Below are 277,051 nucleotides of genomic sequence, written 5' to 3'. Positions count from 1 at the left end.
ACTAGGATTTTGCTTCCAATTGTGGTAAAATATATATACAACATAAAATTTACCATTTTAACCATTTGAAAGTGTATCATTTAGTGGCATTAAGTACATTCACATTGTTGTGCGACTATCACCACTGTCCAGCTCGAGAACATTCTCACTACTCTGAACTGAATTGTGTACCCATTAAACAACAACTCCCCATTTTCTCCTCCCCCCAATCTCTGGTAACCACTGTTTCACTTTCTTCTCTTTGAATCCAACTGTTCTAGTTACCTGTGTAAGTGGAATCAAACAATATAAGTGACTGGCTTGTTTCACTTAGCATGACGTTTTCAAGGTTCATCCAGTTGTAGCATACGTCAGAATCTCATTCCTCTTTAGGAGTGAATGATATTCCATTGTATGGACATGCCGCATTTTGTTTCTCCATTCATCTGTGGATGGACGTTTAGATTGTCTCCACCTCTCGGCTGTTGTCAATAATGCTGCTGTGAACTCCGACAAATATCTGTTTGAGTCTCTGCTTTCAGTTCTTTTGCTTACACATCTAGAATGGAAATTGCTGATCATATGGTAACTCTATGTTTAATTTTTTGAGGAAGCGCCAGGCTGTCGTGCACGGTGGCTGCACCATCTTACATTTGCACCAGCCTTGTACAAGGGTTCCAGTTCCTTGATATCCTTGTCAACACTTGTTATTTTCTTTTTCTTTTTCTGATAATAATCATCCTAATGGATGTGAAGTGGGACCTCATTATGGTTTTGATTTGCATTTCTGTAATTATTAGTGGTGGGCTATTTGTATATGTTCTTTGGAGAAAGAATTTTTGAAGAGAAATCCATTTTTGAATTGGATTGTTTTTTAATTTTTTTTTCTGTTGACTTGTAAGAATTCTTTATATATTCTGGACATTAACCCCTTATAAGACACATGATTGGCAAATATTTTCTCCCATTCTGTGGTTTGCCTTTTCACTCTGTTAATAGTGTCCATTCATGCACAGAAGTTTTTAACTTTGATGAAGTCCAATTTATCTATTTTTCCTTTTGTTGCCTATGCCTTTGTGTCATATCCAAGAAATCATTGCCAAATTCAATGTCATGAAGATTTCTCCCTATGTTTTCTTCTAAGAGATTCATAGTTTTAGCTCACATGTTTAGGTGTTTGATCCATTTTGAGTTAATTTTGTATATGGTGTAAAGAAAGGGACCAATTTCATTCTTTTGCATATGAGCATCTACTTTTCCCAGCACCATTTGTTGCAAGACTATCCTTTCCCCATTGAATAATCTTGGCACCCTTATTGAAAATCATTTGACCCTTTATGCTTAGGTTTAGTTCCAGGCTCTTTCTTCTCAGGTTCTTTTGATCCTCTGGCTCCATCAGTCTAAGGATGTTGGGCTTTTTGCCCCATTGTCACAAAGTGGCTGCCTCAGCTCCACATATCATACTCTATAACCATATTCAAAGGCAAGGACCAGGGATATATGTGTGTGTGTGTCTCTCTCTTTTTAATCAGGAATATTTCTCAGGAGTCCCCTAGCCCCAGCAGGCTTCCTCTTAAGCAATGGTGCGTTGAAGCCAGTTTGTATCTGCTTAGGAAAGCAGATTATTACATTCTCTAGAATTTTGTGAGCTGATTGCTAAACACCACCACCCTTCAAATGGCCATGGTGGCAGCATTTAAACCAGGGAACTTGGCGAACGCTGCAGGTCACGACATTTTCCCCAGAAGTGGAGTTGACCAGCACACTGTTAGTCAGAACGGGGTGATACGGCCACTCCTAGCTTAATGGGGTTTTGGAAAGTGAGCATCTGTCATTCTCGGCCTCTCTCAAGGGAGCTGGACCACGCGAGCAGGCGGCAAAGGGAGAGCTGGGGAGGCACTGATGGTGTCGCCACTGATGGCTCCCAGTGGCAGGAAGGTTTTGTAGTCACTTGAAAGAACGTCTTTCAAATGTCCCGGAAGACAGAGTGCTGTGGGCTCAGCAGACGGGCGGACAGAGCTCTGGCAGCAGACACAGCAATTCTGGCAGGGCTGGGGCACCAGGGCAGGCTTTCCAAGCCACACAGCGGGCACCCGGGAAGCACGTGGCCTCGGAACTTCCTGTAGCCACGATGGCGGCTCCTTGACCCGGAGACTGTGAGCAGCCAGCGGCCGTGAGGCTTGGAATGGGATGCTGAGGGGAAGGGAGGAGCCCTGAGGGGCTGCCACAGGGGCGGGGCGCCCTAGAGCGTGATAGAAGTGTTCCCTGAAGAAGAGCCCACAAAGGAAGGCCTGCTGTCCTTGGCCAAGAACTCCTTGCTGACCAGGCCGTGGATGGCCATGATCCTGAGCAGTCCGTGGCGAAACTTCTGGCCAATGAAGGCGTAGATGAGGGGATTGAGGCAGCTGTGGAAGAAGCCCAGAATCTCGGTGGCGTCCAGGGCCCGGTTAATGTCATTGCGACGCACACAGGTCTCCTGGATGACCTGGAGCCTCATGAGGGTGTCTGAGACCAGGACCAGGTTGTAGGGCAGCCAGCAGAGCAGGAAGACGAGCACGACAGCAAAGATGACCCGCATGGCCCGGTGCTTCTGCCCCATGTGGGCCTGAAACAGCGTGCGCAGGGTGAGACCGTAGCAGAACAGCATGACCAGCAGTGGCACGAGGAAGCCGAAGGTCTGGGGCAGGACCCGCATCACCATCCGCCATTTTGTTGTGTTGGCGCCCATGTCCTCGTAGCAGACTGGGCCAGAATAGGGCGGGTAGATGGCCTTTCGGAAGAGGAAGACGGGCAGGGCCAGGATGAAGGACAGGATCCAGATGCCCAAGCATATGAACTTGACCCAGTGCCGCTTCTGGGTCAGTGTGCGTGTGGCGTGGACGATGGCCAGGTAGCGGTCCACGCTGATGCAGGCCAGCAGTAGGATACCGCTGTAGAAGTTGACTTCCTTCAGGAGCGAGACCAGCTTGCACAGGACTGTGCCAAAGGTCCAGCCCTTTGCCTTGGAGGCGGCCCAGATAGGCAAGGTCAAGGCAAAGAGCAGGTCGGCTATGGCCAGGTTCAGCAGGTAGACATCAGTGACAGAGCGGCTGACCCGGGTGTATAAGACGACCAGCATCACCAGGGAGTTTCCCAGCAGGCTCAGCAGGAAGACCAGGGCGTAGATGACGACCAGGGCATATGTGTTCATTTCCAGAGTTTCTGGCCGGCATGGGGCCGAGTCCGGTAGAATATAGGGCAGGTCAGTGTTGTAACTGTAATTGCTGAACTCTTCATCATAGTAATTCGCAAAGTTAAATTCTCCCATACTGGAGGCGAACTTAAATCCTGGCCTAGAGAAGAGAGATGAGTGTTACTGTAGAATAACATCTCCCCAGCTTCTAGCCTGTCTGCCAATGAACCTCTCTGTGCTGGCTTGTACACTACCTGGAAGGAACTGTCGCTTCCGGAAGTGGTGGGGGCTCTATGGTTATAAGACACATTTAGGATAAATGGTACATTTCAAAAAAGAGTATGGGTCCCTTCAAAGTCAGACAGGTTCTTAGCATTATCCATGGCATCGCCATCACCCCAAACAGTGTTGAAACTTCTCTTCGGATAATCCCTACAGAACGTGTTGTCTAGATCTCTCATTGGAGAGCATCTCTCATTGTTGAGGCTGAATTTAATGTCCGAAACACGAGGTACCATTCAGTTCTCAATCTGGGGCATTAAGCCCGCAATCTCATTGGAGCCCCAGAAAAAGATCCAGGTTTGACTATAAAGCTGAGAGATGAATCCCTTTGTCCACCTTTCTGAAAGTTATTTGAAAAGGAGAGTTCTGGAAAACAAGTTTGAGCCACGGCAGCGTGCAGTCTCAGGATGCAGGAGCCCTGCTCTGGGAGTATTTGTGTGGTTCGAAAAAATATATTAAAAATTCTAAGCAGGTGGCTGACGGACTCATTGTCCAAGTGGGTGGCAATATAACAGATTATCTTGGAGTTCTGGGCAGCCCCATTCTGCTGTGCAGCGGGGAGCAGAGCATATGGGGGAAGGGCAGCAGGGGGCAGAAGAGACAGGTGGAGACACACTATTCTTGTTTTGGTGGCTTTTCAGTCCTGGTGGGGCCCCTTCCTGTCCTGCCAGTGCCTGCCTTCAGCCATCCCTGACTCCTCAGCAGCCCTAGACCAACCTCAGGTAAACCCACCTCTCGTTAGCTCTGCCCTTGTTGCAGGGGGAAGCTTCTAGGGGAAGCTGCAGCCACTCTGAAATATTACCCTTATTTTCAAAGAGGAAGTAAACTAAAGTAAACCAGCTACTGAATTAGCTTTCTTTTGAACCACAGACCATATCAAGCCAGTTCTTTTTTTTTCCAGGGGTCCATCATTATATTTCAATTCCTGTGTAGATTACATCATGTTCACCACCCAAAGACTAGTTACAATCCATCACCACACACACATGCCTAATCGCCCCCAGGCATTTCTTTATAACAAGGTATGACCATCCTTTGACCACAGCCAAGTCTGTAACCCACCTCAAAGTGAAACCCGGTGTTCAAGAAAAAAACGTAGAGTTAAAAGTCTCAGGAATTCCTTTACATTCACTAGAGTGATCATAATAAAAAGAGATGGGCAATAATGATGTTGATGAGGATGTGGAGAAATTGGACCCCTCATACATTGCTGGTGGGAATGTAAAATGGTGCAGCTGCCTTGGAAAACAGTTTGGCAGTTGGTCAAAAAGTTAAACGCAGAGTTATCATATGACCCATCAATCCCAGTCCTAGCTGTGTACCCAAGAGAACTGAAAACGTCCTTCCTCACAAAAACTTGTACATGAATGTTCACAGCAGCTTGATAGCCAAAAAGTGGGTCCAATCCAAAGGCACATCAACTGAGGATAAACGCAGGGTGGTGCACACACACGATGGAATCTTTCTCAGCGCAAAAAGGAGTGGAGTCTGACACACACTGCAACACGGACAATCCTTGAAAACATTATTCCACATGACAAAAAGCCAGACACAGTGGGCTTCACACTGTATGATTCCATGTATGTGAAACGTCCAGAATGGGCAAATAGGTCAAGAGAGAAAGTAGACTGGGATTGGCAGGTGCTGGGGGGCGGGCAGATGCTAATGAGCACAGGCTGTCTTCCGGGGTGATGAAAATGTCCTGGAATTCACCAGTAGCGATGGTTGTACAACTTTGTGTGTATACTAAACACCGCTGAGTTGTGCACCATAAATGCGTGCCTTTCATGGTGTGTGAATTATCTCTCAATTTACAAAAAGACTAACTAGAGGTATATAGCCTGGCAAAGCAAATACAAGTATTAAAACAACAACACCACCAACAGCAAAAGTCCTAGGAAGCTTTTCCTATTAGCAGGAGAAAGTCTGTTACTGTCAATCATGTGTAGCAGAGAATGGTTTAAGAGAAACTGGAAAAATAATGCCCTTTTCCTCTAGAGTGATAGACCTCATAGGCTTTGCCTTCCTGGGAAGGTATTCCTTTCTTCCCTAACTGAATGGGGGCTGCATAAATCGCCTTCTCAGCACAGGGAGAACACAGATAAAGCAGGCTCCATCAGTCCATGAACCTAGGAAGATGCGATGATGAGGAGGGTGGGGCCCTGTCTGGCCAGGAGGATGGGGTGGTGGTGGGAGAGGCAGATAGTAGAGCTGGCTCAGCCAGTGTTGTCAGCAAGACCTGCTGGAAGTCACTGGCTCTGTAGTCCCACGGTCACGAGCAAGTTTGTTCAGAGGCCCAGGGTTATGTTCAATGAAGTCAGGTGGTCACCTCTGCCAGCAGATGATCAGGGATGCTCTTAAGGGAACAAATGACCTAAGAGAAGACCCACCTTTGAGAGTGGGTGCAAAGCATGACAGGTGCAGAGAGTTTGAGCCCGTGGAAAGCAGAAGCCACATTCCTGAGCAGCAGCTGTGAGAGGGCAAGGCTGGGGCAGCCACAGAAACTGCCCCAGCAGCCAAGCGTGTTTCACAGGGAAGTCCTGCTGCTGGGTAATCAGTGTTCGGCTGTGCTGAGGGCGAGTGTGCACTCCCTGGCAGGAAGGATCAGCTTCAGGGTCCAGCAGGCAACCATGCCAGTCAGGACAGAAGGCAGAGAACTCAGGAAAGAGAACCAGGCCCGGGCAATGACCGCCCGCCACTGGTGGGAGAATGTTTTGTTGTTGTTTTTTAATTTACCAGTCTCTGGAGAGGATGTTCTGACAGTTAAAGGGAGAAACTAAGGGAAGAGAGATGACATATCTGAGATCTGCTTTGTGCCTCGCAGCTCCATCATCTCCCTCGATCGTTACACGTGGATATGATTAGCCTGTGAGAGGATAGGCACAGAGAGGCTCAGAAACCAGCCTGTGGTCACACAGCCTATGAATGCTGCATCCAGGATTCCAGCTAAGTGTGAATGGCTCCATGAACTATTTTCAGTCTACAGACCTGCTTCTTAAGAAAAAACACACCTCAGCTTTTGACTTTTAGCTCAGAGGAGGCCAAGGTGCAACTTTCTTCAATTGTCTTGAATCCAGGTTCTTCTGACACCATCTACCTCCACCATGTCACCTAAGTCCAATCCCAATGAGATCAAAGTCTTATACTTGAGGTGCACAGGGTGGGGTGGGGGGAGTTGGTTCCATGTCTGCCCTGCCCCCCAAGATTGGCCCCCTGGGTCTGTCTCCATAAAGGCTGGTGATGACATCGCCAAGCAACTGGTGATTGGAAGGGTCTGAGGGTTACAGTGAAACTGACCATTCAGAAGAGACAGGCCCAGAACGAGGTGGTACCTTCTGCCTCTGTTCCGATCATCAAAGGGCTCAAGGAAGCGCCAAGAGACAGAAAGAAGCAGAAAAACACTAAGCACAGTGGAAACCACTTTTGATGAGACTGTCAACATTGCCTGACAGACGCAGCACCCATCTATACCTAGAGAACTCTCTGGAACCAGTAAAGAGATCCTAGGACTGCCCAGTCTGTGGGCTGCCATGTTGACGGCTGCCACCCTCATGACATCATAGATGACATCGACAGTGACGCAGTGAATGCCCAGCTAGTCAGGAACTACAAAGGAAAATGTTTCAATACAGGATCATTTGACACCAAAAAGAAAAATAATCACACTTCATATATTAAATATATTTGTAAGCTAAGTTCTGGAGCTATCATAAAGTCAAGCTGTATATAGTTCACTTCTGTTATTTGATGTTTTGTGCATTGCTTTCTTTGCTATTCTTTTGCCCCAGAATTAAAGAGACAGACCTTGCAGGAACACCCTTGAACGTGCTGACGCTTACCGACCACCCAGTCATGTTCTCGATAACCAAGCAGGAGGTTCCCTCAATGAGCAAAGCTGCCAGCCCCTTAATGACTCATGGCAGTTCAGAAACTTCATAGACTGGATGACTCTAATTTATTTCATGAAAATGCTGTAGTATGGGGACATTTATAAGATCCCAAACATTTAAGGCAATCTTTTTGAACAACAACGACAAAAAATTCAAACCATCATTTTAACGCAATTCCAGTATCCTTTCTCTCTATAAATGTAATCAGCACATAATTGCAGTTAACACAATGCAATAGGGGACTCCGCAGTGTGTGGCAGTCCCCAGCCCCAGTCCTGGCCCAAGCGGAGAGAGATGGCCGGGTGGGGAAGGGAAGGAGGCGGGCGGAGAGGCGCCCTAAGTGGTTGTTGAAGGAGAGCGTAGGGAAGAGAGGCAGAGGGTCTCTTTTGGGGGTGAGGGGGGCCTAATGAGAGAGAATGAAGAGACTGAGGGTGTGGGCGAGGCCCACCCAGGTGAGGGGATAGATGCTGGGATTAACGGAGGCTGGGGGTCAAGGGGCACAGAGAACAGAGTGGTGCTGGGCGAGGGGAGGGCTGGGCATTCCAAGACTTACCAGGACTCTGGGCTCTTCACCTGTAGGCCGCCTCCAGGAGGGCAGAGCTGCCTGACTGAGAGGGCGCGGCGCTGAGAGCTCGGCGGAGGAAGTGAGCGTGGATTAGATTGCCCAATGCTGGGGTGGAGCCCCCGAGGGTGCCAGACGCTTTTGATTAATTTGAATAATTAATTCCCAGGTCAGCTCTTTGACGCCAGTCGTTTTAGGGACTGGTGGAGTTCATATTGGAAAAGGACCTGTGGCGTTTTCTAACCAATCTTTCCATTGCACAGATGAGGAAACCAAGGCCCCCACAAAGGAAGCGGTTTGCCCAGGAGCACACAGATTCCTCTCATCGTTGCCCCATCTCAGCAGCCTCTTCCAGCAACCTGTCTGACTCTCCCACCCCCCAGCTGCCCCGGCTTCTCCGTGCTTACTATCCAGACGCTCTGCTTCTCTTGAGCATCTCTCACATCTCCTAGGTGAACAGCTGATTAAGACAACCGGGATGGAACCTAAGCTTTGGGCAAGTCTGGAAGCTTCTGTCCGAGGACATAACGCCTCCTGTCTCCACCCACCCACCCACCCCGGGAACCCTTAAGGAGCCCCACAGATTCCTTCTCGAAGCCACATCTCTTTGAGAAACCCCACACCTGCATGGGAGCCCCATTCCACCTCTCCTTGTCTTTTGTTTCACTCCCCAGCCATCTGCTCTGACCACGAGGCCCTCTTAGGGCACTGTTCATTCTCAGCTGATTCACTCGGGGGTGGGTCTGCAGGAACTACCACCCCCAAGACGATCCAGTTTGGAAAGAAAGCCTTTTGGTAAAAGTGAAGATCCCACCCAAGTTCAAACACATTTTTGAGAACAGAGTTGAATGACACTAAGAACCTACTTTGTCCCATTTACTATTGATTACCATTGAAAGGATGAACACAGGCAGAGCAGGGGACACGAGTCCCCCCTCCCTCCCCAGCTCTCACCCAGCGAACAACGCCTGATGCCCTGCTCTACTCCTCACCTTAGCCTCCTGCATCTGGCACCCCCTGCCCCATGGAGCGCTCACAGCCCACGCAGACGCACCGAACTGCCTTCCCCAGGGGAAGAACCTTTGACTCCAACTGTTCAGCAAATGTCATCTGTGTCAACCCCTCTCTTCCTCATGCTGGAGAAGAATGCGAGGACTCCTGGCCAGGGGATGCTAAAACCGGAGGCTCATTACACACAGAGAGCGGTGGATGGGAGCAGCGGTTAAGAACTTTTGCAAGCTGAGCAACTCTGGGCAAGTGACCTTTTTTTCTGAGTCTCAGTTTACTCATCTGTAAACTGAGGTGGATGACGGAATCTAACCCATGGGGTGGTGCCGAGTTGAAATGAGGGATTACCCGTAAAGCACTTAAGACACGTGAAGTGCAATGTCGGCGTTTATTTTCATGATCATTACGGCTGCAATAGTTGATCAGCTAACAGCAGATGCCTCCCCACTGCATCCCCCAGCAAGGGAGGGCAGCGGACCTGCCTGCAGGCTGACTTTCATCTTAACTTGCTCTGACCTGGATAGCAACAGTCATGTTGGCTGTGATGGGGAGTGTCGACCAGGGTCGAGCTTCCAGGAAAAATACTTTCCAGAATTCGTAGCGTTAATCCTTACAACAACCCATGAAGTAGGCACTTTCTAAATGAGGAAACTAAGACTCTGGGAGTTAAGCAACTTACCTAGAGTGACGCAGATGAGCTGGGTTTTGAGAGTTTTTTTCACCTGACCTCAAATCCTGCATTCTGCCCACTGCAACATGGGACCGGATCCCAGACTCAGGTTTCCGAGCTCTGTTAGGTGCCTGTCTATCCCAGACAACTGAACAAGGTGTAGAAAGGAGAGCCCAGACCTGACATTTTCCAACTAGCCCACTTCTTTATCTTCAGTTTGATTTTGCTTCCACTGAGCCCACCGGAGGCGGATGGATGCAGGCGCGAATAAAGAAGCAGCATCCAGTCCTGGCTCTGCCGTTATTGGTCAGAGCGAGTGTGGACCAGGCTTTTCTCTCTGGGCCTTGGATAGTGAGATCGCTACTTACATTTAAGTGAATGAACATAAAATAAAAAATACAGCTCCTCGGTCATACTGGCCCCATTCCAAGGGCTCCACAGCCACAGGGGACTAGGGCCTGCCGTACTGGACAGTGCAGGTACCAAACACTGCCATCACCGCAGGAAGTTCTCCTGCACTGTGCCGTCTGGGCGGAGACAGTCATCTTTAGCTCCGGCCTCTGCAGTTCGTCACCTCAGTTCTCAGGGGACTCAGAGGAGGAGACTGGAGCTTCCAAGTTCTTTCCATCAGAATATGCCCGCCCCCAGCCCGCAGAGCAAACAGCTCACCTACCTGCTTTTGCTTGACAGCTGCTGGTGTGACTGGAGCAGCCACTGATACCTCCGCTGTGACTCAGGGTGTGGTGGCAGTCAGGGCTGTTGGACAGGAAAAAAGTGAAGCAGCCTCTGTGGAGAAACTTCTGACTTGGAGCTGCTGAGGGGGAAATCCAGGAGGCCCACCAGGGGAGGTGTTCCCACAGAGGAGCAGGGAGATCTGTCCTGAGACTCTGACTCCAGGCCAAGGCTCCGCCTGGCGACTCTACCGTGGGTGTTGGGGATTTTCACGCCTTCCTGTCTAATGGCTTCTGGAGGAGCCTGCCGGTCTGAAGGTGGAAGTTGGCCTAGTCCACCTCTGCCTCTGAGCCTTTTGAATCTGCACCTCCTTCTTGACGAGGAAGATGCAGGCAACCCCAGTGCCCGCCGACAGACTTGCCTGAATTCGCGTGCACGCTTTCTTCCTTCCTTCTAGGGTCTGCGTGAGAAGTGTCTCTCCTCTTTCTGGTGGGTTCCTGCACGTGGCTCTGGGGCCCACTGCCTCTCACATCCTTGAGGATCCTGCCTTCTGGCCCCCTGCCCCTCAAACATCTCCTTCTTTCAACTTGCTTGCCTTTCTCTCCCTCCCTCCGTTCCACCCGCTTTCGCTACTGCTCTCCCGTGCTTTCTTTTTCACAGGCAAACTTCTTGAGAAAGCAGAGAACAGCTGCTGTCCCCACTTCACCACCTCTTCTCTGCTTAACCCACTGCAACTGGCTTCCTTCCCATGTTCTGCTGAAACAGCTTTTGCCAAGGTTACCCATGACCTCTGGGTTGCTAAACCCAATAAACCCTTTCTTAAATAGAACTGCTTTAATCTAAAAATAAAGCATGCATATTGTAGAGGACGTAGGTGATACAAAAGCATATAAAGCAAAACATGACAGATTCCCTCTCGTCCCTCTGTTCACCCATATCTGGTGTACATCTTTCCAGACTTTTCCCACGCATACACACCCATGCATCACCTAACAATGGGGACACTTTCTGAGAAACGCATTGTTAGGCTATTTTGTCATTGTGTGAACATCATAGAGCGTACTGAAGGGGAACAAAATTTGCCACCCCAAAATGTGTCTTCTTAACATAAGGATTATTTTAGGCTGATTATTTTTAAGAAACAAAAGACTCAGAAAGTCTTCCTCAGTGCTTCCTCCTTAACTGCCTAAAAGAATTCAGACAAAAACCTTTTCTCCGGAATTGACCTGTCACCTTAGCATCGTGAACTGGGTGGTGGACGGGGAGGAACATAGACAAGCCTGTTGGTTGGGCTCCCCTCTGTGTTCTTCTGTTTCTGTGCGGCCAAACACTTGTTTTCCAAATGTTTGCTCCTTTTCACCTGCCTGTGAATTGCCTGCCTTCCCATTAAAGAATCTGACTCTCCCCACACCCAACATCCTCTTTTGTCTTTAGCTGAGCGTGGTATTTAAGGTCAGGGCTTCGGGCATTTTGGTGAGTTACTCAGTTTTCCTGGGTTTCTCCCATATATCACGTTATTAAACTTTTGTTTGTTTTTCTCTTGTTAATGTGTCTCATGTCAATTTAATCCTTAGACCAGCCAGAAGAACCTACAAGGTTAGAGGAAAACGTCTTCCTCTCCACAGCACTTGCACAAACCTGGATGGTACAGCCTGCCACACGCCTATGCTAGATGGTACCCATCTTATGGGAATACCATCATATATGCAGTTTGTCCTTCACAGAAACATTGTTAGGAGACACATGACTGTCAGACATGTTTTCCTTCCTTAATAAAAATGATATTTAACTAGTTATATTGTTCCGCACTTTACCAAATATCATAGACCTATTCCACATCAGTACACATAGATCCATCTCACTTTTTTCAGGGGCGACATAGTGGTCCATGGTAGGATGTATCATGATTTGTTTGGTAATTACCTTATAGATGAATATTTAGGTTCTTGCCATGAGCATCTTTGGGTGTAGGTCTTTGGGAACTTGGATGAGTGTTTTTGTAGCTTCAGTGTGATTTTGCTGGGCCGTATCTGTGGATGTTTAAATTTTGATAAATACTACCACATTGCCCTCCAAAAGGGCTGTACCAGTTTACTCTCCCATCATCAGTTTAGGAAAGGGCCTGTGACCCTACATACTCGTACTCTCTCATATTTGTCTAATATGTTAAAATACTTTCTCCCAGCCTGCGCTATGCTTTGTAACTTTATTTGTGGTGAAGTGGTTGCTGTTCAAATCTTACCTTATCGGATCTCTGCATCAGTTAATCCCACTGACTCCGTTCTCTTCTGGGTCACATTTACTGCTTTACTTTTCAATTCATTCCTCAACTATGGTGGTTCCTTGAGGGTCTGCCTGGGTCCTCTTCTCTACCTGCTCTCCCTAGGCCAGCCCACCAGCCTCCTGGGCTTCAGCCTCCACTCAAATGTGCCAGTGTCTCCTACACCCATGGTTCCCAACTTCTCTCCCAAGCTCAAACTCTTACATGCAATTACCTCCTGAGCTCCCCCCTGAAGTCCCACAGATGTCACCAACTCAACGTGGAGGAAATTGGTCTCATGGAATATTCCTGACGCACGCATTCTTCCTCCCAAGCATCTTCCATTCCGGTCCTCTGTCCCAGCTGGAAACGGGCACACCTCTCATGCTCTCCTTGCTCTTCCTCTCCACAGAGACTATCTCCTTAACCTCCCTCTAGGGTCTCTCCTCCTCCTCCCCTTCACTGACAGGGACAGGCAACACTCCACTGTCTCTCTCCTAAACTGCTGGAATGGCCATGTGATAGCTGTGGAGTCCGGAGCTGGGCTGTCTGAGTTAGGATCCCAGCAATGTCACTTACTGGTTGTAGACTTTTGGGCAAGTTTAGTCACACTGGGTCTCAGTTTCGGCATCTGTAAACGTCTGTATTATAAGCACTAAGAATGGAGCTCGGCCCTGTCGACAGCTACTGCCGCTGCTCGACTCCTATTCTCGGTGCTCTCTGCCTCACGCCTTGCCCTCCTCAATCCACCCTCTATTCTGCTCCCACACCCATCTTCCTACAGGGTGAACCGGGTCATGCCCTTTTCCTCTTACAACCCTTCAAGGACCCCCGTCGCCCTCAGACAGAATCAAACTCCTGACCGGGGCTCCTGGTGGCCCTGTGTACTTCTCCAGCCTCATTTCAGGCTGTGTGGAGAGGCCGGAGCTGGTACTGAATTAACAGTATGCAGATTATGATCTGCTGAATGAGGGCACACAAGCCACGAACTCGGGGTCAGCCAGCAGCTCCCTCGTCATCTGAGCTCCCACTTTGGGGAACTGAAACCCATGGGGTCATTTTGATCGATTAAATACACCCACCCAAAGGAAGCAGAGTCACAAGATTTATTATTTTCAGATCCCAGAAGAGGGTGGGGGGTGCAATGAGACAGGGGAAGGGTAGTCCTCCCTCTCAGTTCGGGCAGCAGGAGACGGAGTGAGCAGCCAGCCTCTACTACATAGAAGGTGGTTGGGACAGTCACTAATCCTTTGTGGGCTCAATTCTAAGTGGCTGTTTTTTTTTTTTAATTAAAAAAATTTTTTTTGAGGAAGATTAGCCCTGAGCTAACATCTGCTGCCAGTCCCCCTCTTTTTGCTGACGAAGACTGGCCCTCAGCTAACATCCGTGCCCATTTTCCTCCACCTTATATGTGGGACGCCTACCACAGCATTGCTTGCCAAGCAGTGCCATGTCCACACCCAGGATCCAAACCGACGAACCCCAGGCCGCCAAAGCGGAACATACAAACTTAACTGCTGTGCCAGCAGGCCCGTAAGTGGCTATTTTTTTTTTTTTTGAGGAAGATTAGCCCTGAGCTAACATTGGCCACCAATCCTCCTCTTTTTGCTGAGGAAGACTGGCCTTGAGCTGACATCCATGCCCATCTTCCTCTACTTTATACGTGGGACGCCTGCTACAACATGGCTTGCCAAGCGGTGCCATGTCCACCCCGGTATCCGAACTGGCTTACCCTGGGCCTCCGAAGGGGAATGTGCAAACTTAACCGCTGCACCACCAGCCGGCCCCCCTAAGTGGCTATTTTAAAAGGTGCCCTGGGAGAAGCAAAGTGGGAACTCATGGCAAAAATCCTAAGCTCAGGTCCTTATGGAAACATCCAGGCTCTGGATGTGAGCAGGGTTGTCATACTGTGAAATGCCTTGGCAGCAACTTGGAAAAACAAAAGTTGTTCCTTAAAAGTCTCAAAAACTCAGAAAAACAAAACTGGTTCCTCTCATCACGCAGGCCACACCCCCTTGGGCCCTTAACTCCAGTCCCAGGGAACCTCTCGCACTTCCCCCAAGAGCTGTTCTGGTTTCCCTTGGGGCCTGGCGGGCATTTTTCTTTTTTCCTTGGAATGTTCTTCCCCACCCTCTCGGTCTGGCCCCCTCTCCCTTTTCCTTCCAGTTCAGCCCAGTTGTCCCCTCTGAGGACTGCGGTCCCATCTCCGTGCTCTCTGCATTCCCAGGGCTCACCTCTATCCGGGCTTTAAGAACGGGTTTCGCAATCATCCGCTTGCTTGGCTGCTTCCTCCCTCCCATTGTGAGGTTCTTAAAAGCAGGGACTATACCTATGTATAATCTCTTTTTCCCCAAACCAACTGCAGTGTCTGGCATATCCTAGGTGTTTAATACCATTTTGTTGAGCACAGTGAGTCGACAAGGTGGGGAAACTGAGGTACGTTGGAGCATCCGAGTGACATCTAACTTAAAGAAATAATTATGTCGCGCAAATTTCCCAGGGCATCCCCAGTCCATGAGCACAGACAAAATCCATCAAACACAATAAACCAGACTGAACTGGCTCAGACCCTGTGTGCCCACGCGGGGCTTCAACCCCCTGCAAAGTGCTCCTCAGGAATTTGGGGGAGTCTATTGGGGGTGTCTCCCACGTGCTCCTCTGGGTGCTGCTGTGCTAGACATGTGCCCTGGTGTCACTGTTGAAGCACTGGCCCCCCTGCAGAACCATGCTCTGTGTTGGGGGGTGGTCTCTGGGGACCCTGTGGAACCTTCTGCTGGAGGGTCGCTGGGGTCTGACGAACTCTTCCAATGTCTTTGTGGGGATTCTGTGCTCTCCATGGGACTTGGTGGGGACTCTTCAGGGGGCAGAGCTAGAGGCTGGTCCTCAGCATTGCCCTTCCATCCCTTCCAACAGGGGAGAAGGTCAAGCTCCCTCTTTCCAGGCCCCTGGTTTCCTTCCGATGAGTTCTCGTCCAGGAGCATCCTGCTTCCTCTCTGAACATAGGCTTCTGCTAGGTCCCCTCTCCCCTGTCAGTTCACCAGGCAGTTCTGAACTGCATGCTGGAGTGCCTGCTAGAATATGACGTCTTCTGCCATAGCAGGAACCCTGCCCTAATGAAAGTATATGAGCAACTCTGACCTTCGGGAAGGGACCGCTGCCCTTTAGGGTAGGGGGATGCTACTGCCCTGGTTGCTCCGGGAGCCCCAGCTCTGCCCCAACCCCCTCCCTCCCCCGCCCCCCACCTTGTTGCTGCCTTTGCTAAGGAGAAGTTCTCACCCGTTCTCCAGAGCAGGAACTATTGTTGCAAAACTCTTGCTCCATGCGATGGTAATGGGATGCAACTCTGGGCGGTCCTGACCCCAAGCAGCAGTCCACAGGCTCTGGTCAGAGCCGCAGGGTTGCCCAACCTCTGCAGAGGCTCTGGCAGTCTGTGTGAGGCACAGGGGATGGGACAGCATGCGTGCGTGTTTGGGACCACAAAGTCCGCCCTGGAGCCCAGGTAGGGCAGCCAATGGCCTTGTCGGAGAGTGGGGCCCAGGCTTCTTCTGAAACAGTATTCTCAGAAGCACCACAACTGAGTGCCTGGTGATTGACACCCAACTTGCATAAGACTCCTTGGGCAGTCAGGAGATACGATTTTGTCCGATGGAGCTACACGGGTCCTCTCCCACTATCTTTACTCAAGTCTCGCTGAGGGAGCACTGCACAGAGAATCCTAGGGTCTCAGGCCCTCCCTCCAGGCGCTCAGGATTGGGGATCGCCATGGTGGTCGGAAGGGAAGGAGAGAGGGCCAAGCCCCACGTCTGTGCCTTCTCCCCTGCCCACCAAAGAGCCGCCCTGGGGAGCAGCTGGGACTCCCACACACTGCGGGCCATTTCGTTCCCAGGTGTTCACCTTGGAGAAGTAAAGGCACATGTCTACACAAAGGACTGTACCCAGATGATTGTAGGAAACTTATTCGTGAGAGCCTCCAATTGGAAACACCCCACAAACGTCCAACAACGGTGAGTGTGTAAGCCACTTGTGGTTTATCCATGCAGAGGAACAGTACCCAACAGTAAAAAGCAACTTGACATACACAACGACATGGCCGAATCTCAGAATGATTATGCTGCAATGAAAGCAGGCAGACAATGGCCAGTGCAGACTGTATGGACCCACTTACATAAAGTTCTAGAAAATGCCAGCTAGTCTCTAGCGACGGCAAGCAGAGAGGTGGTTGCCTGGGGATGGGGACGGGGAGGGGAGGGGGAGACTACAAAAGGCAGAGGAGAGGTCGGGGGGTGCCAGATGTGTTCATTATTTTGAACATGGTGATGGTTTCATGCGTGTATGTTAAAGTCAAAACTCATCAAATTGGACAATTTCTGTGAAGTGTACTGTATGGCGACAGTCCCTCGAGAAAGCTGTTAAAAATGGAACACAACAAAAGCAGACCCTGCCCCGCCCCCCCCCCCCCCCCAGCCGACTCCCGGCAGGAGGCCCCTGAGGGTCGTGAGGGCCGGGCTGGGTGAGGAGGGAACATGGAGGAGAAACATCGGGACCCCTGGGTCTTATTCTTGGTTCAGGACTCAGCCTGAAGGGACTTTAGAGAGGATGGCGCCCAACTCCCTCGCCTTACAGGAAAAGCCGGGGCAGACGAGGGCTTTGCCGGAGTCGCTCCGTTCTTTGGAGGTAGATGCAGGGCTTGGACCCCCAGCTTGCACCTTCCATCTCCACGCCACGGTCCATCCACACACGTGCCTTACATCATCAGCTTCCAGAAGGTAGGACTGCTCAGATCAGAGGGCAGAGAGGGCCGAGTGGAGGGAGCAGAGTGGGCGGTGTGGGGTGGTGGGTCCTGGTCAGACAGCCTGGGCTTCCCCTTTCTGGAAGCACGGTGGGCAGCGGTGCCCCCTCTTCCTGTAGTCCACAGAGCAGGCATGGCAGATGCGGCCTCCGCAGAGCCTGGGGAGCAGAGGAGGGCGGAGTGGGGCACGCGTGTGCACGTCAGGGGGGCCTGGGGAGCAGAGGCTGGCGGAGCGGGGCATGCGTGTGCACGTCACGGGGGCCTAGGGGGCAGAGGTGAGTAGAGTGGGGAACGTGTGTGTTCGTCATGGGGTTCGAGCATCTTCCCATCTGCCTGTCTGTTTCTCTTTTCCCAGCAGAACAGCCCTGGGTCGTTCAGGAAGGTACCCCTTTCCTAAACAGGGGTCCTGAGGCCCCATCCCTCCAGATGCCTCTTACTCCATGGCAGGTCCTCCCCATGGCCCACTTGCCTCTCCCCTGCTGCCCATCCTCCACCTGCTCCCAGAGGAAGCTGAGGGAAGCAGCTTCCTCTGTGCAGAAAATCTCTTCCCAGATGAGAAGCCCATTTACGAGTCTATTCTCGGAAGGGTTACCCAGTCCCATCTTCCAGGAGTCATTCCTCGTTCGACCCCTTCCCCTGTTCTTGTTCATGTCTCTACTAAGTGTTGGGGAGGATGAGTGGCCAGCTTTAGGTGGCCTTTCATAAACCCAGTTCCTGTGTCCCTCTCTTCCCTGGAGTGGGCATGGGGCTGTGGATTGGTGGAAACTGGGCTGTCCCAGAGGAAGGATTCTGTGCCCTACCCCTTACCTGCAGGGGTACCGCCGAGACAGCCGGCCAAAGATCTTGCTACAGCTGACACAGCATCCAGGGGCCAGGGAAGAGAGATGCTGGACCTTCTGCCAAAGGTTGTCTTTCTCTCTGATGGGCAGATGGAGGTGGAGCGAGATGTACCCCCCCACACACAGACAGGAAGACAGAGAGATGGAAATGGCACAGATGGAGAGACAGAGAGAGTGACAGAGGGCGTCACGCAGAGATAAAAAGAGACAGACAGCAGGGCAGAAAGACAGAGACACAGAAATGGAGAGGGAGACAAAGAGGAACAGAGAGAGATGGCACTCAGAGAGCAAGGAAGTTAGGAAGTTGGAGAGGGAGATAGAGACACACAGAGATGTAGAGAGATAAATGGAGAGGGAGAGAGAAAGACACAGGGAAGAAGATGCAGAGACAGACAAGGACAGAGACACAGACAGAGGGAGAGACAAATACAGAGAAAGATGGAGAGATGGAGAAAGGGACATAGCGATGGAGAATAACAGAGAAATGAAGAGACAGTGAGAGACACACAGACGTAAGACATCGGTGAGTCTGCAGTCTCTCTAGGAAGATGGATGGTGACACTGAGGTCCCCTTTGACCAACATAACCTTGACCAGTGATCTAAGAATCTGTTCCTATCCCACCTCCTCCAAGGAGTGCTCCCCGATTGTGGAAGCCCCCAGGGGTTCCTTGCTCCAGACTCCTATAGCATATAATGCCTGTTATCTTTTACTTGGCACTTCGTACAAACTGCTTTGCAGTTACATCTGTGGATGCTCCTGCAAAACCATCTTCACTGTTTTTTTAAGGATGTTTAGGGATGTGAGTTGTTTCGCATTTTAATCAAAATGATGCCTGCACGTGATTTAAAAATCAGCACGGAAGGACTCAGATCAAAAGGCAGGAGACCTTCCCGCTCCTGCCGTTCTCAGCGGCAAACGACTTACATCTTTCAGCTTTTCCTCCTTGATGTTGGCTCCATATTTAAGCAGTATGCTCATGTCCCTCCTTCTTGATTTGTCCAGAGAGCACATCTGCAGAGCTCCTCACGCTGACGTCACAGGACTTAGCTTGTTTATTACCATCCTCCCCCAGTCCTCCCCCTCCCTCCCCGTGGTTATTGCCCTAATTTTGCTTCCTCTCTTGGTTACTCCTGTAGCTTTACAGAATTGACTCACACATTTCTTTCTCAATCCTTCTATCACTATAGATCGTGCCTGATGATGCCATTCTGTAATACGATGCCATATAATCCCTTCTCCCCAGCCCTCCTCCCTCTCCCACCTCCTAACTTGTCATCTATTCCTGCAACATCCAATATGGCAGCCACCAGCCACAGGTGGCTCTTTAAATTGATAGTTAACTTAAAGTTAAAAAAAAAGCTTCAATTCCTCAGTTGCGCCAGCTGCATTTGAAGCAGTCAGTCGCTGCATGTGGCTAGTGGCTACCATATTGGACAGGGCACATATATAGCATCTCCAACTTCACAGAAAGTTCTATCGGGTTCTTTTCTAAACTCAATATTGTTTAGTTGGTAACATTTACTTTTGTTCTATAACATTAACTGTTTTCTGTGCTTTGCCTTTGGGTTGATTCTAACCCTGAAAAAAAAAAAAACCAATGAATAATACTTACATTTTTAGACAATCTATAAGTATATTGCTTCAAGCAGAACCAAGATGTATTCCGTAAGATTACCTTTCTTGGAAATTTTTTATTTTTCTAGGACTTTGTAGTTGCCTTTCTTTGCTCCTTGCATGACTTGCCTTAACATAGCCTAATTGTTCTGCCTCCCGCCCTCCCCACCCCAATTCTTCGTCATATCAAGTATCCTGCTGATTCTGTTTCTCCCCAGAGACCTTCTTCCTGGGCCCTCAATGCTCCTGCTACAGCCTGGATGACTGCTTCCTGGGCTTGCTGCCCACTGGGCATCTTAGAAATTCCCTTTTCTTCTCTCCTGGGCTAGACCTACTGTTTCCTGAATTTCACATCTTCTCCTTTTTTGGCTTACTTCCTTGTTTTTCTTAAGCACATCCTTAATTAACTTCCTAAGAAAAGCTATGTGGGAGGTTAGTTTTCTGTACCCTACCAGTCTGAAGTACGTCCTTCCTCCATCACTTTCCCCACTTGCTTCATCACTTGGCTGGATATAGAATTCTAGGGCAAAGGCAACTTTTCTCAGAACTTGAAAGTATTACACCATTGATTCATAAAATTTGTTGGGTTCTACTTCTTCTGTAAGCGACCCACCTTTTAGGATATTCTCCTTGTCTTTGTTTTACTGAAATTTCACAATGATGTATCTAGATGTGAATTTTTCCTCTCTTTCACTTATTGTGCTGGTCACTCAGTGAAATCTTTAAATCTGAGGATCAGTGTCCATCAGACCATCAGAGCTGGGAAAGTTTCTCCTATTTTCATCTGACAATTTCCTCCATTTTATCGTCTCCTTTTTTGGAGTTCCTGTCAGTTGGAGAAATTATTGGGACTTCTCGATTGGTTCTTCAGGTCTCTAATTATTTCTCTCGCGTCTTCCATTTCTCTGTGATTTTTATCCTACTTTCTGAGAGGCTGCCTCATCTTTTTCTTCCAATCTTAAGTGAATTTTAAATTTTGTCAGCGATCTTTTCAATTTCCGACAACGTTTCTTGTTTTTTGACGGTCACTTTTCACAGTATCTTTTTTCATGGGAGATGGATCTTTGTTTGCTTGTTTATCTTTGTCTTTCCCCTCTATGTTCTAGATTCTTCTCAGGTGTCTGGGGATCCTTGACTGCCACATCATGTTTAGGAAAGAGGTGATACAGGCTGCTGGAGTAGTGGACGGGGCTGGTTGACTCACGGCTTCCCCTTAGGGGGGACTGGGCAGGGAGCTACCTGCCACACCAGACTCTCTGTTATTTGGGGCATCTAACTTTCTTTAGAGAAGGACCTTTCAATTATTTCCCTGAGAGGCAGGCCCCTCACTCTCAGGTGTTCTGCAGGTGGGGAGGCAGGCAGAGAGCAGGGGGGTGTACATTGCTCTGTCTAGTGCCTTTATCAGAAATTGTCCTGATTTCTCCCCGTCATCTCACTTCTGCCATCTGTGTCCTGGCATCTCTGGGCCTTGAAGTTCTAATTCAGGCTAAATCTAGTATGCACTTTCCCATTCATTATCCGGCTTCTGGAAATCAGCCGAGATCTCTGATCTGGGGCTGTCTCCTCCACTTTTCCTTCTTTTAAGTTTTATTCTTTTACAGACATTTTAGTAAGCTCTCAGGGTGGAGAATAGATGTTGTGTGGTCGCTCTGCCATCTTGGTGCAGCGGTCAACTTCCATGGCTTCTGTTTTTCTCCTTTTGCTTAAGGCACTTCTGCAAGGGACGTTAGGTTTTGTAGTTTGGGATCCTGTGATGGATCTCTTCAGTGTGCTAAGAAAAGCATTTGTCTCTCTTGATGAACTAGTGTACTTTCTTTGAATGGACAGTGAAATTTAGGGACCTTCTGTGTTTCTCTTTTTGATCCTGCTGCCAGGATGCTCAGAGCTAAGTTTTAATCCTAACTCTAATCCTGACATTTTAAGAGTATGTATTTTTCATCTTCCATCACATCTTCTGTTTTTCTTGTTCTTTCCAGGTTGGTCTCTCCCTTTTCTCATCCTTAATATCACCTGGGTTTTGTGCAGGAGGATTTAGGCTTAGATGATGGCCCAGCAACCTCCCAGTTCGAATGGAAGCTGGGTACCTGGTCTCCAACTTGCTAGACTGGGTGAAAGGATAACATATGTATGAACTACCTCCCCACCAGGCTGAGGGCCAGGAGCCAGGCCTTATGTGTCTCCTCCAACCCTCAGTGAGCATAGTGGTTTGGAAGGGATCCTGGAACCCAGGACCGCCGAGCCGGGCCAGCCCCCAGGCCAGTGGGCTGAGGAAGATCGCCTCCTGGTTAACCTCCCCCTTCTTCTCCCAATTCCTCCTCAACCCGCAGGCTCCTTCCCCTTCTCTTAGCCTCAGTAGGTGTGTGTGTAAGGAGGGGTGGGTTGGGGTCGGGGCATGCCTGAGTCAGAGGACTCTATGCAGTTTATATGCTGGGTGTTCTTTGCAGCCAAGTCAGCCTCTCTGACCCTCAGTTTCCTCATGTGTGAAATGGAGACAATAGCAGGGGTGGCTAAACGAAGGAGATGAATTAGAATATGTAAAAGGTCCAGACCCCTGCTTGATGGTTGTTCTCAGGGAACAACTATCACTCCTGTGTCTGCGTCCTGTCCTACCGCGTACCCTGCACTCGTGCCGTCCTTACTGAGTCAGTTCCAGCACCCTCCTCTTCAGGGCACGGACCAGGTCCCGCTGCCCACCGAGCTCCTCCTCATGCACGGCGTCCCTCCTGTCGGCCTCCTGCTGCTTCTGCTCCAGCTCGGCCCACAGCCGGGCTCTCTCCTCCTGACACCTGGGACAGGGAGACGAGGTTCTCAGCGGAACAGCTCAGCACTGTGACTGAGCCGGGCTGGGCGGCCCGACTCCGAGTCCCTGCCGGAAGCTGATGGTGCCCCCTGCAGCTGAAGACCACACACACACACACACCCATACACACCGTATACACCATACACACCATACAACACACCACACTCACATATACACACACACCCCACGCATACTCCACACCCCATACCACACATATCACACACCACACACAACACACACATACCATACACACCACACATACACACTCATAACACAAACCTACCATGTACCACACACACATACCACACACACCACACACACACTGTACATACCATACACCCCACACATACTGTACACCCCTACCACACACGATCACATATACACACACTCATAACACAACACGAACATACCGTGTCCCACATACACACACTACACACACACCACACTACATACACACACACCATGCACATCATACACGCTACACATACACAAACACCACAACACACACCGCATACATTTACAACACACTGCACCCACACTTTCACAACACAACACAGCACACACACACACACACACACACACACACACAGACTGAGCACTGTGTGTCCCAACACCCACAGGCTGCCTTCTTACCAACTGTTCAGAGAAATGAAAGCGGGGCCTGGCCTTGCCTGTGCCCTCAGAGGGGACGAGCCAACGTCTCCCTTTCTTGTGTTGCTTTTTTTCTTTTAACATTTCCATTTTAAATGGAATTGTCCTGGAGAGCATGTTCACAGTCATGGTGGCTCCTGGGAGGCGGGGGTGCGTCTGGGAACCAGGCTGGATGGCGGTGCCCAGTTGAACGCAATTTGTTTCGACAGACAAATTGAAACGAATTTCAACAAACAAATGGAAACAAAGTGAAGCGAATGGGGAAGTGGATACCAGACTTGCCCACCGCAGAAGTTCAGGGCCCAGAGGCGCCAGGGCATAGACGGCAGAGCGAGGCCAGGGCAGACCAGGCTGCTCCCAGCAGAAAACAGTGTGGTGTGTGGGGAGACGGGTGAGTGGGGCAGGATTTGGGGGGATTTTAAGAAAGTAGTATTAACATATGGCTTTCTTTTTTTTTCAGATTGGCACCTGAGCTAACAACTGCTGCCAGTCTTCCTTTTTTTTTTTTTCTGCTTTTTCTCCCCTAATCCTCCCAGTGCATAGTTGTATATATTAGTTGTGGCTCTTTCTCGTTGTGGCATGTGGGACGCCGCCCCAGCATGGCCTGACGAGTGGTGCCATGTCCGCACCCGGGATCCGAACCGGCGAAACCCTGGGCCGCCGAAGTGGAGATAGCGATCTTAACCACTTGGCCATGGGGCTGGCCCAAACATATGGCTTTCTTAAATTTCTGTTTGAGTTTGGGCTTGGAACCTCCTCAGTTCGATGTTTCCCTCTTTTTTTGTCTTTCGTGGCTTCCTAGAAGGTTCCAAGAAGTCCACCAGGTGGGAAACAAGAAGACCCCAGCCTCCTGTTCCATCACTCTGATGGGAGGCTGCCACCAGCGCGGGCGCGTCTCATGACGTCCAGACGGGCGTGTGGGGGTGTGTGTGTGCACTCACGTCCCTGGGCTTGAGTGTGTTTGGGGGAAGAAGAAGCTTGTGAGAGGCTTGACAATGAACTGAATTATTAGTTTTTAAAACGCTGCAGGGAAGAAAAGGAGGCGGGCCGTGGACTCAAACCGACAACAGTCAGCTGCCGTCCCCCACGGCCAGGCCCTGCAGCCTTAAGAACGAGCGCTCTCGTGCTCAGGCGTTGGCCAGGGCCGTGTTCTGACTCCGTGAACATTCTGGCCTTTGGTCTCCTCATCTCTTAGTATCAGTATCTCACTTTCCTGAGCCACTTTATCTGACCATGATCTCAGGGTCTCTGGTGTGGCCAATGCAGTTGCTAACATGACCACTGTGCTTAGTGTGTCTTTGTGATGGGAGGGAATATTTATCAAGCACCTACTGTATGCCAATGGCTGTTTAGGCACCTGTGGCTCCTGGTGGAGCTTATAGCGTGTTTGGGCTGGTGGCCAAAAGAAGCAATAGACCCACAGAATCATTAAGCTTAGCGTGAGAGAGGAAGGAGGGGCTGAGACAGATTCGAGAGGGCACTGAGGGAAGTTTTCTTAGACCAGGCGACATGGGAGCAGATCTAAACGATGAGAAGTGAGCCATGTAGAGCCAGGGAAGGGCACATGCAAAGGTCTGCAAGTTGGAAAGAACTGGGCTGCTCTGAGAAACTGAAAGAAGGCTAGTGGGGCTGGAATAGCAAGCATGGCAGGGGATGACGGGGCAGGAGGTGACATGGGAGGTGAGCAGGACCCGATCTGTCCCTCTGTGGCCCCAGGAGGACTGGATCTTTCATCTCAGTGCAATGGGAAGCCATTGCAGTGTTTTAAGCAGGGGGTGACGGACATTCCTAGTGCAGGCGGGGACATGGAAGGCTTTAAAGTCTCCTGAGAACCCACTATGTGACGGGCCCCGAGCTTAGGGCTTTATAGCTTTGTTTCACTTACTTTTTATGAATTTATGGGACAGGTAATACAATCATCATTTTACAGGAAAGAGAAGACAGCTTCAGAGAGGGAGTAACACTTGCCCAGCGTCACACAGCTTGATAAACCGGGCGGGGAGCAGAAACCTGGACGCAGGCCTGTCCAGCTCTAATCTCTTTTTTCTCCCCACACTGTGTCCACGCAGGGCCCTGGTCGCCAGTGGTTTGTGCATCAGGGCTGCGTGGGTGGCAGGTGGGAAAGAGGGATGGATCCTTCTGAGCCCCTGGCCTGCCTCAAATGAGCTCAGAGCTAGCACCCAAGGTGGCATCATTCTGTCACACACTAAGCTTATGGGTCTACTGCTTGTTTTGGCTACAGCCCCAAACACACTATAAGCTCCATCAGGAGCCATAGGCGCCTAAAACAGCCATTGGCATACAGTAGGTGCTTGATAATGTTCCCTCCCTCCACAAAGACACACTAACCACAGTGGTCATGTTAGCACGTGCACTGGCCACGCCAGAGGCCCTGAGATCATGGCAGGTACAGTGGCTCAGGAAAGTGAGATACCAATGCTAAGAGATCTGGTGATGTATGTACAACTTTGTGACCGTGCTAAAACCCACTGAATCGCTATAAAAAAAAATACCAAATAAACATAGATATTTACATTAATTTTTGCTGAGGAAGATTCACCCTGAGCTAACGTCTATGCCAATCTTCCTCCATTTTTTAGTATGTGGGCTGCCAGCACAGCACGGCTGCTAACAGAGCAAGGGAGGTCTGCGCCCGGGAACTGAACCTGGGCCACTGAAGCGAAATACACTGAACTGAACCACTAGGCCACGGGCCGGCCCTAAACATATTTTAACGTTAAAACAAACAGTCTCGTCCTCTCCCTCCTCTGCTCAGAACTCTCAGTGGTTCCCATCTTCCAGTCAAAGCCAAGGTCCTTCTGACGTGATGACCTACTAGGGTCTCCCCTTACCCAGTCGACCTTTTCCTCCTTCATGCCCCAGGGCCATAACAGCCTCTCTGATGTTCCCAGAATCTGCCACGCCCATTCCCACCTCAGGGCCTTTGCTCCCGCTGTTCCCTCTACCTAGAACATTCTTCTACCGCATATCCAAACAGCTTTTACTCAAACATCATCTTTTCAGGGAGCCTTCCCTGGCTGGGCCAGGTTATTGAATTCACTCCCTGACACTTCCCTGCTTTATTTTCCCTCCTTAGAACTTCTCACAATCTGACACTCTGTGTATCTTACTTGTTTATCATATTTATCGACTGCTCCCCCCACTAAGCTCCACGAGGGCAGGAGTTTGGTCTGTCGTCCATGAGAGTGTTTTCAGTACATAGAACAGGCCTGGCCCAGAGTGGGCCCACCGAGCGCTGGTGGAATGACTGAAGGATGGACAGGACAACAGGTGGCAGGACAGAGGTCCAGGAAACAGGAGCTCCCTGAGGTGCAGGGAGCGTCCTGGGGCCGGCGGTCTCCCAGGAGCCTCCAGTGCTCCCTCCAGCCTGCCTTGCTCCCCAGGGAAGGCCCCTGCTCACTTAGGGCCTGAATCATGGGAGTCTTTGCCGACCAAACCATGGGCTGAGCTGAGGGTCTTGTGGGAGGGGTCCCTGAGGGCCTTGGGCCCTGGGCCTCTCTCTGCCTGTAGAGCAGTCAGGAGACGGCCTGGCCCGTGATTCGGTCTGAATCACAGCCACTCAGGCTCTGCTGGGGTCGAGCTAGCACCTCCGGCCCTGGGGCAGGGGTCAGCCATGTGGGAGAGGAAGAGGCAGGCGGAAGACCGACACACGCAGAGAGCCAGCAGAGAGGCACAGAGAGACTCAGTCAGGCCAAGGAAGACCTTTGCACGGCAGAGATATTTAAAAAAATAAACTATGAAAGAGAAACCTGGACACAGGAGACTGAAGGAGAAAGGTAGAGACGAGGACAGCGTGCTCCGGACCCTAGAGGTGAGTGTGACGAGGGGAAGACGAAGAGGCTGGCGGTGAGAGATGCTGGGAGGAGAGACAGAGACCCAAATGTAGGCACTCGGGGTGTTGGCGGAGGGTGGCGTTTAAGCCCCCCGGTTCCAGGTCAGCGGCTGGGGTCGGGCCTCAGCTCCCTGCTACCTGGCTGATGTCAGTGAGTTGTGTAGTGTCTTTGAGACTTAGACCCCTCATCTGTGAAGTGGGGGTCCTCACAGAGCCTATCTTAGGCGGCTGTTATGAGGAAGTCCCAGAACAGTGCCAGGGATGGGGTGGACGCTCGGTGATGACAGTTATTGTGATTATCAAGAGGGTGAAAGACAGACTATGCAACCGGAACAGGAGAACCAGAGACAGACATTAGAAGAGGGAGCCTGAGAGGGAGGGCGGGGCGAGGGTGCCGTGGGCAGGGAGGTGGAGCAGATTGACAGGGAGAGGAGATCCCAGAGGAGGCAGCAGAAAGGGGCAAGAATGAGTGTGGAGGGAAGGGAGGGACCGGAGGCGTAGATCTCTCCTGGGGCTACTCAGGGGGCCAGTGAGGGAGGGGGCTGGCAAGGGTGAGGAGGGGAGGGGAGGGTGGCAGTCCCTGGAAAACAGGAACAATGCCCCACATGCCTCGGCATCCCAAAGCTGTGCCCGCCTGGCCCAGGGCCTGTGCGCGGGGGGTGCTCAGAAGATGCTGGCTGGCGCTGTGCACGTGAGCAGGAGCCAGGGAGCTCTTCCTGTCCCTCAGGCCTCCTGGCTCTCACGCTCGGTTGTGCTGGTGGTTGCCAAGGTTACCTGCCGAGCTGCTCCCGCAGTGCCTCCAGCTCGCCCTCCTGCTCCTTCAGCAGCTGCTCCTGGTGCCGGGCCTCCTCTTTGGTCTTCTGGAGCCCACGTCTGAGGCTCTGGGGGAGGGAGAGGGGAAAGGAAGCTGAAGGAGGAGGGCAGAGACCCCAGCCTGGGGAGTGACCTGGCAAACATCCCCACGAGACCCCAGGCCATGCCAGACAGCCCTTGGCGGAGGGCAAGATGGGGACAGTGCTGGGAGCTGTGATGCTTGGCTCTGCCCCAGGTGAGCCTGGAGCCACCATTTCCTCCTGCAGTGAAAAATCTCAAGGACCTGGAAGCCTCTGGCTAAGGAGGGGGCTGGAGGAAGGCTTGCAAACACTCTCAGGCGACCTCCAGGAGAAGCATCTGCACCAACAGCAACTGGGTGAGATCTGCCTGCAACACCGGAACTTAGATATTGGGCAGAGACCTGCCAATATCGAGGGCTATGGAACTTGAGAACCAGCAACTGCCCCAAAGAACTGTCGGGAAGGGATCTCAAACTCAAATGCCTGCAGGGGCCAGGCAGGTAGAAATGATGAATAAAGTGGGCCTGCTGTGAAGCAATAGGGAGAGGTGGGGACTGTGGGAACTGAAGAACGCATGACTTTCAAAAGGCATCCTCAAATAATAATAGTCTTGTGTGGACCAGTAAAGGTTGATCTCTGGCCGGAATGGCCTCATCTGTGGTCCAGGCTAGAGAGGGGAGAACAGGCAGGCCCAGAACTCAGCTGCTCTCACCTCGACCACGTCCTGCAAGGCTGCCTCTGCTTGTTCCTCCCTCCTGGTCACACTGGTCACGCCTATTTGCTCTTGTGGCTTCTCTGTGGTGGAGCCTTCCTTTGCTTCCAGGCTCTGAAAGACCTGGGGCTTCCCCCAAATGCTAGCCACTTCCCCCTCCTGCCCGCTCGCAGACATTGCGTCCTCTATCGTCCCTCTGGGGCTGGAGCCCAGCAGCCTCTGGACATGACCCCACGCTGCTCCCCCTTCAGGAGTCCCCTCTATTGTTCTCTGACCCTCTGCACTCAGCAGAACCCCTCTGCCCTCATTCTCTGCCCCGATCACTTCCTTCAGAGCCCCCTGGACCCCCTCCCCCTGTCCCCGGATGCTGGGGGTTGAGTTCTCCAGACAGATCCTCATCCTTGGGGCTCTCTTGTCCTGGTCTTGCGGAAGCTCCTCCACCTCTGGTTCCCGTATGCTTTGGGGGGGCCCAAGGCTCCCGGGTTCTCCTCTCTTCTTTTCCAAAAAGGGGGTACAATGTTTGTGTTGCTGTGACCTGGAGAGTCTAGCCAACGGGTCTCCCCTGGGTGCATCTCGCACACAGCTGGCTTGGCTGGCGTGTGGCTCCTCTGGCTGAACTCCTGTGGGGCCTTCACATGTGGCTATCTGCAAAGAAGCCCCAAACCCATTTTCCTCTCAGCACTGCTTCACCGACCTGGTGCAGGGGAGAGGCCACAGCCCAAATCCAATGGGCTTGATCAGTATGTGGATTCCCGGGCCCTCCCACTGGAAATGTTGATTCAGCAGATCTGGGGTGGGGCCCAGGAATCTGAATGCTAGCCACCCCCCAGGGGACCTGAGGCCCCAGCTTTGATCTGGTCAGGGAGCAGCAGAGTCTCTCGATGCCCTTTCCTCCCTCCTTCTCTGCCTTCTCCATCAACCTGGCTTCCCCTAAGTTCCTCCCACGCCTCTCCTCTGATCCTTCCCCCTGAACTTGACTACACCGCATTTCAGTTTTCTCGTCTGCAAAATGGGAATAATAATAGCTGCCTCGTAGGATTGGGTTGAAAGCTTAAACGGACCGACAGCCAGCTAAGAGTCCCCTCTCTCGAGCAACCTTCTCTGGGCTCCCACGTCCCTCTGTCCATGTCTGCATCACTATACTTAACACACTGCCTTGCAATGTCTTCCTTTAGGGTCTGTCTGCCCGAACAGACCTGGCACTCCTTCAGCTCAGAGACTGAGTCCTCATAGTTTCTGTACGTGGTGCCTGGGAGCTGGCAGTGTGGAGCGGGCTTGTGGCCTGCTGACCGCCACAAGCTCCCACTTTCTGAGCATGTAGCCGGGAGCTCTGTGTACATGTAGCTCTGTGCTACCTGTGGGCAGTCTCACACGTCCTCACAACTACCTTGCCAGGCAGGACGAGTAACTTGACCAAGGACACTGGTCAGTAAGGGGTGGAGCTGGGACTTGAACCAGGTGATCCGGGTCTGCAGTCGCTCCGTGAACTGGACTGAGATGCTTGCAAACTGTCCAGCAGAGCTTGTTTCTCCGGTCTATTTCCTACAAGCTTCTGGTCACCCTCCCCAGCACGTCCTCCTCCCCCGGGCCCCAGTGGCTCCTGCAGATGGCACCTGTGGTCCTTCCTCCCCCCAGTATCCCCACCACCTGAGGAATATGAGCCTTCACTTCTGTGGCTCCCCGGTCCCCAGGTCCACACGTTGGGTCAGGGCTCAGTTCCTGCTCAACCTGGGGTCCCAACAGAGATGGAGAAGAGGCAACTCAGAGTGCAGGTCAGGAAGAGGCACCTCCTTGGGGGAATCTCTGGTCTTTCTGGGTCTTCGTCCCTGGGCCCGGCTGGAATTGGAGCAGCAGGACCTGAAGGTGAAAGGGGCAGGGGGACCCTGGGCCTCTCTCCAGTGGTGGTCTTGGTCCTCAGGGGCAGGATATCCTGTTTTTCCAACCATCCATTCATCCCACCATCCTTCCCACCTTCTCCCTCTGCCACCTTCATGCATGCATTCCCTTCTTCATCCATCCATCCATCCCACCCTTCATCCCTCCATGCCTCCATCCCTGCATCCATCCATCCCTCCATTCATCCTTCCATCCCTACATCCCAGCCTCCATCCATCCTTCTAATCCTCCACTCCAACCATCCAACAACTCTCTAGTGAGTGTGTATTCTACGCAGCATCATGGGACATCACGAGATGATTCTGGGAAAAGAGAAGGCTAGGGAGGTGGAGAATCAGCCATTCAGGGAGCAAGAAGGGAGGGAGAAATGGATGAGGCTGGAGGCTGAGAGTTTGGGTGGTAATGGCAGCAGGCATTGAAAAGAGGCTGCAGCCACTCACTCTGAGAACATGGGCCAGGCCCCATCCAGGTCTGGCCGCTGCAGGTCCAAGTCAAAGGCTACCCCATTGAGAGCGTAGAGAGAGTCCAGAATGTCCTCCCGCAGTTCAGGGCACACCAGAGGGCTCCGGGGGCCATACCACTCCCTGTGTTAACAGGGACCAGCACCCTCAGCCTTGGGTGCTGGTGCTATTGCCACCCCCGACCTCCGAGAACCCACCAGCAATGCACACTGTGACGGACGGGTCCCTGGCAGGCTGTGGCCTTAGGGGAGCAGAGGCCGAGCACCATGATGCTGCCAGGACTCCCGGGTTCTAATGTCCCTTCTGCCCTTTCTTCCAGGACTTCCCCTTCAGGACTCTCACTGTGGTCGTCTTTGATATTAACCATCTTTCGGGGGTGTTCACAGGATGAGCAGGAACGCGGCCCCGCAACCCCACCTGGTGAGCTCCGGGTTCAGGAGGCACAGCTGCAGGGTCTCGGCCAGCTGTCCGTGGGCCAGGCAGAAGCGGATGAAGGCCCGGCCTTTTCCCAGGGGGGTCTTCAACTGCAGAGTGCAGGGGGGCGTGATGGGGGTGGCGTCAGGACAGAGGGGGCTCGGCCAGCACAGAGAGAGAGAGAAGATAGGAACGAGTGGTTGATGAGGAAGGTGTCATGGGACTTGAGGCAGGGGGAGGCAGGGGGTGGCTGGAGGGGTGCTGAGGGTGGGGGCTAATGAGCGACAAGACCAGGTGAGGGGGTCCATGTCAGTGGAGCCAGGATAGGGGAGAAGAGGCCTCAGGCAGGCCTGTGTCCTGGCCCCAGAGACAGCTCGTCAAAGCCTGGGGTCAAGGCCCCAACACACAGGCCAGCCTCCCTGCCACCTGGCCCTGGGTACCTTGTCCTGGGAGTGGACAAAGCTGGCTGGCTCCGTGTCCCCACGCTGTTGCGACAGGGACGTGCAGAGAAAGTCCCAGTAGCCCTTCTGAGGCCTCAGGAAGCTCCTCTGCTCTTTCTGGTCAAACTAGCAGCAAGACGAGGGAAAGGAAAGGGTAGAAACACTTCCTGCCAGAACCACCCTTGCATTCCAGCACGCTGATCGGGGACACGGTCCAGGGGAAAGGGCTCGCGCAGACAGACTCAGCTCCAGGTCCCGGCTCTGCTCTTACTGGCTGTGTGGCCAGGAGAAAGCTGCTTGACCTCTCTGAGCCTTCGGTGTTCTCATTCATTCATTCATGCATTCCAGATATACTTATGTGCCAGGCCCTGTTCTAAGCCCTGGAGATACGGCCATGAGCAAACTGACCTCATGGGCTTCCATCTTGGTGGGGGAGACAGACAACCACGAAACTGAATAAGTAAAACATATAGTAGGTTAGGTGGGGCTGACTGCTAAGGAGAAAATAAATCAGGGAAAGGGGAAAAAAAGTGGGTGGTGTGTGCACACATGTGTGTATGTGGGTGTGTGTGAGGTGTGTATTTTTATGTGTTAAAATTTTAGTTTAGGGTGGTTGGAGAAAGCCTCACTGAGGAGGTACTTTTCCAGTCCAGATGTGAAGGAAATGAGAAAGTGTGCCATCTGAATTCCTAGAGGAAGAGCATTCCAGGCAGAGGGAAGAGCACATGCAAAGGCCCTGAGGCAGGCACATTCCTGATGTGCTTTAGGAGGATCCAGGAGGCCAGTGTGACCGGAGTGCAGCAGATGAGGGGCAGACTGGCTGGAGACTCCCACCTGCACACCTCACACACACAAAACTCATGCACACATGCACACTCACACTACACACACAGAGAAGTAGGAAGGGTGTGTGTGTGTCCCTGGGGTTGGGCAGGTCATCAAACACCGCAGGGGTCTGAATGAGGATTACGTAAGGGCGGTGTGGTCAGCGATCAGTAAAAGCTGGTGAGAGTGACAACTGGGGCTCTAGCCAGCAGCAAGGAGGGCCAGCCCCAGGACAGCCGCACCTCTGAACTTCAGTCTTTAGAGCAGGGGGGCCGCCCCAGCCCCACCTCTTATTCCAGGCTACAGGGACAGCCTCCCAGAGTGAGGTTAGCTGTCAGAAGGACTTGACACTGAGGGAGCCGAGGGAGCGTGTGGGGACAATGGGGAGCAGTGGCTCTTCCCTCAGGATCTGGGAGTGCCCTCTTGGTTGGGGTGGAGACGGGGAGAGTAGGAAGGAGAGGGGAGATGGAGGGGAGGGGAGGGGCGGGGCGGGCCCCACCTGCAGCAGGTGCTCCAGGCAGCCACAGAGTCTGTGCAGCTCAGCGCTGGCATCTGTGACCGGCTGCTGCCCAGCCCCGTGGCAATGGAGGATGGCAGAAACGGCGGCTGTGGGGAGGATGGTGGACATCAGACATCAGGTGGCAAGGGCTGAGGGAGACGCCCCAGGACCCCTTGCTGCTCCCCCAGTTCAGTCCCAGCAAATCTGTCAGCACACACTCACCTTTCAGGTCCCTGGTGACCTTGAGGACAGCCCCTTCTTCTGCCATGAGCATTCGAAAAGGATGGGATTCCTTGTGGCTCTGGGAGGTCGGCCAAGGCAGGAGCCTCCACGTTCAGCCTCGATTCTCTCCTTATGCAAAGGAAGGAGCAGAGCTTAGAGAAGGAACGTGGCATCTCCAGGGTCACACAGCGAGTCCACTGGTAGCATGGGACCCCCAGCTCTTTCTGGTAGGCCAGTGTGGGAAGATGAGGGTGTGGCCCCCGCTTAGGGAGCAGCTCCTGAGTGCCAGGCACTGTGCCATGTGCCTGACATCCTTGTCCCATTCAGTCTCCACAATAACCCTAGGAGGCTGTCAACTCCATTTTATACGAGTCAGAGAGGGTAAGACTTTTATCCAATGTCACAAAGCTGTAAGTGGTGAAACTAGAATTTGAATTCAGGTCTGGGTGCCCACAGGGCTCATGTTCTTGGCCCTGACTTGATGGGCGCAGCTCGGTTGGTGCACCTGCCACGTGGACGCTGGGCTGACGGAACGTCATCCCTCTGTCCCGCGGGGAGTCTTGTCAGAGCAGTCACCCGCCTTGAGACACACAGTCATCCTCTCCTGGGCCCCGCCGAGTGGAAAATGTGTGTTCTTTGAGGACAGGGAGGCAGAAGGAAGGCGAGGCCCAGAGCTGGGACAGGGCCAGAAGGCTGGGTGTGTGGGGAGCAGGACGCCCGTTGTAATTCTGCTGTCTTCTCCCAGGGGAGTCAGTCTCTTCTCCCACAATGGGTCCTGGGGCTTGCAGAGGAAGAGAGTGGCTCCTGAGGGCTGGTGGGCTTAAAGCCTGGAGTAAAGGCTGGGTGTGGGGTGGGGAACCCAGGCGTCCTCCCTCCCAGGCTGTGAATTTGGGAGCGGTGAGAGTGAAGAAGCAGTGGGACAAGTGGAGGAAAGGTAAATGGGGGGTGGGGGGGTGGGGATGGTGCTCAGGGAGCACTGAGCTGGGAGTCAAGGGACCGGGGTCTCCATCCCGGACCTGCTACCAACTCACTGTGTGCTCTTGGGCACATCATTTGCCTTTCTTCGGCCTCAGTTTCCCCATCTGTAGACCAAGGAGTTGGAGTGAGGGTCTCTCTAGCCCCTTCCAGCCTAGATCGTCTATGAAACCCAGGGACACCTAGATGAACCTCCTCCTCTCCCTCATCTCTATCCGGGGTTCCCGTGCCCAGCATCCTGGCATCACTCCCTTCTCCAGCCAGCCCCAGCCCCAGGAACCTCCGTGCCACTCACCTGGGAAGGCCTGGATGGTGGGGCATGGAGCGCGGGGCCTGCAGCCTGAGCCCGGGACAGTCCTTCCCAGAGTCTGCAGGCCGGGAAGTGAGTCAGGCCCAGCCCATCACCCTGGAAGGGAAATCCTGCCCACAGGGGGAGGAGTAGAAGGCTGCAGAAGGAAGTGGCAGAGCAGGGCAAGGGCACTGGGGCAGGATGGGGGAGATAGGGGTGGCCCCTCAGGCAGAGCTGGGTACAGACTCACCCAGCGGGGCAGCGGCAAAGGCTGCTCTGCGAATTTCCTTCCCCTTCTCCATACTGTCGCTTGCTCTTGTCTTTCTCCTTTATTGCCACCAGGTGGCACACAGAAACTGTGATGCTGTCTGGCAGATACTTGGCCAGTCGTTACTGTCACTTGGTTGGACTGTGGTGCAGGCCAGGAGGGGAGGACAAGGGTCCCACCTTGTGTCTCTCTCCTCCTCCCCACCGTGGGCTCATGAGGGGTCCTCGTGAGTGCCGGTCAGCCTTGCCATCCTCCAAGGCCTGGTACTCACCCCTAAAAGGAAGACAGTGAAACCACTGGTGATGCTGTATCCAGGGATGGGCCAGGTGGGTTGCCCAGGTGGGCTGCCAGGTAGGCTGTGGCTTTGCTCTGCTGGGGTCTTTCCACCGCCCGGTCCTGTTCGCCTGGGCTGGGACCCCCCAGGGCTAGTACTGGGGGCAGGGAGCAGAGGAGCAGGCAGCTGGGAGTTCTAGTGTTTCACAAACCTCAGGAGCCGCGTGTAAACACTGGAACACGCGGTCCCCAAGCCTGGCTCTGCCCTCCTGCGCAACTCTCCGCCTCCAGGACTTGGTCCCCTCATCAGTCCCTGGTGTCCCCGTCTCCCCGTCCTTCCCTCATTCTCTCTCCTTATCGGCTTCCTGCCTCTCCCACGCGCTGTCGGCCTTCTCGCCCTCGCAGACTAGGCTGATCGCCGCCCCTCCGCGCGCCCCCGCGCCCTCGGGTCTCCCTCCATCGCTGGCTGCGTCCGGGCGCCCGTGTCGCCGCCCCTCGTCCGGCCCCGCACTCCCCGGCTTCCTGGAGCCCCGGGCCCGAGAAGGCTCCGGGCGGGGACGGGCTGGGGGTGTCGCCACCCCTCCCGACGTCAGAGGCGCCCTGGGCCGAGCGGTCGCCAGCGCGGGGGGCGGGCCGGCTCCCGGGGCTCCTGCATCCCCGCCCCGCCCCGGGCCCCGGGCGCCCGGCCGGATGGGCTGCACGGTGAGCCTGGTGTGCTGCGAGGCGCTGGAGCCCGGGGCCCCCGGCGGCCCCCAGCCCCCGGGGAGCCCCCCGGCCCCGGCGCCGGCAGAGTGCCGGGAGCCCGGGGAGTCCGTCCGCGCTGAGAGCAGGCAGCGGCTGCTTCAGGTAGGGCGCTGCGGGGGAGCGGGGGCGCCCCGAGCTCGGGAGCGGGTGGCGGGCAGTCCAGCTCACCTGAGACAGGTAAGGAGCTCAGCCAGGAAAGGGCCGGTCGGCAAAGGCAGGCGGCCTCAGGGGCATGGACTGGCCAGGACCTGGTGTAGGGGCGGTGAGTTAGGCTGAGGTCTCACCTGGGTCTCTTGTGTCCTTGGGAGGAAGGTGAGGGAGGGAGGACCTGACCGCTGGAAGGCCAACAGCTCAGGTGAGCTTTAGGGCTGGGAGAGCTGGGGGAAGGCACTGCCAGACTGAATGTCCTGGGAGCTGGTGTCCCTGTGGACTGTGTGTCCCATGGGCAGCTGTGCCTGTTGTCACTGACCCAGGCTCTGTAGCCGGGAGGGAGGGGGCTGTGTGAGCCAGGGAGGGCCCCACCAGAGTGAGGGCTGAGCTGAGGCTGGTGGGGGCAGCTGGACCCTCCTCCTGCATTCTCTGTTCTGGCCCAGGCTAGGCTGGGGCTGGGAGGTGAGGCAGGTGCTGGTTTTGGATGGGGCATCTGTCCCGGAACCACCAGGCCTGACATAGGTGTGGATCTTGGATTTCTGCGACGAGGAGGAGGAGAAGAAGGGGGAGGAGGAGATAGCTGGGGTCCCTAGGGACTAGATAACTCCAGCGTAGGCCCCCTGCATCATCCCACCTGCCTTCCTGGTGGGGGCTGTGAAGGCGGCATCCTCCTGAGGTTTGTTAGCTATGTGGGGTCTGGATTATGCTGGTCTCGTCCATGCCTCCACCGGGGCACCGGGAGTTTGGGCCACTCAAGCTGTACCCTGCAGCCACATCCCAGCCTCCTCCGCCCTCTTCACTGGGACAGCCAGTGAAGCAGCTGTGTGTGTGTGTGTGTGTGTGTGTGTGTGCAGAGGGGATCCCTCTGCCGCACTTGACGGGACGCCCCTCCGGGGCACGGATATGGCATACTCATGGTTACCTTCCCCAGTGCCAGGTGTGGGGCTGCCCTTAGATACTGAACTCTGTGTCCTTCCCAAGCTCTGACCCGGTCATTCCCACAATGACCGGCCACGGTGAGGGCCAGGCTCAGTGGGGCACAGTTGTGGCCTGAGCCCTCTTGGTGGCTGGTGGCCCAGGTGTGACCCTGATGGAGGCCTGAGCCTCACTTAGGGTCCTGGGGTAGGACAAGGCCTGGGGGTGTCAGCGGGACACCCCAGACTACTGCTTCTCAGTCTTGGCAAAGGGGCAGAGAGTGAAGGTGACATGCAGCACCCCTCGCCTAGGGCCCCTCCAGAGGTTGTTAGGCCTCCTGCCAGACCTCAGAGCCTCTGAACCCTCCTCTGTCCTCGATGGCTTCAGGGGGAGATGAGTTCACAGCTCCCCTCCCTTATCTGTTCCTACCTCAGACCCTTCTAGACTTTACTCTTTCTGTTGGTGGATCTCCTTCATTCCCCCATCTCCCTGACTCCTCCACTCCCTGTGTGGCCAGCTGTGGGGTGGGTCCAGGGGGCTCCCCGGGGGTGGGTGGGCACAGGGTCAGGCAGCCAGGGCTGAGATGGAGGAAGGCTCCAGGGGCACTGGAGGTGGGTGATGAAGGAAGGGGGAGGGGAGTGTGTGCGTGGGTGTGCGACAGCCCCTGGGACAGGAATGGGGACGAGTGTCTGTCTGCATTCGGATGAGCTGGTTTCTGAGCGGCCTCTGGAGAGAGCGGGCACTCGCTGTGAGTCATCCCTGCTTTATCTCGGGTGGAACTCTGTCCTGCCCGAGCCCCCCGCGCCCCTGGCTCTGGCTGCCGTGGGGGAGGTGCACTGGCCGCTCCCTGCCCTTGCCAGGCCCCTCCTTCACAGTGCCCCTCTCGGGAGACTTGAGTGACCCAGGACCGTGCTGCCAGGCAGCCTGCCACTCACCGGAGGAGGCGTTCTACCACGTTCTTGTGGTGGATAGACATCTCTGGGGCGCTCAGTCCCCCTCAGGAGTCAGGGCTTAGAAGCTACTCAGGCATCTGGGCTCCCGGCCAAGGCACTCCCACCCACAGGCCTGCCACCTAGAAGCCACCATCCTGCCACAGACCATGCCCCTCCCCCCCGTTCCACAGGCCCCGCTTCTCTCCTTGGGGCCCAGGCTGCAGCCTCGTCCTCTCCGCTCTGCTCTGGGCCGCCCTCTCTGCCCAGGCCACACTGCCGTCCTCTCCGTGCATGCTGTCCCCACTCACGTCCCCTAAGCAGGCTGTCCTCTGCTCTCGGACCACATTGCCCTCCTGTCTCTGGGGGCCTGTTGTGTCCCCCCAGGTCCCATTGCCCACACTACTCTCCTCCCTGGCCCGAGTTTGTGGCCTGCTCCTCTGCTTTGAGGAGGACGCCCCAGCTCTGAGCCCCTGCCCTGGGTTATTGGAGCCTGGAGGTGTAGTCCTGCAGCCCTCAGGTGGACTCCTCAGGGCCCCACGCTTGCCCTATGCTCTGAGCCCTCCTCTGGTCCTATGCGTCAGCCTGCCAGCCTCGGGAGAAGGGAGGGTGGGGCTTGGCCCCCGTCCTGAGCATTCCCGCCAAACCTCCTCTGACCCGGGCGCCAAAGGGCCCGGCGGGCATCTCCAGGTGCCAGCCTCGCCTCCTCGCTCTCTGCGGTATCCCAGGACAAGTGGGTGCCTGTCGGATGGTGGCGGGAGCAGAGGGGAGGAGGCCCTGGGCGGCTTCTGCTTCCTTGCTGAAATCCAGCCCCTGGGGTCAGTTCATCTGGCCTGGGCTCCATGGCCCAGAGCCCTGTCGAGTTCAGGTGCTCCCCAGGGAATCGGGTCCTGCAGCCTCCCCAGCATGCCTGGTGTGAGGTCCTACACCTCCCATGGCAGTTCTGGGGGCTGGTCTAGCTCCCCCTACTGTGGGTTGGATTACTTCCTCTCTCTCTTTAGTTGTATATAGTCACAGACCCCCAGCACCCAAAGGATCTTGGTGAGTGGTTCTGAACCTTGTGGGGTCACAGATCCCTGTGAGAATCTGATGAAAGCTGTGGATGCACTTGCATGCACACACCCACACACACACAACGTCACATAGCTGCTCAAGCCCACCCATGGTCCTGATCCATCCAACCTCTGCATTGCACCAATGAGCACACTGAGGCCCAGAGAATGGAAATTACTTGCCCAAGGCCACACAACAAGCGAGTGGCAGAGCTAGGACCACACTCCAGGTGTCCCGACCCCAGACAAGTGGGGGCTTTGTTCCCAGAGGCAACTTTTGCCTTCCCCAAAGGCTGCGGCGAGATACGTGGGCCGGGCCGTTCATGTGGTCAACAAATGTTTTTTTTAGTTTTCAGGTATTACCTTCATTTTTAATAGAATTAATAGAACTTATTTCATTGTAAGTTTAGTATTTTTTGAAGTTTGTTTTTATGGAGATAGAATTGACATATAACACTGTAAGTTTCAGTCGTACCACGTGTTGATCTGATACACTCACATATCGCATGTGGTTACCACCGTAGTGTTAGCTAACACTTGTTTCACGACACGTAATTATCATTTCTTTTTTGTGGTGGGAACAATTAAGATGTGGTCTCTTAGTCAACAGCATTTTTGAGCACCTGCTGTAAGCCAGGCTTTGAGCTGGGAGCTGGGGACAGAGCAGGTGAGCAGATGGCTCCTGCTCCTGCCTTCAGAGAGGGTGTCGATCCAGCGGGAGAGAGAGAACAGAGTGCAAACAGGGAATCGCACAAATAAATGCATTGTTGGAAACAGCGCCATGGAGAAGTAAAGGATGCAATGGGAGCTCCCAGAGGAGTCGGGCTTTGGTTGAGAGGGAGGAGGAAGTGGCGTTGAAGCAAAGAGCCGAAGTGCAAGTAGAAGGTGGTGAGGAGGAGCATTCTAGACGGTGGGAACAGCACACTTGAAGGTCCTGAGATGGAGAAGAGTTGAGGCCTCTTCTGGAATGTTATGGAGGCTTTCTGTGGCTGCTCCTGGCTTGCCCTGAGCCCTGCCATCCATGCTGTGTGCATATGGATTGGAGGGGTGACGGGCGAAGCGAGGAGGACCGGGGGTGGGGGGGTCATGGTCATCTGGGGAGAGACGATGGTGATTTGGGTTAGAGAGGTGGCGGGCTGGCATGCTGGGGCGTGAGGCCAAGACTGATTCCTGGAGAAGGGACAGGAGGCGGAGATGACCTGGAGGTGGGCTGAGGGGGAGCGGGAGGGAGGAGGACCCTCCTCATCTTATAAACATGGTAGCTGAGAAGGCTTCGTTTTAGTTTTGTGAAGTATTTCACAAATACAGAAACGTGCAGAAACTTTTCACAAACTGAACACACTTGTGTACCCAGCACTCAGTCAACAGGAGGGCATTCCCAGCATCCGAAAGTCCCTCTTCCTGCCCCTTCCAGTCTCTAAGTCCCCTCTGAGGGTCATTCACTCTGCTGACTTTTAACAGCGTGGATTTGCCTGTTCTAGAACTTCTGACAAACAGAGCACGCCATGTGTGCTGTTTTGTGTCTGATTATTTCTTTTGTTCAACGTCGTGGTTGTGAATTTCACCCAGAGTCTTGCGTTCGGCTTTGGAGGCCCCTTCTCATGGCTGGTGCTCCATCACGTGGAGATAGACAACTTAGTTATCAGTCTGCTACTGACGGGAATTTGGGTCATTTCCAGTTTGGGGCTGTTGCGAACGGCGCTGCTCTCAACATTTTCCTGCCTGACTTTTGGTGACTATGTTCTAACTTCTGTTGGGTGGGTTTATCCCTCTGTTTCGATGGGTGTCTCTGGGAGACCCAAGAATCTCCAGAATCAGAGGCGTCCTTCTATGGAGGGAGCCCTTGGGCATCTTGACAGTGGGGAGGGGTGATCTCCCGGGAAGGGCAGAAGAGTCTCTAGCTTCTCATCTCGTCCCCGCCCGTGTGGGGCTCCGGGGTAGGAGGCGGAGGGAGAAGGAGGAGCGTTGGAGGAGCAGTGAGTAGAGGTCAGCTGACCACCTCTCGCAGCTGTACCCACTCTCTGGGGGTCTGCCTGGGTCCCTGGTGGGTCAGGAGTGTGTGAGGCTGAGGCTGAGGCCATGCCCTCTACTCTTTCCCTCTTTTCTGAAGGGCAGGAAGCCAGCCACTGCCTCCTTGTTTGTTGCAAGACCTTACCAAGGGCCCCTGGCACCAGGATGGAGTGTGGTGCCAAGGGCAGGCAAGCTAAGGCAGCCCCCGCAGGGGCAGCAGCCTGCGAGTGGGAAGCAGAGGCCGCCATCGCAAGAGAAGCCTAGCGGTGGGGAGCGAAGAGGACGCAGGCCATGTCCAGGGTCCAGGTCTCCTTGCTGACTGCCCCGGCTCTGATCCCTAAGTTGACCCTCTCCCCTCCAGAGACCCCAGCCCCGGTGCTTCTGGCCAGCCCCTCCTTCTCCCAGCCCAAGCAGCTCTAGGGCCCAGAGCAGAAGCTGGGTCTCCAAATCCACCCCAGGGATTGCGGATGGAGGGGCCTCGGCCTTAGTGTTGCTTTCTGGACAGGGACAGGAGAGTGTTGGGGGGGTTCCTGGTGACATCTGTTCACAGGTCTGTCTCCCCGGCAAGTCTGTGAGCCAGTGTTTTCAGGACAGAGCCAAGTCTTAGAGAGCTTGGTGTCCCAGGAACGTACAAAGGACATGCAGCATATAGATGCTCAGTGAGGGCTGCCCGATGATGGATGGATGGAGGTGAGAGGGGGCAGGTGGAGACCCAGAGAAGGAAAGCCAGGTGGAGGCCAGGCACGGGGAGAGCGAGCGGCCGGCGTGACCTGCACCGGAGCGGGGGGGGGGGGTGGGGGGTGGGGGGTGCAATTTCCCACCTGGGAAGCCGCAGTCTCCCCTTGATCTTAGAGCTCCCCTGGGCACCCGGGGGTAGGCATGGGCGTGGCGAGGGGAGCTAGGATGAGACCACCTGGGTCAAGCGCAGGCATGGTTGGAAGTCACACAGGAGCGTCTGCAGGGTTGGCGGAGGTCAACTGACAGAAGGCCTTTTCGAGGTCTGAGCAGGGTGGCAAGGGAGTCAGACCCTAGTGATGGGCAGTGGCTGGCAGGGGCGGCATCACAAGGAGACCGGAGCGGGCTGGCTTCTGGCCTCTGCTCAGCTGCCCTTGGCATTCCTGCCAGCACCCCCTTCCCAGGAGCTTCTGGGTGTCCCCATCAAACCCCATTCCTCCTACCACAGCCCAAACCATGAGGAGTCGAGAATGGCCTGGTGGGTCCTTAGGCCCAGAGCCTCCTGGCGAAGCTTTCTGTCCGATGTCCTGTGGGCCACTTGTGTGTGACATGTTGGTTCTACACCAGTGGGAGCTTCTCAGTCTCATGTGTCTGCTCACTTCTCAGCCTGTCTGCCTTTGCACCCATCTGTTCCTCCATCCACTCACAGCCACCGTGTTCTCTTTTACCCATCCACCCTTCATTCTCATATGGCTCTCCTCCCGGCTCTCCTCTGTCAAGTACCGTGCACATGCACATGGTCTTCCTGAGTAAGTCCTGAGGCCCAGTGAGGGAGGCAGATGTTCAAACACATCCTGGGACAATGTGCAGGAAGACCTGTACAAGCTGTCACCTACTTCTAGAGCAGGGAGTAGCCTGTTCTGCCTGGAGCAGTCTGGGAAGTCCTCCAGGAGGAGGTGACATTTTGAACTGGGTCCTACAGGATGTGTAAGGGTTCACTGACACAGGACATTTTAGGGAGACCCAGGGGTATGAAAGCATGTGAACTCTGGGAGCTAGAGTAAAGGGTGGGAGGGGAGAGCCTCCATCAAAAGCTGGAAAAGAGGTGGGTCAGTATGGGAAGAGCCTTGAATGCCAAGCTAAAGAGTTTGGACTTTAGACTCACATGGGCCATAGAGAGCCCCTAGAAGTTTCACCCAGGGAGGGAGTCTGCATTTTAAATTATCCCTGGCTCAGCGTGGAGGATGGATGACGGCTGGGTGTGCGGTGACTGCAGCCAGCTGGTGGGTCTTTCTCACGTGGCTGGACCAAATGGGGATGTGTGTGTCTGTGTTTGTGTGTGTAGGGGTGGGGGCCCTGGGTCTGCCATAAAGCCCCTCCTCCCTTAGTGGATGGACCCCCTGGAAGCTGGCTCCCCTTCCTTGTCCCTGACTTCTCCACCATTTTCTCCTGACCACCAACCCTTTCAGCCCTTAACAGCAGCCCCGAGAACTCGGGGCTGGCAGGCCAGGAGTTAAGCTGAGAGTTCACAAGAGGAGGTGCTGCTGGCCCTCTGCCATGTCCCTTTGGCTCAGTTTCACCTGCAGCCCAGACGTCACTCCCACGGAGGTTGGGCAGGGGACAGGCCTGGCTTTGTTGGGACCCTGAGACCCGGGCTAGGCCTGTTGGCCCTGCCCTGGAAGGGCTGGAGGACAAGGAATGGGGGGCAGGGTGGGGCAGGTAGGGATGGAGATGCCTGGGACCTGGTGCTGGGGGAGCCTGGCTGCAGAGTTCCTTGGCTGGCACCTCCGGCACGCCCTAGTCACATGCCCAGGGGGGCGAGGTGGGGGTGGCTGGCCAAGATGACAAGACGTGGGTGGGGTCGGAAAGTGCCCCAGGGCCACATTCTCCTTCCTCTCTGCTTCCTTTCTCCAATAGCTCAGCCCGTCCCTGCCCCGGGGAGGTGAGGTGCTCTTGCTTGTAGGATCAGGATTCCTTGGGGGCCAGAGCTGGCTCTCCTGGTCTCTCGTGTATCTTATCCCCGTTTCCTTTCTCTCTTTAAATCTCTCTCATGCTCCATCTCTGTTTCTTTCCGTGCGTCTGTCTTGCCCACTCCTCAGGAGTTTCAAGTCCCTTCTCCACTCTCTTTCTTCCCCCAAAAGGCAGGAGGCAGGGATGGATGGCCTCTCTCTTAGAGGGGAGGCACTGTGGGGTAGTGGTTACACACGTGGCCTTCTGGGGTAGACAAAGTTCAACTTTGGGCCACTTCAGGACTGTGCATCACTGAGCATATTGTGTAACCTCTCTGTGCCACTTAGAACAGTGGCGGCATATGGATAGCATTTAATAAACGGTAGCTCCTGTTCTGTTGTTATGGTTATTGAGTGGCTGTATTAGTCCAAGTCCTCGGAGAAACAAGATGGGATTCAACGTGTAAAGATTTTGTGAGGGAAGATGCCGGAGTGAAAGGAAGGTGTGGGGGAGGCTGGGTGAGCCTGCGGACGGCAGTGTAAGTCTGACCCTGAGTGGAGGGAGGAGAGTCGAACGGCGGCGTCCCAGATCTCCGGGCACCCCAAGCAAAGCCATAGAGGGTCCAGGACCGCAGTTGGCTGATGTCTCGCGTCTCCCAGGAACGGTCTGCCTTGGAATGGCCCTACACCCTAACGACTGGTGGTGGGGGGGTGGGCTGCAGCACAGGGGCGCGGGGCCCCTGCGAGCACGGTGATAGGTTTCCAAGCGCACAGCTGGGGCCCTGTCAGTCCTGCTCCTGCAGCAGGGCTGCGAGGTCATTCTCGTGGCCACCACAGGGCCTTGCAACACAGAGGAGGACAGGGTCTTTGGTCCTGGGGGTCCGAGGTGGGTGACCCAAGGATCTGGGAGGAGGCGGCAGCCTCGGCCCCAGGCTGTCACGCTCCCTTCCAGGCCTGGGCCTCCTCCCTTTGGCCTGGGTCCTGGCCCTCGGGTTAACCTGCTTTGCTCTGGTCATGTTAAGTGGTGCCGTCCTGCCTGGGACAGAGAGCCAACTCCACCTGGCCTCTGACATGGCTCTCTGTTCCCCTCCCCATCTTTCCTTCCTGCTTGGGGTGCCTCAGTGCTGAAGGGGAAACTGAGGCACGGGGCACCAGGCCGATGAGGGTCCTGATTAGGGAGCATTCAGGAATCTGCATCGTACTGGCCTCCTCTTCCCCCTGGACAGAGCCATCTGCCTCAAAGTTCATCCCAGGGAAGCTGGGCAGCCTGACGCTGCCCCCGACACTAACCTTGGGTGTCCTCCGGGGCTGGCGGGGCTGGCCAGAGTGTGGGGGCAGGGGGGCGGGTAGCAGGCACCGAGCTGAGACACCATTAGGGGAATGAAGTTGGAGCAGGAGCAAGTGTTTCTGGGCACCGAGCTGAGGCCACCTGTGGGAGGTCAGACAAGGCCCAGCCTGGCCAGACTGTCTCCCCCCAAAACTGCCCCCATCGTCTCCCCCCACTGCAGCCCGCGGCATTCTACACTGAGCTGTGTGAGCTGCCCAGACGGCCTCTTGCACCCCAGCCACTCAGTATGCTAAGCAGCGCTAATTTATTCCCTGGCTTCTCAATGAGCTGCAGCCAAGCCAGCAGGGGGTGAGTGCGCTGGAGGCAGCTTTGAAGGGGAGCTTCTCTCCAGTTCTCTCCATCCTCCTGCAAGACCCCCGGCTCCCTGTGTGACTCCACACTGCCCCACCAAGGCTCTGGCTCAGAGATGGAGCAGAGACTGGGGGACAGGTGGCTGGAGGAGTCCTTGCCGGCTTCTGCCTGTCTGGTGCCCTGGCAAACGACTTAGTGTCTGCTTCCTCTCGACGGGGAGAGAGAGCCCGCCGCACCAGGCGGCTGTGTAGACCAGCTTCGCAGCCTGTGCCAGGCTCTGGGGCACCGCGGGCGGGCAGCCGGTCCACTCTGTTCTCCTTGGCACCTCTTTCCTCTTCTGTCACCCTCTGCAGTCTGCAGTCCTGAATCCTGAGGTCAGCGGGGGGTGGGTGCGGGGAGTGCTGCTATGGGGTTCGGGGCTCTGGGTGAGGGGAAGATGAGCTTGTATCACATGGCAAAAAAAGGAGGGAGAGTTTGTATTGGAAAAGCGTGGACCTGGGGGTCCGGCTGATCTGGCTGCAAATCTGGGCTCTGCCATTGACTACCTTTGTGAGCCTCAGTTTCCTCAACTGGAAAATGAGAAGGAGGGCACCTACCTTGCAGCATTAGCGAGGGGCTTCCGTTGGCTTCAAGGTGAAGTTCCCAGCATGCAGTAGGCCCTCAAAACACATCAGTTCCCTTCTCCCCATGGAAGCGGCCTTTGAGGTCATCTGTTTTACCGCTTCACTTGCTGGCTTGACCAAGGGCCTCACCTCGGAGCCTGCCTCAGAAAGTGGGGGTAAGAATGGAGGAGAGCCCTGGGCTCGGGGTCTGTGGCTTGGCAGGCAGGACAGAGGTCACTTAGCAAAAACGACCAAAAATGTCCTCAAAGCGAGCCTCACACGATGCTCACAACAGCCCCGGAAAGTGATGTGAGCCTGCGTTGCTACCCTATTTCACAGATCGGGGGCTGAGGCCCGGGGAGGGGACGTGTCCACCGTCTCACGCTGTTAGTGCAGAGTCGGGACACGAGCCAGGTCTCAGGATTCCTGGCTGCTGCCCTTGGCTTCTCCCTGCGCCTCAGCCATCTCCTTCTGCAGAGTGAGCAGGACAGCCCTCAACAGGAGGTGGATGTGGCATGGGCAAAGGCAGCGCTTCCTCTTGTGCTCCACGGTCCCTTGGAAGCAAGAAGTCATTGTCTTGCTTGACCAATCAGTCCTTCTCCTGGGACCCGGCCCCCCTCCCCACTCCCCGACCCCGCCCCGGGCCTGGCTTTAGCCCTGAAGGCACCCACCCGTCTCTCCCAGCCAGACCCAAGACAGTGTGGGGAACGGGGTGGGGGCGGGGGTCTGTGGCTACCTTCATTGGTGATGGGGTGGGGCTTGGCCTGTCGCCCCCTCGCTCAGGCTGGGCAAGGAAGCCTAGCTCCCGTTCCCTCAATTGCCTCCAGCATGTCGGCACTTCTGCCTGCCTCCTCCAGGAAGCCACTTCTGGCCCCAGCTTTCTCTGGACCCCCTGAGCACATGATCCCCATCCCCCACTCCCTGGCTCCCCTCCCCCACTCCCTGCCTCCCCTCCCCCTACACTCTTTGGTGGCCTCCATGGCTGTGAGAACAGCCCCTACCTTGCTTCCCAGACCCACTGACCGGGCATTTCCAGCTCTGGGGTCTCCCCTCTCCCCCTCCCCCATTTATCTCCCCCTCTGGGAGCCAGAGGCCCTTTGTAAAGCTCTTTGTGTGGATTTGAGCTCCCAAGTCCTGGCAGGGGGACAAAGGGACACCTCTCTCCCCTCTCCATTGTCCTGTCTCTTCCCAGGAGGCCATGCGTGCACGTGTGTGTGTGCGTGTGTGTGTCCGTGTCCCAGCCTGGCATCTTTTCTGTGTAACTTGGGGGCAGGGAGGAGCCTTGAAAGGGTGCAGGGATGCACAGCAGTCTCGAGGTCCCTCTGCCAAGGCTGAGAGGCCCCGCTGGGAGAAGGAGACTGGTGACTGTGAGGAGGGGCCATGGGGCTGGGGAGTGCATGGGATGGCAGGCAGAGTCAGCGACCCTCTGGCCCCAGGAGTGGGGCCTAGGGAGGCCCTGTCACCCATGCCGTCCCAGGACTCCAGTCTCTTCTTGAATTTGTCCCAGCTCAGCCTGCCCAGGCCCTGACTCCCTGCCCTGGGCCCCTGCTCTTCCGGCCCCCACTCAGTCTGCGGGCGCCTCCTCCCAGGGCTGCTGTCTCCGCAGCCTCAGCGTGGCTCCCCTTTACCCCGGCCAGCCTCATGACCCCGCAGTCTAGAATAACATGGGGTGGCTGGCTGCCCGCTGGGGCCTGGCTAAAAATAGACCCATGCTTGGTGTGCCTTCAGGGCAGTCTGGGCAGAGGCAGGGTCCACCCCACAGTCCCTCATGGTCTCCTTAGGGGACATATTCTGCCGGGGCCCTGGGGCCACCCCAGCACCCTGCTGCAGCCAGAAGCCTGGTTGGAGGGCCGTGGGCCCCAGCGACACCTGGGAGGGCCTTTCTGGTGCTGGCGGGTGAGGCGTGGGCAGAGAGAGGCCGATTGAGTGCCGGGATCAACCCAGGATTCCCAGCCGGTAAGTGTCGATGGCCAGGCCTTGAGCCCACGTCCAGACTCTGGGGCTGCGGGCCCAGACGCTCCTGCCCTCGATGCTTTCCTTGCAAGCGGTGGAGTTAAGAAAGGAAGCTCTCAAATGAGGGGTGGGGGGTGGGCACAAAGGCTGAAGGGGTGCACCTACAACATGACTGACAAACAATAGCGTACAACTGAAATTTCACAAGGTTGTAACCTATCATAATCTCAATAAAAATTTTTTTACAAAAAGAAAGGAAGCTCTCCACTTCCCTGGCTTGAGTCTCAGGGCAACGACTCACCCTCTGTGAGCATCAGCTTTCCTACCTGGAAGTGGGGCTTTCTGCCTCTTGGGGCTCCTGCTAGGCACATCTCTGTGGGGGCAGGGGTGGACGGAGCTCCGGGGGCCCCGTCCACAAGCTCACCAAGCTGGCGGCCTCTGTCCCTTCTCAGCCCCAGCCCTGGACCCTCCGTCTCTGCCTGGCCCTCTGGACCCCTCCCCGTGCCTGGACCTCCCTTTCCTCTCTGGGCTCCAGATCGCTCCCATCCTGGACTCTGGGGCCCTGAGGGGTCTGCAGAGCTTCTTGGAGAGGAGAGCCTGGCTTTCTGCCACGAGTGCGGAGTGCGCGAAGTGGGGGTGCGGGCTGGCACCGCCTTGGTCTGGGCTCCTTCCTTTAAAATTCCTATTTGACTTTTTTTCCTGAATATCTCTTTTATTTTATTGCTGCCTGTTCTTGTTTCATGAATGCACTGTCTTCTCTGAGCTCTCTGAGGATACTGATGATGGTTTTCCTGAAGTTTCCTTCTCCCTGAATCCCACCTGCTTTCTCCACGTTGCTTTTGGTCTCTGTTGCTTCTCTGCTCAGCTTCCTCAGATGCCTGGCAGCCTGGGTTTTCAGCTTACATTTCAAGTGAGACCCTAAGGGTGGACTGTTGGCCCTGGGAGTAGGACTTTGGTTTCTGGGGTCCGGCTGGGCTGCTGCGTTGGGGGAGACGCTCTCAGAATCTGTGGGTCTGTCCTCTTGGGCCTGTCAGATCCCCAGAGAAGTTCCCACTTTTCTGCCTGGGGGAAGGTACACGCCCTCATCTGTGCCTGTGGCCCCCAGGCCAGAGCCTGCTGCTTTACTCTCCAGGGAATAAATCTCCTGTCTTCTGCGGGGGATCAGGGAGAGGATCTGGAAATCTAGAATGTTCTGCCAATCTTCCTGGCTTCCTTCACATTCACCCCCTCCTCCAAGGGTACTCCGATGCTGCCAGTCCTGAGCCTTCAGGGGGTCCTGTGCTGAAGGATCTGGCAGCTTCTTGGCTTCCCTCAGCCAGCTCAAGGTTCTGCTTTCTCAGGCTCCTGGTTCCTGCTCAGCCGTTGGCTCTCCGGCTCCCGGAATTTTGACATCGTTGTCAGGGGTGATAATCAAAATATTTAACCAAAGATCCTAGGGACTGTGCTGGGAGGCTGGAGGGAGTCCCGAGGCCCCTCCTGGGCCAGGAAGGAGCCCTGTCAGGTCCAGGGGAGGGGCCAGAGCGTGGGAGGGTGGCTGGGCACCAGCTGTGTCCCCAGGAATAGAAGGCTTTTGCACCAGACAACAGCCGTGGTGAACGGAACTGGGCTGGGCTGAAGATCTCTCCCATCGCCTCCTCTCTCTCTTTTTTCTGTCCTCCAGGCTTTATGCCTTAATTTAAAAAAGTCTCCTTACTGTTGTTTTAGAGGGGGTTTGAGAGGGAGCAAAAGTAAATGTGTGTGGTCAAATAGAACTCAGTTAACAAAATAGTGACTGTGTGTGTTCAATTGGCCAGCTTTGCCGGAAGCATCCTCTTCACCTCCATGAGCTCGGGCTCCCTCGCCTGCAGAGCAAGGCGGGCAGGCAGGAAGGCTGCACCTGGTGAGGAGGCTGAATCCGGCCACTTTCCCAGGACCCAAAGGCAGGGGCTCCTCCACTCTCTTCTTCCCCCGTCACTGTCTTAGGTCTGAGCTGGAGGCCATGGATGGGATGGTGAGGTGTGAAGCCAGCTTGAAGCCAGCAGCAGGTCAGACATGAGAAAGCACTTCCCAGCAGCCAGGGCTGTGAAGCCAGAGAACAGGCTGATCTGCGCAGGCTGAGGGGTCTCCCTTCTTAAAGAGCATGAAGGCCAGGAGGGCCCCTGGTTGACCCGGGGTGGAGGGGATCTGCCATCCCCACTGGGATGACCCCAGCGGACCCTGCCCCCTGATCTGTCCCCGGGGTTGTTGATGAATTGATTTTCCTTCCGCAGCCTCCCTTCCTCTGTTTATCAACAGAAAGCTTCTCTCCATGGCAGGCAGGTCCCCCTACTGTGGGACTAAGGGACAAGCCCCTTGTGGAAGGAGGAAGTTTAGGGTGCGAGGGGCAGAGACATGAGGAGCTCTGGGGGCCTAGAAAGAGACCCAATGGTAGGGAGAGGCCTCACAAGGCCCCCTCCCTGGGACCCAAAGCCGGAAGGACAGGGGGCCTCCTCCAGGGAGATGGGGGCTCGGGGAGGACTGGGGTGGTGCTCACCTCCAGGTGGCCTCCACACCAGTTATGGCCGAGCTCGACACAGACAAAGAGCTCCCTGTCCAGCACCCCGGTCTGTGTACTCGCATCAGGCTTGTGCGTCATTTGGGGTCCAAAATGGCCGGAAAGGTCCGTGAGCACCGACTTTTCTCTTTCTGGGGGTACTCGGCCCTGCCCCTTCCGTTCTCTCCTGTCCTGGTCCCCTGCTGCTCGGCTACAGGGTCCGACCACCCCCTACCCCGTCCTCAGCCTGAGCACCCTTCACTCTGCCTCCCAGAGAGTGGACACTTAAGGAAGGGGACAGTTGGTGCTGGAGAAAACCAGGTGTGAGGGGCCCAGGCAAGGCCTGGTTGAGGAAGAGGAAGGGGTCTCTGAGGGATAAGGGGTAGCTGTCTGGATGGGAAGTGGTCCCCTACCCCAGGCCTCTAGGATGGCCATGGATGGTAGGAACGGGTTGTGGCTCCTGCAAGTGAATCCGTACAGAGGGTGTTGGGCTAAGTGAGACTGAGGAGAGCAGGGCAGGCTTATTTTCTTGCTAAAGTGAGAGAGGACTTCTAATACTGAGGTTTTATGCTGAGTAATGGAAAGTTGAAGACTCAAACCTCTTTTGGGGTTTAGAGGGGAGTGGGGGAATAGTAGGGTGAAAACAAGGGCTCTCTGGCAGTGTGGTGCCTCATTGGTAGTTCTGCCTGTTGTCTAACTTGAGTATTTCTTGCTCTGGTCCTGACCCATTTCCTCATGTTTATCTGCAGTGCAGATGGGGAGCTCAGGAACTCACCACTCTTCTCCTCGCCGTCTTCTCTGCTCGAGAGGCATCGCTCAATTCCTCTCTCTTCTTGCGTTCCAGCCTCCTCTGGGCTCATGTGCCCCCATTCTTCCTCTCCTCTGGCCTGCTTCCAACATCTAACAGTGCTGTTTTGGCTTCATCCTGCTGGGGCTCCTGGCTCCTCTTCCTCGGTGTCCATTCCCCCAGACAGCGGCGTGAACTGTGTGTCCCGACAGGGTCCTCTTGCTGAGGGTTCTGGCGGGGAGCATCCGTCTGGTGGGGGTGGGTGGGCTGTGTGCAGCCAGCAGGCCCACGAAGGCCTGTGGGGCTGGTGGATTGGCCTTGACGTCACCCCAGGGGGCCCCTCCTGGCCCCAGGTTCCGAGCTATTTGCCCAGTAGCTCCCCAGGGTGCCTTGATGTGGCGGGTCCGGTGCCAGACATTTTCACATTTAATTTAACCCTCACAACTACCCCATGAGGTTAGGATCCTTGTCTCCATTTTACAGACAAAGAAACAGGCTCAGAATAGGGAAATAATCTCTCTGATGTCACATAGCAGGAAGTGTCAGGGTTAGGATCTGGGCCCTGGTTTCTGCTGGCTCTGTACCTGGGTCCTTCTCTTTGGGAAGTGAGAGTGGGGACAACAGAGGTGACACTTGCCTGGAGTACCCTCAACCGCACTAGGAGGTCCGAAACACCAATGCTGCCACACCCGTTTCCCCGTGACACTGGGGCTCCCAGGGCACTGTGCCCGAGCCCAGCCTGGGTGTTGCCTCTTGTCCTCGGGTCTGACCCCTTGCCCCTCGGGCGTCATGACTCTGCTCATCGCTCCAAGGGGCTGGGATGGGGCAGGGGTGCCTGGGGGAGGCTGCATCAGTGACCTCCTTCTCTCTGGTCGGCCTGGGCCCGGGCCTGCCCTGCTCTGCCCTGAAGCCACCAGAGTAAGAATAGGACAGAATGTGCCAGAAGCAGGGCTCAGGTGGAAGCCGTGCTGGACGGTTCAGCTCAGGAGAGCGAAGGGCAGTCTGCAGCCCCCAGGAGAGCACCAGCCTTGGTCTGAGGGGACGCGGGATTTCAGGGTGTGATGCAGGGTCCAGTCCGGGCGCACGAGGGGCCATCTCTCCCGGCTTCCCAAGTGCTGAAGGATTCGCATCTGTGGGGGCTCGAGGTCCCAGGAGCTTGTTCTGGGCCTGCCCCCTTTGGCCAGCTGTGGCTTCTCCTAGCCGGGAATCAAGTGCTTGAGAGCCTGGGCCCAGATCTGGCTCCTGAGCGCAGGGGCTGCAGTGGGCCCTGGGAGGTCTCGGCTCATACTCCCTTCCAGGTCTCCCCACCTTCAGTGGTCTGAGTCTTGGGTGGTGGGAGTCCCTGGGAGCCCCGGGCCCTGCTTGATTATGGAGCCTGGGGATGAGGCCATGCTGCCTTGTTTTGTGCCTCAGTTTCCCTGGCTGGCTGGCCGGCTGTGCCCTTTGCTTTCTCTCCTTCGTCGTTGATTCCCTTCCTCTCCCCCCTGCCCCCATACTGGCCTGTCCTGCTGCTCTCTGTGGGGTGGTCCCGAGCCCTGCACCTTCCTCCCTGTCTCCTCGTCCCCCTCCAGTCCTGCCCTCTGTTTTCTGTCTCTCCTCTCCATTCACACGCCTCTCACTCTCTCACTTCCTTCTCCTCGCTCTCCCTGGTCTCTGACAGGATCTATGTCAGTGGCTTGGCTCCTCCTGGCCCTCCTTCCTTCTCACAGATCCGTGGACGTCTGCGGGGCACGGACTGAGGGCCCTGGGCTGAGTAGGGAGCTGGAGAGACCTGGGGCTCCACTTCCTTACTCTGTAGAAACAAGAGTCGGGGATGGACCCAGGAGAGGAGCCCAGTGAGACCCCTGCCTGGAGAGGGGTGAGGGATGGAGGGAGGGTGTAGACAGAGGACGGGGGTGGGGGGGGGTGGGGGGGGTAGGTGGAGATCTGCTCATCTGTCTGTATCCGCCTCCATCTGCCTCTGTCTCAGGCTGTCTCTAGCTGTCTGCCAGGCCCCGTCGCTATCTTTGCCCTTCTGTGTTATCTGGGTTCCTAGGACAGGGGCTCTAACCCAGGTCTTCTCCTTCTGTGCCTCCTGCACCCAGCTGCCTTCTTGGTCCATTTCAGGGATGGACCAGTCAGTGGGCTGGTTTCCCAGGAAGGGGAGGGGGCTGTGTGGGAGTGGGTGGATGGTAATTGTATTAGCTCGTTCTGATGCAGTTGGGCTTCCCAGCCAGGGCCGTCCCCTGTCCTCCGCCTCCCCCTCCTCCTCGCTCCCCTCCTGCACTCTCCATTCATCTCACTCCCTCTCCTGGTTCCATCAGAATCAATTAGACAGTCCCAGCTTTAATCTCATTGCAGGAGCCTGGGCTCAGACCCAGCGGCCCAGCTCCTGGGCCTGCAGTCTCCGCTCTGGGCCCTGCAACGAACACCCCAGGGGCAGAGGGATGACCAGGACGACCTCAGGGCCCCTGCTCTTACTTCTCCACCCCCAGATGCCCTGGCCTGCCCAGGGAGCCCACCCGGGATCAATACCCACCATCACTCCAGGTCTGCCCCCACCCCTCCCCCACCGCCATTTATCATGTCAGCTGCTGGGTGGTGATGGAAGTCATTTGGAAAGGGGCCCAGAGGACCCAGGATTCTCAGGCTGCGGAATACAGAGGGGTGGGGGGGTGGGGGATGGGGGCTTGAATAATGAGCCACCAGTGTCTGAAGCCATGTATTGTGCAGAAGAGAGTGACCGAGTTGTTCTCCTTCCCTAGCAAGGCAGGCTAAGAGGAAATGGTCTGGAATTTGAGGAGGAGGATGGAGGTTAGGTATCAGGAGGAACTTCCTGCCTGTCGGGGGTCAGAGGCCTGGGTTAGTGGTGGTGAAGGAAGGAGAGAGGATTTACGGCCTCACCTCCTTTGGGTGTGTGTAAGGGGAAAGATTTCCTGTCCTCCTCTCCCTCCCTCTTCTCTCCCTTGCCTCCTCCTCCGTTTGTAATGTTGTGCTATGGAAAGGCAATGAACCTGGAATGGGGGCCTCGGTCCAGTCTGGCATTGCTGCTTTCTAGCTGTGTGACTCCTGGCAAGTCACTTAAGCTCTCTGGGCCTCAGTGTCTTCATGTGTAAATTGCATGTGTGTTGGGGCGAGGGGCAGAAGAAGGCGTCGGATCTCTTTCAAGTTTAACTGGAATCAGTACTGGATGTTGGGGGGCTGCTTCCGAATAGGGACATGGTGCCCCTCGTCAGGGGCGGGTGGGGTGGAGATGCACAAAGAGGGCACCATCCTGGCTGCGGGAGCAGCAAGAACCCTGAAGATGACACTCCCAAAGGCCCATACGCCAGGCTGGGGAGGGACCCGTGGATTTGGAAGCGGGGATGGCCTTCCTTCCTTGCTTCCTTTATTCATGCAATCAACCAGCCAAGCTACCAAGCCACTTGTGTTTATCCACCACGTGCCGGCCGCCGTGCCAGGTGCCAGGGAGTGACTGTGAAGGACTGACAGTCGTCCGGGAGCTGGCATTCTGGTAGGCAGGGGCTGAGACGGTGAAGACGTGAGCAAATCTCAGCGCGAGCTGGTGAAGGGCTATGAAGAAACGAACACACTGCTGTCACATGTGGTCTGGGGGTAGGAGGGCACGGAAGGACTTCCATGGTGTGCTTGGAGAAGGCCAGAACCTAGGAGGTGATATTGGAGTTGTAGGAGCTGGGATCCCTCTTCTGTCACATGGCGGGAGAACTCGGGGGCTGCGCGCAAGTTCTGGACCTCATGTGGTTGGGCAGTGTGACCATGAGTGTGGCCCTGTGGAGGTGCTGGGGCCCTGGGAACCCTGCCTGGAGAGGGACCGGCGGGACAGCCCCCTGGGGCTGCAGGAGGAACCACTGGGGCTGGGAGGGCGGAGTAACTCAACTCTTGCGTAGTGAGAGAGCACCTGCAGAGCTGGGCCTGTCCCCATCTGATGGAGGAGAAAGGCGGGAAGGTCCCCGGGGAGGCCCCTCTGTGCATCTCTCTGGGTGTGAAAGCGAGACCCTGAGCCTCCGATCAGATGCCCAAGCCATTCTCCTGAACAGGGGTGCCTTTGTCCCCTACAGACAACACCAGCCGGGGGCACTGTAGCCCTGGGGGCCGGGTACAGAGGAAGCTCTGTATCTACCCTGAGCCGGGTGGGCCATCCTCCCGTGGCCTGTCCCCAAGGGGCTGGTGGTTGTGACCTGCTCTCTTGTTCCCCCGACAGCTTCGCTGGCCATCTCTGGGAAGTTTCCCATTCTTCTCCTGCTTCTCAGGCTTGGGGGACGGGCCTCCTGGCCCTGATCCTGCAGAAGCTTGGGGAGAAAGGCCTGGAGCGGCCCCTCTCTGCAAGCACGGCCTCCATCCCGCCCCCGCTCCAGACTCTGGAGTTTCCTCCCGGACTTGTGTTCAGAGGCTGGCTCTCTGGACTCTGAACAAGAGTGAGATGTGGAGAAGAAATTGTTCCGAGGGAGAGGGCCGCAGGGCGCGAGTCCCCAGGGTTGGCAGGGCTGGGAGACAGGCCTGGAGTCTGTGGGAGCCCGGACAGGGTAAGGGGCCAGGAGGATGGTGGCTAAGTTTTCAAAAGCTCCACTGGGGAGCGAGGCACCCACATGGGGCCTGTGGACACGGTGGGGTCTCAGATCCTACCCAGCTCATCCCCAACCCTCTCACTCACTCCACGCTTTGGCCTCTAATACAAGGTCCCTGGCGTCTGAGCATCCATATCTGGTCCACTCCCTGGAGCCATGTGTCTCTGTCCCTGACGCTTGGGGCCTGGAAGGAGACACGGTGGGCGAGAAGATTTCCTGAGCACCTGCCAGGTGCCGGCTGCAGCTTCTGGGGCTTTGAGGGAGAAAGAAGACTGAGGCCGAGAGACCTTTTGGGCTTGGACCCCTTCCCAACCCCCCAAACACATGCGTTTGGGAGAAAGAGCAAGCCGAGGGGACCTTGCTCAGACCTTCCGGAGGCTCTGAGCGCTCTGCAGCTCCCATCCTCAGGATTCTGCTCTCCTCCAGTGATGAGAACAGAACAGAGGACTGTGATTTCCCAGGAGTCACTGAACTCCCCAGGACACATTTCCGTGTCCCGTGCGCATGGGGCAGGATCACGCCGACCTTCAGGAGTTCTGACACCGGACCTGAAGCTCTGTGGGGCGAGGTGGGGCTGGAGGTGGGAGGGGAGGGTGGGGAGAAGCTCCAGGTGGTGACGGGCCTGACTGCGTGTCCTCGTGTCCTCGTCAGCCGCACACTCGTCCCTTCCTCTCTGAGGGTCAGTGGCTTAAGGACACCTCCTGCTGGGCAGGGAAGGCAGTGAAGGGCTCTCCGCCCTTCGGAGCCCTGTCCATCAGGATCTCCTTGTGGGGAAGGGCAGCAGCTGGCCATCACTTCCTTCTCTTTCTTCCTACCCTCCGTCTCTTCCTTCCTCCTGTGTTTGATAAGTGCCTTTCACGCCCGACGCCCTGAGAAGCCTTTAAGAATCCCCTTAAGACAAGGTCACCTCGTCTTCCTCCCTCAGTCTCGGCAGGGCCACACGGTAACCAATTCTATATGAAGAACTTCCTGCCATTTAGAAAATTCTACAAGTGACTCCTTTCGATTAAACTTCGTTCCACTTGCAAAGGATTAAATCCCATTTCCTCGGGTGTTGCATCTTGTCCCCGTCCTCCGGGGCCAGGGTGGGAGGCTGTGGAGGCTACAGGCCCCCCAAGAGGAGGAAGGCCCCCTCCACAGGCCTGGAACAGCCTGGAGTGGTGACAGGCACTTGGCTGGAGGTCGTGGGTGTGAACAAAGGCAGGGCCCGCTGGGATGGGCTCCCTCTGCGGGGTGGGGAAGTGGGGACGGTCAGACCACCTCCACCCACTTCCCTGCTGCCCCCTCTGGCTTTCCTCCAGAGGCATTGTTTTTTTTTTTTTGAGGAAGATTAGCCCTGAGCTAACTGCTGTCAATACTCTTTTTGCTGAGGAAGACTGGCCCTGAGCTGACATCCATGCCCATCTTCCTCTGCTTTATATGTGGGACGCCTACCACAGCATGGCTTGATGAGCAGTGCCATGTCTGCACCCAGGATCCGAACCAGCGGACCCAGGGCTGCTAAAGCGGAACGTTTGCACTTAACTGCTGCGCCACCGGGCCGGCCCCCGACTCCAGAGCCTTCATGGTGGGGAAGTGACCATGGTCCCCTTGCTGGAGGATTGTTAGGGGCTGAGGGCCGTAAAACATCTGTCCCTCCCCTCCCACTCGTCTAGCCCCGACCAGCGGTGACTTCTTCCTCTTCCCTCATGGTGTTCCTGCCCACTCTTCCCCAAAACGCTGGACCCCACTGCCTGGCCTCGAAGGGAGCAGCTGAAGCGGGCATGGGGCAGGGCCGAGAAGTCTGCCGGGGAAGAGGAGAGCTTGGGGCAGGGGTGAGCCAGCCCAGAGGTTCTCAGGTCCTCAGGCTGCCTGTTGGGAAGGAGCCCCAGGTTGGAACCCCTGCGATGCTGTCCTGTGTCCCCAACCTCCCCTGAGGAAGGAACCAGGGAGACAGCGTTGCCAGGAAAAATGGCCCTGAGATGGTGCCCCCAGAAGCCCAGGCCCCTGAATGCAGGCGGTGAGGGTCGTGGGGGAGGGGACCCTGGCTGGCGCTCCAGGGGCCTGTTGCTGTGAAAGAGGCCCTGGCAAGGGTCCTGCCAGCGGCCACAGCTCCTCCGCCCCTTTTCTCTCTGGGCTTGGCTGGCCGGCTGCCTGCCCTCTCGGTGTCTCTGCAGCAACAGAACTAGGGGCAAGGCTCCAGGCTGCCTCTCCACCTCTCGGTAGTCTGTCTGTGTGTCCCCTGCCTGTCTCTCTCTGCCTTTGTCTCTCTGTGTCTCTATTTCTCTCTCCCTTTCTCCAGAGTCCAGAACCTCCTCCTAGCCTTTCTCTTCTTCCCTCTCCCTAGTTCCAGGGTCACACACAGTATGGCGACCCTGAGAGGACCCCATCCTCTGTTCACAAAGTCTGAGCACAGCAGAGGCAGAGAAGGGTCCCCGGCCTCCGGTGGCTGCCATGGGGCAGGACAGAAAGTGAGGAAGGGGAGTGGAGGGCCCCGAACCCTGGAGAGGAGGTTCGGCCGTAGCAGAGGCAGCCTGTCCAGCTCTGACCCATCCGAGCCGGGTTAGCCTCGGAGGAGGGGTCCCTTCCAACCTGTAGGGGCAATGGGATGCTCAGGGCTCCCTCCTCTAGTTGGCTGGAGAGAGATCCAAGCAGAGGAGTCGGGGTGTGGCCAGGGTCAGAGCCTGGCAGTGAGTTGGGACAGCTGGCCCAGGTTGTGTTCAGTGTCCCCATGTGCATGCCCGACTCATGGATGTGTCTGCTTCAGTCATGGGAGCCGGTGGCCTCCGTTTAAGTTAATCACATTATGCTCTGGGGAGCAATATGGGAATTGGAGGGAGGTCTGGAGGGAATCCGCACACACGCACACTCACACACTCACACGCTCACTGCAGCTCGAGCACAATGCTGCCGCCACCGCCGCCCTGGCTCCCACCGCTGCTGCGCCCTGCTCGCAGGTGGCCGCCCGGCGCCTGGCGCCGCCTCTGCCTGGTCCCTACCCGCCTCTCCCGCGCGGATCCCCGAGCCTCCGGAGTTGCCGAGGTGCCTGCGCCCGCCCCCCAGCCCGCCGGGGAAACAGCCAGGCGGAGGCTGTCACGCCGAGGGGAGGAGAGAGGGAAAAGCCGGAGGAAGTCCCGGAGGGTGGAAGCGCCCTGCAGCGGCCCGCGCCTCCCGCGGGGGGCTTCCGGGGAGATGGAGCCACGTCGGGGCCGCGCCGCGGGGTCCCCGCCGCGCTCCTCCCGCTAGAGGGGGCAGGACACTCGCGCTGCTCCTGCGGGGAGACCCGGGGGCAGGGCTCTCTCCTTCCTCTTCATCCCCCCAACTCTGCGCCCGGAGCAGTCGGTCCTCGCGGCCGAGGCGCCCACTCTTGGGGTCAACATGACGCGGCTGAGCTGGTGCTTCTCCTGCGTGATCCGATGGGGCAAGTACCTCTTCTGCCTCCTGCCCCTGCGCTTCTGTCTCCGCAGCCAGGTAACGAGTCCGCCTCACCTGGCGCTGCCCTACCCCTCCCCGACGGGTACTCCCCTCCCTCCGTCTCCTCGGGGTGTCCCATTTGTCCCCCTCCCGGCCCCAAGGACACATCATCGTGACCGATGTCATCCTGGCTCTCGTCAGAGTTTTGGGCCTCCCGGGGAGCCCCCGCCCGTGCTGCGCTGATCCACGAGGGCGGAGTGGCTGCCCCTCCCCCAGCACACAGCCTTAGGCGGCTGGGGTTTTTGGGTCAGAAGTCGGAAGGATAGCCCCCAGTCTGTGGGAGGGCAGTGGAGGTTTGGGTACAGAGGAACGTTTCTGGGGGTTTTAAGCATCCCTCCCAAGTTTCTGTGGGAATGGAGGGCGAGTTCCCGGAAAAGTCTCTTTTTCCCCTCAGTGGGCTCAGAGGACCCAGAGTTAAGGCTGGGCTATAACAGAGTGAGATGGAAATGGGTAGGGAAGCGGCTAGTGGACATCAGGAGGGATTTCCCGTCTATTCAGGAGGGTGGAAGGACCAGGGAACCCGACAGGGAGAGGCTGGGGGCTGGGGCTCCAGGTCCGGGCAGCAGCAGGTTGGTGGGTGAGGAGGGGTCTGGTGGGACCCCGCAGTGCTGTGGGTGGGCGTGTCCTGCTTGAGCATCTTTCTCCCTGGGGTCCTCCCAGAGAAGATCCCTGGCAGGGCCTTCAGGGTGTGTGCGCTTGTGCGTGTGGCGGGTGGGGGGAGGGCAGGTTGACGGGGGTCAGAGGTGGCCAGCAGAGTAGGGAACTGGAAAAATGGCATGTAACCTTAAATTCCCCCTTGGCGGGGCAGAAATAACCCCAAGAGAATGACTTCAAGCCCCTGGAAACCTCCAGTGAGGGGAAGGACCTCAGGGACTGGGGGTCCTGTAACGGGGGCCTGGCTGTCTGATCCCCTGTCCACTCCTTTGGGAGCCCAAGGGACCCCTGTCACATGGGGCAGGGGGCTCAGGACACACTGGGTAGGAGCGTTGCTGTAGAGCTGGTCTGCCTGGCTTTGAGATCTGGCTCTGCCACCGACTAGCTGTGGACCCTCTGCCCGAACCTTGGTTTTCTCAGACGTAGAATGGAGATTAAAATAATACGCACATCATTGTGTTGTTGTGAGGATCCCATGAGGTAATGCATTTTTTAAAGTACTTACTGAAGTGCCTACTCCATAGCAGGTGTTCAATAAAAATTGGGAATATTATCTTTTTTATTACTGTGGTGTCTGACAGGGAGCCGCCTCCTTAGAAACCTTCAGGTGGGCCTGGGCGGGGGGTGTGGGGATGGAGGGGCTTCTCCCAGCATCCGTTCTTCCCATTCCACTCCATCAGAAGCTCAAGTGTTCAACTCCTCCTCCCAGGTGCCGCCTCTGGGCCTCAGTTTCCCTTTCTGCCACTCCGCAGTGGGGAAAGCTGCCAGCAGGCTCTCGCCCCAGTCACCCAAGATGTGCTTTGAAATCTTCCAGCAAAATGCCTTGTCCCCAGGGATTGGCTGGGAGGCAGGTGCTGCAGCTGGGGACCACAGGCCCGGAGCCCTGTCCGCATTCCCCTGGGCTCTGAGTTCAGATGCTGCGGACTCCGGGCTCCAGATTCCGGGGAAGGCAACTGCAGCGGGAAATGGCCAGCCAGGACCAGGTCAGTCGGACCCCAGGCCGCTTGGCCTTTCCTGCTCCTCCTCTGCAGAGGTGGAAGGTAACTTGAGCATTTCATGCGCCAGGATTTGAGCTGGGGACTGGGGGTGAGGGGCCGGGCCCGAGCTGCAGCTACCTCCCTCCAGCCTCCGAGGGGCCTGAGTCAGGCAGGAAATTAGAACTGGGGGAGAGATCAAGATTACTGAGTGAAGATCTGGGAAGGATTTTATTAAACATTGTTGGGATTGAGTCCAGATGCTGTCCGCACCCAGGATGCTGCTGGAGGGGAGGTGGGGGAAGGGGCTGGGGGTGATGCTCCTTCCTGTGTCAGCTGGGGAAACTGAGGCTCAGACAGGGCCTGATTGGAACCTCACCTTCTCTCCCAGGGAGCTTCCAGATTTCTGGAGGGCAAGGGGTGACCTCAGTGTCACACTGGAGGGGTGGTGGGCATGAGGGCGAGGGGAGGACCCTCTCTGCACAGGGTGCCTGGGTGGGCTTGATGATAAGCACTCCTTGCTCCCGCTGCTGCATCTCACGCCAGGGCATGGTAAGTGGAGTGTGAGTGGGACTACAGCCCCCACTTGCCCCTTGGCTGCATCTTGTGCAGTCTACGTCCTGCGCAATGGTACGCGGAGGCTCTGCTGGGGCTCTGAGCACCCCAGAACTCCAAGGCCGAGTGTGTATGGGAGTGGGGAGCAGGGGAGTCGCCTGGCTTACCTGAAAGGAGACCCTATGGGCAGTAGCGGCCAGACCCTGTCCTCACCCAGGCCCCAGGCCCCAGGGCTGTCTAGGACCGCGGTTTTTCTCTTCTTGTTGGCACTTCCAGAGCTACTATGGAGCCAGTCGGTCTCATCCTGACCCATGTGGCAGCACTGAGCTGTTTCCCTCTGTGTGTTCCCCCTACCCTCACCTCCCCCAACTCATGCCAGACCTGGGCCTGGCCAGCTGACCCCCATCCTGGACCCGCAGCAGCAGCCCTTGGATAAGGAGATGGGAGGACAGCTAACACATCACCTCAGCGTGGAACCATAACTCCTGGTCCCTGGTGACTGTATTGCCACAGGAGCAGCAGGAAAATTCTTGATTCCCATGAGATATGGAATTAGATGCCTTGGATTCTATTCTCACACATACTAGCTGTGTGACTCTGAGCAAGTTGCTGAAGCTCTCTGTGCCTCACTTTCTGCAGCTGTAAAATGAGAGCTGGTAGGAGGTTTAAATGCAAGACTGCAATTAAGTGCCTGGTTAGTTAATATTGATCTTTTCTGGAGGTGGAGTGGCAGAGTCTGAGGGGACAAAAGGCTACAGATACAGTTGCCGAGGGCTTTGGTGTCAGATTCCTGTGTCCCATACTGTTGGGGTCCGCAGCTGCACGTTGGAGGGGAATCCCAGTGCCGGCTCTGCACCCCCCTATTTGATGGGAGGCCCCTGGGCCCGGCTGGGAGGAGGGTTTTGGTGTGTGTGGTCCCAGTGGGAAAGACAGTGGGCTGCAGTGTTGGCAGGAGAAGCTGAGAGCGTGACTCTGGTCTGGTGAGGACTGGACGGTAGGGTGCTTAGGAAAAAATCTGGGTTCGGGAGCCACGGATCTGGAGCCCTGCTCCTGCCCCACTCTGTGGCCTCAGGCATGTCCCACTTCCTCCCTCACCATGTCACCTTGTCATCTGTTAGACAAGAGGGCTGGATTAGGCGAGCAGGGCCCCTAAGGCCAAACCCTGCTGGCAGACGTGCTTCATTTGGCTGGCAGAATGGTTTAAAAAAAGAGAAAAAGCCAACATTTTAAAGTTTGCATTTTTTTCATGTTTTGTATAAAAGATCTTGTATGATAGTGTAGATTTAGGACTTCTCTTGACAGATAAAAAGATCTGACGGTGTGGGCTTACATCACTGATGCTACAGTGGCTGTCACGGAGGAGCCGGCGTCCCCTTTAACTGGACCTGCCTCTCCAGGTCCCCAGAGACCCCTCCTCTCCTCTCACTTAACGTTTCTTGGGCCATGGAAGCCTCTGACTGTGACCCCTGGGCCGACTGAGCATGAAGGTCTGTCCTCCTCCGATGTTCCGGGAATTTCGGATTCTGTGACCAGTGGTGACAGAGGACAGGCTCAATCCCTCCAAAGGAGACAGGCTGGACAACAGGAAGAATGCCTTGATGGACCAGTGTCAAGGATAGGAAGAAGGGATTGGAGGGAGCTGGGGCCTTGCCTGGGAAATTTGTGAATCAGAGAATGTGGAACTGGAAGGGATCATAGAGGCCATCATTGGTCATTTTGCGGGTGGGGAAACTGAGGCTGGGAGAGGAGAGTGCCAGGTTCAGGCTCACAAGGCCCCTTAGGCTCCTTCCTGCCCTCCCCCTCCCCCCTGCTTCAGCTCCGCCTGCCTCCCGGCCCACCGCCAGCCCCGGGGCCGAAGTCCTGACTATCTCTTCAGCTGGCTACTGCATGGGGCTGGAGGGCAGCAGGCGGTGAGCAGGAAGGGCTCTGTGTGCAGAGGGGAGAGTGGAGCTGAACACAGACCCTCTGCAGAAATGGCCATGGGAAGCGGGGAAAGGCTTTTGGGATCCCAGCTCAGAAAACCCAGCCAGCCTGCCGGCGTGTACCGGCAGTCTGCTGCGTGTGAGCCCTGGTCCAGGCACAGGGTGGGGATCCCAGGATGAGTGACATCGTTCCGGCCTCTGGAGAGTCTGCAGCCTGAGAGAGCTCAGAGGCGAGGGGGTGGCGGGAAGAGATAGTGCTGAAGATGGGAGGGTATCACAGGCCTGCACAGAGGGCAAGGGATGCCCAAGGCCCTTTCCCCGGGGGGCTGGAGCGGCAGAGAAGGAGGGTGTGGAAAGGGGACGGAAGATGCTCAAAGTAGGGCAAATATGTCAGGATCCACTGATTGATGGATTGATTCATTCCCTCGGCAGCCATGTCTGGCACCTGCTGTTTGCCAGGCTCTGGGGACACAAAACATGAGATGTGTCCTTGCCCTGTGACCCTCCCCAGGCTGTGAAGGATGAACAGTAGGTAACAAGCATGGAATAGAGTCATTACGTACAGTCAGAGATGCCTCGGGTGGCAGAATTTAACATTCAACAGGGAGGATGGTGGTTAGGTAGCAGAAAGGACTTCCGACAGTCAGAGGTCAGATACAGGACAGATCCCCATAGATGAGACCCTCAAAAGAGAGACGGGGCATTCTGGAGGCAGGGCTCTTCCAAGGAGCCCCCCAGCACTAGGGTCCTCCACTCTCCTCTTCAGTCCCAGTTGAGGGGCCTGGGGAGGGAGCTGGCCTGAGGGCTACAGGGCCTCCTTGGGCTGCGTGGGAGGCCAGACAAGTTGGTGTCGCTGTGACTTGGTCTTCTGCCTTGTTTTCCAGCGTTTCTGGGAAGCTGCAAGGCGACTTCTCAGAACTCCCCAGATAGCTGCCGGGAGGCGCATCTTCCAGAGCCGCCAGCAGCACAGGGCTGTGGGAGCAGGTGGGGGGGTGGGGGGGAAGGAGGGACGACGGTGGGAGGGGCCTGGGGTGTCAGGGCTTAGCTGGTTCAACCCTTGAAATTGTCGCAGAGTGACAAGGCTGGCGATGGGGGCTGGGGCATGGGCTCAGGGCTGGCAATGGGCGCTGGGGTGTGGGTTCAGGGCTGGCAATGTGGACTAGGGTCATGGGCTCAGGGATGGTGAGGGGGGCTGGGACTGGGCTCGGGGTTCTCAGAAAGGCCTCCTGAAAATCCCTTCTTGCTTGCCCTCACTGCATCTTTGGAGAGAGGGAGGTCTGCAGGCGTCTCTGTCTATGGACATCCCCTTGGTGGCTGCAGGGCCAGCCACATGTGGAAGACTGGTCCATTTCCGTGTTGGCTCAACTGTCAGTTGAGCCCCAGAAGGCTTGCAGGGGGTGCCAAGGGGCACCGTGATTCTGGCAGGGGGTGCAGGGTAAGGGCAGAAACTTTCTCAGCCCCATAGCTCTGCGGAAGGACTTGGAGAGGTGTGAGAAGGGACCTTGATTCCTCACCGTATCTCCTTTATCAGAACAAACACTCTTACCTGAAGCACCTGCTCCAGGAAGGACCAGAATTAGACACTTTGCTTCAGTGTCCTCCCCTGACTTCTCAGAATCACCTTGTCCAGTGCGCAACCTGCACATCCGCATGTGGTAGCCTTGCCCCAGTTGAAGTGTGAATGTTTCTCTTTCTGGGGTTTCCCAGGTAGATGTCTTGGCTGGACTGTGGGCTGGGAGCCAGCACACCTGGCTGGGCAGGTCCACCTGCTGGGAGAGGCCAGTCATGGAGCCTGAACCCTGGGGTTGTGCTGTGTGTGGTGCTGCCAGAAAGAGGCGAGGGCATGCTCTTGGGTGATGGGGGAGAGAGGCGGGGGATATGTCACCCTTTGCACATGTGGCCCTGGGCATGTACAGCACACTCGTGTTTGTGCATAGAGGCTCAAGCAAGAGGACTTTCTTGCCAAGTTATTTGATCCAGGAAAATGGTCTCGGAGCGCCGGCTCTGGGTGGGGCCCTGTCCTCGGCATTTTGTGTGTTTATGTGAGTTGGACTGTGTGTCCTGGTGTGTGCGTCTACAGAAGGGGGTGGGGTTGGGTGCTGGCTCCCTCCCCTGGAAGCCTCCAAAAAGCGGAGCGGGTGACTCACCAGCCCCACCCACCTCCCTTGGTCCAGCCTGGCCAGAGCTCAAAGAGGAAAATTTTGGGGAAGTTGGGGGTGGGGAGCCAGACAATGAGGGCCTCGGGTGCATTTTGCTGGCTCCCCCTGCTGCGTTCTCTGGGAATACGTTTGGAATCTGTCCCCCTCTTCTTCCCTCCCTCTAGACCCCAAACTCTTGCCCCTGGGCTAATGTCGGGGAGAGGGCTGGCCGGGGCTGGACATGGGGGAGAAGTACCGTGTGGGAGGTGGGAGGTGAAGACCCGGCCTGGGAGGGGGAGCGGGAGGCGGAGGAGGAAGTGGAGAAATGCAAACCAAATGTTGGCCCAGGGTACAGGCAAGAAAAACAGCCTCTCGCGGGACAGAGCGGGGCTGCCTTTAGGAAAGGCAGGAAGGGCTGGGACAGATGTTTGCAGAAAAGAAAGAAAGAAGGAAAAAAAAAGAAGCAGGAAAAAAATGGGAACGAAACCCACAGCCTGGGGGCAGGGCCATTCTCCCACAGTCCCAGGCAGGGTCCCGGGACCCACCTAGTGTGTGTGCAAATGAGTGTGTGTTCCGAGGGCTGGAGGACATGAGTGTGTCTTCGAGATTGAGATGGGACGGGGCCAAGGAACCCCAGGTGATGCAGACTGTGCTGTCCTGCCTGCCTGTCTGTCTGTCCCTCAGTGGTGGCAGGAGGGGGGCGGTCTGCAGTGAGGGGAGCAGACTCCAGGCCAGCCAGCACCAGATCCCGAGACTGGAGGGGCCCTGGGGGCTCACAGTGGCTGTGTGTCTGGGGGAGGGTGCAGGGTTGGGGGCTGACTTGGGGGCCCTCTCTCCAGCCACGGTCCCTTTGCCCTGTCTCCTTCACGCCCCCTGCAAGGTAGGGCTTCTGACCCCCAACGCCACCAGGGGAGCCTGGGAGGAGGGAGGAGACAGGAGGCTGGGACGAGGGGGTAGAGAGGGGAGGAGGAGGAGAGGGAGGGAGCTGGAGACAGGCAGGCTGAGAGGCCGACAGATGCTGGCTGAGCTGGAGCAGTGGCCACGGACTCAGAGCTCCCTTCTGCCTGCTCTGTGGGGGCTGTGACCTCGGGGGCTGTTGGCAGGCCCAGGCGTGGCCTGAGGGACAGGGCCCATCAAAGATGACGTGGATCTGTCTGTCCTGCATGCTCTGGGTAGGTCCGCCTGCTTTCGCTGGGAGTTCGCACCCCCTCACCCCTTGGGCTGAGTTCCTGTGTGGAGGGGGAGTGTTGACAGTGTAGGAGGGGGGCCCCTCTGCCTCTGATGGACAGAAGGACAGACTGACTTGCGCAGACCCTCAGCCAAGTCCTTCCCCATCAGCGGGGCCCAGGCCCGGTTCTCTGGGGCAATGCTCTGCTGGACCGCTTCGCGATGCTCTCTCCCCCAGTCGGGGCCGGGAGCCCTAAGCAGACGGAAACCATCAAGCAGCTTGCTTCTTTGAGGAGCCTGTCCTGCTCCCACCCCACTGGGGTGAAAATTCTGCACCCCCTCAGTCACTCAGGCTGAGTTTGAGGAGGGGCAGCAGAAGGGGCCCGGGGAACCGGGGAGGTTGACTTGGAGAGTGAAATCTGGAAAAGCCGGGCTGGGAGAGAATTCTGTTCGGAGTCCATCACTTTGAGCCCTTGTAGACCCTGTTTCAGCTTCTTCCCGCTGCCATCCCTGCCTTCCTCCTTAGCCCTCCCATCCTTCCTAAGACCCCCCCACCAACATCAAGGAGGGCGCCATGGCCTCCTCTCTCTCTTCTTGTTCCCAGGTTCCGGAAGGTGTGTGTGTGTGGGGGGGGTGGTGGGGGTGACTGAGAGATGGGGGGGCAGGGTCTGGGGGCTGCATGGTGAGGGTTAATGTCTCGAGTCCGGTCAGGGGCAGAGGTTCCTGGGAAAGGGGGAGGCTGGGAGAGGGCTGCCTGCAGGGGCGGGAGACCCCCTCCCCAGAGGGGCTCCGTGGCGGTCTGGGTTGGGCGAAGGCATGCAGAGGGGTCAGGAGGCCGAGGAAGCCAGAAGCCAGCCCTGGCCGAGGTTAATGTCGGTCTCTGTCACTCTCCATCTCTCGGAGAGTGATGGCTGGTTTGGGGGAGGGGGCTTCAGGCCCGGGATCCAGATGTGGCCCCTTCTTTGCCTTTCCCTCTTCCGGCCAGTCCTTGGGAAGGCTCTCTCGGCCCAGGCAAGCCCAGGCTGGGGACAGTTGTGGGAGATTAGCTTTGGGCAGCCAGGTGTCCTTTGGGCCCAGGAGGGAAGGGGTGGGGGGGCTGGACTATGGGGTTTGGGGTGAGTGTGAGTGTGGGGCTCGGGTGCGGGGATGGGTCTGAGTGATAGACTGGAGGCGCCTGGGGCACCTGCACAGAGGATGCATAGGTGGTTGGCTGGGCTGGTGCTGACATCTGTAAAATGGGAGCCTTGGCCAAGTCCATCCCTCCAGGCCCTTCCAGCTCCTTCTGACGGGCTCTGAGGGGCCTGCGGGTTGTGCTGAGGGTAGAGGCGGGTAGCGAGGGAGCCCTGCGGTGAGAGGGATGGCAGTTAGACTTCCGGGGTGATGTGCTGCTGTGGGTGGAGGAAGCACCACTTCAGCTGAGAGGGTGTGGGGAAAGTGCTTCACCCTGGCGAGCCTCAGTTTCCCTGTGGGGGAGGTGAGGCTGAGGAACGGTTGCAGAGAGTGGGGCATGAGCATCATGTTGATGTCACTGCCCTCCCTGAGAGCTGGGAGAGGGTGCTGGGGACCAGCGACAGGTGGGGATGCTGCCTGACGCTCCTCTCGATCCTTTTCCTGGCGTCTCTGCCGGTAGCCCAGCTGTGTCCCTCCCAGCTCTGTGGGACAGCCTCGCGGGCACTCGCCTATGGGAACAGGAGAGGCCAGCGTGAGTGGGCTGGGCAGAGGGCACAGTCCCGGCCACGTCAGCGTCCTTGTCTCCCCTCACCTCCCACAGTTGCCCAAGGCAGCTGCAACAGCTCCTTCCTCCTTCTGGGTGGGCCCTGGCAGGGCTGGGGTGTATGTTGGCGGCAGGGAATGGAGCGGTGGATGGCGCCAATTATGGACAGGGGGCACTCTAATGGAAAGGCCTGGAGACCGTGCCAAGGGGGCAGCTTCTGCCTTGAGAGGCACCTGGTGGCGGGAAGTGTGTGGACGTTGACACCAGACAGGGCTAAGCTTCAATCCTAGATCCATCATTTACCAGATGGGCAACCATGGCTTCCCTTCCTGAGCCTCAGTGTCCTGATCTTGAAAGTGGGGAGAATGATACACACCTTGTATGGCTGGGGTGAGGACAGATACAGTGTCTGTGAAAAGGTCAGGCAACCGGGTGCCCTGTAACTGCCGATCCTCCCTGGACTCCGCCTCCTGCTTGGCTCATGCGACCCCCTGCACCCCAGATCTGATGGGGGGATCTCCCCGGGATGGCTGTTGTGGGACAGGGCCCCACCTCTGACTCTGCCCAGCTGTTCTGGGGCCAAGAACTACCTGGGTCTGCAGCCTCAGGGAGGGAAACTGAGGCACAGTCTGGGGGAGACAGGTCTGTGGCCGCGTGTGGGTGCATGTGTGTCTATGTGTGCCCATGTTCCTGGACCGGGAGAGCTGCAAGAAGTCATACATCTGTTGTGCATGGTTTTAATGAGCTCTAGGGATAAAAATTATTTTATTAGTGAGGAGCATAGCTATGTATTATGCATAACTTGATTTTCCCATCAAATGCTCCCATTTGCTATTAGAGATTCAGGTGGGGTTTATCTAGAAAATAATTACATGTCTATTAATTGAGGCTTTTTGGTGTTTGGCCGATGGAGTTAGTGCTGCAGGCTCTTCCTTCCAGGAGGTTCCCTCTGTTCTCAGGAACTGGGACGGGGCTTATGAGGCTGGGGCTGAAAGAGCCACCAGGCAGGGCTGGGGACCAAGCCCTGGCCCGGCCCTGAGCAAGCTGTGTGGCCTCAGGCTGGTCACTTGACTTTTCTGGACCTCACAGAAGCTTGGATACCAGCCGCAGACAGGGAAGTATTCTCTTTTCTGGAGCTGGTGTCCTGCCCAGTGCTAAGCACACATTTAGTCAGAGGGTCCTCATGAGCCCCCAGTTTCCTGGTGGACAGTTCCTGCCACGGAGACCCCAGGCTGAGCGCAAGTTCACTCTCTCTGGAGCTCTGGTCGAGGGCTGTGCCCACCGGGGAGCCTCCTGACCATGGGTTGGAAGCTAGGCTGGGCTGCATGAGACCGACCAGGGTCTGAAATAAAACTCTCCTCTTGCAAAGTTTTTCAAAATGAATGTGCGGCACAAAGGCGGAGAGAAACACAGCACTGGCTTCCTGCAGTGTCCCAAGGAAGTGTAGCGTGCTGCCTAAGAGGGCAGTGTCCAGGTTTGATCCTGGCCCTGCCACTTGGTAGCTGTGTGACCTTAGGCCAGTAGCTTTACATCTCTGTGCCTGAGTTTCCCCACCTACCAATAAGGTTGTTAGGTTTTAAACGAGCTAATATGTGCATCCATTTAGAACTGTGTCTCTCACACAGTAAGAAACATTGGCTCTTATTATAGGACGGCATGTTTTCAAGGCCACATAGCAAGGTAGAACTAGAACCTGGGTCTCCTGCCTCCCCTCCAGGGCAGGGTCACTGCTGCTCTCTGCCCTCTTCCCTCCCGGGGAGGTCCAGGGCTCTTCAGCCAGGTGGTGGCAGCACCTGGTGTCCCTGGCTGGTGAAGGGGGTGACCCCGCGTTCTCCCCCTGAGGCCAGGTCAGTCGGAGTGGGGCATCATTACACTAGAGGGAACAGAGGCAGTGACTCCGTCCACGTGCTTTGGGGTCACGCTGTTCTGGGACACGAGGGACGTGGAGCAGACGTACACACAGACACGCGCCGCCCGTGGGCTAGGCCAGTGTGCACATGAGGAACAATGGCATGAAACCCGGCCCGCGTCAAGGGAGCGCTCCCCACACGCCAGGCGCTGCTCCCGCCGCCCTTCGGGCCCCCTCATTGGGTCCTCGCAGGGGGCCTGTGGGTGGTTACTGTTACAGCCCAGCTAACAGATTAGTGAAGCGAGGCAGACGGGGGTTAAGCCCTTGCCCGGGGTCACCTAGCCAACAAGTCGGGGAACAGGGACGAGTCAGATGGCATCTTGGGCGGTGGCAGGGCCCAAGACAGTCCAGCCCAGTAAAGGAGGGGACGCCGGCTTGGGGGGGGGAGATCGAATCACCAGGAAACGACCAGACAAATCCAAACTGAGGGACATTCTGCAAAACAGCCTGGACCCGTCCAAAACGTCAGTGTCGTAGAAGAGGAGTCAAAAGCTGGAGCTGGAGTAACGTGTCTGGGTTAGAGAGGACGGCAGAGACCCACAGCCACAGGCAACGCAGGGCCTTGATGGGACCCTGAGGCGGAAATGAAACCCGAACTGAGGCCCAGCCGTAATGGATGTTACTGGGCAAAAGGCGGGGGCAGACTGTGAACTGCATGTCAAGCCATAGTGTCAGGGGTGTGGAACTCTGACCCCGCTGGGTTATGGCTGGCTCAGAGGCAGGGGGTGGGGGGTTGGGCGGAGGTGCCAGCGGAAAACGTTCATGACTGGGGAACTGAGGCGAAGGGCGTGTGCATGTTCATCTTCTCTGGAGCTTTTAAACTTTTCAAAAGAAGAAAAGCTGGCAGTGGACACTGATTCTTTTTTTTTTTTTTTTTGAGGAAGATCAGCCCTGAGCTAACATCTGCTGCCAATCCTCCTCTTTTTGCTGAGGAAGACTGGCCCTGAGCTAATATTCGTGCCCATCTTCCTCTACTTTATATGTGGGACGCCTACCACAGCATGGCTTGCCAAGTGGCGCCATATCGGCAACCCGGGATCCGAATCCGCGAAGCCAAGGCTTCCAAGGTGGAATGTGCGCATTTAACCACTGTGCCACTGGGCCAGCCCCTGGAGACTGATTCTGACAGTGGTGGGGGTCTGGGAAGACCTCCCCGAGGGGGTGAGGCTTGAAGGAGGCCTTCCAGGGTGCCTCAGAGCTTGACAGGCTGACAGCGGAGGAAGGGCTTTCTGGGAAGAGGGCACAGCAGAGTAGGGGTTCCGGGGTGAGGTGGGCCCAGGGCCGGGGGCTGGGGAGTGAAGTGTGGGGATGGAGATGATGGGGTGAGTGTGGACCCGGGCTGCCTCCCCTGCCGGCTGGAGGGAGTGTGCGTTTTTATCTTGGATGCATGGAGAGGCATGGAAGCATTCTGGGGTGAGGGGACCCCACAGAGCGGTGCTCCTCAGAGGCTGTGTGGGAAGGAGGGACCCAGTGTTGGGGGCCCAGGAGGCTGTTGCAAGGGCCCTAGGCAGAAGCGACACGGCCTCCAGTAGGGCAAAGACAGTGGGATTAACCAGCACGAGAGCGCCCAGAGAGGTTTAGGAAGCAAAATCCACAGCCTGGCAACTGGCTGGACTGGAGGGTGGAGGGCCGGGAGGAGGTGCCAGTGACTCAGAGTTTTCCACTAGGGCCACCAAGAGCATGGCAAGGCTGGCGGGGGACTGAGCGGGGTAGGAGCTTTGGTTGTATGTGAAGGTGAGTGGCGTTGGGGAAGCTCGCATTGGAGGTGCCTGGGGACTCCGAGATGCCAGCCTGCAGCTCCACCTGGAGCCTGAGTCTTCCCCATAGAAATGACGGCTGATGCCAACCAGGTCCTGGCGTCCCCACCAAGGTGCTGAGACTGGGAGGGGTGGAAGGCCAGGAGGCAGGGAGAGGGTGGGTGGACCCTCCAGGTCTGTCCCAGGCCTGCTTCTTGGTGGCTGTCTTGTCTAGGCTCATTTCTGCCACATCATCCAGGGAGCCTAGTGGGGGCGGGGCTGGGGAGGTTTCTTGGGAGGGGGCAGGAGTTCCTGAGCTGGAGGATCTTAGGGTTATCAATCCCCTTTCATCACCACCCCCACTCCCACCCCCCTCTTCCCCATGGGGCAGGGAGGAACCAGCGAACAGTGCTTTCCCACCCCAGGGCCCAGGAGTCCCGCCAGAGCTGTCCAAGCCAGAAGGGCCCCACCCCTCTGGCGGAGACTGTATCTGGCAGGCAGTTCTGGTAGAATGGAGGGTGGGAAGGAGAGGATCCCTCCGGAGGGCCAGGAGAGCCTTCTGAGGCTGGGTGTGCTTGTCGCAGGGCTGGGGCTCTGGACCTGGAGCCGGGAAGATGGGCTTCCGGACTGAGACCCTGAACCTTTCCTGGGCTCTGGCTCTCGAGGGAGTGGGCATTGCTGTGGCCGTGCCCCCCTGCCCCAGGTCCTTTAGGAGCCAACCCAGAAGGGGAGGGGCCTGGTGAGCTGTGTGAGGCCACTTGTCGGGGAAGATGATGATCATTGTCACTTGCTGGGCATGTTCACATCCTCTGCTGTACCGCAGAGCCACCCGGGGCCAGGGCAGGGCAGACCAGACGCCTGTGTTTCTTCTCCGTCTGGATTTTAACAAATGATTCCTGGGATGCTCTTCTTCCCGGTGAGTCTGATCATGCCTCCTTGCAGCTGCTGCTCCCTTGGTTTTGTTTTGATTTCTGTAGACAGAGGCTCCCCTCACCCCCCAGACCTCCCCTCCATCCTCCTGGGAAACCTTCCGACCTGTGTGGACGACTCTTTCAACAAGATCACCAGACAGCCTGTTTTATAAATTGAGGGGGGCCCCTGCGGGTAGAGTTGAGGTCATGGCCTGGGGCCACTTGCCCAAGGGTGGTCGAGCAGGCCTCCTTGGGCTCGCCAGCCTCCCATGAGGGGTGATGTCTCATGAACATCCCAATCTCTGTAACCGTCAGTGTATCCCGCCCCCAGCTCCCCCAGTCCCTTCGTGGCAGACTGGCCCATTCTTTCCCCTACTCTGTCTTGGTGCTGGTGGTGCCCTTGAGTGGATTCTGACTCCCAGCGCCCTGGGACAGCGGAACTCTGCTCGATCTTTCTGCACCATCTTCTCACCTTCTGGTGCTCCATCAGACAATGCTCTGCTCTGTTCACGGGGTTGTCGTGGCCAATTCTTTCAGAAGTGGGTGGCCAGGTTCTTCTTCCTGGTCTGTCTTAGTCTGGAAGCTCTGCTGAAACCTGTCCATCATGGGTGACCCTGCTGCTATTTGAAATCCTGGTGGCATAGCTTTCAGCATCACAGCAACACACAGCCACCACAGTATGACAACCGATAGACAGGTGGTGTGGTTCCCTGACTGGGAAACGAACCAGGCCGTGGCAGTGAGAGTGCCTAATCTTAACCACTAGAGCGCCCTACTCATCTACATGCAGACGACCTTGTCCAGACCCCTCATTTTCATTTGAGGACCATGAGGCCCAGAGAAGGCCATTAATGTTCTCAAGGCGGCCAGCCTAGAAAGCACGTCTCTAGACTCCCATCTGAGTGCTCCCTCAGCCAGAGAGCCAGGATGGGGTGGGGGTAGGGGCCAGAGCATGCCAGGCCATCGCCCAGGAGCTGCTCAGAGGGGCCACGAGCAAGGCCAGCGAGAGTATCTGGAACCTGCTCCTGCCCTCCATCCCGCATGGGCAGAGATTCTGTAAACCCAGATGTTACGGGGTTGGGCAGGCAGGGCGGACAAGCCCAGGCCCCGGGAGAAGGCTGGCGTTTGTGCGTCAGTCCAGAAGGCTCTCCCTGCTCCCCAGCTGTGCACTGGGCGGCCACGGCCCACTTCCGGGAGATCCCACTGCCCCACCGTGCTTTGGGGAGGAGGCCTCTTTCTCTGGGCTTTGCGGGGTGGGTTGGATCTGGGGTGTAGGCAGAGAAGTCTGGGATAAGCTGGAATGGGGAGTGCCGTCTGACAGTGGGGTGGGAGAGGCGGGCTCGGGGGGTGAGAGGGGCCTGGGACGATGGGGCTTCGTGGCTTCCTGCCTGCCTCCCCAGACACGCCTTCAACTGAACCCGGGGTCCCCTCCCTGCTCCCTTCCCACCTCCCGCCTGGGCTGCTGCCGCTGACTGGGGTCAGGCCCCCTCGCTGGAATTCTACGACAGATCACCTAGGAGGCCGCCAGACTTTGAGGGCTGAGATGGGAAAACAGGGGAGGCGAGACCTCAGAAAAGGAGGGGACTCGCCTGCCCCTCCTCGTGGGATGGGGGACACTGAGTGAGGTCCAGAGCTGGGCCGCCCTGCCCCTGCTCCCAGCTTCAGCTCCCAGAACCCAGCCCTTGGGACTCCGGGGACACAGGCCCTGCCGCCCCGCCTCGCATGCAGGGAGCGCTGCTGGGGCCGCCCCTAAAACACTCCCCCATGCTCCTGCTAACCCAGCGCAGCCGTCCCAGGTGCACACTGCCCTGCCGCGCCTGGCCCCCGCCCCCCACCGCGGACCCGCTGGAGGCTGGCCTGGGTTGCGGGGGGAGGCGGGGGTGGGGGGGATAGGCTCAGAATCGGCCGTAGCTTGCTTGTCCTGGCTCTTCAGTCTACTTCAGTCTGGAAGTTTCCTCGGTCTTTCCTTGACGTTGTGACCTTGCTGCTTTTGAAGTTTACAAGCCATTTCACTGGGGGACTGTCCTCGATTGGGTCGGTCTGGTGCCTCCTCGTGACCGGGTTCGCTGGCTCTCCGGCGGACCCAGCAGGGGCAATGCCCGCTCCTGGCCTCCCCCGGCGCACGGTGCTGCTGGTGACGGTCGCTTTATCGCTGGATACAGTGAGTCTGCAGGAAACAGACGTCTCTCCCCTTTGTAATTTAGAAGCATGATGTGGGAGGTGCTTTGAAACTCGTAAATAGCCTGTTCCTCATCAAACTTCCAATTGATTCACTTATTTCACGTGCCAGTGTGGGCTCAGTTAGCCCGTTTCTATCATCGTGTATTTTGATGCTCAGATCTTCCCAGATTTAGCCTTTGGAGGCCCCTTCAAGCTGGTTCCCACGTCCTTTTGTCTGTCTGTGCCCCTTGATTCTGTGGGTCCCTGTACAGTCTCTGCGTGATCTGATCTGATCTCTCATTCTCCGTGGGCGCGTCCTCTTCTCTGCCTTTGTCTCTGCCTTTATCTTGCTCTTCTTTTCTTCCCCTCTGTCTGACTCTGTTGCTTTTCTGTCTGTCTGTCTCTCTGTCTCCGTCTCTCTCTTTATCTCGTTGTCTCTCTGTCTTTCTCTCATTTTGTCTGTGTCTCTCACGGCTCAGTCTCTTTCTCCCAGGACCCACCATTAGTGTCTTCAGACAGGAGTCCTGGACATGCTGGCTTGTGGGACATGCCACCCTCCTCCTCTGAACACACGAGTGGCGCCCTGCCGCTGTCCCAGAGCTGGGAGGCTCCGGAGCAGGGTGCAAGGAGGGGACTGGAAGACAAAAGTCCTCTCCACAGGAGCTGCAGGGCCTGCGGCTGTGTCTCTGTGTCGTGTGTGTGCAGAGAGAGCTCAGAGAGCTCTGTGCCTGGGAGCGGAAGGTAGGGGCTGCCACATCTGTGCTCTGCTGGCCCCTGCTGCCGGAGTGGGGAATGAACCAGGCTGGACACAGGGTGAGGTGCCTTGGAGAGCAGCAGTGCCTGTGGCAGGGATGGCTGCCCTGGGGCCTCCTCTGGGTGCCGGAGCTCGCCAGCCTGCGCCTGGGCTGGGGCCCCAGGGCAGAGGGGGTCCTGAGCAGAGTAGGTGAGGGGCTTTGGGGCTTAGAGGCATTCCCATACACGGTTACAGAGGACAGACCGTCAGAGCTCAAGGATGTGCTGCCCAACCTTGCATGGTCTGGAGGGACCAACTGAGGCCCGTGGTGGTGGTGGGGACGTGACTGGCCCAGGGGCTCATGGCAGGTCACACAGAAGGACTGCCAGCCTGCCTCTCATCTCATGTGTGGTGGTGAGGTTTTAAAAGGATATTTAACATATTAGTATTTCCATAATACAAAGAGTAGGAAATGAAAATAAAGATGGAAAGTCCTTCTGGGCTGGGGCAGGAGGTGGTAATGAGGATGAGAGAGAGAACGAGGGACATGGCACTCTGGGAACATGGGTGAAAAAGTTAAGGATTATCGGCAGTGGAATGGATAAACAAATTAGCTGCCTTCAGGTGATGGAATACTACACAGCCATGAAAAGGAAGGAGCCGCTCCTTTGTGCAGCCACATGGGTGACTCTCACCAATGAATGCGGAGTGACAGAAGCCAGGCACTACAGGACACGCTGCACCATTCCAGTCACATGAAGTTTAAAAATCTGGCAAAACGACTCTTTGGTGATAGCAGTCACAGTAGTATTTACCTTGGGGATACTGACTGGGACGGCCATGGGGAGCCTCCTGGGCTGTGGTTACGTGGGGCATACGTGTGTAAAATTCTATCAAGCAGTACATTTAAAATGAGTGCAGTCTGCTAATAAAGTAAATAAAAGGAAAAAATGATTAAGAAGCCCTGGCTGGGCCTGTGATCCAGATGCGGGGGCTCTGGGCCCCAGGATGCTGACCCCACCCAAGCCTGGGAGCCTGGGCCACACGCACAGCTTCCTCTTTCCCTGGGCACCTCCTCCCAGAAATGGGCTCCGGCCTCTCACCCTGAAGGGGCTCTTGCCTCGCCTCTTCCCCAGTCCTTGATTACTCCTTCCCCAGCCCCCCGACGCCTCCCCCAGGACCGGCCATTGCCCAGACCTAATCACTGTGCCTCTCCTCCCACAGCCAGAGGACCTGGACGCCCCCAAGACGCACCACTTCAAGGTGAAGACCTTCAAGAAGGTGAAGCCCTGTGGCATCTGCCGACAGGCCATCACCCGTGAGGGCTGCACCTGCAAAGGTGAGCAGCTGGTCGGGCCACGGGGCTGGGAGCGTGTCTGCACGGGAAGGGCACGGCCTGGGGCCCACCCAGCCTGGGACTCGGCTTTGCGGATGTCCTTGGTGTCCCAACCTGGTGCCTGGGGTTCTCATCTGGGAGGGGATGCTGAGCACACTGATGGCAAGTATGTGGATGGCACATGTGGGCGACAGGTGGCATGGAAATGGCGTGTAGTTTGTGGGTGGATGACTGGCATTACGTGTGGACGGCATGAAGAAGGTATATGAATGGCATACAGATGGCATGTGGATGGCATGTGGAAGGTGTGTGGATAGCATGTGGTGGGGTGTGGAGATTTTGTGAGTGGGGTGTGGTTGGCCTGTGGATGTCATGTGGTTGGCATGTGGAACATGTGTGGATGGCATGTGGATAGTGTGTGGTGGTGCGTGGAGGGCATATGGATGGTGTGCAGAAGGTGTTATTGGATGTGTGAGTGGCATGTAGAGGGTACGTGGGAGGTGTGTGGGTGGCATGTGGAGGGCATGTAGATGGCACATGGAGGTTGTGTGGCTGCAGTGTGGGAGGTGTGTGGGTGGCGTATGCCTGGCACCAGGAGTGCTGCAAAGATGCCTAGCGGCTGATTAGGGGTGTGTTTAAGAGGCCCCTAGTCAGAGCTGTGGGGGCACCTGCTGGCCGCTGGGTGTTTCCCATCACCGTCCTCGTGCTCCTGGAATGGCCTGGCGGTCAGCTGTCGCTGCTGCCAGAGAAGTCGCTGTCTTGTCCCGGATCACACAGTGACATCAGCAGGAGGCTCCACACCCAGCCTCGGCGGCTGATGCCATCACCCCCCAGTCGGCCCGCTAGAGGCCTCGCTCTCCTTCACCCCCACGCCCCCTCAGTCGCCGGGTCCCCAGCACAGCTGGACTCTCTGAGTTTCTCTGCAGCCAGTTCAGGCTGCTGGCATCTCTCTCCTGGGGACTGACCGCGGCCCCTTTGCCCCTGTTCCTGGCCCACCCTCTTGGAGCCGCCGTCTACACCGGCTTCCAGCCGGACTCCATGTGGATCCTGCTCTGTCATCTCCTGGGTAGGGCATTGGGGGCCCCACGACCTCAGGACAAAGCACAGACCCCTTCCCAGGGCCGCGAGGCCTGGCGGGACCCACCCCTTCCCCAAGTCCGTGCTCAAACCAGCTGCACCTCACCCTTTCCCAAATATGCCAAGTATGTCAAACATGCAGAAGGGGCCGGGCTCTTGCGCCCTGGAGCCTTCGCTCACGCGGTTCTCTCCACCTGGACTCTCCTGTCTGCCTTCCCTCCATGCCATGGTCCCAGTGGGGCTGGGAAGCAGGGCATCAGAGGCTAGGGAGCAATTATTCAAGCACTGACTATTAAAGCGCTCACACCCACGACCTCATGCAATGCTCGCGGTGTCCGGGGGGCGCTGGGGTTGCCCCCTGTTTTACAGAGGAGGAAACTGAGGCTCAGAGTAGTTAAGCTCTTGCCAAGGCACACAGCCGGCTGGGTCGGAGCGGGTTTTCGGGGTGTGTGCTGTCTAGCGGAGGGAAGGCTTCCTGCACGAGGAGCTACAGCTGGCTGGTAGGGGCTGGAATGGGTGGGTGGAGGAGAGGGAGTGAGTTTGGGAGGGTGGTCCAGACGAGGCCTGCCATGGGCAAAGGGCAGAGGTTTATGGTCTTCCACCAAAGGGCTGGGACACCCAGCCTGCGTTTAGGGCCAGCAGGAACCGTTGCAATACCAAAACTAGCCGCGGGGTGTCGCCCTCCTCCCGGCAGGTCTGGCTGGGGCTGGCGCCGGCGCCGGTGCCGGTCTGGGGTAGGAGCTGGAGGAACTTCTGCGGGTGGGGTCTGCATGCTGCTCCAATCACTGCCCCCCACTGCCCGCCCCGTGGACCTGCCTTGGCTAGCCTCTGGCCCTCCCCCAGTTCCTTCCTTCCTTCCTTCCCCAGCCGGGCTTCCCTTCACCCCAGTGACCCCTGTGCTACTCTGATAGGAGGCTGCACCGGGCAGGGGCAGGAGGAAGTCCTGGCATGCTCACCGGGTGACCTTGGGCACATCTCTGGCCGCGTATTCTGTTACAGTCTCTGGTCCTAGGTTCTCCAGTTGACATGACTGGAGAGCCTGGGTTGAGGAGGCATTTGACCCCATGCGAATGGAAGGTGCCCAAGGTGACCCCGGCTTCACCTGGTTGGGAGCCGGCCCTGCTGGTGTGAACTGGAGTGGAGGGCAGGTGGCCAGTGGGCTGCCAGGCTGGTTTGGCAGCTCTGGGTGAGTTAGAGGGAAGAAAGCCAGGGCCACACTCCAGAGGCACCACCAGGTGTCAGGACTGGGTCATAGAAGGACCAGGGGCGGGCCCAGCAAGGGAGGAGGGAAGACTCCACAGGCCACATGCTCACCCTCAGCAAGAGGGTTGGGGTCATCAGGCCTGGGGGCAGCGTTGGGGCTGCTGGGCTTACTGGTGGGAAACGCAGGAGTGGACCTACTCTTTGTGCTTTGGAATCAGGAGGCCATGGTGGCATGAGATGGACAGACTCCCTGATCCATCCACTCACTCACCCGCCCATCACCCACCCACTCATCCACCCATCCACCCACTGACCCACCCATCCACCCACTGACCCACCCATCCACTCACCCACCCACTGATCCACCCATCCATCCACTGACCTACCCATCCACCCATCCACCGACCCACCCATCCACTCATCCATCCACCCATCCATCCATCCACCCATCTACCCACCCACTCACCCATTCATCCATCCACCCACCCACCCATCTACCGAGGGCCATCAGGGATGGTTGTCCAGGTCGTTCTCTCGCTGAGGGGGCCATTGTGGACTAAAGTCCAGGCCATGTTTTATTCACCAAGCCCAACCCAAAGGGTTTGCTTGGCTCTCTGGCCCATCCTCCAGTCTTCAAGATGACCCTCAGGGTTGATGGCTGGGGGGGATGGGGATGGTGGGCTGTATGGACCATCAGGGCTCTGTGTTCAGGCTCCATGGGGCCTGCAGTGTTGCGGGAACTTCTGCTGCAGGCAGGGGGCAGGGAAGACGCTTCCTGGGGTCTAGAGGGACCTGGCATTTGTCCCCTCCCCCTCTGGCTGCCCTGCCGCAGCTGGGACAGTTCCAGGCCCTGCCCTCTGCTTTTCGCCATTCACTGTAATATGGCTGGGGGGGCGGGGGGTAGAAGGTGGGAGTGGGAAGGCAGGCAAGGAACTGGGGTCGAGTCCTGGCTCTGGGGGACTCGAGGACGAACGAGGCAGACAAAGAACTGAGGTGGCGGGATGTGCAGGCGTGAGAGTGACAGATACAGAGGCAGAGGTCACCGGCCAGCCGTCTACTTCGCCGAGCCTGTTCCCCGTGTGCCGTGGGGTTAATGATAAACCCCGGCCTGCGTCTCTCAGGGGCTGGCTGTGAGGAACACTGAGGCTCTGTGTGTGGCTGTGAGTGTTGGTGTCAGGGACTCAGGCTCCCTGGGGGAGACGGGGCTGGATGGGACAGTGGGAGGAGAAAGGGCCCAGTGCCTTTGCTGGTGCCTGGGCTCTGCCACACAGGCCCTGTGACCTCAGATAAATCACTTCACCACTGGGGCCTCAGTTTCCCGATCTATAGATAAGGGGCTGGGCCGGCAGTGTTCACTGAGGCCCAGACCGTGGGAGGGCCTGGAAAATTCCCTTGCTGGAGTCTGCAAAGGCTAGATAGCACTCCCAGTGTAGGCTGCCACTTTGCCTCCTGCATGCACATGGACATCCATCTGACAATCATGAACTGAGCTCCCTCTGGACTGGATGCTGTGGCAAGTGCTGGTGCCAAGGCCCACCCCTGGCCGGGGAAGACAGACGTGCCATCAGACAATCACAGAACGTGGTGGCAAAGCTGACAGAGAGGTGTCTCTGACTTTGCAGAGGTTTTCCTGTTGGGCTTCAGCAGGGAAGGCATATGTAGGCTGGGTCTTGAGGGGTGTGTAGGAGTTCCTCAGTTCCAACAGTGGGTTTCCCACAGGTCCCTGGGGCAGTGCTCTAGGGAGTTGAGGCCTTGCCCAAGGGGTCTCTAGCCTCCTGCTAGGCTGAAGTCCCAGGGAAGAGAACAGAATGCCACCTCAGGAGCCCAAGGGCTGCTGTCTGGGCCTGGATTGGGGCCTAGACTCACAACGTTTCCCCTCTCCATGCCTCTGGTCAGCCTGGAAGTGGGGACAGTCACCTGCAGTTTCCTGAGTGGGATGCCCCTGGGGAAGACAATTCAGCTCTTATTGGGCAAGCCTACCCAGAAGCCCTCACTGGTTGGATCTGGGGAGACCTTGTTTCAGGGAGCTCTTTCTCATCTGTTGCTTCCTCAGGGATCCCAGCTTCTACTCTGTGTCTGAGGACCTCTGAGGAGTCCTCAGAGGCAGCCTGGTAGGGTGGGAAGACCCTGGGTTCTTGTCCTGGCTTGCTCCTGCCTGGCTGTGTGACCTTGGGTGAGACACTTAACCTCTCTGGGCCTGGCTTTCCCCTTTCTTTAAATGAAGAGTCGGACTAGATCGGAGGTTCTATACTGTGTTCCAAAGGAGCTGTAAGGTTCTTTGGAGATGCTTTAGGGGCCTAAGGGGGAAAACAGGAAATCCAAGGGAAGGCTTGGGGGGCTGGGGCCCCGGCCCTGCCCGCTCCAATCAGAGCAGCTCTGCTTTCAGGAGTTCCATGTATCAGGAGGCAGGATGGTGCGGTGGTCTTGCACTGGGCTCAGACGTCCTGGATTCCAACCCCAGCTCTGCCCCTTTCCAGTGAGAACGTGGGCGGGCGGCTTCACGTCCGTGAGCCTCAGTCACCTCACCTTTAAAATGGGGCACAGAGCAAACCTCCCTCCCCGGCGACTGTGGGGATTAAAGGGGATGACACACACACAGTGTTCACACAGAGCCCGCACAGAACAGGCGCCCAGCAAACGCTGACCAGCATCCCTGGGATTCCACGCAGGGGTCCATCTGCACGAAGGGTTTGCTGCAAAAATGCCTGGAAACGACTGGATGGGACTATCTAGAAGGTTTCTTCTAGCTCCAAGCTCAGAGCCACACTGCTCATTGCCCCTGAGACACCTTGGATCAGTCAGGGCTCTCCAGAGAACCAGAACCCACGGGGTGCGTGGATGGATACGTATTTAAGGAACTGGCTCATGTGACTGGGGGGCGTGGCAAGTCCAGAATCCGCCGGGTGGGCCAGGAGGCTGGCGACCCAGGGGCAGGTTGCAGTTCGAGTCCAAAACCAGTCCACTGGCAGAATCCTTTCTTACTGGGGGGGATCAGTCTTTTTGTATTCAGGCCTTCAACTGACTGGCTGAGGCCCACCCACATTATGAAAGGTAATGTGCTTTACCCAAAGTCTACTGATTTAAATGTTAACCTCATCCAAAAAAAGCCCTTCACAGAAACATCTAGAATAATGTTGAACAAATATCTGGGTACCGTGGCCTAGCCAAGTCGACACATAATATAAACCATCACACGCCTCTGGGCCAGGCCGTGGAGATGAGCAGGGCAGGGCAGGGCTGAGGTCCAGTGGGCAGGTGGGCAGCTGAGCTGGGGAAGGAGCCGCGGCCGGCCAGGCGCGCGGGCGGTTATTGCCGGGGTCAGGTGCACACCAAGGCTATGTGCTCATTTTCCGACCCAAGGCCGGGAGGAAAAGGCCATTTAGATCCCAACAATGTTGGCTTCCTGTGTTCCGAGAGGCAGGAAGCCACCCCAGGAGGGAGGACGGGCAGCCCAGCGAGGTGGGGGCTGGCCAGGGGCTGGGGTCAGGGTGCGCTTCTCCAGCCGCAGGTGACCCACGGACTCGGGCATCTGAGGGGCCCCGGGACACGGAGGCTGGGGTTTCCTGGCCCCGTTCCCCAGCAGTGAGAAATGGTGGGGCGGGCATCCCCATCAAGCACAGGCTGGGTGTGTCCTCAGCAGCGTTTGGGGTGTCATCAGGTTGGACCCGGGTGTCCCCCCTTTCCGGGTTGGAGGGAGGGGACCGAGGGTGGTGCCTGTGAAGCAGAGGCTGGCTCGTCACACGCCGGCTCTCACAGCTGGAGGAGGGCTGGAGGCCTTCTGCCCCAGGGCCCTCGCGGAAACGCAGGCCAGTGTGAGACAGCAGGGCGTGGGGGGCACCCTGCGACTGCAGGGAGCTGCTCTGCGGAAAGGCATTCCGAGTAAGAAAATAAGTCTTTGCCCTTTAAACACTGAGCCAGCCCACGAAGACCAGGGTGCAGGCCCAGTGCATCCTGGAGGTTCCCAGCTGATTGCCTTATTTCCCGAGCAGGGGGCTGAGACCCAGAGAGGGGGAGTGACTTGCTTCAGGTCACACAGCTGTATGACAGCAGTCAGGAGGAGAACCCAGGTCTCCTGACTAGGACGTGGGGGCTCCTCCGTACAATAATAATAATGACGAAGGTGACGACGACGCTGCTGGTGACAGCGAGCCCTTCGATAGAGCATCCTCTGGGCCAACCACATATCTTCGCTCATTCCTTCTCAGGACAACCCTGGGAGGTAGATGCTGTTCTTACCCTCATTTTATAGATGAGGAAATGAAGGCTCAGAGTGGTTCAGTAACTTGCCCCAGGTCACAGAGCTAGTGCAAATAAAGGCTCAGAGTGGTTCAGTGAGTCACCCCAGGTCACAGAGCTAGTGCGTGACCTGCATTTGAGCTGGGAGCCAGTCTCCATGCAGCCAGGGAGCAAAGTGGGTGCATGGAGAGCGGGGCCAGTGGGCGAGTGGATGAAGGACGAGTAACTCCCTTAGTGCGCCCAGCCCCTCACCAGGCTCCATCGCAGGTGGTGTCTGTACCGAAGCGCTCAGGACACTGACCATGTCCCTGCTGGCCCTCCCAGGAGGGGCCGCAGCTGAAGAGTGGGGCTCACCCGCCTGCTCTCTCTGTCGTCTGTTCCGTTGCCCCAGAACGTCAGCCCCGATCCCAGGGGTTTCGGCTGGGGAGAATCCTTCCAATCTGAACTCGACTCCACATTCATTGAGCCCCATCTGTATGCAGACACTGTGCTAGGGGAAGGGGCAGGATACAACACTGCAAAGTTGAACAGGACGTCCTTTCTGCCTTAGAGAGGCAGCTGGATGTGGGGGAGAACACATCCTAAAGGAATACTTAGTCCTTCAAGGTGATGAGAAATTTCCAAGGGGTGTGAGCTGAGGATTCTGGGAACACAGAAGAGGGAGGGACCATCTTGGAATGCCTGCTTATCCAGGGAGGGACATTTTGAACTGGGCTTTGAAGGATGCATAAGAGTTCACCATTCCAGACCTGCTCCTTGTGGACTCAAGAGTCCATTTGGGGAGTGTGGTGAAGCAGCAACAAATCCCTTTGGGGGCAGCAGCTGGACACGGAGGCACGACCAGGCCATGCAGGCCCTTATAAGTGTGCTGAGGAGCTGGATAGAAGGTTCTAAGCAGGGGTGTGATCAGTGTGCACTCAAGAGTGGTCTGTGACTCTGTGGATTGAAGGGGGACAAGGCTGCTGGGGAGATGCGGCCCAGGGCAGGATGAACTGGTCTGAACTGGTGCAGTGGTGGGGGCTAGGGAGGAAGGTTGAGATTCAGCACCCTCTTTGGAGGTACTTTCTGGGAGCCGATGACTAATTACTTGGGGTAAGAAAAGGGAGGGAGCTCCAGAGAGGAGCATGCAGGTACCCGGGGAGCGAGCAGGGACCCCGGAGATGGCCTCTGGTCTCAGTTTCCAGCATCGCTCTCTGGCCTCTTGCTTTCGGAGAGGTCCTGTGCTCCAGTCTCTGTATTAGTCATCTGCAGCCGAGTATAAATTACCCCAAAGCTGAGCAGTTTAACACCCATACAAAATTCTCCCAGGTAATTTCCGTGGGTCAGGGGTTCGTGAGTGACCGAGCTGGCTGGTTTGGACTCTGGGGGGTCTCATGACATGGCCGTCACGATGCCAGTCATCTGAGGGCCTGACAGTGGCAGGGTGATCCACTGCCAAGGTGGCTCGGTTGCGTGCCAGCCTGGCTGGCGCTGGCTGGTGCGGGAGGCCTCAGCTGTTCCCCGCAGGGCCGTGTGCAGGGCTGGTTGAGGGTCCTCAGGACATGGGGCCTGCCCCCCCACAGTGAGGGGGATCTAAGGAGAGAGGCTGAGCCGCAGTGCCTCGGACGCCTGCCCTCAGAAGTCGCACACCGTCATTTCCACAACACCCGACGGGGGACATAAACCTTCCTCGTCACTGTGGGTGGGGACTACAGGAGGTGTGCAGACCAGGAGGCGAGAGACCCTGGGGCCACCTTGGAGGCTGGGGGCCACACTTTCTCCTCCTGGAACACGCTGGAATGGGCTGTTGATCTGGGAAGCAAGAAGCCAGCAGCATGGCATGCCCAGGTTCCAAATTCCAGCAGGAAGGGTGCAGGTTAGAGTAGGAAGCACCGGCCTCTGAGAAAGGGGGCTGAGACTATAAAGGAGGCCTCCGCAGGGGGTCGGGGCCAGAGGGCCTCCTTGGGGTTGGTCAGGTGCTTGTGAAGGTGTAAAAATCCCTCGGCAGGGACCTGGCCACCCCCCAGCGCTGCCTGAGACCTGCCTCTTGAGCTCAGTTTGCGGAGCTTTTGTCTCGGCCCGGGGGGCCAGGGCAGGTCTTCCTTGGGGGCGGGAGCTCTCAAGGGCAGGCTGCTGCATTCCAGCACGCACGGCACTGCGCTCATTGTATGGTAGCTGCCCAGCGAGTGGCACTCAAGGGCGTTGTGGAGTGTCTGCCCGCTGGGCGACAGGCGGGGCGGCCCTGTGGGGTCATGCAGGCCACCACTGCCGAGGGCGTCTGTCCGAGAGGGCGCCGGAATCAGCCCCATGCCTCGCTCCCCCAGCCACGCGCCCAGGCACAGCGCTGGGTCTGCCTGGAGAAAGCTCACCTTCTTGTCATTCCCACTAAGATGCTGTCCTCAGCTCTGTGCCCGCCGGGCTGGGCTGCCTGGGTGGCGGGGGCACTTTTTCTAATTTGCACAGAGACCATGTTTGGTGCTGTGGGCCTGGAGCAGCACTGTTCTACCTGCTGGGGACACAGGTGAATGAGACAGGCGTGCCCCCTGCCCTCGTGAGTCTAGTGTGGGGGACGGAGTGTACCCAGGATGCCTTCAGACTGTGAGCCGTTCTAAGAAGGAAGTCAGCGGGTGCTGCTGAGAAAGAATAATGGGGGAGCCTATGCGATTTGGGTGGTCAAGGAGAGCCTCTTTGAGGAGGTGGCTTTCAAGTGGATTCCAGAAGTAGAAGGATTTGGCTTGTGAATGATGGAGAGCTGGGGTGAGGAAGGGCATTCCAGGCATCCAGAACAGCAAGTGCAAAGGCCCCGAGGTAGGAAGGAGCTGGGCGCATTCTGCGAACTGTCAAAAGAATGAAGGAGGATGCTGGAGGCCGAGGGCCTAGACTAGGCTTGGGAGGCCTGGAGTGGACACCTGGGGCTGCCTTTTCAGTTGAATATGCGATGGTGCGCTCCGCTGATAACCTGCAAGGAGGTCCAGGTACGGAACAGTGGGCGAGGCCCCAGAGGACAGGGCCTGGGGCTTACTTGGGAAGGCCTGGGATTTGATTAGCAGAGGAAGGGAAGGTCCCCCTCTGTGTGGAGGCCGAGGCCCCATGGGGCACCCACTCGTCCCAAGGCTTTCTCAGTTCCACATCCCACGGCCAGAGAAGAAGGCATGGGGGGTGGGGTTGGGGAGGCTGCTGGTGTCAGAGTGGAAACACCCTCTGGAGGAGAGCTGCCACCTGGGGCAGCAGGGGTGGGGAGAAAGAGGAGCTGAGGGGCTAGACGGATGGGCATGACTTGACGTGGGTGGCCAGGGGTGGAGATGTCCCTGAGCTGGGCTGGGTGGCTGGTGGGGTCAGGAAAGCCTTGCTCAGTGCCGGCTGAGTCACAGGCCTGTGCTGGGGCCAGGACTCAGTTCTGGGAGAGCAAGGTCCGCGGCAGGGCCAGTGGCCAAGGTCACAGCCCAGACTCCACCCAGCGTGGCTCCCAGCTTCTCCCTCACCCCATGGCCGAGCCAGAAGCCTTAGTGGGGGGGAGCGGGGGGGGGGGGGGGCTGGGGCCTCTTTTGGCAGCTCTGAGCATCCATCTGTGCCTCAGTCTCCCCTTCTGCGTTCTGCTAGAATCAGGTTGGGGGAACTAGAGAGCCAAGAGGCGCGGGCAGTGGGCTGTGGTGGGGGGCTGTGGCTGTGGAGGATTTGGTATGAAATCCCCTACCTCCCCCTCCCCCATTCTCTAACCAGTGCCCTAACCTACCCACCTCAGCAGGCCCTGGGTGGCCAACATGGCCAAATCAGAGCAGAAGCTGGGCTCAGGAGACCCCTCACCCCATCCGTGGGACATGGGGGGGACCACCAACCCCCTGGGTGGAAGCCCTGGGGGTGGGGCGGGCAGGGCAGGAACATTCCAGGCTGAGGGAACCCCATAGGAAATTTGATTCCAGCTTCTGGTAGTGGGAGGGCGGAGCAAGGTGTGTGTGTGTGTGTGTGTGTGTGTGTGTTTCAACTCATGCACATGAAGTTTGTGAGTATGTGTGAGCATCTGTGTGTCCGTGTCCACGTATCTGTGTCAGCCTGTGCTCTGAGGGTCTTCCATGAAATTGCGTGTGTATGGGTGCCCCCAAGTCAGAAGTTTCTCCTCGGGCACGAGTGTGCGTGTGTGTAAGGCTCTACGTGTGTATACGGCTATGTGTGCATGTACGGCTGAAAGTACGAGTGTAAGCGGTTAGGGTGAGCGTCTGTGTGGGTGTGCGCGTGTAAATGTGTATGTGCGCGTGCACGGGTCCTCTCCTGGACCATGAATCGGGGCTGTGTGTCTCTGGGGGGGGCAGTAAGTGTGACGGTGGTTCGTGGGCGGCTGCCTGCCTGCCGGGTGTGTGTGTAAGGGGAGAAGGCGCGGCTGGCGTGGGGCCTGGGTCCGGGCCACCTCTGCCCCTGGGGGGGCTGCGGCGGGGGCGTCGGTCCCGCTCCCCGTTCCTCCCACCTTCTCCGCCCGCCGGGGGGCTCTGGCAGCGGGGCTGGCGCCTCCCCGCCCGCGGGTCCCAGGCCCCGGCGTCCCCGCCGCCCCCTCCCCTCCGTCCCCCCTCCCCCCTCCCCTCCGTCCCCCCCTCCCCCCTCTCCCCTCCTTCCCTCCGTCCTCCCCAGCGCGGGTGCGGGCGGGGTGGGAGGAGATTGCGCCGAGTTTCCATTTCATACCTCGCGGCTAAACTTTCTTTCTGTGTCTCGCCTTCTCGCAGTCTGCAGCTTCTCCTGTCATCGGAAATGCCAGGCCAAGGTAAGGGGCCGCGGGCCGCAGGGCCCGGGGGGCTCGGGGACAGGGCTGGCGCGGGGTCCCGGGGACGGGCGGGGGCGGTGCCCCGGGCGTCCCCTCCTCCTCTTTGTTTATGCAAAGCCTCGGGGCCCGCAGCGTGCGCAGGTCAAGGTGAAGGCGAGGGCCGGGGGCGGGGGCGGGGGCGGGGGCGGGGTGGGCGAGCGAAGGGATCGGGGGGCGCGGCGCGCAGTCTCGGCGGCTACCGGAGGTGGCTGGCGGGACCCGAGCTCCGAGAGAGGGGCCTTTGAAGGTATTTCCCCGGGTTCTCAAGGCGGGTGGGGTATGGAGGGGGAGGGGGATGCATTTCAATTACCCGGCGGGCCGCGCGGATTGGGCCCTTCTAGAAAAATTCGGCCTGAGGCCACAGCCGCGGGACCCCGAGGGCAGGAGGAGTGGATGGGCAGCTAGGGAATGAGGTGGAAAACGAGGTGGTGCTGGGCCTGGAAACTCCTGAGCGACCATCCCGCTCTTTATTGGCCAGGTCCCTCTTTGGTCCTCAGTTTCCCCACAGTGTTTCCTGGCTGGTCTTGGTGGGAGAGGAGAACCGCGCTAAAGCCAGAGGGACTGCTGAGTCCTGGTTGGCCAGGCTGGCTGGGCCCTTGCTGCATCCTCTCAGGCCTGGACAGAGGAGTGATGTATCTGCAGGTGGCTGCTGCTTGGGGGTCATGGGGGTGGAGGGGAGCGATGACACCAGGATGCATTGTGATGGATTATTGGGGAAGGAAACTGTTCTGCTGGATGGGCTCAGCTTTCTGGAGGTGGAAATGCTGGGCCTTGCCGTCATATGCAGTGGGTCTCTGCACCGTTTGCACCGCCCCCCACCCCCCCGCCGGCCGCCCCCCCCCGCCCCCCCCTCTGCTGGAGTTCCCTGAACGGAAGGAGGCCGGAGGATGCCTCCAAAAGGAGCTTTGAGCAGTTGAGGCCCAGTATCTTCTGGTGCATCTCATGCTCTGCTTCTTATTGGCTGGGTGGTTTGGGGGAAGTCATGTGACCTCTCTGAGCCTCTGTCTCATCCTCGAGGATGTAGGAATAAGAGGTTGTTAGGAGGATGAGGCGGGATGGTGTGTATGAAGTGCCCAGCACAGCGCCTGACTACTGGTAGGCGCTCTAGAACATAGGGATGGATTCTCATCTTCCGGTGGCTCCGGGGGCTGGGTATTCCCCTGGAGGAGATGCTCTGGGAGCAGCAGGTCTGCCGGGACCCCACTTCCTCCTGAGGGACCTTGCTGGAGCAGAGTGCACAGCCTCGCTGGGCGCTCCCGATGGGCGAGCTCCAGGGCGAGGGCTCTCCCGCCAGCGGAGGTGCAGGGGGCCTGGCCTGCGGCGGCCACATCTCTACAGTGTCTGCCCCTTCCAGCTTCTGCTCTTCTGGCCCCTCAGCCTTTTCTTCCCAGGTGGGGCGTGAGCTTCTGCTTCCCCCTGCATCTCCCTCCTGGCCCTCTCCACCCAGAGTGGAGTTTTTCCACCCAAACCCCAGAACCGCCCGGTGTCCTTGCTCCTCCCCAGTCTACCTCCTTCCTCCCCGCTTCCTGCACCTGTTTCTCTTAATAACAATGAACATTTGTCCAGCGCTTTCAGCCTTAGAAAGCACTTTACATGCATTATCTGATGTTATTCTCTTAATTCCATTAGAGCGTGAAACGAGCCAAAAGATCATGTTGTTTCACAGATAAGGAGACCCTGGCACCTGCAGGTTGAATGACTCTCTCAAGGTCTCATAGTGGAATTCCCAACCATCTCTGTCCCCGGGCCTTTGCACTGCCTTCTGGTCGTCCCTTGCCCACCAGGAGGTGTGTCTTGGTCTTCCCCGGCCCCTCCCCCTTTGCCTCCATCTCTCACAGCAGCAGACATATTCAGAGAGGATAAGAGGATGAGCTTACTGGCAGGGAAGGGTCTGAGAAGGCAAATGGGGGCCCCAGAGAAGTGTGACAGAAGACGGCCCCTTGCAGTATAGCAGCCTCCTGTGTGGAGGCAGAGGGAGCCCAGAGAGGACTTCTGGGGGGCGTGGCCTGCCTGGCAGGTCTCACGTGTGCTGGGGGCTCCGAACGCCCCAGGCTGCAGCCGTGCTGCTCTGCCCACCAAGGAGGCCAACTGAGAGGGAAGACCGTGGCCCGGCAGGGCAGCGGCTGGACTGACAGATGGGACTTTTTATAGGATTTTCCTCTGTAGGAAATGGGACCCACCGGTGGTATGAGCTCCACCCAGCCGGCAGGTCTCTCCCCTAAAACCACAGCTCTTGCTCCCGCCTGCCTTCTCCTGCTGGGAGGGCGGTGCGCCCCAAGCACACAGCAGAGCTCTGTTCTCTGGATTTTATGGCCCCATCAGCTTGGAGGTCATCTCCCCATCCCCCTGCCTCTAGACAGGATTCATTAAACACATGTTTATCGAGCTCTTTCGATGTGCCGGACACTGCTCTAGGAGAACAGGACAGATTAGGCCTTTGCCCTCATGGGACTGCCATTTCATCGGGGAGATGGACAATAAACAGGCAAACAGATTTGGAAAGAAACGAGCTAGAGCAGTGGCTCGGAGAGTGATTAGGCTGGGGGGCCAAGGAAAACTTCTCAGGGGAAGCGCTGTGTGAAGTGAGACCCAAATGATGTCGGGGGAAGAGCAGGTGCAAAGGCCCTGAGGTGAGATGAGCCTGTCATGCTTGAAGGAAGGCCGTGTGGCTGGAGAGTAGTGAGCACTGAGGGCTCTGAGCACAAGAGGTGTGACTCGATCTTCACTTGGAGAAGGCCACTCTGGCCTTGCACAGGCTGGGGGCAGTGGGCCTGGAGGCTGCTGAGGTTGCCCAGGTGAGAGGGGCTGAGGACTTAGTCCATGGTGCTCGCAGGAGAGACAGTGAGAAAGGGCTAGGTCTGGGGTCCATTCTGGGGTTGAGGCCGGGGCCTGGCTGATGGGTGGGGTGTTGGGTGTGAGAGACAGAATGGGCTCAAGGATGACTCCCAGGTCTTTGGCCAGATCAGCGGGGTGCACGTGACTCCATTGGCAGAGATGGATGAGGTATGTGAGAAATTTCCAGGGAAGAGGGCTCCAGGGTTTCTGCTTTGCTGGGTCTCCTGTTTCACAGTTCTTCTCGTATAGACTGGGGACTCCATGCTGATGTTGACCCTCTCCTGCCCTCACCAGTTCAGCCCACTGTGGCCACCCCTCTAGCAAGGGGCTGGTTCTGGTTGCCTTAAGATGCTCCCTTCCAGACTGTTGCTGCATCCTGGATCCCTGGCTCTGTGGAGGCTATAGTATTTATCCATAGCATTATGATGTAACAAAGGCCCCCCAGGTATAACTTCACTCAGCAACAAATGTTCTCTCCTACTGTTTCTGTGGGTTGGAAGTTTGGGAGTGCCTTAGCTCCCTGGCCTGGAGTCTCAGGGGTGGCAGGCAAGATGTTGGCCGGGGCTGCAGTCATCTGCAGGCCCGACTGGGGCTGGAGGACCCGTTTCCAGGGTGGTCCATTCATGTGGCTGGCGGGTCAGGGCTGGCTGTTGGCGGGTCTCGGTTCCCTGCTCCATGGACCTCTCTCACGTCATGGCGGCTGGCTTCCTCAGAGTGGGTGACTCCAGAAAGAGCAAGGTGGAGCCTCAGTGTCTTCTGTATCTTAGCCTTGGAAGACAAACACAGTCATTTGTGTAATAGCCTGTTGATTACACACCTTGTCCCCAGTGAGTGTGGGAGGGGCCCGTGTGAGGATGTGAATAGCTGGAGGTGAGAGTCAATGAGGGCCATCTTGGAGCCTGCCCACCACGGAGGCCAGAGAGAGGGCCAGGCTGAGCCGGCACGTGGGAGGCCGAGCGAGTGCGTTGGGAATCAGACGTACCTGGGTTTGAACTTGTCTCTGCTGCCTTCCAGCTGTGTGAGCTGGGTTGTAGGGCGTTTAATGCACACTGGCACATAGTAGGTGCCTTCCTCCTTTCTCGGAACCATAGCCGAAGACCAGCAAGGAGCCCAGATATTCTGTGCCCAGTTCTTTCCTGCTTAGACCTGCTGGAGAGAGAAAGCTCAGTGCTGGTGGAGGAGGGGCCTCAGTGCCCTGCTCGGAGGAGGTGTTAAAGACACGTTTATTGCACAAGGGAGGGTTGAGAGAGATGTTGCAGCCTCAGCTTCTAGAATAGCGCCCGGCCCATAGTAGGGGTTCTAATGAAGAAGTAAAGGGGTGGCATGGAGGAAGGTTGAGGAACAAGGGTTTCCTATACAAGGACAGGCTGAGGGGGCGGAAGAGAGCTGGAAAGAGGAGCAGCGAAACCATTTTTAAATTCCCATCCAAAGGGCCCTCCTCCCTCCTGACACAGACACGCTCCAAGTAAGGGTTCTATCATTTGCGTTTCCCAGTTGGGGTGTGACTTCTCACTGTCAATACACAAGTTGATAAATCAGCACGTGCGTGCGTATGAGCCAGATGGAGACTTAGACCATTTCCAGCACCCGGAAGGGCCGGTGCGCTCCCCTCCCGCTCAGGGCTTCCCAGGGGTCCTTGCTCTTCTCACTTGTATCAGCAGAGATCAGCTTTGCCTTTTTTTTTGACTTCATGTAAATTGAATCATACAGCGTGTTTACATTTGTGTCTGGCTTATTTCTCGCAACATGATGTCTGGGAGGCCCGTCTGTGTTCTCAGGGGTGTCAGCCGTTCGTTCTTCTTTATTGCTACATTGTATTCCGGGATATAAATCAACCACAATTTATTTATCCATTCCGCTGTTGATTGCCACTTGGGTTGTTTCCAGTTTGGGACTGTTAGAAACAGACCTGCTATGAACATTTCATCATCTGTATCTATGGGGAGCTTTGTAATACACGGAACATTTTCACGCACCTTCTCAGTTCTCTGAGGTGGGCGGGGCGCATGGTAGCCCCATCTTACGGATCCAAAGTTGAGGCCCAAGGAGGGTAACCAGCTTGGCTAAGGGCATGGGCGCAGAGGCCGTCTACACCCTGGGACAGAGGCTGGGAGCAGGTGAGAGGGGAAGAGCGGATGAGGGCAGCGAGAGAAGCAGACAGAGAGAGGGGGCTGGTTCCTGGAAACCCCGCCTTCCGCCTCTCCCCTGCATCACTTGAAGGAAGTGGATTCTAAGCCTCTTAGTCCCCACCCTTGTGTCTCCTGGGTCCTTATCTGTCCCTGATTGTTTCTCTCCTGTGGAGGATTTAAAGTGAATGGCCTGGGATTTGCCTGCCACTTTTCCTCGAGCGCATGCTGGGTGTGCGTGCACACAGCTTGGTATGTCTTCTGGCTCGCTCTCCTCCTCGCTGCCCTGCTGGATGATCCCACCACCTCAGGTTGTGGAATTCTGTATTTATTTACGTATTTATTATTTTAAAGGAGACTTTTAATTTTAGAGTCCTTTTAGATTGACGGGAAAGCTGTAAAAATAATACAGAGAGTTCCTGTGCAGCCCACACCGTTTCCTCTAGTCCCCAGACACGTTTTTGAGAAACCTCTTTTCCACTCCTGATTGGCCCCTTGTTTTGAAATAGCAGCAGCTGTTGACCAGAGCGCTCCCTGCAGCCTGCGCCCGCTGTCCGTTCCAGGTCAGGGGAAGAACCAGGCGGCCTCAGCCCCAAGCAGTCCCTCCACCACCTTGCTTCCTTTCTCTCTGCTGCCCTCCGCCCTGGCCCGGCGCTTCCCCATCCTAAGCACCAGGAGGTGGAGGGAGGAGGCTGCAGCCTTGCCTTGGTCTCCTCCCCTGTCCCAAAGGGCTTTAAATCCCATCCTTTAAGCTTGAAAGGAAAGGAAATCCCATAATTAACCCCCACCTTTCAGTCACATTACACACCGCCTCTCCCGCCCTCTCATAAACACACCTGCAGCTTCCTTCACAGTTGTGTTGGAGGCTGGTTGTGTTCTCCCGCTCCCAGGAATAGCTGGGTTGGGGGAGCTTCACGGCCCCAGGACCCATCGAGAGCCCAGTGGCATGTTTAAGCTTTTTGGCCTTGGAGACACACTGTTGAGTTTAAATCCGGACTATATCAATAACTGGCTGTGTGACCTCAGGCAAGTTACTTAACCTCTCTGAGCCCTGGTTTCCTCATCTGTAGCTTGGGGATTATAGTAGGACCTAACTGTAGGGCTCTTGTGAGCACTGAGAATGTAACCCAACTAAAATGCCAAGCTCAAAATTAAGTGGTCAAAAACTTGCTAATATTTATTATTTTGTACTCCTCTTGCCTTCTCCTAATTCATAAAAGGGGAGCAGAATCTGAGAGGCCAGCACAGCTTGCTGAGGGCACTGGTGTTGAGACCAGATCCTGGCATATGTTTTGCTTTTCTCTCTCTGCATCGCCAAGGAGGAGCAAGGAAATGATGCAGACGAGGGCACCGTGTCGTTTGCTTGCTTGCCTCCGGGCGCTGAGATCTGCAGCAGGGGTTCGCGACCTTGTGGGTGCATTAGAATCACCTGGGTGCTGTAAAAACGCAGGCGCCTGGGTCCTGCTCCCCAGGGATTCTGATTTAAATGGTTTGGGCATGACCTGGGCATTGGGGTTTTTTAAAGTGCCAGCCAGTGGGGGGAGTGTCAAATGTTCCAACCCTTCTGGAAGATTGTTCCTTATAAAGTTAAATGTACACTTCCCATACGACCCAGCAGTTCCACTCCAACGTGTTTATTTACCCAAGAGAAATGGAAACGTGTCTGCAAAAAATTAGGACAGAAATATTCACAGCAGCTGGATTCACAATAGACCCCAACCAGCCAAACCCAAATATTCAACACAGGTGGATGGGCACACTGATGGAACGGTCCAGTGGAATACTACTCGGCAAGGAAAAGGAATGGACTGTTGTTACTCACGACACTGTGGGTGAATCTCAGAAGCCCTGTGCTGAGTGAAAGAAGCCAGACCCAGAGGAGCACGTACTGGATGATCCCATTTTAATGAAATTCTTGACAAGGCAAAACTCTCGTGACAGAAAGCAGATTAGTAGTTTCCTGGACTGGGGGTGGGGGGAGAATGACTGCAAAAGAGCGTGAGGGAACTTTTTTTGGGTGATAGAAATGCCATTTTTTTCTTTTTCCTTTTTTGCTGAGGAAGATTAGCCCTGAGCTAACATCTGTGCCAATCTTCCTCCACATTTTTGTATGTGGGACACCTCCACAGCGTGGCTGATGAGTGGAGTAGGTCCGTGCCCAGGATCTGAACCTGTGAACCCTGGGCCACCGAAGCGGAGCGTGCAAACTTAACCACGCAGCCACAGGCCGGCCCCTAGAAATGCTTTTTTGCCTTGCTTGTGGTGGTGGTTATCCAGGTAAGCATTTGTCAGACTTGTTGAACTACGGTCTTAAAAGGGACGCGCTTATTGTACGTAAATGACATCAGTAAAGCTGAGTTAGAGAAGCCCTCCCGGGCCAGTCTCCTCTGCAGCCAAATTTGAGAACGGCTGGTCTCCAGCTTCTGAAGAGCCGTCTCTGTGCTGGCAGCGTGGTCAGCGCTGAGCACGGTGCCACGTCTGTCATCTGCTTCTGAGGTCAGGGGCCTCGCTTGCTCTTTGTTTATAAGAACTTTCTGGAGGTATATTCGTATACCATACACTTCACCTGTTTAAAGTGTACGACACAGTGATTTTTTTGTATATTCAGTCGTGCGACTGTCACCGCAGTCAACATTAGAACATTTCCACCGTCTGGAAAGGAAGCCGGGTACTCCTTAACTCTCGCTCCTCCATCCCTCTGTCCCTCCCCCACCCCTGCCCCAGCCCGGAGCAGCCACCGGTCTCTTCCTGTCTCTCTGTATTTCCCTCTTCTGGAGAGTTCATATAGCGGGAGTAATGGAGTGTGTGTCTCCGTGAGCACCTCTTTCACTTGGTGTGGTGTTTGCAAAGTACATCCTTTTTCCGGCCAAATGTGACTCCACTGCATGAGCATACTGCGTTTTCTTTATCCCTGGATCAGCTGATGGCCATTTGGGTTTTGTCCACCTTCTGGTTATTATGCCTAATGCTGTCCTGAATATTCACGTGCAAGTTTTTGTGTGCACATGTGTTTTCACTTCTCTCGGGTTTATAAACCTGGGAGCAGGGTTGTGGGGCCATGGGGTGACTCTATGTTTAAGTTTTTGAGGAACTGCCAGGCTGTTTTCCAGAGTAGCATATATTAGTTTTCTAGGTCTCCCGTAACAAAGGGCCACAAACTGACTTGAAACAGCAGAAATTTGTCGTCTCGCAGTTCTGGCGGCTAGAAGGCCAAAGTCAAGGTGTCGGCAGGCCGCGCTCCTCTGAGACCTGTGGGGGACTCTTTCGTGGCCCATTCCTCCTTCGCGTGGCTTGCTGGCAATCCTCGGTGTTTCTCGGGTTACGGATGTGTCACTCCAACCCTCTATCTTCACCTGGTACTTTCGCTGTGTCTTCATAGCATCTTTCTTCTGTGTCTGTGTCCACATTTTTATAAGGACACCAGTCCTCTTGGGGTAAGGCCCACCCTAATGGTCTCATTTTAGCTTGATCCCCTCTCTAAAGACCCTACTGCCAAAGACGGTCACGTTCTGAGGTGCTGGAGCTTAGGGCTTCCGCATGCCTTTTCTGGGGGGACACAATTGAACCCACAACATACCTGCCCCATTTGACATTCTCCTCAGCAGTGGATGGAGGTTCTGATTTCTCCACATCCTCATCAATACTTATCTGATCCTGGAGGACAGCCGTCCTAGTGGGTGTGAGGGGACAGCTCACGGTGGCTTTGATTTGATTCCCTGATGACTGATGATGCCCAGCATCCTCCCATGTGCTTATTGGCCATTTGCTTATCTTTTTTGGAGAAATATTTATTCAGATTCTTTGCCCATTTTAAAAATTAGGTTTTTTAAATTTCTGAGTTATGAGTGTTTTATATGTTCAGGATGCAAGTTCCTTATCAAGTATATGATTTGAGATAGATTTTTCCCGTTCTGTGAGTTCTCTTTTTACTTTGTGCTTTTCGTGTCATACCTAAGAATCCATCGCCAAATCTGACGTCACGAAGATTTAACCCTATGTTTTCTTCTAAGACTTTCATAGTTTTGGCTTTACAATTAGGTCTTTCATCCATTTTGAGTTAATCTGTATCTAAGGTATGAGGTCAGGGCCCAGCTGCATTCTTTTGTGTGTACCTCCCCAGTTGTTCCAGAACCATTTGTTGAAAAGGTATTCTTTGTCCACTTGGCCGTGATGATCTTGGCAACCTTGCCCAAAATCAACTGATCGCTGATGTGAGGGTTTATTTCTGGAATCTCAGTTGTATTCCACTGAGAGTGGAATAAGGATGTCTATCCGTACACCAGGACCAGGTATGCTGTTTTGATATTGTTGCTTTGTGGTAGGTTTTGAAACCGGGAAGTGTGAGTCTCCCAATTTTGTTCTTTTTCAAGATTGTTTTGCCTATTCTGGGTCCCTTCAGTTTCCACGGGAGTTTTAGATCAGCCTATCAATTTCTACGAAGCAGCCAGCTGGGATCCCAATAAGGATTAAATAGGATCTCTGGATCAATGTGGGGAGTATTTCCATCTTAGCAGTGTGGAATCTTCTGATCCATGAGCATGGGATGTCTTTCCATTTATTTAGATCTTCTTTAATTTCTTTCAATACTGTTTCATAGTTTTCAGAGTATAAGTTTTGTGCTTTTTTTGTTCCATTTATTCCTGAGTATTTTGTTCTTTTTGATGCTATTTTAAATGGAATCGTTTTCTTAATTTTGTTTTCAGATTACCCATTGCCAGGATGTAGAAGTACAATTGATTTTTGTATGTTGATGATTTATCCTGCAACCTTGATGAACTCATTTGTTAGTTCCAATAGTTTTTTAATGGATTCCTTAGGATTTTCCATATACAAGGTCATGTCATCTGTGAATAGAGAGTTTTACTTCTTTCTTTCCAACCTGGATGCCTTTTCTTTTTTTCCTTTTTTTTCCCTAATTGTCCTGGCTGGGACTTCCGGTACAACGTTGACTGGAAGTGGCACGAGCAGAAATCCTTATCTCGTTCTTGATCTCAGGGGAGAGTGTGCAGTCTTTCACCATTGAGTGTGGTGTTGGCTGTGAGTTTTTTGTAGATGCTGTTTGTCAGGTTGAGGACATCTCTTTCTGTGTCTAGTTCGTTGCGTGTTTTTAAAATCAGGAAATGGTGCTGGCTTTTGTCGCATCTTTTTCTGCATCTATTGAGATGACCGTGTTGTTTTCGTTTTTTTCTTCTATTGATGTGGTGTATGACACTGATTGATTTTCAGATGTTGAAACAACTTTGCGTCCCTGGGAAATCCCGTTTGGTCATGATGTGTAATTCTGTTATTATATGTTGCTGGATTCGGTTTCCAGTATTTTGTTGAGAGTTTTTGCATCTCTACTCATAAGAGATACTAGTCTTTAGTTTTCTTGTTCTTGTAATATCTTTGTCTGGTTTTGGTATCAGGGTAGTTCTGGCCTCGTAGAATAAGCTAGGAAGTGTTTGCTCCTCCTCCACTTTTTGGAAGAATTTGTAAAGAGTTCATATTGATTCTTCTTTAAATGCGTGGCGGAATTCACGTGAGAAGCCCTCTGGGCCTGGGCCTTTCTTTGTGGGTCGTTTTTTTTTTTTTTTTTTTTCTAAGATTTTATTTTTTTCCTTTTTCTCCCCAAAGCCCCCCAGTACATAGTTGTATATTCTTCGTTGTGGGTCCTTCTAGTTGTGGCATGTGGGACGCTGCCTCAGCATGGTCTGACGAGCAGTGCCATGTCCGCGCCCAGGATTCGAACCAACGAAACACTCGGCCGCCTGCAGTGGAGCACGGGAACTTAACCACTCGGCCATGGGGCCAGCCCCTGTGGGTCGTTTTTTGAACGCTCACTCAATCTCTTTATTTGCTATAGGTCTGCTCACATTCTCTGTTTCTTCTTGAGTCGGTTTTGGTAGTTTGTGTCTTTCTAGGAATTTGTCCGTTTCGTCTTAGCTATTGAATTTCTTGGCATACAGTTGTTCATAGTATTCCTTTATAATTCTTTTCATTTCTGTAAGGTCGGTAGTAATGTCCCCTCTCTTGTTTCTGATTCCAGTAATTTGCGTCTTCTCTCTCTTTCCTTGGTCAGTCCAGCTAAAAACCTTCTCAACTTTGTTGGCCTTTTCAAAGAACCTACCTTCTCTCTTATTCTACAGGGTTTTTCATTGTAATCGCTTAGTTTATAGCCACTGTTTATTGAGTGTCCTCTGCGTGGTGGCCACTCGACTCTCGTCTCGTTGGATCCTGGAAGAAGCACACGGGAGCAGATGTAATTGGCCGCAGTGTCCAGCGAGAGAGCTGAGGTGGGGTGCTTTGCCCGAGTCTGCCGTCAGCAGGCGGTGGATCCGGGGCCCGGCTCGGCCTGAGCGTCTGCCCCGAAGCCGGATGAGGAGGCTTCCTCTGTTCGGCCTGTGCTGCCTGCTTCTGAGGCTCATTTGGTCGTTTCTAAGGGGAAGAGTGGGGGTCGCAGTTCCCTGGCCTCACCTTTCCCTGGGCCTCAGCTGCACCTGGTGAGCCTGTTAGGCATATTCCTGCCACCCTCAGTTCTGGTTCCGTGGGTCTGGGCTTGGGCCCGGGGACCTGCGTTGTTATCTGACACCCCAGTGATCCTGATGGGGTCTCCTGGTAGCGCCCGAGGGACTCGTGTGTGCCCTGGAGCTCTTCCTCACTTCCACTGCGTGCAGGCGCCCAGGAAGCCGCTGGTTCCTCTGGCCTCTGTGTCCTGCCTTCTCCTTCCCCTGGGTGCGGGTGGGAAGCAAGTTCCTTTTTGCTTTATAAAAATTTGTAGGGAGTTGTAACACGCCCCCTCCCCATCTTCCTAAAGTTCTGTCTGAGGTAACAGAGCGCAGGAGTTTCAGGGGTTAATATGTAGGCTTGGAGCGTGTCATAAGCAGTCAGCTAGCACGTGCGCACACACACGCGCACACACACACACACATGCACACACACCCCCTGCTCCCCATCAGCAGCGAGGGGGCAAGGCTGGGGGAGAAAGTGACACTGAGCTGTGACAGGCTTCTCATTTTCCTGGAATGTGGCTCCCAAAAGGTCTCATATTTTTCAGCGTTTCTGCCTCTGGGGCTGTGTAAACATCACATGGGGGTTCGCTGCATCTGAGAGACGGACGGCAGGAGCTGGGAAGGGGGAGGAGGAACCCGGAGCAGGGAGAGAAGGGCTAATGGGAGATGGAGAATTGGAGCCAGAGGGGGAGAGAGGAGAGGGAGATCCTGGGGTCCTGCTGGGAAAGGACGCATGGTGAGACAGGCAGGAAGGAGCAGAGGCTGGCGGGCCCACACAGAGTGTGAGGGGTCTGGTGAGGGCTGGGTCTGTGGCACAAGGAGAGGGCACAGGGCCTGGCGCAGGTCAGGGGTCCGGTCAGCGGTGTGTGTCGGGGGTGACTTCTGAACCCCGGGTCCATGCCATCCTCCCTGGCTGCTTCTAGCTGTTAGCTTGGGGGTCCGCAGTGCCTGCTCGAGCCGGCTAAGCGGGGAGAGTGAGGGAGAGCTGGGATTCCCCTCCTGGGGCCTGGGGAAGCTGGCAGCCCTACCTCCTGGGCCCCGTGCCCTTGCCTGAGAGACACTGCTGGCCCTGAGATGCCCCCGAGAATCCAGCGTCGTCTCCTGCTCGGCCCTGCCCGGGAGCCGGCCGCTGACCTCCTGCGCTTCTTGAGCCGGGGTGTCCTGGGTGGGGCCTGGTGGAGCTGGGGCCCCCTGCCCTTGGGCTCCGGGGGGCCTTGGCTCTGCGGTTTTTGTGAGCTGTGTTATAGCAGACAGTCGTTCGGGCTTCGAAATCTGGTTTCCCCATCGGGATAGAAATGGTGACATTGGCATCAGCCAGCCTTGCCAGGTCGGTGTGAGGATCAGAGAAGATGTAGGTGGGCGCTTGGCATGGGATGAGCTCTTTCTCAACAGATCGTAACTCTTACTCTATTATTTTGAGACCCGGGGATAACAGACAGCTGAGGGCCCGGCGAGCTCCACAAGAATGACCACGGCCCACACTCCTTACCCACCCCCCACATTGATTCCCCCGCCTGCGGGCACCCGCTGGCCCCATGTCCTCCTTTCTCCCCTGCCTTGCCCGGGACCTGTGAGGCTCTGCTCCCTCTCTCTCAGAGTTTTGGCCCCTGGCTGATGAGTGACTCGGCCAACCGTCCCCCGCAGCGGGCAGGCGGGTGGCATGTTAGCGGGGGGCCATTAGAGGAGAGTGGGGGTGTGTCCTGGGCACAGCGAAGCAGGGGACGAGTCACAGATTAACCCCCCGCCTGTTTCCCCCCGCTGGGCCGGGGCACCCAAGCGAAGGTGTCCAGAGGTGTCTGGGTTCAAACCGGGTTCTGTTCAAGGGAGCGGTGGAGGAAGGTCACTCGTGGGTCGGCCGTGATGGGAGGGAAGGCTCTAGGGCTGCTCCTGTCCTCCTCGGAAAGCCACCCGGGCCTGAATCGATCCTCTGTCCCTGCCCACACAGGACCATTTAGTCTCACCCTCCCAGCCCCGCTAACAGGTAGGCGTTGGTGTAGCCCCTGGGACCTGGAGGAGGAAGCGGGCTGAGATGGTGGAGCAGTGCTCACACGGCCGGGAAGGGGTGGAGCCGGGGCCCAGGAATTGAGCCCAGACTCGGGGAGGCTCAGGAGAGAGTCCGACCCGGAGGTGGGAGGGCGGGAAGCCTGACCCCTGTCTGACTTCTTCAACACTCTCTCTGTAATTGCGCAAGGAGCTTTGCCTCTTTGTGGCTTGGGTTCCTGATCTGTCCCTGCCTCCTGAGATTATTGTGAGGATGAAGTGAGTGAGTGCGTATGAAGAGCTTAGAGCCATAGATAAATACCAGCAGTTACTAGCATCATTCCCCTGTGAATGGGGTCCCAGGACAGAGGCTGTGTCAGGGTGGACCTTCTGCATTCCTAAGCCCTCCTGAACCTCCAGGGAAGACAGTTAGAACGATCTCCACTGGACTGGGCTGTCTTGTGAGATGGTGAGCTCTTAGCAGCCATGTTGCGTTGTGAGGAGGGAGATTGGACTTGGGGCAGTCAGGGTATCTTGTTCTAAGATTTGGGAACTTGGGAGTCAGAGCTGGCTTTGTTTCCTGGCTCCCTTGCTGACAGCTGAGTGACCTTGGACAGCTTCCTGAGGTGCCCTGATTCTCAGTTTCCTCATCCGTAAACTGGGCTCATACAGACCTTCCTGTGGGGTTGTGGTGAGGATTGGATTAACTAGATCTGGGAGGTGCTTTTCAGCTCCTGCTGCACAGTAGCTAAGGATTTGGGACAGCTGTGTTGTGGTGGCCGCATTATGGTTATTTTCATTAGATGCTGAGTCTGGCTGTCTCCGGGTGACAATCCCAGAGCTGGAATACCCCTGTATTCATTCCGCCTGTGTCACCTTCTCCCCAGCTGGGTCGGCTTGCTGTGCTTCCTGAGCGTCCGCCTTCTTCCCCTCTGCCCTCCTCGTCTCAGCATCCCCCGTCTGTGTCCCCGAGCCGTCTGGGGACCTTCCCAGCTTGAACCCCACGCCCCTTCCAAGGTCGGGGACAGTTCCAAGCCTGTCCTCTGGCTCTCATTCTCACCCCTTGTCTGTGTCTTCTTTAGGACCCACTTAAGAATTTTTTAAAATTTTGAAATGCTTTTAGATTTAGAGAGTTTACAAAAATGGTGCAAAGAGTTCCCATATACCCTTCACCAAGCTTCTCTGAACGTCGCCGTCTTACAGAGGGCAGGACATCGACACCGACCGGATGCTGTTAAGCCGTCTGCGCATCTTAGTGGAATTTGGCCCATTTCCGCTGCCGCCCCTGTCCGGATCCAGAATGCAGTTCTGGATCCCACGCTGTCTGTCGTCTCCAGGTCTCCTTGGCCCGCTCCGCGCTGGGGCGGCCCCTCCGTCAGCCCGCGGCCCCTCTGTCTTGGGCACTTCTGAAGAGTGCTGGGCAGCTGTTTTGTTTTTAGAGTGTCCGCAGGTCAGGTTTATTTCCTATTTCCACCATTCCTTCTTCACATATTAACTGGAATTCTACTGTCCCTTTTCCCTCATTTGCTTATTTATTCAATTATTTATTTATGTCGGTATGGAACCTGAATATTCCCTTCATTTTATGGGTTATAATCCAATGCTGTCATTATTTTTCTTGGATCCAGTTGACCCAGCTATGGCCACTAGGAGGTCCTTTAATTTGACAGAACACATGGTTTTGACCCCTCTTATTTACTGTGTCAGTCACAGACACAGCGGTGTGTCAGCTGTGTCAGTCTGGGTTTTTCCAGAGAAACAGAACCAATAGGATATAGATATATATAGAGAGATTTATTTTAAGGAATTGGGGTGGCAAGTCTGAAGTCTGTACGGCGGGCTGGAAACTCAGGTAGGAGTTGATGTTGCAGTCTTCAGGCAGAATTTCCCCCTCTGCAGGAAACTTCAGATTTTGCTCTTTGCACCTTCAACTGATCGGATGAGGCCCACCCACATTATCGAGAATAATTTCCTTTACTTGCGGTCAGCTGATTGTGAATATTCACCACATGACAGAATACCTTCACACAACACTAGATTGTGTTTGATTAAATCATCGAGTACTGTAGGCTCACCAAGTTGACACGGACAACTAACCATCACACGCACCCATTCTATAGGAAGCATGAAGGTCATTTAGCTTTCCATTCGTCAGCGTGGTGGGGGACGGGGAACACAGGGGTCCCGGCAGGCTGATTCGGGATGGGAGAGCGCAGTTCTGGTCCAGCCCTCTTTAGTTTCTAGATCTGACTTCTGATTCCCGCCCTCTGTGAGAGCTCGGGGGATCTTTCCTGTCGTTTGTAAAATGGGAGAGTCATTGTTCTTCCGGAGTGGGTGGGGGGGTCAGAAGAAGGATTTTTAAATACCTGCCTTGGAAGCCTGGGTGGGAACGCCCCCTCCACAGGGCTTGGCTTCAAGTACCTTCCAGGACTTGCACCCAACCTTCTGGGGACACCTGGGCACCCGTCCCTCCTGGGAGAGGCTAAGGTGGTGTCGGCAGCAGCAGTTTCTCCTCTGAGCTGATCAGTGTGGGGGAGGGTACCAGAGAGACCAAAGAGGGTCAGCCACAGAGCCAGGCAGGAGCTGCGGCTCCGGGTGTGCGCGTGTGCCTGTGCACGTGCCTGCGCGCTGGCTCGAGGTCTGATGGGGAGTGATTGGAGATGCAGGCAGACCTTCTGGCACTTGAGTCTGCAAGAGAGATACCACTGCTGAGCAAGGCTGTCTGACGGGCCAGGGCTCCCTGAGGTTCTTTAGGCTGTTGGCGGGGGTGGGGTGCAGGGAGACGTCTGGCTTTCCCAGAATTGGGGACGGAGATGTGGACACTAGGAAGAAAGGGGCCTTCATGCGAGAGGAAAACCCTGAATATGTCCCAAAGACCTCCCCTGCTGATAGGGTCTTGGCATCCTTCCTCCTTCCCGGGCATCAGCTGGCCTTCTTTCTGTAAGGGGAAACAGGCCCAGGATGGTTCTGGCTTCAGTAGAGGATGGAGGAGTGGGTACCAGCCCCAGTCGCTGGGGTAACCAGATGATTTGCTTGGTCTTTGTGGGGACGGCCTAGGAAGAGTTGGGCTGAGATCTCAGCTGGAGGGAGTGGGTTAATTCTGAGGAGGTGCCTTCCGGTGGGGGGAGCCAGGAGAGGGGCACTGGGGGACGAAGGAGCAGCTGGGACCCCTTGGGAGGAATCTCGAGAGTGGAAGTGGCTATTTGGTCAGGGCAGGGCCGAGCCTTCGTGCGGGTGGGGCGTGGGTCTGCAGGGCTGGAGGATGAGCTGAGCTGCCGGGAACGTGGAAGGAGAGTCCTGGGGTCCCAGCCTGCCTTGCACGCACCTGGGGAGAACAGCGCAGGCCAGCTGTGCCCCTTAAGGGCACGTCTGTCCTCATACCACCCCTGCACCCACCCCTGTGAGCCCAGCCCCTGGGGCAGCGATGAGATCCAGGAGATGAGACGGGGGTCATTGAGCATCCTTGGAAGTGAGCTTGACCAGTGCCAGCCTCAGTTTCCTCGTCTGTAGCGTGGGGATAATGAAGATCATATCTAGGTTGTTGTCAAAAGCTTGGGAAATGGTGCACATTGTGGGGTGGATGTCCTGTTCCTGGCCAGGGCGATGAGTGGGGGCCCCTTTATGCACAGCTGGACCCCCACCCACTAGGCGGGTTAGTGGAGGGGCTGCGGGGGGTGGTCTCCCAGGACCCCAGCGCAGGACTGGGTCCCTCCCCCACTGTCTCCACAGCTGCTTCTCCGCCCCTCCTCCCTCACACGTGAAGATGATAAACACTCTGCCAGCTCCGAATAGGGCCTGACCTCAGCGGCGAGGCATCTCCCCTCGCCCCCCGCCCTCCCGGCCCTGCATTCCCACAGAGGAGGAGGCGCAGCTGCTGCCCCTCGCCCCTGCCGTCTCCTTTGTCCTGCGGCTGCTGCCCACCAGCCCCTTTCTTCCAGCCAGTCTTCGACCTTGAAAGCCAAAGGGCCTGAGTTGGCTCTCAGATGGGATAGTTGATGATGATGATAATAGTGGGTGCCATTTCTTAAGCAGTTAGGCTCTAGGGTCCATGCTAAGCACGCTCTGTGGATCGTGCCAGTGAATTCTCAGGACAGCTCCGTGAGGAAGTTGCTGTATGGTTCTTCCAGTTTTAGCACAGACAGGGAGGGGAAGATGGGGAGGAGGGGAAACTGAGGCTCAGAGAGGTCAAGCTGCTTGCCCAGCCTCACACAGCTAATGAATGGGTGGAGCCAGAACCCTGTGCTGCTGATGTCCCAGTGCCCCCTCCACCCCCAGCAGCGTCAGGCTCAGTCAGTCTGTCTCAACCCAGGACGCAGGTCCCCGGTCCTGAGAGCAGACGACGCGAGAGTGGGAGGCAAGACTTACTCAGGGCCTGGGTCTCCCTGGGGCATCTCAGCTGCCGGGAAGGATGGACGGGCGTCTCCTGGGTGCTGAGAGCTTTGTAGGGGGAGGTCTGTGTCCCCTGTCACTCTGTCGCCAGTTGCTGGAGGTGTAAAGTAAGACACCAGGGTGAGCAGACAGCGCCCCCCCCCCCCCCGCCCCGCCCCGCCCAGGCACTACCCTCACCCCTTTGCCTCCAGGCCTGTTTCAGGCTCTGCAGGGACAAGGAAAACATCCTGTCATTAATTTTTCCCCCGTGAACCTCACATTTTGAGAAAGTACCCTGTTTCCCCCATTTTTGTTAATCAAACACATTTTGACTACCAACTAGAACTTCCAGAAGCCTGGAGTAATCTACATTCCCACCCTGAGCTGGTGTAATTCCAGCCCGAAGCTCAGACGTGTGGTGTTGTGGAATGTTGACCAAGGCTCACAGCTTTCCATTTCCACCTTCCAGTGCCCTCACGGTCTAACCTGCGTTCAGCTTGCTGCCATCTTTCCTGCCGCTTCCGTGTAATAACTCTCCGGTCACCCAAACCTATCGTGCGGCCCGGCCCTCTGGCCTTCGGCTCCATCCTCTCCCTCCCGCGGATGATGTCATTCTGGACTTCCTGTCCGGCTCTTTCATCACTTTAGCTCTGTGCTGGGCCTCGGGCTCCTGCTGGGCTGGTTATCCACCTGCCCTCGAAGTTCAGCTAGTTGGCTTGGGTGTCGGAGAGATGTGGGTTCGAATCCTGGCTCTGCCACCCCCTGGCCTGGGGGCCTTGAGGAAGTCACGTGTCCTCTCTGGGTCACAGTTTCCCCATCTGTAGAATGTGCGTCGTGATGTCTACCTCCCAGGGCTGTGTGGGGATTGCAGACAGTGGGGGTCAGAGCCAGGCCAGCGCCGCTCTTGATAGACAGGGCGATGGTGGGTATTCACCGTCTCGCTCCCCGTCCCAGCCACCGCTGCCTTAGCCCGGTTCATCCCCCGTGGCGGGCGATGTCTCAGGACAGCTGCGTCCTTGCATCTTCAGGATGCAGACGAGGGTTTGGGCGGAGGGTGCCTGACTCCCGCACTGGGCTCGGGGAGTGAGGAAGCAGGCTGCCCTGCGGGGCTGGGGCTTCAGGTGAGCTCGTTCCCGGCCGCCGTCAGACGCGTTCCCTTTTCTCATTTCACCACGTCGTCGGTCATCACCATCCTACGCCGTTACTTCATTTTTCAAAAAAATAACTTGCTTTTTTAACCTTTTTCTCATTCTATGTGATAGAATCTGTGGGCGTAATCTATAGTTATATACCTTTTATTTCTTTCTAAATACAAAACTATTAAAATTGTTGAGCCATATTTGCAACTAAAATCATCTTAAAGACCACATTTAGGCCACGCGGATAGATGAACTTCTCCGCGCGTGTGCTTTGCTTTTTGCCCGTTCTTTGTTGCAGGAGATTTAAAACAGGCAGAAGCAGCAGGGCTGGGGTGAACGGCCCTGCAGCCGCCCCCTGCTTCAGCGACCGTCGGCTGTGTGCTGTTTCTGTGTCGTCTGCCCCCTCACTCCCTTTTTTTTTTTTACTGGAGTGTTTGTAAAGCAAATCTCAGACGTCATATCGTTTCACTGTAAATACTTCAGTATGTATCATTAACAGAGAAGGACTTTTAATTTTAACATTACCGTAATGCCGTTATCACAGTCAGCATAATTAATGATTTCTTAGGAGCAGCTGCTACCCACTCTGTGTTCCGTTCTCCCGATTGTCTCAAACGTGTCTCGTGTCGGTGGGTTGGTTGAATCAGGCAGGTGGACTTGGAAACTACGCTCCAGCCTCTCTGTTTCTAGAATGATCGTGTATCTATCTGCATGGATCGTCGCCTCTGTCTCTTCACCTGATGAGTGTGGTCCCCTTTGCCGGATTTCCGTGGTTTCCAGCCCTCTCCGCCCCCTTCCAGGATGCCAGCTGGGGTCTCTGTCTGGCTGTGAAGTCAGGAGCTCAATATCCCTCCCATTCCCAGCTTCCCCTCTCTGGCCTTGCCCCCCTAACCCCCTGCCCTGTCCCTCGGCAGGTGTGGGGCTCTGGGGCTTCTGGGTGTGCGTGTGGGGAGACGGTGGGGGGAGAGCGGCACCTTGGGGTGAAGTTGGGAGGGGACGGGAAGGCTCACGCGCCTGTCTCTCTTGATGCCTCATCTGATAAATATTGAGTCCCTGAGATGTCCATGTAAGGCCGCCTTGCTGGCTTGGAGCGGGGCAGCAGGCAGCTCCAAAGGGGCTGGCCGTGCGTCACGTGGCTCTGGGAAGCCCGGCTGCCTTACCGGGTGGGAGGCCCTCGTGGGAACACACCCTCTTGCTCAGTGGCGCTCCCACTGTGGGCCCACCCTCTGGGCCCCTGCCCTCTGGCTTTCATTGCCAGCCAAGGTCCTGCCCTCTCTGAGCCCCGGCACCTGGTCTCCAGCTTGGGCCTCGGCTCTGATCCTCTCAGATCCCGTCTCCCTGGGGCTGGGAAAGTCACGCCCCAGAGTCCCCGGGGCCTGCGTCCTTCCTCTCCTGCTTTGCTTCTGAGGCCTTTCGCCTCACTTCTTGGCCTCCTGGGAAATTGGTTCCTCTTCCTGGTTTCTCCCTGAAAGCCTGTGCTGTGCTCCTTTCGGGAAGCCGCAGCCCTTCTCTGTTCTCATTTGAAAAATGCCCAGAACAGCTCTTGACCTCATTGATCAAGCAGTTCAGAGGACATTAGAGATTTAAGTGTGTGTGCATGCGAGTGTGCATGCGAGTGTGTGCACACAGACTTTAGAACCGCACCCTGGATCACGGATGAGGCTGCGAGGTGAGAGAGAGACTGGAGTGAGGGCTGCCTGGGATCGCCAGGTCCAGCAGGACTCCCCGCTGCCACTGTGGCCACATCTCCTCTCCCGGCTCCTCTTCCCTTCAGCTGCCTCAGGCTCCCGCTCCGGTCTGGGCATCTGGCGTCTTCCTCTTTCCTGCCGGACTTTCCTCTCTGTTCCTCTTCCTCCCTCCCTTCTTCTCTGCCCCTCGGGACTGAACGTTCGTGTCATCCTCAGGGTCCTGCCTTGTTCCCTGAGTCCCAGCCCTTCGTCCTGACCATCTGCCCTAAAACCCAAAGACCCCTCCCTCTTGACTGCAGGGCTGGGGGACCCCCTTTCTCTGTCTTCACAGCTCCCAGGTTTTCTCAAAGCCCTCGGTGACTCGGGAAATGGAGGGCTCGTGTCTTCCTGTCCCCTCTTGCAGGGACACCCCTCACTCCTTGAGGCAGCTGCCGATGCCCTGGGACACCCCCCGAACGCCTGACCCCTTTGTGTGTGTGTGTGTTACTGAGAGCCCTGTGCCCGAGCCTGTAATGAACACAAGTTTCTTCCCTGAGGAGAATGACCCCGATCGACTCAGTGGCACTGAAAATCTGTGATTCTAAGAGTCAGCCAGGAGGCGATGGCTGGAGGTCTTGGAGGAAGCCCCGGGTAGGAGTTGGAAGACCTGGGTTCAGATTCTGGCCGTGGGGTCTCAGGGAAGTGCAGGCCTCGCCCCTGTGGGATGGTGGCCATGACAATGCTGTCACTGCCTGATGGTAGGACGGGGGAGGAGACTCCGGAACCCTGCAGGAGGGGCTCGGAGCTGCCTGCAGCCTCTGCCCGGCCGTGCGTGCAGGGTCCCCGAGGCGGCGTGGGGTGTGTGTCTGCCCCGCGAGGAGGGCCTGGGTGCAGGGGGGCAGCTGTGTGTTAGCCCACTTCTCAGGATGAGTACAGACCTCCTCTCTTTCCTGCGTGGGTGTCTGAGGGAGACTGAGGCCATAGCAGGCCTGGGGTCCCTGGAGAGGGAGACGCAGAGTGCGGGGAGAGCGGCGGGCCCTGGCCAGGCATGCGTGCTGCTGGCGCCGGCTCCTTGGGCTCCTCCAGGACGGCGCTGCGGGTGGGTGGCATCCACAGGGCTGAGACTCGGCGCCGGAACGTGCCGAGGATGCTTGAGGCCGCTTATCTCGGGCCAGGAATGTGCCGTGGTATTATTAGCCGGCAGCCTTCGGGCCTTTGGAACAAGCCCTGGGGCGCGTGGCAGACACCTGTCCAGCTCCGCCTGCCCAGACGCCCTGTGGGTGTCTGCGCCCAGCCTCCCCCAGCTGGGGCTCCCGAGTGAGCCTGTGTGCAAGTGTGTGCGTGTGCGTGCATGGGAATGTGTACATGGATCTGTGTATGTGTGTATGTGTGCATGGATCCATGTGTACATGTGTTTGTGGGCATGTGCCTGTGTGGGTACGAGTGTATGTGTATCTGAGTGTGAGTGTGTGTGATTGTGTGGCTGTGTCTGTGTGTGCCCCTGCCCTGAGGAAGCAGGTGCCCCAGGGGGCCCTAGGGAGCAGGAGGAAAGTAAAGGAGGAGAGGAGGCTGATGACCACCAGGCTTGATGAGAAGTTGGGGGCTGCGTGGGGAGGCGGGGACAGCATGCAGGACGGGCTCCTGGGGCTCTTGGCGCTTGGGATCTGGGCCACCCCCTTGACTAGAATCTCCGAGGCAGCGGGGGAAGGAGCCCTGAGGTCAGCTGGCCTCTATCACTCACTGGCTTGTGACCTTGGGCAAGTGACTTCGCCTCTGTCGGCCTCGTCTCCTCCTCTGTATGATGGTGACAATCAGTCCCTGCCTGTTAGAGTTAAAATTAGAGAAAAAAATACTGTGCCTGGAACACGCTAGGAGCTCCATAAACGACAACATTTCATCACCATCGTCATCATCACCGTTGTCGTCGTGATTATGGAGCTCTGTCTGCCCTGCATCTCGCCTTGGCAGTCCCTCTCGGTCCAGAACCCCCAGGCAGGACGGGAGAACCCCAGCTTATTCCGCTTGTGGCATGGCGATGAGATAGAGGCCCAGAGAGGGCACAAGACTGGCCCAGGGTCATGGGGGAGCCAGTTGGAACCAGAAGGACCTAGTCCCCTGGCTCCTGGCTGCTCTTGCCACCACGCTGCAGGTCTGGCTCGTATTTCGGGGTGGCGGTGCCTTGCCAGGCTGGAAAGGTGAGGAGAGTCTGGCTGGGTTTCTCCTCCAGGCCAGCTGCTATGGACAGCCCGGGCCTGTGTGTCCACTATGTAGCTTCCTACAGGACTGAGTTCCCACTGCCTCCTCTAACTGCCCTCCTATGAGTCTTCTGCTTCTGAGCTCCCCTGGTCCTACCATGACTCTCAGGTGGAGAGGAGCCAGCCCCAAGGGGGCCAGGCCCTGGATGCTTGCTCCCTTGCCCTGTCCTGCCCAGGAGAGCTGGCCTTCTACCTCTGGACTAAAGTTCTCATACCTGGCTGGGCTGCTCCAGCCCCACCTTCTGCTCCCACTCTGGCCAGACGGGAGTGGAATTCCTAGGAAGCGCAGGGCCCATGTAGAGCTGGGCCCCCCACCTGCCCTCCCTCTGCCCCACCAGCAGCCCCACATCCTCTCCCTCGGCCCTCTTATGCCTCCCTGGAGCTCGCAGGTGCCAGTATGGCTGGCCCCCCCGGCATTGCTGGCCCGGGGTGTCGCCAGGAGTGTGGAGGTGGGAGCGGGCACTTTGGTGCCTGGGCACGGTGGGCGGGGGTGGACGGGGCAGGTGGGATCTGCCAGGATCCCTCAGCCTGGGCAGCCTGTGATTGTCCTGGGTGCCAGCCAGAGAAGACTTGTTTTTCACAACATCACCGACTGCCCGGAAGGAAAAGAAGAAACCAACAACAACAAAAACCACCAGCAAACTTTTTTTTCTTTTGGAATCTGCCATTAATGGCCGATTGGCTGTACATTATTAAACAGGCCGCTGGAGGTGTGCCAGGGAGGGAGCTGGGGCCAAGACTCACAGCCTGAACACCATGTTCCTAGGAAACAGGCCCCCGCGGGCTCCCTGGGGAGAAGCACCCAGAGCGGAGGGCTCCAGCGGCTGCTCCTCGCCCTGTCCCCTTCCCAGTCCAGCCTCTGTTCTGGTCATCTGGCGGAGAGCAGGACCGTGCTGCACCTGGACCCAAACATCCTTTATCCAGGCTCTGTGGGCCCTCCCCACCCGGGGCTGAACTGCTCTCTCCCTCCTCGTGGTTAAGTGACAGGCTCCGGCTGCCATCCCCGCACAGGTGGGGCGGCCCTCGCTCTTCTGGGGGCTCGCCTGGGCATTGCACTGGGAGTTGGACACCTGGTTCTAGGGTGACACTGGGACTCCCTATGTGGCCTCGCTGGGCCTCAGTTCCCACGTTGCTACGAGGATGGGATTGGGCCGGTTGGCTCAATTCTTGCGCACGTTTTGTGAGTCTTGGGGAGAGGCTGGGGGTTGGTACTCGGAGTGTGGAGTCCTTCTTGCCCCCTCCCTGGTCCCATCGGTGAGACTGGGAGCCGCGTCTCGAGCAAGCGCTGCTGGGAGGGGCTGGCCGTTGGTCCACGTGCATCTCTTTGGACAGTCCCTCTAGCTGCCTCGAAGCTGACCGAGTGAAGGTCAAAGGTCTGAAGGTGGCGTCCAGTGGGCGAACCGGCAGGGGGTCTGGAGGCGTTCGGGTGCCCGTTGTCTTGGTGAAGCCGGTGCTGCCCTGGGAGACCTGGATGAAAGCCTGACACGGGTGTGGTCCTGCTGCTGCTGGCATGGGGGGTCATCAGTTTGGGAGCTGGGTCGTCAGGACCCTCTCTGAAGCTCTTAGAGGCAATATGGCGCAGTGGCTAGTGTTCAAATGTGGCTCCTCCTGGCGCCACTGCCCCTGCGCTGTCTTAGGATTGTTGACTTTGGGCAAGTGGCCTCGCCTCCCCGTCTGATCTCCCCCACTGTACGGAGCTGGGTTAGAGGGACGTCTTGTCTGGGGCTGCGGGCAGCGGGGAACGAGCTCACGCTTATCCCGGGGCCGCCCATCTGAAGTGTACACGAGCTGTTGGGATCCGAGCCATCCCTCCCTCCATGTCCTGTCCTGTCCCTTCCTGTCCCCCACCCCACTCTGTGTGCGGTGTGCTCTTCTGCAGTGTCTCCTCCAGGCCACTGTCCCTTGAGGGCAGGCATTCCATCAGGCTGTGCTCGTGTTTGCAAACAGCATTTGTTGAATGAATGAGTGAGTGACTGACTGACTGAATGAGGGGCCACTGGAAAAAAATCAGGGCCAGAGAAACCACTGAGCACCTGGAATGTGGAAAGGTCCAGAAACTGAGAAAGGACTGGACGTGTCCAGCCTGGAAGCGGCTGCGCTGGGGGACTGTGAGCCCCTGAGTGTGTGTGAGATTCTTGAATAAAGCTTTGAAGGGATCTGTTCTCCGAAGCGGTACCGGTACCGGGGGGTGCAGGTTCCAGTGGGTGGAGGGAGCAGCCGCGGCATGGAGTGAGCTCTGAGGCGGAGGCTGGCTGGAGTCCCCGGCACAGCACACAGCAGAGCCCGGCATGGTGCAGGATGTCCGCTAGCCGGGCCCTGCGGCCGCTGCCGCTCAGGCTGCTGCTTCAGATGGAGGGGAGGACGGTGACGGCGGCGACGTCTCTGAACTTCAGCGTCCTCGTCTGTGAAGTGGGATTCACGATGGGCAGGACCCCTAAGGTTGCAGGGAGGGTTAAAGCAAGTCGACACCCACACAGCTCTCAGAACAGCACCCGGCCCAGGAGAGCTGTCTGAAAATTCGAGCATTTCTTAAACAGGGTGGAAGAGATAGACCGGAAGGAGAGATGGATGGTGACTCTGGGGTGGGGGCGTCCGGGGTGGGGACGGCGATGGCGTCTCTCAAGGAGGAGGATGGGGGGGGCATATGCGCATGGAGGGCTGCTCTGTGCCAGACTCGGCACTCCGTGCTTAGAGTGGTTAAGTAACTTGCCTGAGGTCACACAGCCAGTGAGTGGGGCGGTTTCCCCTGCACGCCTGGGCCTCGGTAGGGCGGGGACAGGTTTCTCTGATTCTCTTGCCCTGAGGGACAGCACCTCATTCCAAGGGAGCAAAGTGATCATTGTGGTCTAGAGGGGTGCACCCTGAGTCCTCAGGAGAGAATTCTCCAGGTCTCGCCCACCCTAAAAGGCTCTATACCTAAAGACTACGGGGAGAGTGTACGAGCAGGGCGAGGGGACATTTTGGGCAGCCCACTGCCACGGGGCTCAGGGCAGGGAGACAGAGTTGGAAGACGAACACTGGAGGATGAGGTGGGATGTTAGGGAGAAGGGACGGTGAGATGTGGGGAGGGGAGGGGTGGGGGGAAGGGGGGTAGGTGCCCAAAGAGCGAGGAGGTGGGAGAGGCCGTGCAGGGGGTGACAGAGAGGAGGGAGAGGACCCAGGGATGGCGGGACCTCGGTTGTGGGCAGCTCCAGACTTCGGGAAGGGTGTCTGGCTGGGGTCAGTCCCCCAGGGCTACTGACAGTGGCCAGAGGGGAGTCTGGAGGGGAGGGAGGCCTGTTGACCAGCACGCGGGCCAGCCTCCGCCAGCCAAACGCCCAGCCCCCAGCCCGCTCGTCGCCTCCTCCAGCCTGGCCGCTGGCTTGGCTGAAGATCAGCTCCTGCTGGAGCCAGCACGCTCCCTTCATCAGCGCCTACAGCCTGGCCTTGTCGGGAGCTGGCCCGTCCTCAGCGGCTGCCCAGCCCCTGGCTGTTCCTGCCCTGTGGACATTCGGAGGTGAGTGGGAAGTGGTCCCAGGCTTCAAGGAGTTCACAGAGGAAGGGGCAGAGAGGCAAGGGAGGTGCATGTGGTCATTGGGGTTTGCCTGGCTCACTCTCCCAGGACAGATTTTCAGGTATTCGGTGATGCTTGTTGTGTCTTTTGTTTATCATTTGAAATAAAAATTGGGCCCAATTTCTTGAACCGTCCTTGCACTTTTATTCAACAAATATTTATTGAGTGTCTACTGCTGTCCTCCTCTGGATGCTCTTTGGTTTATAGAACACGGAAGAGAACTTGACATTTCTGATAGTGTGTGAGCAGCATGGAGTAGAGTATAACTCTCGCCTCCTTTGGTCTGGATTCTATACCTGTATTCGTGCAACCAAAAAGCACATATGCCGTTTGGGGGCAGCCGTATCCTACTGTCAGCTACGCTGAATTTCTGTTTTCACTAAATCTTAGACCTTTCCCTACATGAACTTTTACTAATTCAGTTTTTTTAAATGACTTTTGAACCTTTGTTGAGGACTTTACCCCAAGAGAAATGTTCCCTTGCTAATTTTGGTCTGTTTATAAAGTCAGTTTTGCATTTCGATTTGGTTCAGGGTCTTAGCTCTTCCTTCTGCTTTTTTTGCTTTGTGTACTTGCTAAGCCTCTGTTCTAAGTTTTCACCTAAGTTGCTGATAAGTGTGTTGGGCAAGCCAGGGCAGAGGACAGAGCCCTTTGGCAAGCCAGGAAGTTGACATTGATCTATTAATCAGCACCCCCCGGCTTGCTGGCTGGGAATCCGCTCAGCTTCTATCTTGTCTCCGGGTGCTCATGGCGATGCTGCCAACGCCTTCCTGAGATCCAGATAGTATAGGTCTGGGGGATTCCCCGCCCGCCTGCCCTGCGGCTCTGGGAGCCTTATAATATGGGCTTGGGGTGGGGATGTGGCTCCGTGAGGGAGGAGGCTGGAGTGGAATCCCGCCCCGGAGCCCATGACATCCCGGTCCATCCAGCCTTGAAATCGCGCTTCTCAGGTGACAGCCATTTGGGTGCTGTGAACTGGTGCCGAAGGTGACCTGCCACCGAGGACCCACATCGGCCTAGAAACGTCTTCGAGGGGACGTTAGAGGTTGTCGGATCAGGAGGTGGAAGCCAGGAGGGACCGAGAGTGAGCTCTGGCCACCAAGGCATCGGTGGCTGAGCAGGGCTGGAACCCGAGGCCCTGACCCCCAATCTGAGGCTCTTGGTGTCAGATCCAAGTGCCTGGAAACTGAGGCAGGCTCAGAGGAGCGAGGGGCTGCCAGCGTGTGTCTTGGGGACAAGCTGTTGGCAGGCTGTTTTCCCCATGCCTCCCTGCCCTTCTGACCCTCTGCTCTCCGAGTCTGGTGCAGATCTGAGAGTAGGAAGCTGGAATGTGGAAGGCTCAGTCTCCTCCCTGGGGGAGTGTGTGGCAAAGGGCCCCAGGAGGCTGGGTCCATCTCCGCACTTGGAGAGATGATGGGAATGCATGCAAATGAGATGCAAATAGGGGACCAGCGGTGAGAGGGGGTGCCCCCCCCAAGTCTGGCCTGGGTGTTAAGGATGACAAATAGAAAAGGAAGCTGCCCGAGACCTGGGTTGTGGAGCCCAGTGTCAGGAAAGAAGGGAGGGAGAGGGGCTCTGGGGCAGCCGGGTGGGGTGTGGCTTCTGGATCAGCTCTGGGGGGAGCCCTGGTGAGGGGGGTTCCATGGGATGACCCTGAGATGAAAGCATCCTGGGGGATAGCCCATTCTCATCTCTAGCTGTGGGGGGTGGGAGGAGTGTGGTCAGAAGGGGGAGGCTGCAGCCTAAATGCACAGACATTGAGCACATGCCCAGGGTGACCCCCCAGGGCCTGGCTCCCGGCCAGCTGAGTGATGGGCTCAGCAGGATTCTGAGGCCCAGGACCTCTCCTCTTGGCACCTGGGTGTGTGGCCCTGCCTTCCCTGTGGTGGAGAGGGAGGAAGAGAGTGGGGCCAGTGGTGCTAGAGGGGATAGCTTCAGCAACCCCCCCACAACCCCCACCACCCCGTTTCCCCATCCTAGGAAGATCCCTGCCTGCTGGATGTTTGTGGTCTCCTCTTAGCCCAGCTCAGAGGAGCTTTCCCTTAGTGGCTTAAGAACCCGGGAGTCTGGCCCCACAAGAGTAAGGGCATGTGACATGATGACCTCCGGAGGGAGCGCTGGGACCTGGAATCCCCAGTTGTGTCATCTGGTGACACGGCCTGGAGTGGAAGACCTGGACTCAAATTCTGTCTCTTTCATCAGCTGCTCTGTGATTTGGGGTACATCACTTAACTGCTCTGAGTCCATGTCCAAGACTGGGTCTTAAAGGCGGCCTGCATGGAAAAACACCTGGGAAAGGTTGGCTTAAATATTGGTTAAAATGAAAAGAGGGGAGAAATGAGAGCAGCTCTGGCTGACCCCTACCTCCACCTGGGGGGGCTGAGAGGCGGGGAAATCCCGATGCTGTGCTCTTGACCCATCTTTCTCTGGACTTTCTCTTCGCCTTTTCTCCTCTGTCTCTGTGTCCCTCTGTCCGCCTCTCGGTCACATCCCCTCCTCTCCCAATGGAAGTGCCTAAGTCAGCACCTGGCCCCACAGGCACACAGTTCATGCCCCTCTCTTCTCAATGGCCTCTCTGTGGCTGCCCCACCACCCCCAGCTCCAGCTCTTGCCTCCTCCTGGTCCATTCTGACCCCGTCTTTGTCTCACTCTCTCTCCTCCTGGCTTTCCTGCCCTGTTTCTCCAGCTTCTGTCTTCTGTTAACAAGCATCCATTGAAGGCTCCCTGGATGCCAGGCACGCCCTGCTCCTTTCTCGCTCTGGGTCCCTCCTTGCCTCCCTGCTGCCGGCTCCTCTCCCTCCCGCCCCCTTCGGCCTCCCGCCCTCCCTTCCCCCAGCTCCCCCGGGCTCCAACACTGGTATTATTCAGTTTTATGAGAACCCCCCCAGGCCTACCCCTGAACGGACCAACCACAACTGGAACCAGATGTGCAGTCCTGCACTTGGGGATGGAGGGAGGGGAGGAGAGAGAAGGGCAGGGGCTGCTCAGGAGGGGGTAGGGTGGGGGGTGGGAAGGGGAAACCCTGGGAATCCTGAGTCTCCATTGGCTGGGAGGGGCGAGAAAAGGGGCTGAGCAGGCCTCTGTGGAAAGCAGTTCTCAGTGTGTGTGTGAGTGAGTGTGTGTGAGTGTGTGTGTGATGACGGGATGACCCTGGGGAAAGCCGGGGGTGGATGATGGCTGTGGGACAGCTCTTTGAAATAAAGGAGAAGGCTGCTCTTCTTCTTTGAAATCCTCTAGCTCTTGACTTCCTGTCTGTGTGGTTTCTAGAGACTTGCTGAACTCATGGTTTTGTGCCCAGGTGCCGAGCAGGGAGGCTGGGGAAGAGAGGGTGACGTTGGGGTGGGGCGTGGACCACGTCACCTCCAAAGGCTCCTTGACAGCAGCTGGAGGACAGGCTCCCAGAGCCCCCTGGGTCTGCGCTGTCCTGGGCTGGGTGGGATGCACCCGGGACGTACTCATCAGCCTGATGGTCTCCATGTCTGAGCATGGTCAGTTTTTCTGTTTGCGATTACATAGCTTCAAAGATGAAAGTCTGCATACAATTGTCTTGGTACAGCCTTGTGCAGAATTAGCATTTAAAAGTGCCCTTTATTCAATTTTTAACCAATGATTCATCCATCCGTCCATCTCTCCATCCATCACTCCATCATTCACGTATTCATTCCACATTTGTTGAGAATTTCCACTGTTGGCCTTGTGCTAGGCGCTGAACAAGGAAAGGGGAGGTAAAAGGATGCGTGCGGTTCTGTTCAACTCATGGGAGATGCAGAAATGCACCCAGCAGGTGTGTGACACTGCTTTAGTACATGAGCCAGAGGCTTTGGCGTCCAGAGGAGGGGACAGTGCTCACCAAATGCTGCTGTTGGAGAAGGACCACGGAGGGGCGGCCTTTGAACTGAGCCCTGACTGATGCTTTGGGAAGCTCAGACCTCCAGTGTCCCGCTGCAGAGCAGAGACTGGATGTGGCAGGCAGTGGGGAGGTAGGGACCATTTGATGTCAATCGGGATGACGGTGGTGGGGATTGGAAGGAGGAGATGGGGAGGATGGCATTTCTGCTGTTCTGTGACCCCGGAGGGGGAAGAGAGGTTCCACATTTACAGCGGACACCTCCCTCCGCCTCTGGAGGAGCCGAGATTGCTGAGCTGGAATCCTCTCGCTTCCCTCCGCTGACCAGGGCGGATCCAAGTCCCTGAGTGGCCCTCAGTCTGCAGGGGCAGGGGCGCAGGCGGGCCAAAGCTGCTTGGAGTTGCCTTTGCCCTAGAGTTGGGGCCAGTGAGGGCTGGGCCGGGCCTCCCTGAGCAGTCCTTCAGTCTCCCTCGGTCCCTGGGGCCACGTCCTTCCCGGGTCTGGTCCGCAGCCCCAAGCTCGCAGACTGAGGCCACTGGCACGGCTGGCAGGTTCTGAGCTGCTGGAGTTTGTGACTCTGGGAATCAGACTCTTCCCACCTGGGAAGGGCTGAGGTCATCTTGCTCTGGAGGCGGGGACTGTGGGGGGTGGGTGTGGGGGGAGGGGTGTGGGAGGGGTGGGGGGGTGGGTACAGTCACGCTTCTGTCTCTGCCCTCCCCAGGTAGGGTCCTGCGAAGGTGCCCTTCCCCTCATCGTCAAGGGTTGTCACTGACAGTGGGGGGGACCAGTCCTCCAAGGTGCTGACCACCTCCTGTGACGCTGGCCCAGACGCCCCCAAATCTTTCCTGAGGCCATTTGTCTCTCCTGGGCCTCCCTGTCATTTTACCTCTTTGGAAAATTGACGCTTGGGGAAGGGTTGTGCTGAATTAATCAAATTAGTGAGTGTTAGAACTGAAAAAGATCTTGAAGACCTTTGGATCCAAACTCATGGTACAGCAGGGCAAACTGAGGCTCAGAGAGACCCAGGACTTTGCAGGAAGGCTGCCCGGATGGGGAAGGGCCTTGCTATCTCTGGAGGGCCGCGTGGTTGCGAGCTGGCCTCTGGAGCCAGCCCGTCTGGTCCGAGTCCCGCTCTGCACCCTGGTGGTCTTAGACAAGTCTCCTGACTCCTCCAGGGTCACTTTCTTCAGCTAAAATAACAAGGGTGACTCCAAGATTAAGTGAGAGACTTCTTTAAGTGCCTGCTATACAATGAGTGTGCAGCACGTGACCTTTCCCTTTCCCTCGAAATAATCCTGTCTGTGTCTTCACTTTCACCACGTGTATGGTACTCTGAACTTTCCAAATCACGTTTCCGCAATATTTTTAATTATAAGAAATTCAGTACATGTAGAAAAGTCGAAGGGACCGATGGCAAACTCCCTGGGCTCTACCGTGAGCACTGTCCTATTTGCTGTATCCCATTTCTGTCCATCTGTCCATCCATCAATCCGTCTTGTTTTCTGATGCGTGTCAAAGAGAGTGGAGGCAGGCATTTCATAAGCAGGGCTCAGTTCAAGTCACTTTGGAATATATGGTCACACATGTCCCGACTCAGCCCAGAGAGATGAGCAGGCGTTGTCACCCCACATTTGATAGATAAGGAAAAAACAGGGTCGAAAGTGAGATTCTAGGGCTCCAGTCACAAAATGAGTTGGAAACAGTATAAAGCAGAGTGCTCTGCAAAAGTCGGGAGTTGCTATTATTATTATTATTATTGTCTCACCGGATGTCCTTTCCAACCCAGCAGCCCTTGGGCCATTTCTCTGCAGCTGTGTCCCTTCCATGGGGTCCTGCCCCTTTTCCCCACAGGCCTTCCAGGCCCTCAGGCCTCTAGCTGTGGGTCCTCAGGGAGGCCAGTGGCTAAGGAGGGGAGAGGCCACTCCTCTTGGCGTGCAGCCCCGGGCTGGGCTAGGTGCCCTGCCAGCCTGGCCCAGCAGGGAGCCAGGCGGGCATGAGGGCATGAGTGCCGCGGGGGCCGAGGCTTCAGGGGTTAAAGGAGGCGGTGGCCCTCCGGGAAGGAGGCGGTGCACACCGCCCGCCGGGGGGAGGGAGCCTGGCGAACTGCGCCCTCGCTCAGTCGCTCCCAGCGGTGGCCCTGGGACCAGTGCCGCTCCCTGCACCCGCTCCCTGCCTGGACACAAGGCTCACTTGCGCCCTCCTCTCTGACACTAGCTTCTTGCCAGCCACCGCCGCGGCCCCGTCACTGCCCACTGCCCCTGTCCTGGAGCCCAGACGCCCAGCCCGCCCAGTAGCTCCTCTGCCAGAAAGGTGAGTGTGTTGAGGGGGCTCTGTAGGGGGCCTAGAGCCTACTAGGGCTGCTGGACCGTGGGCACTGATGCTGCCAGGACCACTGATGAGGGTGTAAATTGGGAGGGGGAGGTCAGCCTCCCTTGTCACCTGTCTGTGGCTAGGCTACCCCCGGAGGCCGCCCTGTCAGTCCCTCCCCTGCCTTCAGACGTGTGCGGGGTTCTGGCAGGGATGTCTGAAGTGTGGTGTCCCTGCTCTGAGAGAGACCCGTCAGAAGGAGTTTTGTTTGTTGGAGCAGTTGCTGGTGTCAGTGGCTGCTTGAGACTGAGGCTGGCAGGGGCGAGTGGGGAGGGACACACTGACCCAGAGGGGAGAGGTTGGGGCATTTTGTCTGCACGGCTCTCTCCTGCGAGGACCACGAGAGGGGTGCGGCATTTATTCCTCTTCGTTTCTTTCCCTGTCACCCGCTGGAGCTGCTCCTGGGCACCCTTCTCCCTGGGGCTCTGCTCCTCCCACCGCTCATCTCCCAGAGGGCCGGGCTGCGGGAGGGTCTGGCAGGCCTGGAGAGGTTGGAGTTAAAGGCACTGTGCCCCTTGTTCCGCTTGGGTCCAGCTCCTTTGCCCATGGGCAGAGCCTGGCATGAGTGCCATGCCGCCCTCCCGCAGCCGGCAGCTCCTGCTCTCTCCTCACCCCTCTGGGCAGGAATGGCTAATCCAGGTGGTTAATGAACAGACACACGCAGCTGCCTTCCACCCCCCTCTCCTTCCTCTCTCCCCACCCCTCGTCTCCTCCTCTGACCCTCTGGTGCCCTGCCTGCCTCCCCTTCCCAAGCTGGAGAGCCAACCTCGGTGGCTGTCCCCCAGCCCCCATTTCAGGACCAGGGCCAGGACTGCCTGCCCAGATGTTTCTAGGCTGGCCCTTGTCCTAGAAGAGGAACTGGGAGGGGGTGACAGAGAGGAGCCTGGTGTGCTCCCAAGCTGGATGTCCTGCGGGGGTGGGAGGGGTCAGGGGATGGGGGGCTGCTGCGCAGGGGAGGACGGGACCGGCCGTTGTGGGGTGAGGTCAGGAGGGGGAACTGGAAAACAGGTCCCAGAGTCTTTGGGGACAGGACTTCTCTTCTAGAAGCTCCAGCGCCCCTTCCAGGTGCCAGAGCCAAGCCAAGGGCGTCAGGAGGGTGTGTGGGGAGCTCTCTCTTTCCTAGAGTCTCTGCCGGGCCCCTTCCTGAAGCTGCCTGGGTGGGGTGGGGACCATTGTGGCTCAGACTTGGCCTTAAGTCTCTCCTGCCCCTGCCAGCTGGCGGCTGCTCCTGTCTCCCCACCCTCGCTTCCCACAGGACCTCAAAGTTGGCTACAGCTGAGGCACCCTCTGCCCCGACCCCCTGGCCCAGGCGTGTGGGAGGGAGGACCTGGACCTGGCTCTGGATGGGGGGCTGGGTGGGAGAGCTCTACATGGCATCAGTGCTGGGACCCCAGCTCAGGGTCGGCCTCCACTCTGCTGCCTACAGAGGGCAGGGAGCTGGAGACAGTGGGCTGTGGCCTGGGGTGGGGGTGGGGGGGGTCTCAGCCAGTGTCACAGGACCGCCAGAGCTGGGAGCCAGGACTTTGATCCAGAGGCGAGAATTCTTGAGTGGCGGAGGAGGCAACCTGGGAGCTTCTGCTTCCACATCCCTGGCCTTGAACCCTTCTGGCTCCACTTCCTGGTCCCTCATCCCATACTTCATACTTCACTTCCCTCAGAGCCCCAGTTCAGAATCTCCCATGGGGGCTGCGGTGTCCGGAGTTATAAACAGGGAGCTGGTGGCCAGGTGCAGGGGCCTGGGGTGGGTACAGATGGGTTCAGAGATGAGGTCACCGTTGGGTGACCCTCTTTTCTTTGCTCGTGGACTGCGGCCGAGGCCTTGGAGTCTGGGGACTCTCAGTGCCCTGTTTCTCCCGACGCAGGGGCAGGAGCAGGTGGACAGAATGGGTTCTCGGTGGTGGAGGGAGCTCGGCTCCGGGTAACGAAGGGCTTCCTAACAAGCCGGGCAGTGAGCAGGAGTATGGGCTGCCTTGTAAGGAGTGAGCTTCCCGTCCTGGGGGGGGAGTTCAGACAGAGGCTGGACAACAGCTTAAGAGGATTCCTGAGCTGGGATGTGGTTACAAGGGATGACCTTGAAGGTCTCTTGGGATGCTGAGGTCCTGGGATTCTTGGAGTCCGGGAATTCTCTGACACCCGGGATGGGGGAGCAGGAAGGCGCTGGCCTCTGGCCTGGGGCGTGGGCACGGAGAGGACCTCCCCGCCAGTGTTTGGAGAGCGACAGCCTGACTCTCTGCCCTCGCACCCATTGCTCAACCGCCCACCGGGTCTGCCCAGCTGCTTCCTGCAAAAATTCGGAGTTTCTTCCGATTCCTCTTGTCCACTCCCTGCCTGGCCCTACCATTAACCCCACAAGGGCTGGAGCAGACGTGGGCTGCGTGGCGTGGTGTGGGGACAGAAGCACCGCAGACCTCGCCCCTGGGCCGCTGCAGTCAGAGCCCGTTTCCTGGCTGAGGGGCTGCTTTGGGGTCAGTGGGCGAGGAGGGGGACGCGTTGAGGCTGGGCACTTCAAGCCCCTGCCCAGTTTGGCCCCCAAAGGGGCCTCCCCAACCGGCCTGGAGTTGGTGACAGAGGAGCAGTGCCAAGACTGAGATGCAGAGAAGCCCAGGGGCGCTTTCCTCTGAGCCTCAGTTTCCAAATGGAAAGTAACATAAAGTCGTCAGGGCAGCTAGAAGTGGGTTGTGTAACTAGTGGGTGGCGGGGGGGGGGGGGGTACGAGAAGGGAGGGCGTTGGTCTTGAGGGCCCTTCAGGAGGAGTGTGGGAGGAGCAGGTCACCCCCTCCCCCACCGCCTCTCCAGACCTGTTCTCCAGGTGGGGTGGCCTTCAGGGCAGCGAGAGGCCAGGTGAGGCGGGGTGGGGGTGGGGGTGGGGGCAAAGGTTTCTGCACCCCAAACCCTGGGAGGCTGGGGCTTCCCGTGGTGCTGGTCAAGGTGGGCTTCTGGGGTGGGCTCAGGAGCCACGCTGGGCCTCCTGCCCCAGCCCTGCTCTCCCTATGGGTGGATGCCCTGTGACCCCTTTTCCCTCAGTGGGGAGGGTGAAAGAGTAGGGTCTGAGGTCACCCCGAGTCAGCCCCTGCCTCCCATCGGGGCAGCCCCTCGCGCAGTCCTGGCTCCATCTGAGGGTGAAGTCCTTTCTGATGTCTAACTTCGGTCCCTTATCTAGGGCCCTGGACTAGCTGCATGATTAGGATGCTCTTTCTTCCGGCCTGGCAGAGACTGGGCGAGAGGGGCAGGAAGGTGACATGCTGAGGCCCCGGAGCCCGGAGAAGTTGGGACGGAGCTGGGGTCCCGGCAAGGGCTTGAGGTGCAGGCGCTTCTGGCTCCTTAGCTTATTTCTGGGGCCGCGAGTCTCTTTCACTCCAGAAGGGGAAACTGAGGCCTGGTGTGGGATGTGTATTGGAGAGGGGCAGAGCAAAGCCCTCCCAGTGACCAGAGCCTGGAAAAGCAGGTCAGAAATGGGTGTGGTGCTGGGGGAGGGAGAGAGTGGTTTTGGGAGACTGGAGGGACTTTTGTCCCCAGTGCTGTCCCCCACGGCCCTGGCTCGCAACTTCAAAGCTGTTAGGCGTGCAGAGCAGTGGGCACCAGCGAGCTGGAACAGGGCTGGCAGCCCTGTGGGCCAGGCCTGGCTCCCCAGTGCCCCTTCCATTATGCACGGTCACACCCTGCCCTCTCTCCTTCCTTCTCTCCAATTGCCTGAAGCACTTTCCCACCCAAGGACGGAGCCGCAGCAGGTGCGCCTGGGTCCCTGCCTGCCTCTGCCCAGGTTGGTGGCCTGGGCCGTCTTCCTACCTGTCCGCTCCTTCGTTTCCCTCGGGAAGGGCGGCTGGGCTTGGAGTTGGAGCTTGGTGGAGTAGGGGTGGTAGCGGGGCAGGAGCCGGTCCCTGGCGCTGCCTCCCCAGGGCTAGTCTGGGCTCTGTCATCCCTGCCTTTTTAGGGCTGGAAGCCTGTAGCTCAGGCCTGGGTGTCTCGGGAGGCAGGAGGGACTGGCCCAGAAGGGCGGGGTTCCAGGGAGCTGATGGGGCGTGAGGGGTTACAGGAGTGACTGAGTGGAATCCTAGCCCTCTGCCACCGTGGGGGGTCCAGTCCCGGGTCCAGGTCCCCCAGAACCTTCCTAGGCCTTCTCCAGCAGAGATATGGGACCCCTCAGTTTTCCAGGCCCTGGCAAGCTTCCCGTGTGCTCACCTGTCTTCCGGCTGGATTACAAACTCCTTGAGGGCGCGCCTGTTCCCTTCCCCTCCCTGCTGATCCTTGCTGTGCCTGCAGGGTGCTGCTAAGCCGAACTGACTGACTTAGGAGGGACAGAGTGGGGACGGTTTTAGACGGGGCCTGGAGAGGATTTGCTAGAACTAGAAACAGAGGTGTCTTCACTGAGAGGTCTATAGAGTGAGGCAGAACATGTGACTCTGGAGCCTGAGGCTCAACTCAGGATGTTTACTAGCTGTGTGGCCTTGGCAAGTGACTGGACCTCTCTGAGCCTCCGTTTCCTCAGCTGGGAAGTGGGAGAATACTGGTACCTGCTTCCTGATGTGGTTGTGAGGATCAGATGAGTTAGTTTGTGTAAAGTGCCTTGAACCGACCGTGCCTGGCACGTAGTCGGTGCTCCATAAATGTTAGTAATTGTTATTATTGGTGATGATGGCGGTGGTGGCCTTCTTCCAGCGGTCTGACTCTGGGTTGACCCTTTTCTCTCTTATCTTGTTGTTCCATCCCTAAGGGTTATAGGAGGGTTATAGGGTCAGAGAGTGGAGGAGACGGTGGCGTCACTTTCTCTCGAGGGGTCCTGGCATCAAAGCCCAGAGAAGAGACTCCGCCAGTGTGCCCGTCTCTCTGATGGGGGCTCGTCTGCCCAGGGAGCCGATGTGGATGTGTGTTTCTGGAGGACTCGGAGAGAGTTGCCATCACCGTAAACAAGATGCGTTATTGTAAACCAGTCCGAGCTCCCCTTCTGGGATCCCATCCCACCCCTTGATGAGAGTCCCTGAGTCGGAGACTCCCAGGCCTGGCAGGCTGCTCTTGACCGCAGGCTGTGCCCATAGGGGTGGCCTCCGTGTTTTAAGGTGGGATCCCCAAAGAAGTGTCTTGTACCCTCTCAATCTCTCTGAAGTCTAACCTGCATCCCTCTTGCTGCAATTTCAGTTCAGCCCCTTGTTGGTAGGAGGTGGGGAGACCTCTGCCCAGCCCTTCCTGTGGGCTGTATAGAGGGAGCTTTGAACCCGTGATGGGGGCCTCCTGGCCACACTCGCTCTCCATCCCAGGCCTCTGCTCTCTGCGGTCTCCGCTTTCCAGTGCCCCTGACATTCCTCATTAGCAGAGGTCAGCCCTCGGGCCTGCCAAGCTGCGCTCTCCACCTAGCCCTGGTTCCCACCCAGGGAGCCTGGGTGGCTCTGGGTCGGAGGTGAGCTCCATTTCCGGACCCCTGGCCCGCCCAGTTGCAGCTGCAAAAGGCATTAAGCTGTTTTTGGGAGAAAGAATGGGCCTGGGTTAATGATGATGACAGCTGGGGAGGGTTCCTGAGCTTGCCCAGCCCCACCTCGCTTCCCCTCCTCACTCTACCCCATTTCTAGGCCAGAGGAGGGGCTCACCTTTGACCCTTGACCTTGACCAGAGGAGAGCAATCAACAGGTCTACAACAGCCCTTCACTGGGAGCAGTCTGTGGGTTCAGCTCTGGGCTTGAGGACAGGGTCGGGGTGGAGGGCTTTGAGGGAAGCGTCAGAGAGGGCGTCCGCCCTGGGGTTCCTGTGGCCAGGGCTGGGGAGAGAGTGTGCCTGTTCTGTCCCTGGACTCTGGATGAGTCCCTCCCTCGCTGGCCTCAGTGTCCTCACCTGTGAGTCGAAGGGCTGCAGAGGTGCTGGGCTGGAGGAGCCACACCCCCCTCCCTGGACACCCCACTCCCTCCCCAACACGCCCATCCCCCCCCACCCCTCCCGTGTCCCTCCCAGGCTGTGAACTTCACCTTGGATTGACCTTGCTTCACTCCCCGCCCCACCCCCACCTCTGGCGGTGGCTGGCAGGAAGTCCTGCTGATTAGCGCCCTAATCACCAGCTGAGACTCCCAGAAACCACTGAGCTAGTTCAGCAGAGAGGGGCAGTGGGGTCAGGAAGGGAGGTGGGCACGGGGAGAAGCCCCCACCCAGGGACTGGAGCTGGGGCATGGGGCTGTGACAAGGGGCACCTGACATCTGCTTGGGGTTGGGGGTCCGCTCATCGGGCCAGGGGCGGTGCCCGGGCACCTGCTGTGCAGGCTGTGTGACCGCTGCTGAGTCCAGATGGGTACACAGTCTCCTGACTATTCACTTAAAAGCCTTTTGGGGCATCAACCATAGGCCAGGCAAGGTGCCAGGGGTCTGGGGTTGGACGGTCTAGGGGGAGACAGAGGGGAGCAGCCAGGGGCTTTCTGCAAAGTGCAGGGGGACGTCAAGCAGGAGGCAGGGCGCACAAGCTGGTGGAGTGGAGAAAGCTTTGCAGGGGAGGTGCCATTTGCGATGGGTTTGAAGGTTGAGGAGGAGTTCTGCAGGAGGGAAAAGGGACAAAGACTTCTGCAGGCCGGAGGGGAGGCCTGCACCCGGGCACGGTGACATGCGCTCAGGATGGATAAAATAATGGCTCCAGCCCTGGGTGAGAGTCCGACAGACTCGAGGGTCCCTCCTAGCTGTGCTGCTTGCTAGCTGTGTGACCGCGGGCCGAGCCTCAGTGTCTGCATCAGTAATGGGGTTGATGTTCCCACCTTATGGAGTCACGGTGGGGAAGAGATGAGACCTTGTTTGTGCAGTTCTCAGCCCAGTGCCCGGGACAAAGGTAGCCCACAGTAAGGGGCGTGTGTGGGAAAGGCTGGCTTTGGGGGAGCCTGGAGCTATTGCTTGGGGGATTTTCTGGGCCAGGTTAAAGAGGGGAGTGGCAGAGAGCTTCAGCAGGGGAGAGCCGTGATGAGAATGTTCTTTAGGAGGGTGATTTGGGCAGCTGTGGAGGCTGTGGTGGGCCAGGGAGACCTGGGGACAGCCCACACCCAGGGCCCCTGGAGTGTGTGTGCAAATTCCACAGCCCCGGGCTGGGAAGTCTTCTCCCGAGTCACTTCATCTCTCTGGGTGTCCTTCCCACTTGCTGTCCTCCTCTCTCGGATCGGGAGGCCAAGGAGGCCCTGAAATCTCCTTCCTGGGAGATCTCTCAGGCCGGAGGAGAGCCCTCAGTGGGGAGGCCTCACACGGGAGGCTAGAATGGCCTGCTGCAGCAGGTGGGAGTGAGGGCAGCCCGTGGGCAGCTCGCATTTCTAAGGAATCAAGAGGCTTCTCTCGGGGGCCTCCTCCACCATCTGCCTGGCACACAATTGGCCCTCACTGTTTGTTGAATGAATGAACGACCAGGAGTGTCCCCTAGGCAGGGTGGAGGAGCCTGCCTGCTCGGAGGCGGTGGGTGCCGGCCTGACTGGAGGTGGCCCGGTGAGTGTCTGGACGGGGGCGGCCAGTCCAGAGCCCAGAGGAAGGTGGGGTGTCGGAAGCCCAGGTGGCTGGTCTGTCGCAGGTGCTCAGTGATTGCGTGGATCAGGGAGAGGTTTCAGGAGCTTTAACCTCCTGGAGCAGTTCCTGTCACCAGGCAGTGTGGCCTGGGCGTCCAGGTCACACACTGGGTGGCCACACTGCCTGGGTCTGAGTCCTGTCCCCACTCCACGGGCTTTGTGGCCACAGATGACTTCCCCGATCTGCCATGCTTCAGCTTGCTCACCTGTAAAATGTGGGGAGCAAATAGAACTGAGTCCAGTGCGAGGACGTGCTGTGTGACCCTTGGTTGTCATCACTGTTCTTGTCATTGCTCTGGTTGGTGCGGGGGAGAGAGGGGCAGGGGCTTCTCGGCAGGGGTGAATGCAGCTGCCCAGAGGGAGGTGGGGGAGTGCGAGAGATAGAGGAGGCCCCTCTGGAGGCCTCCAGGAATCAGTGGGGCCTTAGGAGCTGCCTCTGACACCACTCGGGGGCTGTGCCTCTGAGCGTGGGAGCGGAGGGGAGGCCAGGCTGGATTCCAGGCTGGAGCCCTGGGGGAGCAGGGCCAGCGAGAGCGGGGCGAGGGTGGGGGGAGCAGAGGTGAGCGGTGGGGAGGCCGGGACTCTCCCAAGTCCCCTGCTGGGACCCCAGGAATGCCTTCCATCATCTCTCGCCAGAGGGCCTGGCCTTTCAGCTCCAGGGCCTCCGGAAGGCCTGTGGTTCGTCTCCCTGCTTCCCGGGCAGACTGTTCCTGATGGCTCTTCACTGTTAGGAAGTGATTCTCTACACTGACCACCGTCTGGCTGCCACTCCTTCCTTCCCTCTTCATCTCGTGTTCAGATCTTGCGTTCAGATCTCGCATCTCCAGAGTCGTGGGATCAGCTTTGCTTTGCAACAGGAGGGAGTGAGGGTAGACTTCAGGGGCCTCCCCAGACTCAGGCATGGGAAGGAGCTATGCAGTGCAGTGGAGGGAGTGGTGCGGGGGGTCCTGTGGCCTGTTTCTAGCCCTCTTTGGCACTGTGTGACCTTGGGTAAATGCCTCCTGGTCTCTGGGCTTCGGTTTCCTCATTTGCGAGATGAGCAGTTGGAGTAGGGGCGTTGTCTCTTTGTAACCAGTGCTGAAGTGCGGCGCGTCCATGATCCTTCTGAACAGAGAGGCTCCTCCTCTTGGGGCTGTTGGGAGAGCCATCCAGCTTGGAGGTGGGGGCCCTTGGGAGTCCTAGGCATCTGCTGGGAAGCCAGCTGAGATGCTGGGAAGGTCCCTTCCAGCCCTGGGGTTGGACTGGTCTTTGCCTGGTGACCACTCCTCCAGGCAGCTCCATTTCTTGGAACAGAGCAGAGGGCAACAGCTGGTCAGGGTGGAGAGGGCCGGAGTCCCTGGCTCTCTGTCCCAGTGACTCAGGTGGGATGCGCTGGCAGGATTGGAGCTTGCAAAGCGAGGGAGGGGACCGTGCAGATCTGTGGCTCCCTCTTGGCCACTTTCAGGGAGCAGAATGGGAGTGAGTGAGGTACTGGGGGAGTGGGGCGCAGAGGAGAGTGAGTAAGAGTTGTGAGTAATAGCCCAGTGTCTCTGCTGGGCAGGTGGCTCCTAGACTGTGCACAGCTGTCTGGGGCTCCGGAAATGCTCCACGGAGGCCCAGCCACTGAGTCACTGCACCCTGAGCTCTGCTGTCCCTGCCATCCTTAGGAGCTGGGGGTCCAGGCCGCATGCCCCTTGGCCTCTCTGTGCCCCGCCCCATCAGCCCCTCCCACCATCTATACCTCCACACCCCTCGGCCCCATCGCTGCCCAAACTGGCAGGCGTATAGATTTGGCCGTCCGGCCGTCCTGGGTTTGAGTCCCAGCTCAGCTGCTCACAGCTGTGTGACTTTGGGCAACTTACTTTTTTCTCGCTGAGTTTCAGTGGCCCCATATGGAAGAAGGGAGCGTTGCCTGTTGTGTGTGTGGTTGAAAGGGTTAAATATGGGACTGTGTCCGATGTAGACAGCGCATCCTAGGTATTCCCAGAATATGGCTGTCCCACAAGCCCTAAACTCTGTTTTCCTCCTCCTTACCACCTCCACCCCTAACATTCCTGCTCCCGTGTCTTCATCCCGTAATCTTTAGGATGTGTATCCTCCCATCAGGTCCACCCCGTAGGCTGTACAGTTGCCCTCCTGTTTCTGGTGCCTCCCACCCTGCTTCCCTCACTGTGCCTTTCCCCTCACCTGCTCTTCCAGAAGGATGGGCAGGGCTCAGGAGGGGCAGATGAGTCCAGGGGGAATTTGTCACCTGCCTGGCCGCCATGGGTCCTGTGGGCACTTTGAAAGAACACCCTCAGAGATCTGGGTGAGCATCTGGATCGCGCCCCCACCTCCCAGTCTGGCTGCACGGGTCCTTTCCTCTCCTGTTTCCTGAAATCAGCTGCGTTCAGGGCCATGCAGACTGCCCCTGCCAGGGGGTGTGTTGGCCGTGCTGCTGTGTTCCTGTCGGTGCCGCTCTGCTGGGGTGGGGCTGGGAGCACCAGGGAGTGACTTTGCATCTGGACCTGGCAGTGGTCCTGCCTGTGCGCTCTGTGTGTGCCTCGGGGCGTCTGAGCCGTGTGTGCACCTCCGCGGTGTCTCTGGGTCACCGGGGCTGTATGTGATGTGAGCTCTCTCTCCTGTCTGTTTAAAGTCTGCCTGTGTTTTCCGAGCCAGATGGAGCCAGGTCTTCCGCCGCCCTTCCCCCACCCCCCGCCCCCCGCCCCCTCGGACCTGGTTTCAGATGCGTGCATCTTGGAGGTCCTCCCGGGGAACCAGGAAACATTGCAGGGGGGTGGATATGCGTCAGATGGAGCCGAACAATGCCAGTGACAGCCAGGCCTCCGCTGGCCTTCAGTGCTGGCGTTGCTTCAAGTCTCTGCTGCCGCTAATTGGGAGCGAGAGGGGCCTTCCTGCGACTGGGCCACAGATGGATTTAAAGGAGCAGCATGGACTGGGCTGTCCTGCGCTGGAGACCTCCTGCTTCCGGGGCTCCTGGCGCAGTCCGTCAGAGCGGATGGGGTTCCAGAACACCAGCCCTTGATGTGCACTGATGGTGTGGCGCTGTTGCAAGGACGGCTCCTGTCACAGCCCTCCACGGCCCAGGAGTTGTCCACACGAGTGAATTTTCAGATCACTGAAGCTTAGGCCATGGAGGAGTCAGAAAGTGCAGGGAAAAAACGTGGAGTTTTTGGATGGGACTCTTTTGCTTTGGATTATGCCATTCCAAGCACTAACTTCAGCTCGCCCGGACCTTAGCTCTCGCCTGCCTCTTCTCGTTCTGTGATTGCTCCTCAGTTTCTTCCTCTGTGGAATGGGATAAGAAGAGAACCTACCTCAGGGTGGAAGTGATGATTAGCTGAGTTGAGACACAGAAAAGGCTTAGAAGGGGGCCCGACCCGTTGTATGCACATCGCGGGTCACTGCTCTGCGAGAGAAGACGCTTGGGCACCCAGAGGGGCAGTCACTGCATCCTCTCGAGCAGAAGGAGCCGACGCTCCCCACGCAGGTGCTGTTCCAGGCGTTTTTACTCATGTCAACTCAGTCAGCTTTATTTGTGCTCCAACCACTCTGCAAAGTAGGTCTCCTTACCCCCATTTTACAGATGAAGCAACAGACTCAGGGACATCCGATAAGGTGGTCTATGGCAAACTGGTATTTGAACCGTGCCTGACGTTCTCTGTCTCTCCTCTTGCCCTTTGGTTGGAAACTCATGGCCTCTTGGTGTCTCCAGGAATTTGGAAATACGGATCCATCAACAGAAGGTGTAATGGTCTTTCAGAACCTGCTCCTAGCTCCCAGATTTGGTTAGATTCAGAACGGTTTGGAGTCTGGCGATGAGACAAAAAGACCTTTCAGGGTCCAGGGAACACAAAGGCCACAGATGGGCTTTGAGGATTTGGGATTTTCTCCTGGGTCATATGGGGTGGGGTGTGCTTTTTGCCTTGTTCTTTCTTTGGGCAAGCCTTTGATCTGTAAGAAAGGAGGTAGGTGGACACGGGCAAGGACTTCCTCCTCGGCAGCAGCACAGGGCAGCTTAGGAGCCTGGAGAACTGACAAAAGTTTAAGGCATTTCTTCAAATCTGAGATGTCTCGGTTTTACCTTTTAATGTTTCTGAAATTGGAATGCATCTTACAATCGAAGTGTCCATTTCGGGTAGCATTTTTCCTCCTCAGAAGCTGCTTCCAATGGATGGAGCCTCAGGCAGTCAATGGCATCTTTTTTGAGGAAGATCAGCCCTGAGTTAACATCCGCCGCCAGTCTTCCTCCTTTTGCTGAGCAGGACTGGCCCTGAGCTAACATCCGTGCCCATCTTCCTCTATTTTATATGTGGACACCTGCCACAGCATGGTTTGATGAGCGGTGTTAAGGTCCGTGCCTGGGATCCGAACCTGCAAACCCAGGGCCACAGAAGTGGAGTGCACAAACTTAACTACTTTACCACCGGGCCGGCCGCCATCAGTGGCATCTTTGAGATAGGAAGCAGGGCAGGAAACCCTTGCTGTTGGCAAGGGCACCCTGCCAGTGTGGATGGAGGGGCCTGTGGGCCGTTGTCCTGGCCCGTGAGCAGACTCTGGGCTAGTTGAAGAAAGCGAGGGGACCCTCTGATGTTTCTGTGGTTCGAGTGTGGCCCCCAGCCCCGGAACTCTCAATCTGGGGCCTGGCTCAGCCCCGTCCTCTCCCACACCCTCCCCCTGGCCTCCGCTGCGGCGTCCTGGCTGCTGGCTGCTCCTCAGCAGTTCTGGAGCCCTCTGCCTTCTTGGGTTTCCCCCCTGCTCTTAGATTTTTTTTCCCATGCATCCTTCCTGCCTTACTGTTCTAGCACAACTTAGGGTCAAAGACTTTTGTCCCTTAAAGTTCTCATCTAGGGACAGAAACTCTTGGTGGGGAGTGAGGGGGTGGGGTGGGCAGGCTCCCTCTGGGTGTAATTTTTGGAAAAACAGATGGACTTGAATCTCAGGGAAATAATAGCCCTCTTCATACCATTATAGCAGCCGCTGGGCTCTTTTATAATTCTCTGTTTACATGCCTGTCTCCTTCGCTGGGCCATGAGGTCCCCCCACCCGGGCCCGGTTATCTTGTTCGTCTCTGTCTCCGTGGCTGGGAACCTGGCACCGAGGGGCCCTCAGCCAGTCCTGAGCGGATGCAGGGTCCTGCTTCCCATCCTCCTCCCTCCCCCGGCCCCTGGTCCCACTAGAACCTTGACCACAGACCACAGCCCTTTCCTTGACCAGATTCTTCTAGGAACTTCCTAGAGGCTGTGTTTTCTGTGCTGCAGCCGGTGTCACTCCCCCCGCTGCTTCAGAACAATGGCCCTTCTCCAGGTGGGAAGAACGATGGGCTGCCCCCTGCTCCTTGGGCCTCAGGAGGAGGCAGCCCGCAGTCTGCATGTGCAGTCGCCTGGTCAGTGCCTCTACCTATATAAGGGAGGCCCTGCTTCCTCCGCGTCCCCCAGGCCGGGCCGCGCAGCCGTGCCTGACTTCTCCGTCGTCTTAGGTCCCTTTGGAGCTCTCTCGGTAACCTCTCTCCCCAGCTCAGAACCTCTTCTTAGTTTGTTGGCAGTCACCTATTCCAGGCTGGACTCTTGGCCTGCGGCCCTGCCCCTCGCCCGTGCCCTCTCTCATTGGCCCTGGACATTTGCCGTGGCCCAGCCCTCCAGGCCATGCACAGGGTGGCCGTGAATCGCCTCTCTGTGCTGTTTTCTCTGTTTTGCTATGTGAACCTAGCCGACTGCTCTGTTCTCTGTTCTCCTACCCTTGACATCTTCCCCACCCCCCACCTCAGGGGCCGTGCCCTCCAGGAAACCTTCTTGTGCCCCGAACTGGGCAAGGGGGTGTGGTCCTGGGCAGAGCGGGGGCTTGGGGTGCCGCCAGAGTGCAACTCTGGTTCCGTTCCTTCCTGGTGGTGACCTTGGGCTGGGCGTGTGACCTCGGAGCTTCATTTCCTCATCTGTAGAATGGGCTGATAACCCTACCTCCGAGCGTACGATAGGGAACAAAAGCGACTCTGAAAATGGAGGCAGGGCTTTGGGGCTGAGAGGTGAGAAATGGGACCGAGAAGAGAGCCACAGCCAGGTCCCACGGGGCTGTGAGGACACAGAAGGGCTTTGGACTTGCTCCTGTGGAGCTGGGAGCGTGGAAGGACATCAGATGGAGGAGTGACACGACGGGAGGTGCGTTTTGGAAGGAGCCCCTGGCTGCAGAGTGGAGAGCAAGTTCGAAGGCCACGGCGGAGCACGGGGAGGCGCACCAGGAGGCCATGGCAGTCACCTCTGTGATGAAGGGCCCTGGCTGGACGGGTGGCTAGGAGAGACGTTAGAAGGAGGAATTGTCCAGGCCTGGGGTGGGGGTGGGATGGGAAGGAAGAGTCAGCTTTGGGTGGCGGGGGAGCGGGGAGTGGGGTGTCAGTGGCTGAGCTGGGGAGCCCAGGAGGAGGTGGGGTGGGGCGGGCTCTGCGTCCAGGATGCTGCCCCGTGTCAAGCCCTGGGCCCAGCCTGTCTCCTCATCCCTGCTGGTGCTCCCCCGTGGCCCCGCGAGCCCCACCCTTGTCTTGTGGCTGTTGCCCGGCCCCTCTCTGACCCCTGGCTTGCTCCCAGGGACTGGCACATAGTAGGCGCTTGGTGTGGGTTTGCTGAACTCAGCTTCTGTGATTCTCCAGCTCGCTAGGGTTTCATCCTAAGAAGCCCGGCCTGGGGCGCAACCTCAGCCCTCCTGGAGTCACTGATTTTGGGTGTGGGTGAGTGTGGCTCCTGAGCCGGGGTATCACCTTAGGTTTGAGGGGAGGCAAGTCTTCAGAGATGTTCTTCAGCCAGCGAGGCCTCCGGCGTGGGCAGGTCGTAGGCCATCCTCCGGAAGGGCTCAGAGGGAACCAGCTTCCATGGGGTTGCCTGCTGGTCCTGCAGCATGCTCTGCCAGGCCCGGCCCACCCCCTTTGCTGTTATTGGGACCTTCTGGCTGAAGGCTGTTCTGAGAAGTCGCATTCCTGGGCTCAAGAGTGGACGGTCGGCATGCCCGGCTCTCCCCTTGTGAGGGTCAGGCTGGAACGCAGGTCAGGCCATGTGTGGGTGTGGCTAGAGGTCAAGGAGGTGTTTGCACAGAGAAGCTCCTCTGCCTGGAGGGCACTGGCTTGAGTGTGTTGCAGGACCTAGAGGCCAGTGAGGGGGGCCCGAGAAGAGGGGGTCCTGAGACAAGAGAGAGGACTGGGGAGGGGGGGCCCTGCTGGAGCTTGGTGGCAGGTTGATTGGGTCCGTGTCCAAGAGGCGCCTGGCTCAGAGGATTTTGAGGAGGGGGCAGGGCTGAGAGCCTGGGGGCAGTACCACGTCTCCTCTGCCTGGGCTCTGAGTGGGAGCCTGTGCTAGGTGGGGAAGGCCCAGGCCTCTCCCTGCCCCCCGCTGGCCCCCTGGCCCTGGAGGGGACTCTGGGCTGAGCCACGTCCTCCCCGCCTCAGCTCGAGGTGTCCCTGGGAACAGGCCCCTTCTTGCCTCCAGGAACTCCATGTGCTTCCTCTCCTGATCCCCCACAGAACTCTATATAAGGGAAGGAAATGGCCGGGGAGGCCGCGAGCAGGCTCTGGTGTGGACAGGCGGCCTGGCGGGGAGGACAGAGGCCGGGAGGAAGTGGAGTCAGGGAGCAGGGCCGTGGCCACTCCTCCCAGGATGCCCCTGCCCAGGGCCTGAGACTCAGCCTGCAAGGTCTTCGAGCCGTGCTGTGGTTCTGCCCCGTGGGCCCCTGGCCCCTGCCCCCTGCCGTGCCCGTGGCCTTGTGTAGCTGCCTGACTGTCGAGCACCCTCAGGTCCTGGAGCGGGGTGCACACTCGCCTCCCACCTGGCTCCCAAGCCATCCCTTGGTCCGCTTGGCGGGGCTTCCCAGCCTGCCCTTGCCCGGCGCTCAGGGGCCGGCTGGGGCCTTCAGGACGAGCCCAGTGGACTCGTCGTGTGAACTCTGAGGTGCTGGGCTGGCCACAGATGAGGGGGCGTCTGGCTCTTTTCTCAGTCACAGGCCACGCAGGCTGGATCCTTCAGGGATCCTTGTCTAGATTGTTCTTGACCCTCTGGTGTCACCTCAGTGACCAGGGCTCAGAAGATGGCTGTGTCCTGGCCACTGGTTCTCTGAACAGAAGTTGGGGACTACCCATCCCCTGGGAGTGGCGGACTGTGCTGTCATGCTCTAGAGGGGGGAAGAGAAGTGGAGGCCTGGGGGGCACTGTCCAGATGTGTGTTTTGTGGGGGGGGGGGAAGGGTCCCTAGGTTAGGGTGCCCGATTGCCCCGTCTCTGGGCTTTGTGGCCCCTCCCTCCATCTTCCCCCCTCATTATTATTAACGTGACTGCACATCTCTTGCATGCCTTCACCTCCCCCCACTTCACCTCCCCCAGTCCCTCTCCTACTCATGTGCCTTTGATGGCTCCCCAGTGCCAGCAGTCAAGAGTGTGACGACCTTTTCTGGATACTCAGAGTCGACATGGTCCAGCCTGGAAAGAGAGTGTGCACCGGTCTTCTTCCTTTCTTTCCTTCAGTACTCCCTTCAGTGCCCTCTCTTCCCCTGTCCTGTGTGCCAGCCAAAGGGGCAGCTTCTGGCAGGGGACGTGTTCCAGCTCCACGCCTGTTCCTGTGATTCTTGCTACCCGCAGTGCCCGCTCCCAGGTCTGCCTTTCAAGCCTTGTCCACGTGGCTTGTGCACTCCGGCTCTGAGAAGGCTTCTCCACGGAAGTGGTGGTGTGCTTCCTGCCCTTGCGGGGCCTGCCCGGGGAGTCGGAGAGACACACAGGGGACACACGCAGCACCCTGTGTGTCCCGGATGCCCAGCTCAGGCCTCCTCCTCGTGGGGCCTGGCTGGTACCCCGAGTGCCCTCCGTGCTCTCCAGCTCCGGGCACTCTGCTGCAGTGCGCACCCCGTCTGGCCGTGAGGCTGCGTGGCATGCTGGGGAAGTTGGGTGTTGGAGTCAGCAGGCCCAGGTGGCGGTCCCGGCAGTGTCACCCAGTAGTGGTGCCATCTCTGATCTCACAGGATTGTTGAGGGGGCTGCCTGAGATCCTGTCAGATGAAGGTACTGTCACCTACCTTGGGCATCATGAGGCGTGGAAGGGTGATAGACACAGGGACCTGGCACACAGGGAGCTGGCCAACATTTTAGCAACTGCCGCTTCTGCTTCTGCCATTGCTACTAATTTTAGCTGTTCAACTTTGGGCAAGTTGCTTAACTTCTCTGAGCCTATTTCACTCAAAAACTTGTCAAGAAGTCTAAATAAAAGAATGTATATAAAGCACCCTGCTTAGTGAGGCACAGTAGGTGCCCTGCAAACCCAGTTTCCTTCCCTTCCATGTGTCTTTTGTTGTCATTCGGGGTGGGTGCCTGGCGTTGTTGGGGCAGGGATGTGAGGTGGGTGTCGGCAAGAACTTCCCTGGAAACATCCCAAGTGTCCGTCAGTGGCTGGCTGGGTAAACTCCATGTGGTGTCTTCCCACAGTGGAGTAGTATTCGGCCTTGAAAAGGAGGCAGCTCTGATTCCTGCTCATCATGAACGAGTCTGAAAGCGTGCTGAGTGTGTGCTGGGCCTGCCATGACCAAACTCCGCATGCTAGCCTCACACGGCAGAAATTTCTTTGCTCGCACTTCTGGAGGCGGGACGTCCAAGACGCAGGTGCTGGCAGGGCTGGTCTCCTCTGAGGCCTCTCTCCGTGGCTGGGAGACGGCCGCCTTCCTCCTGTGTCCTCATGTGGTCCTCCCTCTGTGCGTGTGCCCCAGTCACTCTCTGGGTCCTGATCTCTTCTCATAAGACAGTGGTCATGGGATTGGGGCCACCGTAATGGCCGCATTTAACTCGGTCACCTCCTTAAAGGCCCTTTCTCTAAATATAGCCATATTCTGAGGTGCCGGGGTTAGGACTTTAACCTGGAATGTCGAGGGATAGAATTCAGCCCGTAACACTAAGTGAAACAAGCCAGACACAAAAAAGGCAAGTATTGTGTGAGTACTCTTCTGTGAGGTGCCTCGGATAGGCCGATTCATAGAGACCGAGGGTAGAGGAGAGGCTGCCAGGGGCTGGGGGGAGGGCGAGGGGGTCAGTGGTTAATGGATGCGGGGCTTCTGTTTGGGATGATGGAAACTTCTGGAAACAAGTAGTAGCGATGGTCGTACAGCATCATGCATGTACTTAATGCCACTGAATTGTACACTTAGAAATGGCTAAAATGGTAAATTTTATTGTGTGTACATTTTCCTGCAATAAAAAAAGGGGGGGCTAGCAAGAGATGGAAAAAAAAAAGAACTCTTCTGCTCGGTATCGTATGAGATGCTGGAATCAGAAACTCAAGTGGGTCTGTTTTGGGCTGTGGGCCAGGCTGGTTGTGCCCCGCAGCCGCCAGGTGGACATGGGTGTGGGGAGCCCCTCTGGAGGGCCGGCCAAGTGTAGGGGTCTGGGATTTTCTGTCACCAGGGCTGAGATCTGAGGGGGGGTGTGTTGCTTATTTGGGCCCAGGCCCTGCCACTTGCCAGGTAGCGAGGTGATGGGGCAGTGCTAGGCGGGTGCTGGGTTCCCCTGCTCTACAAGGAGCCACAGCTGGACCCCAGGGACCAGGACTTCATCTGTGGCTCGCCTCTTCCCAGCTGACTGGCCCCAGGAAAGTTCATGACCTCTCTGAGCCTCCGTTTCTTCATCTGTAAAATGGGAGCAACGTCACTGACCCTACTGGATGGAGGGTCTCCGAGAGTCAGGCATGTGCCTGGCGCACAGTAGGTGCTTCACAAATGGCAGTGAGTTTCCCCACTGTGGTTACAGGTGCCTCCCTTCCTCAGGGCCAGAGTCTCTTTCATTCTTTCCACAAATATGTAATCTGCACCTACTGTGTGCTGGATCAGTGTGGTGATCGAGACGAGCTGCCTGCCTCATGGCGTCTGTTTCCTGGAGGGGAAGGCAGATCACAGATACGGAGCCAGACACATCTACGTTACGGATTCTAGTCAGGTCTGCGAAGGAGGAGCTGAGCGCAGGAGAGAGGATATCGTGTGTGTGACTTAAGGAGCCGGGGAGGGCCTTCTGGGGTGGTGGCATTTAACCAAAGCCAGAAGGATGGGAAGGACCCAGCTATGCAGGCAGCTGGGCTAAGAGCCACCCACGCAGAGGGAACAGCAAGTGCAGAGGCCCTGAGGAAGAACGGAGCCAGGTGTGCTGGGAGCACTGAGAGGGGCCTACCCCTTCATGTGGCTTTGGGGCCTGCACGCGGGGCATGGGGGCAGAATGATGGGAGAGGAGGGCAGGGGCCCGTGGTGCAGGGAGCTCCCGCCTGGGCTGCTGTCTGGCGCTTTATACCTTTGTGTCCTGGGGGAGTCTCCAAGGGTGTGCCCTGCTGTTGGCATTGTGCCCAGGGGCCTTTGAAGTTCAGAAGATGCTGGTAGGGGCAGCTGATGGATGCCAGGCATTGCCGGGTCGGGGCTGGGCGCGCTCCCCTCCCGCTGCACCCCTAGCTCCCTGCCTCGCGGGCTCCACAGCCGGACTGAGCTGCTGCGGTGGCCTTGGGTAGATTGCTGCCCTTTCTGTCTTTGGCTCCTTCATCTGTGAGATGGGGGTAATCACAGTGTCACCCCAGACAATTTGATTAGGACCAAATGAGTCTGAGGAAGGGGTTCAGGGGTTGCCGACACAGCTGCGCTCCAGGAGCTCTGCCACTGTGGTGTAGTCGGCTCTCTGGAAGGCAGTGCTTACAGGGGGTCAGCAAGGCAGAGCGGCGGGGAGCACGGCGCTGCCTGCAGCCAGGCTGCCGCGTGTGCATCCTGTGCCTCTGTTGGATGCCTCAGTGTCCTCATCCACGAAGCGGGATGCTCAGGGTCGTTGTAAATGCGTTAATTTACGCAAAGTGCGAGAATGGTGCCTGGCATGTGGCAAGGGCCACGGGAGGCTTTGTGGCTGCTGCTGCTGCTGCTTTGATTGCTGTTGTGTTTTTCAGAGTGGAAAGTTTGAGCGTCAGGCCCGCTCAGCCCCCGAGGTGCAGATGGGTCGCTGGAGGGACAGCCGGGGAAGGAGGCCTCCTGGAGGCTGAGCCCTGGGATTCTGAGCTGCCAGCCCTGGGTGGGCGAATGGCTCACAGGGCTGTGCTGACAGCCCCTGTGGGCACCCCAGAGCCTGCCCCCTCGGCACAGGGAGGGTGCCTAGCTTGTGTCCCCAAGGAGCAGGAGGAGTGGTTGCTGCTGACACCGGGAGCATGAGGCCATAGGGCACCGGCCACAGAGTGGCAGGGGGCCCTGGCTCTCCCTGGCACATTCCAGCCTCCTGAGAGGGTGGCCAGGGGCCAGGGTGCCGGAGGGAAGGAGAGAGCCTTTTAAGGAAACATTTCTCTGCTTAAAAAAAAAAAAAGGAGAGAGAGACAAGAAACATTGAAACGCACAACAGAGTTAGTGGGCTGGCCAGCCTGCTGGCCTGGAATGCACAGCTGTGGGCGGCCGGTGGAGGCAGCCGCTGGGGGCAGAAGGCCACGAGGGGGCACCAGGCATCAGGGACTCTGACTGGGGTCCACAGCTGCCCCTCAGATCTGTATCCTTAGGGGCTGTTTCTGCCTCAGGGGACAGGGAAGGGGCCTGGGGTCAGCATACCTGGGGCCCCATTCTGTCCACTGTCTTGGGGTGGTGCTGGGAGAGAGAGACCCTGCCACTTGTCTCGGGGGACACTGTCCACTCTGCCTCTCCCTCACAATGTGCCCGTAACCCCCTCTTTCACCTCCCCAACCCCAGTCCTGAATGGAGACCAGAAGCCCACCCTCCCATAACGGAGTGGGGGACGATGGCGGTGGCTGGGACTTGCCCACGTCTGGGAGGCCGTGCCGGTAGCTGCAGCGGCCCCCTCTCTCGCAGCTCAGTCCTTCCCTCAGGGTCCCAGCCCCTCTGCAGTCCCCGCTCCAAAGAGGGAAGCAGAGCCAGGCGCTGTCCTGTGCATTGGCCTGAGGGACCCACGGGAGATCGAGGGGGGGGAGGGGAGACACTGGGGACCCGGCCCCAGGAGGTTGAAACGTATAAGCCCAGAGTGGGGTTTGGGGCTGTGGGGCAGGGGACAGAGGCAGGAGGCCACTGCTGGGTGCAGGACTCCTGCCTTGAAGGTGCCCGGCAGGGACATCAGTGCCCCCTGTGGCTGAGACCTTGTCTTGTGGCAGCGCAGGCAGGGTGCCCTGAGGGCCACAGCCACCTCCAGGACCTTCTCCTTGCTCCTGGTCTCTTCTCCTGGCACCCTCCCCTGCACCCCTGGCCACTGATCAGCTTGTGACCTTGGGCAAGTTGTTTAACCTCTCTGCGCCCCTTGTATAATAGGACCTAACTATTGGGTTGTTGAAAGGGTTAAGTGAGTTGACGTGGGTAAAGCACTCGTAACAGTGCCTGTTGTCTGTACATATGCAGTAAGTGCTAGGTATTGTTCCTTTCCCCCTTTTTTGGTCACATGTGTGATTCTCCCAGGAGTCCTGGAGTAATGCTCAGCACAGGGCAATAGATGCTGAGACTCAGCTCAGGCCTCTTTGCTAAGATGAGCCGGGCAGGGAGCCTGTAACACAACTGGAATGCGAACTCCCAGCCTCTGCCGCTTCCAGGGCGCGGGGCATGCGGTCCCACAGGTGGTGTGTCAAGCTGGGGGTCCCTTGGGTTGGTCAGGTGACAGAACAGGGTCGGGTGGAGGGAGGGCCCAGCTGAGGGTGGCCTCTGAACAGCCAGCTCCAGCCAGGCTGTGGGTTGTCCCCATCGCTGCCCCACTGGGGTGGAAGCCGGGGTGGGGTGGGTGCCCGCTGTCTGAGAAGGCAGCTACCCTCTCTGGCCATCCACAGCTCGTGCCCACACACCCTCGTGCCTGAGAGAGAGCCCTGCCCCCGCCCGTCCCCTCTGTAGGCCCCGTGCCTGGTGTTCGGGTCGGGAACTGGAGCCAAGATTGAGGTATGAGCTCCAAGAAAAACGTGTCCGGGCTAGAAATAAGGAACACTCTGAGTCTCTGATAGAGGCCCTGCTAATTGTCAGGGCTGCTTGGCTGCCCGGCCTGGGGGGGGAGGATGTTATCTTGGGATGGGGGGGTGCTCCAGCCCTCCCCCACCCCCTCTGTCTGGAGGCCCAAGTTGCCACCCTCACCCCCATCCCAGAGGATCATGAGTGAAGTAAATAGCTCACCCACGAGGGGGCCTCGCCCAAGGCCTTCCGTGTGTGTTAGTGACCTACAGCTCTCGGAGAGCCAGCAGGGCCTTCACCACCGTTTCCCACACGTGTGCTCCGGGAAACCGTGCCAGCCACCTGCAGCTCTGACCTTCGGGTGAGACACCTTGACACTGGGGAGTATGGGGGAGGTGACTTTGCCTCTTCTTGAGGTCTTAAACACGTTTTTAAGAACTTTAAAACCAATCCTACCATATTGTAGAAAATTTAGAACATAGAGAAAAAAAAAAAATCCTTATTCTTATTACCGTTGAACCTACAGTTATTAAAATCTTGGTGCCTTGACCTCCAGTCTGTCAGCGTCTGCCTACTGCTTACAGAATTGAAGGACGGGGACGTGCGTCTCCTTTTTGCCCTCTGCTGCTCCCCCCCCCCCGGAGTGTTACTGCCTGAGCGTTTTTCCATGTTGCCTCGTAGTCTTTCTTCGAAGTCTCAGACTGGGGGGTGCCGATGTGTTGGGTTGAGGGACGGGTGTCTAGGATGGAGCCGGGGGCCAGGGAATGGTCTTGGGAGGCCCTGGTATTCTGTGGGGATGAAGGATGCTGACCTTGCCCTTTCTCTGTTCCTTCCACAGGTGGCTGCCCCTTGCGTTCCTCCGTCCAGCCATGAACTGGTGGTGAGTGACACTTGGCTCCCTGCCCTGCAGCCCCGCCTCCCCTCTCTCCTCAGCCCCCGCCGGCTGGCGAGCCTGCTGGTAGCCCCCAAGGTTCTGGGCCCTGAGGTGAGCAGGCGGAGGGGCTGCGTCCCGAGGCTCATGCTGGCCTGGGAGGAAGTGAGTCATGAGGTCCCTTCTGAGGACATGCAGGGCCTCCTATTTCAATCTCGAGACTTCAGGCCTTGGAAAAACCCATAAAAGGGCATCTCGCGTGTCTTGAGGCCTGGCCAGGTGCCTGTCGTCCAGGGCTTAAAGGACCAGGGGATGGCATCTCCTCCCCGCTGCCTGGTCCCAGGTTAGGTACCCATCGGCCGGAGGCAGGGGACAGATGGCCTGGCCACAATGCTCATCTCCCTGGGCGGTTGCTCCCATTCAGGGGCCCTGTTCTGCCTCCCAGCTCCTTGGCTGACTTGCTTTCTGCTCTCTCTCCGTGTCCCCCACGTCTCCCTCCTTCCCCTAGTCAGGCTTCCAGAAAAGAGGGGCCCGCTGGGCTGACGAGAATGTCAGGAGCTTTTCCTCCTGCCTCTGCAGGGGCGGGGTCTGCGCGTGTACAGGTGTGGGCGTGGGCGTGTACGTGCGTGTGTGGGCTGTGCTGTGGAGGGCCCCTGTGGGCACAGTCCACCTGGCGGTGCAGAGGCGCCTGTGGTGACACTGAGGAGGGTGGGAGTCTGGAGGAGGGGGCACGGGTGTCACAGGGCCCAGGCAGTTGCAGGTGTCGCACACCTGTGTGTGCGGTGACTTGCTCGGCTTGGGCACTGGAATCTCAGACAGGCCACCTGCTCTCCTGCTTTCTTTCGACATCCATTTGCTGTGTGACAAGGGGCCCGTCCCGTCCTCTTTGTGGACCTCAGTTTCCCCTTTTGTCAAAGCGAGGGGTTTCGCTGGATGCTCCCAAGGCCTTCTCAGTGCTTACAAGCATCCCCTCCATTCAGGGTCGAGGAAAGAATGAAATAAAGTGTGCAGCAGTGCTGGTGACATGGACCCCCCAGGGACCGGAGCTGTGTGGCTGTGCTCTGCCTCCTGGCCCAGGTCCTGCCCAGCTGGTCCCTTTCCTTGCAGTGGCCCCCCCTCCCTCGGACCCTTCTGGGCCCCAGCTCTGCCCAGCTGTGCTGCTCCAGATGGGTGCTGTTATTCGCAGGAGCCTAGTCGAAGGTCATCTGACAGCGGCGGGGGCTCGGGGGGCTGCGGGGATGAGGCCGGAGTGCAGGCCTGTCTTGGAGCTGCTGTGAGAAATCTCCTGGGGTCGTGGAGGGACACCGTGGAGGGTGGTGGGAGGGGTGAGGAGGGGCGAGCATCGTCTCATCGTTCCAGCCCCGCTGCCCCTCACCGCTGAGAACAGAATGTCCTTGGCTGGTCTAGGATGGCTGGGGGTCCGGGTCAGGGATCTCCAGGCAGGAGCTTTGTTTACATGAGGAGGGTCAGAGGTTGGGACGGGAGGGACTAGGTTGGCATTCCAGCTGGAGGAACTCCTGCCTGAGCGAGGTCATGGCATCTTCCCGGCTCTGCGAAGTGCCCACTTGTGCGGGGGGCTCAGACCTTCTCGGACGTCGGATCAGCCACCTCGTGGTGGAGATTGTGCACAGACACACCCCCCTCCTCCCCAGTCAGGACCTGCCCCCAGCAGCGGTCCTGAGCGAGGGAGGTAGACCGCTCCTCTGGATCAGTCCCTCCGTCCCTTGGTGTGTGACCTTGGACACATTGCTTAACCTCTCTGCATCTCAGTTTCCCCTCTTCAGATTGGGAGTTAGTAATAGTACCTACTCTGACAGGTTGTTAAAAGAATAAAAAGAGCAAATTAACCCATTTAATTAATCTGTATTCAGAACTCTCCAATGGCTGCCCCCCTCGCTTGGAGTGAGACCCCACGGTTCTTTGACAGGCCTGCACAACCCTGCAGGACAGGTTTCCTCTCTGACCTCGTCTCCTTCTAGAAGCTCTCTCCTTCGCTCACTCTGCCCCAGCCACCTGGCCTTCTTGCTGGTCCTCGAACATACCAGGCACGATGCTACCTCAGGGCCTTTGCACTTGCCATTCCTTCTTCCTGGAATGCTCTTCCCGCGGATCCCTGCAAGACCCTTCCTCCATGGGTCTTACTCAAGTGCCAGCATTTCCCTTCCCCCAGCGACCTCATGTCCCTTCCCTGCTTTCTTTGCCCCCTGGCGCATATCTCCATCTGGTACATTAGGTGGTTACTTATCTTGTTTAAGAGGCTCCCCCCATGCCAGCATGTAGACTCCATGATGAGAAGGACTTTAGTCTGCGTTCTTTGCTGTATACCCACTATCCGGCACACAGTAGGTACTCAATACATGCTTACTGAGTGGTGGGAAGAAAGGCCTTCCGCCGTGGGCTTGGTGCCCATTAGGTGCTTGGTAGGCAGGACTGCCGTCCTCTTACTCCCTGGTGCGCTGATGGGTGGTGGCGGTCTATGGGGGGGCCGGCCTCCCACTGGAGCTCTGCCGCTGTCCCCAGGGAGTGGGAAAGTGGCCCAGGGGAAACCGGGAGAAAGTCTGGCTTCCTCGAGAGCCCTCGGCACCTGTTTCCTCGGGCGGGCAGGTGGGCGGGCGCTGAGCGGTCCCGGGAGGGAGGAAGGGCGGCTTGTTTCTTCTTCCTCTTCCATTGCCGCTGCCCTTCGGCCGCTGTGGGGCTGGGCTCTGGCCTCCCGCCCCCTCCCCCATCTCACACTGTCTCTCTCTGTTTGTCCAGTTTTTTCCGTGTCCCCAGCTCTCCCTCTGACCTTCTCACCCCATCTCGCTTAAATCCTACCCCCTGAGGTTGGGACCCCCATCCCGGGCCCAGGATTTCTGCCCAGTCTCTGGGCTCTGCTGGCCAAACACGTTTTCTAGCCTGTGCCAGGCCGGCCAGGGCAACTGGCTTAATCTTCAACCCGTGTTTTCATCTTCCTCAACAGACGTTGCCCAAGGCCTTGGGTAGAAGGGTGCTAGGGTCACCTTCCTCCTGTGGGGTCCACTGGTGGGGGCAGGATGGAGAGGGGACGGGGGCTTGTTGCCATGGCCACTCCCCATCCTTGGAAAGAGCTGAAGCAGCTTTTCTCAACTTCTGAAAAATTAGAGTCAAAAGGAATTTCCCGAGGGCAGTAGCCAAGTGGAGTGGCCCCCGAGGTCGGCCGGACGTTGAGCCCTCTGTGCACGTGGCCTGGCACCCAGGAGACCTGGGCAGAGACGCGTGTGTGCACAGCTTCTCCTCCCGGGGCCGGCCCGGAGCAGGGGCTCCTCATGTCCCTGTGGAGTCGTCGGGGGTCAGCGGGAGTCTGCAGGGGGAGGAGGTGGATGGGGAAGTGGAGCGCCAGGCTGCTTTCACCCGTAAGAGTCATCAGAGCCGTAGGGAGACTTCAACCCTTGTATGGAACTTTCTGTTTGCTCACATTGTTCTGAAAGCTCTGCACAGATAGACTCCTTTTATTCTTCCGGACAGCACAGAGAGGCAGGGGCTGTGATGATACCCGCATCGCGGACGAGGAACTGAGGCCTCGGGCCCCAGAGCTCTTCAGAGGGGGAGCTGGGATTCTGACTCAGTGTCGGGCCCCAGGGTCCACCCTCCTAACCGTTGATAATGACAAATGTCACTCTCAACTGCACAGCCCCAGGGGTTTTCGAAGGCCTGCCCCTGACACTGGGCCACTCGGAGCCCATGGTGAGGTCTGGGCGGGTGGGAGCCCATCCTGGGTAGGCAGGAGGAGCACGTTGTGCACAGGAGCAACTAGGGCTCAGAAAAGGCAGGCACCTGGTTCACGGTCACACAGTAGTGGGGGGCTGGGTCAGGAGTGGGCTTTGGGTTCCTGGTTCTGCTTTCTCCCTGGACACCCTCAGCGCTTGCTGCTGACGTCAGTATTGATGCAGCCAGGTGGACTTCTCCTGACTTCCCCTTCTAAACAGTGCCACCCACGGGTCCACCCTGCTAGTTTCTCTGTTGGCTGGTGGGCCTGGGATACGGAGGAGGCTCCATCCTCCACCCGCCCGCATCCATCCTACCAACAAATGTTTCTGAGGGCCCAACTGGTTCTGGTGCTGGCGCTGCCAGGCCTTCTAGAAGGCTGGTGGGGGTGGAAGAGGCATGGAGCCACAGGAGCGGGAAGACTTCAGACGCCATCCAGTCCAGCCCTGCTCCTTTCAGGTAATGGAACTGAGGCCTTGAGATATGTGTTTTTTTGACTCTCAATTCATTTTTTAAAAATTGTGGTAAAATATGCATAACATGAAATTTACCATCTTAACCATCCTTTGAGTGCACGGTCAGTGGTGTTAAGTACATTTGTGTCATTGTGCAACCATCGCCCATCCATGTCCAGAACCTTCTCATCTTGTGAAAGGAAAAACGCTGTACCCTTTATATAGTCACTCCCCATTCCCCCCACACTGGGCGGCCACCGGCCTGCTTTCTGTCTCTATGAATTTGATGACTCTCAGTTCCTCATGCAGTGTTTGTCCTTTTGTGGCTGGCTTATTTCACTTAGCATAATGTCCTTAAAGTTCGTCTGTGTTGTGGCAGCTGTCAGCATCCCTTCCTTTTTAAGGCTGAGTAGTCCGTCGTATGTATAGACCATGTTTTGCTTATCCATTCCTCTGTCAATGGACACGTGGGTTACTTCCACATTTTGGCTGTTGTGAATAATGCTGCTATGGAGATGGTTACATAAGTATCTCTTTGAGTCCCTGCTTTCAGTTCTTTTGGGTATATACCCAGAAGTGGCGTTGCTGGATTATACAGTAATGCTATTTTTGATTTTTTTAAGGAACTACCATACTGTTTTCCACAGCGGCTCTACCATTTTATATGTCCACCCATAGTGCACAAAGGTTCTAATTTTTCCACATCCTGGCCAGAACTCTTTATTTTCTGTTTTTTTTCGATAGTAGCCATCCTGATTGGCGTGAGGTGGTGGCCCTGAGGTTTTGTATGACTTTCCCAGGTTCCCCGGCGTCAGGTCTGGGCTCATGGAAGCAGAGAAGGGGATGTTAGCTGGGACAGGGGAGCGCGGAGCCCGTCCCCCTACGCTGCCGTCCTGCTCTCCCTCGAGGAGATGGCTAGTCGGCGCTCTGGCTAGTTGGAGCTCCAGGCCCTGGTGAATTTCCTGCTAGGGCATTGAGCGGGCCATGTGTGGCCATCTTTGGGAGTTCCTGGAAAATGGAGCAATGCCAGGAGAGATGAGCCTGAGAGAGCCCTGGTTTTCAAAGAGGGGGAGGCAAACTCTGGGCATGGCATTCCAAAGAGGTTTCTGAAGAGGAGTCCAAGACCAGTGAGGGAGGTTGCAAATCCCACTGTGTGCCACCCAGGCAGCTTAGTCCGGAGAAGGGAATACAGGGTAGGGGCAGAAGGGGAGTGACCACGTGTTGAAGGGCAAATTGGCTGATTTTCTCCAAAGTAGGACCTGGTAGGTGGAGGTTCTTATGAAAAAGAGATTTGGGAGTAAAGAAGAGCTTTATACCTCTGATACCGCATATGGCCCAACAGGGCTGTCTAGGGGAGCCAATATCTGCCACTGGAACACATGCTCACCCACACCTGTTAAACGTAAGGTGGACGCTGATGGCAGGTTCCCTCCCTGTGAGTCCTGGGTGGCAGTCCTCCTGGCCCACTGGGGTCCTGACCTTGGGCTGGGCTGTGAAAGGACATGGTCCAAGAGGTCAAGGCATCCCCTGGGACCCCCACTGGGAGAGGCCCAAGTCGGGTGAGGGGCCCTGCCCTCAGGGAGCCCATTCAGTGGGGACGAGAGAGGACATACTGTGGAAAGCAGTCAGTGCTCCCCTCGGGGGTTCTGACCAGAGGTAGCACTGGGGTCCAGGGAAGGAAGCAATCATTTGTGCTGTGATGGTGGAGGAAGTCCGTCTCCTGTTCCAAGACCAGTTTAATAAGATTTGAACAAATGGCAGAGAAGGGAAGAAGGCGGCAGGGCTGGAACTGAGGCGGGTAGGGCCTTGGTGCAAATTCCCAAGCCTGACTGGGGCTGGAGAGAATCCAGTGTAAATATTTTTGGCCAGTCTGTCCTCGCTGGGGGGACGAGGGGGCCAGGTGATCTTGTCTCACCGGGCGGGAGCACGTCCTTGGTGGCCCTAACTGGGGTGCTGGTGGGAACAGCGTGAGTTCATGATGGAGGCGGGCTGGACACGGCATGCGGAGTGGGCGGTGGGATGTGGGCAGGGGCTGCAGGTGGAGGAGAGAGGGCAGGGCGGTGGAGTCTGCCCAGGAGGAAGGGGCCAGGGAAGGGAGGCGTCCAAAAGCCGGGCTGGGGACCTTGAACTTGATGGGTCCTTGAGTAGGGAAGTGATCCAAAGCAGGGCTTGAGAGCCGGGAGGCTGCTGCCAGCTGTGGGGTGTGGCTCGGTGGCGAGGGGCTGCCAGGAGGAGGGCTGGTAGACAGACGGGGCTGGTGCAGGTGCTCACTGGGGTGGAGAGGATTTGAGCAAGGGCAGCCAGAGGGGCATGGGGAAGGGCCTAGGAAAGCCCAGCTGCCCAGCACCCTGGCTGAGGGAGGGAGGACAGCATCTGGGGGCAGCACGCGAGATAGTCCAGCCTGGCTGGGCGGCCTGGTGAGCGCGTGCGAGCCGGAGAGGGTGTCCACAGTTGCTCAGCCTCAGCCCGGCATTGGGTGCTGAGTCCCTCGGGGAGAATTGAGGGGGTGGTCTGAGGACAGGAGTGGGCTTGCCCAGGCCCCTCCCCAGGGGGTGCGGGGAAAATCAGGCATCACATTCCACTTAGTCACATCCAGCCTGTTCTTTATCTCTAGTGGCCTCGGCCTGCCCGGGAGAGGATGTGGCCCCTGGAGCAAATTCACTCAAACGCTCAGGGGACCCAGGCTGCCAGCTGCCTCCCACCCTGGCTGGGCCCAGCCCTGCCTGCTCAGTGCTCTCCCTCCCTCCAGCCCCTCGCCCTCTGTGCTGAGGTCCTTTCCCGGGATGGGGGCAAAGATTCAGGGGCCAGGGGCAGACACAAGCTTTGAGGAGCAGACCTGAGCTCGAATGGAGCTGGCCAAACCCCCATCCCTGACACTCCGTCTCCTTGTTTGCCAAAAGGAGTTCTAAGTGCTCCTTCTGTCTCTGCTTATAGAGCATCATGTTGATGGTCCCCGCAGAGGGCCCGTGGGGTCTGTAACGTGCGGTCCCTGCCACGCCCCCTCTAAGTGCCCTGTAAGTGGCGCTTCCCTGCCCTTTTGCTTTCAGCCCCCTTTCTTCATTGGCTTAGGGTTCTATTTTTGGAACAAGCGAGCCTGGAATAACTTGCTCTGGGTCCTGGGCCCGAGGACATTCCAGCTCCCTTCCCCTCCTGATAGGCGGCTCGACCGTGACCTCACAGTTTGTGGAGATGGCAGTAGATGTGATGTCACGGGGTCTTTTGGGCCTGAAAAACTGCCCGGATTCCAGGCCTCCCAGGGGGTGAGGGTGGGGAGAGTTGGAGGGGGGAAGCGGGGAGGGTACGAGGAATTTCTGGACGGAATGTTCCTCCGGAGGCTGAGTCCACATTCTGCGCCAGCCCCCCGCCCCCCAGCCCCGGGCTTGGGCACCTCCCCCACCCGCCATCCCTCTGCCTTTTCCTTCCTCCAAAACAGCAGCCCACGGATACATTTTTTTCCCAGCCCACCCTCCCTGCAGGCCACCGACGTGTCCTACAGCCTGAACCTCCGGCAGCCCTCCCAGCGCCCCCAGCCCCTGCAGAACGGACCCTCCTGGGCCCACACCGCGGGGGGCACATGCATGCATGGAGAGGGCATGCATGTCTTTTTTTGGAAAAAGAAATTGAGGAAAGGATGTACAGCTTCCCTTATCCGCCCTGTGGTTCGCAGCCCCTCGCATTCAGGAAGTTCTCTCCGGGGTCTGCATGCAGCCTTGACCGCTGCCCTTCCCTCTTCTTCCTGTGGAAGTCCAGCCACCATCTTCCTCCTGAGGACCTGAGACCGTCAGTCTTTCTGTCGCAGAAAGCTCCTTCCCCACAGGAGGGCCTCTGGTTAAGAATAAGAGGACTGAGTGGAGACGTCTCCAGGGAGGGGAAATAGACGCCAGGGGTGGGAGGGGCACGTTCAGATCCAGCCCCCTACCTGCTAGCTGGCTGACCTTGGGTGAGTTGCTCAGTCCCTTGGACCCTCAGGTCCTCGGCTGTGAGATGGAGTGGTGCTTACCTTGTGCGCAGTGGTTCTGTGGATTGACCGCCGTGAAGCGGAGCCCGACACCGTGCTCAGGGCGTCCTTAGCTCCTACTGAGGAGTTGTCATTACTGTGTTAACATTATGAAAAGGTGTCTGCAGGCCAGGGCGGGGGCGGAAAAGGCAAGGCAGGGGAGCACCCAGGGGGCAGATGTGAGGGGGCGTCGCTCTCAGGGTTGTGCGGGTGCCTCAGAGGGAATGCCTCCCCAAGTCTCCTGCCCTGAGTGCCTCAGCCTCGTCCCTGCCCTCCTCCAGGCTCGTGGGTTTGAGACCCTAGAGCAGAGTCGTCACGAGGAAGAGCAAGGCTTGGCTGTCAAGTGATGCTAGATGGAAACCCTGCCACCTGCTCAGGAGCTGGATTCGGGCTGTCCTGCCTGGGGCCGAGCTGGATTCCGGAAGACCCCTGGTGGGTCTATGAGTTGCTGCTGCTGTCAGCTTTGGGAAGCCGGGTCCTTAGGATCCAGTTTGGTGCTGGGACTGGGCAGTGGGCGGGGCTGGAGGCCCCCCTACCCCGCCCCACCCTGTCCCTGTCTGGGATCCGTCTGCTGCATCCCCTGCAGCCAAGCCCAAGGGGGCGGGGGGAGAGGTGGCCGCAGGGAGGCGCCCAGCTAACCCTGCCTGCAGGCGGCTGGGGACTGGGGGGGGGCAGCCAGCTCCACGTGGGCTGTACAGGGCCTGGGTGCCAGCCCCAGTCCTGCCCTGAGACTCATGGTGAGAGGCCTGCGAGTCATACCTCTCTGCACCTCAGTTTTCCCCATCCATGAAGTGGGGAGGGAGGAGATGGTGTCTGAAGTCTCTCTCAGAGCTGATGTTCTGCGGAGCGGTGTGCAAGAACGGGAGGTGTGTGTGTGTCAGTATGGTGGGTGTAGAAAGGTCCTGGCCAAAATCTAAGCAAAGATGGAGGCCAGGGCCTTGGTTCCCGCGGGTCTCTGGCGTGCCTGCTGCATTGTCGATGATGAGCCTGGTCAGTGGGCCAGGGAAGAGAGTGAGGGGCTCTCTTGGGTAATTCACTCAGGGGGTGTTTTCCGAGGGCCTGTGGTGTGTCAGGCACAGTTCTGGGCTCTGGGGGTTATGGGAACTTAGTTTTAGTGGGAGAGGCGGACTCTAAACCAGGTAAGAAAGTAACATATATAGTGTTTTGGAGAGTGATGAGTTCTAAGAAGAAGAATAAACTAGGGCAAGGGTGAAAAGTGTGGGTGCGTCTGCGTGCTGATGCCAGGGGGCCGCCGAGGCCTGGTGGGGCTCCGCCAGCCGCTGGAGCTCTGGGACTGCTGCCTCGGGGGGCCACAGCTCGGGCTGGCCTGGGAGCTTCCTGTGGCAGACCCAAGCCTCCCGGGGGCCTGGGGCAGCCCTCCTGTTGCCAGTCCCCTGACTCTTTCATTCCCCGTCGCCCCAGAGCTGGCCGCGCCTGGGAAACGGAGAAGCAGGACGGCAGCCCCGGAGGGGCGGGGGCATGCTGGCTGTGTTTGCAAACACTGCAGCCGGGGGTCAGGTCAGGAGAGGTTTTTGGAAATTTTTAGCTCCTCAGAAAGCTTCTAGACCAGTAAGTTGAAGGAATCTGATGGCTGGCCCTGTGGCCTGCCTCCAGCTGGCACGGGGTAGCAGGGTAGAGGGGCTGGTGCTCATCTGATGGCTGGCAGGGAGCGAAGTTTTTCTTGCACTGCTGAGGCCTGTGGTTTCTAATATTGATTCCGGCTCCCTGGGCGGCATGTGCCAGACCCGGGAGGGGTGGGGCAGGGTGGGCCCGGAGAGGGCCTGGGCCTTGGGAGTAGGCGGGGCGGTGATGATAAACACCACCACATTTATTGAGGGCTCCCTGAGAGCCAGGCCCTGCTCTAAATGCTTTCTGCGTCTGTCTTGTTGGATTCTCACAGAGCAGCACCGTGCAGGCCTGTTGGAGAGTGGCCGATGAAGGGACCTGCTCGAGGTTCGTGGGAGGGGAGACGGGATGTGGTCCGGTGTCTCCTGCCAGTGCTGGCCGCTTAGACCAGTGCTTTTCAAAGGGCCGTCCCTGGGCCTGGACACCTGTGAGAAACGCACATTGTCGGGTCCCCCTGTAGGTCCACAGGATCAGACCCTCTGGGGAGAGCTGGCCCCTGTGTGTCAGCAGCCCTGCAGCTGACTCTGAGGCACAGGCAGGTTCCAGACCCCTGGCTCATGCGCTGCTCTGCCGAGAGTCGGGGTCTCTTAGAGGCTGTGCTTGGAGCAGGGCGAGGGCTCCTCGGGGCCTGCCCTGGACCTGGGGCAGGTCCTTCGTCTCCAGCTTCTCCGTCCCACCCCACTTCTGTCCCCTCTGACCTTCCCTATCTAGGGAGGCTGGTTAAGCAGACTGTTAAGAGTGATGGTTTCGGAGTTGCAAGATCTGGGTTCGGATCTCAGTTCTGCTGTGTAGACCATGTACTTGGAAGGTCCTTGCAATCTGCCCTCCGGGAGTTCTCCTCCCCACAGGAGGCCAGAACAGCTCCATCCTGCCCAACCCGGGGGCTCCACGGGAGTGTTCCAGAGCCCTGGACCAGAAGAGGCAGGGGTGGCTGGGTGTCAGAGGTGGGGGTGGGCAGACACTGCTGCCGAGGACTCCCCTGGGTGGAGCTGGGTGGTGGGTGGAGGCTGAGGGGAGAACCTGGTCCCAATGAGCCAGCAGCTCCTGGAGCTCCGTGTGAGGCAGGGGTCCCCGGGGATGTCCCAGTGTACCCATTGCCCCCTGCCCAGTGGCCTGCGGCTCAGGAGTGGGGCCTCTGGGAGGTGGCTGGATGAGGGTTAGGGCTGGGCTGGGGGTGGGGGCAGAGTGTGGCATCTTTCCTCCTCCAGACCATCCTCAGACTCTAGGGGGCCAGCTGACATGCCTCCCCACCTCCTACCTCGTCCTTCTTCAACCCTCCCAAGCTGCTTGGGCCCTGAACCACTCGGGGCGTCTCCCCCCGGCTTCTGCCCCTGTCTTCCAGGCAGCAGGGGTGAAGTCTGGGCTGCTTCCAGAAAGAGTTCTCCTGTCTTCCGCGTAGCCCCCGCTCTGCCTCTGTGCCCTTGTGGTTCTGTTCACCCCTCAGGTGCCAGAACCTCTCGGAGGTCATTCTGGCCACTCCCCCATCTTCAGACGCGAACAGCTCACCCTCAGGTGCAGGGTGGGGTCAGGGCAGGTGCTTCTGGTTCTTACCCTGGTCCACGCTCACCTCTGCAAAGGTGTTGACTGGACAGTGGTGCTCATGTCCTGGTGCGTGACTCAGGGCCCCTCTGACCGCTTCACTGAGTTGGGACGGAGCCCTGGTGACTGCGGCCAGGAGGTGGGCCTGGAATGGGAGTTCCTCTCCCTTAGGAGGTGTCCGAGGAGCCCTTTTCGGGGTGCCTTTAGTAGGAAGCACTTCTGTTGGTCTGGACAGGGGAAGGATGGCACCGGGTCAGGGACAGGATCAGACTCCAGTGTTTATTGATGACCCACTACGCATGGATCACGGTCCCCGGCAGGAGGGATGTGATGACTGAGTTGGTGAAAATGCTGCTTTGAATCTGTTTTGGAGGCAGGTGGGGTAAGAATCACAAATAAAATAATAGCTGAGGAATAAGACATATTCCCACCATGAGGTTCTTTACACGTGAAGGAGCAGATAAGTGGCACAGACCACTTGGCTTACTGGCCAAGGTGGGTGAGAGAGGCCCCCTTGCTGGGGAATTCAGGGAGGGCTGCATGGAGGAGGAGAGCCTGTAGGTAAAGAGGGGAAGCCATTCCACAAGCCAAGGCCTGGATGTGGGAATAAGCAAGGGGGTCTTGGGGCAGGTCTGGATGGAGCAGAGCTTTTGGGTGTGGAAATGGAGGTCTGCAAGGGGGCAGGGCCAGTGGTGGGGGCCGTGAAAGCCGACTGAGGAGTCAGGACTCCAGCAGGCCTCGTATCCTGGGCTGCTGCGAGTTCACGTGGAGCCCCAAGGTGGGATTCAAACCCTGTTGTCCCCATCAGTAGTCGATGACGTGGGGCCTCTCCTTTAACTTCTTATCTGTAAGGTGGGGCTCAAAGGCAGTAGTGGCAGCGACCTAACTGGGTTCTTGTGGATAAATGAGATGCTGGCAGTGAAAATGCCCGGCGTGCAGGACAAGAGGAGCTCTTCCTTGCTCTGGGGTCAGCAACTGTCTGAGCCAGAGGTCTTGGAGAGCTTGGCACCCTGGATGGTTCTAGTATCAATAAGATTGTTTGTCATTTTCCAAACTCTGCTCCCCAAGCGCGGGCCAGCCAGGTTCTGTCTGAGTCTTGGGTTGGCGTCATCGGCTCTGCCTCAGGAGGCATTCTGCCCGACACCGCCACCAGCCCTGGGGAGGGGGCCAACCTGGGTACGTTTGCCCTGAGGCCTCACACTGTCCTCTCCCTTTGTCCGCAGCCCGTCAACGCCGAGAGTGCACCAAAGAATGTAGTGGACACGGTGAGTGATGGCAGGCGGGGCGTGGTGGGGGACAGCCCGGGGAGGCTGGACAGCAGAAGGGGGCTTTGGGGGAAAGTGGACACGTGTTTGGGGACATCCTTCTGGGGTTGATGTGGGGAACGTGGTGGGGGGATGTAGGGGGACGTGGGACACGTCAGGAGCCTGGATCTGCCACCCCTGTGTGTTCGGAGGTGGCTTGCTGGGGAGGGAGGTGGGCAGAGAGGGAGAGGCCGCGGTTAGACGTGGGCCTCTTGAGTTGAGATGCAGACTGCCAGAAGGCCAGGCAGATCTTTCAAACAGCTTTTTCTGACTTAGCAGAGGGACACAGGTTTCCTCGAGGCTGCGTGGAGGAAGAAGGGAAGAAAGCGGGTGGGTCCTGCAGTGGGGAAACTGAGGTTGGCAGCGGAGAGGTGTCTCCTGGCATGGAAAGACAGGCTGGGAGATGGGGGGCCTGGGCTCAAAGCCTGACTCCCCCAGGGTTCTGACTGTGTGACTTCAGGCAGGCTGCGAGCCTCTCTGTGCTCCAGTTTTCTTATGTGCAAAATGGGAATGACAAGATCTCCCACAGGAGTGGTCCTGAGACACGGATGAGGGTTGTGGTTAGCTCGGAGGGGCTGGGAAGAAGGTAAACAACCGAGTCCCCTCCCAGCTCCCCGCCCCTGCCCCTGCTGACCGCAGCAGGTGAGACACCTGCGGCCTTCAGGTGACTTTCCTGGGCTCTGCTCTCTGACTGCCTTTTCTCTCTCTCCAGGGAGAAGGAGTCTTCCGGGGTGGAAACACGCGGAAAAGCCTTGAAGAAGACGTAAGTATGGGCAGCAGAGCAGAAAGATGCGGCAGACCTGGTGCCCGGGGCTGGGGGGAGGTGGATGGTGTCCCCCACCTGTTGTGTTTGGAGGGCTCCCTTGCCTCCTCTCTGGAAGGGCCGGCAGGGGTTGCTCAGCCCCCTTGCTGAGCACGGGGGGCGGGGAAGATGGCTGGGGGGGCAAGCAGGGGACCTCCGTCTTGGCTTTGGCCTCGGTCTCAGCAGGATCCAGAGCTCAGTTGCCATCGCTTTGCAAGACCTCAGGGCTCCAGGGCGGGGAGGGTGGAGAGAGGGTGTGCTCTGCGGGGCCTGGCTTGGTGGTGGGCAGTCACCGAGGTAAGGACGAGGGGAGTGGGCAACACCGCAGCAAGAGGGACTCAGGGCAGAGAAGAAGAGGGACCGGCCTCTTAGAGGCTCTGCAGACCTTGGGGAATTGCAGGTTCTGCTTCTTTGGAGAGAGGCGTCTGTGAAAACAGCAAAACCTCTGTGTGGCTCAATGCCTTGGATTCGGGGGGAAGCTGAGAGATGGGCCAGTAGGTCCCCCTGGGTCCCCCCTGCCATGCATTTTTGGTGGAGGGCAATGGGCAAATTCCTTCAATGGAGGGACCCAGAGGAGGGCAGAGGGGCTCTCCCGGGACTCTGCTCTGAGCAGTGCCTGTGTCCGGGCTGGTCCTCACACCCCAGGGAAAGATGCCTGACAAAGTTGGCCTCTCTGTGTCTTCCTCGCCCTGCTCCGACCAGTGCCCCTGTGCAGGCCCCTCCATCCTCGCCCGCCCTCACTGCAGAGGAACAGGGAGTGGTTTTGGCGGTTGGCACTGGGGGAGCTGTTGATGGCATGAGGCCCTATCATCTGACAGCTGCCTGACCCACGGGGAGGAGGGCCCCAAAGGGCGGGCCTGGTGAGCAGGAGGCAGCTTCTGCAGGCGGCTGCACTTGTGTGGTGAGCCCACTGCCACTGCCGCATTGGCTGCGGGCAGCCCTGCACGGCCAGCCCTGCAAGGGGACGCGTCCTGGGGACTGCACAGGCCCCTCCGGGAAGAGCGGGAGCATGGCTCTCCAGTTAGTGGGGAAGGCTCCCATCAAGGTATGCGCGGGTCCTCCGGGCGTGGAGTACACCTGTTGGGGAGGGACCCTTGTCCAAGTTTGTGATGTTTCTGGGGCTGGAGTGCAGGAGAGAAATTAATATTTTGTGTACCTGCTACGGAGGATTAACTAGCTTAATGCACACAAAGCATACAGTATATGCTCAATAAATACCAGCCGTTCTTGTTGCTGCTATTTTGTCTAAGGGCCAGGAGCTGGGCTAGGTATTTTTGGTCTCATGATACCCCTCGTGGCAGATGCTATGGACCCATTTTATAGATCAGGAAACAAGCTCGAAGGGGCTCAATGACCCGGTGAATGCCTTCCGCATCCCTTCCTGGGATGGCTGTTATCTATGGCTCCCAACCCTTGACTGGGGGACAAGATGATGGTGCTGGAACCAAGCCTTTTAGCCAATGGTCTGGACACTCTTTTGAGCCGAGTCCTACAACTGCTCTCCCCACAACTCCAGCCTGGGCCAGAGGGATCCTGCAAGGGAAAGTGAAGCAAGGGAGAGTGAAGATAGACATCATGAAGAACTTTCTGTTGCGAGGCTGTGTATGACTTTGGTCCTGGGGAGGACAGGTATCCGTGGTTTTTTTCAGGAGAAAGTTCTGTTGCTTTGGGATGAATGTAGTCCTGAGGGTGGTGCCTCGTCTCGATATGGGAGGAGGGACGAGATGAATTTTGGTCTAGTTAGTCTAGTTAAAGGAGTGTGTGAGAGGATGGGCAAGCGAGTGGATTCCAGAAGGGGCTACGTATTGCCAAGGAGGAGAAAAAGCCTAAGTTTTAAGGTTCCCAGACACGTGTCCCAGGTGGGGTGACCCCAGGGCCCTTGCCCAGCCCTGGCCCTCCTGCAGTGTGCCCGGTGAGGAGACCCGTGTTCGGGCGGCGCAGTTGCTGTCCTGGGCCCGCTGCTGGGGTGACGTGCCTATTTGTGAGCTGTTTTCCTGTTTCTGGCCCAGGAATGGCTGTTTTCCTTCGACGGGGCTGGTGTGGAGCGGAGTTTGTGGATGGTGTGCTGTGTCGCACTTTGTTTTGGAAAAATCCAGGCTGGTGGGCAGGAAGGAGAGAGGAAGGGGTGTGGCTGGAGGGGCCGGTGTGGGAGGGAGGGGGTGGCTGGAGCCCCCAGGGGAACCGTTGGAATGGGGCTGGGCCCCTGACGGAGATGGGTCAGCAGTCACTGGCTGCCTGATGTGGCCCCGGTTCCTTACCGACCCTCCTCCTGGCTCTGCCCCCTCGGGACTGGGCTCAGGAAGCGCTTTTCTTTTGGTCCCGAGCTGTTGTGTTTGGTCTACAGACCTCAAAGGAAGGCAGGGCCCTTCCCACGCAGGCGTCCTCTGAATCTGAACCACCCCGCCCAAGTCCGGGGGTGCCCGCTCCTTGCTGCGTGGCCAAGAAGGTGGCCAGTAATGGAGCCTGGGGTCGCACACCCTGAGCCGCTCGGGAGTATCCGAGCGACTGTCAGCCGTGAGGACCAAGGCAGAGAGAGTTGGCTGGATCTGCAGCAGGAAGGGTGAGGGCTAGATCCAGGGGGAACTTCCTGATGGTGAGAGAAGTCGGACACTGCTGGGGGGGCTGTGGGGCTTCCTTTCAGCCAGAGAGGGGCTGTGTTCTAGGAGTGATAGAGGAGAAGTCTTGGCGCCTAGGGAGCTGGATCAGAAGCTCTGTTATTGCTCTGTGTCTTGGGAGGAGCAGGGAGGAAGTTCAAAGCCGTGTGGTAAAGGGCTTTGAGAGCCCCAGAGAGGACGAGGATGGGATCACAGGCAGACCAGAGCTTAGATTCCTTTTTAGAATTAGACCTAAGCAGTGCTCTCCGTAAAGCCCTCTGGTCATTCCCCTGGGGGCTCTAAATGGGGCCAGGTGAATTGCGGGAAATCACCGAAACCCCGTGAGCACTGAGCTGTACCCATTTTACAGATGGGTCAGTGGGACCCAGCGGCTGCTTCTTCTATAGGCTCCATGGATGAGCATCTTCCTGCATAGCGTGTAAGCTCTCTGAGGTCAGGCACTTCGCTTCCTCTGGTCTCTGGGGCTAGAACATTTGCCTGGCACACGCCGGGGTGCACGATGAAGTTATGAATGAGGGGATGGACACGACAGTGGGGTTGCCCGCATCTCTCCACCTACCCACAGCCTCGTGAAAAGGCCAGCGTGATGCAGCAGCCGCAGGAGGCGCTGTGCTAGCCCTGGGGGTGAGCTCACCTGTGTGTTTTGGAGCACTAGCTTGTGTTGCTGACACGCCCCCCAGCCCATCTGTGGTCTCCCGTTCTCCCTGTGGCTCTGTGTCCACCAGCGCTCGGACGTGTCCCCTGTGCATGTCTGCTTTTTGCCAGCGAGTGTCACATGCCCCCAAACTGTGCAGAAAACAGGAAGCCCTGTCAGTGAGAGGGCAGCTCAGTGATTCATCAGGGGATGATTGTCCAGCTGTCCGTCCGTCCTCTCTGCGGTGGGGTCACTGTCCTGGGCGGTTTCTCCCTGCTTCCCCTTCCACAGCCGGCCCGGTGGAGCAGAGCGGGCTGGACTTTGTCTTATCACCTCTGGAGGCGGCATGGCCAGACTCGGTGGGGGCCAAGTTCTTATTTATCTTCCCTGGCTTTTTTGGGGTGGGGAGGCCGAGGAATGTGGAGTGTTGTAACGTTGGGAAGGGGGGTAGAGAAACAGGAGCCAGTCCTCCCGCCCGCTCCTCCTCCTCCTCGCCCCTGGGCTCCTGGCTTCTCTTGTCCCCCAGTCTCCTCGCCAAGCCCGTCTCAGTGTCCCACTGTCTCCCCGCAGCTCCCTGGGCCTGGACCCGGGGTCCTGGCCACACCGCGAGCCTTGGCTAAATGGTGGCTTCCAGTTGTTTGAAGCAGCGGTGGTGGCCTCCTGCAGGAGTGGCTGTGGATCTGCCACAGATGAAACCCTGAGGGTCTATTTATAGCAGGGTGGCCCTGGGGCCTGGAACAGGGCCTAGGGCCTGGGGAGGGTCGGTGACTCCTCATCTGGGACCAGTGACACAGAGATGGATGAAGTGTTGGGTTTCTGCCTTCCTCTGGGTGGGTAGTTTTGGAACAGCCTGGCTTGGGGCTTGAAAACCAAATACGACCTCTCCTTACCACCCTCCCCCCGCCCCCCTCGCCTGACTCATGCAAACCCAAGTCCTGGGGCCAGGAGGGCTGTGCAGACTGAGGCACTTTCCGCCCAGCAGCCACACTGGCTGTTTTGTGCTCTCTTTCCCGCCGAGGCTCAGCTGCCCAGAGCCGGGTGGCGGCCCAGGCGGAGGGACCGGCGCGGCTGTCACGGCAGCCGGATGGAGTCCTCCTGTCAGTGGGGCTGCGCTAACGCTGGGCCCAGCTGGGAGCCGGGCCTCCCGGCCCATCCACCGCTGCCATGGAGGTGCTGCGGGGCCTGCAGAAGGCTGAGGGGCTCCTCTTCTTGGGGCCCCAGTGGCCAAACCCCAAGTCTGAGGTGAATCCTGCCAGTCGTCAGCTTCCCCGGGACTTGGGGGTAAGTCGCTGTGAGCCTCAGTTTCTCCTCTCTTTGGCAGGTTGCGGTCCCCTCTCCTCCCAGAGGCGGTTGCCGCTCGGTGGTCGGGAGAGGCCAGTTACTGGGAGGCACAGGGTGTTGGGAAGGTGCCAGTAGGCTCAGAGGGCTCTGCTGAGCCTGCGAGTCTAGGAGCTGGGCGTCTGATCCTGCGCCGTGTGCAGGGGCTGAGAGGATGGGTGGCTGGCGGTAGAGGGATGCGGGGTTTGACTTTTGGTGTGTTTCTACCGCTACCCTTTCAGTTGTACGTGATGTAACAACAGGAACAGCACGTAAGGGCCTTGTCTGCCTAATTCCTTTTAATCTTCAAACAGCCGCAGGAGGATTGTCTCCCCATTTGACACGTGACATCACGGGGGCCCAGAGCGTGAAGTAATGCAAGGATACTGGACAGGATGCTGAGGGCTCTGCCCTTGCGCCTTCATCACTGCACCATAGGGCTGCCCTGGGGGGTTTGGGACACCAGTTGGTCCGTTTGCCTAATTTTGTGCACGTCGACAACCCTGGAAGTGGGAGTGAGGGCAGACAAGGGGCAGTGGTCCTTAGGAGCATGGTCTGCTGCCTGGCCTGGTCTTGGTTCTACATGCCACACCTGGCTGCTCTCATCTCAGAACTTTTGATAATGACTCTGTGTTGCTGCTTTAAAGGGGAGGAGCTTGGGGTGATGGTGGTCAGAGGAGAAAGGTGCCGAGCTGGACAGAGGGTGCCATCGCTCAGCTTTCCTTCTTTTGTGCTTCCAGTCTGTATTCTCCACTCAGGGTTACTGTTACGACATCCAGTGAGTCAAGATGAAATGTGTTTCCATCACTTTAGTAACTTGTGTTGAGCGTGTACTCAATACTGCTGGCACCAGCCCGCGCTTGGTGCGTTTCCCAGCGTTCGGGATTCTTCCTTGCCTGGGGAGGGAAAGCCCCCTTTGGGGGCTCATATGCACACAGGCACACTCACATGGAATGGGCGTTGATTGCTGTTGGCTTTGGGTTGCTGTGTTGCCGGGGCGTTAGGGTCCCTGTGCTGGAATGCTGGCAGAGAGAGGAGAAGAGAGTCTGTTTGCCCACGGCCCTGACCGCTCCCATGGACGGCTCTGCGCCCGCCTCCTTCGTAACACTGCTTCTCTTCTCTCCTTCCCAGGGCTCCGCCAGAGGCCCACTCAGTGTCCAGCCCCATCCCCAGCCCATCAGGTATGTCTGGGCCGTGGTGGTGGGGGGCGGCTACCGGCGGTGAGGTCACTGTGGATGTTCTGGCAAGTCATGCCTTTGGGTCTCTGAGTCTGAAGTCCTAAAGCCACTGGTAGGGAAGATGGGCAGACATGAAGCCACGGAGAGGACGCAGGAGATGCCACTGGGAAACGGTCATGGTTTGAGTTCTAGCTCGAAGCCAGGCCTTGAGCTGGATTCTTGACCTGTATGATCTCATCTAGTTCTTGCAACAACCCTGCACGTTAAGTATTTTATTCCCATTTGGCTGATGAAGAAACTGAGTCTCAGAGAGATGAGGTGACTTGTTAAAGGTTACACAACCCCAAGAGGCAGCGCCGGGATTGGCGTCAAGACCTGTTCTAGATCCCGTTTCTCTCCACACACAGGGCTGTCTGGCGTCGGAGGGCTGGCGATGAGAGGAAACTTCTCTATCTGGCTGGGCCGCGGGGGCTGGGGGAACGGGATGCACAGGAGACTCGGTGCCTTGCTGCTCGGGAGCCTTCTATCCCTGTGTCCAGGTTCCCTGGCGTGGGCCACGCCCTCTCTGCCTCCTTTACCCCCGAGCCTCCCGAGATGAGTGAGAATCCGGCCCCGGGGAGACAGAACCCCAGCCAGAGAGGGCCCGTGTGTAGCTGAAGCTCCTGGCAGGTTGTGGCCCAGCTGCCCGCTGCCTGCAGCAGACGGAGCGGTCCTTTGGAAGACCCGGTCCTTCCCGACCCTGTGGGTCGGGGTAGCGAGTGCGATGCTGAGGTTGTCCAGGCGGTGGCGCTGCTCTGCCACGGGCAGGCAGTGGCCTGAGGCAGGACTCCCCCCTCAAAGGCCACGGTAAAGAAGCTTCTCATAGGGACAAGGAGAGGCCAGGACTCGCAGGTCAGATTCAAACTGGGCTCTTCACCGCAACCTAATGGCCCCTCTCACACGTGCTCCCTGTCTCTGTCACCATGGAGAAACTGGATGTCACCCTCAGCTCCCCGATCTCCAAGCCCCATCTACACAGCTGGGCTACCATCAACCCTGCTGGGGATCTGGATGCTGCCCCGCTGCTCGGTGTCCTGGGCTGTCCTCCCCGGTGCCGCCCGGTCATGTTGAAATACCCTGGCGGTTTCCTCCCACTGCCCCTCCAGTCTCAAGTTCACCCCACGGTAGTGAGAGGCTATCAGAACGAAATGTGAGGGTTGCGCCCCTTGGCTAGAGAGACGGAGCAGGACTGTAGGAGGCTGGCTACAGGGTAGGAAGGTGTGGGGGTGGGAGGGTAGCAGGCGCCCCTGGAAGGTATGGGTGGGCTTCAGAATGGAATTCCAGTGTCCCGAGACTCGTTTCCCCTTCCCCTCAGCTCCCCAGTGGGCACCCTGGACCCTACCCCTGGAGGAGAAGCTGGTGAGGGGTAAAGATGTGAGCTCCTGTGTCTCCCCCTGCCTTGAGCCCAGTCCGGGGCTCCCCACATCTCCGAGGAGGTGTCTGGGAGCCGCCTCCCGCTGCAGTGGCGAAGGCCTGGCACCCTCTGCTTCCTGGGCCCTTAGACATCAGGGAGGCCGCTGCCAAGAAGGAGCTTTGGCAGCCGGTGGGAGCTGCCAGAGGTGGGGAGGGAGCCGGGAACAAAGGTCAGGTGGCAGCCTGCCTCCGGGGAGGTCTGGCATGTGCACTGTGGTCTGGCTTACCTGCAGCCCAGGTGTGCATGTCACCCGAGCTGCCCCTTCCCCTGAGAGGCCTCCCCGCCCACTCCAGGGCTCGGGAGCAAGGCGAGGGCAGCAGAAGGCACAGCTCTGGGAGGCTGGAGAGCACCCAGCTCAGCTCTCCTTCCTCTTCCAGAGCCGTCTTAGGATCCTTCCAGAGACTTTTGCCAGACCAGGCGGCCACAGTGTGTCTGGAGGCAGGGCTGGACTCCTGGGTTCCTGGCCAGTTCTGGCCCTGGTGCTGACCTTTAGAAGCTAGGATGAAGGCCGTGCCAGCAGGACTGATGGCCACGTAGGATTGGTGTCACCTCTGTTCGTCTCTGACATGGCCGGAGATCCTTGCTGCCCTGCCCAGCTCTGCGCTCCCCACATTCCTAGGCCGGCCCTGTTGGCTGCACTGGCCTGGCCAGGGGAAGCCTCTGGCCTGGGCTCTGGGTCAGGGAGCTGTCAAGCCCCTGGGTTGGGTATGGGGGCCACGTCCGGTGTGTAGGGTTGCGGATACTTGGATCTTGCCCTGGGGGAAGGGATTCTGACCTACAGCCTCCCCACCGTTGTCTCCCTAGAAACATGAGTGTGAGCCGAACCCCGGAGGACAGCTGCGAGCTGGACCTGGTGTACGTCACGGAGAGGATCATTGCCGTCTCCTTCCCCAGCACAGCCAATGAGGAGAACTTCCGGAGCAACCTCCGCGAGGTGGCCCAGATGCTCAAGTCCAAACACGGAGGCAACTACCTGGTGAGGACGGGCCTCTCGCCTGCTGGTCCAGTGCCCCGTCCTTCCTGCTGTGTCCCTGCCCCCCCCCCGCCCCTGGGCAGCTCTTCTTCTTCTCGTCCTTCACCCACCCTTGGCCCCAGGCATCTGTCGTGGCCCAAGTCTCCACTCCCTGCAGCCCAGCTCTGCTATACGGAGTGCATCTGCAGCGGGAATGCAGCATCTGGAGCCGCGTCGTGTGTGTGTGTGTGTGGGTCTGTGTGTACGTGTGTGAGCGTGTTGACCAGGAGGAGCAAATAACGTCAAGAGCTCGTATGACTAAGCACCTGTGTGAGCCAGGCCGCGTTCGAGCTGCCCTCCACGTATTTAACTTCACAACAGCCCTGGAAAGCAGTCCTGGCTGGAGCACAGAGAGGTGGCGTATTTGCCTAAGGTCACAGTGTCAGGAAGTGGCAGAGCTGGCACACTGTCGGCACCTCTGAGGAGTCTTAGGGCAGTGTTGTGGCAGTGTGCGTCTTAAGGGACCTTGTATTGCTGGCGCCTGTGTTGCTGGCACTGCGATCATACGTGGCCCAGCAGAGTCACGGAGCAGATGTGGATGAGGTGGCAGCTGGTGGTCTCCCCGAACGTTGGAAAGGCTGGCCTGGGAGGTTGGACCTATCTTTGCCCTGGAGCGGGGCTCGGGTCCACTTTGCAGGGAGCTACATGTGGGCTGGACCCGTGGACCAGACTGTGCGACCCCGAGGGGCTGCCCCGGGATGCTTGGGCTGAGGTGGGGTGTGGAGGCCGCGTTAGTCCCAGGGCTGCTCTAACAAATTGCCACAGGCCTGCTGTCTTAAAACAACAGAATTTATTTTTTCACAGTTATGGAGGCTAGGAGTCCAAATCAAGGTCTCGGCAGGGCCGTGCTCCCCCTGAAGGCACTGGGGGATCCTGCCTTGCCTCTTCCTAGCTTCCGGTGGCCCCGGCAGTCCTTGGTGACCCGCAGCTTGTAGCTGTGTGGCTCTCATTTCTGCCCCTGTCTTCGCATGGCCTTCCTTCTTTCCTTTTCTTCCTTCCTTCCTTCTTCGCATGGCCTCTCCGTGTGTCCTCTCCTCTTCTTGTAAGGCCCACCCTAAATCCAGGATGACCTCATCTCGAGATCCTTAACTACTTACGTCAGCAAAGGCCCTGTTTCCAAATAAGGTCACGTTCTGGAGTTCCAGGTGGACGTGGGTTTTCGTGGGACGCTATTCAACCCACCACAGAGGCCCGTCTGTCAGCTGGGCTGGGCCTTGCTCAGCGCCTGGCTTTAACCCTCAGTGAGTCCTGGGTTCGAATGCTGGCTCTGCTCTTACTGACCGTCTGATCTTGGCCACTTAGACTCACCGAGCTTTAGAGACCCCATCTGTAAAATGGGTCTAATAACACTATCTCCCTCTTCTGATTGTTGCGAGAGTTAAGCCAGCTGTTAGATGTGAAGCTTAGCATGGGGCTGGCAGTTTGGGGACACTTGAGTGGTAGCCGTTGTTAACCTAATAAAGGGTGTTCCTTTACGGGGTCCAAGAGTGGCCTAGAAGCCGTCTGAGATCTCCTTGATGTCAGGAGTCCAGGAGTCCAGGATTCTGAGCTTTGGCGCCCTCCTTCCATCCTGCCTGTGCTGGCTGTGCAGCCCGCTTTCTCCACGGGCGACAGCACCGTGGTCTTGGCGTGTCCCCGGTGGTGAGGAGATGGGAGCTCTGCCTGCCTCCTCCGGAGGTGGAGACAGGAGTCCCAGAGATGGGCAGATTCCCACGGCATGTGGGTTGTTGTTGGGGGGCACCTGCTGGGAGAGGGGTGTCAGGGGCCTGAGAGGGCCCGCCCAGGACCTTTGACCCTCCGGTGGAGGGTGTGTGACCGCATAGCCGTTGCGTCTCCATGGGGTGAGGTCCTAAAGCTGACGCATGAAGTGGAAACCGGAGCTGGCCGAGAACTTCTCATTGAACACCATCGATTCGCATTCAGTATGGGGAGCCGCCCACCCCGGGGGTGGCACGTGGGGCCCGAGACGGGTTCCGTCCCCTTCTGGTCCTCAGTTCTGGATGTCTGTTGGCTCACGGAGGGGGGCGTGGCTGAGTGTCTGTGAACCTCTCTCTCCTGGGAGCCTGCACTTGAGTCCCGCTGGTCAGCGAGCGTCTGCAGAGCTTCAGTGTGCTCACGTAGGGAAAACGTCACAGGGGAGGGAGCGAACCTTCTCACCATCTCTTCCTTTTTCTCCTTCTAGCTTTTCAACCTCTCTGAGCGGAGACCTGACATCGCCAAGCTCCATGCCAAGGTGAGCCGCTGCCCGTTGTGGGGGCCTCCTTGCCTCGACCGAAGGATGGCCGGACCCCCTCTCCTCGAGGTTCCCATGTTAGAATCTTGGGGGGATGTGCTGTGACAGTTTGAAAAGCCTATTCAAAGCCATTTTCTATTTGGAAAATGGAAAATAATCTACTTATTGTTTCCAGAATACAAATTACAGAAAGCAAAGCTCCATACAGTGACCACCTCCCAGGTCTGCCCCCTGGGGCACCTGTAGCATCTCTCGGGGGAGCCTGGAGCTGTGAGGGTTTAGTTTTATTGAAAAGTATTCTGAGCTGAAACTGGCTGGGACGCGCCGATGTGGACGTTCTTGCTCCAGCTTTCACTCGCTTGCCCAGTGGGCTGTGTGCTTCGCGTGGACATCTACTCTGGCTTCTGGATTCTGGTGCCTGTTGCTGTGTGACCCTGGGCAGGTGACAGGCTTCTCTGGGCCTCAGTTTGCCCCCTTGAAAGTGGACAGGCTGGATGAGATGTGCTGTCTGGGCCCTTCCAAGCAGAAGTTCTCTTTTAAGGTTCTGTAGGTTTAGAAATGTTTTCAGGACCCTGAGGACTGCTGTTCAGATCTGTCCTCTGTCCCCTTCAGGCTTCTCTTGGCTGGCCTGAAAAATCGGTGGTTTGTGTGTCCAGGGCCTGAAAAAACCTCGACCAGCAGGGAGCCTTTCTCCTTCCTTCTTTCGCCTGAGCCAGGCCTCAGGCCTCAGGGCCGTCTGTGGGTGGAGCCTGGGGCAATGATGGGGGCCCTGCTCGTCTGAGGTCAGAGTCATGTGGAAGGACCTTGGGATCCTCGGCTCCAAGCCTCTGTTTTACACACATGAGAGGAAACTGAGGCTGGGAGAGGGGCTGTGCCTGGCCTGAGGCCCCACAGTGAGTCAGTGTCAGAGCAGAGACTCAGCCCAGGGTCTCTGGTTCCAGGCCAGGGTCCCTTGCCCTGAATTCCCCTGCCTCCTGGCTGGGCTGATGGGCGGGGCAGGACCCCAGGCCCGGCTGCCCTGGAGCTGGCACACAGGTATGTGTTGCCTGCTGCCCTGGTTGACTCGCCAGGGCTCCTGCCCCTTCTCACTCACGGCTTGGGCCACAGGTCCTGGACTTTGGCTGGCCGGACCTCCACACCCCAGCCCTGGAGAAGATCTGTAGTGTCTGCAAGGCCATGGACACCTGGCTCAACGCAGACCCCCACAATGTCGTCGTTTTACACAACAAGGTCGGCAGGGGGCCTGCATGGGGTGTGTGTGTGTGTGCACGTGCATGCACCCCCGTGCATGAGTGTATCCTTGGATGGCCTATGTACCTGCCTGTCTCGTTGGATTGTGTGCGTGTGTAAGTCTGCTGTGTGTATTCTCCTTTCTAGGGCATAATAGATTCTGTCCCAGGGGATGCCCTCAGGAAATGGGGGGTACCAGCTTCTGGGGCCCTCAAATCTAGTGGATGGTCAGCTGGGTTTCTTCTCCCTGAGAATCAGCTGCCACCCGCTTCCCTCCCCTGCCCCCCTCCCCACTCCTGTTCTTCCTTGGGACCACAACCCCCTCTCCAGCCCTTGCCCCCTTTCCTCCAGGGCTTCTGCGTGGGCTCTGGGGCAGGAGGCCGGCCTTAGAAGTAAAGGCTTTTGTGTTTCCGGGCTCTTTCAGGGAAACCGGGGCAGGATAGGTGTTGTCATCGCGGCTTACATGCACTACAGCAACATTTCTGCCAGGTAAGAGGCCCCTCACCCCCTGTTCTCTGAATATTGACAGCGGGACCCCCCTCCCCCTCCACCCAGGCCTCTCCCTTCCTTGGGGTGGGAGGTGAAGACAGGGATGCGAGGTGCTGAAGACGAGGTGGAGGACCCAGTAGAAGGGAGAAGGTGCCTGCCCAGAGCTCTGAGGCAGGAGCCTGTGGACGAAGGGCAGCAGCGAGGAGACTCCATCCCTCCGAAGGGGCACCTGGACGGTGTCAGTCATGGACACCCCATCCAGCCAGCTTCTTGGGGCCACTTTCCCTCCCAAACTGTCTTGTGTTTCCCTGGGTGAGCAGGGAGGGAGTCAGAAAGAAATCTTGGATCAGATCTGGGTCCGACAGAACCATCTAGAATCTATCTCGTCTGTGCCCATGCCTCTGGCCAGCAGGGCCCTCTTCCCACTTAGGTGTTTGGAGCAAGAATAGGAAACACCCAGTGGATGCACCCCATTCTGATCCCATCTTGCAGAGAAGCAGAGGGCTTCATCCGTTCGTTTGTTGCTTCATTCAACAGTGGTTATGGAACAGCCACTGTGTGTGGGTGCTGGCAAGGCAGCTATGGGCAAAGCCCGGCCACTGCCCTCATGGATTTTAAAAAAGTAAACAAGGACCTCAGTAACAGCGGGCACTAAGTCCTGTGAAAGAAGGGAGATGAGAGCTGGTCAGTGGAGGCCTCTCGAGGAGGTGATGTTTGCATAGAGAGCGGAACTGAGTAGAGGGCAGGTGGAAAGGGCTGAGTCATGTAAAGTCTGGGAGGGGAACCTTCCAGGCAGAGAGAAGAGGAAGAACAAAGGTTTGCAGCGGGGTGCGAGGGGCGGGCCTATTGGGAGCTGAGTGAGTTGGGGGACGAGGAGCAGGAAGTGAGGCAGATGGCGGGGCCTCGTAGGCCGTGTTGAGGATGCTGGAGTTGATTCTAAGAGTGATGGGACGTCTTTGGAGAGTCGAGAACGGAGGAGGAGGGTGGTCTGTCTCTCCAGTGCTCTTTGAGGATGGGTAGAATGTTCTGTGGAGGGCTTGCCGGTAGGACGCTGGTTTGATGACTTTAAGAAACCTAACTCAGCCCCATCTTTGCTTCACGGTGAGCACTTCCTGTGTACCTGCTATGTGTCCACACGGGCCGAGCTCCTTTTAGATCTTATCTCATGACCACCATAACAACCTGCAGGAAGGCGCGATTATTGCCTCATTTGACCGGAAAGGAAAATCAGGTTCAGAAAGGTTATGTAACCGGCCTCATGGCACAGGTCTGAGAAGTGAGTGGGAGACTGGAGATGGGCTCCCAGCCGGCTGGCTTCAGAGCCCCGTGCTGAGCGCGGCAGCACACAGCATGGAGGGATGTGGGGGCACTCTTTTCCTGAAAGTTTCTCGGCACAGGGTGGCTGGAGGGTTCTGCAGGTCTTGGGGGGCAGGGATGGAGGGACAAGGGGGTCCTGGATGTGGCAGTTGGCTCCTCTGACCACCTGTCTCTCTTCACAGTGCCAACCAGGCCCTGGACCGGTTTGCAATGAAGCGGTTCTACGAGGATAAGATTGTGCCCATTGGCCAGCCATCCCAGAGAAGGTGATGAGCTATCGTCTGATGCTCCAGGGCATGCCCATCCTACGGATGGGAAGCCCGAGCCTGGGAGGGGACGCAACATGGCCAGGGTCTCCAGCGGGTAGTGACAGAGCTAGAATGTGTCTGAGAGCCTATAACTTGGGCCATGCAGTGTCCTCATGCTGTGCTGCCCACTGTCCTGACGGCTGCCCCAGATTCTGCTCTGGAGTAACGTGCTGTTTCGTGGTGTCTGATCCACAGCACAGGTAGTGGCAGCGCCAGGTGCACCTGGGGGAGGCTGGGGGAGTGCGAGTCAGATGGTGGGATCCTGGGCCCAGAGCGGATAACCGGAGAGTGGGGCTGGGCCCAGCTCCTGTGTGTGTGTGGCCAGAGCTGTGGAGCCACCATGCCTGCCTATGATGTGTCCCCCTGCTCTGCACCCTGGGATCACAGCACTGAGTCTCAGACAAGGTCTTGCGGGGACCTTCTAGTGGATGATACCCAAGGACACAACCATCAAGGTCATTCACATGCAAGAAGTCTTTTGGAGGAAAAAACTCAACAGAACGTGGTGGGCTAGAGTGAGGGGTGGGCGTGAGGGGCTGATTCCAACGGCCTGACCTTCTAAGATGGTAACATGAGGTGAGGGCTGAGAGGAAAGATCTGGGGTAAAGGGTCCAGGCAGAGGGAATAGCAAGTATGCAGGCTGGAGGCCAAAACATCCAGTGGGTTGGCTTTCCCAGGCCCTGGAGCCCTGCCTGGCCAAGCAGGACCCCCTAGCTGCAGGTCCTGGGGCTTCCCAGACTCTCCATACTGGGGGTCCTCGACTCACACTCTGTCACCCCCTCCTTGCTTGCCTTGCTAGAAGTGTGCTGGCACCCCTCGGGGCTGTTTCCACCATTGTAGCAGGAAACCCAAGCAGAAGTGAGTCCTCAGGCAACCCAGTGCCTTACAGTTGGCACAAAACAGCCGGCAGCCAGCCTCGGGGTCAGTGATCAGAAATGGGGTGTCTTTATGTGCAGAAAATTTTGGCTGGGCCACCAGACGCAGCAGCTGTGGATCAGTGAGAGTTTTCCCAGGGGAGAGGTCTCAGGGAGGAAAGAACCATCACCCCAACACCCTCTCATTGCCCAGCTTGCCACAGGTGGCTGGTGGCCTTGGTCATGGGACTGACCCTTGACCTTGACCAGCTGGAGGAGTGTGACGCTACGATGGCACAGTGTGGCTTGGAGAGGGTGGACAGAGCAGGCTCATCTCTGAGTTAGAAGCCTGGATAACGGGGGCACTGTCAGCTCTCAGGAAGGGTTACTCGGGGACTCCACAGTGCTCATGGATGCAGTGGGAATGTGCGTGTGTTCACACGGTCTGTGTTGGCCTCGCCCCTCATGTCTGCAGCCGCATCTGCCTGCAGGTGGTCATTCTGTTGGTGCCCAGATGTGGACATGTGACCGTGGGTTTGCTGCCAGCTCACTGCCGCGTGCCTGCCTTCTTGTTAGTGGCTCTTTCAGGGAATGGAGCGGTTGGCGGAGTCGAGGGCAGGGAGGGAGGGGCTTTGCCCGTGGCTCCCCCATTCATTGTCACCCCACCCCCGGACTCATTGTCCCCAGCACACAGACACATCCTGTTGGCATGATCAGAAGATCTGATAGGAACCCGCCATTCCAGGTTTCCGGTTTGAGTAATGGGGCTGGGGGTGGGCAGGGCCTGAATGGGAGCTGGCACTGCCCATCAGATTATCATTATGGGGAGTCCGAGGTGGCCCCACCCCGGCCCAGGGACAGAGGCCCACAGGCCTGGAGGCAGGCCGAGGAGCTGAGAGAGAGGAGGGGGCCACTGTCATGGTCCTGTGGGTTTTGGTCTCCCCTACCTCAAAGAGCCCGCTAGGCTCCCTGGGTCTCAGGGTGCATTCTGATTGGTCCAGCTGACCCAGCGTGGCATCCTCTGCCAATAAAGGAGGAAGTGCCGACCGATTGACGGCAGAAGGATGCTTCTCCTTCTGGCAGATGCTGGGGCTCAGACTTCTTCCCTTCTCCCCACCCACTCCCAGCTTTGTGTGTTCTTGCTGTGTGTCTTTGGAAGGCCAGTGACTGTTTCTGGACCAAGTTTTCCATCTTTTCCGGAGGAGTGGAGATGCGTTAATCCTTGCCTTCTTCCAATCGTTGTTAAAAGAGATCTTTGTTAAAAGAATTGGAGGCTGTTGACCCTAGGGATAGACATGCTTAATGGAAGTTAGATATCCTCAAATACCAGATGAAATGATATAGAGGAACTTTATACACTTCAGCGTGATGTAAAAAAAGTCAAGGGCTGTAATTATTAAGCTCTTACTGTTTATTGGCCTGTCGTGTGGCTAGTGGGTCTGTTGGGGTACAGCAGGGGCGTAAAATTGGTTTGGGCTTGGTATAAGGGTGCCAAGCTGTTTGGTGGTCGATCAGCCTGCCTTGTGTACTGATGAGGATGCCTGCCAGGAATGTGTGGGAGGAAGTTTGGTCCAACAGGAGATTCCCGGGCTGGGAGTGAAGCAGGAATGAGATGCTCATGTTGACCACCAGGGGGCGCTGGAGAACCCCGAGTGGGAGGTTTGGCTTGACCCAGCTCCAGGTGTAGTGGGACCTGCTGGCCCTCCCTACCTAGGGCTCCAGGCAGCAAGGGAGGACTGTGCTGGGGCTGCGACATCGGCCGCCAGGAGGCCTGGGGGTTGATAGTGAGGGGCTACACTACATTACCTAGGGCAATGTCTGGGGGAAAAGAGAACGGGATGGCTCTGCTCCAGTGCAGGCCCCCTGGCTGAAGCCGCCCCTCCCCCTGCTCCAGGTACGTGCATTACTTCAGCGGCCTGCTCTCTGGCTCCATCAAAATGAACAACAAGCCCTTGTTTCTGCACCACGTGATCATGCACGGCATCCCCAACTTCGAGTCTAAAGGAGGTACCTGCTGGGCTTTCCTCCCTGCCGTGGCTTCCATCTCCCTCCTAAGAGGCAGCCTTGGGTGGTAGAAATGTGGGCTTGGATTGGAGTTTCCACTGCACCACTTCCTGAGCTTTCTTTGAGCCCGTCTATTCCTGTGCAAAATGCGTTTCGTGCTTGCGGTGCCTGCTGGCACCAGAGGTTGGATGTGACAGTGTTTTTGTAAGCTTAAAATGCCTTTCAAATGAAAAGCTAGTATTTCTTCCTCTTTCTTTCCATTTCTCCTTCCTCACTTCCTCTTTCTTCCTTTCCTCCTTCCTCTCCCTGCCTCTCCTCCTCCTAGTCCTTCCTGACTCTCTCCTCTCCCCCTTCCTCCTTGCCCTGTTCCTCCTGTCTTAACTAACACCACCCCTCCATTACAGGGTGTCGGCCGTTTCTCCGCATCTACCAGGCCATGCAGCCCGTTTACACATCTGGCATCTAGTAGGTATTCCTCGGGAGTGAGAGGCCAGGGATGCCGGAGGCTGAGGCCCAGGACCAGGGGCAGAGAGTGGGTGGGTGCTGTCTAGAACCTCGTCCAGGAGAGGGCTGAGCGATGGAGTTGGCGAACTTTCCCAGTCGCCCTGTGGCAGAGGGGCAGCAGAGGGAAAGCGCGCCGCCCGCCCCCTCAGCTGTCCTGTCTCCCTCTGCCCGCCTGTCTCCCATAGCAACGTCCAAGGAGACAGCCAGACCAGCATCTGCATCACCATCGAGCCTGGGCTGCTCTTGAAGGGAGACATCTTGGTGAGCGCCCCCTCTGTCTCGAGCCCCCACTTCCCAGGTTGTCTGTGCTCTCTTCTCTCCTCCTGCTTGCCTCCTGCCTCTCCAGACAAGACCGTCATTCCTGGTGGGCCACCAGCCCTGGGGTCGTAGGCTCTGAGGGCTCCTGCAAGGCCTTCCAGCCTCCGACAGGCCTTGTCTGTTCCCCTGCCTTGGAGTTGGACATCCCTTCCCAGGGGCTTGTTTCTTGTTCTGGAGCCATCTCCTGGGAAATATGTCAGTATGAGCTCTTGCCTCCTGGCTTCCTGTTGGTGACCAGGACTCCCTCAGCCCTGACCACAGCCGTCCTCCTGCGATTTCAGTCCACTCCTGCTTTCTCCTTTCCACCCTGTATACAGTGCCTACTTGGGGGGACAGCTTTGTCCCCTAAGGGCAAGACTGGCCTTCAACTCTCTGCTCTTCTAGAAGTTTCTTCAGAGAGCTCTGAGATGCTATTTGGTGTTGGTGACCTCTCCCTCACTGGGTTGGAGTGAGCCTCAGGGCCCCTGTTGTGGAGGCTCCCTGGGACCTGATTTCCCATCCCCTGGTCCCTGATGGGCTCTACTCTCTTCCCCCCTCAGCTGAAGTGCTACCACAAGAAGTTCCGGAGCCCAGCCCGAGACGTCATCTTCCGTGTGCAGTTCCACACCTGCGCCATCCATGACCTGGGGGTTGTCTTCGGGAAGGAGGACCTTGATGATGCCTTCAAAGGTAGGCTCATTGAGTGGAGAGGCAGACCTAGCAAGGAATAATTAGGCCACAGGATAGAAGAGCAATAATAGAGGGCTGTGGGAGTAGTGGAGAGGGAAGCGTTATCTGAGGGAAGGGGAGGTGGCCAGAGAGGTATCTCCCTCTTCTTCTTTCCTCTATCCATTTGAGGTTTTATGGGTATCACATTCAGGGCCAGGACATAACCACATCCATCCATCCACTCATCTACCCATCCATCCACTCACCAATCCACATCCATTCATCCATCCATCTGTCCATCCACCTATTCATCCACCCACCCATCCAGATCCGTCCATCCATTCCCCTATCCATCCATCCATTCCCCTATCCATCCATCCATTCACCTGTCCATCCATCCATCCACCTACCTATCCATCCACCCACTTATTCAGCTACGTACCTATCCAAGTCCATTCATTCATCCATCTGTCCCTCCGTCTGTCCATCCATCCTTCCATCCATTCATCCATCCATTCTCCCATCCATCCATCCATCTACCTATCTACCCATCCACTCATTCACTCATTCACCTACCCACCATCCAAATCCATCCATCCATCCATCCAGACGTCTACCCACCCATTCAACAATCCATACATCCGTTCATCCACCCATCTGTCCACCAAGCATCACTTATGTGTCTGTATGTGCCAGGCGTGTGCTAGATGCTGGGGGTACAAAGAGGAAGAAGTAAGGCCCTACCCTCAGGGAGCTCTCAGTCTCACAGGAGAAAGAGATGTACAAACATGAGACTATGAAGTGATGCCTGCAGTAATGGAGACACACACAGGCTTGATGGGCACCCCAGGGAGTGGACACCAGCCCTCCTGCGGCTTCTCTTCCTACAAGCGGTGGATGGTGGTCTGCGTCTGCACTGGGCTCAGGCAGAGAGCAGAGAGTGGGGCCGGGGCTGGGAGGAGGGGCCTGAGCCCCACAGCACAGTCTGGCTCGCCCCGAAGAAGAATGTTTCTGTGATGAGCTTTCCCTGCACTGGCGCCGGGGGGCGGGGAGGGGGGCGTTGGGTGTGTGTGGGGGGGCAGAAGCAGAAGATGCTGGTACAGTTATAGAACAGAATGTTAATGTTATCAGTCTTAACAAGGACAAATAAAGGAAGAGCTGACCAAATGAAGGTGGCGTTGATGAGAGGCGGCGGGGACGGGCAGGGCACAAATTTCCTCCTCTTACGTGGAGTAGGGGGGGCGTCAGGAGACACCTTTGAAAACAGACAGATCAAGAATAGAGGCTTAATTCTAGTATTGAAAGTTTCAAAGGTAATCAGTAGAATAAATGATGATGATGATAATGATAATACTAGATTTAAGAAGAAGGGGGTGGCAGTACGAGTGATCCAAATTATTCATCTTCCTAGTCGTGAATCAATGGAGATTACTTCAAATTGGTGTATTTAGAAACAGTGGCGTAAAAATCATGGGTATTGTTTAGATTTTTTGAGGTAACTGTTGGTAAAACAAGAACTGGAAATGGTTAGAAATGGTTACCTCAGGCAAGTAGAAGTGGTGCTAAAGGGGGGCAGGACTTATTTCATTGTGTATATATGTCTAATTATGTTGTCAAGTGTGTATACATGTATTACTTTAATCTTTTCTAGAAGAAAACTTTTTATGGAGTCCTTTTTGGGAATTAATTGCCCAGTTTTGTCTTTCCTTCTCCTTTTTCAGATGATCGATTTCCAGAATATGGCAAAGTGGAATTTGTCTTTTCTTATGGACCAGAGAAAATTCAAGGTATCAGCTAAGTTAGAGTTCATTCTTCCACCTCCTTCCCTCCATCCTGACCTGTCCCCATCCCACCCCCCATGCTCTCCCACTGATCTGCTCTACCATTATCAAGTTACCTGTGACTGACAGGCAGACCAGCAGTGAAGGATCTGGGTATCATAGTGGACCCCCAGCTAAACATGAACCAGTGACTTAATCTCTGGAGAATAAAAATAAAAAAGCAGACCAAGAGGCGCTGGGTTGGATAAACTGTTCTGGTCCCATTAGGTCATCTTATCATATTCAGAGACTGAGGGCCATGATGGATGGAGGGAGTGGCTGAGGGGACACTCAGAGATGCTGGATGGACGATAAGCGTTTATGAGAACTGAGATGAGAACCTGAAGATGAGAAGGCCAATTTAATAATAGTCTTTAAGCCTTTAGACTGGTTATATGTGGAGACCAGTTGTTCTCCATCTTTTTTGAGAACAGAAAGGGAGGAGATGAAGTTTGGTTACAGAGAGAGGGAGTCTGGGTAGATTAGAGAGGACTGCCAGGCAGGAGGGTAACTCGCCCCAGAAGGACTGACGGGCAGCTTGTGCGTCTTCATCCTGGGCTTTCTCCGATGTGTTGGAGAGTCTGCCGCCCCCTCAGATTTCTGCTTGGAGCAGAGAGCATCTTGGGTGGGGGCGGGAGGATGGCTAGGATGACCTTGTGTCCTGTCCATTTCAGGGCTGTGATTTGCTTGCTGTCCTTGACCCCATGCCGCCCATCACAAGCCTCTCCTACACTCCTGCTCACTCCAGGGGCAGACCCTCTGGTCTTTGGACACTGCGCTAGGGGCCCCTGGGACGTACGAGAAAGAGGCAGACACCCAGTTGGGGGCCCCCCAGCTTTCTCCTAGGGGTATCTTTATTCCTCAGTGCTCCTGACCTGATTTACCCCTACGACCTGGTATGAGCCTTTTCAAGAATGCAAGAAACCAGACCCCTGGATTCTCCATCCAACTTAAGCCACTGGTCCCACCCTGCCATGGTCAAGAAACTGAGAAGTCCCTTGGGGAGCATCTGTGGAGAGCTTGTTGACTTCCTCTGTTTTTCCAGCTGGCTGATCTCTTTTTTTCTTTCTCTCCACTGTCCCGCTGCCCTTTCCCGTTCCTTTTAGGCATGGAACACCTGGAGAACGGGCCGAGCGTGTCCGTGGACTATAACACCTCCGACCCTCTCATCCGTTGGGATTCCTATGACAACTTCAATGGCCCTCGGGATGATGGCATGGAGGGTAGGTGGAACCCCTGGCTTCCAGCCCCTCTCCATTCCGCATAGCCCCTGCTCACGTGGCTTCGGCTCTCTTGGTTGGCTGTGACACTATACTAGTTCCAAGAGGAGGCAGAGGACAAGTCCAGGGCATCTGGAGAGCTCACAGTTCAGTGGGGGAAGATAAGACACAACATGAATGTGTTAAATAATGAACTCAGAGCCAGAGAATGCAGCCAAGCAGCCACACGAGGGTGTGCCATTGGTGCCGAACGGGCCCCACGGACAGGGAGGGCTTTGAGATTGGTGGTGGAGGGATTCTTGAGAGCTGGAGAGGTCTGGGAGGGCTCCTTGGAGGAGGTGGCGTTGAGTGACACTTCACATACCCGCCAGTGCTGCAAACAGAATTGGTTAGATTTCTGTTAAACCTGCTGCTGCGTTTCTCCAGGCTTGCCGCCTGAGTTCTCTGGGGTCAGAGCGCTAGGAATGTAGACACAGCATCTAGGGCCCACAAACTTTCATCACCGGCCAACGAAAACGTTTGAGAGCTGGAAACAAACTGATAGGCTCCAAAGTTTGAAAAGAAAACTGCAGAATGGAAATTAATCCATGTTGAATTTAGCTACAAAACCTAACATTATGTCAGGTGGTCTGCTGCGACTCAGTTCAACTCTCGAGAGTTATGGATGGATTATATTTATTTACGTGCTTCATTGGAATATGTGTGGTGGGGCGCAGGGCAGGGTCTCTGAGAGGGAGCCTCCCGGGAGTCCAGGAACTCTCGAGACACCCTGTATGGGGTTTGGCCACAGGCTTATCTCCCTGCTTTGGTCCTGGGTACGGCATGTGGGAGCAGGGGGGACCTCAGGACCATCGGCCCATCCCCATTAGTTGGGGTGATGGACCCCCTCAAAGGAGGGGGCTCCTGACTCCTCCCTCCATGCCCAGGATGTGTCCTTTCAAGGACACCAGTGTCCAACCTCTGGGCTTCTCCTTGCAGCCGAGGCTGGCCCTTGGGTGAGGCGGCGCCGTCCCGGGGACCCTGGGCCACGTGGCAGAGCGGGGTTGGGGAGAGCCAGGTGCCCTCTCCTGCCTCCTGCCTCCCTCTCCAAGGTTTTGGGTTTGCCGAGTCCAGCCTGGACGACCTTCAGACTTTTTCTGCACAAAGATTCTCCCTCTGACCTTGGAGTCTCAAGAATGAGCGTGGATTTCAGAGCGCAGGGGACGAGGGGCGAGAGTTTAGGGCTCGATGGGAGCTTGTTGTTTACGGGCAACGCTGCAAGTTGAATGCTTGTCCTCAGCTACCTTCGGTCCTGCCCGGGGCCGGGGCCCTCCCACTGCCCCATCTGCTTGTGCTGAGCAGCTGAGGAGGAGGCCAAGGGTGAGATGAAGCAGTCCCGAGGTACCAGAGGCTGCCAGCCTAATTGTTCATCAGGCTGGGGATGTTTGCATTTTTAACAAGAACACTTGGCAATTTGAAGGAATTATCAATGTCTCCCCATCTCTCCCTCATGTGGAATCAATGCGATGGTAAATGTAAAAACACTTGGTAGACGATAAAGTGCCAAGCCAAGAAAAGGTACAGTAATTAAGGGGCAGGAGGGGCTGCGGAAGGACGGGGCATGGGACGTGGTCGGCTGTAGGGGGAGGAGGGAGCAGATGATGGAGCAGGAGGGGACAGAACAGCGAGGGGCAGGGAAGGGAGGAAGGGGAGACCATGGGGGCTCTGGACTCTTCTCCTGCCCCCTGTCCCCACCTCTCTCCTCCGATCCGCTCCCCCAGGCAGGAGATGGAGCCAGAGGGACATTCTCGTCGGTTAAAGGTCAGCTGGTCCTGCGGGGACAGGCGGGCTCCTGTCTGGAGGCTGAGCCGCTGGCCCTGTGCCTGAAGGGCGGGAAGGGAGGGTAGGGGGAGCAGCTCACGGCCCTGTGTCCTCTTGCCTGCCTGGGGCCTGGAGCCCAGCAGTGCTGTGGTCACCGGGGCAGACCCCGCCTGTCCCATGGTGTGCTCCCTGCTGCCGCCGGGCTGCCTCCCCCAGGACAGGAAAGCAAGCCGAGACCAGCCCTGGGGCAAGAGCTGTCATCACTCTCCCCATCCTGCTTCTCTTCTTGACTGGGGGCACTTCTGGAAGGTTCTAGATTCTGAGGCCCAGAGGTAGAAGAATTTTCTTCTGGTCAAGAGAGGGAAGCAGGAGGTTTGTGTCTGTCTCCTTAGTTGTGGGCAAGTCCCTGTGCCTCAGTTTCCCCATGTGCTAGCTGCAGTAAGGGCGCCTAACCCCCAGTACCACGGGTGGTTAGGAGATGGCTCAAGCTGGAGCCTGGGAGGGGGCTTGGGCATCCCTGGAGTGGTCCTAGGGCTGGGGGACGGCCTTGGGGGGTGATGTGGTGTCCCAGGGGCTCTGCCTGCTCTCCGGGGACGTCCTGGACCAGGAGAGGCAAGCTGACCGGAGGGCAGTGGTCTAGTGGGTGAGGCTGTGTGCCTCCCAGCCCAACGGCCTGGTCCTGAGCCCAGCTCTCTGCTCTGTAGCTTTACGCCTGGGCTGTTATTTCGTGGGCCTGTGGTCTTAGTTTCCTCATCTACACTTGGGACGGTAACAGTACCCATGTCCCTGGGCTATCGTAGCAGTTTTCACAGGAGGCAGTTGGTATAGGGGTTAAGAATGTGGCCTCTGGAGCCAAACTACCCGGTTCAGATCCTTTGACGAGAAGCCCTCTTCCTGGGGCCTCGGTTTACTCAGCTATAACCTGGGGGTTCAGCCAACAGATCATTTGGGGCCCCTTTTGGGGAGCAGCAGCCATGGAGGGGCTGCCTGTTTTGTTTCCTCGTGAGTCTCTGATGCGTCCGTAGTGGCTGTGGGGGCATCTCAGAGGTCTGCAGACAGGGCCGAGGGAGAGGGCCCCTGGCCTTGGGAGCCAGCTCCGGCTTTGCCACGCCGTCCATGCTGCAGGCACTTTACAGTGGCTGTCTCGTCTAACCTCACAGCCACTCTGTGAGGCAGGCACTATTGTGATGCCCGGAGATGGAGACCAGGCACAGAGGGGGAAGGTAACCTGCCCAAGGCTGCCTGGCTAGTAAAGAGCAAATCTGGGTGTGGAACCCCAGCGCTAACCCCTGGGCAGTCCTGGGTTGGCTGACATCCCCAGGGGCCTCTCCTGGGCATCTGATCTTGTGGCAATCTCTTGGTCCCCCCGAGCTTGGGTGAGTGTCTGCCCTTTTGTCCCTGACCTCTCACTGATGGACAGACCGGATCACCCTTGTCTTGTCCCTTAGCATAGGGCTGAGGGAGGGGCTAGGTGCGGTGGTGCACCGGGCGTGGTACCCGGAGACGGTGGCCCTGCCCCACAAGAAGGTCCCCGTAGGACTTCAGTGCAGGGAACTGCTAGGACACATCCCTTGATGTCCCTCCGCCCCCTGGAGGGTGTGGGGCTGCTCCCTCGGGAATGCCTCTGCTGAGGGGCTGGCCTCTCAAACTAGGTAGAGGGTAGTGTGTCCAAGGTGAGATGGGACCATTTCTGGAAGCACCCACCAGGGGAGGGGAGAGGAGAGGCCAGGCCAGTCCCTCTGGAGCCCACTGGGCGCCTCGGAGGGAGGGTGGGGGCACTGAGCCAGGCACTCGGGAGCAGAGATCATCTCTGACCTGGGCCCCACTCACCCCCTCCCTGCAGTGAGGGTGCTCAGTGCTGGGGTCAGAGCTCCTGCTCCCCCAGGAAGCCCTCCAGGAGACCCTGACTTCACCCTCCTGTCAGGAGCTGCTCTGTGGAACCCCTTCCTCGCTGCCTGCATCCCAGCCCCCCTGAGTCCAGATTCAGGTTTCGGGGGTGCAGCCTTGTGGCACTCCACTTTCTTCCGCTCCCTCAGGATGCTGCCGACCCATCTGGGCAGCAAAACGAAGGAGAAAGATCCATATGGGGACTTTTGTTCTCTGTAGGCCGACCTCCCAGGTAGGGGTGGCCTGGGCCCATCACAGAGCCCATCTGATGCCCTCCCACCACAATGAGGAAACTGAGGCTGGAGAGGGAGGGGGACTGGCCAGAGGGGAGGAAATCCTCGCGTGTGGGACCACCTTTGCACCATCTCGGCTCAGGCTGTGCCAGTGACCACACGCAAGTGTGGGAGGTCGCCGTCTCACCCGGGTCAGGACCTGAGAGGCGGAGTGGACATGTGAACCCAGGGATCTGACCCCGCCTTGCTTCGCGCCTCCCTGGGAGGTCTGCAGATTCACCCGCCCCACACCCTGAATTCAGGTGGCTCCTCACCCTCAAATGACAGGACGCCCCCTGCCACACAGGGCAGCCCTGGTCCTGTTGGATGGGTCCAGGAAACAGAACCAGAAATAGGGGCAACAGGGAGAGTGGCCTCTGTGCAGTGACCATGGTGCCTGGGGAACGCTGTGGCTCCCCTTGCTTAGACTGGAAGGATGGGGAAGTGATGAAAGGCGAAAAGTCAAGTGGAAGCTTCATATCAAGAACTTACTGCCCAGAGAAGGTTCCAGGCCTTGGGACAGGTGGCCGGGGAGCAGCAGAGCACCTGCCATCTTGGGGACCCCTCCTTTGGGAGCAGTACCCTGTGGTGAACCCCGTGGCCTGGGGTCTTAGTCTGCTGGCGCGGCCACAACAAAATGCCACGCCTGGGTGGCTTAAACAAGACATTTCTTTTCTCGCGGCTCCAGGAGCCCGAAGTCTGAGGTCAGGCTGTCGAAAGGCTTGCGTCTCTAAGGTCTCTCTCTGGCTGGTAGACGGCCGTCTTCTTGCTGTGTCTTCACGTGGTCCTCCTGCTGTGTGTCTGTGTTTTCATCTCTTCTTCTTGTGAGGACACCAGGCAGGTTGGGTTAGGGCCCACCTGTGTGACCTCATTGTAATGTGTTTACCTCTTGAAAGGCCGTGTCTCCAGAGAGTCACATCTGAGGTCCTGGGGGTTAGGACTTCCACAAACGAACTTTAGGGAGCACACGGTACAGAGTGTAACACCTGGGAAGGAGTTTTCTGGGCTGCCTGTGGTCCTGAGTGGGAGGGACAGGAAGGCCCCGGGGGGTGGAGGGGAGGGTGGCCTGGTCCCCCACCAGCCGCCTCCTCGGGCCGTGTCTGTCTTTCTCCAGTCTGGTCTGAAGCCTGCCAGCTCAGCGCTCTGGCTGACACCATGTTTCACAGTCTCCAGAAGCCCCATTAGCTTTTTGGCCTGAGTTCTGAAGCCCCGTGCCCGGCTCCCAGCTCCCCGTGGTGGGAGCGGGGCTGGTTTTTTGCCTATGCTGCCGAGAGCCGTCTCCAGATTCCTCCAGAGTGTTCCAGGGCAGGCCTTCTTGGAAGCAAGTCCCAGACCAAGGGATGGGGGTGTCTTCCGCCTCCGAGAAGCCTGGAGGTCAACCAGGGCTGAGCTCCCTTGCTGCCCACCCGTCAGCTCCCACCCTTCTCGGATCTCCTTGGATGTTGAGTTGTTGAGTTTCTCGTGACTTAAAGAGAGGATTGGAAACTAAGGGCGGGTGCTGGGTAAGGGCACAAGATTGCTTGGGGCCAAGAGACGGAGTGAGGGGAGAAGTGCCCCACCGGAGCGGCGAGGGGGCTGGTAGCCACCTTGCTTCTGGGTGTCTCCTCCTGCGTGGTGCCCCTCAGACCTTCTTGTGTTTCTGTGGGCAGTCCCACCAGAGCCAGGGGCTGGTGACAGGGGGCTTGATTGTGTGCCCACGCTTCTCAGCCTCGGGATGTGTGAGCAGAGGCCTTCGCTTCCTCAGGGTGGGGCTTCCAGCCCTGCAGGGCACCCGCCCGCCTCGAGTGCATTGGGCCTCGCTGGGGAACGCCTTCCCGACGGCAGCCAGGAGTCCCTGTCTGTGGTGACTTGGGGAGCTGGCTTGTCCGAAGGTTCTCCGACTTTTCTGAGAGAGAGGAAGGAGGGAGGGAGAGGGACCCAGCAAACAGGCAGAGAGAAGGAGAGAGGAGCAGGTGCTCATGGAGAGACGGACACACAGACCTGGACAGACATGGGCCTCGGAGGTGGGAGATTTGGGTTCTGGTAACTCCTTTCCTTTAGATCCTCCTTGTTTCTGGTCAGATAAGGAGGTTGGAGTAGTGCTTTGTTCCGTTTCTTTGAGCTCAGTCATCGTTTCTTCTGTTGACTTTGAGGAGCTGGGATGGGCCTGCCCGGCTTCCCTCCAAGGCCTTCCCGCTCAGGAGCTTGGAGTGGGGGCAGCGTGGCTCTGTGGTTGTGTCCATCAGGAGGGGCTTGGTTAAGCTGGGTGACAAACAGCCCCAAATGCTCAGTGGCCTAACCCACAAAAAGCATGTTTCTTGTCCGTGCTGCATGTCCGGTGTGGGTTGGCAGGGGTCTTTCTTCTTAGTTGCTCTGGGTGCTGCTGGCGTCATCTCGTAGACTTGCACACTGCTTCTGCCTGGAAGGACACACTTTCCTTCTGCTTGCGTTTCATTGACCAAAACAAGTCGCACATCTGTAGCTAACTTCAGAGCGGGCGGTTGGAGCTGAGCGTGCAAGATGGAAAGCCGACTCAATGTTGAGCAGACTGATGTCTGCTAAAGGGAGTAAGGCTGTGGGATCTAGAGTCAGAACGTCAGGTTCCGGGCTCTGTGGTTTGTTTCCATGTTCCTTGGTCAAGTCACTTTGCCTCTGAGAGCCAGGTGCTTTATCTGTGAGATGGGCACAATAACTACCTTCCTCATGGGGTGGGGTTAAGATCCAGCGAGGTCACGTGTGTGAGAGGTGAGCATAGCGTGCCTGGTCTGTACTGTGCTGGCAATCATACATGCCTGTTGTTACTATTATTGAAGTGCTGGGGGAGAGAAGACAGAGGTGGGATTTGAAGGTGTACGCGCCCTCTCTTCTTGAGAAAACGCCCTCAGGTCCCTGGCCCCTCTGCTCTGCTGTCTACAGCTGGCTCTGTTCTGGGGCCTCCACTCTCAGGAGGCAGGAGACTTACCTTTGAGACCGACTTGCTGTGACCTTGGAAAAGTTACTTTCCCTCTCTGGCTCTCGGTTTCCGTTATCAGTGAATTGAGGAGGATGGTTTCCCAAGGGGACTTCCAGGTCTAAAACCCTAACCCCTCACAACGAAATGAGGCTGACAATGACGATGGCTAGGTGATAACTGGCCTTGTCTGCCTACCCTGGGCCGGGTGCTCCCCAAATGCCTAGGTGGCTACTGTTTTGTAACTATTATTGTAGTTTGTAACTATTGTTAGAACTACAAGCAGAACTTGTGGGCTGTGGTCAGAGGGCCACTTGATTTTATCTACCCGCCCTTTAAGTCTGTCCTCTGCTTCCCCTGCCCCGAGCGACATGAGGGCGAGGCCTGTGCCTTTTCTAGTCACTCCCAGTAACAGAGGACCCTCAGTCGGTGATCAGGGCTCCCGAGCCGGGGACCTTGGTCCTTTATCAGTTACGTCTTCCCCCTTGTCAGCTCCTGCCTGGCCGCCGGCTGTGTGTGTGGGAGGAAGATGGGGGTTGGGTAGGTTTGCTCTCTGTTTTCCTGACTGTGGGAAGAGAGGAAAGGGGGGAAGGCCCTGAGCCTTCTGGCCTGCCCGGCACCCTGGCGCTGTGTGAGACAGGCACTGGTGATACGATTTCTGAGCTCTTTGCCGGTGGAAGATTCTGGAGGCATCGAATGCCAACTGTTTTCTCTCCTGCAGCTCTTTCGTGGGTGTTTTGGAGACCCCCCCCCCACCCCAGCCCCCATAAATCTCTCACTCATTGTCTCCTTCAGGTGGGTGACTGCACCTCCGTCAGATGCTTACGTCCCTTCCTCGGCCCAGGTATCCTTCACTCGCTCCCTCAGCCTCCTGCTGCGGAGGTTGGCTCAGCCCTCCAGGGGGCCCCCTTGGATAGGGTCTGGGCAGCCCCAGCCGGCACGCTCTCCCCTCGGTCCACGGTGGCCCTTACACGCTCTTGGCCTCAGCAAAGCCTGGGATGGAGGTGGCTGAGGCAGCCCCTCTCTCTGTTCCCCGACCGGCCTCTCACCCTTCAGACTTCCAGGCCTGAGCCGGGCCCCGTCCCTCATGTTCTCCGTGCTCCAGCAGACTCACGGAGAGGAGGGGGAGCCCCTAGCAGGTGGCGCTGCAGCCCCACAGCATCTCTCCAGGATTCTCTCAGAGTCTCCAGCAGCGGTGCACTCCCCTGATGTGGGGGGCCGTGCACAGCGCCCGCTCTCTTTAAAAAACTAAACAGCCAATGTTATGTATATATATGTAACAGCTAACATAAGAGCTAATGTTATATATGTTTCTATATATTTAAAAGTAGTTTAAAAATTTAACAGCTAATATTATTTAATGTTGACATATATAAAAATTTAACAGATAATGTTACAGTGACATAATTTAACGCCATAACTTCACCTGTTTAAAGTGTACAATTCGGTGGGTTTAGTGTGTTTAGGGTCATACACAGTCACCACGATGGAATTTTAGAGCGTTTTCATCACCCCACATCATTAGCCGTCACCCCCCCATCTCGGCCCTGCCCCCCACCTCCCCCCCAGCCTGCATTGGCTTTCTGTCTCCATAGACTTGTCTCTTCTGGATATTTCATGCAGAGGGAGTCATACAGTGTGTGGCTTTGGGTGGCTGCCTTCTACTTAGCAAAATGTTTTCAGGGCTCATCCCTGTGTCTGTACTGTGTTCATTTTTATTGCTGAATAACATTCCACTGTATGGCCAGACCGTATTTGTTTATAGAGACATGAGTTGATGAATACGTGCGTTGTGTCCACATTTGGGATGTTATCAAGAGCGCTGCTATGGACGCTGACGTACACATCTTTTCACTTTGCTTGAGTAGACACCTAGGGGTGCAGTTGCTGGGTCACACCATAACTCCGTTTGAGCTCTTTTGGGGACGTACCAGGCTGATTTCCAAAGCGGCTGCACTCTCTTACGCTCCTCCCAGCCGATGTGTGAGGTTCCAGTTTCTCCACGGCCTCGCCAACACTGTTGTGATGTGTCTTTGGGGTTCCAGCCATCCTAGTGGGCATGAAGCATCTCACTGTCATTTTGATTTGCATTTCCCTAAGAACTGATGATGTTGAACATCTTTTCAGGTGCTAATTGGCTATTATATATCCTTTTTTAGAGAAATGTCTATTTACGTCCTTTGCACATTTTTTATATCAGGTTTTTTGCGTTTTATTACTGAGTTATAAGAGCTCCTTACATATTCTGGAAATAGGTTCCTTAACAGATACACGATTTGTAAATATTTTCTCCCATTCTGTGGGTTGTCTCTTCACTTTCTTGACGTTGGCCATCTTTTCTACCAGCCCTGTGTGGTGACCTCCTGCCTGACTTCTGGAATGTGGCATTCACTTTCCTGGGGCCCCTGTCGCAGTGGAGACCCAAATACGTCCATATTAATGTCTGGTTACAACTGCTGTCCCCATTTCATAGATGAGGAAACTGAGGCCATAACAGGGCGGTCAGAGCCTTGTCCAAGATAATATCCTGAGTAAACGGGGGCAGGACTCCAGTTTGGGGGGTCGGAGCTGGAGTCAGGGGTCCCCACTGCTTCTGTCACTTTACCTTCTCCATCTAAAAGATCCTTCAGCTGTGGCCTGGAGCACTTCAGGCTGCTTGGTCTGAGCTCTTTCCAGCCCCAAAACTGGTGCCTGGCCTGGCCCGGAAAGCCGCTGCACAGAGACGGAGGCCGGGTTTCAGGTCCCTGGGGGGCAGGCAGCACAGAGCCCACGAGTTCTGCCTCCCGCTGCTCAGCCACCCACACAGCCCTGTGTCCCTTCGTCTCCAGGGCCAGGCAGGATGAGGGAGGGTGGCAGAGGGCAACCCTCTGGGCTGGGAGCGAGGCGGTTAGGCAGTGTGGAACACAGCCCCCGGGCTCCCCTGGGACGGCGCCTGTGCACCATGGTGGATGTGTGCCCCTGACAGTCTCCCAGGTCTGACATTCTTGCTTTCTGCACTGTTGGGTACGATGTGAGGGGAACCGGTAGGAGAGGTGAGCGCAAGATTGCAGGCGGTCCCAAATAATTCATGCAGAGGCCCAGGGGTCCTAGAGTGGTGCATCTGCCCTTGTCTCTGAGCAGAGGGCTTCAGGGGGCGATTTTCTAAGCGTGGGTGCTGAGAACCTGGGATTCAGTGCCAAACTGACTTTCGTTGGGAAATCCTGACCTGGCTGCCGTGGAGGGCAGCCCTTCTGGTTGCATCAAGGTGGGGCCGGCGAGGGCAGGAAGGGAGAAGTTCAAAGCTGCTACTGGAAGCTTCAGCTTCTGTCCCTGTTCTGTCACATCATATAGGACAAAGGGTGCAGACTACAGCAGGAGGGGTTTGAGTGAGCTCCCTGGGAGAACTTCCCGACTGTGAGAGGGGGGCCCAGCTGTGGCAGTGAGGCTGGGTCCTTGACTTCTTGGCTCCCCTGGGCAGAGATGCTGAGGAACAGTAGAGATGGTCTCTGTGTGGGGTGATCTGCGTAGGAATGGTGACAGGGGCAGCATGGCATGGCTTCTTGAGGAGGATCTGGGGACCTTTGTCTCCCCCAAGAGGGGAGTCCTCTCCTGACCTCCTGGAACAATCAGTGTGGAGAATTCACATGCAAGGTCAGCTTGACCTTGTGGGTAGAGAAGATGACACCACTGACCCAGCATCTCCCGGCCACCTGCTCAGCGCTGTTCCTCATCAGGCAAGGCAGGGTGGGGCGGGGCTTGTCCCAGTGCCCTCGGACCTCCAGCTGGCCCTGCTCTGCCAGGCAGCTGGCAGGCCTGGGGAGTGGTGTCTGCCCATGGAACATTCAGTAAGCCGACACCCTCCCGCGTGAATGTGCCTTTGGTCCTCCGTAATCTCTGCCATCGGGGAGGTGGGAGGCCGGAGCCGTCCTCAGAGGGGACGCGGAGCTCTTGGCCAGCGGCCTGCGTGGCACGTCTGCCCTCGTTCTGTGCTCGAATGTCAGGCTCCAGGGAGGGAAGAGCAGAACAGCCCCGTTCGCTCTCTCCTCTCCTGCTGGACCCGTGGACAAGTGCCAGTTAGCTAAACCCGGCAAGACCCCAGATACCGACCCTAACCACGTCCAAGAGAAGAAATTCAAGCTCTCAGCAATCAAGAATTTTTTCTTACCCAACCAAGGCTGCTTTTGACCCTTCATCCCCTCTCTCCCTTCCTTCCCTCTCTCCTTTCTTTCCCGAAAGACTTACAGATCACCCATGAGGTGGGGGGCACCGAGCTGGCCCTCACTGTGCCCTGGAGTTGCCTGCAGTGGGGCCGGGGAGGGGGTGCAGCGAGATCCACAAGTGCACCATCCACCGCCCCCCACAGCCACCTGGAGAAGGTCTCGGCTAAGGGCCGCGGCTCCTCAGGGGAGAAGCTTCTGGGGTTGGGGGGGTGGTCAGAGGGGGCTGGCTTTGCCACGGGCTGCATTTGTACCCCGCCTGGGATGGTAGAGGGCATTGAAAGCAGAATTGCTTTCCAGATCTGAAGGCGGCATCACGACGTCTCTCCGGGTCTAGAAAGCAGAGGGAGAGAGAAGCCGCCAGATGGGGACGGCTGGCCCCCTGTGTTGGGGTGTGGCTGTGGGGGGAATGCTGGAGAAGGCGGCGTACGGGTGAGGGAGTGCCCGGAGCCACATACGCGGGGTCCAGGAGAGGAGAGTGAACCAGTGGACTAAGAGAAAAGATGATACCTGGAACCCTGTGGTGGATGAGGCCCTGGAGCCCGGACTGGTTGCCCGTTAGCGGTGGTGGGGTGACCGCGCTCAAGGGAGTGAGGCCGCTGGCTGGTGCTTCTCCTCCCCTCGCCCGTGCAGACTTCCAGCCCAAGGCGGCAGGTCCACCTGCCCCAGCTCTGTGGGCATGTGTGGTTCCCAGGATGGACCTCCTTCCCCTCAGACTGCACGTCCTCTGGCCTCCCGCTTCAGCCCCCAGCATCCAGCCCTTGGTGGTGAGGGTTGTCTTTCTGGATTATTCCGGATTATTCCTTGCTGGACCTTTTTGGGCCCCGGGCGCTCCTCCCTGCCTTGAGAGGCTGTGCCAGTCGGCCCGGCCTGGCTCGCAGGTGCGAGCTGAGGCTGGTTTGCTCTTTGGCAAAGGTTAACCCGTTCACCAAGTGTGCGGGCTTTCGGCCCATCCCTCCGTCAGCCCTCAGAGGCAGCATCCTCCTCGCAGCTCCTCTGTGTCTAGCCATTCCTCCTGCCTGCCGGCCGGTGTGCTTCCACGGGACACAGAGCCCCTCCCTCCTGGTCCGCTCGCCCAGTCCCTGCTTCCTGTCCAGTGGACAGTTCTGAGGCCATTTATGGGAAAAGGTTTGAACGGATCTGGGATCCGGAGAAGGCTCAGTCCTTCCTCCTTCCATGGTTCTCCTCCCAGCTGCCATGGGTGATTCATCCCTGTGACTCTCTCTCTTTCTTCTCTGTGCCCCTCTCCCTGGCAGGAGACCTGCTAAAATCCTGCTCAGGTCACGGAGCTCACACCCTCAGGACGGGGCAGTCTCCACGGAGGTTAAGAGGGACAGTGTCTTAGGGTGGCCTGAGACAGGACAGAACCCACATCCTTGGGAGGCCGTGGAGGCGCCGTGGTGGCTGAGAGCGTGGGCTCGGGACTCGGGCTGCCTAGGGTCGAGCCCGCCCTGTCTCTTGCCTCCTCTTGACCTTGGGCAAGTGGCGTAGCCTTTCCAAGCCTCAGTCTCTCTTGTGAAATGGGCAGGATCGGACCTCTCCTGTGGGGCTGCGGCTTGCATGAGGTCATCTGTGGGTGCTTGGCTCTACCTGTCCACCGTGAGCCATCGGTAACGTGAGCTGTCACTGCTGCTGCTCCCCGACCCGGGCACTGCTTTATCAAATGCTTCCCCGAGTGTCAGTCAGCTCCCTTTCATCCTCCAGGTGCTGACCTGAACTTTGAACCTGGGCCCCCGGCTGGCGGCCAGTGTTCTCCTGCCGCGCTGAGCAGGTGTGTGTCTGGCCCTTTTCCTGGCATCATCCCAGTGCCAGGCTCCATCCCCAGTGTGAGCTGCTCCCTCTGCTCAGGGCTGGGGGTTTGCCGAGGTGCCCAGATCGTCAGGGGCAGAGCAGGCCGATCTCCCAGGGTCTTAAGGTCCAGGGGTCCTGCCTCCCTGGCGCCGGCCGTCGGTGACAGCCAGGCTGTGGGTGTGGTGACTCCTGGACAGGGAGCTGTGCTTTCTCCTCCATTTGAGAAAACATATCAGGATGCAGGAGAGTAAGGACGACATGAGTACAGGTGCAACCTTGAATCTGCTCTACTGAAGAAGAAAAAAGAAAAACCATTTGCGTTCTGTGGCACATGGACTGTTGTCGGTCACATTCACGAATTCATTCAGCATGTATTTATGGAGTGCCTCCCATGTGCCAGTCACTGTTCTCCATGCTGAGAGCGTAACAGTGAACAAACAGCATCCTTTCCTTGTCGTGATTATATGTTAGTGGAAGGAGACAGATAAAAACATTACAGGCGTAAGAAGTGAATGAGAGAGCGTGTTAGAAGGCAGTAAATACCCTGGAAAAACATAGAGCAGAGTAAGGGAGATTGGCGGAGGGTGGAGTGGAGTAGTGAGATTTTTTAAAAAGTTGGTCAGCCTAGGCTTCACTGAGAAGGGGACAGATGAGCAAAGAATTGAAGGAGGTAAGGGAGTCAGCCAAGCAAACATCTGAGGAAGAGCATTGCAGGCAGAGCAAACAGCACATGCAAAGGTCCTGAGGCAGGAGCCCACTTGAAATGTTTGGGAAGCAGCAAAGGGGCCAGTGTGACTGCAGTGGAGGTTGTAATAGGAGATGGGGTGAGAGCTAACAGGGACCTGATCGCTTAGGATCTGGTAGTCCCTGTGAGGATTTGGCTCAGACCCCGAGCTTTTTCGTCTAATAACATATTGTGGAGATCTTCCTGTAAGAGCATGTAAGGAGCCATCTCATTTTTTTCAGCTGCATAATGTCCCACCATACACATGTACTGTGTTTTATTTCACTGCATTTACGTAACAGGAACATTCAGGTTGTTGCCAATCTTTTGCTGTTTTCAGAAATGCTGCAGTGGATAACCTTGTCTGTCCACCGTTTTCATCTGGACGAGTCTATCTCTAGGATGGATTTCCAGAAGTGGAGTTGCTGGGTGGGAGAATATGTGCACAATAATTTTGATAGTGCCAAGTTGCCTCCGTGAAGGTTGTATTAATTGACACTCCCAGCCAGCAGCTTGGTTAGGGGCCCAGAGGAAAGGCGACCTCTCCCTCTGTATACACCCTCCCTGTGTGACATACTATTAGATGCCTGTTATTTCCTTTAAGCCTCATGACTCCTGTGAGCTGAGTATTCTTGTTCCTCTTTCACAGATAAGGAAACAGGCACAGAGAGGCTAAGTAACCTACCCATGTTTACACCGCCAGGTGGATGTAGAGCTGGGATTCTGATGCCCACCGTCCCTCACCCTGGCTCCATGAGGTCAGGAGTCTGAGGAGCCCTGCCTCTCTGCCCCATGCAAGGGGGCATGTGGACCCCGCAGCCTGGGGTTTGAGACCCTGAGGATAAGGGTCCGAGTTAAAATGGAAAGCCTGCCTGCCTAGCTCTGCCCACTGCTGCGTCTGCCTCCTGGAGACCCTTGCAGGCCACCGCAGGGTGGGAAGAGGCCCGCCCCAGGGAACTGGAGCCACATTGGCTGAGCTGACCAGCCTGGCCTCGCCCTCTGTCCCCTCCCATGGTGACACCTGGGAGGCTGCGATCTAGTTAATTCTGCTCCAGGCAGGAGCTCCCGCTGCCGTCTGCCGGGTCAGCTTGCTTCGGAGATTGGGTTTCGGCATTTCGCTGATGAAAATAAATGAGCCTGTTTACTGCCCTGCGCGGCCCTCGGAGCCTCTGCAGCCCGCCTGTATTTCCAGACTTCCTGTAAGTCCCTGTTCTGTCCTAGCCCCCAGGGGCTCTGCGGCTGCTGCACAAATAACCTTGGACGAGCTCGGAGCCTGGGGCGCTCCAGGCAGGACCAGGCAGGAGTGGAGAATCAGGCCCACAGAGTCCACGGGCTCTGGGATCCGGACACTGCCTGGCTGAGCGTCTTCTGAGTTGGATCCTTGTGCATCAAGAGCTGGCTGGAGTCCAGGGCTCAGCTAGTTGTACTCTCCCATTGCACAGAGGTGTAAACTGAGGCCCATCTAGGCTCAGTCCTTAGTACTCTGGCCCCTTGTCTCTCAGTTTACTGCTGTTGCTGCCAGAAACACTTTCTCTAGGTCTCTCTATTGGCCAGTTAGGCATTTGAAGGCAGAGTTGGAGAGAGTGGGTTTTAGTTGCAGCAGGAGAGATGGAGGGCTGACATCCAGGAGAACTGTCCTGCCTTCGAGAGGTATGAGAAAGGGGAGCTGGAGGCAGGACTGGGTTTTCTTGAGGTTGAGGAGAATCCTTCCCACACCTCTGTTTAGATGGGGTGTGTGACCGTGATGCATGTACATGGGAGAACAAGGCACCTTCTAGAAATCTCTGACAAGGCCCCGACAAGGTGCTGTGTGCAGACGGGGCTCGGGAGTCTAATCCCACACTCCCTTTCCTCCTGCCCGTCCCTCTCTTTGCTGTGTGTCATTTGCACCCACGCGCTGTCCCGCAGGGTCCCGGATGGCAGAGCTGCTGGATGGCTCTCGGGCCCTCCGACCCCCCGGGCGCTGTGTCAGTGCCGCGGACGGGCGCTGCCTTGTTCTGGGAAGCAGCCCAGAGCTGTAGGGGACGGGCCAGGAGCTTCTGCCTGCCCCTCTCTCTGGCATCCGTCGTGCCCTTCACACCCTCCCGGCCCGTCAGTGGCCGGGCGCTTGTCAGAGACTTCCCTCTTGCCTTGCTTTGATTGCTTTAAAAAAATTGTTCGCAGCCAAGTGATCCTTGGTGTTTATTCTCCTCCTTCTCCAGGGGCAGTGAGAAGTGAGATCAGATTTTGATATGAAAGCTCAAAGCTTCTCAGATCTTTCCTTCTTCCTTCCTGCCTCCCTTCCCCCCTGGTCTGTATGCTGCGTGAGAACCTTCCAGAATGAGGCAGGCGCTCTTCACGTGACATAAGCATGGAAAGAAGCCCGGGGCTGGTGCCTTGGCTCCCGTCTCCTGTCCGAGCCTGTGCCCTGTGGTGTTGCAGCTTCTGTGGAGCAGGAGTCCCTTCCGGCTTGTCCCTCTGCAGCAGGGACTTCCTGCTCCTGGCCCACGCCTGCCCCCGTGTGTGAGCTTGCCCACACCTGCCCTGGAGACCCCCACGGGAGGCCTCCATGAGCCTCCTTCCCTCACGCACAGAGGGACCCATTTGGGACAGGAAGCGGAGCCCACCCTGATCCTCCACCCGTACCCGTCCCCACGCCTGCTCGTGCACAGAGCCGTTAGCCCTCCACCCACCGCACACTCCCGGGCAGTGATGCAGCCAAAATGTAAAACTGCACGGCCAGTTTGGCGACCAGGACTTCTGTGTGGTGCTTAATGGACCCGTTTTGGGTTAAGAATGGGGATCGACCCTAAGTGCAGAGATGGGTTCATGTGTGTGAACTGTGAACCAGTTCTGAGTTTCCAGACATGCTTCGAGCCCTGGAAGCCTTATTAGGATAAATGCATAAAATTCCCCGGGGGGGCCACCTTGGAGGGGACAGCGCTCCCTGGATGGCGGGTTTGGGCAGGTTGCAATGATCGTCACTCTGCACCCCTTCTTCCTGTTGGATCCTCCAGGCTCTCACCCCTGGCCCCCGCCTCCTTCTTTGTTCCTGTTTCCTCCCGGGAAGCAGAGAGGACCTGAGCGTCAGAGTCAGACTGGCAGTGGGATCTTGAGTAAGCCACAGCCTCTGAGCCTCAGTCTCTTGATCAGGAAGGTGGGCACGATGACGTCTCCCTTGACAGGAAGCAGACGGGAGAATGTGCGTTAAACGGCAGGCGCTTCCTTCACAACCTGCCCGCCCTATTCTCTGTGCTCGCTCCTTCTTCCTGGCTCCCTGAGCCCCCGGGCCCCTCTCCCACCACCCCCTCCTCCTTCCTGGGTGAGGACTGCCACAGATGGTGTCCATGCCCAGGGAGGTGTATGAGGGGGGTGAGGCGGCAGGGAGGTGAGTGGGTGTACCCGCCCCTGGTCCATCTCAGATGTCTGCCTGGGAGGTGGCGGTTGCTTCCTGGGCAATCCTCTGGTGCTCGGCTCATGCCCTGCTCTCAGGGAACTTGCTGCTGAGCCTGGCCCCGGGCTGCCTTCTGGGGGGTAGCGTGTGGAGGCCCTGGGGGCCCTGGGGGCGGTGGCCATGCGCGAGTGCCCTGAGCCTGCCCTGCCCTGTAGCCCTGCACACTGGCGGGAAGGCAGGGAGGGGGTCCCTTGGAGGCCAACGAGTTTCCGTGGCACCCACAGTGCCCACGCAGCCTGGCAGCCGGCTTCTCCCGAGCTCCTCCCTCTCCCACTGACCTTTGACATCCTGACACTTGGACACCCTGGGGTTCTGCTTAGAGCCGGATGTTTTAGAGTTCAAAGCTCATCTGGTTCTTCTCGCTCATTTTACCGCTTTGGAAACTGAGGCCCAGGGAAAGGAAGTGACTTGCCCAAGGTCAAGAAGCGAGTTGGTGGCTCAGCTGGGACTGGGATCCGGGACTCTGAGTCATCATCCCAAGCTCTGCCTCCCACCCCCCAGACTCCCTGTGCCCTCGGTCTGGCCCAGGGCTCCTCGGCTGTGGCCCTGTTGGTGTTCGGAGCGGGTCCCTGCCTGTTGTGGGGCTGGCCTGTGCGTCATAGGCTGTTGAGCAGCATCTCTACCCACTAGATGCTGGCAGCATTTCCTCTAACGTGACAACCCCAAATGTTTCCAGGCCTTGCCACATGTTCCCTGGGGGGCCCCTCGCCCTGGGGAGGACCACTAATATGGCTGTCCTCTCGGCCCCTTGTCTCTGGGACTTGACTTCTCCCTGTTGCACGGCGTGAGGCTGCCCTTCACTGGGCACGCTCTTTTCTGCTTCCTGCTTCTGTTCTACGATTGGGCTGCTTGGAAACCAAAACGCTCGGCCATTTTGTTCCTTAAGAGAAAGAGCAAAAAGCCAGGTCTGGAAAGATGCTTCCGCACTTGCCAAGCAAAAGAAAGAACCTGGCAGGAAGGGGGCCGAAGGAGGGGACCCAGGGAGGCTGGCCTCCCATCCTCCGTGGAGAATCCCTCCATGTGACTGAGATGCCCTCACCTGGCCGGGCTCCCAGCTGGGGGTCTGCTGGCCTGAAGGACGTCCCGGAGGGGATGGAGCGTTCGAGTGACCTGCATGTGGGAGTCTCGGCTGTAGACTCACCCCCAGTGATTCCACTTTCTTTGTGCAGTTAGACCTGGAGATATCTGAGGTGCTTACGTGATGGGGTTGCCACTGCTCTTCTGAGCATCCCCCTTATGGTGTCTGCCCCAGATCTGACAGCGAGAGGGCCTTCTTCTGGGGGTCGGGGGCCCTGGGTGGTGGCCTCTGCCCCAGCACTGACCATCTGTGACGGTGGGGGCCTCCTCCCCTCCCTCAGTCTGACGGACCGAATCGGGGTGGGTGTGTTGGGCCGATGAATTCAAGATGTTCTCTGGGGAGTGGCCTGTGCTGGCTGCCCACGGCTGGGCCTCACACGGCCAATCTGGGGTCTCAACGAATCCTGGGCATCTGAGGGGCTCCAGAAGCGCACCAGGTCCGTGTCCCTACCTCTGGATCTAGTGTTTCATGAAACTACCTTGCTTGGGGCTGTCTCAGGGGGCAGGGGACACCCAGCTGCCTCTGAAGACGGAACGATACTTTCACCCTTCAAGCTTAGCTTAATTCATCCCTTATCCGGAAAGATTTTTGCCCCAGCTATTTTCTGCAGTTTGTTTTAAGGAAAAAAAAATTATCTTTTTTTCAAGTAGAAAGTATGGTAAAACTGAGTGTATCCTTTTTCGAAGCGTATCTGCCACCCCTTGCCCCCTGCCCCCTGCCCCCTGCCCCAGGAAGTCCTTCCTATCTGTGCGAAGGCCGCTGACGTCTTGCCCACGCTTCCCTCATCGTGGTCCTTGCTGCTGCAGCCTTCTCTGCAGATGGGAGGGGCAGTGGCGTTTTCGGGCACCTGTTGGCAGTGATGTCCCCAGCGCTAGGAGGGTCTCAGGAATGGCTAACTGAACAACCTCAGAATCCGAGCTCTTTCACGAGGCTCTTCTCTTTGCTGGACTATTTGATGTAATGATTTCTGAGCAGAGAAAGGGCAGGTCAAACGATATGTCTTGAAGCTTAAGCACTGGGTGTGCCACACCCGGGCCGGTGAGCTGGGGTCGCAGAGGTGCCGTCAGGGTGCGGCCAGGTCAGGGAAGGACGAGGAGGAGGAGGACGTTGCAGTGCTGGTGGTGTGCACATGCTGCCTCCTTTCCAGCACCTTCTGTGTGCTGTGCTCTGTGCTCAGTGCTGTCCGGGTGGCATTGGTCTTTGCAATGCCTTCTGAGATAGAGATATTAATATACCCATTTTACAGAGGAAGAAACTGACACTCGGAAAAATTACGTAATTGGCCTAGGGTTGCACTGAGCTGGTAAGTGGTAGCGTCTGGATTCAAACCAGTGTCTGCTTGATCCCTACACCCATGTTCTTAGCTGCCGTATTCTTGGCAGGTGCTGCCGTAAAAGGAGAGAGAACGGCTGGGTATAACCTTAGGCTGCATTCTCAAAGGTGTGGTTTCCAGAGAGTGGGAGGTGATAGGCCTGTGGTGCTCCTCGTAGGTCAGAGAGCCCACGTGGTTGTTTGTGGGTCCCTTGCTTCAATGCTCAGTGGTGAAGGGAAGCCGAGGGAAGGGTTAGCATGGATGCCCAGGGACCCCCCGGGGGGGCTGTTAAGGGAGGGACTCAGGAGGTCCCGCACACCACGTTCGTTCTCACATGGCAGAGACTCGGTTCATCAGAGCCACCCCATGGGGACCAGATGGCCAGTTACTGGAAGAGACAGGGTGCCAGAACCCATGTGTTATGGGCATCTAAAGACGAACTGGGCTTTTGGGGAGGTAGGGAGATCCTCATAACTGAGAATAATTAAGGACAGCCAGGCCCCGTTTCTGCCGCACCTGGCTGCCGGCACGGTCAGCTGGGAAGGGATGTGCAACTCACGTTCCTGGGCCCCGCCCCTGACAGTCCGGCCTCTGGAGGTCTGGGGTGGGTCCAGGGGATCGAGGTTTTTATAAAACTCCCTGGGGTCTTCTGGTGTAGCCAGTCCCTGCTGGGAGCAGAGAACCCCAGATGGGGTTGCTGCCTCTAGGGCCGGTTGGATGATGGTGTTTTCCAGTGTGGTACGTGGGCCAGACTGGCGATTATGTAGGAAATGATTTCAGGTGTATTTATTTTCACGCGTGTTAGAGAAAAAGTATCTGGTACACACCAAATCCGTGGTATCGTGGATATTGATGCTTAGACCTAGTTGAACCTAAATTGTTTATTTTAGAAATTTGCAAAATAATAACATAGGTGGGATTCAGATGTGCAGATCAACATGAAGGTTGTATGCAAATAAAATCTAGGGTGACACTATTGGGGGGAATGGGGTAGGGAAAAGTGGTGGACTGGGTGACGTCAACCCTTTTAAGAGCTGGAGTTTGTTGGTTGGTTCTAGAAGTTTCCATGGAGGTGGGAAAGGATAATTACAGTAGTTCGTCCAAATTGTGGTCCTGCGCTGGGCAAGTTGGAAGTCCTCCTTTGGAGCTGGAGGCATGGAGCCCCTCTTCTCCGCTCCCTGTCCTTAGGGTTTCTGTGAAGTCTTTGTCACTGGGCTGGGGCCTCCCCCCTCATCAGTGAGAATGCAGTTAGGCTAGGACAGGGGCCAGCGAGCAGGGCACTGGGTACCATTTTTGTTCTTCCTCTTATTTTTCTTCTTTACTCTCAGAAGGAAGCCCCAGAGAGGGATGCTGGCAGTGGGGAGGCGCCAGGGGTGAGGTTCTGCTGGGAGGAGGGTAAAGTATGTGGCCTGTGGGTGACCTGCCTCGCCCCTCCAGAGCTGCAGTGCAGACCTGGGTGGGACAGGTCTGGGCCCAGGGCAGGGACTCCTGGCGCTTTCTAGGGGACACCAGGATGATGGTGGGCACTTCTGGGCAGCTCGAGTGGTTTCTGGCTGAGCCGGCCACTCAGCCCTGGGTGGTTGGGCTGAGAGTGGAACCACTGACACTCCAAAAAGTTCTCTCTCTGCCATTCATGGTTTTCACCGATGAGAAAGAACTGAATACCGGTAGCCACTAAACTGGAGGCATCTCGGGTGGCCTGGTGGGTCAATATCTGGGCCGCACGCCCACCGGCCTTTGCAAAGTCAGGCCTCAAAAACTGTCCAGGTTTGTGGGCCAACATCCAAAGCTTTGCACTGAGGATCTCACTTCGGGGCTCCTGTCGCCCTCTCAGAGGCCTGCCGGCTGACACCCCAGTCCCTCTGTTCAGGCCCCATGGCCCCCTCTGGGAAGCACAGGGACTTTGGTTTTTTTTTTGCCTTTTATAAGCCAAGGAAGTATCCTGGCCTCTAGACTCTGCCCCATGGAGGGGAAGGAGGGGGAGAGAGGGGAAAAAAGATTTCCACCTTATTGTTCAGCAGCTGGAAAATTGTTGTCATCTGTTCTGCCTTTCATTTGCTGAGAATGGAAAAAAAATGTGGAAAAATTTGGGGAAATAAATCCAGTGCCCCCATCGGAACTCTGCGCTTCCCTCTCTCTCCCTCGCATCCCCGCCGCCTCGCTCCTGGGCGCTCTCTTCCCACTTGTCCTCTGGGTACACAGGGTGGGCCTGGGGCTGAGCTGAGGCTGTGCCGTGCTGGGACTGGCCCGGCGGGCGGGGGCTGTCGCTGTGCTGGGACTGAGCTGGGCTGGGACTGGGTCGAGCTGGGGCTGGGGCTGGGCTGGGCCGGCCGCTTCCCCTCGCTCCATGCGGAGGTCTTGGGAAGCCACTGTGATGTCATTCAAGAGCTGCATAGCTACAGGATGATAAGTGAAGCCCTGGGGACCCAGCTGGCTGAAATTACAGACAGAGTCTTATCCCACTGGCTTCCTACAAACCGGAGTGAGGCAGAGGGAGCCGAGAGGGGGAGAGAGCGAGCAGGAGAGAGGGAGGGAGGGAGGGAGGGGTGTGTGTGTATATGGGCGGGCAGGCGGCTCTCGCTCCTCCCACCCCTGACAGTCCGAGGGAGCCCGAGCAGGACACAGACAGTGCTGGGAGCTGCAGCCATGGAGGAATTGTTTGAAACTTGAGGCACGAGGAGCAGACATTGAATCAGTGGTTCTTTCCCCTCCCCGCACTCCCTCTCCGTCCAGAGGGTAAGTGTGTGCTGGGCAGCTGTTTCTCCTGCGTGTGTCCTTGTGTGGCTCTCTGCTGGACCTGGGGAGAGGGTTGGGGGGCTCCTGTGCCGGGGGGCTGCATCTGCCGTGGTGGACCCAGACCCGGGAAGGGCGTGTGGCTGTGCGGGGCTGTGGCTGGCTGCGCTGCCTTTGGAAGTGGATGTGGCGGACCTGGGCCCTGGCTGCCTCCCTCCTGGACTTGCCGCCCTGGGACCTGTAAGAGCCGCCGCCTCAGTGGCTGAGCTGGTGGTGGACAGAGTGTCTGAGCCGGCCTCACTCTTTTGGGGTGATGGTTCCTGATGGATGAGAATGGGGGAGGGGGCAGAGGGAATGTCGTGAAGACATGGATAGCCCCCGACACACTCCCAGTGGGATGTCTATTCAAGACAGCCCCCCATTCTGTGGTCTGAACCTGGTGGCACCCCCAGTGCTGACCATTCCCCTGCCGGCCTCCTGCGGGCTCCCCTTCATGGCCTTCTCCCAACTTCGTCAGCGCTCTTGGCGGCTTGACTGTCCCCCTGGCCAGGGATCTCGGCATGTCCAGGCGGGTACCCCGGCCTGGCAGAGAAGGACTTGGCCTGTTGTGGGCTTGCAAGCTATTTTTACCGTCCCGAATGTGCCTGTGAGGTCTGTGCCCGGATAGGCCGAGGGCGGGGGTGGGAGTGCCAGGCTCTGGGTCGAGTGCCTGGTGTGGGAGCTGAAGGCCAGGCTGGAGTCAGGAGGCTGGCCCTGCAAGTCTGCGGCTGCCCCACAGGCATGGACTGTTGTGTGACCTGGGCAGGTCACTCACCCTCCGGGCCCTGGTCCCTTGGGTCTGAAATAAAGGTCACCATCAGATTCTCTGCCCCCATTCCTTCTCTCTGGAGGAATTCAGGCAAGATAGTATCTGTGGAAAGGGCAGCGGCTCCTTCCTGAGGAGGGCGTGGGGACACATCCGTGGGCATCACTTGACTGAAGCCTGTTTGTTAAATCGTGGCATTCCTGGTCTGCAGCCGTAGTTGGAGGGCCCCATCCCCAGGCTCTTTGGCCATCTTCACCTTGAAGCGCCGTTTGGGGGAAGAACGGGCCACTTGGAGCTGGGAAGAGGAAGCCATTTGCACCTCTGTGCTGGGTGACCTCGGGGGTCCCCTGAGCCTGCTGAGCTTGGCTGTCCTCCTGTAAAATGATGGGTGGGTAGGGGATTAAGTGGTCCCCTCAGCCGCTTCAGCTCTAACAACCCCATGGCTTTTAAGCAGCTCTCTTGGCTCTGCCGACTTCCTGGACCCTCTCAGAGCTCAGTCCTGCTGCCTCTGAGGGCCCCGAGCCAGGGCATAGGAGCGCAGGATGCTGGGAGGGGCCTCTGTGGCCACTGCGACGGGTGTGCTGAGTCTCTCCAAGGCCCACAGGCCGACATTCAGACCAGGTTCCATGTGGACATTGGGCCTGTGCCTCGCTCTTTCTTTCTTGGTCTTGGTGGAATGGCGCAGGTGGCTGGGGGTGGGGCGCTTGGCACCCGCCCTCCCCGGGTCCATGGGGACAGGTGCGTGGGTGACCCTGGTGAGGTCACTTGTACAGAGGACAGAGTGTCTGTGAAAAGACTGACAGCAGCCCTGGGAAGGACCTTGTTCTCTTCTGTCTACTCTCTGAAATGTGGTGGGTCCCCTGAGTGCTATTAAACAGGAAGAAAGACAGGTGTCTCTTTGCCACACCTGGACTCACCTGCCCCTGGCCCGAGGCCCCGTGCCTGTCAGTGTGGCATCAGCGGACATCTCCCACTGTGAACAGCAGACGTCTCCCATTGGGCGCCTAAGTCCCTTGGGCTATACCTGTCACTTGCCCTCTTTGCCATCTCAAAGGCTGTCTCCTCTGTGTGGGTCCCCTTCAGAGACTCGGGGACTTCTTTTCAATGCCTAATTCTGCTGATCTTCCAAGCCTCTGAGGAAGTCCCTTACCCTAGAGAAATTCCAGAACTCTCTGCAAGCTGTGATGCACAGAGGGCTGCCTCATCCTCGGCTGGCTGTGAGGTGGGAGGATGGCGTGGGTGGAGGCTGGGGCTGTCGCAGACTGGGCCACAGGAGGTGCCTGCCACCGTTGCTAGGTGTCTCATGGGGACCCCAGGTCATGCTTGAACCATGGGGCTGAGGTCCTCCATGGCCCCTCCATCCTCATCCTTGCCTCGCGCTCACCACCCCTGGGAAGGTTAAGACCCAGTGGTGGCTCTGGGCTGAGCCCCTTCGCACGCTCCTCCAGCTGGAAGGGTTTCTCTTCTGGGTGTTCTCCCATTTTCTTGATGGAGACTGGCCTTCCTCGGAGAAGTCCCGGGTGACAGAGGGGGTTCCCCAGGAGCAGCAGCCGAACTCTTAGATGTGTGCGTCCATAGATGGACTTTGGGGTGACCATCAGCTCCCTGATATTATGTGCAAAGTGTATGTTTGTGCGTTTTTTTAGGAAATGAGTCTAGGCTTTCATCAGATGCCCCAAGGGGTCTTTGGCCTAAGAAAGTTCGTGTCTGCTGGGTGGGATGTGGCTGGGAGTCTTGTGGGGGCACCACGGGGTGAGCTGTGCCTCAACTGGTTTCCAGGGACCTCCACTGTGCCCAGCAGAGCTCCCGACCATGTAGAGATCCCCTCTCTTGTGATGTTTTCTCTGCAGAGCCTCTTTCTTCTCTTCCCTTTGGGAGAAGTTTGGGTCCACCTTGAACCCTTGAGTTTTCACTGCTCTGGGTGTCAGGGGAAGAAGACTGTTTCCGTGGCTGACAACACTATGGAGCTTTCTGGGCTCTTGGCTATGGTGCAGCAAGCGTTTCCGGAATGCCGGGCGCCGTGCTCTGTGGGGCTATGCTGTGTAGCTATGCGGGTCAGACCCCAGGAGGCACGGTTCACGTGGTTGTTGTGAAAGCTGCTGTCTGGGAGCCAGGCACCCAGAGAGAGAGAGACAGAGGCCGTTCCTCGAGGAGCACTCAGCTTAGTGGGGAAGACAGACGTGGCATCAGTGACGACTGTCCAGTGGGCAATGGGTGTCACAGAAGGTGTCCACGCAGGGCAGCAGGACCTGGGAGGAGGTTTCTCTGAGTCTGGAGGACTGTCAGAAAGGGGCGTGTCCAGGGAGACTTCCCAGGGAGGTTCAAACGGAGCCTGAGGGAGGAGGAGGAGGTCGGCCAGGGAGGTTGGGAGTTGCCGGGGCAGGTAAGGAAGGGCCTTTCAGGAGAAGGAACAGAATATGCAAGGCACAGTGTAGGAAGGAGCATATAAGTAGTAAGAGTGGAGTAGGGGGTTGGGAGTGTTGAGGACAGTGACGATGAGGCTTCCGAAGGCAGGCAGGGACCCGAGGATAAAAGGCCCAGCGTGTCCAGCAGGCGTTTGGGCTTCACTCTGTGGGCGATGGGAGCTGTTGCCCTGGAGAGAGGAGAATGCAGAGTGGTGGGTGTGCCAGGCTCAGCTCATGGTACTTAGCTCCTGAATCCTGTCACTCAGCAAGCCTGCAAGGAAGCATTAGAGCTTCCCCGAAAGGCTCGGAGGCCAGGGCCTACGTCGTCCTTAAGTGGTTGACGCGAGCTGAGTTGGCCATTAAGACGGGGACCATCCTTCTCAGTGATGGATATGTTTGGTGCAGGGGTGGATCGGGAGGGGACGCTTCCCCTCTGTCTCCTCTCTAGAACCACATCCCTGTGGCCTCCCTGGTGCCCAACCCCACCCTCTGGCTCCTGCTCCATAGCCCCAGCCCTAGCTCCAACCCTTGCCTCCCCACGTGGCTGGGGGATAGTCCGTGGCTCAAGGGTTAACACGTCCAGAAACTTGCTCTCCTGGCTGCCTCTTGGCTAAGCCTCAGTTCTTGTCGAAGCCCACCTACCTCCCAGACACACATGACCTTTGATGCCCCATTCCCGAGTTTAAGGAGCTGAGATTCCGGCTGTCGGGGTCCCGCTCTGCCCCCACACTGCCGTATGCGGGCGGGCACGGTGCCTCTTCCTATTGGCTGTGCATTGATCCTCTTCCATGTTGGTTGATCATCACTGCCCCGGGTAATGTATTTTAATGAATTGTTACTCCGCTGGACGTGGACCCAAAGGACTTTTTAGCGTGAAGGGCCCCATCCTGAAAACCTTAATAAATCATTCACTGTTTAGAACAGACCCGCCGTTGGACGGAGCGGGTCTCTCAAGGAGTCACTTTCTTGCAGTCAACCAGGCTGGCACCTGTCGTTCTTCGTGATTGGGCCGCCTGTCCTGATACCTAAATAAGTGAGATCTCCGCAGTTGACATTAGTTGGAGAAGCGGGCGCCCTTAATCTTAGAAAATGCCGACCCCCTGGGTCAGGGCTTCTCCAGGAGTTATCCACCTGTGTGTGTTGGCCAGAATCCCTGGAGAGCTGCTTAAAATGCCGGTGCTTGGCCCCACCCCAGACCTATGTGTGAGAGTTCTTGAGGGGAGGACCCCCGAGTCTGCCTTTGTAACCATCCCCAGAGGAGGTTCTTAGGAACATCAGATCAGAAAACAATGGCCCTAAGCCCACATCACCGCAGCGTCCCATGTTTCTGTCTCTCGTTCTTTTTTAAGAGGATGGGATGGGCACGGCTTTCCTTTCCTGCGTCCTGGCCTGTGCTGGACTTCATGCACCACTCACACCTCTGTGGCTTCCTGGAGGGAGCCCCAGGGAGTAGGTCCATGTCCAAGTCAGCTGGGGATTTTCCTCAGAGCTTTCCAAAAGCATGACTCGCACATCTGGATTACGGCCGCCGTGGAATAAGGGCCCCTTGGTGCAACCGAGCTCAGTGTCAAGGGTGGAGTCCAGGGCTTGGAGCCGCGGCTGGAAAGAGCGGGGAGACAGATGCAGACAAAGCAAGTGGGACCTTGAAGAGACTGTGGGCTTCTCAGTTTTCCTAGGGAATTAGGCAGAGAGACGGGCCACGAGACAGGATGTCCAGGCTGGCCTGGGCTTGGGGCCTGGGGGCTTGTCACCCTGGGCTGCCTGTAACTTATGGTGTCCCTGCAGTTTATCCTTCTACTCTGTTTTCACCAGGCCACCACCCACCCAATCAGGCCCCAGTGAGGCAGGTTCCTCCCTCTGTCCCTTGCCCCTCTCCCACTGGGCGTCCAACTCCTTCTCATCTGAGGTGGTTTATCTGAACTGGCCGTGCCAAAGAGGCTGCTGGGACTTCGAGATGGATCTGGTGGCTCTCAGCGTAAGATGAAAGCCTTCTGCCCTCACCCTCCACGCCCCTCTCCTCCTCCTTGCTCTGCTGGCATCTCTCTTGTGCCCTTCCTGCCTTAATAGATTGAAACCGACACTGTGTTCCGGCTTCTTGTGGTCCTGGTAATAGCTCCTAATGTGGCTGTGGCGGATGGGGAGAGGGGAATGACGCGTGAGCGTGTGTGCCGGTGTGGGGGTAGGGGCGCTTCCCTTCATCTCCCATGGGAGGAGCAGAGGTGCGTTCCCCTCAGGTCAGGCCGGTACTCTGGGGTTTCAGCAGAGCCCTCACCGGGGCTGGACAGACCTGGGATGGGCCTGAGTGTCCCGTTTCTCCCGTTGTCGTGGAGAGGAAGATGGCCACCGAGGATGCAGAACAGCCTGGAGGCTGCAGCCAGCACTGGGTGCTCAGGAGCCACTGGCTCCTTCTTTGAGCAGTAGACATTTCCATTTATATTTAGCAAACAGGATTTGGTTAAACAATTTACACTTCTTTGATTTTCTTACTAAGCCTTAGTGGCCGGGCAGTTATTGCTCCCAATGTTGTGGCTACAAACAGTTGGCCATGTGGGGGTAAATTACATGACAGAATCCGTTTAATATTGACATTGTCAAAATCAATGAAGCATGGGGCCCGGCCAGAAGGGCCAAGGTATCAGGTGGCGGTAATCAGTGTGAATTCTCCCTCCGTTCCTTGGGGGATGCTTTCTTAGCTCCCTTGCCAAAAGCTCTTCTTTTAAAACCCTAGTGAGGGGCTGGCCCCGTGGCTGAATGATAAGTTCGTGCGCTCTGCTGCAGGTGGCCCAGTGTTTCGTTGGTTTGTAATCCTGGGCGCGGACATGGCACTGCTCATCAAACCACGCTGAGGCAGTGTCCCACACGCCACAACGAAGAATATACAACTATGTACTGGGGGGCTTTGGGGAGAAAAAGGAAAAAGGTAAAACCTTAAAAAAAAAAAAAAAAAAAAAGGAACCTAGTGAGATGCTGGAGTGGGTCTACTTTTTCCTGGAAGGAAAGAACACTCAGATTGGCACTAGTTTGCACCCAGTGTTCTCGTTGCCTTCTGTCTGGTGTAAATGGGGAGGCCACTGGACACCATCCTTTGCTTTGCTGTTCCCCTGCTTCCAGACCATGTGGGCATGGACGTGAGAGATTGGGGAGTCTGGGGATGGAGGAGGTCCCTGGCCCAGGAGGGACGCTCCGGCATCCCACGCCATGGGCTGCGGAGTGCACCCAGGGCCACAGAAAGGGCCTGCTTTCTCCAGGACCAGTGGTTCTCCAGGCACAGTGAGAAGGCAGGACAGCTCTTCAGACTTCACCAGCTGGTCTGAGGGGCCCATCCTCGCAGGAACCACCCCCAGAAATCTTAGTGGATGAGCGCTCCTGTCTTCAGCACAGTTGTGTGTCGCTTAATGACAGGGGTGTGTTCTGAGAAATCTGGTGAGTTCGCCATTGTGCAAACATGACAGAGTGCACTTGCACCCACCTAGATGGCACAGCCTACTGCACACCCAGGTTCTGTGCTGCCGATCTTATGGGACCACTGTTGTATATGTGGTCCGAAATAGCGTTGACTGAAACGTCGTTATGCAACACATGACTGTTCTTTTTCCCTCTGGAAACAGCCAGCTGAGCTCTCTTCTTTTCTGTGTAGCAAGGAGCCCGGTTCTTTGGAGGCACATGGCAGCCTCTCTCTTCCGACAGCGTGACCCTCTAGGGACCGTGACAGGCCAGCAGGGAGAGGCAGGCATGTCTGCCACTGCATCTCAGCAGCCTTTAGGGGTCTTGGCACAAGGGGCAGGCTGTTTGAGATCCAGACCCATCTCAGCCAAGACCTCTTTCCAGTTCAGACCAGCCTCATCCCTGTGAGCCCCGGGCTGCGGCCACAGTGGCCCATTGTCACTTGAGGCCTGCTGCTGGCTGAGGTCCCAAACTCCAGGGGAAACAGGGGGCAGAGACATGGTTCTGGAGCGTTCAGTGAACGGGCAGAGCTTCTGCCCCCAGGGGGTGTGTGGCCGATGCGCTTTGTTGAGCATCTCTGTGCTGGCTCTCGGGTGACGTCCTCTGGTTGGCCTGTGGTCTGTGTGTGTGTGTTGATCAGGATGTTCCTGTTTTGTGGTTGTCTGATCACTTGTTCTTGGCCATGGGCTTCTGTGTGAGTGTTTATTTTTAGAGGTTGCCACTTCTGGCCCGAGGGCTGATCCTCGGGCACGGAAGGAGCTTGTATTTTCTGAAATGTCTGTGGCTTTAACTTTATTTTGGGGTATTGCTGCCTATTTTGTGTTTATTCAACTTAATGTGTGTGTTTGTGTGTGCGTGATATGAGAGAGTGTAGAATAGTAAAAGTTGTATGGTCTTTGAAATTCCGCTTTAGTTCTGATTTTAAATTAATTTTGATTTTAATTTAGTTTTGTTTTAAATTTGTTCCGATTTTAAATGCCAGCTTTACCAGGTACTGTGTCTACAAAGAGATGGTTCCACCTCTCAGACCTCTGTTCGTCCGTCTGTAAAACAGGCGTGGCAGGCTGCCCACGGGATGGGAGGTCACGTATGTGTGAAGTGCCTGGCAAGCGTTTGGCACGTGGCAGGCGTTCCCCGGCATGTGGGGGGTTGTGATGGGTGTTTGTATGTTCGTATCCACACCCATACTTCTGCTGGGGCGCTTCCTTGGTGTGCCCCGTGCGTGCGTGTGTCTGGGTATCCGATTTGGGTGATTTCTGGTTGGCGTGTGTGTCTCTGGCTGTCTTTGTGTCTGGCTTTCTGTGTGTGAGTGTGTGTGTGCGACCGTTGGTGTCTGGGCTGGAATTGATGCTGTGTTGGAGGGGGTGCTCTCTCTTCTCGCCAATCAGGGGCCCACCTTGGAGTGAGCGGAGATGCGAGTGTGCGTGTGTGCATGTGCGCGTGTGTGTGTCGGGGCTGGAAGCTGGGCTGCTGACTGTACTGGGTGTGAAATCACTGAGTTCCTCTGGGCGGGGGAGATTCTCCGTTCCTGAGTCAGCCCTTTGGCCCTGAGCCACCGAGCGCTCACTTTTTCCTTTCAGAGAAAGTATTGCTCACGGGGTCCCAAGAGCTGTCTGCAGACAGAATGACACCGGGGACACCGCTCTCTCATGAAAACCTCTAGTTCTGCGTTCTCGTCCCTAAGATGCTTCCCCCGGTCCCTGAACCCCCTTCCCAGAGCCCCATGGGCCCCAGCATTCAGAGGGACAGTGCATCCCCTCCACACAGGGCCTGCTGGCTTTATTGAGCCCCATCTTGGCCCAGCACTTCCCGGTCCTTGGGGCGCTGGTGAAATGACAGAGCCAGGCTGTGGACTGGGGCGTCTTGCTCCCAGGACCCCCCCCGCCCAATCTCAGGCTCCACTGCCCGGCCCTGAGCTGGGTCTTGGAGAGGGCTCTGCCCAGAAGCCTAGGAGAGGGTCCTCTCGTCCTTTTACCTTTCCCTGACCTTGGGGTGCTGAAAGGAGGTTTTAGGATCTAGGGAATGGAAGCCCTTGGCTCCCTTCCTCAGAGAGTAGAAGACGTCAAATGTCTGTGCCTCGCACTGACGTCTGTACTCTGTTGTCTGCCCTCTGCTCTCTCTTGCAGAGGTGGTGGGACACACCCAGGGGCCGCTGGACGGGAGTCTATATGCCAAGGTGAAGAAGAAGGACTCGCTGCACGGCAGCACCGGGGCCGTCAACGCCACGCGGCCGGCCCTGTCGGCCACCCCCAACCACGTGGAGCACACCCTGTCCGTGAGCAGTGACTCGGGCAACTCCACAGCCTCCACCAAGACAGACAAGACCGATGAGCCTGGCCCCGGCCCCTCCGGTGCCCCTGCTGCCCTGAGTCCCGAGGAGAAGCGTGAGCTGGACCGCCTGCTCAGCGGCTTCGGCTTGGAGCGGGAGAAGCAAGGCGCCATGTACCACGCCCAGCATCTCCGGTCCCGCCCGGCGGGGCGCCCTGCTGCACCCTCTTCTGGCCGCCACGTCGTCCCAGCCCAGGTTCATGTCAACGGCGGGGCCTTGGCATCTGAGCGGGAGACAGACATCCTGGACGATGAGCTGCCCAACCAGGATGGGCACAGCGTGGGCAGCATGGGCACACTGTCCTCCCTGGACGGGGTCACCAACACCAGTGAGGGGGGCTACCCAGAGGCTATGTCCTCACTCACCAACGGCCTGGACAAGCCCTACCCTGTGGAACCTATGGTCAATGGTGGGGGCTACCCCTATGAGTCTGCCAGCCGGGCAGTGCCAGCCCACGCTGGCCACACGGCCCCCATGCGGCCCTCCTACTCCACACAGGAGGGTTTAGCTGGCTACCAGCGAGAGGGGCCCCACCCAGCCTGGTCTCAGCCAATGACCACCTCTCCCTATGGCCATGACCCCAGCGGTATGTTCCGCTCTCAGTCCTTTCCAGAAGCTGAGCCCCAGCTGCCCCCAGCTCCAGCCCGAGGGGGAAGCAGCCGGGAGGCTGTGCAGAGGGGCCTGAGTTCCTGGCAGCAGCAGCAGCAGCAGCAGCAGCAGCAGCCGCCGCCGCTGCAGCAGCCTCGCCCACCTCCTCGCCAGCAGGAAAGGGCCCACTTGGAGAGTCTCGGGCTCAGCAGGCCCAGCCCCCAGCCATTGGCAGAGACCCCCACGCCTGGCCTCCCGGAGTTCCCGAGGGCGGCCTCCCAGCAGGAAATTGAGCAGTCCATCGAAACCCTCGACATGCTGATGCTGGATCTGGAGCCAGCCGCGGCTGCCGCCCCCCTGCACAAATCCCAGAGCGTCCCGGGGGCCTGGCCGGGGGCTTCCCCGCTCTCCTCCCAGCCCTTCTCTGGCTCCTCCTGCCAGTCTCATCCACTGACGCAGTCCAGATCTGGCTACATCCCCAGTGGGCATTCCTTGGGAACCCCTGAGCCAGCCCCACGGGCCTCTCTAGAGTCCGTCCCTCCTGGCAGACCCTACTCACCTTATGATTATCAGCCGTGTCCAGCTGGGCCCAACCAGAGTTTCCGTCCAAAGAGCCCAGCCTCCTCGTCTTCCTCGTCTGCCTTCTTTCCAACTGCCCAGGGTCCTCCAGGGCCTCAGCAGCCCCCGGCCTCGCTCCCTGGCCTCACCGCTCAGCCTCAGCTCCCACCGAAGGAGGCGGCTTCAGACCCATCCAGAACTCCGGAGGAGGAGCCACTGAACCTGGAGGGGCTGGTGGCCCACCGGGTAGCAGGTAAGCAGGGACCATCGGTGCAGGGTGCCTCCTTTTTCCCTCTGCTCCTTCCCTCTTTGGTCTTGGCTGGTTTTGGTGGGAGCAGGTGCAGGCCCAGCCATCATGCCTTGTAGGCGCTGCTTTGGCGTGGGGAAAAGGCTGTCAGGAGCCATCCCTTCCTGCATTCGTTGTCTGTTAGGCTCCAAGCCAGGCATTGAGATTCAAAGATCAGTGTCTTTCAGTTCCTGCCCTCAAGGACCTTACAGTCTAGTGAGGGGACAGATACACAGACAGATAATTCTAACACTGTGCAGTGTGTGAGACAACAGAGCTGGGGACCGAAGCCCTGGAGCCTGGGGGAAAGCAAGGCTTATCACCTAAGGCAGTCAGGGAAAGCTTCCTGGAAGTGGTGACTTCCCAGCCTTCTAGGCAGAGAGGAGAGGCCGTGTGCAACTGCCTGCAGAGCTCTCTGTGCTCAGACTTCACGTCCTTGGGGAAGGCTGCAGGGAGGCACCTGTAGACTCGAATTCCCTCTTGGGCCCTCCCAGAGGCATGACAAAAAGCCTGAGAGGGTGTCCCGAAGCCCGTGGGCTCTATCTGAGTGTTCGGCCCTGGCGAGTCCTTTCCAGATATTTCTGTGTTTCAGGGGAGGCCAGGTTCCCCTTTTTGCTCAGCTGTCCTGCTAGTCCATGCTTTAGGACCAGCTCTGCACGGGAAGCAGGCCCAGGGAAAGGCAGCTGCATTTCCTGTCAGAGAACGGACTGGTCTTTCTGGAGAGAGGAGAGAGTGGGGCAGCCAGAGCTGCTGACTGAGGCAAGAAATGGCAGCGTGTCCGGGGCCATGTTGGGAGGGACAGGAAGAGCTCCCCTCCCTCCCACTGGCCGCAGCCTGTGACCCTTCCTCGGGGGCAGCCGCACTGGCGGGAAATCCTATGGGCTGGTTTAGTTGTGGAGGTGGGCCCGGGCAGGGGTGGACCAGAGACTGACAGGGTGGTGGGAGCTCAGGGAGGCGAGGAGGAGGCGCCCGGCAGCTGCCCCTGCCCTCCACCCCTTCTCCTGAGTGTGGGGGAAGCTGAGTCTCCCTGCCAGCTGCAGGGAGGGAGGGAGACGCCCTCCCTGGGGATGGATGGTGGGCTTGGGGAAGCAGCTGGGGGCAGGCCAGCTGGCTATTGGGCCGGCCCAGGACCTGGGTGTGGGGCGTGGACGCCCTGCTCCCCTACTTCAGAGCAGAGCATAGTCCCCAGTTCAACTAGTGGTGACTTGAAGTTGGCCGTAATGGAAGTATTTACACCGTGGAAATGGGCGCCAGGGCTTCAGCTCCCCTGAGAGCTGGTCAGCAGCATGTCAGTGCTTTCACCTGCGAGTCTTAGCGCAGGTGGAGTAACTGTAAGCCCAGGAGTGAGAGGAACGCTTTGTGGGGTGGTCCAGATGGGGCTCCCGTGTTCTGCTTTCTCACGCGTCTGGGCCCCTGACATAAGAATCCCCCAGCTTCTTTGTCACTAGAGATGCTCTTCTTCCTGGTTTGGTTGAAGGGAGAGGAATGGGGCCCTCTCAGGATTTACAGAGTTGGGGTAGCAGCCTGAGGAATAGTGACATTCTAGCCTGACGATGGGCAGAATCCAGCAGGCCTTTCTCTGGGGGAGCAGGAGGAATTTCCTCCCCCTGCTAGATAGAACCCTTCGGTATAGCTCTCCTGCAGCTTGCTTGAGAGGAAGCCATACTGCGTGGCCTGGGAACCATCTCCATCTGGTAGTGGATCTCTTCTCAGCCTTTTTTCTCCTACTAGCTTCTGAGATCTTGATTGTCAACTTCCATAACCTATAGCCGCTCAGTCTTTGGCTGCCAAGAAGTCATAAGAAGGGGGCAGTATTGTTAGTACAATGTCTCCGTTCCCCATCCCTGCTCCCCTCTCCCCCACCAGCTGTGAGTGACTGTCAGGAGAAGGGATGAGATGTGTAGAGGAGACAGTTATATTTGGTTCCCAGAGCTATAAAGGGGCCTCCCTGGCCCATGCTGTGTCGTGAACAGCATTTCTTCCATCAGCAGGTCCTGCTTGCACAACTTCTTAGGAGCCCTTCAGGGTGTCTGCGATGCTTGTGTCGATAAAGGTGCATGGGCAGGATCGGTGTGCAGCAGAGTCTGGGAGGCAGGGAGCACACATTTCCTGTACCTCCTCTTTCTGCTTGTTCTGCAGTCTTCTGCAAGAAGCTGGAACATAAGCTTCAACATGAGTAACCTAGGAAGCGCAGGTCTGAGAGAGAACCTATTCATGGCCATGGACTTGATCTGGCCTCTCTGGGCTTTTCTCCCTCAGGTCTGCCTTTTCCTTCTTGGCTCTCCTCCATCTCAGAACTCTGTTCCTGCTTCATTCCACCTTGATCCCACCACTCCTTATGTTTTATTTCAGCTTAGATGTCAGAGAGTTTAGGGGTAGTTTTCCTAACTTGATTAAGGCTAGGTACCAGAAACTTGTAGGAGATCATACCTTCTTGTGAAACCTTAGAAGAATTCCTGTTATAGCCAGGGACAAAATAAGAATGCCTGTTATCGCCGCCATCATTTAACGTTGTCTGGGATGTCCCAGCCAGTGCAATAAGACAAGAAAAAGAAATGGGAGTCGGTGTTGGTGAGTCCAATTGAGTTATCTTATGATCCTTATTCTGTGACCAGCCTGGTCTCAGATGTCTCTAGAGGTAGAGATTTCAATGCATGTTGGAAATAGATGTGAATCTTGTCCTTGAGGAGTCTAGAGTTTGGTGAGGAAAAAAGAGAGCAAGATCTTTAAAATGAGGTCATTTGTCATGAGAGGTATGGAAATAAGTTTCTGTGGGAGTGAGGAAGAAGGAGAGATCATCGTCAGCAGAGAATGGAGAGGCTCTGTGCTGAGGGTGGGTTTTAAACAGAGCCTTGGACGATGGGGAGGATTTTGAAAGTAGGTGGGGTCGTTGGAGAGAGAGGGTTCATAATGAAGACAGGAAGGCGTAGGACATGTTTGAAGAATGAAGCAGGTTGAGAGCCCACAGACTGTGTGAGAGAGAGTTAGGAGGGTAGCCTGGGGCCTGCCTCGGGTTGGTCTTCAATACCGGACTAAGGAGCTTGAGCCTTTCCTAGTGGCGATGTAGGAAGCAGTGTGCTGTACTCAGGAGAATCCACCGTGATCAGCACGATTGTTTAGGAAGATGTATCTGGTGGGTCTAGGCAGGAAGGGTGCAAGAAGGGAGAGACTTTGAGCTGGGAGCTTATTAGTTAGCCGAGGTGATGGGGACTGGGTCGGGGTGCTGCCCGTGGAAATGAAAAGGAGGAGATGGATGCCGAGGACGCTGTGGAAGTAGAAACGCTGCATTTACAAGTTGATGGAATGTGGTGGCTGAAGGAGAGGGTGGCATCGGAGACGATTCTGAGGCTCCATGAAAAGAAACAGGATGCCGGTTCCATGAACAAACCAGGAGTCAGGAGGAGGAGCAGGTTTGGTGTCAGGTGGAGACCTCCGCGTTGGAGATGCTGACTTTGAGGTGACGGGGCAGCCTCCAGGCAGAGATGTGTGGGAGGCAGTTGACCATCTGGAATTGGAGCGTGACAGAGTGGAAAGAGTTCTGGATTTTAGAGTCATCCTCACAAAAGTTGAAGGTTAAAACTTTGGGCGTGGATGAGGTGTACATGCCAGAGGGCACGGAGAGAAAAGAACGTGGGGTGAGATGGACAGGAAGTGGATGGAGGCCATAAGGGGACTGAGAACCAGTGTTCAGGGTGGTGAGAGACCCGTATGGTGGGCCATCACAGAAGGCCGGATGATAAAGGGCTCCCAGCAGGAGGGGCGGGGGTTGCAATGTCACTATGAGAGATCGTGAGGAGGAGGGTTGAGAAAAATTCATTGGGCTTGCCAATTAGGTGGCCCCAGTGATTTTCAAAGGCATATTTTCGCAGAGTGGTGGTGACAGAAGCCAGACTGTGAGGGAGGGAGGAGTGACCGGAGAGGGAGCACAGACAACATGTCAACTACTCTTTTGAGTGGTTTTGTGATAAAAGGGGAGAGGATGGTAGTTAAAGAGGTCAGCAAGCTATTGAGAACTTCTTTTTGTAAATATAGGAACCATGAGAATGTTTTTAGAGAAGAGAGAGCGTGCTTGAATATGGAGGGAAGAGGGAGAAAAAAATATAACAGGAAGAAAGAAATTGATAGAATAAGGTTTTCTAAGGAGGTGAGAGGGGATGGGGCTCCGCGGGTGGGTAATTGAGGCCCCACCAGGAGGTAAGAGGCTTCGTGAAATGAGGATAAAGATGGAGACAGAGATAAGGGGATAGCAGTGTCAAGCTTCAGGAGCTTGACTCGAAAACCCAGTGTTTACATTCTATTATGGAAACAGGGGATGAGATGAAGGCCCATGCAATCATTCATTCAACATGAGCTCCCAACCTGTGCTACATGCTGGTCTAGGTTCTGGAGGTAAGCAAACGAGGTGAAAAATCCTGGCCTTCATGGTGGAGATGGAGAATGAACAAATAAGTGACTACATATATAGTGTATCAGATGGGTGATAAGTGCCTTGGAGATAAAATAACGCAGTGAAGTGCCAGTGAGGGGTTGAAGGTGGGTGAGTGGCCAGGGAAAAAGCTTCGCTGGGCGGTGAGGGAACGTGCCAGATGGAACAGCAAGTGCAAAGGCCCTGAGGTGGAGTGTAGTGGGACACGAAGTCAGAGAGGTGATGAGAATGGGGGCCAGCTTGCAGTGGGCCTGGTGATCATAGGAACTTTGGCTTTTACTCTTCGTGGTGTGAGAAGCCTTAGGAAGGATATGGGCAGAAGAGTGACGTCATCTGACTTGTTCTAAAAGGATTAGTGTGACCAGAGTGGAACGGGGGAGACCAGTTAGGGGGCTGCTGCTATTGACCAGGCTGGTATCTGTGGAGATGGTGAGAAGTGCTCAGATTATGGACCTATTTTGGAGGTGGAGCCATCAAGATTTACAGATAGACCAGACATGGGATGTGAGAGAAAGAAAAGGCAGGGTTTTTGGCCGGAGTGACTAAAGGAGGGAGGTGCTCTTCACTCTGGTGGGAAGAGCCGGCTTGGAGGGGAGATCAGAAGTGTGGTCTTGGCCACATTAGATTTGAGATGTCCACGAAACATCCATGATGATTGGATATGTGAGTCAGGAGTTCAAGGGGGCAAGGTCGGGGCTTAGAAGTGTGGGCGTTGTCCGTGCCTGGGTGTCATGGAGAGCGCGACCTTGCATGACGGCCCCGGGCGCTGAGCACAGACGGAGAAAGGCCCCAGGATGGAATCCTGCAGCCTCGCACATTCAGGGGTTGGAGACCTGAGGGGGCATCAGCAGAGGAGCTGGTGCTAGGGAGGGTGACCCTGGGGCTCAGACGGAGGCCAGGAAGAGGCAGGTGACCATCAGCGGAGAGGGCGCGGGTGAGGCGTGGAGCTCCAGGATTGAAACCTCCTGGTCCCAGGCCCGCACCTTCCTCCATGCCGGGGTTAGAAAGAGAGACGAGGTGTCCGGCCAGACAGCGGGAGGCCCACCTGCCCTGAGGAGCAGAGTGGGGTGCTCCCTCCCTTCCTGTCTGACACCCTCCCTACCTCCCTCCCGAGTGTGGACAGATCCAGACTCAGAACACCGATTAATCTTGATTTTCTCTTTGTGTTTGTTTCGTTTTGTCTTGTGGAATGCCTCGTCCCTTGCGTTCTCTGTGTGTCCCTGTCCATCTGTCCCATGTGCCGTGGGCGTGGTGCCTTCCTTGCCTGGTGTTCTCCCCTCCACCCTGCCTCCCCATCCTGCTTGCCTCGCCCCTGCCGGCTCCCCTGGGCGGGGTGGGCAGCGTACAACGCTAAACTGGAGGGCATCGGGCGCAGTGGCAGCTTCTGGCACCCTCCTCCCCACCGGCTCCGATCTGCCTCCCTCTCTGGTTGGTGCCCCCCACCACCCTGACCCCGCCGCCCTTATCACTCTCTGGCCCTCACCTTAGCTCTCAGTTTCTCTCTTCCCTCTCTCCTTCATGTGCGTTCCTTGCAAACACCTGCCCGCTTCCTTCCCCTCTCATTTTTCCATTTCCTCCTCGCTTCTCTTCTTCTTCCTCTTCTGTTCTCTTCTCTCCATCTCTTCCTTATCCTCTTCTGCCCCACACCTTTTCTCACTGCCCCACTCTCTCTCCCTGCCCCGCCTCCCTCCTCCCTCTCTGCACATCCTCTCTCCTTCCGTTCTGCATGAGCGAGTGCTCCCACTTCCGCATGGACACGGGCCTGATGCTTCCGGCTTTGGCCTTACCTGCTGGGAACAGGGTCTTAGGTGACTAGACTAACTTTCAGCCATCCTGTGGACACGCAGACCTTTGCCATGAGGGTTCTCAGTGAGGGTGGGACAGCCCAGCTCTCCGGCCACCCTGGCCAGACCCCCCAGGCTGCCGGGCCAGGGCCTCAGCAGGAGCCGGGCTGTGCTTTGCGTGGGCCACCAGGCACAAGACAGAGGGCTTCCCCAGCAGTTGCTGCTCCCCTTCTTGAGTCCGGCCCTCCCTGGGGACAGAGCATCCCCCTGACCTCATTCTGAGTCTCTGAACCTAGGACCCATGGCCATGAGTCAGAAGCCCTGGGGGTGGTCCTGGCTCTGCTGTGACCACCTCTGTGACCTTGGGCAACTCTCTTAATTACTCAGAGCTCAAAGTCCCAATGTGAACAATGGAGGGGTCATAGTCCTGCATGGTGGCTTGATGTCCCCTACATGGTGGCCCCTTCATCAAGGGTCACGTTGCTCCATTTGGGATGAGGTAGTCACTGACGTCCGCCCTGGTCTCTTGGACCTCCAGGCCTATAGGCTTTTTGCTCTGGGGAGGGAGTCACCTCATCCTCTCCCTGCTCCTTGGAGCCTGGAGGCCCGGGTCTGAGACCATGTGCTCAGACTGGCCCCAGCTGTGGCCTTGAGCAGTTCCCGGAAAGCCTTGGGCGTGGTGGGAGCTTTGACTCCCAATGGCAACATCTGGTGCCGCCATGGCCCGTCCTGCTCCCAGTCCATGGATAACGGGGAGATGCTCGAGCAGAATGCCCCTGTCTGCCTCCTCCCCTCTCCTCCGCCCTCTCCTCGGCCCAGTGGTGGGGAGCGCAGTGTTCAGCTGGGCCTTGGGGGTTTGGGGACAGTTCTGGGGAGGTGGGCCCGTCCTGCGGGGAGCTGGCATGGCTTGCCCTGGGGCTGCTAGTGTGATCGCCGTGTGGCTTTCTGGTGCCCTGGCCCAGCAGGTGGCCTCCTGGATCCCCTCGCTTCCGGAGCCCCAGGCGTGCAGTCGGACACCCAGCCCCGCCACCTGGAGCTGAGGAGTCCAGTCTCAGCTGGAAATTGGAAGGCTGGAAAGAAGAGCTGGGTCTGTGGGGTGGAAGTGGCCGGTCCGGGGGGTGTGGGGGAGGCACATGGTGAGGCCTGACCCCAGGGCATTCGTTCATGAGACCCAGGGGTGGTGGGCGGCTGTGTCTGCCAAAATGCGGGTATTGGCGTGCGCTAGGCTACAGCCCCAGAATTGTGTGTGTGTATGTGTGTGTGTGTGTGTGTGTGTGTGTGTGTGTGTGTTAGTTAGATGAAGGGGAGCCTCAGAACCAGCTGCTCCCCAAGCACAGCACCATCCTGGGGGGCGGAGTGAGGACCTCAGGAAAGGGCCGCTCTGGCACCCTGCTCCTTGGGTCTGGAGGCACGGGCTGAGGTGACCGTGTTCCCTGGGGGCCGCGAGGATGGCCGATGCCCACAGTGTGTGAGGAGCCCTCAGTGGATGAGAAAGGGCTTCTGAGCGCAGCGTCTTGTTATCCTCACGGCCGCTTTCCTGCCGTAAGGGCCTCCGGCTCCTCACTCTCCTGGGGCTGGCAGGCTGGCCGGCCGGCTTCGCAGGGAGGACCTTCCAGAACCCCAGGCCACCTCTGCTTCCTCCTTCCTTCGTGAGCCTCCGCCAGCCCCGTGGCCTCCTGCTGGGTGGGGGCTGACTATAGAGGTTCTGAGGGTGGCTCTGACCTACTGCCATTCCTGTTGGGGGGTGTGTGCACACACATGTGTATGTGTATGTGTGTGCATGTGTGTGTGCCTGTGCATGCAGGCAGCAGAGCGTGTAGAAACAGAAGCCCTGACAGACAGAGAAAACTGGGCTGAGAGCTGAGAGCGGCTGGGGTCGAGGGTGGTGGAGGGGAGGGGGGCATGTTGGGGAGCAGGCCTATTTTTATTCTCGGTCAGCCTCTGGGACATGAGGGAGGGGTGTTCTCTCTCTGACACTGGCTGTCAGCTTGTGTCCAGAAGTCCCAGCTTGGCTGCGGAACAGTGGGGCTCTCTTCTCTCCCCGCTGCCGTCCCCCATCTCCCCGCCCGTAGAGAAAGACAAGAGAGACGGAACATGGCTCTCCAGGCGCTCCGGGGCGGATCTGGGCCTGCCAAGGGGGACAACAGTGAGACACTGTGTTCAAAGAATGTGAGAGGCCTTGGCTGGCCACCAGTGCCATGGGGCGCTCTGCACAGGGTGGAGCTGTCCCCGTGGGAGTGGAATGTGGGGTCTCCCCCTTCTGCAGCGCCCAGCTCCATGGAGGTCATTCCTTTACCCTCCTGTGTCTGTCTGGTGACGGTAGAGAGGGGACTGGAGGAGGGGTGATCGCTCTCAGACGTCCTGCTGCCTTGGGCCAGGGTCTCACATCCTCCACAGCTGGGAAGCCCCTCCAGCCGTCCAGCGCCCTCTCTGGGCAGCTGCCACCGTTTGCGGCACCTGAATGTGGAGGCTGTTCTGGGCACGTTGGGGAGAATGTTCTCTGTCCCCCTGGGAGATTCAGGGCCTTAAATTGAAACAAACCCACTTTTCAAGGGCAGACATCAGATCCCCAAGCAGGGAAACTGGCCACGCCTTGCAAAAGCACGGGGCTCTGCCAGAAATAGGCTGTGGGGCTGGGCGAGCCGGAACTGAGACCGGGCCTAATGCATTTCTGTTAACCTTGGGGCTGAACTTGGTTCCAAACCCCAAGAGCCTTTCCCGAATGGGCCTCCTTTGTCACAATTATTATTAGAAAATCAATGGCTAAGTCTGTTTCTCTCTAATGTTTTTGCCAGGAGTGAAACAAGCAGCAGCTCTGGACCAGGCTGCTCAGGAGGCCTGAGGGGACGGGGGTCGGTGGCGGCGGGAGAAGGTGGCGGAGGGCAGGGGTGGCGGGCGTGGTGGGAGGTGCAGGTGCTCCCTTCTCTGAGGACTGGGAGCCTGGCTTGCGGTAGGGCTGCTGCCCAGCCCTTCCAAGGCCCAGCCCTGTCTGCCCTCCGGGGTGCTGCTCATGCAGCACCTGGTTAGGGTGATGCGATCCCCACATTTCTGTTTGGAAAAAGCCTTCAGGGCGAAGGACTTATTTGCTTTAAGTAAAGCAGTTGGAGTCCAGTTTACTGTCCTTGTTCGGGCTCTTCTCTCTAGGTTGAGGTGGCAGGTAGGCCTCTGAGTAAGTGGGGACTCAGAACACGCCCCAGACCTGCTGCATTTGTAATTGCCGGCTAGTCGTGCTGCTCTCCAGAGGGGCCCTAGTTATGGGCTAGTGTGAGCGCGTGTCCCGGAGTGACTCTGTGTGTCTGTCTCTAGACTTGGCAGCCGGCTGTTGATGATGAGTAGAACAGCTTCGCAGCATGTGCTGGGCATGGCAGCCTTAGTGGCTGTGTCAGGTGGGAGCTGGCGGCCGCCTAGGGGCGTGCAGACCCCCCTGGAAATGGCAGTGGTGATTCGGTCTGAATGAGGGTGATTTCTGCTTGGCTGCCCTGGCACATTCCTGGGGGCCAGCAGTGAGTGTGTGCGTGTGCGTGTATGTGTGTGTGTACGTGTGCCAGGGGACAGTGTTCCCAGATGTGCCGGCATGAGGCTGGCACAGCCAGGGTCCCCCGTGAGCTTTGGTAAGTCCCTGCACATCCTCTCACCTAATCTGCCCTTGGGTGGTAGCGATGGCTGGCTGAGAATCTTCTCCTGCTGCAGGATAATGAGGGCCAGGAGCACGCCCCCAGGCTGGGTCTCGGCTTCTGGGATGCAGGGAGTGAGTTTTCTAGGATTCTGGAGCCAGCTCGATGAGGCCATGGGTTCTGTGCCCCAGCCCAGCTGTGGGAAGAGGGAGTGGGGAGGAAGGCGGGTGAGGTTAACAGCATCCCCAGGCCTGTGGAGTGGAAGGGAAGGACAGAAAAACAGCTGGAGCACATGACTTCAGGCTCTGGGCTGCTGCTCTGCCGGGAGTGCCTGGGTGGGGACCTGGGCCATCCTTAGGGCATGAAAAGGTGAGATTAGGTGAGGGGCCGGCATCAGGCAAGTTGGTAAGAGGTTTCAGAGGTGCGCTGGAACCCCAGAGAAGGCCAGCAATATGCCAGGACCTGCCGGGGCTGGGGCTGCCTCACGAGCCTTAGCCTTCCTCTGTTTCTTCTCCGGAGCACTGTTTGCAAGATGATGCATTATTCGCTCTTTCCAAAAGTTCTTCCCCATGGGCCTTGATGTTGCTTGTTGGTTGATGAGGTCGCCTTGGAGACCGTCTCTCCTCCCTCCACCTTCCCTCCTTTGCCTGGAAGCTCTGGCCCTCTGCCTCCAGGGCTTGGAAGGAGTTGACATCTGTTTCTTGTATCAGTCCTTTGTGCTCTGGGCCCCAACCCTGTGTGGAGTAGAGATTCCTGGTGGAGGCCGGCCCAACCTAAGCAGATCTCCCCACCCTGCAGAGAACCTGGGGTGTGGGCAGGGGGAGGCTGGGGGAGGGGCTGCGGGGAGACAGGCCCAGCCCGGGCTTGGCTCCTGAGCTAAGATGCGCTGCCTTCTCTGGGGGAATTAGGCCTGATCGATCCTTTCTTGCACAATATGCTCATCGCCCTCTATGCCCCCGTTCCTCCCAGGGGTGCAGGCTCGGGAGAAGCAGCCTGCAGAGCCCCCAGCCCCTCTCCGGAGGCGGGCGGCCAGCGATGGACAGTATGAGAACCAGTCTCCAGAACCCCCATCCCCCCGTAGCCCTGGGGTCCGCTCGCCAGTCCAGTGCGTCTCCCCGGAGCTGGCTCTCACCATCGCTCTCAATCCTGGAGGGCGGCCCAAAGAGGTGAGTCCTTGGGCCACATCCTAGGGCCACAGAGGGTCGCAGAGCCCCCTGACCTCTCAGGACCCTGATGATCAGCTGGGGCGCTGACCTGTCAGTGAACCCAGGAATTCCCCTCTCTGCATCCTCACCCGAGGTCTCCTCTGCTGTGTGGAATCGGGAGCCCGTTTTCCTCCCTAAATAGCTGTTAGGCACACACTTCTTACATTAACACTGAAGTGGAAGTTCCCTTCTTGGCTCAAGGGCGCCCCTGAGTGGGGTGGTAAGGAGCCTGGTCTGATGTAGGTGACCACACTTCTAAACTCCAGTCCAGATCTTGTAACTGACAAGGGTGTTTGGAGCCCTTTCTAGATAGGGGGTGTTCTTGGCAGATCTAATTTCAATGCCAAAATGTTTGCATTCTGAGACATTTCGGTAGTTGGAGGCAGGAGCTCTTAGATGTTGGTGAGCTTAACTGTCAGCAGGAGTTTGTTAAAAATGTAGCTTCCCCAGATTCCAGCATTTTAGATCCTGCTGGGGCCCAGGAAACTGCGTCTTAAGTGTGCACCCCGGAAGATTCTGATCCAAATACTCCATGTCCGATAAAATCCAGGCTGAGTCATTCTGGATATAAGTGGCTTTAGGACATCTTTTCTCTCCTGCCTTCTGGCAGGACCCATGACCCCTGGCCCCAGCCCCTTTGCTTTGGCCCTGTAGTGAGATATTTCCAAGGCAGGTCTGAATTCTACCCTTGCTGGACCGTGGCCTTGCAAACAGCCGCTTCCCCATTCTCTCAGCCACAAGGAGTTGTTGGAGCTGCGAATGGCCAGCTTGGACCACTGTGTTTCCTGAGTCGGGGGCGCTGCTCACGCTGGGGAGGGGCTTGTGGGCTGGTTAGCTGGGAAACCCCTCCTTCTCAAGGGCACAGCCACAGTGGATGTCCCTCTCTCCCTCCCCTTGTTCTTGTCCTGCAGCCGCATCTGCACAGCTACAAGGAGGCCTTCGAGGAGATGGAGGGAACCTCCCCGAGCAGCCCACCACCCAGTGGGGGTAAGAGCTCCCCGCTAAGCCTGCCTTCCCCGGGTTCCCTCCAGCCCCTGTCTCAACCCTGGTCTGTGTAAGCACCCCAGGCTTGCGGGGCGTGAGGCAGACTTGGGCGGGGCTCAGAGTCTGCCGCTTCTCATCCTGCGTCTCATTTCACTTCACCTTCCCTCCCCCACTTCTTCTCATCCGTTGTCCATGCTCACACATCTAAGGAGGCAACAGCCGCGGTCTTAGGATCCGGACTGACCAACCGTGGGGCCCCTGGGCTCCCTTATTACGGAGTTTCCCCAGTTGCTGAGAGTTTCTGCATCTTGCGTGTAAAGCATCCCCCATCCTAAAGAGAGTCTCTGTGACTGGCCAAGTGTCTCTCAGATACGCCAACCTTCTTGCTTCTGACCCCATTTCTGTCTGTGTCCAGGCACCTCTTCCGTTTCTGTTTAGTTCCCACCGAGGAAAGAAGGGTCCAGAATGCTCAGACTGCCCGAGTCCCCATCTCCTCCAATTTCGGCCTCCAGGCATGAGCATGTGCTCGCTGGAGAGGCAGGCCCTCAAAGGGCAGAGGTGCTTCCACTCAAAGAGAAGACCCAGATAAGCCCAGGCATGGGGCAGCGTTCCTTTGTGGTAGAAGAGACAGGAGGAGTTGCTGGAGGAGGCCATAGGATGGACCACTCCCAGGCTGTGAAGGACTCAGGTCCTTCTCTTAGAGGCCCAGGTTGACCGAGGAGGGAGAGGCTGCTGGTGCTCTGGGGTCGGTTGGCTGGGCCGAGCCCCAGCTCTCCACGTGCCCCATGTGGAGAGGGGAGGAGGGTTGGCCGGGAGAGCTGGAGCTGGCTGTGCGTCCTCCTGGTGGCTCACTGTCCTGCGGAGGGGAGGAATGTGGCACCAGTGCCTGGCCCCTGTGCCAGCAGAACTCGTGTTGGCTGCCATCTTGGGCTCGCGGAGGCTGAAGCCGTGACTGGAAGCCATGGCTCTCCCTGAACAGCGCTGTCCGGTGGAAAGAGAACACGAGCCACATTTGTGATTTTAAATTTTCTAGTAGCTGCATTGAAAACCATAACTGGGCAGAAATTAACTTTAATGATATTTTTTATTTAACCCCTTTGTCCAAAATATTATGGTTTCAATAGGTAAATCATATAAAAATAGCAATGAGATATTTACAGTCTTTTAAAAAAAGTAAAAAGATCCGCTAAACTAATTTTAGTAATAGATTTTACGTAACCTCAAAGGTCTAAAATACTGTCATTTCAACATGTAGTGGTGTATTGAGGTATTTTGCGTTCTTGTTTCATACCAGATCTTTGACACCCAGTGTGTCTGACGCGTACAGCTCATCTTGGTTCTGATTGGCCACACAGTGGGTGCTCAGTAGCCACGTGTGGTACCATGTTGGACAGTGCGCGTCCAGGGCAGTCTGCTCCAGAGGCAGCTCTGTGGCCTTTTATGACTCCTGGTGTCTCTCTCCCTGGTCTTAACCCTCTGCCTTCACACCTGCTCCAATTCCCTGTCGGTCCCAACAGCCAGGATCTTGGCCATCACCCTGTTTGGTGTGGAAGCCATCTGGGCAGAACTCGAGTTGGGTTGTGCCCCGTGTTCCTGTTCCTATTCTCTTCTCTTCTCCCTCCCCTTGGCCAGCCCCGGCGGGGGCGGGGCTAGCAGGGAGAGTAAGTCAGAGGTTTCATCAATGCACAGAAATGGGGGAGAGGCCAGAGGCGGAAAAATGTGAGGAATTCTTCTCTCAGGAAGCAAAAGCCTTGCCTGGCTTCAGGGCCACCCACTCGTCTGCCCCAGCAGAAGGGCCAGAGGCCTGGGGGCAGGGGGCCTGAGCCGTTAGGGAGCTGGAGGTGCTGACGAGGAGCCGAGGGAAACCTCCCACCGCCTCTTGTCCCCTCGTCCCCTTCACCTTCTCCCGCTTCTCCACCTGTGCCTCTGCTGCACCTGTCGGGCAAACATATGCACCCGTGTGGGCTGGGGGCCTTCACGGTCATTCCATGGATAGCGGTCTCGGAGGCTGGGCTCCTTCTTGCATAGTTAATTATGTTCAACCATCCATTCACTGGATAGACATTAGTAAATGCTCGATGAGAGTCTGTTGCAAGACATCTGCATGTGTGTGTGTCTGTCAAGAGAGGGGAGGGACAGACAGACGCGCAGGCCTAGGCCTACCCTGTACCTGGACGTGTGTGTGTACACGTGTGCCCTCCACTGTATCTGTCTCTTGGGCACCCAAGGATGGAGTGAGGGTGGAGTGCAGGGCTGGGCAACCCATCTGGACCCCTGTGATGTCTCTCTATCCCCACGTGCACCTCTGTGCACACCTGCACGTGCACAAGTAATTTGTGTATGTTGCTCACGTTGCAAGATTGTATTTTTTGTTGGTGTCCTGTAGGTCTCACTCTTTTGGGAAAGGTGGAGGGGCTAGGGCAGGTCCTGGAGCTGCTGTCTGTATCCTGGGGACCCGAGGGCTATAGCTGGTCAGTTGAGGCCATTGGTGTGGGGCAGGCAACCTGGGACCCTGGCCTGTGTGGGCTGCTGTGTGTCCTCAGGCCGTGGCCACATAGGAGACAGAGCTCATTTCTTTGCTTCTCCTCGGAGGTGTGCTAGGAGATGTGGCAGCCGCCCCTGAGACATCTCATGACTGGGCCTCACCGCCGCCCTGCAGGTCAGCTCGGAGCCTGGCCACGTCCTTGGCTGCTGGGAAAGAGCCCAAGAGCCTTTCTGACCTTGTGTGTTACATGACACTCGTAGCCTGGCCGGCGGCTGGGAGGGCCCTGGGGTCGGTGCAGGGAGCTTGGTGGTCTGGGCCCAGGACTGTGGAGATGGGGCTTCCCCCTCTTCCAGAGCACTGAGGTTTGGGGGTCACAGCCCCCACACACTGAGAAATTCTCTCCTCCTGGGGTTTATAAGGGACACGCTTGGCTGGGGGTCAGAGGCCTTTGGCCGAGGGCCGGCCTGGGGTCTCAGGGTTGGCATGGTGCTGCCGGGCATCTCTTTTCCCTCTGTCCCTTGCGGGAGTGCCATCTTCACACTCCGTTTTCTTTTGTTCTGCTCTATCCATCTTAGAAAGATTGTATGTGTGTGTGGGAGGGGGAAGATAACAGTGCAGAGAGAGTCAGAGAGAGCCCGGGACCCTGCATGTGCCGATGTAAGGGGTCTGTAGCGAAGAAACTCGGGGCCCCCGGACAGAGGTTATTTCTCAGGGTGGAGAGGCAGCGCCGTTCCTGACTCTTCTGCTTGCCCTTTAAAGTGTGGGGAAGCCAGGAGACAGGACAGGGCGGTGCAGCTGGAGCAGCACCCCGGGACGGGAGCTGGTTCTCTGCTGGTCCCCGAACCCACCTGTCCCCCACGCCCTCACTCGTGGGTGCCCCCGCCCCCTCCCTGGGCCTCTGCCACCCGTGGCTCACCCCCGTGTCTCCCCTCTTCTTTCCTGCACAGTGCGCTCCCCTCCAGGTCTGGCCAAGACTCCCCTGTCTGCTCTGGGCCTGAAGCCCCACAACCCAGCAGACATCCTGCTGCACCCCACGGGCGGTGAGTGAGACTGGCTGGAAGGGAGGTGGTGGGGGAGGCCAGCGGGAGGAGCGGGGCTCAGAGGACCCTGCCCTCCTTGGCCGGGCCTAGGGATCTGAGCAGAAACGCCCCGAGGTGGTGGGTTCTCGGGACCCTCCTGGAAACAATGTGGCAGCCTGGCTTTGTGCCCACACTGACGTCAGGTCTGGGTGGCGCTCTCTGCACGGGGTTGAGGGGGACAGGTCCCTCTGCAGCCTTCCTGCCCATTGACTTGTGGGGTCAGTGCCACTCCCAGCATCCTCTGCCTCAGGGATCTGGAGGCCTGGCCTCAGTCTCCTTGGAGTTGGTCAGCTCTCAGCCAGAAGCCTGGCTCCCCATCTCCCCAGAGTCCAGGCACTTGTGTACACAGACAGGCGGACATGCAGGCACACACCCAGATTCACACCTCCCCCTTCCTCCATACATTTCCCATCTCCTCTCCTTCCTGCGGGAGGAGCAGAAAAGGGGCGCCCTGGGTCCTTGGTGACCCTTTCAAGCAGGCCGAGCCCAGGAAGTTGCTCCCTAGACTCTGGTTTAGGGCCGGGCTGGGCTCTGGGGGCCAACTTTACTTCTTTTCCTTAGTCACCAGAAGACTGATCCAGCCAGGTAGGAGGGCACGGGCATGCAGGTGTGGCCCACATGGACACGCGGCCGGGCACAGCCTCCCACTCAGGAGGTGTCTGCATGGCCAGGGACACCGAGTCACCGGGGAGAAGCAGTGGGGGCTGCCCCTCACTAGGCCAGCGCACTCCTGCTTGAGATGCGGCCTGTGCAGGCCTGGGCGCGGGGGTGGTGACAGGGGCCAGCCGGGAGCCGTGCGGCCGGGCCTGCTGCTCCTGAGAACCAGGACCTCCTTCACCGGGGCCTCGAGCGCCCCGCGAGCCCCGGGGTCCGTCAGAGGCCGTGCCCGCCCCGCTCTTCTGCAGAGAGCCCGCCTCTGCCCTGTTCTCCCTCTGCTTTCCCACCAGCCTTTGCTCACCGGTTCTCTCTCAGGAGCTCAGCCCTGTTAATCGGTCTCTCTCTCTCCTTTTTGCTCTTCCTGCTCACCACCTGCCCCTCTCTCCTGCCTCTCCTTCCTCCTGCCTCGCTCCTCATCTTCCCGCAGAGGAAGAGGAGGGGAAGGGGGTGACGGAGGCCTCCGCAGGTGAGTGCGGGTTTGCTGTGTGGCCGCGTCTGCGCTCCGGGCTGGGGACGGCTTGCGTGCGGAGCTTGCCCTGGCTGCCTCGGGGACAGTGCTTTTTTATGGCCAGGTCTCAAGTGACCAGGCACGGAGCCTCCTGGTCCCCACCCCCTGGTGATGAACTGTCACCCTGGAGGCCCCCTGAGTCCTGACAGAGGAGCTCGTGGCCGCAGGGCGTGGGTCTGGTGTCCAGGCCCTGGTGTGGTGCCACCTTGCTGACAGAAGGCCCCTCCTGCCACGTCCCCCTTGCGGTGTGTCTGCCAGCCCGCCTGGGCGCAGCAGCCGCTCGGAGGGCAGGGCAGGTCTCACACCCAGGGAGCGGGCTCGTCTCTTGTCTCCCGGGTGTGCTCCCACGCACAGCACAGAGCAGAGTTCTCAGCTCAGCACTGCTGATGTTTGGGGCCAGACGGCTCTGAGTTGTGGGGCTGCCCTGTGCCTTTTGGGGTGTTTCGCAGCGTCCCTGGCCTCTGCCTGCTGCACGTCAGCAGCATGTCCATAGTCATGACAGTGAAAAATGTCCCCAACATTGCAAATGTCGCCTGGGGGGACAGTCCCCCTCAGTGCAGAGTGGTTGTCTTAGAGTCACAGGTGCCCTCCTGGAGCCCTCCCCTGGTTTCGTGTCAGCAGGGATGGTAGGACGTCTGTCTTTCTGGGATCTTGATGCCTTCGGGCATTTCAGAAAAGCTGTGGACCTGCCCCCCACAGATGCATCGGGGCACCCATGCACGGAATTGTGACAAAGCGTTTCAAGGGTTTGGCATGTGTGCGTCCCAGCTTACTCCCCATGCCCCCTCTGACTTAGATGAACTCAGCGTTGTGCGGGGGGATGTGCGGCGGTGGGGGACGTAATCTGGTTGAAGGCCTTTCGCTCACTGGGAACAGAATTCAGTATATTCAACAATAACTCAAAGCAGCAGGTGAAACAAAGAGGGTGCCGGCCAGGGTGGCCTGGGTGTCGTTCTGGGCATCTGAGTCCCCATCTCCACCAGGAGGGATGGACGAGGTGGCGTGAGGCGCCTTCCAGCTCTGACATGTTAGGTGTTCTGGCTTCCCACCTGGGCCCTGGCTCCGTAGAGCCTGGTTTCTGTAAAGACTCTGTCTGGCTTTCTCAGGCCCGCTTCTCACTTGCTTCTGCACTCAATACCTTCATTCTCTACCCCCAAGGCAGGCATGGGCTGTGCCCTCTGAATCTGCCACCCCAGGGAAGATGGCTGAGCTTCCCGTAAGGCTTTGCTCACCTCAGCCAGCCAGAGATCAGGCAACCACACCAGGCTGCCTGGGGCGCCCAGAACAAAGCGGCCCCAGCAGCATATCCGAGCGCTCCTGGCTGCTGCTGCCCACCAGCCTCATGCCCGGGAAGGGGGTTCCCCCAGGCTGCTGGTCCCCACCAGGGCAGTGAGGCTGGGACAGGCGTCTGGCAGGAGCTGGGGCCCGGAACCAGCCGCGCAGTGCTCTTGGCTCTGCTTGTGGCTGCTGACTGAGCTAGGCTGGCGAGGCCTCCAGCACTTTCCTGGGGCGGGGGGTGGGTGGGCTGTGTGTGTGAGGGCTAGATTTTCCCCACAGGCTGGGGGGCTGCTTTGGCTGCTGTTTTCCTCACTTTGGGGTGACACATCATAGGAGCGAGTATGGATAGAACTGAACTGAGACCTGCCCCTCGTGGCCCACGAATGACTCGGCCTACAGGGCCCCGAGTCCTCCGACCTGCCTCCGTCTGTCCCGGATCCATGGGGTATGGAGGGAAGGTTCTTAGGAGTCAGCTCAGCTGCACCCATCGTTTTCACAGGTGCCGAGGTCCATGTTGTGGGGTGGGGTGGGGGCTCTGTCTGAGGTCACAGAAGGCAGAGGACCAAGACTGGACCTGTGGGTCCCCTGTCTCCTAGTCAGCTGGCCGTTTCCAAGCCCTCCTCCTGTCGCCGGGCGCCGTGCCCTGGATTCCAGCATGGGGGCCCGCCTTGCTGTCATGGCCTGGGCCATGGGCCGTGGGCAGCCCCTTCCATGGTCCCTGGCTTGTGCACCCGCCCCCACCCTGGGGACACCAGAGCACATTCTTACTGCCTCTCTGAAGCTCTGTTCCATTTCCCACTTTGACAGCAAGTTCAGAAAAAGATGCCTTTGAGGAAAGAGATGGGAGGCAGAATATTCAGCCAGAGGAAAAGATGTTAGGGGCGTCTGCTCTGTTCAGGGCCCTGTGCTACATGCTTTACATTCATTCATTCTGCTGTTCATTGATTCGTTGGTTCAGTAAATACTTTGTGTGCTGACTCTGTGTCAGGCGCTGTGCCAGGCTCTGGGGATATAATGATGAGCAGTAGGAGATATGATTCCTAATCTCATAGCGCATATGCATGAACTAGAGCCAGGATTAAATTATCACTCAGAATTACATATTGAGATAAGTACTCCCAAGGGAATGGATACAGTTTTATGAGATCTTACGGCAAAGAACCTGACCTTGGCTGAAGAATTAAGATGTGAGGGTGAGTGACAGTAACTTGGTGAAACTGGCATGGGAGAAGAGCATTCTATGTAGAGAGAAAGGGCATGTGCAAAGGCCCTGGGGTTGGAGGGAGCAGCATGTTCTTTCGAGGAACTGCAATCAGTGAGGCTGAGAGCAAAGGGGAGCTGAAGGCTGGAGGAGGGGGAGTATGGTACAGAGAGGGGTTCAGCAGGCGGGAGTGGGTCTGTGTGGGTCATTGCCACATCTTCTTGTTTGATAATCACAGAAGCACTGAGTGGAAGGTGGTAGGACCCCATTTTATCAGTGAGGAGATGATGTTTAGGGAGTTAAATGACTTGTCCAGGCCCGCACAGTCCGTCAGGGGCTCGGCCCAGAGCCTGCACCCAATCAGCATGTGGAGGCCGCCCCTGCCATGTGATGGTGCTGGGCACAACCTCTAAATGCGGTCTTGACTGGGCGTGGAGTCTAGGTACCCCTCCGCATGAAGGAAGCAGAGGAAGAAAGCCTGCAGCTGTGAAGACGTGGGGTCAGCAGCAGAATGTCTTCCCGGTGGTGGAGCAGGGACCGGGAGAAGGGGACAGGGGACGTTCAGGTTGGGGTCTGTTTGTCCAGGTGGCTGGGCGCAGACAGACTTGGCGTCTACGCTTCAGGGAGGCTTTGCTAGAAACAGCCCCTCTGGGATTCTTCCTGCTCCGGGGTCCCTGGCGATGGGCGTGCTGGGCCTCTGGGCTGTCAGGCAGCACTGTGCAGTGCAGGTGTGTGGAGCACCTCTCTGTCCCAGGCCCTGTGCTCGGCACTGGGGGATAAAGACGTCACAGACGGCTGGTGAGGGCGAGACGCCACCGGTCACGTCAGTGTGAGGGAGAAGTGCTGAGCGGGTGTGGCCCCACCTAAGGTTTGAAATTCCAACTTTTGGCTCCTGGATTGGGACTTGGGGGTCTCTGGACTGCCCCTCCCCACCCCCATGTCTTCACTTTCCTTGGAGTGGGCAGCGCCTTCTCTCCAGGCAGAGAGCCTTTGCTCGGAGGCAGAAAGTGCACTTCCGGTGCCTGTGAAGAGCTGACGGTGCCCTGGGCCTGGTGGGGCCAAGTCACTCTTGTGCCTCCAGCTGCTCTCAGCCGCCAACAGCCACTTGGAATGGGTGTGGGCGCCTGGAATGTTCTCCATGCAGCACCCTCCCTGGCCCCACCTCTCCTGCTCTTTCCAAGTCCTCTGGGTGCAGCTGCTCCAGGATTGGAGGGGAGGAGGGAGGGTTGTGTAAAAGAAGAGCGGAGGGGGCAGGAGCAGGCACGGCCGGGGCATGGGCGGGCAACGGGGGGCTGCTTAGAGGCGCTGGCACTGGAACGGGCGAGAAAGAATTGGAAGGAACTTCCCATCTGTTATCACTCCATCCTGGCTGGGCAGGTGGCGTTCTCATTCCCATTTTACAGATGAGGAAACTGAGTCCCAGAAAGATCCAGCAACCTGTCCCAGGTCACCCTTCCAGTAAGTGAAAGAAGGGGGCGCCCACGAATTGTATGTGGTCCTGAGATGGGGAGGGGTGAAGAGGAGATGAATAGACAAAGGAGGCATTTTCCTTAGAGAAATCTGAGTCTGAAACCTTGCGAAAACTAATGTTTTGGCTCCAAAGGTTCTGGAGATGGACTCAGAAAGTCAGGTGACTTCCCAAAGGTCCCTCCCACTCTGGGTTCCCGAGGAGCAGAGACTGAGTGAAAGGGCTCCCCTCTGGCCGGGTCAGGAGGACACTGCGGGCGGGAGAAGGGCCAGGCGTCAGGGGCATCCATGTGGGTTCCAGGTCAGCAAGGACTCCAGGGAACGAGACGAACCAACATACGCCTCTGAGTCTGTGTGGCTGGAGTGTAGAGCTCGTGCACTTAACAGCTTGTGGGACAGATGCATATCCCGGGCCTACTATGTGCCAGGCACTACGTGAGGGACCCAGTGCAGGTCAGCGGGGAGCCCAGGGCAGCCAGGGAGCAGATAGGTGCTCTGGCCTCGGGTCTCAGTTGCCATTTCCGGGAGTGTGAGGCCCCATTTAATGGTCACCCTGGGGCACAGGCCAGCCCCCCAGACTGAAGACACATGGAGACTCTCGGCTCCCTGATTTCCAGCTGGCCATGCGTGCAATGGCCCCGGGGCAGGCTCCGGGCCAGCTGTATGGGTTTCTAGGTTGACTCTGCCACTTGCCACTGTGTGCCCTGGGCAAGGTCCTTACATTCTCCAAATTCTGCTGTCCTCTTATAATTGTTTGCTGTTTTTATCGTTGTTAATAACCCAATGGAGTTGGCTCTGCTCTGGCTGACGGGCTGGAGCAGCCAGCTGTGGGTGTCCCCATGAGCCTGTGCCCCTGTGTAGGTCACCTGGAGCCAGCATTGAGAGTCAGGAGACTGTGGTGCTAGTATCCACGGCTGCTGATTGGCTGTGTGTTCTGGGGCAAGTCACTCCGCCTCTCTGGGCTGAAGAGATGGGTAGATCAGGGGTCAGCAAAGTATTGCCAAATCCAGCCTGCTGCCTATTTTTGTAAAGAAAGTTTTATTGCAACACAGCCATGCTCATTTGTTTACGTGTTGTCTATGGCTACGTGACAATAGCAGAATTGAGTCGTTGCGACAGAGGCTGGCCCACCAAGCCTGAAATATTTGCTCTCGGGTCCTTTACAAAGCAGCATGCCTGCCCCCGTCAGAGGATCTCCGCAGCCTCCTCTGGCTCCAGTGGGGCCTCGGGCACAGAGGGCACAGAAGCAGCACCATTGGAGTGTGTGTGACCTGGGGCTCCCGTGAGGTGGGCGGGTGGCCTGGGCTGGACCAGGGGGCTTTTCAGAAGGCCTTGATGGCTTCTGCCCACGTGGGCTCCAGCCTTGGGTGCCGAGGTGGCGGGTTCTCCATCACCCTGCGCGCTGTACCTGGAATAGACTGCAGCATTCTGCCCCACCCCACCCACTGTCCCTGCTGTCGGTTGGAGGGAACCCTGTGGGACTAAAGGATAGACTGGTAGCCTCTGGCTGGAGTTGTACACAGACCCTAGTGCAGGCTCCAGACCTTGTGAGGGGCCCGGCTCAGAAGGACCGTCCTCTCCTTGTGTCCAGACCTCTAGGCCTGGGGGCAGGATGTCACTTTCGAAGCCACACCCGGGAGGCTGTGCGGGATAACGGATAACGCCCTGGCGATGGGGTCCTCCCAAAATCAGGTTTCCTCTGGGCTGAGAGGAGGAGGTTGTTCTCTGACTTGGTGACCGGCACCGTCCTGGCCAGCAAAGGCTAGGGGACCGGGCTCCCCACAGCTGCCCAGACTCCTGGCTCTTCAGTTTCTCAGGCTGGTTCCTGCAATGCCCTAACTGTGGGCAGAGTGTGGGTCCGCGCTCGGGTCACGTCCCTCCTGGGGGAGGCAGGGCCGGGTCTGGAGGTGGCAGGAAGGATCGCCTCCCGGATCCCGCCCCTGGAGAAGCCCAGGGTGCCTGCTGCTTCTTCCTGTTGAATCCCGAGTTAGTTTCAGGGCTGGCCTTGGGGAGCGGTGCACAAGCCCCGGCTGGGAGTCGGGAGATCGGGTCCCGGCCGTGCCTCCGGTCGTTTGGTCCTCCAGGTCTTGGTGTCCCCATGTGTCAAATGGCCTTTCCGGCCCTTGTCCCCCCACCTCCCTCCTCTTTGGCTGCTCTGAACACCCAGCGGGCACAGTGGTGTCAGACTCGGGAGGAATGCTAAGTGTGTCAGGCGTGGGGGTGGGGGGTGGGTGTGTCTTGGAGTTGAAGGGTCTGGGCGTGACTCACCAGCGGGCCTGCTTCTGGGTCCTGGGCGTGGGTGGAGGCATTCGGACGAACCCCAGTGCTGTCCTGAGACACCATTGAGGCCGGGATTGGGGCTCTGGGTCCACGAAGAGCCCAGACTCCAGGATGCCAGGGAACCTAGGAGGGTCTGGGGGGCTGGGTCATCAAGGGAAAGAAGCAGCTAATGGGGGTGCCAGGCACGGACGGGCATCCCAGTTCTAGGAGGCAAGACTCTGTGACGGCCACCTTCGGAGGCAGAGCAGGGTCCATTTCTGGGGAGCGTTGCTGAGCAAGGCCTGGTTAGAGGGGGCTGTGGGGGCTCTCGCAGCTTCTCCGGGACCCTGGGAAGAGGGGTGGGTGTGGCAGCTGGACCCCCAGGAGAAGTGGCCTTTGCATGCTTGGCTGTCCTTTTGGGGCTGTCTCCACAGGGTGGGCTCTGGGAAGGTGGTTCCCTGGCAAGTTGGTTGGGGTCCACACTGCAGCCGCGAGGGTCCAGGCTCAGTCTCTGTCCTCTCGCCCCTTCCAGAGCCCCGGAGCTATGTCGAGTCGGTGGTGCGGACGGCAGTGGCTGGGCCCCGAGTTCAGGATCCTGAGCCCAAGAGCTTTAGTGCCCCCGCCGCTCAGGCCTATGAGCCCCTGAGGAACGGGACCCTGTGCGGCTCCTTTGTGTCCCCCAGCCCCCTCTCCACTAGCAGCCCCATCCTCAGCGCCGACAGGTACGTGGGGAGGAGGGATGCATGGGGGATGAGAATCAGGCCTGGAACAGCATGTGTGAGGCCTCTGGGACCTGCCTCGTCGCATCCAGATTGCTGGCCCTGGGAGACCGGCTCCTCCGGGTACACTGGGGAAGCATCCCCCGAGTGCCCAATCCCTTGGGGAACATGGGGATGGATGAGCTATAATTCCCAGGCCGAATTGAATTCCGTCATCCGGACCGCACTGAAAGATGAACCAGGCGCAGTCTGTCCCCTGAGTTCAAAGTCTGGTGGCAGTAATTGCCTTGTGCTGAGTGCTTCCTGTGCGCCAGACCCTTTGCTGAATGCTTTGTATGGTTATTTTATTTAATCCTCACAGCAATCCTCTGAGGTAAGTCCTATTGTCATGTCCACTTTTCAGAAGAGGAAACTGAGGCACAGAGGGGTGAGGTAGCTTGCTCAGAGTCCTAAATGGCAGCAGAAATAGGGTTCAGACCAAAGGTGTGTGGTTCTGGGGCCCACGCATCTAGCCCCCAGACCTGCGTTACTGTCCCGCCCGTCCCAGGATGAGAGTGAGAGGTGCCAGTGTGGACGCGTAAGCTAAGGACTTGGAGTCAGAGCAGGAGCCTTCATTTCTGGCCAGGGACGCAGAGGGGATTTCTGGGGGCTGGAGGTATCTGCGGTGAGGCCAGAAGGATGAGCAGGATGTTGAAAGGTGAGGAAGGAGGGAGAGGACATCCTGGCAGGACAGCACAGCCAGGACAGAGGGCCGGGAGTGGCGTGTTGGTTGTGTGGGGTCGAGGGCGGGCAGCTGCAGAAGGGTGGCTGTAGGGTGTGAGGAGGCGTGTCTGGTGGCTGGGCAGCTGGCCTTCTGAGTGGGTCAGATGGAGAGGAAGGCCCTGGATTGGCAGGGAGGCGGCTCCAAAGAGGGCCCCATGTTTGGGGTGCAGTGGGGAGCTGTTCACTGGGGTGTAGGCTGTAGGACAGGGAAGGAGAAGAGGACACCGGAGGGGGAGGCTGGGATCAGCTCAGGCAGGGCTCCAGGCACAGGAGGAGGCCCGGGTAGCCTGCCCTGGCTGGAACTTGCCCCCGGGAAGGGAGACCCTGGGCTGACCATCCCTGCCCATGTCCGCTGCCCTCGCTAGCCTGGGATCCGCTCGGGCCCGGAACCTCTCCAGCCCCCTTCACACTCCCGCAGGCCAGGCCGCGGGGGCTGAGTTTGCCCGGTGTTTGCGCCTCACCCCAGGTCAGGGTGGGGGGGGGGGGGGCGGGGCCAGCAGGGGCAGTTTTCTTCTGGCTTCGAAGGATTCTGAAACCTCAAGCCAAGCGTGCCCCCAGCCCACCTTGCGCCTCCCAGCCTCCGGACCAGGAGGTCTGCTTCTGGGTGGAGAGCCTGTTCTTTGTAAGGAAAGGGGATCATCCTGCCCACCCAGCCACCCCCACTGAGGCTTGGGGGCCCCTGGCGTTAGGAAGGGTTTGCTCTTTCTCACTCAGGTTGCTCCTGCCCTCGTGCCGCCTCTTTTCAGGACTCAGGAAACTACCGTTCCCCCTCCGGGGTTGTCTTCCAGAATTCCATTTCAGTTTCCCCCTGTTCCTCAGGGGCCAGGTTATTCTGGACCCAGGAGTGGCGTTCCACTCTGGCCCCTTCTGGGCTGTGAGGGAGACTTAGTCGCGGCCCCTGACCTTCTCCCTGCCCTTGGCTCTTGCCTGGATGCACCCCTCACACCACCCAGGGGCCCTGGGCTGATCTGACCCACCCAGGGTGGGGCCGGCCAGCCTGGAGACTCTCCCAGCCTGCCGCCCAGGCTTTGGCCCCTGCCTCGTGTAAGGACTCCCCAGGCCTCCTGGTGCGGAGCCTGGCTGCTCCCTCCTTGCAGCTGCTGCTCAGGCAAGGCCCTGGCGGCCGTCGTGTCTCCTGTTATCTCATCCACACTTAGAAGGTTGCATCTGGAGGGAATCCAGGTCGTCTAACCCAGCCCCTTGTTTTCCCTGTGGGAAAACTTTAACAAGCAGAAAATCCAGCTTTCCCACCTCACAGGCCGTTGCGTTGTCCTGCTGTAGGACTTGTCCTTAACTTCATAGGAGAACCTGTCATTGTGGCTGTTTCCCCAGAGATAGTCCTCTCTGAATGGAATTTTATCAGTCTTAGAATTGGGAATGACCTCTGAGCCCATCTAATCTAACCCCCCGGTTCAAGGTATTCCCTCCACAACATTCAGGTCAAGAGGTTGGTCAGCCTCTGCTTAAATGCTGCTAGTGACGGGTGTCTCATTATCATGCAAGGCAGCTTGCTCCATCAGTGGCCAGATACAGTGGCTGGAAAGCGAACCTTAGAATAGGCCGAAATCTCCTCCTGTAAGACCGCCTTGTCTTTGCTTTCTGGAGCTACCCAGGAGTGAAAGCCCAAGTCTAATACTCTCAGTGTCTAAAGATGATGTCGGCACACCTGGGGAAACTGAGTCAAGGTGGGACTACTTCCAATAGGAACAGGATCCAAGTCGTTCGACCCCCTCTCCAGTGTTCAGTTTCTGTGATGCTGGAGGTGACAACCAGACAGCCACCTTCAGTTCAACAGGAGACCTTCTCGCTTTCCTTGGGGTTCAGGAGTCAGTGTGGTGCAGTGGGAAAATCGTGGGCTTTGGAATCAGACACAGCTAAGTTGAAACCCTGGTCTTTTATGAGCTGTGTGGTTGCAAGCCTGTTGGTTAACCTCTCTGGGCCTCAGTCTCTTCTTCTGATGGTTCCATAAGGTAATGTACATTCCCAGGCATGTGAATGGAGCTCTTGTCGTCATTGGTGGCTGGGGGCGGACGAGTGCTCAGGGAAAGCCTCTCCTTCCTTTGGTGCCGTCTGCTGACGTCTCCACCTGCCCCCTCTCTCCAGCACTTCAGTGGGGAGTTTCCCATCAGGCGAGAGCAGTGACCAGGGCCGCCGGACACCCACACAGCCTCTGCTGGATTCTGGCTTCCGCTCCGGCAGCCTGGGCCAGCCCAGCCCTTCAGCCCAGAGAAGCTTCCAGAGCCCTTCTCCTCTTGCAACCGTGGGCAGCAGCTACAGCAGCCCCGACTACTCACTTCAGCAGTTCAGCTCCCCGGAAAGCCAGGCCCCGTCTCAGTTCAGCGTGGCCAGCGTCCACACGGTGCCCGGGAGCCCACAGGCACGCCACAGGACAGTGGGCACCAACACGCCCCCTAGCCCTGGCTTCGGCCGCCGGGCCGTCAACTCTGGCATGGCTGCCCCTGGCAGCCCCAGTTTGAGCCACCGCCAGGTGATGGGTCCACCAGGAACTGGTTTCCATGGTAACACCATCTCCAGCCCCCAGGGCAGTGCAGCGACCACGCCAGGGAGCCCCAGCCTGGGCCGGCATCCGGGGGCCCACCAGGTTTCAGGTCTCCACGGCAATGTGGCCACCACTCCAGGGAGCCCCAGCCTGAGCCGGCACCCTGGGGCCCACCAGGCCTCAGGCCTCCATGGCAACGTGGTGACCACTCCAGGGAGCCCCAGCCTGGGCCGGCACCCTGGGGCCCATCAAGGCAACCTTGCCTCCGGTCTCCATGGCAATGCCATAGCCAGCCCCGGCAGCCCCAGCCTGGGCCGGCACCTGGGAGGCTCTGGGTCTGTGGTTCCCGGCAGCCCCAGCTTGGACCGGCACGTGGCCTATGGCGGCTACTCTACCCCTGAGGACCGGAGACCCACGCTGTCCCGGCAGAGCAGTGCCTCCGGCTACCAGGCTCCTTCCACGCCCTCCTTCCCTGTGTCCCCTGCCTTCTACCCCGGCCTGAGCAGCCCTGCCACCTCCCCGTCGCCGGATTCAGCAGCCTTCCGGCAAGGGAGCCCAACACCAGCCTTGCCGGAGAAGCGGAGGATGTCGGTGGGAGACCGAGCGGGCAGCCTCCCCAACTACGCCACGGTCAACGGGAAGGTGTCCTCCTCGCCTGTCGCCAGCGGCATGTCCAGTCCCAGTGGAGGCAGCACCGTCTCCTTCTCCCACACTTTGCCTGACTTCTCCAAGTACTCCATGCCAGGTGGGCCCCTCCTCCACTTCCACTCTCTGGCTGACGGATTAGGTTCACGAGTCAGGCCGTCTGTCCTGGTCTCTGTTCTGACATCTGCTTGGCAGGCAATGGTGGGGGGATCACTGGCTTCTGGGCCTGTTTCCTTCTCTGTGTTACGAGAGTTGGAGCCATCCTCAAAGTGGATGCACAGTGATTGTGGTAGGTGATGAGGGTGTGGATGCTGCTGCTGCTGCAAGTAATAATAATGGTGGCGTTACTGTTATGATTATCTTCGCTGTATTAGCCACTATGCCTTGTTGAGCACGTGCTGTGTGCAGGCTCTGAGCTAAGCACTGTTCATTCATCCCATGCCACCTGGCAAAGTAGGGATTATGACCCCATTTTACACCCGAGCAAACTGAGGTTTAGAGAGGCTCACCGTTTGTCCAGGGTCACACAGATAAGAAACGGCAGAGCCGGGCTTCAGTCCAGGCCCATGCCACCCTCAGCTAGTGCTCTTCAAGCATTATTGGGGTTGTCTCATCACGTTTCCATATCTTGAGGGTTATCGTGATTTAGCGTAACCTCGAAAATATGCCTTCAAACCAGGACCTCCATGCCTTTTGCCAGCCCTTTGTTCCCACCTTCTCCTGCCTACTGTGTGCACATCGCTGATAATGGGTCTGGCAGCCCCATGTGCTAGGGGCCAAGGCCAGGGGTTGGGCGTTTCCTCTGGAGTCTGGTTTCTACCCACCTGGCTTCACCGAAGCCCGTGAGGCTCGCACCCTGACTCCACTCACCACCGGAACTTGGCATCTTTGCCCCCCTTAGAGGACTCAGCATCGAACGCAGAGCTCGGGGCCTCAGCTGGTCTGCAGCTTCTCAGCCAGACTTCAACCTGACTGTGCACAGCAGGCATGGGGCCCGGAGGCATCTGAGGAAGATGTAGAGTGTTTAGCCTCAGATGGGCCCAGGCTGCCTGGTTCTCAGTGTGTCCCTCCCAGGTCCTGCCCTGGGCCTGTGAAACTGGGACACCTAGAGCCAGCCCGCCCACCCCGACTTCCTGCTGCCCACCAGAGACATCTGGTTCCCAGCCTCTCTCCTTGGAGGATCGAAACTTCTAGAGTGGGGACATTTCCTGTTTCCCACCATCTTCCTTGCTTAAAATAGCTATTGAAGTCAACACAGGAAAGCACATGGGGCTGCAGCCGCCTCTGGCAGCTCATGACACAGGTCCCAACAGGAGCTGGGGCCTGGGGCTTCACAGCAGAGAGAGGCAGCTCCCAGCAGTCGCACGGCCCCGCCGCCTCGCCTGGAGGCCCTCTTCCATGCACAGCTGCCAGCAAAGGAGCTGACCTCCCCCGTCACTAGCTCCAGAGACATCCCAGAATCCAAGCAGAGTGTAAATGACACGTTGAAGTTGACTGGGCCCTAGACACACAGCCCGGCCCATCTCTGGTCTGCTCCCTGAACTCTGCAGCATCGTCAGCCAGGCTTCCTCTGCTCCAGCCTTTCTCTGCAGAAAGGAGAGGAGATGTGTAGACCTCACCTTCCTCACTGTAAAGTTAAGCAGTTGGACCGGAAGCTCTCCGAGCTCCTTCCAGAAGCTGATGTTCTGTGAAGCATCCCTGGTCTGCAAAGGGCCTGGGTTGGGGCTGTCTGCCCAAAAGTGGGGTGCATGACACGCAGTAGATGGCCTCTTGGTTCTAGGAAAGCCCCTCCTCAGTTTGTCCCAGGTGATGCAGAACACGGGCTGTCCATAAGGGGAGTGAGGAGGGGGTTGGGGGAAGTGGACAGAAACGCATCTTTCTGCCCTCATCCTCCAGGCTGTTCTGATAAAGTCGGGAGATTCAGCCTGTGGAGAAGAGGCTGGAGGTGGGTGCTTAGGCCTGTGGGAGGAAAGCTGCAGGGAGGGCTTAGCTGAATCTTCTGGAGAAAGGGTTGATGGGGTGGAGTAGGGCTTCAGTCGTCTCAGGGAGAATGCTGTGCTGGGCCCTCCGACAGAAGCAGCTCCGTGACCCACGGTGGTCGGCAGGAGACAGGGAGAGGATGAGGAAGCTGCTCAGGCCCCCTCAGCCGTGCTCTGATGTCTGAGAACACGAGGACACTGTGCTAGTGTCCTAGGACAGCCATAACAAGTATCACAAACTGGGTGGCTTATGACAACAGAATTTATTCTCTCCCAGTTCTGGAGGCCAGAAGTCCAAAATCAAGGTGTTGGCAGGGTTGGCCCCTTCTGGAAGTTCTGTGGGAAAGTCGGTTCCAGGCCTTTCTCTCAGCTTCTCCGTGGTCGCTGGCCGTCCGTGGTGTCCCATGGCTTGTAGACGCATCACTCCCGTCTCTTCCTCCACCTTCACACGGCGCTCTCCCTGTGTGTCTCTGTCTCCTTCCCTCTTCTTGTAAGGACACCAGTCACATTGGCTTGGGGCCCACCCTCATCCAGCACGACCTCATCCTAACTTGGTTACATCTGTGGAGATCCAATTTCCCAAGAAAATCCCAGTCACAGTACCAGGGGTCAGGACTCCAACGTATCTTTCTCGGGGACACAATTCAACCCATAACACTTCCGTTTCCTTGCCTTCTTTTTTAGACAACAGCCCCGAGACGCGGGCCAAGGTGAAGTTCGTCCAGGACACTTCCAAGTATTGGTACAAACCTGAGATCTCCAGGGAGCAGGGTGAGTGCCGGGCGCACCCAGGGTCCTGGGGTCCCTCCGCGGTCACAGCTGGCTGCTGCCGCCGCGTCTTCCCTGGGCGAGGATCCTAAGCAGGCTCCTTCCCCTTTGCCCTGTAGGTGGCGGTCACAGGGAGGGCCTGGGATCAAGGTCAGACAGCAGGAGGCACCTCCCTGCAGTGAGGCGTGGGCAGCAGAAGCAGTGGTCGTAGATGCCCCTTTGAAAGATCCTTAAAAGCAAGAAAGACTCAGTTTTCCAGGGCAAAGTAAAAGATCAGCCAAGATAATAGGAAACGGCTCTCCATCTGCGTGACGTGGGAGATTGTTGCATATTTTACAGAAAAAACAAAGTTGGGATTGTGGGGATGGAGATGAGGCCAGCCTCAGGCCCCCGGGAAAGTAGTGTAGGACAGGGGGACATGGCCCCGGGCCCAGTCCTGACTGCTGCCTGTTTTTGTGAATACTTGTATTGAACGCAGCCTTGTCTGTGCGTTTGCACACTGTCTGTGACTGCTTTCAGGCTGCAGCGGCAGAGTTGAATAGTTGCAATAGAGACTGCATGGTTTGCAAAGCCTGAAGCATTTACTATGTGGCTCTTTATGGAAAAAGTTTACCAACTCTAGTGTAGGAGGACCCTGAGGAGAGTTTGAATTTAGAGAATCTGATGGGCCTGGTGAGACTTAAGTAAACCCAGGGCCATCAATTGCTTATTTATTTTCTCTTCTCTCCCCCCGCCCCCCTCCCAATTCAGCCATCGCACTCCTGAAGGACCAGGAGCCCGGAGCCTTCATCATCCGGGACAGCCACTCCTTCCGAGGAGCCTATGGGCTGGCCATGAAAGTGTCTTCCCCGCCACCGACCATCATGCAGCAGAATAAGAAAGGTACCGCTGTCTCCTCAAGCGGGGCCTCGGGACTAGGCGGTCGGTGCAGGCTCTTCAGACCCTGGGGTGCCGCAGGGACCCAGAGGCTGGGCAGGTCTCTGTTGTCGCGGGGGCTGGTCCCTGCTAAGTCAGTCTTCAGATAAGGAAGTCTTGGACTTGGTGACGGTTGGGATCAGAGAACAGGGAAGCAAGATTACTGGGATTCTGACTGTGTTTCCTTGGGTGGGATCGGAGTGGTGGTGTCCGCGTTCCAGGCTTCTGGCCACATGACCCCTATGACGCTTTTCCCATCACAACCCCGCCCTGGGGAAGTTATGAAGCGGTCTGGGAGGTGGTGGGAGGACGCCATGAGACGTGACCAGTCCTCATGTCTTTCTCTTCATCCCAGGGGACATGACCCATGAGCTGGTGAGGCACTTCCTGATAGAGACCGGCCCCAGAGGAGTCAAGCTCAAAGGGTGCCCCAATGAGCCGAACTTCGGTGAGCTGTCCCCCCGCCTGTCTCCGGTGTCTCGGGCCCATCTCAAGTCCGCTGTCACAGTTCTGCCAGTCCCCTCGTCATAGACGCAGCAGAGAGGAGGAACGGTGGCTTCCCTTCCTCTGCACGGTGGCTCCTTAGCTCTGCCAGGTTCCTCCCTATATTGGTCCCGCTCACTGAGACTTGTATCCTCACAATGTGAATAACATCTGCAACCACAGCTGCCTTTCTTGACCACCCACCCTGTGAAGGTCACTGTCTAGGTACCTCAGGTTACTTCTGGGCTCACGGCAACCCCACATGGTAGGTGTTATCGTCCCATTTTGCGCATGAGGAAACAGGTTCATGGAAGATAGACTTACTCAAGAACAGACAGCTAGTAAGTGCCGGAGCTGGGATTCGATCCCACGTTTCTCTGAGGCCTCCCTGCACTGTCCCGGGAGGGGCCCCGGCCACGGGAGAGACGTAGGAGAGATGTCAGGAGGAACTTTCCTTCAAAGGAAGTGGTTAGGTGATCTTAGGACTAGCGTGAGCCTTTGGAGTCTCCTCCCTTGGATCCTTCCAACAAAGAGGGAGGGATTTTCAGCTCGTCAGTGGGATGAGGGCAAGGTAATAAGGTGGCTGAAGGTTCTGGAGAGCAGCGTGGGGTGGGGCGGCTCCCGGTACTGCTGCCCCTGACGTGCCGTCTCCCTCCCGCAGGATCTCTGTCCGCCCTGGTCTACCAGCACTCCATCATCCCCTTGGCTCTGCCCTGTAGGCTGGTCATTCCAAACCGAGGTAAGAACCTGAAACGCCTAGATCCGCGAGCGCACCCTGGATCCGCGTCTCAGCCCTGCCAGCTGCTCCAGAACGTGGGCCAGGGCTGGAGGACACAGATCATTTTGCCAATCTGGGGAAACTCAAAACCACTCTCTCTTTTTTTTTTTCTATTAAAAAAAAAGGGTAAAGTTCATTTAAAAGCTTGACTCTGGGAACATACATAATTGACTTGCCAGATTGTTCTGGAACATTTTCTGGAGGCTTTAAGAAACTGATCCTGAATCCTCAGAATAAGCCTCATCCCAGAGGATGCACTGGAAGTAGGAGGCAGTCACGGGGAGGATCGTGTCCAGAGGATGAGCTGGGCATCCGTGGACAGGGCCGAGGGAGGGGGGAGGGAAGACGGATTTGGTTGATGGGGGTGCCCAGGGGTTGGAGGTTGGTTGAATGGAGAGGAGGGAGCTCTCAGAGGAAGAGGGGGCTCTGTACGGCGTGGGAAGGAAAAAGCGGGGTGCCAAGATGTCTCTGGAGTTTCTGGTCTGCGTGGCTGAGAGGGTGTTCCCTGACCGAGGGGCCATGGAGGTGACGGGGATGAGCAAGCCCTCTTTTGATTGTGGGAAATTAAAATGGAAACCAAGAGCCTCAGGACAGGGCGAAACTTCGAGTGAGACAGCAGGGCCTGCAAAGGAGATTTTAGCTTCCCTCGGAGAGGTGTCCCAGCCTTGGGGCGTGGCAGGTGGACGCCCCAAACTTTTCACAGCACAGCCTTCTGCCGCCCAGCCCCTGGATACACAGCGCCCGCACCAGGGGAGCATGTCCAGCCCTGAACTTGAGGTCTAGGAACTGGCAACTGGGATGCCTTCTCCCTACCCTCTCTGTTCAATAATGGGATACTCGGAAGTGGCCCTCAGACGTTCTTCCAGTCTCCCTTGGAGCTCCTGGGGTTATGCCCACACGTAAAACCTCCAAGCTTATTTGACGGTTTCTATGTATCCAATTCAATTCATTGAATTATTAATGGTAATTGACTACCATTGTTAGCTTAAAAGTTCAAATGCAACTTAAATAGCATTATTAACCACACAATTTAGGCACTGATTAAATTGTATTTCTATGGACTTTACCAAAGTAATTCAGCAATTATAAAGCTGTTTGATATTTACGTTGTAGAAACCGGTGTTTCTCAAAGTCTGGTCCCCAGGCCAGCAGCATCAGCACCTTCGGGAACTCGTTGAAAATACAGATCTTCTTAAGCCCCTGCAATCAGAAACTCGGGGTGGGGCCCTGCCACCTGTATTTGAATAAGCCTGCATGCCAAATACTGAGAAACGCTGGCATAAACAGTGCTCAGTTCTTATTAATATTGAAATTGTGGTTGTGCTGTGTTAATGCTTTACCGAACCGGGGCGTTTATCCTCTACACAGAGGCGTCAATGCAGAACAGCAGCAATTGTCACTTGAAGGCTTGCTTTATGCCGAGCACCGGGCTGACATTGGCCGTGGAGCATCTCAAAAGCCCAGTGAGATGGGTGCTGTCATCATCCTCTGCGTTTTATAGAGACTTAGCACGTGCTGGGGCAAGGGTCTGAAGCCAGCTCTGTTGGACTCCAGAGCTCCCAGCCAGTGTGCTGGACTTAATCACTGAACCTTCAGACTGGACGCACACGTGCCGACCGCCAGGCCTGTTATGAAAAGCATATCCATTGCACAGTGTTTGCAGAGCCGGGCTTAGGCCCGGCCAAGCTTGTCCTTCTTTCCAGCTCTGGAGTTTTGATCACCAGCTGAATTAAATTTTTGTCTCAGATCCCACAGATGAATCCAAAGATAGCTCAGGCCCCGCCAACTCCACCACTGACCTGCTGAAGCAAGGGGCAGGTGAGTGGCCGCCCCAGCCTGTCCCCACCCAGGCCTTTCCTCTTCCCCACCCTGTCCCCTCCTGCAGGGGCAGGCTGGACGTCACCCAGACTCAGATCTCTCTGGGCAGTCCGCATGTCTGTGTGCAGATGCCTTGGCCTGAGGCTAGCCTGATTGACCTGCTTCCTTCTCCTGAGGAGAGGACCTGGGGATTGTCCCCACCTACTCAGCCCCCATGACTCCTCCTTGGGTGGGTTTCTTCCAGCCTGCAACGTGCTCTTCATCAACTCTGTGGACATGGAGTCACTCACTGGGCCACAGGCCATCTCCAAAGCCACTTCTGAGACACTGGCTGCTGACCCCACACCAACCGCCACTATTGTTCACTTCAAAGTTTCTGCCCAGGGAATTACACTGACTGACAACCAGAGAAAGTAAGACTCTTCTGCCTGCTTCTGTGTTGGGCTCTCCCTTTGTGACCCATTTATGCATCCACTTACCCACTCTTTTACCAATTGATTCATCCCTTGTACCCGTCTATCCACCCATCGACCCATCCATCTATCTCCCATCCATCCAGTGATCCATCCATCCATCTCCCCATCCATCCATCCCCCATTCATCCACTCACTCATCCATCCATCCACTCATCCATCTACCCATCCATCCATCCCCCATTCATCCACCCACTCATCCATCTACCCATCCATCCATCCATCAGTCTCCCATCCGTCCATCCATCCATCCCTCTACAGACATGCCTTTGTTGAGTATACACCTGCAAATGCAATTGATAAAATCACCTGCTTTCTAGAGCAGAGCCTTTTCTCTCAGGCTCTCTCTTAACATGTCCCCCAGCCCCTTTCCCTCCTCCTCCGGGCTCCCTCCATTTATCCTTCCTCAGTGCCAGTTTCTTCCTTCTTTTACTAGCCTCCAGCATTTGGGACGTGTTTCTCTGACACATCTCTCTGTTCCTGTGCATTGATTATGTTCCCACTGTGAGCAGCCCAGGCTAACCTATGACAGCCACAGATGGTGGCCTGACCTGCAGGTGGGTAGAGAAGAGCAGTCACTCCAGCACTCACTGTGTTTATCTAATGTCTGTGCCACAGGCTCTTCTTCAGACGACACTACCCCCTCAACACTGTCACCTTCTGTGACCTGGATCCACAGGAGAGAAAGTAAGTCTCTTGTAAACACCACCAGCTGGCTCTGGAACACTGAAGTCTGTGTGTGTGCAAGCTTGTGTGTGTGCATGTGTGTGTGTGTGTAGTCTTGGTTCAGCTTAAAGATCTGCCTGTGTGTGTGGGACTCTGAGTAACTATACTGGGCATCTTTCTGAGTTTTCCCCGCCACAAATTTGGAGCTCCTCCCAGGGACTCACATGTCTGCTTCCACTCGCTCTGCTGTGTCCCCCCCTGGAATCTGCTCCTCCTCTCCATGTTGGGGAAAGCTCCTTGGGGGCCAGACACAGTGTTCTCTCTCCACCTTGGGCTCCCCACCATGGTTTGGAGGCTCCCATCCCCCTGGAACAGGGCCTCCGCTGCCTTCCCCGGAAGGTCTGGGCACACCCAGGGCTGGGCTTGGGGGAGAAGGCGGAGTTTACACCGTGCCATCTTTCTCTCTGCAGGTGGATGAAGACGGAAGGAGGTGCCCCTGCTAAGTAAGTGTGGCTTCTCCCCCACCCAGCTGGCAGGTCTCTGTGCTCTGTGGCACAGGGGAGCGGGGTCAGGGTTAGAATCTGGCAGTGGGCCATGGGGGAGGCAAAGGACAGTGAGGGTCGCTCAGCTTTGGAGAAAAGCTTGACAGGCAGCCAGGTCTTTTGCCGTCTCCTGCCTCTGGTCTTGTCACCTTCCTGCTCCCAGGACAAGCCCGGCAGGGAGCTGAGGAAGTGGACAGAAAGCCGAGTTTACTGGAGGCAAGGGCAGTGGGGTTGTTCAGACGATCTTTTCTGCCCCAGTCCTGGCTTCCTTGATTGTGTTCTTGCCCTGTGGGTGGGCTTCTGTGAATGGTGTGGCTGGGCTCCACCTCTTCCTCAGGATGCCGGGAGCCCAGCAAGTCCAAATTCCAGGGGCGGCCCTGGGGCCTTTTGGTCGACTCTTCCATCTGTTTGGCATTTCCCAAGTGCCTGTGAGAACTCGGCCCCGGGAGGACTCAGAGTGGGGCCTGACCCTGGCACAGTGGGTGGGGCATGCGTGTCAGCAGCACTTGACGTGCTACAGTGGTTTTCAGACTGTGTCCCAAGGAACCCTTGGGTCCTCAGGCTGCACCTGAGCTGTAAAGAGGGAGGAAAAGCCCTGTTAGGACCTGCAGTTGTTTATCAGTAGGAACCAGGGTTTTCTCAACATCACAAAACAACACAAAGTGCAGGAATAACCTGGGTCCTGAAGCTGACATAGACTGTTCCTACTGTCTATAATTCTAGCACTTTCTTGGGCTCTTCCAAACAGCCCATTTTTCTCACTGGTTGACTTATAATAGGTCGATGTTATGCTGCTGAATTGGTACATTTAGAGCCATAAATACTGATTTCACCTTTATATATGCAGACTTTATATATAAGATTGTTTTAGAAAAAGAAAATTTTCACTATTAAAAAAATAAATTAAAACTGCTGCTGGGTGAGCGCTGCCAAGAGGGACAGCTCACGTGTGTGGGTGTGACAGAGGGGGCACGGCTGGGCAGGGCGAGATTGGGGAAAGGACTTGGGTTTGAAATGGGTCTTAAAAGACAGTACCGTTTGGACAGGTAGAAATGGGTGTGGGGGCAGGAGAGAGACCATTTCTAGGGGGCGGGAGGCCTGGCCTCCAGACTCCCTGAGGGCGGGACTGTCACATGGCGGGGGCTGATAAATACTTGTCCAATGAAGAAACAAGAGGATGGAGGCAGGGAGGAGAGGCAGGAGGACGCACAGTGAGGCCACCTGAGTCAGGAATTAATGGGACTGACAGCTGTCAGCACAGTGAGCATTGGGGGCGTCCAGAGGGATGAGGGCACCTCGCCTTCCCTGAGGTCACGTAAGGGTTAGCGGCCCAGCTGAGAGGAGGACCCAGGCGTCCAGCCTCTCAAAGCTTGCCTCACACTGACCTCCGCCTTCTCCTGGCTCTCGGGGTCATTAGGGTGGCCAAGTCCCTGCCACCAGCTAGGGGGCTGGAGCTTCCTACTTGTAGAAGTTCACTCACCACTGGGAGGAGAGAGACGGGGAGACGGGTCAGGGACAGGAGTCGGGTGCTCCCAGGCCTGGAAGCCTGCTCCGCGTTCAGCAGTGGGTTTTGTGCTGAGTTCCTTCTGATGCTCAGCCTTGCTGGGCGGGGTGGCGGCTCAGGAGAGCTCAGGGCCAGGACCAGGGCGAGGCCAGCAAGATGCCTCAGCCGAACTTAAGGAGGCACTGCCCTCGGGTTCTTTGTTTTTAAAAACTTTTTTTAATTTTTCCTCTTTCTCCCCAAACCCCCCGGTACATAGTTGTGTACTTTTAGTTGTGGGTCCTTCTAGTTGTGGCATGTGGGATGCTGCCTCAGCATGGCTTGATGAGCGGTGCCATATCTGTACCCAGAATCCGAACTGGTGAAACCCTGGGCTGCTGAAGCGGGCCACGTGAACTTAACCACTCTGCCACAGGGCCAGCCCCTGTCTTCAGGTTCTTGCAAAGGCTCCTCCTGCCCAGGGAGCCTGAGGTTTCTTGCCTGCATCCACTCCCCCAAGCAGAGCAAGGACTTGGCTGTTGTTGAACCGGCCTTGGGAGCGTGGAGCTGAAATAAACATTGCGGGGGAGGGCAGGCGGGCAGTGTTTAGGCCGGCGAGGCTGGCAAGCTCGCATCCTGGCAGAACCAGGTAGCCAGGGTTGGTGCTGTCACGCAGGCAGCTCGGAGCCACTCCCTCCTTCCACCCTTATCGCTTGTCACTGCACCAAGGAGCCCAAGCAAGCCCCATGGGAAGGTGGTTCTGGGGGCTGGTCTTGAGCAGACCATTACCCCAGGCTCTGACGGGATTGTCCCAGGCAGTCCCTGAAACAAAGTTGGGAGACAACGCTGTAGGAAGCCCAGTGTGTGTGTGCGTGTACACGCATGGGGGCACGCTGTGGCAAGCTGGACCCACCTTTGCTAATTTTAGCTGTTGTGGTCCAGTCTTAGGACAGGGGTTTCCATCGGAATCTCCAGCTGTCCTGATTTCCCCATCTCGCTCTAATTAGCAACGTGCCCGGCGGGGAGGGGACCCGAGCTCACATTCTGTTCTCTGCTCTCATATTTTTAACTCTGTTTTGCACGGAGAGAATGCCAGGTCGCTCCAGTAGCTCGATGGAGGGAGTAGGGGTGGGGGAACAGGTGTGAGGCCCCCCTCCCCTTCCCGTTCTCTGGAGCCCCAGAGAAATGTCTGTGTGTGGTGGAGGGTGGTGACCCCTTGTCCTTTTGTCTCCCTGACCTTCTCCCGGTGTGTGAGAAGGCCAAGCCCTTTGACAGGCAAGCAGCATTTTATTCCTGTGTTGTGCATCCTGGGTAAGAGCCGAGGGGTAGGGGTGGGGCTGGGATGGACTGAGAAACTCGTCTAAGAATGTTCCTGTTTTATTTTTGGTCTCATCCCCACCTCTTACTGTCCAGTCTTGTCATTTGCCTCCTCCCCCTGTACCCCCAGGGAGGAATTTATGTCCACCCTGAGACAGATGACACTGTCGTCTCCAGGACTTGGCTTTCTTGTCAGTGCAAAAGAGAGGACTCTCTTCCACTCCAACCCTAGTCCCCGACGCTCAGGGAGACTGGAGAGACGGGGAGCAGTGGCGGCCTGAAGATGAGCTCGCTCACCTGGGCGGCTCTCCAAGGCCTGGGGTCCCTGCTGCCCCCTCATGCCTGTCACCCCTCTCCTGCCCCTGCAGGCTCTTCGGCTTCGTGGCCCGGAAGCAGGGCAGCACCACGGACAACGCCTGCCACCTCTTCGCTGAGCTTGACCCCAACCAGCCTGCCTCCGCCATTGTCAACTTCGTCTCCAAGGTCATGCTGAGCGCCGGCCAGAAGAGATGAGCCCCGTCCCTGGCCCCGGGCCTTGGCCGTGGGGATGGGGCACGTGGGGAGGGGACCCATGAATCCTGACCACCCTTGAATCCAGAAGGAGGACTTTGGGCCAATTTTGGAGAAGGAGAGAAGAAAGTGCGATGTGGGGAGAGGGAAGTGAAATGCAGAGGGGAGGGGGCGAGAGAGAGAGAGAGAGAGAGAAAGAGACGGAGGAGAATAACTCGGATTCCCCTGGGTAGATGGACACTGTGAAACTCCCAAAGCCTCCAGACCAACCAGGTCCGCCCAGCTCCCCGTCTCCCTCTGGGAGGCCGAGCTCCTCCGAGGAGACTGACCCAGCCTCCTGGGGGTCCATATTTTGGGGGGAAATGGAAAAGCTCTGTCCCCCTAACCTAACCGCTTTGCAAGAAGAAATCAAGTTGAGCGAGTCTTTTTCTGGCCACTTCTAGGGTAGATTGCCAAACCAAAAAGAGCCAGCAGGGGACATCAGCTTTTGCTGTTGGAAGTGTCTCATTCCCGAGGCCCCTGCGTGTCTCTGCTCTGCCTCCAATGCATAGTTCGTGTGGGTGCTATGTATGCGGTATATGTATGTCCGCACCACCTGCTCACACACTGATTTGTGTCTGCCTCTCAGCCAGAATTAGAAACGGATATACTTGTCCAGCTCCCATGTGTTTGTGCACACACATGCACACTGTCCAAAGAAGGTCAGAGTTGGGGTGAGAGGGCAGCAGAGAGGGACATAAGCTGTCTTCCCCAGGAACACCCAAGATTATGGGTGACAGACTCTCTCTTGGTCCCTGCACCTGTGGCCCTGGGTGCCACCAGCCCCTTCTCTTCTGCAAAGACCCCAGTGGGGTCTGGCCACTCTGCAGCATTACTCCTGTTCTGCCTTGACCCAGAGGCTGGAGCATTGGTTCAAGGAGATAGGGGCAGGCGTGTCCATAGCCTTGGGGATGAGAGCCATCAGCAAGAGTGGCTCTTGAGCTCCGGGTGTCTTCCCCAGGTGTGTGGCCCTGCAGTGAGATGGGCAGGTGGCTCCCGCCGGCTCCCAGCCCTCAGCCCCTCCTCGAGGTCTGGGCCCCGCCGGCCTTATCTCAGACTTGCTCATCTGCATGATGCCTTTGGGGCTGCTGGGCATCGAGCTGTCCTGCTCTGCCCTGCCCTGCCCTGTGCTGTCCTGTAGGCTCCCCATGTCGGGACTTACCCTGGGGAACCTGCCGGGTGAGGCCCAGGGGAGACGCCTCCCATCCTTGTGCTCCCTCTGCAGGTGTTGTGGGTCTGACTTTTGCTGGGCTGCCCAGGGTGACATCAGCAGAGTGCTGGGGGCTGCCACCTGTACCCCATATGGCTTGCCGACAATACCAAAGCTTTGCGCTTCCCCCTTCTGCCTCAGTCTCCCCAGCAGAGCCGAGCTGCCCGTGGAGCAGAGGCCAAACAGCTGAGTCCATTTGGGCAGTCGCGAAACCCCATTCCCACCAGGCAAGGGTCTAAGCTGGCAGGGAAAATTCACCAGGGCTCCATTCTTGCATAGCTTCTTAGGCCTGTGGGGGTCCCCTAGAGAGAGGCCTTGTACTGATATATAAATATATATAATATATATGTGAGACATACTGACAGAATCTGTAAGCTAATAAAATATAAGAAAAGGTTAAAAAAAGAATAGGTAAATTGACAAGAAGTATTTATTGTTTCCCATATTGCCTTATTGCCTCCCTGGGCAGAAGCTGATCCCCACCCCCTTTATATGTATAAGTGAGGCCCGAAATGTGGGGGCCTCTGTCCTTGGAGCAGCTGGGGGCTCCTCACCTGGGCCTCAGCCTGCCCTAGACTCTGGGCCTCGGTGGGGAGGGTCCCCGTGGTCCCTCCCCTGGGGCTCCCTTATTTCCTGGCAAGCCCAGCCTGGCTGTCAGCTCCCAGAGATGAGAGGGGAGCCGCCCCCTCACCGTGGGTCCGAGGGAGCAGGTGAGCCTGTGGGCAACGTGCGTGACTGTGGCGGGCGTGGGTGACATGTGCGACTTCTCTGTCTTTTCACCTCCAAGAAGCTGTATCAGTGTGGGCATCAGGGAGTTGGGAAGGAGAGTGTCTGAAGAAGGTGGGGAGCAGCCCCCCATTCCCAAAGATTGACACCTGTGCCTGGTGCCCGAGGTTATCCAGAATGCTCTTCCTTCCGAGGCATTCAAGCCAGACACCCCATCTTCTCTCTCCTCACTCCCTCCCTCACCCCACTCTCTTCCCAGACAGAAGGCGGTGCCCCCTGCTTCCTCTGTGAATGTCTCAATCTCCCACTGGATGGCCGGGCCTCTCTCCTCCTGGTCTGGATGCCCTCTCCACGCTTGAGGCCGGGCTGAGCCGCAGACCTCTGGCAGCCAGACCCGGGGCCAGGTCTGGGGTCAGCCTTCCCACATGCTTTCCCACCACCCACCTGCAGCCCACCGCCCAGGCACGGCCAGCCCACTGCACTCAGGCCTGAGCTGGGCGAGAGCCTGCGGGGAGGACCCAGGGGTGCTGGGAAGCCCATCCACTCACTCCCCAGCATCCTTCTGGAGAGAGTGGTTTCCCTGAATTTGGCCTTTCCAAAGAACGAGGGGGCAGGGTGCCCCCGTCCCCACAGCGGCCCTGCCTTTGCGTCAGACACTGGTTGGGAAGACAGCGTAGCCCTCCCGGGTCTTGCAGGTTAGGTCTGTGCACGCACGCACACGCGCGCGCACACACACACACACACCCCACAGCACTGCAGTATATTCTTGCCAAAGATTTCCTTTAAAAGAAAGCACTTTTAATAATTATTGTTATTATTGTATAAATGTTTATCCTTTCTTCCCTCCCTCTACCTTTTTTGCTGTTGTTTGTTGTTGAATCTGTCTGTCAGCCAGGAGAGTGCTGACTGGTCTTGAAAACAGGCGGGCAGGGAGTGTCTGGGAAAAGTTGGCGGGAAAGGGCAAGAGGTAGGGCGGGCTTGCGATGCAGCGATGCAGGCCCCGGGTAGGCTCAGGTCCCTGCCCCAGGCCAGCCTGCCTCTAGCTGTCCAGCTGGGCCTCTGGATGGCATCCGGAGGGACGGAGCTGGGAAGTGACATCTCTCTGATCAGCAGGGAGGGGAGCCCAGTGAGGTCTGTGTGGCTTTTCCCAGGAGGAACGAGCGGGGAGGACTGGGCTTGGGAACAATGGAGAGGTGACCCCAGAGGGGAAACGGGGAGGAAGTGAGCTGTTTGGAGTTGACTGGAATGCCTCTGCTGTGCGGTCCTGTGTTCTGGCTCTTTTATCTAGCCAGCCGTACGTCCCATCTGAGTTTGGGAAAGGCCTTAGGACCCTGGTTCTCACTGGAGCAGCCTCTCCTACAGCAGCTCCAAAGGCTTACGGGCTGCTAGGGTTCCTCTGCCTGGGTGTTGAGGAATCCCTGGTATGTCAGAGGCTGGCAGGATAGGGGTGGTGGGGCCTGGTGGCCGTGTGACCGTGACAGGGAGCAGCGGCTGGACAAGGGCGATCCTTCTATAAAGGGGCTTCTAGGAGGGAGCCTTCTTCTGCCCCACCTGGTGGCCCGAGCAGAGGCTGGACAGGCCCCTCATGCCGTCTGGGGTGTGGAGGAGTCTGTAAGTGGAACATCTGTGCCACGGACCTTTGTCCACCACTCCCACCTCCTTGGCCTCCTCCCCTTCTTCAGCTTTTCCCAGCTTCAGGACATGCCTTAGGAGATCAAGTGGGCCAATGCCCCATCTGGGGGCTCTTTCCCGTCCCTGCATCTCCCCACACTCGGGGTCCTTGGACAGGTGGGAGGGCAGATTCCTGGAGGCCCCGGAATCCTGAGACTAGAGTCCCCTGGCCAGTGGTAACCCAGGATGTGTGTGCGCGCGTGTGCAAGTGTGGGTGTATGTGTGTGTGTATCTGCTTGTCTCTTTAGGGAACTGAGGGGTTGGGTTGGAGGTGATGGGCAACGCGAAGTCAAGTTCAGTATCACCCAGCAGCAGAAGGAATCAGGAGGCGAGGCCTGTAGGGCCCCCGATTGGTGGAATCTTGGTGATGGCAAGGGTGGGAATAGGGCACACGGGGTGGGGCTCCTCTGACCTCAGGTGTCGGGAGTGTGGGAGCATCTCTGTTTCTTCCCCGTCCCGGGCTCTTCCCAGCAGCGAGGGGATTGCAGAGGGACGTCCCAGGTTTGCCTCCCAGGCAGTGTTAAGCAGTTCGAGACTCTCCTGTGTGTCCATGTTTGGTTTGTGTGTGAGAGAGAAAGCCCTTCGGTGTGTGCACGCTGCGTTTCTCTCCTCCCTCTGACGTGTCATTCGAAACAAGTGTAAGGAATTCCCTACCGCTCCCCACCCCGTCTCCCAGGCCCTCTGCAGGAGAAGCAGGCTCCCCCAGCATCCTCCCTGCCCCCGGCTGTGTATTTATATAGATGGAAATATACTTTCTATTTTGTATCATCATGCCTATAACCTCTGCCACCTTGTATAAACCCTGGTGTATGCTACTTATCCTGGATACGAATGTATTGTACACTGAGGCTGTGTCGCTCCTGTACAGCTGCTTTGTTTCTTTGCGATCCATTGTATGGCTTTATAAATGATAAAGTGAAAGAAAAATCCGTGCTGTTATCTAGCTGTGTTGTTTGGAAAGGGGTCTTCCAGGTCTCCGGTGGGCAAAAAGGGGCCTCGCCCAGGCTCCAGGTACGTGGTGGGCATCAGGGAGGGGGCGGGGGCCAGCTGCGCCGGGCCCTGAGAGGAGGACATGCGCCAGGGCTGCAGCAGGAGGACCGTGGGTTGCGGAGGTGGGTGCTCACAACACACCTTCCACACCAGAAACGCAAGAGACCTTCTCATTTCTTGCACAAAGTGTGATCCCCGCACAGTCAGCATTGGCCTTTCCTGGGAACTTGCTGGAAAGATGGAGCCCCTGGCCCCAGCGCAGGCACACAGCTCAGAGTCTGCATGTTGACGAGAGCCCAGGAAGCATGCACGTGCCCTGAAGCCAGGGCAGCCAGCCCACGGAGCCTGCACAGTGGGGAGCCGCACCCGCGGGCCAGATGCTCGGCCAGGGCCTGCCTCAGCGCCACCTGGTGGAGTAGGAGTGCCGAGCTGGGGGGCCTGGGTCTCACCTGGGCGCCCATCCTGCTGATGGGATTCAGAGTCTGCAGCCCAGGCCGGCCAGGGCCAGGTAGGGGAGAGGCCTGGCTCTGGCGAGCAGGAACTCTGGTCGTAGCAGATGTGCAGGATGTGAGCAGCGTCCAACCCGGGAGGGGCAGGAGCATCCGCTGAGTGAGGGCAGGTGGGGCAGAGGGGTGGGGTTGGGGCCGGGAGGGGACAAGTCTCCTCTGGCTCCTTCTCACACTCAGCTCCAAGGTACCCAAAGTCCTGAGGCCTGGTCCCACCCCAGCAACCGAGGGAATCAGTCTGCGTCCAGCCAGGGCGCCAGGAGTTTTCACTTCTCCCCAGGGTCCCAGGGCGGCGGGGTAAGAGCTCTCTTCAGATCGAGTCTCCCAGGGCGGGGTGCGTGCACACCACTGGAGGGGGCCGGGGCCGAGTGGCCCAGGAGGAGGGCAGAGCCGGAAGAAGTGCCCTCTGGATTGTCTGGGGCATCCCCACACCAGCCCTCCCCTGTCTCTCCTCCTGTTGGGGGAGAATGCTGTCTTCTTGCCTCAGCAGCAGCCCAAAGGTCCCTTCTCCTGCACGTAGGCGGGGCCCTGGCCCGAGCACGCGCAGGGCAGAGCTCATTGGGGAGGAGGAGCTGTGGGAGTCTTGCTAAGGTTCTCTCACGGGGCCTGTGGACAGTGGGGGAGGGAAGGTCCTGGAAAATCCAACTCCCGGATCTCTGAACTGTCTCCTCACGGGGAGTAAATGAAACTCTGCCTTCCCCTTTGAAGAACTGGGGTTTCCTCATCCATTGATTATTAGTCTCAACAGTTTCTAAGAAGTTCAAAATGTGCGGAGATGCGGCTGGTTCTAAAACACAGACAGTAGGTATGGACCAAATGCATCCATGTGTGTGTGTATATGGTCCATGCACACACGTAAACACGAACACACGTGCATGCGCACATACCCACGAACGCACGCATGCACAGATCTAGCCCCTTGGGTTGTGCTGTGTCTCCACGTAGGCGTCTGCTTTCCTGCCTCCTTCCTGCCCACATTCTGGGGTCGAGCCAGCTGACTCAGGCCCAGGGGCATCAGGCCAGCCATGGGCGGAGCTGCCCCCATGGTGAGCTGACCCCTGGCTGCATGAATTAGGCAAGCAGCACCATCAGAGGAGCAGAGACGGCACCCATGGGGGTCCTGTGGGTCAGACCCACTGGAGGCCTGGGGCACACTGGACCCAGCAGGACGTGGGCAAACTGGGGTCGGTGGAAAAGGGCCTATGGGCTGGAGCCTCGAGTGCCCGAAGGCCCCAGGAGAGCCTGGCTTGCAGAAGAGGAGGCAGATGAGCATGGGATGCTGGCTCTCCGAGGTCCCATGGCCTCTCGTGGACAAGAGAGTCAGCACTCTCTGGGCTCCACACCAGCATCGGTGAGGCCTGCAGGGAGGTCGGCGGTCAGAGGGATGCTCTGGGAGGAGTGAGCTCCCGTCCCTGCAGGTGTCAGAGGAGGCCTGCAGAAGACCTGTCTGCCTCCATCCTGGGCGTGGCTGCCGGCACAGCCTGGGAGAGCCCCTTCTCCCAGCCCGAGCAGAGAGTGCAGACGGGGCTGGGCCCGACCCCAGCAAAGCCCCCTCGGTGTGGCCTGCCCAGGACAGTGCCCGCCTCAGAACAGGCACTGCTGGGTTTGCTTCTGCTTTGCTGGGACCTCGGGGAAGTGTTTTCCCTCTCTGGGCCCCAGTGTCCTCATCTGTAAAACAGATAACAGCTATCCCGGAGGGGAGGGCCGGTGTGAGCAGTGAGACCACCCAGTACCCAGCGGCCCTGGTCTCCTGCTGGGCTGAGGCCCTTTGGGAATATGCACTTCCTTCCCTTTTCTTGGCCCCTCGCTTCCTCCCACCATCTCCCCAGGCCTCCCGGGAGACTTGGCAGCAGAAAGGAGTTGTAGCTGAAAGCTCCCGGACGATATCGATCTCGCCAGCTCCTGACTCCAGACCACAGCGCGTGGGGACGGTGGTGCGGCCGCCTCCACGGCTCCAGCTTTTATGGGGCTTCAAGATCATCTCTGGCCATCAAGACAGGATGTCCGGGTTCTGGGCCCCTCTTCTCAGCCTCAGCTCCTTTCCCCGACTCCCCTGTTGGTCCTAGGAAACCTCCCATTTCCGGGGTGGGGGGGGTCCTGGGAAGCCAGGGGGTGACCCTGAGGTCGCCAGCCGCCTGCCATCCCCCAGCCCCATATCCTGCATGAGCAGAATCTGACCTGGGGCACTGTGACCCGTCCCTCAGGGGACTCGGGCTGGGTGGGCATGTCAGGAGCAGGGCCATGTGGGGCGGGGGTCCTTGGGGAGGGCAGGAGACCAGCAGGGAGAGACGGAGAAAACCCCACAGCCATGGAGCTTCAGGCTGGTGGAGACTTGGGGCTGCCTTGGAAAGTGAACCCATCAATCAACTCACCAGATACGTTGAGCACCGACAGGGCAGGCGCTGTGCTTGGCGCTGGGCAATGGGGTGTTTGTGTCTCTGGCAGCATCTGGGCTAATGGCAGTGGGGAAGGGAGAGCAGGGAAAATATATAAAGAATCAGCAAATACAGAATTGCAGGGTGATAAGTGCCCTGGAGTAAGGTACATTTGCAGCAAGTTTGTAAATGGATCTGGATGGTCTGCGGAGGGCAGAGAAGGTGTCCCCTGGGAAGTGACACTTTTGAGATACTAGGGTCCAAAGGGTGAACAGGAGTTGATTGTGCAGAGAGAAGAAAGGGTGTTTTGGGCAGAGGGACCAGCACATGCCAAGGTCCAGGGGCAGGAGGGGCACGGCATGTCTGAACCCCGTGTACCTTGCTGAGTAGCACGTTTGACAGTTGTCCTTTGACATTCGTTTGAAGGCCGGGTAGAATAGTGGTTCAGTGCACAGGCTGTGTAGTCAGACTGCCTGGGTTCGAATTCTGGCTCCATCCCCTCAAGCCGTGTGGCCCTGGGCACGATGCCTGACCTTGTTCTGCTTCTGTTCCCACATCCGTAAGTGTGGGATGGTGATGGTGGTACCTCACCCAGGGCGTTGTTGTAGGAATTGAGGGTCTAGACCAGTGAAAACAGCTTGGGACAGCACCTGGCAAATAGTAAATGCTCAATAAATGCTTATTATTGATTTATTTGGTCTTTTTTTCCCTCTCATGCTAGACTATAAAGTCCCCAAGAGCAAGGACCCAGGTCTGCACCTGAAGCCCCAGCTCAGGGTCTGGCATGTGATAGTTTGTGGAAGGAGGGAGGTGACTCCAAGGTCGAGGGAGGAAGGGATCGGGGGGTGGGGGGCGGTGAGGGGGTGTTGTGCTAGAGGGCCAGGGGAAGTAGACGGGCTTTTTGGGTCATGCGAAGGGTTTGGTGTTTGTTGTAAGAGCAGTGGAAGTTTTTGAAGCTTCTTAACCAAGAGGGTGGTGGGATCAGGCTGGCATTTTGCTAAGACGACTGGGGTGTCTGTTTCAACGTCTGTGGAACCCCGACTATGTGTGAGATGTTGTGTTAGGTGTTTTATGGAATGTTATCTCATTTATTTATTTATAAAATGACCCTGGGAAATAGGTCTACAGGTAAGGAAACTTACAGCTTATACAGAGTAGGTAGTTTGCCCGAGATCTCAGAGCGGGAAAATGCTGGACGAATGGGCTTATGATCTCTTTAGCTCTGTATCAGTTGGAATGTTGGTTCAGCTTCTAGAACAAAATTCCAACTTACCAAACTCTTAAATGTGATGGAATTTTATTTCTCTCTTGGGGAAAGGCTCTGGCTTGTGTTGCAGCTTTCCCATGAAATTGTTCAGGAACCCTGGGTCCTTCAGGATTGTTCCTCGGCCATCCTCAACGTGCAGTCCATTATGGTGCTCCAGCTCCTGCCATTGCAACTGCATTCCAGTCAGTGGAAAGCAGGAGAAGAGGAAGGGAAGGGCATACCTTTCTTTCTTTCTTTTTTTTTTTGAGGAAGATTAGCCCTGAGCTAACATCCACTGCTAATCCTCCTCTTTTTGCTGAGGAAGACTGGCCCTGAGCTAACATCTGTGCCATCTTCCTCTACTTTATATGTAGCATGCCTGCCACAGCATGGCTTGCCAAGCGGTGCCATGTCCACACCCGGGATCTGAACCGGGGAACCCCGGGCCGCCAAAGCGGAACGTGCGAACTTAACTGCTGCCATCAAGCCGGCCAGGACATACCTTTCTTTTTAAGGACACAATACATTGTTTACATTGTGCACATTGTTTCTGCTCACATTGCAATGGCCCAGGCTGTCACATGGCCTCAACTAGCTGGCAGGAAGTGTCACCTTTATACTGTGCAGCCACGAGCCCGACCGTATTACTGGGGAATTATTACTAAAGGAGGAAGGGGGGAGTGCGCATTGGGAGCAACTGCTAGTTTCTGGCTCGCTCCGGGCCAGCGGGGAGGAGACCCCCCGGGGCTGCAGAGGCGGGAGGCGGGGACTGACACCTGCTTCTTTCTGGGGCCTCACTCAGGGCTGCTGTGCAGGTGGAACTGGAGAAGCTCCATCAGTGATCGGATGTAGGGGTGATGGAGGAAGAGCTGAGGTGGCTGCTGGCACACTGAGAACGCGCTGAACTGAGAAGTCCTGGTTTGAGCGGAAGGGGCGTGTTTGGAGTTGGGGATGTCGAGAGAAGGATCTGGGGGAATTCCATGTGGAATGTTCCCCTGGAAATCAGAAGCAAAGGGTCAAGGCCGGATTGGGGAGTCACAGCAGATACCACATCGGGCGGCTGACGGCCCGGTGGTCCCCTCTCCAGGCAGGGCCTGGCATACAATTTGCCCCAGTGGCAGGTCTGTGTGTGGGGCACCCTGCCCTCTTCCCCCAGTGACACAGCAGGCTGGCCCGGGGCGAGCATCTGACTCAAGCTGGGATAGTCCAAGTTCTTCCTGGCCTGGAGAAAGCAGAAAAGAAAGGGGGCGGCTGCATGGGCTTCTCAACAATATCTCCACAGAGGTGACAGGACACAGGAGAGGATTGTCCTGTGTCTCAGTTCAGAGGACGAGGACCGGGGCAGCAGGCAGAGGTCCCTGTGCTCCACGTGTGGCCGGAACTGCAGAGAGAGCAGCCTACCTCATGGGGCCACGCAGACCAGATGATGGACCTCTCAGATCAGATGATGACCTCTGGAGACAGGGGACTTGAGGTCCAGATGGGCCTGTCTCAATGCCTTGGCACCACCTAAGCTCCAAGGACCGAATGCAACTTCAAGTTTCTTGCAACGTCAGTGGAGAAGGTTGTGTGACTTCGAAAATAAGTGGAGTCACAGAAAGATTGTTTGCATTTGTGGGTTGAGAGGCATCCTGATGGAAAGGCATCGTGGAGAGGCGAGGGTCAGGGGTGGGAGGAGGTGGGCGGCAGTGTGTGGGGCAGGAGGGGAGTAGAGGGAGAGGGTGCTGTGAAGGAGATGGAGTTCTCAGAAAGGAAGGAGGAGAGCCTGGAAGGACGGTGTCTCGGTAGGCAAGGGGAGCGAGAGCTTCTAGAAGGAGGGAATGCCTGGCCAACAGTCCAGCCACCCCCTTGGGATCAAGTCATGTGAGCCCTGGGAGAAGGTCATTGAATGTGACCACAAGGAAGTCATCCTTGTTTTTTCCTTTGGGAAAAGGGTGACAGCTGAGTGATGGGGGCAGCGGGTGGCAGGAAGTGGCTTAGCCCAGTGTCTGGCTCAAAAAGACTCAGAAGATTTGGAGACTGGATGACTAGATGAGTGAAGGAGGTGAAGGGGGACAGCAGGTGTGGACAGTCTTTCAAAAACCTCAGCTGCTACCCACGCTGTGAACTTCTTCCCCGGAGCCCGCTCTCCATGGTCAGGCGGTCATGCTGGCCTAGGTTTCACCTGCATGAGCTCGGGCCAGGGTGGGCGGGCACCAGGAAAGAAGGTGATTCGTCCTGGAAATCTGAGGCCCCCTGGGGGTGGCCTCTCAGAGGGCGCTGTGCCACCTGACCCGATCCTTCCTGCTCCAGCAGGTGTCGGCTGTGGCTGGGAGAGGCTTTGTCTGAATGACATGCCTTCAGACGGACTGAGACAGCAGAACCCTACCCCAGGGCAGATAAGGAGGCGAGAGTCAGGTGAGAGCGGCAGTGGTAGCCTTTGTGCGTCCTGGCCTCACCTTACTGCCATCTCCCCTGACTTCCTCATCTCCACTTCCTGCTCCCAGAGCTTGCGGCCCAGCCTCTGATAACCCTGGTCCTGGGGTGGTACAGAGACCAGCAGGGCCACAGACAAGGCGGGGGGGGCGGACGCAGGCACCAGAGAAGGGCCTCGCCCCACGTTGGCGTTGGCGGGTGTTTGGGACCCTCAGGGGGCAGGCTGCAGGAGGCTGGGCTGGATTTTTCATGGAAGGTTTTCTGGGGTGGGGGGTGGGGGGCTCCCTTCCTCTTTTGCTCTTCCTCTGTTCCGCTGCTCCACCATTCCTTTCCTAGCCGCTCTTTCCCTCTTCCTTCCTGTTTTCTGTCCCCTGACTTCCCATCTCATCGCTTTCTTGCTGTTTCTGGGGTGGCCTCCCCCAGCCCCATCCAGAGGAGTCAGCAGTAGACAGGCTGCAGCTGCTGACAAAGGATGGCGACCAGGGCACCTTGGAGCTCAGGAGGGACCCAGGTGTGGGGTGGGCGCTAAGGGAGGACTGTGGAGGTTCAGACCCGGCTGGAATTCTGTGAGCTGTGGTTTTCTCCGCCAGCTTTCCATCCCATCGTGGGCCTCAGGCCCCCTCCAGTGGCCCACAGGGGCACTGCAGGCACCCGTCGTGGCTTCTAGAGGTCGCAGCGGGCAGCAGACTGAGCCAGCTTCCAAGGGCCTGAGAGACACGGTTAATTGAGAGCTGGAAGCTGAGAGTAATTGGGCACTTAGAGGCATGCTGCTTATTAAAAGCTCCAGGGGAGTGATGGGGACAGAGATCTGGCACCCTCTGTTCCCATTATCAATCACCCTTCCTTGCAGATTGGTGCTGGTCCAGAGCTCCTCAGTGGTCTGCCTGGGTGGCCAGCAGCAGTGGCACCCGTGAGGGCCTGGCTCCAGGAGGTGGCTCAGTGGAAGGGGCACTGGACTAGCAGGCGGGGTGCACTAGGGCTGGCCAAGAAACTTCCCTCCCAAGCCCTCCGTGTCCCCTTCTCCACCGTAGGCCTCTGGACAGATGATGTCTCTGGGTGCCCACTCGCAGCCCCAAGGGTTCCAGCCCCCTGTTCTCACTCCCTGGGTCTGCAAGGCCAGTCTGGCCATCCCCTGCAGCCAGCCTCTCCATCACGCTGGCAGGGCAGGCAAGCGTCTCCTAGGGGGACAGTACAGTGTTCAGGTCCCCTTGCCCGTTAGCACGACCTGACACTCTGGAAATTCCATCTGCTCACCCTTTGCCCCGCTCCCCCAACAGCAGCCCCCACAGAGATGGAGAACAGCTGCTTCCGGCCCTCCTCGGGGATCTGGGCCTGAGATGGCTGCATTCCTCGACTTAGTTTACTTCCTGCTCCTTCGAGGTCAGTGACCCCCACGAGAGAGCTGGAATGAACACGCACATTTCTCTTGAGGACTCTCAGGCCTCCGAGCTCACCACGTTGCCCCAGGGCTTTGTGAAAGAGAGGCTGAATCGGATTGAAAATTAAAATACATGGATAAGCCTCTTTTCCCTGAAAAGGAGAGGTGGAGGGCCCTTTGCAGAGGCGGGACCAAAGCTCAGGACCGCAGGTCAGTTATTGGACTGCTCTGTGTCTCAGTTTCCTGGTCTGTGCAATGGGATGCCAATGACGAACTGACAAAGTCCTGTGAGTATTAGGGACTGCATGTGCAGATGGTCTAGCCTGGGGGAATCGGGAGGGAGGTCGCATTTGTAGCGTTTACTGACTGCCTACGATGGGCCGGGCCCAATGGGAGAGGCACAGGCCCTCATTTACAAAAAACTCAGCAAACTGTTCATTATCACTCCATTTCACGGAGGAGCAAACCGAGGCTGGGAGAAGGTGACAGTTCAGTTCAGAAGAGCTAGCGTAAAGATTGGACCCACATCTGTCTGCTTCTGAAGACGATGGGTGTATCCAGAAATGTGTAGATGGGGTGGAGGCAGGAGCCTGTTGAGGGTGGGGTCCTTAGAAGCCAGGAGTCCCTGTGAGATGGGAGAAGAGCAAGACAGGAGGGAGGGAGGCAGCAGACAGGCCTCAGAGAGGGCGGGGCTCCTGAGACCTGGTGACCCTCTTGGCTCTCTTTGCGAGGAACAGCTGAGCTTGGAGCGGGAAGGGACTTTCCACAGGTCACTTGCCCTCTTAGAGCTGGCTGCTCCAAAGATCAGTGATGGGTAGTCCCGGAACTGTCACCAAAGGCTGACAAGACAGGACATGGTCTCCAGGATGCATCTCCAGGGAAGAATGGGGACCTGGCCATGACGGCACAGGGAAGCAGGATTGCAGAGGTGGTGGTGGCACCCTCAAAGAGGAGGTGGTGGGGAGCCTCAGGGTTGGTATGGGGCCATCCTGCCCAGCCAGAGCTGGGAGAACCCGAGGCAGCGCTGAGGGGAGGGTCACCTCCCCTGGCTCTGGAGCGGCTGGGAGCTCCTGGGTCAGTAGGAGAGCACCAGCCTCCAGCAAATGCAGGGCAGGAGGGGAGAAGAAGCTGCAGAGAGGCAGCTCGCGTCCAAGGGCGTCATGGTTTAGCATCTGGGTCTGCCGGGCGTCCAGATGTGGCCAGCGAGGCCAGTCACCAGGCCCGGAATCCCACCCCTCCTTTAGAAGAGGGAAGTGGGCATTCTGCCTCCTTCCCACCGCAGCCCTGGTCCCGGGAAGCGGTTGTCTTTAAAGATGGAGCTGGTAGAGACATTGGCAGGGGGATGTCGCCCCCTTGTGGCCGTGGTCGTGATACTGCAAAGCCCAGGCTGGAGGACCAGAGAGAGTGCCGGATGCAGCCATAGTGGTCCCAGTTGAGGAAACCCTTTGGAGCTCCTGGTGTGTGTCAGGCTCCCTTTATGAGTGATGCCCAGGCGCAGGGTGCGTGGGAGATGGAGCAGCTTTCAGGGTTCAGTGCTGTGAGCCGTTTTCTCCAGAGGGGCTTGAGGGTCCCAGGCACACGACAGGAGCGGCAATGGCGGGGGCTAGAAGAACGAAAGGCCATGCACTGAGCTCCGAGAGTGAGCCAGGCCTGTGCTGGCCAGTGAGGAAGCAGACATGAGCAGCACCTGGCCCACGCCCTCCACGGTCTATGCAGGACTCAGACGAGAGGCAGGTGACAGCGATGCAGCCATCTCCAGGATGGAGGGACACAGTGTCAGGGACACGGCTGTTTGCCCCACGGAGGGGTTCCTGAGTAACACCCTGACCCCTCTCCTCACCCCTCTCCCACTTTTTCATCCCAGGAGGAATGACTCATCGGGCTGGGGAGTCTGCGAGGAGAAATCGAGCAAGTTATCCTGCTCCTTCTGCTTGCCCTCTGCCCCCTCAGAGCCAGCATGGCCTTAAGACATTTGCATCCCCGTCTCCTCTCTGCCATGTGGCCGGGGGCCTGTCCTGTGCAAGAGCCCTGTGGTTGCTCAGCACTGCTCGTCTCTGGGATGGAGGGTCTAATTTTGAGTGACGTCTGAGCAAGGTCTTGTGGCCACAGTCACATTCTCCTGTCAGCTCTATCACTGCCTTTGCTTTTCATCTTCCTGACTTTTGGTCAATCTCCCAATTGTTTCCGAGTTTGGGTTTGGAAAGAAGGTATTATTTATTGGTCCTCTAAAGCCCCAGAACAGTGGTTCCCAACCAGGGGTGGTTTTGCCTGCCCAGTGACGTGTCATAACTGGGGGGTGCAGGGGGTGCTCCTGGCATCCAGTGGGTAGAGGCCAGGGATACTAAAAAAAACCCCTAAAATACACAAGACAGCCCCTCACAATGAGAATTATCCAACTCAAAATGTCAATAGTGCCAGGTTGATAAACTCTGACCTAAAGGGTAGGGTGTTACGTGAAATTAAAATAGATGTTTCTAATTCAGCCTTGAGGGGGTAAGGTTGTGTGAAGTGGGAGTTTAAAGAAGGCTTCTGGAAGGAGGTAATCTCTGACTTGGGTTTTGAAATATAGGTAGGAGATTTCCATGCAGATGAAGTGTGTCAAAGTGGGACATGTGGAAGGACATCCAGGCTGCAGGAACAGAGTGTGCAAAGGCATGGAGGCAGGAGGCCGTGGAGCATCCTGATGAGAATGTCTGGGGCAGAGGCTGGAAACAGGGAGATCAGGCTGTGGAGGTGGGTGGGGCCAAGCATGAAGGGCTGTGCATACTTTGCCATGGAGTATGTTTTTATAAAGCGTAAAAAAGCACAAAATAACATTCATAAAAATGCACGCAACACAAATATATATAAACATAGAGCTCAATGAATCATCAATTATATGATGTTTCCAGTTTTCAGCTACTATGAATAAAGCTCCATAAGCATTTTTGTACATGTCTCTTGGAGTTCGTTCTTATGAATTTCTTTTTGGGTATAAACCTAGTGATGGAATGGCAGGGTCATGGGGTATGTATGTTCAACTTTAGTTGATATTGTCAAGTGATTTTCCAAAGTTCTTGTAGAAATCTACACTCTGACCAATAGTGCAAGAGAATTCCCATTGCTCACCATCTTCACCAACACTTGATATTGGCAGTTTCTTAAATTTTAGCTCTTCTGGAGTATGTGTAATGGCAGACATTTCATTGCCCTTTTTTTTTTTTTTTTAAAAAAAAAAGGTTTATTGATAGTTATTTGTATACAGTAAAATTCACTATTTTAGGTCTATAGGTCTATGTATTTTCACTAATTTATACATTTTTGTAATCAAAATATATACTATTTCTATCACCCCCACCCCGAATTTCCCTGCTCCTATTTATGGTCACTCCTCTCCTGTCACCCCCAGTACCTAGTGACCACTGATCTGTTTGCTGAGTTACTAGTTTTGCCTTTTCCAGAACGCCGTATAAATGGAATCATAAAGTATGTGGCCTTTTGAGTTTGGCTACTTTCACTTAGCAACGTTTTTGAGATTTATCCCACTTCTTGCACGGATGAGCAGATGTGTTATTTCAAAAGTGAGATGGAAATTATTTGAAAAATCAAATGGAAATGCTAGAAATAGAAAACACAGTAACAGAAATGAAGAACGGCTTTGAGGGGCTCTTCTCTCGTCTTCTCTTTCCTCCTGTGTCATCGTTTTCAGCATCAGTGGCTGGCTAACACAGCACAGTAACACAAACAGGAAAGAATGTGATAGGTCCCTTGGTTGTTTGTGTTTCTTAGAACACTGACGCCTTTTTCCTGAGTTTAAAGCAAGTTCTGGTTCAAATGGGAAGTGTTGCCTCTGTGGGCTGTCAGTGTCCTGCTTACCCACTCTTAGATACAACACGCTTGCCTTGTACTCACTTTGAGCCTTGCCTCGTTCCCACGCATAGTGCATCTGCTGGAGTCTGTGCTCACAGGGCGTTGCCAGCAGCTGTATGTGCGTGGGTGGCAAAGGAGCGTGCATGAGCTCATTGCCGCATCTTCTCCGCTCATGGCCATGCTGCACTGGCCCACTGGACTTCACTTACAAAACGCGAGTTCAGAGATAAACTCATCAAGAGTTTCACGACATTGACAGCAGAACACTAAATAAGTGTGAGGCCCTTTTGGGTGCAGGCCCTGCGCACCTGCACAGCTCACAGCTCGTGATGCCGACGCCGAGCCCCCCTCCACCCTCCCTTCTCCCAAGCCCCTTAACCAGATGGGATTTAACTTTCTGTTTTTTTTTTTTTTTTTTTTTTTTGTGATTCCCACTTCAGTGATATATTCCTGTTGCTTGATTATCATTTTGGAGATTATCCAGTCGTTCTCTGCTATGATGGATGAGAACTAACTCATGTAATCGCCTCCCTTTGCCTTCTGCTCCCTACCAAAAACTAGATGCTGAAACAAACATGGCTCAGACACAATAAAAGTTTGCTTGCTGCTCATGCAACAGCCCCGGGAGCAGAACAGGTTGGAAGTCAGTTGATTTAGTCCGATGGAAGCCTCATGAGTTCAACAATAAATCGATAGGGTTTCCATGGTGATAATCTGCTTTTCAGCCAGCTGGAGAGAATGAGGACCATGGACAAGAGCACCTGGGAGGTGTTTATGGGCCCGGCGTGGAAGTGGCACAGATCACTTCACTCCCGTGCCCCTGGCTAGAACTCAGCCGTGTGGACACACTTCACTGCCGGGGAGTTTGTGGGTGTAGTCTACTTAGGTGCCCAGGAAGGAGAGGAAAACAACACAATTAGTTTTGGTTAATAACCAGAGTCTTCTTCACTCGTGTATCATTGAGTTTGTGGTCTTGATATTGTTTTCAGTGATTTATTTACAGGTTGATTCTAAGAGCTGAAAATCAATGTCCAGGGTTTACATGAACACAACCGTATGGTCAGGATTCTGGCGCAGAACAAACCCATTGTAGCCAGTTTGAGTGGGAAGGAATTTATTAAATAGACTTCAACGCTATCAGGAGGGCTGAAAACACAGATGCTGGGTTAAGATTTCAGGAACTGCTTCAGAAATAGTCCCTGAGATATCTGTGCCTCTCCCACGGTCAGGGAGCTGCCATCTCCGGAACCGCACTGGCCAATTCTGTGAACAGGATGCTGTCCTGAGGAGGAAGCCACCACTGCTGGCTCTAGAACCACACAGAGTGGCTCTAAGTGGACCAGACGCATGACTGCTCTAAGCCCTGCCTCAGCGCTCTGGGAGCACTGGTTGGACACTTGGACTTCTATTAATGCTGCCCCCGAAAACCAGTGCGTCCACCGCTGTGTATGCCAGCCGGAAAGAGCACCAATAGTAAAAACACCACCTCTGCTTCCAAAACCTTGAGAGCATCTGATTGACAGAACGTAAGTGACATCTAAAACTCTGGCTGCAAGGGAGCCTGGGAAATGTAGTGCTCAGTTTTCTAGCCTCTGCCACGCAGACAAGCATGCTAGAGAGAGGGGGCAATGGAGACTGAGCACCAACCCACGCCGTCTATCAAACTCCATCCCTTGCCTGCGCGTAGTCTTTTACCCATACTTACATTTACAAACAACCTCACCAGCAACAATAGTCTGTTTTTGAACATACAGTCATGCATCAGATAATAATGTTTCTGTCAATGACGGACCACGCATACGATGGTGGTCCCATAAGATTAGCATCATAGAGCCTAGGTGTGTAGTAGGCTATAGGACCTAGGTTTGTGTAAGTACACTATCTGATGTTTGCACAATGATGAATCACCTACCAATGTATTTCTCAGAACATATCCTCATCGTTAAGTGACACATGACTGTAATATAGTCATCTCTTATAAAAAACTGAAACACATTCCTTATCTCCCCCAAAGCTGAGGAGACACCCAAAGTCCCATTAGTTATTTCAGCCATCACTTGAGGATGAGGCTTCCCCCTCTTATTTAGTGGCAATGCCATCTTGATATTCCATAGCCCGTGGGCTAAATTATAAAATTAACCACCAAAACACATTCTATTAAAAATGGTAAGGTACAGCAAGATGACTTTAGTTAATAATTGTATTTATTGTATGTTTGAAAGTTGCTAAGAGAGTAGATCTTAAAAGTTCTCATCACAAGGAAAAAAGTTTTGTAACTGCGTGTGATGATGGATGTTAATGAGACATACTGTGGCAATTATTTCACAATATATACAAATATTGAATCATTATGTTGTACATCTGAAAGCTATATAATGTTATATGTCAATTACATCTCAATTAAAAAAGAATGAGCCAGCAACAACAACAAAACTGGTAGGGAAAAGGAAAAGGGGAACACAGGAAATTATTATTATTATTATTTAAATAATAAAACAAGCCGGAGAATACAGGCGGCTGTTGGAGTCTTCCTTTCTGCAAGTGGTCTTGAGGTTGTAGTTGTCTTTTGGGTATCTCCCTGGTGAGTGGCCCAAGACTATTCCTGAGGGTTCTGAGTCATCGATGGTCTTGTCCCTATTGGGTTGCTATAGCGTTCCATTCATTTTGCCACTGAACATGACCGTATTTGGAGATGCTCCAGAAGATCTCTTGGGTTCTTGGCATAATCTCCCTGCTGCCACACAGAGTATAGCAACCCTGTTCCCTCTTTGCCTCACTCCTCATGTCTTTGCCCATCGACCAATGGCATAGAAAGACCCCAGAGGCTAGGGAACTGGTTCCTATTCCTATGCTTAGCAGATCCACTTTGGTCTCCTAGAGGCAGTGTTTCTCACTTGGGCACTGAGATCTCTATGTCAGTTGAGCCCAAGAATGGGAAAAAGTGTAAGGGACCATTAGGGTTAACAGTGAGGGGCACCGCTCCTATTTCTATCCCTTAGTTCCTACATATATGTATTTATGGCTATAAGGGCAAGAGTTCTTAGTCCCCAGTTCTGAGCATGGACTGCATTTGGCAAATGACACCCCACTCTCATAAGCTGTTGGCTCCAAGTTGAAGTTATAATTAAACCTTCGACATGTTACCCCACTGTTCTATTACTCCAGCTGCTTTGTGGTGATGAGATCCATGAGAAGTCCAGTGTATCCTGTGGAAAGAGACTATAATCTATTGGTCTACAATAATTTTCCTGGACAGAAACAATGCTGAGAGGGATAATGTAAGGGTAAGGGACGTATTCAGAAAGTCTGTAGATGCTGCTGCTGGCAGAGGTACAACAGGCAGAGAAGGCAAATCCATGTTCCAGGAAGCGTCTAGTCTAGTGAGGACAAGCTGCCTCCCCTTCCATGATGAAAGGTGTCTGATAGAGGGTGAACTATTGTACTGGGTGTATTGGTCTCTGCTGTTGGGTGCTCAGTAGAGGAGGAAGCTGAATCAATCTTGGTGAAGGGAAATCGGAGAGCTTGCATCCACCTGCTGTATGCTCGCCTTGTTCATGAGCCCACTGAGTAATTGCTGGCGTGTCTGGGTAAAGAGGCTGGCTGATATCCACTGAGCAGATCACCTTGTCCACCTAATCATCAGAAGCCTGGTCTGCAGAGAACGCATTTGCTAAGTTTGGTAGGCAGAATAACGGCTTCCTGAAGATGTCCACATCCTAGTCTTTAGAATCTGTGAATGTGTTACCTTACATGGTGAAAGGGACTTTGCAGATATGATTAAGTTAAAGATCATGAGACAGATTATCCTGGATTATCTGGGTGGGACCAATAAGAAGGAGGCAAGAAGCTCAGACAAGGAGATGTGAGGACGGAAGCAGAAGTCAGAGTGATTGCTGGCTTCGAAGATGGAAGAGGGCCATGAGCCCAGGACTGCAACAGGCTCTAGAAGCTGGAAAAGGCAGGAGCGGATTCTTTCCTACAGCCTTCAGAAGACACGCAGAGCTGCCGACACCTTGATTTTAGCTCAGTGTGACTCATTTCAGGCTTCAGAATTGTTAGATGATAAATTTGTGTGTTTTTTTTTAGATTTTTTATTTTTTCCTTTTTCTCCCCAAAGCCCCCTGGTACATAGTTGTATATTCTTCGTTGTGGGTCCTTCTAGTTGTGGCATGTGGGATGCTGCCTCAGCGTGGTTTGATGAGCAGTGCCATGTCCGCGCCCAGGATTCGAACCAACGGAAACACTGGGCCGCCTGCAGCTGAGTGCATGAACTTAACCACTCGGCCACAGGGCCAGCCCCAAATTTGTGTTGTTTTAAGCCATGAAGTCTGTGCTAATTTTTTACAGCAGCCATAAGAAGTGAATATAGTAACACTGGCTTTATTGCTGACTTAATCCTCAATGTCCTTGGTGGCTCTCTATTAAAGATATTTTATCGTGTGAAGGAAATATCTATGTATTTCTATTTTATTTAATTTAAACATTTTAAATCAAGAATGGGTCTAGAATGGGGTCAAAAGCCTTTCCAGAGTCTATAGGGATAATCACATATTTTTAATCATCTTTAAATGTGATGAATGCATTAATGGCATATCTAACAAGTTAACCTGGTGTTTCTAGAAGAGTCTCATTTGATCATATTTTTAATTTTTTATGCTGAAATTTAAAAATATCAACTTTGAGGTATAAGTAACACCCAATAAAGTGAATCCACCAAGTGTATACTATTTGGTCAGTTGTCTGTAGCTGTGAAATTATGACCATAATCAAGACACAGTGTTTTTCCATCAGCCTGAAAGATTCCTCATGCCCCTTATAATACACCCCTCCCTCTGCTCCCAGTCTCAGGCAGCCATTAATTCTATTCCTATACATTAGTGTGAATTTTCTAGAACTTTATATACATGAATAACACCTTATGTACTCTTGTTTTGTCTTCTTTCACCTTGCACACTGATTTTGATTTTCATTCATGTTTTTGTGTTCATGAGTAGTTTGCTCCTTTTTTTTTTGCTGAATAGTATTCCTTTGCATGAAGATACCACATTTTTGTTTATCATTCACTTAAGTGATGGATATTTAGGTTGTTACCAGTGTTTTGGCTAGTAAGAATAAAGCTGCGATGAATATTTCTGTACAAGACTTATTGTGGAAATACCATCGGACCCAGCCATTCCACTACTGAGTATTTATCCAGAGAACTTGAAATCAACAATTCAAAGAGATTTACATGCCCCTATGTTCACTGCAGCATTATTCGCAATAGCCAAGATGTGGAAGCAACCCAAGTGCCCTGCTATGGATGGATGGATGGATAAAGAAGATGTGGTATATATATACAATGGAATACTACTCAACCATTAAAAAAAGACAAAATGCATCATGTGAAATAAAAAATTCACTGGATGGGCTTACTTGCAGGATGGAAATAACAGAGGAAAGAATCAGTGAACTTGAGGAAATCAACCAGTCTGATGAAGAAAGGGGAGGAGAGAGAAATAAATGAGCAGTGCCTCCAAGATGTGTGGAACAATTTCAAAAGGTCTAACATATAGTCGCGGAGTTCCCAAAGGAGAGGAGAGAGAGAATGGAGCAAAGCAACTATTTAAAGAAAAATGTCTGGGAACTCCCCAAATATGGTGAAATACATGAATGTGCAGACTCAAGAAGTTCAGCAAACACTGCACAGGATAAATTCGAATAAAACCATTCCTGGTTACATCATGGTCAACCTGCTGAACCCAAGAAAAAGAGGAAATCTTGAAAATAGCCAGAGAAAAAGGAAATATTACATTTTCAGTTGGACAACAACGGTCTGAACCATCTCAGGCTTCTCAGATATCATGGAGGTCAGAAGTTGGGAAATAACATCATTAAAGTGTGAAAAGAAAACAAACTATCAACCCAGAATTCTAATCCAGCGAAAACAAGCTTCAAAATTGAAAACAAAACACATTTTCAGACGAAAGCAATAGATTTTGTTGACAAAAGACCTGTGCTGCAAGAAACGCTGAAGTCAGTTCTTCTGGCTGAAGGGAGATGAGACTGGATGGAAATTCCTGTCTTTAGAAATGAGGGGCCGGCCCCGTGGCCGAGTGGTTAAGTTCGCGTGCTCCGCTCTGGTGGCCCAGGGTTTCTTTTGTTTGGATCCTGGGCGCGGACATGGCACCGCTCGTCAGGCCACGTTGAGGCGGCATCCTATATGCCACAACTAGAAGGACCTACAACTAAGATATACAACTATGTACCGGGGGGATTTGGGAAGATAAAGCAGGAAAAAAAAAAAAAGATTGGCCACAGTTGTTGGCTCAGGTGCCAATCTTTAAGGACAAAAAAAAAAAACACAAAAAAACTAAAAAACACAAAACTCCTGCTCTAAAAAAAAAAAAAAAAGAAAGAAAGAAATCAGGAACATCAGAAATTTTGAATATCTGAGTAAATATAAAGGTCAACTTTTTCTATTCATTTCTTTCAAATATATATGAACAAAGAAAAATTCCGATATTCTCTTGTGGGGTTTACAGTGTATCTAGATATGATACATACAATAACTGTAACATACAGGTGGGTGAGGTTGTAAATTGATCCATACAATGAAGGGTCCTATGTTTTGTGTGAAGTAGCACCATTGTAGTCTTAAATAGGCTGAGTGAGAAAAGTTAAGGGTATTGTAATCCTTCCAGCAATGACTAAACAAAAAAAATCAAGAGATATAAAAGTCAATAGGTAAGTTAAAATGAATTCAAAAAATGCTCAAACAATCCAGCAGAAAACAGAAAAAGGAGGAACAGAGGAACAAAAAATAGGCAAGACAAATATAAAGTGGTAGACCTAAATCCCAAGATATCAATAATTACATTAAATATTAATCGTCTGCTATGGTCCAAATGTTTGTGTCCCCCCACAGATTAGTGGTTACCAGATGGGAAGGGGGCTGAGGGATGGGTGAAAGGGTTAAAGGGACACATATGTATGGTGATGGATAAAAATTAGACTACAAGGGCTGAGCATGATGCAATCTGTACAGAAACTGATGAATAATGATGTACACCGAAATTACACACTGTTGTAAACCATTATGGCCTCAATAAAATTATTGAAAAAAAATCTTCTTATGAAGTGTGTATAACATCAATATCAAAACCTGAGAAGAACTGGAACACAAAAAAAGAAAATTCCATGTCAGTTTCACTTATGGATATAGATACCCAAATCTGAAATGAAAAATTAGCAAACATCATAAGCACATTAAAAATAAAACGTTATCATTTCTACTTCTGATATGAAAGAATAAAGCATTTAACAAATCAGTCTTTCCATAAGTGACAACTTTGGGGAGACTTTTTCAGGTAAAATTTCTTTTTGATTTAATTATTCTTTTATTTCTTCTCTGAGCATCCTTATCTTTTCATTTCTTTTGAGCAGATTTTCTTTTGCCCAACTGAGGCTAGTTATAATAGCTGCTTTTAGTGGGTTAGGAAGTGTTCCGTGTTCTTCAGTTTTTGGAATAGTTTGAGAAGGATAGGTATTAAATCTTCCTTGAATGTTTAGCAGAATTCTCAGGAGAAGCTATCTGGTCCTGGACTTTTGTTTCTTGGGAGATTTATGACTACGATTTCAATCTCTTTACTTGTGGTTGGTCTATTCAGATTCTCTGTTTCTTCTTGATTCAGTTTTGGGAAGTTGTATAAGTCTAAGAATTTATCCATTTCTTCTAGATTATCCAATTTGTGGGCATATAGCTTTTCCTAGTATTCTCTTACAATTCTTTATATTTCTGTGGTACCCATTGTAATTTCTCCTCTTTCATTTCTAATTTTATTTATTTGAGCTTTCTCTCTTTTTTCTTAGTGAGCCTGGCTACGGGTTTGTAAGTTTTGTTTATCTTCTCAGAGAACCAGCTCTTAGTTTCATTGATCCTTTCTACTGTTTTTTAATCTCTATTTCATTTATTTATGCTCTAATTTTTATTATTTCCCTCCATCTGCTGACTTTGGGCTTTGTTCTTCTTTTTCTAGTTCAGTCAGGCGTAGTTTGAGGTTACTTATTTGAGACTTTTCTTTTTTGTTGAGGTGGGCCTCTATTCTGTGAATTTCCCTCTTATAACCACTTTTGCTGCATCTCATAAGAGTTGATATGTTATATTTTCACTTTCATTTGTCTCCAGGTATTTTTAAATTTCTCATTTGATTTCTTCATTGATCCAATGGTTGTTCAGTAGCGTGTTGTTTAGTCTCCACACATTTGTGATTTTCCCAGCTTTTTTCTTGATCTTGATTTCTGGCTTCATAGCATTGTGGTTGGAGAAGATGCTTGATATGATTTCAATCTTCTTAAACATATTGAAGCTTGCCTTGTTTCCCAACATATGGTCTATCTTTGGGAATGTTCCATGTGCACTTGAGAGGAATGTGTATTCTATTGTTTTTTGGATAGAATGCTCTCTATATATCTGTTAAGTCCACCTGATCAAGTGTTTCATTTAAATCCCATATCTCCTTGTTGACTTTCTGTCTGGATGATCTATCCATTGATGTAACTGGGGTGTTGAGGTCCCCTGCTATTATTGCGAATTTCTCCCTGTAGGTCTGTTAATAGTTGCTTTTGTATACTTTGGTACTCATGTGTTAGGTGCATATATATTCATAAGTGTGATGTCCTCTTGGCGGAAAGTCCCTTTTTTCATTATACTGCCCCTCTTTGTCTCTCATTGTCTTTTTTTATCTTGAAATCTGCTTTGTCTGATGTAAGTATGGCAACACCTGCTTTCTTTTGTTTGCCATTTCCCTAGAGTATCATCTTCCATCCCTTCACTCTGAGCCTGTGTTTGTTTTTAGAGCTGAGATGTATTTCCTGGAGGCAGCAAATTGTTGAGTCTTGTTTTTCAGTCCATCCAGCCACCCTATGTCTTTTGATTGGAGAATTCAATCCATTTCCATTTAGACTGATTATTGATATATGAGGGCTTAATGCTGCCATTTTATCTCTTGTTTTCTGATTGTTCTATATTTCCATTGTTTCTCTTCCTTTTTATTTCTGACTGCCATTTCAGTTTGGTGGTTTTCTCATTTTTCTTTTTATTTATGAATTGTGGCTCTGCTCTGATTTTTTGTTTAGAGGTTACTGTGAAGTTTGTATAAAAGATCTTGTAGGTGAGATAGTCCATTTTCTGACAGCCTCTTGCCTCCATTTGCCTAAGCAGGTTCCATCCCCTTTCTCTTCCCCTTCTGAGTTACTGTTGTCACAAATTATTGTGTTTTGTCTTGTGAGTCTGTGATTAAGTTTCAGTGTTTATAGTTACTCTGGATGCTTTCCTTCCCTTTATCTTTTAAGTTATAATTAAATATTTGCTACCCCGTTCTGAAAGAGAGCTGCGGTTTTCTTTTTTTGTTTTTTAAAGAGTGGCAACTGAACTAACATCCGTTGCCAATTTTTTTTTTCTTCTCCCCAAAGCCCCCCAGTACATACCTGCATATTCTAGTTGTAGGTTCCTCTGGTTGTGCTATGTGGGATGCTGCCTCAGCAGTGCCTGATGAGTGATGCCATGTCTGTGCCCAGGATCTGAACCGGTGAAACCCTGGGCCATCGAAGCGGATTGTGCGAACTTAACCACTTGGCCACGGGGCTGGCTCTAGAGCTGTGATTTTCTGATTTTGTCTGTGTCTTTATCTCCTTGCTCAAAGCTTTGCAGATTTTTGCCTTTTTGTTTCAGGTATGAGGGCTCCCTTCATCATTTCTTGTAAGGGGGGTCTAGTGGCAATGAACTCCTTCAATTTTTGTTTATCTGGTAAAGCTTTCATTTCTCCAGTGTATCTGAAAGATAGTTTCACTGGCTAGAGTATTCTTGGCTGAAAGTTTTTGTCTTTCAGTATTTTGAATATATTACTCCATTCTCTCCTGCTGAGAAGTCCACTGAAAGCCTGATAAGAATTCCTTTGTAGATGATTTTCTTCTACCTTACTGCCCTTAATATTTTTTCTTTGTTATTGACTTTTGCCAATTTTACTATTATGTGCCTTGGAGAAGGTTTTTTTGTATTGATGTAACTAGGAGTTCTATTATCTTCATGTATTTGTAAGTCCAGTTCTTTCTCCAGGATTGGGAAGTTCTCAGCTGTTATTTCTTTGAACAAGCTGTCTGCTCCTTTCTCCCTCTCGTTTCCATCTGGAATACCTATAATCCTTATGTTCCTTTTCCTAATTGAGTCTGGGATTTCTCAAAGAATTCCCTCATTTAAAAAAAAAATCTTAGTTCTCTCTCCTCCTCCACCTGAAGCATTTCTATATTTTTATCCTCGAAATCACTAATTCTTTCCTCCATAATGTCAGCTCTATTTTAAAAGTATTCTAGGTTATTTATTATCACATTAATTGTGTTCTTCATATCCAGAATTTATGCTTGCTTTTTAAAAATAGTTTTCATCTCTTTGGTGAGTATTCCTTCTTCTCATTAATTTTATTCCTGAGCTCATTGAACTGTCTTTCTGAGTTTTCTTGTAACTCATTAAGTTTCTCTTTTTTTTTTTTTTGGTGAGGAAGTTTGGCCCTGAGCTAACATCTGTTGTCAATCTTCCTCTTTTTGCTTGAGGAAGATTGTCATTGAGGTAACATCTGTACCAATCCTCTATTTTATGTGGGACACCACCACGGTGTGGCTTGATGAGTGATGTGCAGGTCTGCACCTGAGATCCAAATCTGTGAATCCTGGCCTGCCAAAGCAAAGGGCACAAAGCTAACCACTATGCCGCTGGGCCATCCCCTCAGTGAGTTTCTTTATGACAGCTGTTTTGAATTCTCTGTCATTTAGATTGTAAATTTCTGTGACTTCAGGGTTGGTTTCTGGAGACTCGTCATTCTCCTTCTGCTCTGAAATGTTGCTGTAGTTTCTCCTGGTGTTGGATGAAGTGATCCTTTGCCGGCACATTTATGTAATATCAGGTTCAGATTCCACCTGCCACAGCTGGGGGGAAGCAGGAGCTGTGTTCTCATCCCACCCCATCTGCTGGAAGTTGTGTGGGTA

General features: G+C 56.6%; 3 protein-coding genes, 4 long non-coding RNA genes and 1 pseudogene across 55 annotated transcripts in view; 3 read left to right on the top strand and 5 right to left on the bottom strand.

The window, feature by feature from the left end:
- The window catches only part of CXCR2 (C-X-C motif chemokine receptor 2), an 11,069-nt gene extending 98 nt beyond the window's left edge, over positions 1-10,971 (bottom strand). The window contains exons 1-2 of one of the 2 annotated variants that reach the window (XM_005610608.4): positions 10,237-10,971; positions 1-3,311 (exon numbers count right to left, since the gene is read on the bottom strand). The exon at positions 1-3,311 is cut by the window's left edge and continues 98 nt beyond it. In XM_005610608.4, the coding sequence (XP_005610665.1) occupies positions 2,222-3,286 (1,065 nt within the window). In that variant the 5' untranslated portion in view covers positions 3,287-3,311; positions 10,237-10,971 and the 3' untranslated portion in view covers positions 1-2,221. Of the gene's footprint in view, positions 3,312-7,876; positions 8,571-10,236 lie in introns of those variants that run through there. The other variant, XM_005610606.4, reaches the window with a different exon arrangement.
- LOC138924732 (uncharacterized) overlaps positions 1-11,782 on the top strand; it is a 14,318-nt gene extending 2,536 nt beyond the window's left edge. The window contains exon 2 of the long non-coding RNA XR_011439836.1: positions 8,149-11,782. This is a non-coding gene — a long non-coding RNA (uncharacterized lncRNA). The remainder of the gene's footprint in view (positions 1-8,148) is intronic.
- On the top strand, positions 6,402-7,286 carry LOC138924731 (large ribosomal subunit protein uL11-like; annotated as a pseudogene).
- A 4,718-nt stretch (positions 11,783-16,500) lies between the features above and the next one.
- RUFY4 (RUN and FYVE domain containing 4) lies at positions 16,501-37,948 on the bottom strand. 4 transcript variants are annotated; one of them, XM_023642308.2, is made up of 16 exons: positions 37,895-37,948; positions 34,860-35,150; positions 34,616-34,688; positions 34,377-34,427; positions 33,851-34,126; positions 33,346-33,474; positions 33,124-33,230; positions 31,800-31,925; positions 31,363-31,469; positions 30,925-31,068; positions 30,376-30,445; positions 28,589-29,233; positions 27,818-27,924; positions 22,379-22,525; positions 18,092-18,202; positions 16,501-17,442 (listed from the first exon to the last, which is right to left on the bottom strand). In XM_023642308.2, exons 6-16 carry the CDS (start codon positions 33,395-33,397, stop codon positions 17,340-17,342), a joined length of 1,719 nt encoding a protein of 572 aa, XP_023498076.2. In that variant the 5' UTR covers positions 33,398-33,474; positions 33,851-34,126; positions 34,377-34,427; positions 34,616-34,688; positions 34,860-35,150; positions 37,895-37,948; the 3' UTR covers positions 16,501-17,339. The 4 variants fall into 4 exon arrangements, with proteins under 4 accessions (XP_023498076.2, XP_070126585.1, XP_023498078.2 ...); XM_070270484.1 differs by lacking the exons at positions 33,851-34,126; positions 34,377-34,427; positions 37,895-37,948 and adding an exon at positions 35,363-35,651; XM_023642310.2 differs by lacking the exons at positions 33,851-34,126; positions 34,377-34,427; positions 34,616-34,688; positions 37,895-37,948 and having other exon boundaries at positions 34,860-34,998.
- A 9,593-nt stretch (positions 37,949-47,541) lies between these two features.
- Positions 47,542-254,202, top strand: TNS1 (tensin 1). Of its 44 annotated transcripts, none has more exons than XM_070270468.1 (36): positions 47,542-47,771; positions 76,883-76,997; positions 88,202-88,239; positions 143,123-143,164; positions 155,719-155,760; positions 156,512-156,562; positions 162,299-162,348; positions 164,603-164,774; positions 166,993-167,043; positions 168,151-168,273; positions 168,698-168,762; positions 170,262-170,345; positions 173,136-173,248; positions 173,650-173,710; positions 173,935-174,010; positions 174,607-174,736; positions 176,437-176,502; positions 177,642-177,758; positions 208,691-210,292; positions 216,093-216,179; positions 221,119-221,315; positions 222,266-222,341; positions 225,771-225,863; positions 226,464-226,487; positions 226,987-227,025; positions 233,805-233,994; positions 236,857-237,998; positions 240,562-240,648; positions 241,396-241,527; positions 241,916-242,008; positions 242,705-242,782; positions 244,568-244,639; positions 244,884-245,052; positions 245,731-245,799; positions 246,249-246,281; positions 249,486-254,202. In XM_070270468.1, exons 8-36 carry the CDS (start codon positions 164,607-164,609, stop codon positions 249,628-249,630), a joined length of 5,382 nt encoding a protein of 1,793 aa, XP_070126569.1. In that variant the 5' UTR covers positions 47,542-47,771; positions 76,883-76,997; positions 88,202-88,239; positions 143,123-143,164; positions 155,719-155,760; positions 156,512-156,562; positions 162,299-162,348; positions 164,603-164,606; the 3' UTR covers positions 249,631-254,202. The 44 variants fall into 44 exon arrangements, 43 of the variants coding, with proteins under 43 accessions (XP_070126569.1, XP_070126555.1, XP_070126553.1 ...); XM_070270452.1 differs by lacking the exon at positions 47,542-47,771 and adding an exon at positions 58,771-59,082; XM_023642303.2 differs by lacking the exon at positions 47,542-47,771 and adding an exon at positions 66,295-66,500.
- On the bottom strand, positions 86,154-88,323 carry LOC111773836 (uncharacterized). The gene is made up of 2 exons (XR_002808473.2): positions 88,161-88,323; positions 86,154-86,448 (listed from the first exon to the last, which is right to left on the bottom strand). It is a non-coding gene; the product is annotated as an uncharacterized lncRNA (long non-coding RNA).
- LOC138924553 (uncharacterized) lies at positions 103,484-110,728 on the bottom strand. 2 transcript variants are annotated; one of them, XR_011439488.1, is made up of 3 exons: positions 106,565-110,728; positions 106,076-106,193; positions 103,484-104,398 (listed from the first exon to the last, which is right to left on the bottom strand). It is a non-coding gene; the product is annotated as an uncharacterized lncRNA (long non-coding RNA). The 2 variants fall into 2 exon arrangements; XR_011439487.1 differs by having other exon boundaries at positions 103,484-105,035; positions 106,565-106,701.
- Positions 118,261-124,806, bottom strand: LOC138924733 (uncharacterized). The gene is made up of 2 exons (XR_011439837.1): positions 124,693-124,806; positions 118,261-120,258 (listed from the first exon to the last, which is right to left on the bottom strand). It is a non-coding gene; the product is annotated as an uncharacterized lncRNA (long non-coding RNA).
- Positions 254,203-277,051: the final 22,849 nt, after the last annotated feature.

Source organism: Equus caballus, chromosome 6 (assembly GCF_041296265.1).
Source record: "Equus caballus isolate H_3958 breed thoroughbred chromosome 6, TB-T2T, whole genome shotgun sequence".
NCBI lineage: Eukaryota > Metazoa > Chordata > Mammalia > Perissodactyla > Equidae > Equus > Equus caballus.
This window is presented reverse-complemented; position numbering and strand designations above follow the sequence as displayed.

Bases quoted from the DNA above. Each gene is read 5' to 3' on its own strand.
- TNS1 (XM_023642296.2), top strand. From the start codon at position 66,468: ATGACGTGGATCTGTCTGTCCTGCATGCTCTGG. The intron at 76,998-88,201 runs GTGAGCAGCTGG...GCCTTCTCGCAG, and splicing joins TGAGGGCTGCACCTGCAAAG to TCTGCAGCTTCTCCTGTCAT. The intron at 143,270-155,718 runs GTGAGCAGGCGG...CTTTGTCCGCAG, and splicing joins CCAAGGTTCTGGGCCCTGAG to CCCGTCAACGCCGAGAGTGC.
- RUFY4 (XM_023642308.2), bottom strand. From the start codon at position 33,397: ATGCTCATGGCAGAAGAAGGGGCTGTCCTCAAGGTCACCAGGGACCTG. The intron at 27,925-28,588 runs GTGAGAGCAGCT...TCCCTCCCCCAG, and splicing joins CCTTGCAGGACGTGGTCGAG to AGCCTCAGACGTGGGCTCCA. The intron at 18,203-22,378 runs GTAAGGACGGCA...TCTGCCCATCAG, and splicing joins AGGGTGCTGGAACTGACTCA to AGAGAAAGACAACCTTTGGC.